The following is a 285,866-nucleotide window of genomic DNA, read 5'->3' on the forward strand; positions in this document are numbered from 1 at the left end:
GTGAGGAAAGTTCTGACTGTGCGTTGTGTAAACCGTCTATTCTTCCTCTTCCCCTACAAAGCCAACAGACTGTAGACGCACTCAGGCTGATTTCTCCCTCTATAGAGCTCACTTGAGTGTGGGTGAGAGGTTAATGGGGTCTACATCTGTCCAAGGTTCACTAACATGCAGTTTGTGTTCCGGCGGATTTAGCTTGCACTTTGGTATTTCAGAAGATTTGTGTTACTTTTACTTTGCTACTTACGCTGTGACTGAAGGCATCTGTCTCGGAGTGTAAGTCCAATTTACCCAAATTCTTCTCTGCATCAATGAATTAGATAATGGAGCAAAGTTAACATATTTCACCACTTAAATTGAAAAGCTGAATCTGTTTGCTACTGTCAAAATGCCTTGAAAAACCTTTACAGCCAATGATCAAGACTGTCTTGATCAGTATCAGTTATATATATAGGTCATTTTCTGTTGTTATTTGGAGTGCATTCATTTCTGTTATTCAACTTAAACTGTGAAACTAATATATGATAGACTCATTACATGCAAAGTGAGATATGTATCCTTTGTTTGTTAGAATTTTGATTGTTAGGGCTCAGCTTGTAAAAACTCCCAATTAAAAATCTCATAAAATTACAATACTGTGAAAATGGACTGTAAGCCATTATAAAAATTATAACAAACAAAGGCTTGACCTGTCACTTTGCATGTTGTTGTCACATTAGTTTCACATTTTAAGTTGAATTACAGAAATAACCTTTGAACAAGATATTCAAATTTTCCAAGTTTCACCTGTAAAAGTGACGATTTACCAGTATTTAACATTTATCCGTTCTAGGTACAGCTTGATTTGTACCCCCACAAAAATCTTTTCGAATCGATTCACAATTCGATTCCCCCACCTTTGTAGAGACCACTGTGAGCGAAAATCAAGGTGCCATGCTGACCACTCATACAGCCGCTGGGCCACTACAAAATCAAATAGGCACAGATAAACCTTTTTTTTCCCGCACCAAAAGTTGCATAATGCACCTTTAAAGTGCATTAACAAACCCAAAAAAAGCAATCGCTGTGAAAAAAAAAAAAGTCAGTGTTCAGTTTGTAACGAAGATTTTTAAACATCCAAAACTATAAATAGTAAAAAATAAAAAATAAAATAAAAAGGAAAATATGCTTTGAATTCAAATCAATTTTTTTGCCCAGCCCTAGTTCCAGCTCGTCTCCAGGAGAAGTTACTGCTCTGCTTTTTACTGCAGGAAGCCAAATATGAGATTTAAATACAGTACACTAGGTCCACTTAAAAATGCTTTATTTTTGATAATTCATTGCAAAAATAGTACTGTGCGTGTCTAGCCGAGTATTACGAGACCTTTTTAAACACAAAAAGTGAAAGTTTCTCGTGAGACGTAGCAACAGATATCCAAGAATGTGCCACTAATTGACTTTTGATAGGGGGAGGTGGGTAGAGCAGCCTATCTTTTTGCAATTTATAGAGGGAAAGAAACAAGATAAAGAGATATAATCAAAATTTACTAAGAGCATTAAAGAATGTTGGGTACATTCTCCCAGAAGCATGTTGCAAACCCTGACACAAAACATGACTACATTTATGTGGCTGTGTCGAGTTTGAGAGTGGACATCGCTTCAGTCGCCGTTTCCTCTTCCTCCTCTTCGTCATCCTCCTCATCCTCGTCGTCCTCGTAATCTTCATCATCATCCTCCTCCTCGTCGTCTTCGGCGTATTCGTAGCCCTGCCCTCCGCCTCCGGACGCCAGGTTCTTCCAGTACGCGTCGTAACCGGACGCTCCGCCGTCATAGTAACCGTCGTCGTCCTCATCGGCACAGCTCTGCCGGCCAAACTTCAGGGAGCGCGCTGGAAAAACAAGTTCAAATCGCTTTTCAGTCAACAGAAAGTAATGCTAATCTTCCTTATGTGTATGTTTTGGTTGTAAGACTGAAATGACAAGATAGAAAAAATTGTAATATTTTTGGCCCGAATTCTGTTCATGCTCTTGATAAGGAAGTGCCAAACAAACACACAGCACTGATTAGCCGTCCTTGGAACTTGTTCTTCTCTGTAGGACCTGACTCGGATGGTGAGAGGCTTTCATGTGTTGGGAGTTTGACGTCCAATCCTAGAAATAAGCTCCAATACATCTATCTATTCTACACTGACTTCACATAAAACACCATGGAAGCCTTGCATGTTGAGGCCACAATACCCTGGCACTCCCTCCACATATTCAAAATGCTCAGTCTACTGGAAAATGTGCATCTCTTTTCAAAGGGTTTGTGTTAAATCTAGCGTGTGATTCCCATTCAGTGACTTTAGTCAGTTTGTTATACTGTGTGTGCTGTTATGAAACAAGTGTCTTGAGAGTACTATAGGTGGAGGAAAAAGTATGTGAACCCTTTGGAATTTCTCACAATTCTGCCTAAATTGGTCATAAAATGTGAGTAAACAGTGTCCCTTAAACTAATACCACCCAGACAAGTAGCATATTTGGTATCACTTTATTTTACACTACCTTGATACATTGTACCTAGCAATTTAGTACAATGTAATCTGCTTTGTAACGATCTGTAATAACTTGTATCTCTGTAGTACATACACAATGGAATAATGTGTATTAGTACTTTGCAGGTACATAATGTAATATGACATATGACCTTTAGGGTTAGGGCTTAAGGTTAGAGTTTGGGTCTTATGTCTTATTTCATTATGTACATGCAAAGTACTAATATACATTATTCAATTATGTATCTAACCCTTTGGTGCAAGTTATTACATATTGTTACAAAGCCCATTACATTGTACTAAATTTGGCAAATACAATGTATCAAAGTTAGTGTAAAATAAAGTGATACCTCATATTTTTATTGGGTATAACATGTAAACATTCACAGGACAGCGTGGAATAAGTGAGTACACCCCCGGCTAAGGATTCTTCAACCTGTGAGCCAACCTTAAAGGAATAGGCCACCGTTTTTACATACTGAGATATGTTCTTACCTTAGCTTTGAGGAGTTCTTTAGGACCTGTCTGGTCTTCACCCGTGCCTTTTATCACATAAACACAGCGCAGACAGCGTTAGCATTTAGCCTCTCCCTCTCTCCACTATAGCTCCAAAACAGGTCAAGATAGAAGCTACCAAGCTCTTCCACGTTTTCCCTATTTAAATATGGTTACGTGAAGGATTACACTACAAAGTATAGTTACACAAAATTAAATAATGTGGATTTTCTAAGCGGATAAAAGGGGGAACTATATTGTAAGGCGTAATAATACCAGGAGTAGTTCGAAATCCGCGCAGTAATCTTCACTTTACTGCGCAGTAATCTTCACTTTACTGGCAGTAATCTTCACTTTACTGTGCGGATGCCAAATTACTCCTGGTATTATTACGCCTTACAATATAGTTCCCCCTTTTATCCGCTTAGAAAATCCACATTGTTTAATTTTGTGTAATTATACTTTGTAGTGTAACACTTCACGTAACCATATTTAAATAGGGAAAACGTGGAAGAGCTTGGTAGCTTCTATCTTGACCTGTTTTGGAGCTATAGTGGAGAGGGGGAGAGGCTAAATGCTAACGCCGTCTGCGCTGTTTACGTGACTGAAGGCACGGGGGAAGACCAGACAGGTCCTAAAGAACTCGTCAAAGCTAAGGTAAGAACATATCTCAGTATGTAAAAACGGTGGCCTATTCCTTTAAGTCCAATCACTGAGGTGTGGCTTAAAGCTGCCTTTGCCACTGAAACACACATGAAGAATTGTCTCTTGTTAAGAAGCATCGTCTGATGTGCACCATGCTCAAAAGAGCTCTCTGATCAAGAATTGTTGATTGTATAAAGCTTGAAAAGGTTACAGAACTATCTCTAAAAGTCTTGATGTTCATTAATTGATGGTTAGAAAAATGTCTACAAATGGAGACAGTTTGGCACTGTTGCTTCATTTGCGAGGAGTGGCCGTCCTGTAAAGATGACTCCAAGGGCACAGCACAGAAGACTCAGTGTCAGCTAAAGACTTCAGAAATCACTGGCATATTGAGATGCTGTGGCATGACCTCAAAGCCATTCACACCACCAGACATCCCAGGAATCTCACTGAACTGCAACAGCTTTGTAAAGAGAAATGGTCCAAGATTCATCATGATCGTTGAGCACGTCGAATCTCAAACTGCAGGAAATGTCTGGTTGAAGCTATTGCTGCCAAAGGAGGGTCAACCAGCTATTAAATCAAATGTTATGGCCAATAAAAATATGATTTTCACACACATCCACAGTTCCTTAGTCAGTGTGCTGGATCAAAAAATGAGAGAGAAAAAGATGAAAAATCCGCACAACTGTGAGCTCACCAGCTTTTTTTTATTTGTTAGCTCACCACATGTGACGTTTCGGGCGTGTCTGAAGAAAGGCTACACGCCCCGAAACGTGAGGTGTAGTGAGCTAACAAATAAAAAAGGTGAGCTTACAGTTGTGCGGATTTTTCATCTTTCTTCTCAATAAAAATTGGAAATGAGAACTTTGCGTGTGTTGGCATGGTGCAATCATTCTTTATAAGAGAAGAAACTACCTGCAGGTGAAACTCTGATAATTAGAATATTGTTAAAAAGTGCATTGGTTTCTGTAGTTCGGTTTGAACTGTGAAACTGCTATATGATAGACTTAATACATGCAAAGTGAGATATGTGTGGCCTCTTTGATTATTATGGCTCACAGCTTGTAAAAAACCCAAATGTGTAACATACTGTATATTGGTTTCACATTTTGAGTGGAATTACAGAAATAAAAGCACTTTTGAACGATAATCTAATTTTCCTAGTTTCACCTGTAGATGTCAACTTTCCTCACTTGACCAATAGACTTACTGGACATGCTCAAATCTTTGGTCTCTTGCGTCTCGTGGCCACACTTAGGGCAGGGCGGTGCTTTGCCCTTCTCCTGTTTGAACACTTTGCTCTTTGCGTGGTCATCACAGTAGCAGGCCTGAAAAGGAGGTCAAAGTGTCATTTAAAGGTAATGTAGAGTAATGCAGAGTGCCCTCTTAAAAGGCCCTACAACTGCAGCGGAACTTGTGTTGCCTTAAGCTAAACTAAAAAAAGAAAATATTTAGTGTATTTGCATTTGACACAATTTTGCTAAACAATTCACCCAGTTTTCATTAGTTTGACATTTTTTGTGACGTTTATTATTTCATTTTCATATTGGACATTGACAGGAAGTGACATAGAGGAAACCATTTTAAACCGTCCAACCATGTTATATGAGCGATTAGTGAATCCGAATTCTCTGGAACTCTTCACTGGCTGTGTCATTAACTTAATAATTTAAATGAAAATGACTTTTCCTCTCAACTTTTCCTCATTAACTCGACTTACTTCCAACAGATGTTATCCATCCAAGTCATAATTCCAAAAACATTAAATCCCGTCATATGCACTTTAAGTTCATAGAATGTTTTTCCGTTTTCAAGTACATCTTTTTCCTCCCATTTTTCACTCACCTTACAGCGAAGACACGAGTGCTGGCCCAGTCTGTTACAAGAAACACCTTAACAAAAGAAAAGTAAAAAATATGATCAATTGTGGAAGTAGTTCTGCGTCTGTTCCGATGAGGTGTGCAATATTGAGTCACTCACATTTAAATGTTTCTGCCTGAAGGACCTGGCAACTGGCCTGGTGCTCAAACTGATCATCCTCACACAAGAAGTTTTGGCAGAAGGAGCAACGGAAGATCCTCCCTCCTGAATGGAAAATCAAGGTGAGTCAACATAATGTTATTTCAACCTCTTAACCCCAACCTTAACCGAACACATTTTCTCCTGTTTTACCCAAATCTAAAAGCTTCCTTGGAAAAAGAAAAAAAAAAAAGGTCCGAGGCACAACCGACATACAAATAAAATTCCTTTATGATCGAGTTTTGACCGATTAGGTCTTCATCAGGGCAGACAGTGAAAGACTAATCATGCACAGGTGCTATTAATAATTTGACCATAGCAAAACGGCAAATATTGGAAATAAATTGACATCAAGCATTTTGTGGAATTTTTGGTTGTTTTGTGCGCATCAGAAGAAACATCATCACTTTGCAGCCTACAACCAGAGATCTCCAAGAACGTCAACATTGAAGGCCAAGTCAAATATTTAAGGTGATAGCGCTATTACCAAACAGAGCCTTGACATTGGGGGAGTTTCAAAGACTGCCAAGGATCTGTGACTCTACAAAGAGGGGCTACAAAGAAAAAATATTCAACAATGCCCTGTCAAAAGTAAAATCCATGGAAACACCCAACCTCTTTAAAAATAATTCGCACAACAAGATTAGCAACAAGGTAAACAACAAGGTTTTCTGCTCTGTTCAATAGAGCAATTTAACCTACAAAATCCCAAAAGTGATTAAACAAAATTGTGACATCTTGAGGAGCGATCCCTCCCTATCTGACATTTTCAGTGAACCGCCAAGTAGAGCAACTGCTTTTAAAGACGCATTGGGATAAAACACTTTTCAATGCAAGCACTTTGCTGACTGTAACACAACGCATGTAATATATCGTTTGGATTGTCGCTGTGGTTGCTTTTACATCGGACTCACAAAACGCAGATTACGTGACAGGTTTTCGGAACACAAATATGCAGTACGTACAAACAATCTCAATTATCAGATTGCGGTGCACATGAACATTTCCAGCGGCAATTACCTAAGAGTTATGGTACTGGAAGTCATCCCAAACATCAGAGAAGGAGACCTTATAAAAAAAACTGTCCCACAGAGAGACCTTTCGGATAAACATCTGGTTGTAGTCAGCTGTGTCTATGCAATGTAAACTACCATGTATTCATTAGGTGGTGTTTTCTCCGCATGATTAGTCTTTCACTGTCTGCCCTGATGAAGACCTAATCGGTCAAAACGCGTTGGTGTCCCTCGATAAAGGATTTTTACTTAAAAATCCTTTATCGTAAGTCGGTTGCGCCTCGGACCTCCTTTTATCTTTTTGAAATTAAGCTCTTTGCATACAGATCCTGGAAGAGCACCTGAATTGAAAATATACCTAATCCGCACCAGTGCTCACTCACCCTCTTACCTAAAAGCTTCTTGACTTGAGCGTACAGCCTATTGGCCAGGGTAATGCCTCATTCGAAAGCTAAGACCTACAAAAGTGAGAGTAACTTTTTGTCACGTTGTCACCGTGTTTTTGTCACATTTTCGTGGCTTTTTTCATTGCTTTGTCGTCGTGTTCTAGTCTCATTTTTGCCGTTTTTTGCCGGGTATTTTGTCATGTTTCTGTTGGTTTTTCATAGATTTTTTTCATTGCTTTGTTGTCCTGTTTTCATCACATTTTTGTCACTTTTTTGTTGTGTTTTCATCCTTGTTTTTGTCGCTTTGTTGATGCTTTTCTTTCAAGCCTTTAGATTTGGGTAAAGCTCGGTTAAGGCAGGGGGTAAGAGGTTAAGGAGAAAATTCAGAGGCCAGACTGGTGGCCCAAGAGCCGGTGATGGTCCTTCTGTGCTCTTCCAGAATGGACATATAGCCAGTCCACCCCTGGTCTCCAGCTCCAACACCTCCATGGAGGCGTTGACTAAAGTCAGCAGAATTTGAGATTTAAAGCAGAACAAAGTAACTCATTCCCCTAGAGGGAACAAAGTAACTCATGCCCCTAGAGGCCATAAGCGCCACTGCAGGTGTTGTAGCATGTTGCGGTTTTTTCCTCATTAATTGTCTGTGAGAGTAAACACTACACTGACAGAAAAGACAAAGGGAGAGGGGGATATTGTACATCCAATTACACAATGGAGATACATTTTTTTCACTCAAACTTGGCTGTAAATACTATTTAAGTGGCGCTAGCCCGCAGTTAGCTTTGCCCCTTAGCCTGTTAGCTTCTTCTTCGTGATTCCATTAGTGTGCATTGGAGCCTCCAACCCGGGGCAGAGAAAGCTGCAATTGTGGTTTTCTGGCCAGAGACACCATATTATTCCAGTCGCTTGTTGGCTTTGATGATGGCTTCCTAGCTCAAATCACTGTCATTCGGTTGTATAGTGTGACGTCACAGCTCTACTTCTAGGTCCGTACCAGTCGGCAAATATGCGAGAAAAAAACTCTTCAAAACCACAATAAATATTTCTGAAACTCAGCGGAGAGTTACTGAACCTTCTTATTTCTCAGACTCATTAGCCAAAAATGCTACACCTACTGCTACAAAAGTAATATTAAAGTCGCTACTTCCGGGGTTAGTGTAGCTGCTGCGCCACCTCGGACGTTAGCATTTTTCTGTGCTAAACCCGGATGTAGCGATCTCGGTAAATATTACTTTTATAGCAGTAGGTTCAGCATTTTTGGCTAATGGGCCTGATAAATAGGTCTGTTCAGTAACTCTCTGTTGAGTTTCAGAAATATTGATTGTGGTGTTGAAGTTTTTGTGTAGTTTCTCGCACATCTGCCGGTCTATGTGGATCCGGAAGTAGAGCTGTAACGTCACTCCGCTACATCATAACCATAGCAACGCATAACAGCTTAAGCAAAATAAGAAAGGCATAGCTTGTGAAGCCAGGTGAATGAGAGAAACGCAAGCTTCCTAGTATTCTTGGGATATACTTAGCATTTCACGATTTTATTTCACTACTGTATTATATTTTATTGTTGTTATTATTATTTTTGGTTAAGAAAAGGGCTTCATTGTTACCGAAGAAAATAGGAACTTTGCTGCTGCTTACATGTTCAAATGTGATTCTCAATAAATGTTCAACGTTGCAGAAAATGTTTTTGTTTTTGGTATTACATTTAAGTTATAGTTAATTAATGGTCAATGATATAAAATGAAGATGCATTAATCAATGCTTTGTGAGAGCCCAAAAATCTTCAGTAAATCATTCACGTCTAAGTTATAGTTTCGCTTTGTGAGAACACAAAAATATTCAGTAAATCATTCACGGCTAAGTTATAGTTTCGCTTTGTGAGAACACAAAAATATTCAGTAAATCATTCACGTCTAAGTTATAGTTTTGCTTTGTGAGAACACAAAAATATTCAGTAAATCATTCACGTCTAAGCTATAGTTTTGCTTTCTGTCAAACTCAATTTAATATTTTTTAATACTTAATAAAGAGCTGAAGTTGACAGTACACAAAATGTCCGATGGAACCGCTTACGGCATTTTTTTTTATTTCTCATAAAAGCAACACTTTTTACAGTGCAGGAGGAGATGAAAGACCCCCAATCATCCCATTAACACTTGTATTACCCCCAGAGGGACTACGGAAAGGATTTATTAAGGTAAACAAGTTACTTAGTTCTTCAAATAAGTTAGGTTCTCATTCAAATGCATTCTTTAATTACCCACTGCAGTAATGGGAAATTCTTTGTCGAGCTGGTTATTAGGAGCATGTTTTGTATTGATTGCAACAGTATAGTCCAAAATGTTACGCAGTGTGCCTTTAATCAAGCTTTTATTTTATGTCGCATATTCATTGCTTTTTAGCCCCTGTTTGGCCACGTTTTTGTCATATTTTTCAGTGTTTTTGGTAGCATTTTGGCTGTTTTTTGTGTGTATAATATAACAATATTATATATAATATAATATGAGCAAAACATTTCAATTAAGCAACAAAAACGTGAATCATAACAAGGAAGAAGCTTAGATCGGTTTTGTTGGTCTTACACTGGCCTTTAGTCCGTAAACTCCAATCAAGAAGCTTTTAGATTTGGGTGAAGCCGAACTGTAGGAAATGTATTCGTTTAAGGCGGCTATTAAAGAGATTTGACTAAAAGGCAGAAAACACGAACCATGATCCCAGACGCCCCGGTCACACTCAATACAGTCCGCATCAATGAGGGGACAAGCACATGCATGAGTGCTCAGACATTTTCGGCTGTGGCAGACCCAGGCTTCGCAGAAATCACACACCGCCCCCTGGTGGATGAAGAGACACAGAAACAGGTATAAATGTGGTGGATTTTATAGGGATTAAATGTACAATTTTGTGAAGTGCTGCTCTTTTACGTTACTCTAGTATAACCAAATAAATGTATGTACAAATAAATAAAGTTATAAGTGTCATAACATGTTGTCATTCTGTGTTGTATGTTGCACGAGTGTACCGAGAAAGATTCCTAGTTTGTGAACCTGTTCTCAAACAATGGCAATAAATACAATTCTGATTCTGATATGAATAACACATAAGAACAATCTGCACTGAAAATGTTTATCAATTTGTACATCTATTTCTGTATGGAAAATGAATTAATTAGAAACACCTTCCCACTGTTGTGCTCCATTATTGTCTGGCTATTTATTGAGTTAAATATTGCCCAGCACTAGGGCTAGATATCTCGATATCGATAGGATATGATATAATATGGGTTAGGTGAAAACTCACCTTGCTTTTTCGATTTTAATATTTTGTATGTTCATTTTTCTATATTATACGAAAACAATATATTTTTCTTTTGCGATATTGATATCTTGAATGTTCATATCTCAATATCGATACAATATCGATATATCTTTCAGCCCTACCCAGCCCACCATATGTTTATTAACGGTCAACCTACCACCATTGCCATTCCAGTGGTGTAGATGCCTGGATGTTTGATCACGCAGTCTGATGGCTTCATGCACTTCATTTTGCCTGACAGGACATGTATTCATAAAATGATATTAACTATTTTATAACATAAACTTATGTTGCAAATTATTACCGCATTTGAGGAGTTTTACTCACCACACTGTGCACACACTGGCAACTTCTGAACCGCATTGCAGAAATAGCAGAATGCCCTGTTCTTCTGTGTCCTACAAAGATAAAGATACCGTTAGTTGTTTTAAAAACAAGTACAAATGTCAACACTACACTAACCCACAGTGTTGGCTAATACTTACTTCTGACATTTGTCGCATTCCTACAAATGAGACAAAGCAAGCAAGTTCAGAAGAGGGGCACATAGTTTATGTACAAGGGTGGATTTCAGAGAACTTAATTCACTCACCATATTAATGTTACACGGATGTTTGGCCACATCGACATGTTTCTTGTTTGCTCGATTCTGCTTCTCCCTCTCTTTACGATTCTCAGCCTTTTTACGAGCACCGGTTTTCTTTTTAGGCATTTTCCAAAGCGATTTTCACGTGAAGTAGTCTGTGCAAATAGAAGAATCCTAAGATGTGAATAGCATTTCTGAAATGTATACACACCTTTTAAAAGCACACGAAGTTAAATTCTACTGATGCGCCATCTGATGTTTAATAGACTGGCTAGCTTATAAATGTCAAGTTGATTTGATTCTGCATCTGCGTGTTGGCTAGCAGATGCTGTCAAAATGTAATGAAATGTTACAATCGCGAGATCGAAAGCATTACGGCATTCCGTGTTTTTTACCATAACTTAGAAACGTGTTTGTTCATTTGATAATGACCATTTATGAAAGTAGTTTTACCTGAGTGCACTTTTCAGCTGCTGCTGATGCTGCTGCTGCTGGTCCGGTCCAAAATGTGCTCGGGTTGAAAACGTCAACTACAAACATGTAGTTCCGCTTCTACACCAAAGTCTCTGTTCTAAATTTCAGTCGTTAGTTGTTTTTTATTTATTATTTATTAACATTATCGTTATTATTATTATCGTTATTATTATTATCGTTATTATTATTATCGTTATTAACTTATTATTATTATTATTATTATTATTATTATTATTATTATTATTATTATTATTATTATTATTATCTGTAGTAATAATCGGTGGTGGTGGTGGTGGTGGTAGCAGTAGTAGTAGTAGTTGTAGTTGTAGTAGTAGTAGTAGTAGTAGTTTTAGGGGTCAATATATAGGCCTATTAAACAATAGTTATTTTGGTAGAATGTAGATAAGCTATGATTTATAGTCTACATGGTTTTTGAATGAGATTTACATAATTTAATTTCATGTGCAGTACACATGGGCAGGTCACATGTCACTGAGCAGCCAATGGCGGAGCAGGGATCAAACAGCTGACAGTGGACAACAACAGCTTGTGCTCTGTGCTGCAGGTGGTGGAGAGTCCAGACACCGCTGACGGGAGTCCGCAGGCGGACAGGGTCGCCCCTGTTCTGTCTACAATGCTCACTGTCCACTCTGTTGCATTACGCAGCGGGCTTACTTGGCTCTGAGCAGAGGAGCACAGACAGAAAGACCTGCAGCCATGGCTCCGTCTCTGATCCGAGCCTGCCGCAGTCTGGCTCTCTCGACGTGGCTGCTCTCGTTTTGTTTTGTCCACCTTCTGTGCTTGGACTTCACGGTAGCCGAGAAGGAGGAGTGGTACACTGCATTTGTTGAACTTACGTACATTGACCCAGCCTCTGCGGAGGTTAAGATCGACAAATCGGAGTGCGGTCGGTATGGGGAGCAATCTCCTAAGAAGGAGACCAGCGGAGTGGTACTGATGCCCAGCCTCCCGCAGGACAGGCAGGGCTGCGACCCCAACGCCAGGTTTCCACCCGTGGCTCCACGCAGCACCTGGGTAGCGCTCATCGCTTCGGGGAACTGTACTCACCAAGAGAAAATCCGAAATGCTGCGATTAACAATGCAACTGCGGTTATTGTGTACAGCGTGGGTTCAGGAAGCCCTAACGATACTATCACTATGTCCCACCCAGGTAAGCCCCGCACGTGTGCACACGAAAAGGTCAATTTGGATGGATACTTGGGTTTGGAGATCTTAGTGTCATTGCATTTAAACACAAGCCTATTGGTCATCCTCCTTACAGCTCCAGACAAAACATTGAATGAATAAGTTTTCTATTGAATAGGCCTAGCCAATGGATCGGAGGAGGCATAGGTCAATGAGCCATTTCATAGTTTATAACAGCTCCACAGAGTTTACTTGCCTGTGTAATTAATTCCTGTGATCATCCGCCTTGTCTTTCACCAGTGCCTATATAAAACTCTCAAAAGAAAACACAAATGTAACAAAATTTCTAGGCTTAGTCTTATTCTGAAATAGACACATGCCTGCTGTTCAGTTGTACTTCACTGGTCCCCGTAGGGAAATTCATCCTTTGCATTTTACTCATCCTTCAATGCCACTGGGGCAACCTGTAGGAGCAGTGTGCAGCAGCAGTAGGCAGGAGCCTGGGGACTCATCTCCAGGTTAGGCTGGAGGTGACAACAATAACAAGTCTCAGGCCAACCTCCTTTTACAAAAGGATCACTGTTTATACCAACAATTATCATCCTTATTGACATCATTATAATACTCTGATGAACGCAATTATTATTTTTTTGCCACCAGGCCTAATGGTGCAAATCCAATGTAAAATCTTTGAAATGATGTTGCACCTGAATTTTATTTTAGACCTCATTTGACTTTTTATTCACATTAGTGTATGAATGCACTTCGTGGGTTTACTTTTGTGTATCTAGTCTGTTCTTTTCTAGGTCTGTGGCAGTGCAGGCTACATTTGAAAGCTTGTGGTGAAGCATCCTTAATTGTTTCCTTCTCGTGACACCTTTATTTACTGCTGAACTGGCCAATGACATGTAGGCCACCCAAACTCAACCTGGCCACCCTGGCTCAACTTACTCATAATTGACTAAGACTAGAAAGCTCACAGATCCTATGTAGGTCAGTAGTGTCCCTGTCCTCCCCTTCATAACAGAGCATAGTTGTCATAAGCAACCTTTTCCACTTTAGCAGCATTCCCAATTTTCAGTCAACCACACACAGGAGACATGATGGTTCACCTCCTGCAATCCCAAACGTGATGCAATATGTCGATTGCAATATTTTCTTATCTCATTGGTTTCGTAAAAATGTACCTTGGAACACAAATCTTTGCCCTTACTAACACAAAGCCTACGTTACCGAAAATGTGTAAATCAAATTGAACATTTAAATAAGATGGTGAAATATTGTGGCCTCTTGTGATACGGAAAGTTACATGAGATATATTGTGCGGCTCAAAACGTACTAATATTCTTCCACCGCTGATGATTGGTTACATTTCCGACATTTCCGATATGCTGCATACTGTTACCACTTATATGTTTCTGGTATTCCAAACCATCAATGGCAGGAGAGGTCCCCCACATTGATTACACGAGATTACCGGGAGCAAAGTAGCAAAGTAAGAAAGACGCCAAGCTATTTTGAAGGCACCCCCTGCTTTGTGTCTTGTGGCCATGCCCAAAGTTAAGAATTAAGTACCTCCCGTTGAGAGTATAAAAGAACAGACGTAAACCTTCAGGCTGTGCAAAAAAATCAAGGCTAATAGCTTTCATTGTAACTTTGATAAAGCCCCAGAAACAACAGCACAACTATTATAGCTGCCGGCTGCCTTGTGATACAATGAAATTTAGCAGAAAGTACATAAACATGGCACGGTATATCCAAACATTTAGGCCAGTTTGAACGTTTTCTACCTCACACGATTTAGTGTACCTGACTCCTGAATCCAATTCGTGCAATGCTGGTGAGGTTAATTCACCACGTTTCCCCTGCCTACTGTGTGAGTAAATTGTTAAAGATGTAAATTACAATCACTATAACACTCCTTTCTGCTTGTGCCCTGAAAATGGATACTCCCTGCATAAGTTCAGCAGCATTTGTCTCTCTCCGACACACAGCTCCTATTTTAGCTGCAGCTATTTCGGTCGGCTGTGGCTGCGTCACCCAGAACAGTGGAACAGATAAGAATACCGGATTAGGGAAATCTTACATGCCTTACTGCCCCTTTTCCTCATTTCCTCAACTTTGTTTGCCATACAAGGATTATGGCCGTCATGCGAGTTATTCAGGGAGTTTGTAAGAATTACAACTCATAAAAGTATGATTTTTATTGTTATTTTTATTTATTGGTCTTTGGAATTCCATGTGTTTTTTGACGTTACTCCAAAAATGGAATACCCAAAATAATGAATGTTCCCTTTTACTTTAAAACCCAAAAGCTTTCCATTTTCATAGCAATCCTGCCAATGTTGCTCTATACAGATAGGGCCACTAACTTCAACCACAAAGCGTGGATATTCATATGGTTGGATGGTAATTGTATGTAAACAGTCACTTGTGAACTTGGCTGATTTACATTAACAGTGAATGCGGGTGAATAGACATCATTATGTGAACGACTTTTTTTCACATGTTAGCATGTTGGTATTGTCAGGAACAAAGCCTTGACATAATGAGCTCGGTGATAGCGTACCAATCTAAATACACATCAGTGAGCTTATTACCGTCTGTTTGCCGTCCAAACACAAGCTTCTGTTCGCCCTAACAGGCTTGTGTGAGTCCCTGTTTGCTTTATTTATGCGCACCATTTTGGGGCAGCCAACGCTAATGCAATGTAAACCTTGTGTGGTTCTTACCAAATGGAATGTTCTGCTGCTTTTGATTCAAGAGACACAAAAAAATTACCGGTAATGAAAGAACCATGCGGAAAATGCTTTAATGCTGTTTCAGATTAATCTCAAAGTGCACATTTTAAGCTTGAAATATGACCAGGTAAACCACCAGAATGTAATGCATTTCAGAACATGTTAGTTTTGTACATAGTAAGACCCTTATAGAGATCAGAAAGTTTTGTTCTTTCCAAAAGGAAAATCGACCCCGGTGGTAGTTGGGCTTCTTCATGTTGTCCTCCGGGTGATCTGCAATTTCAGACTGTATTCATTTTGATAAGAGATAACACCATTTGTGCTTCAGTAATGCATTTAAGTTGGCTGTTTTTCGGGTTTAGACATGGTTTACATCCAGTTTGATTGGGGTTAAGCTTGGGAGTACTTGTAAGGTCCATTATTTTATGAGACGTACTTAGTGTGAAAAGAAGAAGGAATCTAAATAATTGCAGCCTTTGTGATTTTGACCAGAACTACAATTCATCTTGAGGGCCTAGTGCACTCAGGATTATTGAAGTTTCCTTAAAGTGCCGTGATTACATAAGCAGACATAGAAGCACTGAGACAAAGCAGCTGTGCAGACTTTGCACCCTGGTTACATAAACGAATTACTGAGCATGGCAACATCAGGAGTGCATCCTGAAAGACGGTCGTGTGCCGGGAGCTGAGAGGGAAACGCTGAGGATCTTTGCGAGTGCAGCGATACCAAGTGATCTGTGACATGCAGCTATGCATCATGGGAAGGCTTTATGCATGTATGTAGTGAGAGCCATAAAGAGGCATCATATGGAGCATTTTGTCACTGTGTGCGGCCTGGATTCTGCCGTTTTCAAGAAAATATGAACAAGCTCCTTTAATAATTTACTGAAACTATTATAGTTTTTGGTTTGTCCAGGAACATAATATGGAAATGAAACTGCACAGTAAGCAGTTAACAACTGACACTTAATATCTTCTTCAGTGAAGATTTAAAATAATTTGCTACTGCTTTGCAAGACTTTTTTTTTAAGATTTACAAAAATAATTAACAAATTGTTTTGTTTTTTTCACTGTAGTATGAAAAGGTTTAGAGCAGAGGTGTCAAACTGTTTTCACCGAGGGCAGCATATTGAGATAAGAGAGGTTTAAACTATGCCCTACACCTTTATTTAGGCTTGGAACCATAATGCTAGCTCTGTCTCACAATGAATGTTACTTTTTGAGGTTTTAATTGTGTGGAACTGTTAAGATTGCAATAAAAAGTAATATCTCTGGTGATGTGTTAGCCTGGCTATCGCCAGATGTTATATTTAGTCTGGGAACCACCAGTTCACTTTCTCGTAGGAGAGGTGTGGTTTGCGATGGTTCATAGCGTTTATTGGGCTCTACGAATGTCTATCATATGCGTATGCAATGATATGCACATCATATCATCGTATCCAATGACGTACCAGCTGTAAACCTTCGAGCTAAACTATTTAACACAGTCTAAAGCTTGATCGAAAGATGCTGCTGTCATGCTGGTCCCCAAATCCATGCAAAGATTTCAGCCATGGTCCCCAGGCTGCAGTTCAAAATCATTGGAGCGCACACAGCAGCCTGGGTATTCCCAGGCTAGTGATGCGTGCCAAATAAACAATGTTAACGTTATTCCTTAAGTCTAATTATTTTCATTTGCCATTAGAAAAATAGACATTGAAATGCTGAAATTACCCTGAGTTGGGAAGAAGTTCACATTGTACTGTAAACCTCTGTACACAATGATCTTATGTTATGGTTTAAATGAGTGAGATGCGAGTGGCTTTGTTGTTGTGCCGGTCAGGTACAGCAGCAGATGGTTCCTGACTGGAAGCTCTGTCACACACACAGAGAGTAGCTTTAGCTCAGCCTAAGCCCCAGCCACATGCTCCTTTCAGGAGACGACTCAATCCTGATTTAAGTACCATGTGGAGTTCAATAAAGTGTTTTTGTTTATAATAAGCAAACAATGTGAAAGTGTCATTACAACCACCGGCAATTTGTACACGGCTAAAAGTGTCTTGCCCCTGTGCCTTAGGGACTGGTGACATGGTGGCCATCATGATCACGGAGCACAAAGGCCTGGAGCTGGTGTCTTTACTGGAGCGGAACGTGGCGGTGTCTGTGCACATCACCATAGGAACCCGCAACCTGCAGAAGTACGTGAGCAGGACGTCCGTGGTGTTTGTCTCCATCTCCTTCATCGTCCTCATGATCATCTCCCTGGCGTGGCTCGTCTTCTACTACATCCAGAGGTTTCGCTATGCCAACGCACGGGACCGCAACCAGGTACTCTTTGTTATGTTCAGTTGACGACCTCTTCTCTCCCACTCAACAGATCCTCTTTTAGGCTAGGCAAAAAGTCCAAAATGGTACCTTCATAAATGTACTAAATCAAACATGTGCTCATGGATACTTACAGTGGAGCTTCAGCCACAAATACAGCTCGTGGTTTATGACAAAACATTGTCTTTTTTGAGTAAACAAAGGCAGAGAACCATACTTGCTTAGAACTATCTTGTATATAATGTATCAATTTCATGAACTTGCAAGTTGGTTTTCTTGCATTTCTGTGAAAGTGACCCTGCAAGTCCTGAAACGTGCCTACAAACTCGTCCGTGTGAAGAATTAGGATGCTAAAAGTATGTTAGGAATGAGTTCGGACCACAACTGACACTTTGATTTAGTAGCTGCCTTTTTTGGTGTTTGGAAACCAAAAGAATCAGGTAGAAAGTCCGAACTGTTTGTTTTGCTGAAAGGAATAGTATATGAGCATTATTTTTAGTTATAGTTTACTAGATAATGATTAATTCCCTCAAAACAGCAGATATTGTTTCAAGTTCCATAAAAACTCAGCCATACAGTGATTAAACCAACGTGATGTGCTTTGGCTGCGAGCGCCGTCAGATTAAAAGATTTAACTTTCAGACCACCAAACAGTCCTGAAATGTATTATTTTTGGCCCATGATGATGTAATTCTCCTATAGCAGTGTGTTCCGCATTGAAACACTGTGTGGCGGCGCTCCTAGGAGTGCAGATTTAGGCTGACAGAGAACACAGAGCAGGCAGCGAACCATCACAAAGCCTGGCCCCTCTGCCACAGAGTAAATACTGACTTTAGCCTCTTTACTGCCAGCCCTCGCCTCTGACGTGACTCTGACGTCTGGGATGGCACACCTGGGATTAATGACAACCTCAGAAGTGTGCATTCTGACTTATCTGCAGCTTTTCTTTTGCTTTAAACTCCAGAACACTGAGATACTATCATAATGTAGTGTCAAAGTTGTTTATGTCCCATTCTCACAATAACCTCCCTCTCATGTTTGTCAAGTTACAACAGAATTCAAGTCAGTGCATACATAAATGTAAATGTCAACCAGGCTTACATTTATGCTCATAAAAGTCACGTAGCTGTTACTAATGTTTTCCTCATACACCTTCCAGCCGTGATAAAAGGCAGTGGAGCAAAAATGAAACGTTGATTAAATTGATGGAGATTTGCTTTGGGCAGTCCGTTGCTTCTTAATCGCAAATATAAGTTGACATTGTTGGACTTTTATGTTGTTAAATAGTTACGTTTCGTGCAGAAAAACAATGTATAACCATAATTATAAGAGTAACCAAACTAACCAGAACCCCCTTTCATGTTTCCAGAGACGCTTGGGTGACGCTGCCAAAAAAGCCATATGCAAGCTTCAAACACGCACCATAAGAAAAGGAGACAAGGTAATCGAGAGGAAGATAAAGCATTTACTCGCCTCACTTGCTTTAACCTTATGGTGTTTCCCCACCACCACCGTTTTAGGAGACGGAGTCAGATTTCGACAACTGTGCAGTTTGCATTGAGGGCTACAAGCCAAATGATGTGGTGCGGATATTACCTTGCAAGTAAGGCTCTGCAGACTCGTATTTGATTGATTCGCAATTGGTTGGACTTTCACAGAGGTCTTCTCTTTATTCCTGCTCTTTCAGACACGTTTTTCATAAGCACTGTGTGGACCCCTGGCTACAAGATCACCGAACATGTCCAATGTGCAAAATGAACATCCTCAAAGCTTTGGGGGTGAGTTCCGCCGTTTTTACTTGCAAATCGTGTGCTAAATCTTCAAACGTTTATGGGGCACTGAGGTTAAACTGTTGGAATTCAAATGAAGTTGTGGCAGGTTTTATTTTGTGCTGATAATTAATCTATGAGAATGACGAATAACACCACATTTGTATTATGCATTCTGGTTTGGATAATGGGGCATTTGTTTAAAAATGATTGGTTTAGCTGCAACAATAGCAGGCTGTGGTGAAATTAGGCTTTTACTTGCAACATCAAACTGCTCCCCGCCCCGTTCTTACGCTGTATGTTACATTTTTGTATCAGCTGAGCCCAGACTGCCCGGAAGACGCGCCTCCAGATTACGAAACATCGGTGGGTGGTGGTCCGACCAATGCCATCACCGGAGCCAGTGAGATCACGGTGAACGAGAGCTCCGTGGTCCTGGACGCTGACGGGAGAGGAGTGGCTCTGCAGCAGTTCCAGGCCGATGGAGGAACGGCGCCACAGCCTGAAGGGCACATTTTAGCCAGCAGTGAGTACAACACTTCAAATGCTAGGAAAAGGGTGTTGGAAAAAATGTGTACGACAACTTCAAAATTTGAAATGATTAACTACCAAAATAAGATGATGAAGTCATCTTTTACAAACATTCAGATGGATCCCAGGGTGCTCAAGCGTGGAGAGCTACTTATCTGTACACAGATTCTCCAACCATTTGACGTTGAACTAACTCAGAGGAGAGTTAAAGGGTGTTTAAGTGGAACACCCCTCCGCTTTAGTTCAAGTTGGTGCTGTTCAATCAAGCGGAGACAGAGAAGTGTCTGCGTGAGTAAAGAAGGGAACAGGAAAAAAGGGAGCTGAAAGGCATTCAGTGTAGAAAAAATTATATATTTTTTTATTGAACTTAGTGTCAGAGTTTGTGAAATATGGACGGAGAGGTTGGAGTGCAGGAAATGGAAAGAGTTCATGCATTTTAAGCCATTCAAACAATTTTACTAAACGAGCGTGAAGTAGCTTAAACGTGTTTTTGACCTTTTGCTCCCTCCCTCCCTGATGTAGTTGTGGAAAGAATGCCTGCCAGAATGCCTGCTAACCCGAGCTGTCCTGCGGCTCGTTTGAAAGTAATGAAAGTAAACCTGCATTTGCTGGTTTTACAGCCCATGTGATCAGGTCATGGCTCCAGCAAGCACTTTTTACTTTTTACTCACTTTTAACATTTTACTGAGTGCTGACTGACAGGTCTGCTAAACAGCTAGTATTAACCGCAGGACTGATTTAGGGCCTATTGAGGTATAAACCATGACCAATCCAGGTGTAAACTAGGTGTTAACCAGTAAAAGCCCACAGGAAGACTAAATAATAATGACTTGGACCAACACAAGAACCGCGCCATGGAAATGGCTGAGTTATATTGTGTTTGTTTGGCGTTTGGACCTTCCGATGCCCCAGTTGCTGTATTGTTGCTGTTCTAGTTCTGCGCCTCCTCAGGTCTGGTTACTGTCAGTTGGATACAGTAAGATGAGCTGCAAGGAAGGAAAACGTGAAAAAGGTTGTGCCAAAATCTTGAGTTTCAGCACGTCCGTTTGTAGCGCATAACCTGGGACTTACAGAAAGTCCAAATAGGTGTTGGTCTGGTCATTACAACTGGAAGGAGGTTTTATGGATATGGAAATTCTGATCTTGACCATTGAACCAAGTTAAACTGTATCTCCATTAATTAAATTGGTGCTAGAAGACTAATATGAAACAAAGAAACAGGAAGAGATTGTCCCAATGCCCAGGACTAATTTCAGCAAGTAATATATTTTGTTCTTACAAATAAAATATAGATCAATTGACAGATTAACTAGCTTGTCCCAATGCCATTTGTTAATTTAATCAAAAATGAATAAATAAAATAGAGTTGCCAGAGAGACATTACAACTATGAAAACTAGATTAGGAGCAAAACAAGGCCCGAGCTCCTGATGTAACACTCACAATCATTTCTTTCTTTTCAATTAAACTCGCCATCAAATCTAGTGGTTTGTACATTTCCTAAAAAGTCACTGAATCGTTACAAAAAGTATTTATTATATTGTAATATTTAAAAGAAAATCAATGCTGCTAATGTCCGTAATGTGTCAGTAACCATAGAAGCGTATTTAACTTTCCGCGTGTTTTGTCTATGGCCATCATTATTCCATACAAGTTTAGAAGTTCTCTCTATAAGTGCAACCTCTTCAACCCACGCCAGCGCCCATCACAAAGGCTCCCCTTTTTCCTGTGTGACTTTGAAACACTGTGTGTCCGCCACAACAAGCAGGTATTCTTCTAATTAAAATGTAAATCAGAGGTGATCCGTCGAACCCGGCACACTAATGAGCTGACAGAGACTTTGACAGACGTTTAGCATGAGCCATACTGAGCGGCCTCTCTCTCTGCCTCCCCACGCCGCTGTGATGGATGGCTAACGCGCTGTGTCTTTAGCCTGAGTAATGAGCGCCGCTGTGTGAACACTATTGGAGAACATTGTTCTTCCTGGCCACAGTCAGGCTTAAGGTTTTGTTTTTCCCCTTTCGGTTTGTGTGCGTGCTGGTAAACAAAACACTCACACCTTTGTAGTCGAGGTAATTGCTTCTACTTTCATACCTTTCTTTAAAGCCAAAAGTCTGGTGTGTAGAACGGCTCACAAACACAGCGTCGCGAGACAGCTATATCTCTAACTTTAGTGTTCTAGCGGCTGTTTATAGCTCTTTTCTCGTATGACAGACTTCATCCTAGTGGTGCAAAGGGTTCACAGGTTCAGACCTTCTCTAAGAATCTACTGTTGTTGTGTACCTTGGCAAGACACCTCCCCCAGTACATCAGTCACAGTCTACATGTGACTGATTGTAACAGTGGGAAATATTTATCTAGCTGTTGCTTTTCTGTGGCAATGCTTGACAATAATGGACGGTAAAAAAAACACTTAGACACATACTGTATAGCTTACACTTGTTTTGGCACCATATAACTCATGACATAATATTTACGTTCATTCACTCAATACAATACTGAATAAGTTGAAATGCCTTCAAAAGGTAACAGAAGTTGTTGACACAAAAATAAGCAAAATACACAAATTGCATATCGAAGGTCAATGTGACCTTAATTAGGTTAAGGGTTATTAAAAATCTCATTCCAAATTCATTTCTTTTACATATTTCCTAAAGTCTGTTACTTTACCAAACTGGAAATGTGGCGGGATTAAAGTAAACCTGTATTATGTTTGGTCTAGTCTTCCTGTTGCTAATAATAGCTGCCATTCATACATAGCTGTTTTGTTTGCTAGAAACTTAATTCTAAATGACAAAGGCCAGACTTCCCTTTGTAATAAAAAAGAAAATGACGTCAGCTGACTGGCCAACCAATTTGTTTACATTTACATAACATTTGTTGCTTGGTATTTGTTTGTTTTTTGTGCAACCATGAAACAAAGATTTCCATTTCACGTTTTTGCCGTGTGTTTAGATGGTTGCAGTGTTATCAGTTTGTCAGTCTTTCTATAGAGCTCTGGATTGTGTCATCAACAAACAAAAGCGCTAAGATTTCTGGGATTCTCTGTGTTTTCATAAACCTTATAAAAGCAGAAACTAGATTTTCCACAGTTCATTTCTATACTTTTTTAGTCTATAGAAAATGTCTGCTATAGTCTCACCCTTCATTTTAAACTCTACTGATGAAATAAATACCTTAAAAATGGAAGTTTAAAAGGTTTGGAAGGTTTGAATGAGAAAAACTAAATGTGATAATGCAGACCGATTCCATAGCTTTAATCATAGCTGTGCACATTTGTAAATGTTTTTAGTCTGTGGTAAATTCCATATTATAAAATATATCAACTATTTTATGTGGAGCTGAGCACATTTTCTCCAGTTTGGCTTTACTCAGGTCTAAAAGCTTGAAAAAAAGCATCAATATAGCGACAAAAACAAGGATGAATATGCAACAGAAAAGGGACAAAATGCAACAAAAGAGCGACCACAAATGTGCCGGAAAAGCAACAAAAATGCATTAAAAATGAAAAGACAAACATGACAAAAACGCTAAGAAAATTTGACAAAAATGTGGGAAATGCATGACATAAACACAATGAAAAAAGCAATGAAAAATCCACTAAAGGGACGCAAAAAAGCTTGCCAAAAAGCAACAAAAACACAACAAAAAGTGACAAAATTATGACAAAAACGCATATTTCACTGTTTTTGGAAAACATGAACAAAACAAAAAAACATTTTTTAGGAAACACACTGGTATTCTATTATTGCTATTGTAACAATACAAAATGACTTGGGCAACGATGCTATGAGGCTAACGTTTTGTAGTCTTGGCTTTCAAATGAGGCGTTACACTGTTGCTCTCCAGTTGAGAAGCTTTTAGATTTAGGTAAAGTCGAACTGGAGACTGGTCAGGCGGGTGGTAAGAGGTTAAAACGGTCATTGGGATCTCATTCTTGTGACTATCTTGGAGAGATCATCATCACTCAACACTTCTTTGTCTCAGAATGAGTGATTGACAAAGGGACTTACCCAATTACAGTGAAGTGTGGACGTTCAGAAAAAGCAGAAGGCTTTGGTTACCTCTGAAAATCAAAGTTGTCATCTGGAGCTCGAAGAAAATGAGGGAAAATTGAGCTAGTTTCTGTATCAGATGTCAACATAACAACACAAGAGAAAAGAGGGGTATGAATACTTCCTGAACCCACTGTGTTCCTCTCTCTCTCTCTCGCAGGTGAGCACCAGCCAGCTCTGAGCAGCGACTCGGACACCTCTCTCATGGTGGGGGTGGACATGTCTGACGTGGATTTTACAGAACAGGAGTGCGGCGGCGCCAAAACCTGATCCAGGCAAATGTGTCAATCCTCCCAAAGACTCCACAAAGGAAGGCCGCACTTTCAACTGATTGAAATCGGAGCAACAGCACAAGAATTTCCTGTTACTAATTCAAACCATGCCGGTCTGTGGCACATTGTGGACACTTCCTCTGCCTCTTGTCGCATCCTCTTTCATGCTAGCTTGAGTTTTTGGAGTCCATTTTTAGGCTCCTTTCTTTTACACCAGCTGCGACTTTAAAGGTTTGCGCGAATTTGAGGTCAGCCAATATTATCCGGAAGAAGAAATTAAAGAAACATTTTTATTTTTAATCCATCCAGCATGAAATGGACACGATGTTTTGGTGTAAACTGCCGCCAGCAATTTTCTTACATTTATTACAAAGCTAGAGGTATTTTAGTTGTAACATTTCACATCGTAACGTGACATTTTACGGTATTTTTCAAGTGAAGCTATTTTGTGAGCCCATTGTTGACAATCAGATTCCAAGTGATGTCGCCCACTGCCCTCTGAAGCTGCTCTTTCTTTTAGAAATCTCCAGTCCTGCCGGGGCGGTCCAGCTCGCACCAGTCGTGTGGACTCTGCTGCTAAAATCCAGTTTGTTTGTTCCAGTGAAGGGCACAGTTCTATAAAGGCCAGCCAGTATAAACATGAAGGAAGTGCGCAATAGGTTCTTCCCAGTGTGTTTGTGTAGTGTCTTTCCGTACACTTTGATAGCACAAAAGCTGCGTATCAGAATGACTGATGGATGCTTTAAGGGACTTCGAAAAGTGTATTTTTGTTCACATTTGAAAAGATGTTTACAATAGTCAAGCGGCTGGATCCAAGTTCAAGCACCATGGTAACTACCCTCTGATACATGTGTAATGATGTTCAGGTAACCTTCGGTAATGGCTCTGAAAATACTACAGTGCATCACTGCCACCTACTGCTCATAAGTGGATATTGTGGCTATTCGTCCTCGGTACAGCATGCAAAACACATTTATTCCTTCAATGTTGAAAATATTTTCAAAAGGGATACCAAGACTAGTGACAAATATTAACATGTTGCGAATATTTATCTTGTTATTGTCATCACGATTGAGCATGCTGTCTATACTATCAAAAGGTGATGAAAGAACTCTGTGTTTTCATTCGAAGATGGACTTAAATGAATCACCGACTTCTCCTGCCAGACCTATTCCTGAGATCATTTCTGAGAGTTTGTTTAACGCGCTCTTCATTTTGTTCAGACAGTGAATAGGGTCTGATTTGCCCACAACCAAACATCAAATGGTAACAAACTAAAGCTGGATGCTTTCCTTTACACGTACTGTTTTCTGCTCCTCTTATGTATCAGCCTCGTGTTCTTTGTGTGTGGTCAGCAGGATCTGGTCGGTCTCACGTTCCTACAGCGTTGCACTAAAGAGCAGAGGCACTGACCCCGTAATACAACAGACAGGTGCGATCTTATTCCTCCTCTTTTTCTCTGTAGGCCACAAAGGCACCTGCTCCTTTACTGAAACACCAAACAATATTCAGACAAGCACAGAAATTTAACAGCGCTTTCATTTTGGGAAGTACTTTCATTCAGTCTGTTGCATTTCTATGATTTCATGGCATCCTCAAAACAAACAAGTCAGTACATTTATATTTGTCACTCTCGCATCAGCAGTGGTTCCCTAACATGCTGTGGTTTTCGAACTTCTCACGCCGTCTCATAAGATATTTGACAGCTTCAACGGTTTTCTGTTTAATGCCTTTTTTCTCATTGACATCTAAAACAGGAATATTGCATTTGTGTCCGTTTTAATGCCAAATCCACACATTCTGTTATAAGAGATTTATACAAGTGACAGAAGTAGCACAAAACGATGCAGACACACACAAAGCTGCTCGCACCTTTTCCGAGTATCCGGTCCTTCTTTTCAAAGAGTAATAGTTTAGTAACAGGACTGCTCGACTGTTCCAGATAACTGTAGTGTAACCAGTTTGATGAATGTAGCCAACAGTTTTGCACAATATTGTAATTTTGCTGCAAATACCAAATTCTTATAGGAACATTCTTGCAGTGTTCGCACAATATCCCTGTGTATAACCCCCTTGTGTTACTGTCCAAGGATTTTCTAAAGGATAACCCGTTTCTTTGTGGTCGGTCTAAACCCTTGCCTTGCACTTTATCCCGTAGTGATGGGAGTGTCGGAGGGCTCTGGATTGCTCGTGGCATATGTCGTTTTGTAACCTATTGTAATGAATATCAATGTGCATAAATTGGATGCAGGTGATGTATTGTACTCTCTACCCAGAGGCAGTAACAGCTTTGCTATTTTGTATTGCATAAAGTGCATCAGCCCTGTCTGCACGTGTTTCTGATTGTTACTGATAAAACCTTTTTTTTTTTTTCAAATGTGATTCATGTGTTTTGATCATTTTTGCATTTTCACCAAACTTACTATGGTAATAATTCATTTAAACGATACAAATGCCTTTTTTTTTTTACATGATTGGTGAAATGTAGTGTGTGACAGTGTCCAGAAGAGGGCGTGATTGGCAGAAGAAATGCTATTGCTATTTCTCCTGTGATGATAGAAGCCTAGATCCAGAAAAGGTTTAAGGGGAGACACTGCAGGCGAAACTCAACATACTCTTAACACACAAACAAAATAACAAAAATAACCACCGGTTCTCCACCGGAAAAAGGTGCTTCCTCTCTTCAGGTCGGTGGGGAGTCCTTGCCTCAAGTGGAAGTGTTCAAGTATCTCGGGGTCTTGTTCACGAGTGAGGGACAGATGGAGCGTGAGATCGACAGACGGATCGGTGCGGCGTCAGCAGTGATGCGGTCGCTGTATCGGTCTGTCGTGGTGAAGAGGGAGCTGAGTCGGAGGGCAAAGCTCTCGATTTACCGATCGATCTACGTTCCCACCCTCACCTATGGTCATGAGATTTGGGTCATGACCGAAAGGACAAGATCGCGAATACAAGCGGCCGAAATGAGTTTCCTTCGCAGGGTGGCTGGGCGCACCCTTCGAGATCGGGTGAGGAGCTCAGTTACCTGGGAGGAGCTCGGAGTAGAGTCGCTGCTCCTTCGCGTCGAAAGGAGCCAGCTGAGGTGGCTCGGGCATCTGTTCCGGATGCCTCCTGGTCGCCTCCCACGGGAGGTGTTCCAGGCATGTCCTAGTGGGACAAGGCCTCGTGGAAGACCCAGGACACGGTGGTGGGACTATGTCTCCGAGCTGGCCTGGTGTCGCCTCGGGGTCCCCCCAGAACAGCTGGAGGAGGTGTGTGTGGATCGGGCAGTTTGGGCATCTCTGCTGAGACTGCTGCCCCCGCGACCCGGCCCCGGATAAAGCGGAAGAAAATGGATGGATGGATGGACAAAAATAACCCTTATCTTCACAATAACATATATACTTATTTCAGTGTTTCAAGCTCCTACAGCCTTTACACTTCCCAATCTTAGACTTTTAAAGGTTTTTTCAGAGGGATTTTTTAAATATCTAATTCCAAACCTGAATAACAAGATGCCCCAAATCCCCTCTGAAAAGGTATTTGTAGCTAATACGTCAACAAAATAAAACCATACATCTAAACCTGGCTCAATCCATCACTTTTAGGCATAAAACGCTTTAGTTTTACATGAAACATAAAATGACAAAATAATTGCAATACATTTTCTTTACATATTCATGCCAGTAAAAAGGCAGTTAAAATATGTTGATTCCATTTATAAACAATAGACTTGGATACAGACGTATACTGTTGTCTACATTTTGTGGTTTCCTGTACAAAGTGATTTGGCTATCTATTAACCAGTTAAAGGCACACTGCGTAACATTTTGGATTATACTGCCATCAGTACAAAACATGCTCCTAATGATCAGCTCGCCACAGGAAATGCTCTTACTGCAGTGGGTGATCAAAGAATGGATTTGGATGAGAACCTATGGATGGAGACGAGCTGGAGACGTACCAACTCCCGGTGAAGTTAGAGTCATGTCTTAGGAGAGGAGAGCCGCTCACAGCAAAAGCACATGTTTGTTTGTACATTTATGAGGTATTTTGCAATCATCACAATATCTAGATGCTTGTTTTTCAATTTTATATATGTGGTAAAATTCTATGTGGTGTGGCTTTAACTTCAAACTAGTTCACGAGGCATTAAAATAAGTCAACTCAGGGAATATGTCAATCTTTCCATTGTCCAAGCTTTTAACTATCCACTGTATATGATTTGTTACAAGGATCTTAAGTGTGATGAATGCCATTGCATTGGGAGTCCTCCGTCTCAGGCCCAAACCAGCTGGGATACACTCCAGTCTGACAGGTAAGGAATAACCAAAACAATAGGCCTATGTTAGTTCAGGCTTTCCTGAAATTATCCGTCGTAGTGCAGATTTTCAAACGCCGTCACCTGGACCGGGTTGGTTGAGCTGAGGGCATTTCGCTTCTATGTTCAGAACCTTCTCACTATTGTCAATGCATAAGACTGACTCAACACACAAACTACAGGTCTATTTAAACCACCACAATCCAGTCGACACTATTTGAAAATCTCTATAGCCAAAACAATTGTCATGTTGTACTTTAATACTAAACTAATTTCTCATACCACAAATCTTAAGAGGGGACATTCCCACTGAACTGTGAATCACTTATACTTTCACACTTGATGCCTAGGAAATCCAAACACGTCATCTGGTCTTTTGGGGATTTTTTTTATAATTTGGTAAAGCCACCAGTCAAAGCTGAGAGTATTGTACATAGGTCTCCGTGTGTGTATAGTAGGCCTTAATTCTGGCCATATACAGTAGTATGTTCTAACGGGCCAGCAGAACAGTCAAGTGGACCACAAGCATGTTTTTACATAACAAAGTACAAACTTACAACTACTTGTAAGAGTTTAATGTTTTGTTATACACATCAAACTATAGCCTATGTTAAAGGTTAGATAATACAATGTTTTTGTTATGGGAAGCAGGGCGGAAGAACCCAAGAAGGAACTGAAAACTGCATGTGAAATGGGGATGTGAGACAAGGAACAAAATACTGGAACAGGGTGTCTTTATTTCCCTGTTATAGCTCCACAAATGTACAACTTATATAACAGTAGACTTCATTGGAACATGTGAATACTAAGAAATGATTTTCCAGTTATAGGTGAAAACCAGAAATAGGTCAAACGTTATAGTTGCACCTACAGCTTTTTTTATGTTTGCGTAAATGCTAGATGTCACATGTAAAATAACCTAATAATAACCTAACGCCGTTCAAATGTTCAAAACCCAATAATGCAATGCTTTCGCTGTATTAAAATGCTATGGTAAGGTCAGAGTTTGCCCACTATAATGTCATTCCACCCCCCACCCACCAGCAGCAAGTTTGATTGTTTCCTAAACAAACAATCAAAACCCATGTGGTTTTTTTGTTCATGTTCCAAATGTAAATAGGCCAAATGTGGAGGTCTATTTGGTTTCGGTTAAATCTATGGTTTGAACCGAGGGGAAAGTCTGTAAACACTTGTGCCTGATCATCTTTATGTCACCTGAGTCATATCTGTGCACCAGCGGTCTCAACTCTTCCCACATCCTGTTTTGGAGCAGAAACAGAGCAGGAAACCAAGCTTTATATTGTTGTTTGGCCATGTTTACAAGTAATTTAGGGGGATTTTAACTGGTCCCCCTGTGTCCTGATGCACTTTCAGTTCATGACGTCTGTATATGGTTGTATGTGTCTCCATTTACTGTTTTTATGACCAGAGAGCAGTGAACAGAATTGCCCATTGGGATGAATAAAGTTGTTTTGATTTGATGTGATTTGATTTGAATTTAATCATGCCATGAAATGGAGCCGTGCAGAAAGTATTTACTAAAATAAAGTGGCTATATAAATAGGGAAAACTTGATAATTTGGGACATTTTTGTAATTGCCATTTGCGTATGCTGTCCCAAATTACCTGGTGTCCCAAAATGACCTGATATAGGCTGCAAAGAAACGAACCAAGGCTATAGAAATCTAGGAGTAAAACGCCTAAATAAATATCACCCGGTTGCTCAAGACCCTTTAGGACCTGCCCTTTTGGAACGCTGATAAGTGCTATTTGGAGAAAGTGTTTGCTGTTAGTTGTTTATTCAGGTAACTCAAGTCATTCATGTTTTCTTCCCCTGCCTCCACCTCTCCAAGTGACGTTACGCTGCGTGACGCGCTGCGCAGAGCGTGCGGCATTGACAGCGGAGGAGGAGAAGGAGGAGAGGAGAGCAGCAGCGTTTCTGTTTTACTGTAAAACTATCACCTTTTTGTTTTAAAGCACCGCGAGGCACCGCGATCAGCTGGACCCACAGCCTCCGCTGTTGCAGAATAGCGCCGTGTGCGTCGCAGAACGACGTCCCCCTCGTCTGGGAGCGACACCTGCCTCGGAGGCTTGGAGCAGGGAAAACAAAGACAGCTGTGGACGGGAGAACGCTCTCCGTAGATATTCGTGATTATTCAAAAACGGTGAAGAAGAAGATAAGTGTTCTCCTCTGCTCTCGTTCAGAGTGAGGTGTGGACTGCCACGGGCCTGCTGCCTCGGACGGACAGAGGGTTAATTATAGCAACTCTGCCTGTGCGTCTGGTTATCCAACCACATTCAGGTTGGAGCGAAGCAACGGGCCTCCATCAGCGTCCAACAATCACCGCTCTGTGTGTTCAATGACACCCTGAAAACAGCAGCACTATGTGGGTCAGTCCCGAAGACGTGTTACTGGCAGGCGCCTTGTGGGTCACCGAGCGAGCCAATCCGTATTTCATCCTCCAGAAGCGGAAGGGCCACGGAGATGGAGGCGGTGGACTTGCCGGTGAGTAGCACAAGCATATACAGACTTTTGGAAATCCACGTCCCACTGTAATAAACGTGTAATAAAGTCATGCATGGACAACCGTGTGATGTGTTCAGTCAGCCGTCGCAGGTGGCCTTTCCCCCGGATAGCCTACGTGAGAGTGTGATAGCCTGCTGAACAATTCATTAGGCTGTCTCTTTGAATTCAACCTGTGATTCATAGATGCAACATTGATTGTTAGTGTAGCCCTACCAGAGCGCATAATAAGTCTGTAATGAAAACTTTCATAAAACATTCATAATAAAGGGAAGTGAAGACTTGAGGATACAATACTGTGTGCCTCAGCAGGTTTATAAATCTAAAGTCTTTGCAGTCCTCACATTTTGCTTTTTGAAGCTGGTCAGGCTGACTTGACCAAGAATCTGCATAAAACTTTAAACTGAAGTGTCACAATAAAGCAGTCAAGTATTGCCCATGTTACTTGTTGATCGTTAACTGTTCTGAAAAGTTAATGTTTTCCCAAAGTGAAAAAAAAAAACGTATATTGTAAAAGTTTCCTATTCCAACTGTATTTATGTATCTGCTCCGGGACTGAGGGTGCAGGGAGGGAGAGCACACAGCCCTCTGGTGTTGCACTCAGTGGCTGAACAAGAGCGCTATTCTTTAACCACAGAGTCTGGAAAGGGGGTTTGTGGGGTCAAAGAAAAATATCGGCTATAACTAATTGCAATTTTATTCTACAAATTAATAATTCAGAGCAAGTCATATAGAGAATTGCAGCCTTTGCTATTTGCTAACTGCAACTATTAATGTTGCAAGTTGAATTTGCTTGTTCTTGCTTGCTATTACTATTTTTTGCAGTTATTTGGCCTGAATTGGAAAGGGAGAGGTTGGATAATCAATTGTAAAGTGCTGTATTTCATTACAATTTCGATACACATTGAGTATTCCAGACAATTAAATGCTGCTGTCGGGTCTACAGAGGACTGGAATCATTGTTAGTCAGCACAAAAATGTGTTCTCAGAAAGAGGTTGTATTACCCGGTTTTATTATTGAATCACTTTAAAGTAGATCGACAGTGTTGGGTAATTTTGCCTTTTATATTTAAAAACAAATGCAGATGTGGACCAGATAACTTGAGTGCTGATATCGGATTGCCTGTAAAGTAATCGGAACATAAACAGCTTCATGGCTAACGTCCAAGCCCTCCAGTGTTGTCTGCTGCATCCATTTTTGTCAAAAGTTGCAAATGCATTCTGCTCAAATGTACGGGCATGCTCAGGCTCCAAGCTGATACATGGGGATAATAGTTAATCAGAGCCAATCATACTGTGTGATGCAGTGCTGGGCGGTGATGTCATGTAGATCCGGGTCCTGCTGCTGAGTGGAAGAAGAGTGCCAGCTGGCTCTCAGCGCCTGCATTCGCTCTGGCATTGTGCACAGTAACAGCCTGATCTAAGGAAACTTGAAACTGTGGGAATCGGTGGACCCTCCAACATGGCTCCTTCTTTCTCGAAAGCAGTGTCCCACAGGGTTTTGTTATGCATCACTGGTGTCTTAACACAGATGGGGGGTAAAACCAGACTGACTGGTTTTCTATTGGCTTCTTGTCTTCAGGCCTAAGCCTCAACAGTTTTGAGGAGAAAGTTGCTGTTTAAACCATGTATGTGTTCATGCATTAAGTTGGCTTGTTGCCTTACAAGTGTATTGATAAGGGTCAGCCTTGTAGCTATTATTATAAAGACAGGCTCCCCTATTGCTTTTATTCTCTAGTTCAACATCTAACTGAAGAACTGTTCTACTATAGGCCACATGCATGCAGCTCTTATGTAACATATATATTCCACATCCATTTCTCATTGCCTTGATACATTGTACCTAACTAAATTAAGTACAATGTATTCTGCTTTGTAACAATCTGTAATAACTCACACTAATGTAGTAGCCTCATATGTTTATGTTTAGAAAAAGCCCCATTAGCCTCAGAAGGGCACTGCCTCAGCTACATATTGTGACAATGTGGTATAAGTGTCTTGCTCATGGACACAAAAAGCACCTACTTTCCAAATGTGAGGGGAAAACCTACCAAACTGCTGTCCCATTGTCTTACACTCAGGCTCACCGTGTTCATATGACCTTTGGTGTGTGGTATTCACCCACAATTAGCTGTTTAGGTCGAAAGGAAGTGAAAATAGATGTATTGTTTGCAAAAACAAGCCGTATACATTTGTTCCCAGCTTGTTTGTCCGTGCTTCTTGCACCCACACATCAGTGAAAGGAAACAGTAAACACAGAGGTGTGAACCTGGAGCGTGCTTTACCACAGAGCCGTTTGATGTGCTGTAAAAACACTGGTGCGTGCTGCCTGTGGTGATTTTACTGTTTGCAGTAAAAATGAGTCTTGTTGATTAATTTCCTTTGTGCATTTATTAGTAAGGAGTTCAAATTGGTTGAACCTGTTGTTTTCTTCATCTCATATTTAGATTCTGCAGTTCATTGCTGATCCGTCCAAAGACAACAGTAGACTTTTCTAGGCCTAATGATTATTTGCTTGAGAAAGTTTTAACATTCCTTCCTCTTTTTTCAGCTTTGGCTCGACTCTTTGGTCATAAATGTAAACAAATTGCTAGTAGTCAACTCTGCCGCTTTGCAAGACTATGTGTGCTTTATGCTAACCTCGGTCGTTTTTATAGCCTATGCAAGCCTTACAGAGTTTATGCCAGGGTGCTGTTAACCTACTTTATTTTATGCTAACTATTGTATTGTAGTTAAGACTGCCTGTCAATGTCCGCTGTAGTCTATGACGCCTACTTCACACTATGACGCCTACTTCACACCATTCAAACTACTGTGAATATATTTATAACCTACATAATCTATGCTTATAATAGTGTAATGTCTTTTGTATTCCTTCTGGCCCTGACGCTTTACTTTAGACAGGACAGCAGAGTGTGAAAAGGAGACAAGAAGAAGGCATCCAGTTTAAACTACCTCACTCTATGTAAAATATAAAATCTAGTCCCAAACCTTCAGTGGTCTTGTCTGCCAGTTCCAACCCATGCACTTCCTGTGTCAAACCTCACCTCACCCCAACATGAGAGTCATTTGAAAACCAGAGTAACAAAAGCTTTTCATGAATGTCCCACCCCACCATCCGTCTAGTCTTTTGGCAACGGAGAGTCGCATTCACTTCTTACATGTGGTCAGCCTGTGAACTACTGCCTGATAATTGGTCACAGCTGTTTAACTTTGTTTTTTCTATTGTTACGATGAAATTCACACTTGTCTCTTTGTTTCCTACACAGTGACTCCAAACAATGTCCCATTCTAATTGCCCAATTAGCCTCGGCTCCCTACACAGCCACCATGCATGAAGTCAATTTAGCATTATATTGCGACTTTAAAAGACCCAACAGTGGTCCTATCTGCTAGACACAGGGTCTCTCCTATGGTTGAATGAGCATGAAAATAAAGGATCACATGCTTAGCAGCTAGACTCTCACACTGTGCACATCTCAACTCAAAAGCAAAAACAGCACAGATTATATGAGAGTTGGTTTTCGTTTAGAAAGACTTCTCCGTTCGCCATACGTCCCCTCTGCTTATGACTCATTGTTTGGGATCTGTTGAGCTTCTTCCAGCCTAAAAATAGCTACAACTGCCGACAGTAAATGCAAGAGGGAACTTGGTGAAAATGCTTGTAACATACCTACTAACCCTGTTATTGTTAAACATACAGAAAGTCAAAATAAAATTAAAAATTCTGGGCTCAAAATAGGACAGTACTTATACCGAGAGAAATAAAAAATAGTGTGCGTGACAATTTGTTATTGTAGGGTTAGCTAGCGCTAGAACTTCAGGCAGTTGTTCCCATGAATGTTGATACATTGTTTTGATTGTCATCTGCTATTAGTGTCTTATCGTGTTATTGGATTTTCTGTAAACATCAACCTTCCAGGGGCTCTGCAGATGGAAATTAGCTCAATGTGTTTAAATGTTCATTAATATGCATTGTTCCCCATTTATTATAAAATAGATTATGTGCAATACACAATTCTGTGCAATACAATAAATTGATTTGTGGTGTCAAATTACATAGTGATTTAGTCAAAATGGTGTGGTCCAGTCCCTCCGAGAGAGACATTGAGAAACTGCTGTTAGTGCAAAATAAGGCGGGACGTCATGCACTGAAGTGCTCAAAATATACAAATATTCAAAGCATGCACCAAACTTTCGGCTGGACATTGATGAAGAATACACTACATTTTGCCCTTCTTTGCTTCTTTCTAAAGATTCTTGTGTTAAAACTCCCTAAGGTTTTGTATGATGTACTTGTATTCAGTTGTTGTAAGCTCAACACAAGACACGCAGTAAATGGTCATTTTACTCTTCCATCATGTAACACTCAGACTGGGCAGAAAGTTGCTCAGAGGAATGAAATCCTGGAACTCTGCCTAAAGACATTTCTAACATTGCAGACATACACATTTTTTAAAAGACTGTTGACCCACTGCAACAAATGAAATATGTTGTAATTGTGTATTTATGTTTTTATGTTGTTTTATAACAAGTGATCTGAGATCATTGTATGAAAATGTGATTTTATAATCTGGACCCCAGGAAGACTAGCCATTGTCAAGGCAATGGCTAATGGGGATCTTAATAAACAAAACCAAAACAAAACCAGACTAAATCGTGGTCAAAACAAGGCTAAAATAGAACCAAAAACAAAAATGATCCCTTTAATGTTATAATACATTTTTATTTGCGTCTGTATTTGTAAAAGAAATGTGGCCTTATAGTTTTTGGAACATATTACAGCTTCTTTAAGCAAAGTTAATATTGTGTCCCCTTATATTGGATCCCAATCATTTGGCTATGCATTGTACTGCCCTAGTTTAAATTCATATTTTACTCATGGGTGGTGAGGATCCCGAAGCAAAGGTATACTGTACCATACTTCATTTACAAATGTAAGTATTTATGCTGTTTATCCTGTTAAAGTAAGTGCAGCAACTGTATTGTTGCTTGTTTAACAGTCGTATGCAGAGTCGCATCTAGAGCAAATGGAAAAAAGCTGTGTCTAATGGATCTGTTCAAGTTTTTAAATGAACAAAGCAAACACTATACATCACAAGACTTTTATTACTAGCAGACCAACAGGCGATGCGACATTGGACCTATTAACTGAAGATGGATGGATGCTCTGAGATGAGCATTACATTAGAACATTTTATATAATCCATATCAGCAACATTTTCCTCAAAGACTTGGATGTTTTCGAGGAAAGACAATAAATCTACACGTAACACATTGGAATTATATGTGTGTTTCCTTTCACATGTGATGTTGTCGGGTCTAACTTGGGCTGCACAATTGTAGTGTTGCGATTGTACTTAGATGTATGTTTTGAACTCAAGATTCAGTTAATATTGCACATTTTCAAACATCGTCGACTGGACTTGGTTGATTGAGTTTAAGGGGGTTTCGGTTCGATCTCACTCTTGTGGTCAAATGTCAGGCTAAACACACAACACACTCCTGACTCCAAACAAATTCTTTCTCTTCTTTACTCCTCTCTCAATCCACCAGTCTGAACTTTAAAGTTGGGAGGGTTTATCCATTCAAAACCTCATATCGACAATATTTTTCCCTGCAGGCTTACTGGTTGGGACCCTGGATGTCGTGCTGGACTCGAGCGCCCGAATGGCCCCTTACCGAATCCTGTACCAGACTCCTGACTCTTTAGGCTACTGGATCATTGCCCATGGTATGTGACCTTTAACCTTGAACTGAAATTTTCCCCCAGTTCTTTCTTGAATTATATAACCTCGAGATGAAATAGTGTGCGATTAGGTCAGAGGATTTGGGTTACCCCTTCACATGGTCTAATATCCTGCCTTTGCACGTTAGCGACTAAATACTGAGCGTTACGTCACGCCTTAGTGGTTTTGAAGGGGAGTATTACTGAAAGGGGGGCGCAAAATCAATACTTCATTTTGACTGGATTGAACAGCCAGTTTTTACTGAGCTTTTGCTAATCTAACCAGACAACATTTACCACCAGCATGTATTAGAAAACATGGAGAGAGCGCAGTATGCAGTAGTTAGGACTACACAATGACTTCAACAAGCGCCAGACCCTTATTGATTCTTTCTTTCTTTTTCATTGTAGTGCATCTGGATACTAAAAAAAGATTTCTATCACAGTTATCAATTCTATCTGCTTGATTTATCCTTGTGTGACTTGCACTAACAAAAGCCAGACCCTACTAATTCCCCCAGTTGGACTCCCTCCAGAGAAGGGAGCCGTCTGCAACTGGAGATGCACAAGAAATGTCTAACAACACACTCATCTCACACTCAGTATAGGCCTGCCTGCTGCTCTGCGGAAGATAATGGTTCACTGTGAAAGCTATTATTGCAATCACTTTCTCCAGCGGCTGCAGGAATTGCCTTTTTGCTCGGTACTGCCTGATACCAGTAATGCTTTTACGAAATGGCCTTAGAAACGATGAATATAAACAATGAACAATCTATGGGCTGAACGTGTAAATATAACTTTTTTTGTTCTTGACACATCACACCCATATAGATATTTTGCAAATTTTGCAGGAACGTCCCGGAAGGAGATCACTGAGCACTGGGAGTGGCTGGAGCACAACCTGCTGCAGACTCTGTCCATCTTTGAGAACGAGAATGACATCACCACGTTTGTCAAGGGAAAGGTTCAGGTAAACACAGCTCAATTCCAGCCCTGGCGTGTGCATTCTATTGCTGTGTTCCTGGGCAGACATTCCACTCCAATGTTCACCTTTTTTTTTCCATTTCCAGGGCATCATAGCAGAGTACAACAAGAACCACGACGTCAAAGAAGATGACGACACCGATAAGTTCAAAGAGGCCAGTGCCAAGTTCCGTAAGCTGTTTGGGATGCCCGAGGAGGAGAAGCTGGTCAACTACTACTCCTGCAGCTTCTGGAAGGGCAAAGTGCCACGACAGGGCTGGCTCTACCTCAGCATCAACCACCTCTGCTTCTACTCCTACCTGCTCGGCAAAGAAGGTTCGTTTGGCTATCACACACTGGTTTGCATTGTGCATTAGTTTGGCTATCACAGGTATAAGCTTTCCGTAATCTTTTCAACTGAAAAAGTGGAACAAATATCAGTAGTACTCTTACCTCAAAATAGTACTGAAAATTATTTAGATTTCAATATTTAGAGTGACACTCACAGCCCACAGCAGCTTCAGGTACTTGGATTGCTTTTACTTTTGCTCCTCCGACCAAAGCCATTGCTATTACTCCAACGTAACACAAGACAGTGTGGAGTTCTTCTTCATGGAGTCTTTATTTAGACCTGTGACAAAATCCAAAACTGTCAAAATGATTTCTCATCTGTAGCAAGTATTGCTTCAAATAAAAAAACATGAAAAGTAGCCTATATTTTTTTCATTGCTAAAAATGGGCTGTTAAAGTTTCATTTCCTTGTACTGTGTATGTATCTTTTTAACTGTTTTATCTGCATATTTTACAAGCTGGTCAGTATGTTGCTGACCACCTCAGACTGATTTGACCTCTTATATTTTGTCCAGTTCGTATTGTACAAAACATGCTGATAGTTTTTGTTCTCTAAATCAGCCAAACTGGTGGTGCGTTGGGCGGACATCACCCAGCTGGAGAAAAGTGCCACCCTCCTTCTCCCCGACGTGATCAAAGTGAGCACCCGCTGCAGCGAGCACCTCTTCTCTGTTTTCCTCAACATCAATGAGACTTTCAAGCTCGCCGAGCAGCTGGCTAACATCGCCATGAGGCAACTCCTGGACAACAAAGGCTTCGAACAGGACCGCTCCCTGCCCAAACTCAAGAAGAAGTCTCCTAAGAAAGTCTCCGCGCTCAAGAGGTAGGAACAAACCTGCACTCACCATCTGACTGAGCAGAATTACACAGATGGTTCATGGTTCCTGTTAGAGGAAAGACTAAACAAACCATTAAGTTATTGTGACAGTAAAAGGCTTGAAATTAATATTTTGTTCATTTAGATTTAATCAGTAGGGATGTGTCTTGGCTGACTTGATGTTTTTGTTTTGTTTTGCAAAGCAAGAGTTATTTTGGTCTAAATGTGTTGATTATGCGCTTGATCTTTAGCAAAACCTCTCAAGGCGGTATAATCTCCACTCTTACATAACATGTTCACACACGCAGCTCTCTGTGTGCAAGTCAAGTCATAATTCCTATTTGTACTCTTGAACATAACAGAACTTGAGGATCACTATTGCATGTACCTGTCCATTTAAGAAAAGACTTTTATTGTCATTACATCCGCATGAAACATACAAAGAAATTTAAATAGTACTACCCTCAAGCCCTTGGTATAATATGTCAGCAGTATTTACAAGATATACGCAGTTCTGTGTCCTTGAATCACCCCTCATTCTGAAGGCTATGTGGGTGTGATGAGTGGAGTAAATGTTTTTATTGGAGGGGAGAGGGGCACTGATGATCTTCTCAGCTGCTCTCCCTCTGGAGGCTCCGATGGTCTGAAATGCATGTTACTAATGCATTGTAATGTTTTAGGGACCTGGATGCTAGAGCGAAGAGCGAGCGTTACCGGGCCCTGTTTCGTTTGCCTAAAGATGAGAAGTTGGATGGACACACAGATTGCACCCTGTGGACTCCATTTAACAAGATGCACATCCTGGGACAGATGTTTGTCTCCACTAACTACATCTGCTTCATGAGCAAAGAGGAGAGCCTGTGTAGCCTCATCATCCCACTCCGAGAGGTATCTTTTTTTGTGCCTTTTTTGGTAAAAAAAAAAAGTAAGATCAAGGTTGGGGTTTCTAGGATCTGCTGTCTTGTTCTTCTAACATATCTCCTGCTTAGGTCTGTTAAGGGTAGTTAGCAGTGGTGGAAAGTAACAAGTAAAAAGTACAATAACAGTACATAGTACACACATAAAAGTTCAAATTATAGGTACTTTTACTTTACTATGTACTTTTACTTCACTACATTTTAGATCCCGTATCTGTACTTACTCCACTACGTTTTTAAATGTATGTCATGTATGTATGTATTTTTAAATGTCACTTTTCAAAGTGACCTCTCTACGATGAACTGGTTTAGTCCCAGTTTAGACTTGGTTTAGTGGTTTACACATTTAGATTTGGTTTAGACCTGGTTTAGTTCCTGTTTTTGACTTGGTTTAGTTCCTGGTTTAGACCTGGTTTAGTTCCTGGTTTAGACCTGGTTTAGTTCCTGTTTTTGCCCTGGTTTAGTTCCTGTTTTTGACCTGGTTTAGTTCCTGTTTTTGACCTGGTTTAGTTCCTGGTTTTGACCTGGTTAAGTGGTTTACTTGTTTAGACCTGGTTTGATTCAAATTATAAAAAAAATCCTGCCCATTAAACTCTTAAATACTTTTACTTTTTACTTATAAAGTGCATTTCACAATGAATGCTTTTTTATCAGATACTTTTACTTGAGTACATTTTTGGTCCTGTATCTGCACTTTTACTGAAGTAAGAATATTGGGTACTTCTTCCACCACTGGTAGTTAGTCATTATACCTTTGGCGGGGCTTGCATAGGACAGAAAGCTCACAGCTGACAGATACAGCCGTTCACTGTCTAATGATTCATCCACTTGAGGCGATTTTTGAGTCAGCCTTTTCCGATAATACCGTGTGACTCACAGGTGACCATTGTGGAAAAAGCGGACAGCTCTAACGTACTGCCCAGCCCCTTGTCCATCAGCACCAAGAACCGCATGACGTTCCTGTTTGCCAACCTGAAAGACCGAGACTTCCTGGTTCAGCGGATCTCCGACTTCCTGCAGCAGACCACATCGAAGATCTACCTGGAGAAGGAGCTGACCAGCAGCCTCAACAGCTCAGACGACGAGGTATAGCTCAATCCAAATCGGCCGTTTTTGCATTATTTTTCCACATTCTCGTGGCTAAAATGCTGCACTTGTATGTCTGACCTAGGTTTACTCGCAACATGGCTCGCTCCCGTCCAGCAGTCCTCAGCCCAGTCTGGGTTCGGACAGCGAGAGGACGTTTAACCTGAATGACAGCAGCGTGCCCACAGCCACACAGGCGCTCATGACCATGTACCGCCGCCGTTCCCCCGAGGAGTTCAACCCAAAGCTAGTGAGTTAGATCTATATACTCTATTATAGTTTTTGCAAAGTAAGAAAGATATTAGAAATAAGGTATCAGCAGACATAACTGCAGATTCCTGAATACTGTCAAACCTGCAGCCTCCTCTTTCATTCCATTTTGGCTGTGCAGTCTTCAGACCATCATCTTCATATCAGCTCTTGTGGAAAGCATTATGTAAATTAGGCAATGCAGAAAAGTGTCTCAAGTAACAACACGCTCATATTACGTTGTTTATAATGCCATGGATGTTGTTGACCTCATTTAAACTGCGCTGTATCCCGGCCCGGCACTTTGAAACACACACTCATCATGAGTAATGAACGCACTAATGCATGAAATATTAAACACACTGTTTAGTTGTTTGGCGTTTATTAGAAATGGAAGATATGTATGGTATGTGGCAATGGTCACAACATTAGCAGTTCTAAAATAGGTTCATTTAGGAGCAACATTGGTCCCTATAACAAAATATTAACAAGACCATACATGCACACATATATAGTATTTTTTCACTCATTGGAAAAGTACATACTCAGTACATCTACAAGTTTACCGAATTAATGGTAGTAAGTTAAAGCTGTAGCATTAGCTTATTTCAGTTTACTACACATCATTAAGTTTTAAAAAGTGGTCATCTAGCCTTTTCACCTTTCATCCAAGAGGATTTCTGAAGTTCTGTCCAGTCTTTTGGATTTAGACGAGGTCCATTTTGGAGAGCTACAGACAGAGAGCGCTTCCAAGACCTGCTGTTTGTGCTTTTTGATGTTGATTTTTTTGACTTCTCCTAATCCAGGCAAAGGAATTTCTGAAGGAGCAGGCGTGGAAGAACCACTTCACAGAGTATGGCCAGGGAGTGTGCATGTACCGAACGGAGAAGACCAAAGAGCTGGTTCTCAAAGGCATCCCCGAGAACATGCGAGGAGAGCTGTGGCTGCTGTTCTCTGGTGAGAGCACCCTGTGGCCAAGTCTCCACATCAGCACTTTGTAAACACACGCACCAAGCACATGACACTCGATTCACAATAACAGGAACTACTGTCTCGCCATGGAAATCTACCAATAAGATCGGGGGAATATATAGAGCTTGAGGACATGCTAACAAAAACGACAAAGATAGGGTCAGCCAAACAAGATCAAAAATGATATGAGTGCTCAGTGGAGGTAGAAAAGCACTCGACGGTAAATTAATAAACTGTAAATGTGGCTATTCATTGGCTCTTGTTATTCAAAATGCTTACACCCCCTTTTTTCTAATCTAGTTTGCCAAAAGAGATTCCAGTTGTTCTTGTTTACAGCTCACACACTTCGTCACCTGCACCTGATCTGTCTTGGCCCCGCCCTCTCTCTCCACTGACACACTTTTCACTTTGTTGTGTCAGCTACACTCAGCTGCTCCGTCCTGTCCCTTCACCTCAGGGCACGGATGCATATTTTGTTTTCAGGTCATAAAGAGTTTTTTTTTTTGATAGTGCAATTGTATGTACCTGTTTGTTGGCTTTCTCACCTGGGATGGGCCCAGTAAATAGGTCAAAGGTACGTGACTAAGTGATTCACGTGAATTTGTTTTGAAGATGACTAAACAGGGTTAATAGATACAGACTTGGCGCCAACCTGAGTCTAGCGGGATTCCAGTCTTTGTCCAAGGGAGTGCATGCCGAAAGTAATTGGAAAAAGCCTCAAAATAGTGACAAATCGCAAAGAAAACAAGGATTAAAATGTAGCAAAACAAAAATGTGACAAAAAAGTGACTAAAATGTGACAAAAGAAGACAAAAAATTGACAAAAGAGACAAAAAAGTGATTAAAATGTGACAAAAAATAGACAAAAATGTGATGAAAAAGAGACAAAAATGCAGTTGATTTAACGGTTCCGTATTTGGACACATTAGCATTAGTATTTTGTGCTGTTTTATACACACAGAAACAAGCAAAACTCCATCAGCTCTAATTACTGTGAATACAATACCCCTGGACCAGCCCTCTGTTGACACTGAAGGGTGTGAAACTGTTTAAATATTGGCAAGATGTGGTTAAAAGCAGGGGGAAAACTCAAACACAGCCATTAATAATGACAAACTGCTTCATTATGTTTTAGGGGCAATCAACGAGATGGCCACTCACCCTGGGTACTATGAGGATCTTGTTGAAAAGTCTATGGGTAAATACAACCTGGCCACAGAGGAGATCGAGAGGGACCTACATCGCTCCCTGCCTGAGCACCCGGCCTTCCAAAACGAGATGGGCATCGCTGCTCTGCGCCGGGTTCTCACTGCGTACGCGTTCAGGAACCCCAACATCGGATACTGTCAGGTAAATATGCTTTTCATCGGATTACATGCAAATCAGCAAGTGCTTTACGTTTTCGTCGCTATTTTTGCGCTTTTTTGATTTGGACAACTGGCCAAATATGCTCGGTTCAGGTGGGGGGTTAAGAGGTTAAAACTATATTTCTTATTTCTCAAACAGGCGATGAACATTGTGACGTCCGTGTTGCTGTTGTACGCCAAAGAGGAGGAGGCCTTCTGGTTGCTGGTGGCGCTGTGTGAGAGGATGCTGCCCGACTATTACAACACCAGAGTCGTGGGTCAGTCTGAACGTGTACACTAGTGACCATTGACGACTATTGTGGAGAATGAGAGCTTGTCTAGCCAGTGCTTGTCCGTAAATGTCTTGTGACCCACGGTCCATTGTTCAGGCTGTATGCGCTACATACAACTAGAAATAAGAGTCAGGTTGAACAAAATGACTTGACTTCCTTTATCAGGGTTAAGGCGGGTTTTGAAAAAGAAGAAAAAGTAATGTATTGTGGAATAATTAGGCCTACATTTGCACATGAAAATAAATACCTACATGTATGTTTTAGGCTCAGATGCTTAGTTAATATGTGTTTCAATGTTCAAAGCGCTCTAAAATATATTAATTACCAATAGTTTTATTGTCAAGTTGCCTGTTGTTTTCATTTCTCAACTACTAGGCGGTTAGAAATCTTCATTGTGTCCTGGTAAACTGACTATTTTACCGTTTCTCTTCTCCCAGGAGCACTAGTGGACCAGGGAGTCTTCGAGGAGCTAGCCCGGGAGCACGTGCCCCAGCTGTATGACTGTATGCAGGACCTGGGGGTCATCTCCACCATCTCCCTGTCCTGGTTCCTCACCCTCTTCCTGTCCGTCATGCCTTTCGAGAGCGCCGTGGTGGTGGTGGACTGTTTCTTCTACGACGGCATTAAGGTCATCTTTCAGCTGGCCCTCTCTGTGCTCCACGCAAACATCGACCAGCTGCTGGACTGCAAGGACGACGGGGAGGCTATGACAGTGCTGGGCAGGTAAGAAAGCAGGGAGCTGGAGTTCATCCTACCTGCAGCTGCTCATCATCTACCTGCACATGTAGCATTTAGGGATGGGACAATAAACAATAATATCTTTAATCGCGATAAAAAAAATCTGGCAATTAATCGGCAAATTTGTTAATAATCGTCATTATCGTGCTAGAAAATAATCGTTAAATTCATCATGTAGTGCAATGATTTACAACCAGCAACAATGACTTTCTATCGATTATGACCATGATATTATTATATGTTTATAATTTACTGCAATTGTTGTCAAAAGTTGAATTTGTTTAAATGTACTTTATTAGGTCTCACACAATACAACTTTTATAGGAGACAAATGAAGAGGAATATTTCGTTACCCAATTCTCAACATTGCTGTAAAATCTGGAGCTTCAGTGAATTTTTTTAAACCTTAGGCAAATCGTGACTCTAGATTTCATCATCATCCCTAGTAGCATTATTTATAGAAAGGGATGTAACATTGTTGTGAATAAAGTATTAAGAATGATAGCAAATGGGACTGTAGTTATTTATAGGGGGAGAGTCTTTGGCTTTTTAGACAGGACAGCATCGGGTGGGTGAAGAGAGGAGAGTGGCTCAGTGGTTAGAACTCTTGCTTAAGGTCCAGGGTCAAACTCTTGGGCCAGTGAGTAGTTTGTGTGTTCTCCCCGTGTCTAGATGCATTTTCTTTGGCTGTGCTGGTTTCCCCACCAACCCGTAGCGTCCATAAATAATAGGCTAAGTGTAAAGCTGAGTAATCCTGATCAAAACCTTCCAGAGGACCAATAAAAACAAACAAACAAACAGACAATCAGCCAATTCCCTAGAATCAGCTTCACACCACTGTGGACGGAGTATGTGCATCTGACAGTCAAAATTATTGACACCATAAACAGACATGACATCTACAATTAATATTCATTCAACCTGGAAGCTTTATTGTTTGATCACTGGTGGTGGTAGAGGATGAAGTGGGTGATGGCAGGGTGGTGACCGGTCGTGTGGTGGTTGTGGCTGGTCCTGGGTGTGGTGGGGGGTGGCGTGGCGGCAGGCCGGTGACGTAGTGAGGTTGTTGTGCAGGGGGCGCTGTGTCTTTCTTCCACTATATTGATATGTTGCCACATGACGGAAAACAGAGGGAAAATTGAAGTGATTGGCACATTTGGTTGGAGAGCGCAAGTTCAAGTATCGTACCTTTGGATGGTTGAAAACTACAAGTCAATGTGCATTACTGGAATAATGTTATAAAGAAAGAAGGAAAAAACAATAACAGAAGAAAAAAAAGTAAAACTAAACTATAAACAAATCGAACTTCTCAGATTGGTCACACTGACTGAAAGTGGCGTCCTGTCTCTTGTTGGAGGGAGATTTCTGTTTCACTGGCTCGGCGGCTTTGGTGCGTCGCTGGTGTGTGGTTGCGTTGTCGTCCTGCTGCAGCTGGGATTGGCTGGGATCATTGTGCTGACTGTTGCCATCAGGTTGTTGTGCATTGCCCTGCCACCGGCTCCATCAACATTAATGTAAAAATGATATTAACAGGGGTGGGGATTTATAAGTTATACTTCCTCCCACTCCTTTTCGAGTTTATGTACAGCATTATGTATATATGCAACTATATATGTCATGAATGCATGTTAAAATGTCGCAAAAGCTGCACATGTTAATGTAAAAAATGGTGTAAAAAAAAGTATATATATTGTACATTGAACTCGGAATAAACAATCAATCACAAGTCAGAGGTGAACAGGGAATGCGAAGAGAAGGGGCTTAAATGTAGGATCCTAGACAATGACAATGGCTTCTGTGATGGAGGGAGAGCTGGAGATGAGGTGATGATTGGATGATGATGGATGGTAGGTAACGCTGCTAAAAGGTCTTCCAGGTTGAATTTATGTTGAAGCTTAATTTGTAAAATCCATGATTCTTTTTTTTGGTAGGTATTTGGACAGCGTGACCAACAAGGACAGCACTCTCCCTCCCATCCCTCACTTACACTCCTTATTGACGGACAATGGAGAGCCACATCCAGAGGTGGACATCTTCAAACTCGTCCGCAACTCCTATGAGGTACTTTAGCTGACCATGGACAAAGTTTTGTAGGTGTTTGAAATTAGTCTGTAACATAAATGATGTATTTTGACAGAAATTTGGCTTGATCCGCGCTGACGTGATAGAGCAGATGCGTTTCAAACAGAGGCTGAGGGTTATCCAGACCATTGAGGACACAACTAAACGCAACGTGGTAAGAAACGTGCCCTTCATATTTGAGATTACAGTGTTTTATCTGTTACTGGTTTTGTGTTTACCTCTAATTCTCTCCTGTTTCAGGTTCGAACTATTGTTACTGAGACTGCCTTCAGCATCGATGAACTGGAAGAGCTTTACGTACTTTTCAAGGTAATTTCACCTGAATCATGCATCCACAGAGAGCCATTGGTTAGCAAGGGACACCGTTTTCAGGGGAACAGCCATCTGATTTTCATCATCTCTGTTTAATTTGCAACCTCATGCATACTGTATGAGAGTCCCGCTAATGAGTCGAATCATTCTTCAATGCAAAATGCCTTACAGTCGTTAGCCATACTGCTTTGTCATCGAAAACCTAACAAATTCTTAATTGCTTTTTTAGAGAGTTTCTACTTTGATTTATAATCCCTATTTACATGAAAAACACACCAAAAAAAGAATATACTTTTGAATGCAAGTGAATACGCAGAAAAGAAAACTTGTGGCTCAGTTGTCACCTACAGAAAAAAATCCAGGGCCACTCGTCCTGCCTTGACTCTTGACCCTTGATAGTTTGCCAAATATCTCTTCCTTTTTTTCTGTGGTGCTGCCTAATCAAATAGTTTGAAAGAATGCATGAGGAAGCCAGATTTCCTAATAGGCATATAGGTCTTTTTTTTTTTTTCATGTCTTCCAGGCGGAGCACCTGACCAGCTGTTACTGGGGCGGCAGCAGTAACCCCACCGAGCGGCACGACCCCAGCCTGCCCTACCTGGAGCAGTACCGCATCGACATGGAGCAGTTCAAGGGCCTCTTCACGCTGCTCTTCGCCTGGGCCAACGGGGCGCACTCCGACCCCCTGGCCGTGCGCTTCTTTCGCCTGCTGGATCACAACGGAGACGGTCTCATCAACTTCAGGGAGTTCATCACTGGCCTTGGTGAATAATCTTACATAAAAGAAGTCATCACGTGTGTTGATTTGAAATGATCTAAAATGGATGTTGGTGTTTCACAAGGTGTGCTGTGCCATGGGGACCTCACCGAGAAGCTGAAACTGCTCTACAAGTTGCATGTGCTGCCAGGTGGATATTATATTTAGAATGATTGAAACAGTCAGAGGGCAGCACTCGATTTGCTGCAGCGCTGATGAGCCGTTAGCAGACATTTTCAAATATTGATTTACATACAGTTTATAAATAGCCACTATTTTCTTTGTACAGAAATACCTAATGAACAGGATGAACCGGACTCTGCCTTTGAAGCCACACAGTACTTTTTTGAAGACATGACTCCAGAAACATCCATGAGTATGTTTTAACTATCTCGTCTTTTTTGTTCCTGTGTGTGGTGTTCTTGCAGTAGAACACTTTTCTATTTCAATCAATCAATAATTTAACACACTCATAATAACATCACTCACACCCAGTCATTTTGCAGTAAGAGGGATTTCATTGTTGTCAAAAGTCACGTTTGGCAGCAGGAAACCCAGCCTTATCAGCAGGCAGCCACAAAACCACAATAACAATGTAGTGTGAAAGTCTATTGCATCTGGTTATTTTCACTCTGATAAAATAGGGAATGTACACATACATTAGTTACCATTTACTGCTCAAGTCAATATTCTTGATATGGCACACATCCATGCCAATTAGTGATTCTATTCTGGGTTATTCTATTCATGCACTAGTTATAGAAAAGTGGAGCAGAAAATTAAGCATTGACAATGATACAGATCAAATGTAGCATGTAAATAATTATAGCCGTTTTTATTTTGTGAATTCAGGTCATGACTCCAGATGCAGGAGCGAGAAGGACGATGGCTTTGTCAGAGTCACTTTCAACAATGAGAAAGGTAAATGTATTTGTTTTTATTGTTGCACTCAAAGAGATTTTTTACTTTCCAGGGGTGGAAACAAACTGTATTATTTACAATACTTATTTTAATGCAGTACATTATTTAAATCAGCATTATGTGGTTATACTTGTGTGCACATACTATTGAAGTCAAAAAGTTTTTAAAGAAAAAGGGTTCCTGTTGTTTTCATTATACAGTGAAAAAACTGAACCCTCCTGACTACCGCCACTACCTGAAACTATGGAACCAGGAGTCTCGGTCCAAACTGGAAAACCCCAAAGACCTGCCCAAACTCAATCAGGTACAACTTCACTTTTTTTTTTCTCAATCCAAAAATGCGTTCAGAACAGTCATATATATTATGTTGTTCCTTCCAGAGCCAGTTCATCGAGCTTTGTAAAACACTGTACAGCATGTTCAGTGAGGATCTGGCAGAACAAGAGCTTTACCACGCCACGGCGACGGTCACCAGTCTGTTGTTGGAAATGGGCGAAGTGGGCAAACTCTTCTCCTCCGCTATAAGAATGGACCCAAGCACCCCAGGGAGCAAACTAGACCCCAGTGCCATGCAGGAGTCTGTCATAGGGGGTGCTGTTCTCATCCCATCCAACCTGGAGAACAAGATGCGTAATAATGAGGAGAAAGCAGAGGAGGGGGGGGAGACGCCGCCGATGCAAGACATCAAACTTGAAGACTCTTCCCCGAAAGACAACGGGACGTCCTCTGCCATGCTAATATCCGACGACGAGACCAAAGATGACACGTCCATGTCCTCCTACTCTGTCCTCAGCGCCGGGTCGCACGAAATGGACGACAAGCTGCAGTGTGAGGACATAGCGGACGACACAGTTCTGGTGAGGAGCGACAGCGGTTCCCACGGCAACAGGAGTCACATGGGGTCGCACCAGAGCGGATTACCGCACAGCACAAGCATCGACAAGGACTGGGCCATCACATTCGAGCAGTTCCTAGCGTCGGTACTGACCGAGCAGGCGCTAGTGCAATACTTTGAGAAGCCAGTGGAGGTGGCGGCGCGCATCATCAATGCCAAGAATGTGCAGAAAGTCGGCCGGGCGAATTCGCTATCCACAAGTGACTATGAGATCTCGCTTTCGGGGTGAAAAGACAGAGGCTTAACGCAAAGACTGCTGTATAAAGGGAAGAGGTGAAGACGGACTATACAAGGTGTACGATAGTTGGATTATAGTGACCAAAATGTTGATGGATATGTATTTTATCAGATGTGAAAGACTTTTATTCTGAGGCTCTTCAAGAGACGCCAAACTGAGAAGGAACAAACATACAACCCCAGAGTGTAAGCGTGTCGAAACGTCATGTAAACTATAACACTGTCACGCATAAGATTTGCAAATGTCCCAACCTATTTTTTTTTAACACTAGAGCATAACTCTTGGATCAGTTGATGAAGATGATCGACCAAGAAAAACATGATGATGGTAGCAACATTTTGCCAAAACGTAAAAAAAATTTGGTCTGGGTTCCATAAGCAGATATTTGCCCCATATTGACATGATTTAGATGTGTTGCTACTGCCAAGGAATTTGAAATGTATATTTTTCATTCACCACGTACTGTCCTTAAGAACATATGGTCATAGGAGATTTGCAAACGGCTGCCTTTTAAATTCAGCGGTGTTTTAACTTCTAATGGGTTTGTATATCATTTGCTCCAATGATCAGTGCCCACAGAAAGTAGCTGTACTTGATTTTACATTATGCATAGATGTTTAAAATTGTATCTTCTAGATCTCTAGGCTATGTATATGTAAATGTCCACGACAAAGGTATCACACCCAAATAGTAATATAATACTCACTGTACCTGTCTTAAAGCGTACATACAGTAAAATATTTGCATCGTCACGTTACGACTTGCTGCTATTTTTTAAACATCGTTCATTATTCGGTTGTCAGCTTGAAACAATGCTGTGATATCCTGGGTTCACTTCTGCATATTTCATTTGTTTACGCTAATCACACATTTTCAACACTGTTTTTTTTTTTTACTGTTTTCGTGGAAAAATATGTGAACTTTGCCCAATGACAAATACATTTCTTGAATTATAAGATATAGATTCTGCACTTTATGTTTACACTGTGACGCTATCCATTTTTTTTTAAAGGCTTTGTACGTCATTATACTATGTTGCTTATGTAAAGAATTTTTACATGTCCGTGTCATACCTGTACACCCAAATAAATTAAAAATGATTGTAAACTCACTACAGAACTTGAAAAGGCCTCAAGAGTTTCATTTACTCTCAGACTCTGCATTAAAATAGATATCAGTTAAAGTATGTCATATTGGAAGTCTAATACAATGTATACGGTACCACAGAATAAACTCTAGATGGATAAGAGAATTTGTTGCTGTAGCAAATGTGGCAACCTGATAAGCCAAATTGTAATTGAAAGTTAAAAAACAAAAAAGGACCAAACATTTCATGAAATAAAAGTAAAAAAAAAAAAAAAGCCACTCATCTGGTATACTAGACAAAACTACTCTGCTCAATGATATACTTAAAATGGCACAATCAAATCATTCAGTCTCCAAGTACTACTACAAAATTATTCAACAAAATTTTACTCTCCCATTCATCTTAAAGAGTATTTGGGAGAAGGACCTAAAGATTACATTCTCAGAGTTGAACTGGAAAAAAATCTGTCAAAATTAAAAAAAAAAAAACTGTCTAGAGACATGAGGGTTAGGTTGATACGATTTAAAATTATGAATCGATATTACTGGACACCAATGCGGTTGCATAAGCTTGGCCTTAAAAATACTCCAAACTGTTGGAAATGCCAAAGCTTAGATGGCACACTGCTCCATGCATTGTGGCAATGCTCCAAAATTCAGGATTATTGGAATAAAATTCACGGTTGTATTGAGGAAATTACAGGAGATATCTTTGAGTTTTCTCCTAGGCTCTACGTGCTTGGAGATCCGGCCGTTGTACAGTCCTGCCAAAACGCACAATTCATCCAGACGGCATTAATGATAGGTAGACAGGTTTTGTTAAGGGATTGGAAAAATCCAAGAAATGTTCCCTTTAAAGATTGGTTTTGCGAATTAGGACGTGTGGCTACATATGAACAACTTTTCTACAGGATAAATGATAAATGGAATGAATATGAGGACAAATGGAGAAAATATTATATGTACATTGGACATCAGCAGTAACGGAGTGCTGTTTAATATCCGAATGTGGCACTTGACTAGGGCTAGTCAGATATTCGATGCTGGCAGTAGACTTAGTGATACTACTGAACCATGACAGATAAATAAATGAAAAGAACTGATAGATAAATACTAGATTACGGCTGCACTCTACGTTCAGTAATGAACTAAACTACTACAGGAAGTAACAGTTTGTCTCTTGAATAAACTATTTTGGCATCCTCTCCGGTCCAGCTTTGCCCAGGTCTGGAAGCTTCTCCAGCCAGGCCAGTGTAAGATCTCGTTTAAAGCTGCAAAATTGATCTTAATCTAACATATTTAATTTTTTTCTTTTTTAATTTTTTTTTAATTTTCTTAATCCCCTTGCGTTCTGATCACTCTTTTTTGTAGCATCTTTTGCCCTATTTTTTTGCACTGTGCCTGTTCCGAATTTATTTTATTTTTTTCTTAGTATTTGTTTATTTTTTCATTTTTAGTCCCTTTTTGCCGATTTCGTCGCTGTTTTTCAAAATTCAATTACATGTGTATATGTTTATACACACATATATATATATATATATATATATATATATATATATATATGCCACATACTTGGATCATTGAATGCCTGGAGCTATACAACATCAACAGGACTCTAAGAGCCTTCATTGCAAACTCAATGAGGTTGTGGAAAACCACCCTTGAAGCCAATGGCAAGCCACTTGCACAAGTCTCCATCAAATGTGGCATATTCCAAGGAGACGCCCTGTCCCCACTGCTGTTCTGCATAGGTCTGAACCCCCTCAGCCAAATAATCAACAAGACTGGCTATGGATACCGACTCAGGAACGGGGCCACCATCAGTCACCTCCTCTACATGGATGACATCAAGCTGTACGCTAAGAATGAGCGAGACATCGACTCACTGATCCATACCACCCGGATATACAGTGTAGACTTTGGGATGTCATTCGGACTAGAGAAGTGTGGTCGGATGGTGACTAAGAGAGGGAAGGTAGTCCACACAGAAGGGGTCTCACTCCCAGACGGAACAATAGCAGACATTGAGGACAGTTACAAGTACCTCGGAATCCCACAAGCAAATGGCAACCTCGAAGAGGTGACAAGGAAAGCGGCTACGGCCAAGTACCTCCAACGAGTAAGGCAGGTCCTAAGAAGCCAGCTCAATGGCAAGAACAAGTCCCGGGCAATAAACAGCTACGCCCTACCAGTAATCAGATACCCTGCAGGAATAATAAGCTGGCCAAAGGATGAGATACAGACCACAGATGTTAAGACGCGAAAGCTCCTAACCATGCACGGAGGGTTCCACCCCAAATCCAGCACCCTGAGACTGTACGCTAGCCGTAAGGAAGGAGGCCGAGGACTAGTGAGTGTGAGAGCCACTATCCAGGATGAAACATCCAAGATCCATAAGTACATCAAGGACAAGGCTCCGACAGATGACGTGCTCAGTGAATGTCTCAGACAATGGGGAACAGAAGATGAGGTGCTGGAGGTCCCGTCATGGGAGGACAAGCCCCTACACGGCATGTACCACCGAAACATAACTGAAGTGGCGGATATACAGAAATCCTACCAATGGCTAGACAGAGCCGGACTAAAGGACAGCACAGAGGCACTCATCATGGCTGCACAGGAGCAGGCCTTGAGCACCAGAGCAATAGAGGCCCAGATCTACCACACCAGACAAGACCCCAGGTGTAGACTGTGCAAAGAGGCCAATGAGACAATCCAGCACATAACTGCAGGGTGTAAGATGCTGCTGGGAAAGCTTACATGGAGCGCCATAACCAAGTGGCTGGTATAGTGTACAGGAACATCTGTGCAGAATATGGGCTGGAAACCCCAAGGTCAAAGTGGGAAACACCTCCAAAGGTGGTAGAGAATGACCGAGCCAAGATCCTGTGGGACTTCCAGATACAGACGGACATAATGGTAATGGCGAACCAACCGGACATTGTGGTGGTGGACAAAGAGCAGAGGAAAGCCATTGTGGTCGACATAGCAATACCAAGCGACTTCAACATCAGGAAAAAGGAACACGAGAAACTAGAGAAATACCAGGGGCTCAGAGAAGAGCTGGAGAAAACCTGGAGGGTGAAGGCATCAGTGGTGCCCGTGGTCGTTGGGGCACTCGGGGCAGTGACCCCCAAACTGGAGGAGTGGCTCCAGCAGATCCCAGGAAATACATCAGACATCTCGGTCCAGAAAAGTGCAGTTCTAGGAACAGCAAAGATACTGCGCAGAACCCTCAAGCTCCCAGGCCTCTGGTAGAGGACCCGAGCAGGAGGAAAAAGAGACCGCCCGCGGAGGGTGAGGAAGAGTTTTTTTTTTTTTTATATATATATATATATATATATATATATATATATATGTGTGTATATGTAAGAACACCACTCCGCTGCGCGTCGTGGTGTTCTTGACTCCGCGCCGTGCATTATAACCGTCTAATGCACGGCTCCTCGTTGTTTAATCCTTACATAACCATCTTTTCTTTCTTTTCTTTTTTTTTTTTTACAAATATTTGTAATTGTTATATTGTTTTTTGTTTGTTTTTTTAATTCTTTTTTGGTTATTATTACTTTATTTATTTATATGATCTTTTTTTTTTTTTTCAACCTTTATCTATATTATCTATTATGTATATTAATGGATTTATTCCTTGACTACTTTTTTTTGTCTTGATGGATTTATTATTATTATTATTTGTATTTTTTATTTTTTCTGTCATTGTTAGTTCTGATTGTTTACTACTTTTGGAATTATTTTATGTTGGTATGGCTATGGATGTGCGCCTGTGAATGTGTGTGGGTGTGTGTGTGTATGTGTGTGTGTGGATGTGCATGGTATTTGTGTTACTCTTTCCCCCCCCCCCCCCTCCTTTTGTTTTTTGGAAACCCATTCTGAAAAGAAAAATAATGTAAGAAGAAAAGTTAAATCAAATTTAAGTCGCAAAAAAAAATAAAAAAAAAAAAAATACAATGGTAATTTTGGAGTCTAGTAACACAGGGAAGGCCATCTATCTTTGTCAGATACATTGCAGGTACAAAACAGAACATTTACTGAAGTACGAACCGCTCAGCACAGCATTGGTCTCAAATTCCTGGTATCTTTGGATAAGAACACTGTATGTATTGTACATCCATCATTAGTTACTACATTTGTTTTACACCAGTTAGCAAAAAAAAAAAAAAAAAAATCAAATTAGTATGGTCGAGCATGGAGACAATGCATCACTATATATAAACATTCCAATGAACAAAGTAAAAGAGTATCAAAGAGAATCACAAAAATAAGTCAGTTGTTCTGCCACTTATCCACTTAATAAAACATTTGACCTTCCAGGTACCACGAAGCCTAGATCAAGATCAAATCAAGAATAAACCGGATTGTAAATTAGACATTCTTTGGACTTAATTAAGTCTAAACTGGGTATAAATATGTATAAATAAGCAGAAAAACACCAATCCTAAATGCATTACAGTTACATACAGTTGTCGTATAATGACAAATAAAGCACATTATCTTTATCCTTACTACAATAAACTTATCATACAATAAAGAAACTGTGTATTGTCGTGTAATAAAATGGGGGAATAGTGTCTGAATCTAACACATTTACCTTAGTTCAGACACAGGTATGTATAAAGTTGGAGATAGAAATGACTTACTAGTCATATTGACATGCTTCATAATTATTTGGTGTTCCTTGATATGTAGTGCAGAGTAGCAGGGTTACAAGCCCTAACTGTATATTACTAGGCAGAGCCTGAGAGGTAAGGAGCAAAAAGCAGCTGAGGTCAAACATGGTGTGATCTTATCTGCCACAGTGAACTCCGGACAGTGCCTGACGTCACAGCGGCTGCTTTTGTAATTTTCCCTGACCAAATGAACATAATGTGATCCTGCTTCAAAAACTTTGTCTGCAAATGTCCTGTCTAATGGACATACAGGGAAGAACACCAGTGTTCGATAATCAGAAAAAGAATGTGGAAAGATGAGCAGACAGAAAACTGCTTACTCTGCTCTGTTTGAAGCAGCTTTGTGATTGGCTGAGAGGCCAAGCCTCCATGAACTGTATGAATGATAATGCTTTATTATGGCTGTTGTTCGATGAAGACCTTTAGATTGGAGTACTGCAGCATCCACAGAGCAATGGTGCCACAAATCAGCACACACTTTACATCTACCCAATATACTGTATGCAGTGGTATATAGCAGGTACTAGCTCGTATCAGAAGGTTCATACTAGTATCAATAATGGTAGTTTAAATATCATTGTCAATGATTATTTGTTGTTGTGTCCTTCACTTCCCCATATTGCCTGTATGAATTTGCAGTATTAGATTGAGTCAGTGTAATTTCTATTAGAGTTACCCAGAATAGTGTACGCACTGTTTTTTTGTGTTTATTAAAGTTTGTTGAGTAGTTGTGTTTTACTGGAAAATGTTATTCTAAAATAATAGTACTTTTTCCCCACTTATTTCAAGAAATGCCTGAAATAAATATTGAAAACAAAATTGTAAAAATGTCCAACTATGAAGAGAAAATGTTATTTTAAATGCATTAAATGTGAAAGCAGTTGTTTTCTCAGTAGTGTGTGCTCTGTGAAGCAAATTGAACATTGACTTTCTGACAGTGAGTGGACTTTGCTTTGGCCCCGAGTACCGGAGTACACAGTAACGCCTCTTGGTACATGTCATAAAGAAGACAGCCTGTAAATATATAAATACAGAATTGAACACCCATCGCTTCCTCTTGGCACTGGATTATGATCTGGACCAATAAACAGAATCCTAAGTAACTAACAAAGTAAGTGCAATATCTTGTTTACTTTCATTGACTCATAAATGTCTGGTATATACTATATATTGCATCATTCAATTTACATTGTGGAGGAGTAAAGTTACTTTATACAGTATTACTTTGGCCTAGCGGGTAAATGTGTGACTCAAAAGACTTTTTCCATGAAAGACTTCTTTTGACATAAAACAGAATGGGGATTGGGAAATGAGTGGAGAGATTCTGTAAACTGCCAGAGCGGGGAGTCAAACTCATGAGGCTGAGGTTGGCAAAGTGCCCATGATGTGTGTTGCAGGCGGCACCCTTAACAAAGTTATATTGCAGCAAGGTTCAAAACAAGTAATAATGGCAGTAGAAGATATGACAATATATTATAATAGCTGGAATTATATAATACTTGTTCACTGCTTGCCTTTCAACCACTGCACCTCTGTAAACACATACATATGTTTACCTTCAGCTCCAGGAGACATGGTTGGGCTCAAGCCTTCAGACGTCCCTCCTCCTCTGGGGGTGAAGATGGCTAGTGCTGGGGCAGCTGCCTGTATTGCTGATATTATCACTTTTCCCCTGGACACAGCCAAAGTCCGACTACAGGTGCCACACAAACAAACAAACAAACAAACAAACACACACACACATGAGCACACATTGTATTGTTGTGCTCTGCCACAGCTCACAAAAGCGTGTCCACAAGCCAAAGAAAAATGCAGTGTTCTTTCCCCATCAGATCCAGGGAGAGAAGACCTCAGTGCAGAACATCAGGTACAGAGGGGTGTTTGGGACCATCGCCACCATGGTGCGGACAGAGGGGCCGCGCTCGCTCTACAACGGACTGGTGGCAGGACTACAGAGGCAGCTGTGCTTTGCCTCTGTCAGGATAGGCCTCTACGACAACGTCAGGGATTTCTACACAGGGGGGAAAGAAAGTAAGTGTTGCTAACTTACATATTTCCCTTTTTCCCTTTATTAAAGAGCCTGAATTCTATTATGAAAAGCATAGTTGTGTTTTTGTGTCATTTATATTTGCATAGTCAGCTCCTTACTTTCTCAAGAATTCAAAATGCTTGCTCCAACCTCAACGGCTGATGTCATGTTTTTCCAGATAGCTGCACTAAACTTGCAAGAATTGTTTCAACCCTCAAATTGTCTCTACTGAAAACGGAGAACTTGAGACTTTAAGAATTAAGCTTAAAAATGGTTTCAAGTTCAAAGGCAGCTAAATGCTCTGGATAGTGCCAACCTGCGCAATCAGAACTTGTCACTTGAACTTGCAAATCAACGACTCAAACTTGGACTTGAGGGTGACCCGACGAGCTTAAAATTCCATCTCCTATGTTCAGATCCAGGGGTTTTGGTGCGGATCTTGGCAGGCTGCACTACAGGAGCCATGGCGGTTTCCTTTGCTCAGCCGACAGACGTGGTGAAGGTGCGCTTCCAGGCCCAGATGAATTTGGACGGAGTGGCTCGGCGCTACAGTGGCACCATGCAGGCTTACAGGCACATCTTCCAGAACGAGGGCCTCAAAGGACTCTGGAAAGGTGCTGCCGGGGGAAATAGATTGCATTCTGGAAGGATGAGTTTTGTAATAATTGAGAATGTTCATTTTAGGTACGCTTCCAAACATCACTAGGAATGCTCTGGTTAACTGCACAGAGCTGGTGACCTATGACCTGATCAAAGAAGCAATCCTCAGACACAAGCTCATGTCAGGTGGGTTTGCACATGCCTTTGCACCTCTTCCAGCTGATACCACCAAACATGGCCAAAAACAATGTTAACACAACTTCTATCTCTTCATTTTATATTGCCGTATTACACAACATGCTGACAAAGGACATTGCTCATTTCTTTCTTCTTCCACTATGCTTTTCCAGATAATCTGCCATGCCATTTCGTCTCAGCATTTGGAGCTGGTTTTGTTACCACAGTTATCGCTTCCCCTGTGGATGTTGTCAAAACCAGATACATGAACTCTCCACCTGGACAGTATAAAAGCGCCATTAACTGTTCCTGGGTTATGATGACCAAAGAGGGGCCCTCAGCTTTCTACAAAGGGTAAACAGAGGTCACACCGTTTTACTGTGTTGTCTTACTCACTAAAATCTCCCGATATTTTTGTTTACAGGTTTGTTCCTTCGTTTCTGAGGCTGGGCTCGTGGAACGTTGTTATGTTTGTGTCATTTGAACAAATCAAGCGGCTCATGATGGTCACCAAGAAAAGGATGGAGACCCCTAGTTAGAGTCAGTTTTATAGTGACTGAAACACCTCTGAAGTTAAGAAACCTCAATCTTAACACCTTGTATGAGCAGTATTCATGTCCTGTGGCAGCACAAGTCCTTTGTTTGAAAAAGGAATTTATGATTTATTACTTAGAGACTAAAAACTAACAGAGTATTTATGACTATACATGAGAACAATATAGACATCAGGGCAGCAGGTTTAAGGCAGCCCAAGACAGCGCACCTAAAGCACTAAATAGCGTCTGTATTAGACCCATTAAATGCCTTGTTTTATAACCTTTGCTGTCTGAATGGATCTGCTGTTATGCAATCACATCCACACTATTGAACACGCCATAAAACTGTGGGTTTATTGCCTTTGATGTGTTACTCATTACAGAGGTATTCTGTAAAATACAGGAAATACAAAGGGCATAATATTATATTTCTAACTAATACAGTATATTACAAGTCCAAATGTGAGTATTTCATTACAGAACCAAAATGTCAGAATATTTGATTACATGTGATGTTAATGGTTTCCTCAATTTTGCCAATAGCAAAATCATGCAACACTTTCTGTCCAATTATATTCTTTAGTTGACACGCACACAAAATAAATAAAGTGTTTTCAACTTATCAGCTGTTCACTCACAAAATGATGCAAACAACAAACTTCCCTTCAGTCGTCTTCAATGAGCATGTCTGTCCCAGGACATTTTGGAATAGTCAACTTGTAAAACTTGTGATTCATCACAACACACAATGAGAGTGACAATTACACTAGTTTATATATACTAGTATGTGGCAGCATCAGTCTCTCTCCATTGTTCTGGGTCAAAGGCAGGATAGGCTAATTTTCCACTCTTAATGTTAGGCACACAGTGGGATCTTTCAAATGGAGTTGGACTCTGGTGTGAAATTTTTCTCTGTATTCATTGAACAACATGATGCTTTCTGGTTTCTCTGCAAGCCAGAATTTATCAAATTCATACGCCAAGTAACCTAGAGGACAGATAAAGACAGATTAATGATTTGCTTTAAAAAAGAAAAAAAAAAAAAAAGTGCAGATGATACAGTACTTACAATAGAGCTGATGGAAATGCTGCACTTCAGGTGAGCCCACGACAGTGTTGTAAAAATGAGGCTTCAAAGCGCCACTCTTCAGAAGGCTATAGGCCATCTCTGTCAGGTTAATTCCCACAATGGCATAGGAGTATCTAATGTACAGATAAACATAGGAGTCATGGCTTAGTTTTCACATCAACTGTAGCAGTACTGCATGTCATACCCAAGTTTAGGATGGTTTGCATGTGATAACACCTGGCGAGCTTCCTCAGTGTAGTTTTCACTAAAAAAGCTGTCAAGAGGAGAGCCAGAATTAACCACATGTTAGAAGGTAAGGTACAATTCGGGCCTAGAAGAAGAAGTTCACAATGTTTCACCCATCCTTTTATTCCTTCTTAAACAACAATTCTGGTCAAAAGTAGAGCATGATAATCTTACTATGTGAGAAATATGAATCTGTGTATCTCGTTTTACTTTTGAGGAAAAGTGTTGTATTCAAAGTTCAAACGGTAAATATCAGTACCACTCACACAAGGTTGATAAGTCCGAGTAAACCCATTCCTCTGAAGTCAGTCTTGGGGTCATCTCCCTGGAAACCGATGTCTCCCCACTGCTTGGTTACCCTAGAATCCAGTTTGACTGTCGGCATGAGCATGTCCCATAGCTGAAAGCACAGTAGTAATTGAAAAGCACTCTAAAAATGCACCATATAAAATGTTCCAAATGCCATTACCTTAAGCAGCATGGCCTCATGTTCTGGGTTATCGGAGCTGAAAACCTCTTTTCTCAAATCCTCCACAGCTATATAAAGTTGGTTGTATCCAGTTATTTGCAACAAGCATGTGTACAGGCTGTCTTTGAACCTGGAAAAAAAAAACACAGTATTTTGGTAAATAGGCAAAACCCTTATTTTGGATTCAGGTAGAAACAAAACTTACAAGGGATCTTTCTGGGACACAATGTTCTTCTCCTGCATTATGTGATCCACACATTGTGGTAAACTCTCTCTGTTGGCGGTCAAAGCATTTCTCACGACCTATAAAACAAATTCTTAATGTATTGTAAATAAGAAAGAAGAATGATTCACTACAAACAGCAATTTTACTGTGTATTCTGTCATTACATATAATCCATCATACCTTGTTCTTTGAGGACTGTAGGGAATACTCTGCAATATATAACAATACATTTTTTAATGTTGGTTGAAAAATCATACCATAGGGAACTGGTTATGACACACACCGGCTTTTGATGTTCTTGTGGCTCCAGGTTTGTGTCCGGAGCATATTCTCTGGAGTTCACATTTTCCAGTAGCCTGTCTGAGGAGCCACTTCAGCCAGTATCTCAAAAAGGACGTGTAGACATACTGCAGGATGCAAGTCAGCATTTTCTACCACAGGAAACATACATGACGTGTATTAAAAAATGCTTGGATATTGCATTTCCACGTTGTTTTGGAGAACACTACTCTAATATAATCCTGACAATGAATGAATGGTTGTCTCTGCGTGTCATTTGGGCAGATCATGTGCCGCGCTGGCCATTGTTACAAATAGGTAACGATATTCTCAGCACCCTTCTACTGTAATTACAATAATTTAGTTTTGTCTACAACTACAAATATGTTAATATTTAACTCTCAAAAAGGCTTGGATAAACGTGACATTTGACATGTAATAAACACATCGGCTGACTTAAAACAGACACACACATAATAATAGATTCGGATAATCTACTTCATTTGATAGATTTAACATACCGAAAAAAGCAATTTGGTGAATGCTATGAGTTGCTGACTTCCTACTTTATAACAATATCAAGTCACAGTAAAACTCGAAACAAAAGAGACAACAGGTTGCCTTTGTATCCCTTTAGCTAACAGTTAACGTTAACTAGCAGCTCATTTGGGGGACACTGTGAAACATTGCGTGACACAAAAACATTGCGTGTCAAAGGATGTAATGAATATTTGTTTTTTCTTATCCTTTGGCCTAAAAGATGCAAATAATAATGCTGAGTTGTGCTTACTCGATGTAGCTCGTATGTTAGCCGCTTCCGTCCCCACCAGCTGGTAGCAACGTTTTCACTTGACAACAGTGCGAGTGCTGCGTTTAGATGCGAGCAGAAACAGCAAACACTGCAAACTGAGAAATATTCAAAACACACACAAATTGCCGGATTTGGTATCTGTATTTATATATATTTGCGAACAAACCACTCACAATTAGGAAGCGTTTCAATTTATGATTGGAAAAGCTTTTTTGTTTTGGGTTACGCACAATGACGGAAAACCGTGAACGTTTCCCAAAACTAGAGCGCCATCCTCAGGCCTGTAGCCGAAGATTTCAGAGTTAACCGCAAGATGGCGTCAAAATCTACAAAATCTAAATAGTGTATATTTTTTATATATTTTCTCTACATTGAGAGGAAATATTACGGTAGTTTTCACAGCATATTTTCATGGGGCTACATTCAAATTTGTTGTTACTGGATTGCTTTTCAGTGGGGCCGCTGTCTGCAGTAATTTACTCCGGGTCTACTAGACCTCCTCTCTAATCAGTCCCCCAGGGTTGTTAGACAGAGGTCGATCATGTGTAATTAGAGTGGTTTTAGAGGGACTCTAGTCCCGATTCAGTCTATAAGCTATTTGATGATGATGATGATGCATTGGTTTAATATAATGCTTTTTTGGACACTCAAATACATTACATTACCTTATTCATTCACTCCATAGTTGGTGGTAAGCTACTATTGTAACCACAGCTGCCCTGGGGTAGACTGACGGAAGCAATCGAGGCAACCAGTCTGCGCCATCGGCCCCTCCACCCATCCATCCAACTCCACTCAGTTAAAAAGATGATACCTAGTCCATGGGTCATAGCAATTTTAAGAAGAAAAAAAAAAGAAAGAAACTAATTGAGAGCCAGGATTTTAAACAGTGCAAGGGAGGTCCTAGGCTACATAGGAATGCTGTTTACCAAGTGTCTTTTGGAGTCGTCCCTGGTATTACAACAATGTCAGCTTCCCGTCATGAGGACCTAAGAGAAGCTCTTTCTTTCCTCGACCATTGATTACAACCCAATCTCACAACTCAGTAGCTCAAAAGTGCACATTGGTAATGAGGCTCAAAATCTGTGCATATAGCGCACACCACAGCAAAACACTGATCAAACTACGCGTTTTCACTTGAAGCAGCAATTGTTTACGTTTGGTGCAGTGCTGTGAAGTGTGAATGGCAAACATGTCAAAAAGACTGAAAAGTGTTCTGAAACAGAGAGAATAGCATGGCTTTCACTGTGTCCAAACAATAAACTGTGTTCAATCTTTTGATAAAAGAGGGATGTTATTGAGAAAAATGTTCAGTCAGTTGATGGCCTGGTGAAAGGAATGTAATGGAATGCTTTGATTGACAGTTATGGTGTAACCTTCATCTTTCATGCAACAGGAACTTTTGGTTTTAGAAGAGATATTACACATGCATGTCTTTGGATGGAGGAAGAGGGTAAAGTAATTCAGAAAAACTGTCATTGCGGATCAAGAATTGAACCTACAACCTTTTCCTGAGAGGCACGAGCATTTACAAATTAAAAGCTCCAAAAATGTACATAGCAAAATGCACATGTAATTCCTATCTAGGGCAAAATTGATTAATCCTTGTCCCATTACTGAACTTTCCAGCGAGCCACCTAAATCCGGGATTACTGTTTAGAGTTAGTATTTTTGCTTCGCAGACTTAGTGACAAACCCTTGCACATCACTGAGTGCAACATGTAATGTGGAATGAAAAAAGCTTGAATATAAGACACATCATGAGCTATTGAAGAATCCATTCTATAATATGGTCAGAATCACCTGGCCGGAAAATTCACCTATTGTACATGTTTTCAGTCTCTTTTTGGCATGGCCACCTTTACGTTATGACTTGCCCTGAACTGACGTACATATACTGTACCATTGTTGCAGTCCACCACTTCATAGCACTGTGCTTTGTTGGGGCCCATTTGAGTTAGTAAAATCGAGAAGGAGAAATCAAGAAGAAAATATAATTTCTTCTTTCCAAAGATGCAATGAAGTGAATCAAGATTGTCTTTAACTGTATTTGTTGATAGTTGTTTCGTGAAGTCAACAACTGGACGTTGTAGTTGTTTCTGAATTTGGTCATTATGAAAGAATATTTAGTTTGACCATGATCTGGTCCTGCAGGGGACCACAGCAACATAATGTAAGCACTGGGATTTCACGCACTGCTCAACCACACACACAGATTTTCAAAATAATGCTTTGTTTTAAATTTAAATGTGATCACACATTTGTTAAAAAAAAAATAAAAAAAATGAGATGATATATATATATATATATATATATATATAGTGTTGGAGGTAACGTATAACAAGAGTAACGAGTTACAAAAATATACTCTTTTTTTTTTCAGTAACTAAGGAACCTGACATATTACTTGAACAAAATATGGTAATATATTAGTCATTACAATTTAAGTAACTCAAGTTACAAGTGCATTTGAATGGTTTGTATTGAGGTACGAACAAAAGATACCAAACTCCTCCCAAATAAATGCAGCACCAACATTAGTGTATTAGATCTGCGGTTGGGTTGTGTGTGAACGTTGTTAAAACAAAACACGAGAGAATGGGGAATGCGAAGGAAAAGGAAATCTTTGACTGCACTTTTGCTCTGTGGCATTAGTACCATTTTCAGTTTATGTTTTGCCAAAAGTAACTCAAAAGTAACTCAAAGTAGTGTAACTACACTAAATCTTTCAAACAGTAATATGTAGTGAAAAAATTGTGAATTTTCAAAGCTGTAACTATTAATATAGAATTGAATTGCAATTTTAAAGTAAGGGTACACTATTGCAGTTTCCTATAATGACAAATTATAAAACTTTGTGCATAATATAGTAGTCGAGCCCTCTGTATTGTGATGCACACTCAACAAAAGCATATTGTCGCTCTGTATCTCAGATTGGTAATCAGAACATTGATATGTAATCATCCATTTATATAAGCTTTAAGATATAAAGTGAGATATACATTTAATAATGGAGGGTTATGAGTATAGTATGCATGCATATAAACAGCTGTTTAAATGTTCATACATGTAAACAAAATTAGAACAAAAAATAAAGAAAATATATTAAACATGCAATAGGTTAATTAGCCAGTAATACGTTTTAGAAGCTTTGCATTAGTTACATGCACCATACCTTTTTCTCACTTAGGAAAATTGTCACCTATACCTTTGATCGATGAAATAAATAACATAGGTTACATTGAAAGAATAGAAAGATGAGCCAATAACAATATCTGTGTTGTGGCTTTCATCATACATCCCACAAAAAGTCAACCCATCCCAAAGAGTACACTCCTCATCTTCCCTTAAGTCGTATCCTGATGACACAAACGAAGGTGCAGTCCGAAACAAATGATGTCGCCTCTTGACCGCCACAGGAAACAATCCTAAAGGCTGCCTGGATTTACAAGTAATCAATGAGATGCACCATTGGTGACCCTCGTGTGGCTTTTCCTCTGCATATCCGTTCAGCACTACACACTAGATAAAACCTCTTCTTTTCCCCTGTCTCAATGCACCCATGACCAACATTCTTCAATTAATTTATCTGCGCTCTTCACCGTGCGTAAAAAGGACACGTTCGGGGCAGTGGTGACTCATAGCGCGCCGTGGTCACTCTCCGTCTCCACCTCTCTCCGTGTTTCTTTCACACATTCTCATTCAAACGAGCTTGGGATGTGGAAATGAGGAATCGATACGACCACGGACCCATATTGCGATAGAAGGCGTGGTTTGCTGTCAGCAGCACGGGGGCTTCGTCCCCCCCTCCCCCGTTTTTGTAGCCTCGTTTTTTACAGACACAGACAGGAGTGGAGGCGCCTCTCGGATCCCCGTTCAAAGGTAATTCTCCTTTGCCTTTCACCTTGTTTCATGCTCGCTTCACCTGCGTAAATCGCCTGCAAGGTCATCAAACCTCCCATAGAAGTGTACTGTACATGTCATAGATTTGGAGCGATTCTGCAGACACAGTGTCATTAGCTTAGTTCGCTGCAGGATGAGTGAGGAGAACGCATGCGATGGGGAATAAGGCAGGATAAGGCAGAGTCTCATCACGGGTTGGAAAGGTTTCCCACTCCCTCCATCTATGTTTGCACTTTGACAACAGACGGCGGCGTGAATAGAAGTGGGATGGGATGGCACACAGAACGCGGTACATCTGTCTATGACCCAGAAGGCTTTTGCGTTCATTCAATGCTGCAATAGTGAATTTGAACAATTCCAACCATTGTGGATAGTTTCTTTTTTCTTTTCTTTTTTTTTTGTAATGCTCAAGAGACAATTGGATTATGATAGGGTGCTCTAGCTGCTCGGGAGAAGGGAGACCAACAATGCAAATCATGTTGAGTAAAATAGCTCATCAATAATTTTCCCATGCGCTGCTGCCACTCTTTCTCTCTTCCACTCTGTTTCTCTCTCTGCTTTCCTCCTTGTGTGTGTAGTAAGCCACATAAATGATTGAGTCCTCGGATCACTGCAATTCATTTTTTTTAAAGTTATATTTTGGATGTGCGCTGTCATTTTGCTCGCAGAGCTGACCTAGATGCTGATGCAGAGACAAGCATTGAATTTAAACAAATAGCAAGACAAATGGGCAGATGTGAGGATATGACACAATTGGCCAGGTGTAGGCAACGTCTGGTCCGGGGGCCAAATTCAGCCCTCCAGCAAAGAACCTCTGGCCCTAAAGATGATTTTGAAACATATTACTCTAAAAATCACAGATTAAATACTTGTTAAAATATTCTAAAAATGTCAGAAATAGCATCAGTTCTGGCAACATTTACAACACTGGCATTTGTGGAAAGTGGTGCTTTTCTTTGCTTTTTTCTTTCCACAATGGGGCGGTTTGGCCCCTGGTGCTTTGGCAATGGAAACTTGGTGATACCTCTGCAATAAGCTATAGTCTGCTGTTGGGCTGAGTCTATTTTGCTTGGCCCATACTATACTTTGTACATTATGATGTGTGGTTTCACAGTCAGTCTGAGATATGATTGATTGATTTAACATAAAAGTTATGGGGGGGGGGGGGGGGGGGGGGGTCACTACAAGATAAAATATATACAAATATCCCCCCAAAAAATGTATAAAAAGTTGCATGCACCTTTGAATTACCAGGAGTGTGAGAAAGAAATGATATAAGAGAAGCTATTACGGATTCCATACATGCATAAATTCTAATGATTTATTTAATATTTAATATTTCTTCCACTATGTAACTATGTCTGTTTTCTTCCATTAGGAGACGGATCAGCATCTGAGGTATCAGCGTTCATTTGTTTTCATTTCTGGATTATAATAAACTTTTCTAAAAGACTGAATCCAACATGGGAACCAATCCAAAACGGACAGTGACAGTGCAGATGGTTCCTCAGCTGGCTGCAGTCGACACACTGGGCAATAAGGAATCCAACGCCAACTGGGCAAAAGAAGCCAACATCATACCCCACTGTCCCGAGCCTATCCTGTCCTCCAAGGACCACAAGCCGGATACACCGTCTATGGATACTGCTAATACCCCAAAGTCAGATGGAACGGTTAGCACCGTTGTATCTGACAAACCAGCAATCGGGAGCCAGGGAGAGGCTGTAGAGAGGGAAAAACAACACCTGCCGGACCTGTCATGTGATGGAAAGGATGCTAACGCTAACATGGCTGAGTTGTCAAGGGTGGACAAGCAAAACAATGACTGTACAGCAAAAGCTGCAGATGAAGTTCAAACTCAAAATAGCTTGGGAAAAAACATATCCAGTAATAATGGTAACACAGTTATACGTAGCACAGATCTGGCACAACATGACGACACAGGATCCATTTCACCTCCGCCCAAGCAAAATCTGGAAATGCCACACCAAGCAATGAGCGAAACCACAGCTAAAACTTCCTCCCAAGAACCCACTACAGCCTCACAAGTCACCTCCTCTGTGTTTAGCGTCACCACACAGAACAAGCTGGCCGATGAGCCGAGCCACCGAACAGCTGCGACGGAGGGACCCACACCAGGGCCTGACTGCAAGCGCTACACTGAAGCTTCCACTATGACCTCAGAAACTCCACCCGCTCCTGCCAAACAGCGCCACGACATAGAGGTGCAAGCTGTGGCCCACACATGCACTAGAGGCGTATGTACGAGCCCCAGCCTGCTTCCTTTCGCACAGAGGCCCAGTGTTGACGCGGGGGTGGGCACAGGACATGATGATTTGGACATGCAAGTGGTTGAAGCAGAGGTGTGCCCCAAGGAAAACGGCAACCTCGGAGCCAAGCCCAAAGACGGATCGGTGAATCTCTGCAACACACAGCCGGTCTATCAAATAAACATTGAGCACAGCAAACACAAAGTAGCAGAACCGCAAGCGGGCAATCAAAAAGAGCCAACTGCTGAAGTGCCCATTTCTAAATCGGAGACGTCCCAAGAGAGTGCAAAGGTCAATGCTCCGTCCGCATCTGCTGATCCAAGAAAGTCTGAAGCATCAACAAGCAAAGAGGCGAGCGAGGAGGAGAGCAGTGACAAAAATGATGAGGATGACAACCAAACAGACAAAGGCGTCCAGGATGTGGTTTGGGACGAACAGGGCATGACATGGGAGGTGTACGGTGCATCCGTGGACCTCGAATCGCTCGGTTTTGCCATCCAGAGCCACCTACAGTGCAAAATCAAAGAGCAGGAGAGGAAACTTATCGCACAGGCATCTATAAGGAAGTCTATCTCGGACTCGCCGCAACGCAGGAAGAAGAAGCGGAGGCAGGGCAATTTTTTCAGGTCAATGCTACAAAATGTCAGGCGGCCCAACTGCTGCTCCCGAACCACCCCCTCCTCCGTCCTGGACTAGCACCCCAAGGTGGTCTTCGGGGCAAAGCAGAGGTTAAAACTTGCCCTCCTCTTGTGTGATGAGTCAAAAATGCCAAGTGAAAAACATTAACGGGACAAAAATGGCCCCTGTAAAGTAAGTATTTACTGGAATGTTGTAGCATAAAAAGAGTACTACTATTTGTGATGTTTCTGAGCAAGGACGACAAAAAAGGTAGGATATAGAGAACAAATCAAGGCATATTTTAAAGATACATAGTCTATTATGAAAAGAACATTTTGAATAACAAAAGGCAATAATAGTGAAACGCATGTATGTTAGAAACAAAGGCAGAGCTAAAGCAGATAATGGGGTAGATTTATTATTGTGCAACCGCTATGTTCAGCATCTCCATTCCATTCAGTGCAATGGTTACATGTTGTCAAAGTGTCTCTGGGCTCTATATTTATATAATGGCTGTATTGTTTTTTTGCACACTTCTTCGAAGTCAGTGATAACATTGTGCAGAAAGGGATTGTATATGTACATGCACTGTTTAACCTGGTCTCCTGTGGGTTTCTATTAAAATGACAAAGAGACACATATTACTGTGTGGTTAATTGACACCATTTATACCATTATACATTAGAAATACATTAAAACTCTACTGGGCCCTTGTAATTACAATAACTTCAGAAGTGGATGGATTAAATGCTGATCCCAGGATTTGGTAACTTGCAGATGTTGCTTCAATGAAATTAACTTCTGATAAGAAAACATTTAGTATTATAGTATGGTGCTGGAATCTAGCCCAAAGTATTTCAGTGTGAGAAAAAGCTTTGCCTCACGGTTGGCTGTGGCAGGATGTCGTTTTATCCAGAGAATCCCGTCTCTCTTACCTGTCTTAGATGGTGGACAAACAGGCATGAGATCTCGGCATGTAGTAGCCCAGGAGGGGACTGACCCGACTTGTCCTGAAGATCTTAAAGTGCTCTATAGATGGGAATAGGAAAGGGGTAATTAGCCCCAGGGCAGGTTACAATGGTTATTTTCAGGCTAGTTTACTCCAGAAAACGCCAGCTCTTACAGCCAGCCCATCCTTTTGTCACCATACATAAACGCATACAAAGAATGACTCTACCACGATTAACCAGGTTAATTACTCAAAATGTGCACTATATGAAGGACAATTATGCAAAATGCAGCGGTGGAAAAACGGACTTCCTCCTGATTACTTAAATCCATGCATGATTTAAGAGCTCTCAAGTGTGCACAATTTACTGGTCTTTTTAATTGACACGGATCATGGTGATAAATGAGAAATGACAATCTGATAATCAAGCGGGACATTTGGATTTTTTTTGTTCAGTTTGAAACAATGTAGAATCTCCCTAAAACAAACTGCAACATTTAAGCCTATTTATAAATGCTGGCTTGACTAACCATCAAAACGTCTTTGATTTATTTTAATTAGAATATACCATTTCGGGGCCTAGTTTATGAGGAGTAATTCTGCACTATTATATTTACTAGTTACGTAAATAGCAGTTTCTGAACTTTTGAAAATGGTAGGTCACTCTATACTGCATTATTCAACACGAGCTCAGCAATGCCCACGCAACAGTGGTCACAAAAATGCATTTACATTGTTGTGATTAAGTAAATAAAATCAGTGTTATAATCCTCCAGCACATCAGTCTACTGAATATTTTAGAATAAAACCTATTGCCCGGAGATAAATGATGTAATTCTGTGCAATGTAGCTTACAAGCTGGTGTATATGTTTTGTTTTAGTTTGTCTTTGATCAACATTAATTGGGTTGTCATCTCTGTATGGTGGATCATTTCTTTTTCAGTACAGATTTTTAGAATCCAGAGCAACTGATGCTTTTCAATGTTATGAGCCAATAATTCGATTCAAACAAATAAATAAGTCAAATTAAACCAAATTACTATAAAAAGACAAAACAGCGCACTGCTCGACACTTCCAGTGCAGTGTTCTCCTAGACTGATGCTAATGCTACAGACCTGCGCTGTTTAAACAGGTGGTTGGTCCAAACAAAAATATTGTCCGACCCAATAGCTGTGTATGGCTGATAGCTGAAATTCTGGAGAGCTCGATGTCAGCTTGGGGTTTATTACTCTTAATACGACAACTATTTAACCAGACCTTAATTAACATCTACCATAGTGGTGTGGATGCATTGCTCACATTGCATTGGGCCAGATTTATTCATTGTCCTTCGTTAAAACAAGATCCTTGATGGGTTTATCCAATGGCGTACTACTTTGCAGCATGTGATTTTCAGTGTAGCAAAATTGATATTCAAATAGCAGGGCAAGCTTAATTGATATAGCAAGTCATCTTGATGCAGAATTCTATCATCAAAGCCAATAGCTTCTCCTGAGTGGTTAGCTGTTGATCTTGGGAGACTGCAGCGATTGTCCTAAATAGCATGTCACTTCCTGTTAAGTCAGAGGTGCACAACGTCCTGCGTTGCCACAAATTGTCTTCCACTTCTAAACAAAGGTACCTTAAGGGCACAAATTTAAAGTTACTTTGTGCCCTTCGTGTCCATGGATTGGTGCGGTGGAAAGCGTGGCTATAGGCTCTTTCTCACTGTGGATGTTGCATAAGGGGATTTTTTTAAATCCCCAGCTGAAAGAAGGGTGTCAAAATGAAATGTCATGTTAATCTGTCAAGAATTCAATCAACACCTTAGGTAGATTAGCAAATTTCATCCACTGTGTTTCTGGTAGTGTTTGCACAATGCCTGTATCTAATTAAGATTTTTTTCTCAGTGGTTAAGTGTGATTGTGGCTAGATTTGCATTTCTTATTTCGAAGAAATAAACCGTAATAGTGAAACATGTACTAAATCATTTCGCAGGACAAAATATTACTTTGATATAGATATCAAGGATGCAACGATTCACCTTACTCATGATTTGATGGGATTGATTTATCATATATATATACATACATAGCTTTAAGCAAAAAATAAAAAAAATAACTATCTGCTATATGTGAATACATTATTGTGCAAAATATTCAAGTGCTTAGCTCTTACAGTCCTCTGAAATGGGACACTTGAGAATACTATTAGCGACACATCCACAATCTTTCATTGATTCTTATTGAACATATTATTGAATTGACGAGAGCTTATTGGAAGATTTAATATAATACTGAGAATTGTTGCATCACCTAATATTGCAATAAATTGTGAAGCAAAATTTGAAGACACATTTTCTACTCAATGGAGACAAATTTTGCAGCCCTACTATACGCCAGAACAAAATGAACATTCTTAATAATCTTCCAACCTACTTTTAATTAACTACATTTCAATTTTTAATAAGCCCATATGATCCATTTGGAAAAGCTTCGGATAGGGCCACAGGCGGTGTGAGAACTCTTCCAAAATGAGCCATGGTGGAGATGAAATTTTCAAAGCGCCATTCACCTAGCACTAGTACATCATTCATCCTTTTTGTCAGAGTTGGTTCACAGAGCTGTCCTGAATCACTGCGGAGAGGAGCGGAGAGGGGCACACTTATGAGACATGTGTCACAAAGATATCAGGCTTGGAGCAGACCCGCTGTGTGCCAGTCCAGGCTTTTAAGTCCAGACACACAGGCTTCAGTTGTCTCTGGAGCAGTGCTGAAATGATATGCTGCTGGCTTTGACTTACTGAAAAAGTATCCGTATCAAGCTTAATAGGCTATAAGTTACTTTAGGACAGTGGTTTTCAACTGGTGGGTTGGGACCTAAAAGCGGGCTGTTAAAATGACTTGGTGACGTGGCTCATTAAATGCTTAAATCCACTAAAACACAGTATTTTCTATGGCCGATTCAACACTTATTTGGTGACTTACAAAAATGTATTACTTTAACAATGTACCAGGTTATTTTGATGTGCAGACGTCAGTGTCAGAATTACCATTAAAGATGTGGTAAACCTTGTATAGCAGTTAGGCAGAATTACCCAGCTTGACGGCACAGTAATGATTTCCCAGTGTTAGTACTTAACAAGGAAACTCCCAGGCAGTGTGACAAGGTAGAATCACAGACTGATAGTCCATGGAAGGAAGCTGAGCCCTCGAGGCGGGTGTCCCCAGACTCATGCTGAGACGAGACTCAAGCTGTGTAGTGCGTGCGTAGGAGGGGAAACGTTGGGAGATGCTTTGTTGTTGTAGTTGAGAGGAGAGAAGAATTTTTGCTCCTCTCCGCTAATCCCTACACCACAAAAAACTGAGAACTCTACGCCCCTGAATAAATAATACAACTGTTAACTTATTCTTAACTTCCCTAACACATTTTCAAGCACATTTTACCTCTTTCATGGAGCATTACTGTCATAATAATGCTAACAACAAATGGCCAGCCAGGAGCAATAAAAATGCTTTAGCCTATATCTAGATGCATGGCACACAAAGATCTTTTCCGCCCCATAAATGTCTGCTTTACAAGATAGGTAAAAAAACAAAAACAAAAAACAAGTCAGGCACATTTAAGTAGGACACAACTTGTGTATTTTAGAAAATTGCACTATTTGGGGTTTCATAATTCCACTCCTTGGAGGCAATTGGAAACAAGATGAGAGTGAAAGATTAGACGCTGTGTGCGCCTGGTGTTTTGAAGTGTGTGCGGGACATTTCAGAGTGTAAACAGCCGGCATGTGCAAGTCGCAAATAGCATCCAGAGTTTCAGCGGGGGAATTCGGGCAGGGCTTCATTTTTCTCCACTATAATTGAAAGAGCTCGACATAGGCGTTGCTGTCCTTGTACATGCGTTTCGGAGTGACCCAGTTGTAAACTTCACAAACACGGTCGCTCCTATAGAAAGGTGCACACATGGCGTCTTCGGCGTTTGCGTGTGTGTGTGTCACCTGTTATCTACAGAAAGCGAAAAGACGTGCTTATGATAAATACAATTAGATGTCAAAAGCCCAGCTCGTTGCCATGGCGACTGCATTGAGGCCAGTCTCAGGGTTTGTTGGTTTTTCTGCAACTCCTCGATTACGCTGCCTGCATGGTGATTTATGGGGATTCCCAAGCTCTGAATAAGATAGAGTCAGATCTAAAAAAAAAAAACAGTGCTAGGCCTGAACCTTTGCCATTACAATCTCCCAGAGCATCAGCCGAATAAAGCATGTTTTCCTCACACATCATTTGCGGCCTATTAGTTCCACTCCTACCATGGGGACGAGTGTTAATTACTATTTACAGATCGCAAGTTTAGATGGGTGAATAATTAGGACTGCCCCACTCAGCCAAAGCAACCATATTCTGCTCGATTTTCTCCACAATCCATCCTTTCCCATGTTCTGCACCTCCCTCTTCACGCTCCCCATTCTGTCCTCATTCCCCCCCTTTTGATTTTCCATGCAGATGACGGGCTCTATTCTGCGTTGTACAATGATATCATAATGAAGCGCTAAGCCGGTAACAGAGAGGTGATTAAAGCTAGGGCTGGCTTCTCCTCTGCGCAGCCTTTCCCATCACACGGTCTGGAGCGGCTGGTGGCTTATTTATCCTCCCATTGTATTTGCCCGGTAGCTGCAAGTGGGGCTCGTCCTCCTGATGGCCGCTGCAGTCCCAGTGGAATATGTGGCCTACATTTGTTTGTAGTGCAGTGCAAGACTCCAGTGTTTGCAGCTGGAACATGTAGGGGTTTGCAATATTTCCTTCTTTTACAATTGTTAAATGCCCTACCTTGTGTATTGGTTTTGCAGACATATATTGCACATAATTATGAAGTACTTTTATCGATTGTGAACTAGCAACTAGTTCAGTATTGCTCCAAGAAAGTAGTGGAATGTGCATAAAAAAAAAATCATGCCTGTAAGATTAGAGCACAATCTAAATGCATTCCGTCTTTCATTGTCTGTTCATAATTTGCAGTTATAATGTCTCATCTACAGTTCTGTAATACTAGATCTACACCGCCTGACCGATAAATTGCACAAAAAGGTCACATGCTCTAATATTTTGTTGGGCCACCTTTGTCTTTGATAGCGGAATGCATTCCTTAAAGAATTGTTTCGATAAGCTTCTTCAATGTCAAAAGAGCCAGTGTTACATTCATTTTTCTCCAAGATCTTGTTCTGATGATGGGAGAGTGTGACCACTGAGCAAAGCCTTCTCCAGCACATCCTGACGATTCTCAATGGGTTAAGGTCTGGGCTCTGTTGTGGCCGATCCATGAGTGAAAATTATGTCTCATGCGCCCTCAACCACTGTTTCACAATGTGAGCCAGATGGATCCTATCATCTTGAAATATGTCGGCGTTACCAGGTTTGATGGAATAACTTGGTCTTTCAGGATGATCATGTAGTCAGCTGATCTCAATCTTATATCTGATATCCAGGTGGAGGCTTTCTTTCTGGTCAGGCAGTGTAGTTTAGCTTGAACTGAATCTGACATATCAAGTTTAGATATAAGCCAGGTATTAGCTGAACACTGTCAGAGAATTTACATGAAATCAAAATTACTGGTTGAATGGCTTACATTTCCATTCGACACATATCATTCAGAAGTGTAATTTGCACCTACGGTACTCCAGCTAAAATGGATGACGGTCATTACTATGCCGCGCAAAGGCCCGCGGCTCTGCGACCTCTGAACACAGCAGTCATGCACGCCAAGATCCTATATAGACCCTCCCACAATAACGCCATACAGTGGGGTCACCTTCCTTGACTTAATTAGTTGCTGTTTTATTATGGCCGCTGACAGATGTGCCCATAAATCATTGGGTCCCCAGGGTTCAGCGAGAAGATAAACACCAGCTCAACATCCACGAAAGCAGAAGAGGAGCCAAGGAAGAACCAGGAAACAATCTGACGGCGATGGACACATGCTTATCGATACACACTGAATTAAGTCTAGGATACAATAGTTTTTAAATAGTTTTTATCTTTTTGTGAAGCACTTTGATCTTCCTGGTGTCCTTGTAAAGTGCTATACAAATAAACTTTGATTGATTGATGGACTTTAACAATGCCTGGGAGCATTGTTTTGTAAATAGGCAGTGATACAGGTTACAGCAAGTGTACAGCGGTATATGTTTTTCCTTTATATGTTTTATTTAATCAATGCTGCCGGATCAATTTACATTTTTTTTATCAGGAATATTTAAATCAATTCATTTGTGGTTTAAATTTTAAGACAATTAAGGTAATGTATACTTTATTGATCCCTGTAGGGAAATTCGGTCTCTGCATTTGGCCCATCTTAATCATGCCGCTAGATCAGACCTGGGCAAAGTACGGCCCGCGGGCCACATCCGGCCCGCGAGATGATTCAGTCCGGCCCATAACTTGTAGGGCATAAATTCATAAGCATGTCAAAAAAAAAAGTAAGTCTCTAGCTCATTCCTGTGCGGAGTTATGATTTTTTTTTTATTATTACCAGAATGCTCACTCCAGCCACTAGGGGGCAGATTAAATAAGAATAAAAGTAAAGAATTCCACAGGTGTCCAGCAAAGGGCACTGGCATAATAAGATATAAGGATATAAACAACACATTGTGTGACTTGCAAGTGGGATATGGACAGTCTGCCCCTGGGCAGCTGTGGCTACAATAGTAGCTTACTACCACGGAGTGCGGAGTGAATGAATATTGACTACAAAGTAGCAGAGACTTGTGACACAGGCTTGTAAAGTGTAAGCCGTTTTTATGAGGCTACAGTCCTGCCAGGCCCATCATTATAGATTTATTGAAAAAAAGTCCTCAATGTATTTTCCCAATCAAAACATTTTTTTTATTTTGGAGCTTTTGTTCATGGACCCCGGCGATACACTCCCGATATATTATACTTATATCCCGATATAAGTTTGTGTTATTGTTGGTGCGGCCCTCCAACTCAATTCAGGCTCCTCATGTGGCCCCTTATGAAAATGAACTGCCCACCCCTGCGCTAGATGATTAACCTATTGTACATGTTTTCCGTGGTCAGAGAAACCGGAGTGCCAGGAGGAAGCACGGGGAGAACACGTAAACTCCACACAAGAAGTACCCGCACTTGGTATTTGGTTAACTTAAGCGTTCAAAACCAAAGCAATAGGGTTGTATTCTGCGACTTGATGTAGTTTGTACACATATTGAAGTTTGTTCAATCTTCCAAAAGTGTACCATCAGCCAGGAAACCTTTTGAAAAGCAGAATATGATTAAATCTGAAAAACGAATAAAATATTTAAAAGGCCGTTCATTTGCTTTCTCCCTATAATGTAATAGGACTTGGTGACAGTTGTGGTGGATAGAAAAGTCAAAAACATGTAGCGTATATATCTGTAGGCAGGACATTATTATTACAACTGCAAGAAAAATGTGATCCCCATTAAATCCATACCGCCTTTGCTCTGCCTGATCCTGTCAGATCTCAGAAGCTATGCAGGGAAGGGCCTGGTTGGTACTTGGATGGGAGACCATTAGGGGACACCATTTTCAGATAAATCATATCTGAAAATATTTTTATTAACTTTTATCAAGTCTAGCTATATCATCTTTTCCATACTGGCCCCTAATTACTACATTATCTGAACACAGCAGCACTTTATAGCTCATTGCACCACAGGTAATTCAAAGGTGAGGGCAAAGTCCAGAGGAACATGGCGTTGGTAATAAGATGGTGTGTGGATGTCAGGGCAGCAGTAGTGCAGACATGGGTAAGGGTACCACTACGCTGGAGAAATGTCTCATCTTCCTCTTTGTGGGGATGACCTGTGCCTGCATTGGCCTGGTGGTGGTCTACTTCACTGATAAGCCTGAGCCCACCTCTGGAGAACGTAAGTGCTTTTTAATATATATTTTTTTTAAATCTAGCAATGAAGAAAATTGTATCTGCTTTGGCAAAGTTCATGTGCAATCGGTGGCTCTCTGGAGGGTCAGGACTCAAAAGTGGGTCACAGACTGACACCTTTTCCAAAAATGGCTGCTAATAAATTGTTGTGATAGTTTTTTAAATCTACTGGTTTTATTAGTTGGAATGTTTTTATTTGGGTTGCAGCTTGTCATGGCATAAATTGAGGATGAGCTACACTAGAGAACACTTGGGCACTGTCATATAAGAATATTGTTTTTATACATATATTTTATATATATATATATATATATATATATAAAATATATAATTTATAGGAGCAGAGGTTGATAAATTAGTGTCATTATTTGCATTTATTTTATACAGTTAGTTAATGTACTGTGTTAATTTCCGAAGTCTGTGTATTAGAAATACACTTTTGAAGACAAGTTTTGGAAGCCCACCACTCTGTGAACCACTGACCTGCAGTTCATATACTCTGGGGGTGGCAAATACAGTACAAAAACATATTATCATGATTAGCTAGTCTGATAAGATAAAAACTCTTCCGTCAGCAATACAACTATTAGTATAGAGCCATATCTGAACACATGAGCTCTTTACAGCAGCTATAATATAGCTCATTGCATCACATGTCAGTAATTGAAAGGTCAGGTCAAAATCCAGAGGGACCATGGCATTGGTAATAAGATGTGTGTGAATGGGAGGGCAGCAGTACCTTGGTGGAAAAAAAAAACAACTAAATATATTTAATTTCTATATATTTCTATATTTGAATATATATTCTGATCAAGTAAATTTCAAGTGTGCTATTTTGGAACAACTTTTTTTAATGAAATATATTTATTTATTTGAATTGCTATTGATTCATTTTATGATCTATTATCATTACTATTATAACGTATGTTGATATATTATTATTCATTGTGTAACACTTCTGTAAAAGTAGTGATTCCTTTCCATATTGGCTACTTCTTTCCACAAATTTGAATGCAAAGGAAAAATTGTAGGATGCCAGAACCTATATATAGTTCTAGGGTGAACTTACAAAGTAAACACTAATTATGAGAAAATATAGTAAATCATCTTTTATGACATTGTAACAGGTACTTTCGCCTGCAACATTTTCCAAAACACCTTTTACTCTTTCCTCTGAGTCTTGAGGGCAATTTCACATTTCATTAGGAAAGCCTATTTGTTCTATGGAAGCAGGAGTGAGAATGCATGGTGTGAAATGGAACTGACTGCTTGTTACTGCCTCCTTGTTCCCTCTGCCTTGTTTTGTCTCGCCTAATTGAAGACAGGGAATTGTTTATTTTCTCAACATGGGAGTATTGTCATTGTGTGAATATCGGCTAAACCAATTTGCTTAGAGCGTTAGAATTTATTGTTCAATAAATATGAATAAAAGTGCGTGTGACTAATGTGTTTACATCAGGGGTATTGAATTGAATGCTGGGATACAGTTGTCATCTAAAGCTGTAGATCTTCCTTTTGTGCCATTTCATATTGTTATCTAGAAGGACTGTACAATTTAAAGAAATATGTTGACTTGTAATATTTCTGACAAGCCATTTATGTTTTAGAAGCAATATTTAGTTTACAGTGCACACTATGAATACATCAAACATTCTGAATCTCTTTAAAAACCTGCTGGCTATCTTGTTTGCAGAAAATACTATATGACCTAAATGATTGCCATTTGCTTATTGCCAACATTAAAATTGCAATTAATTGTGCTGCTATCCTAACCTGGCTAACGCCATGCTGCTGTGTGCGCTCGAATTATTTCGAACTGCACAACAGCCTGGGGACCATGGCCAAATCTCCGGTGGATTTGGGAACCAATCACAGAGCGAGGAGGGACGGCAAGACGATGACGCGCTATTCGATATATGGAAGCTTGTAGTTTATTTACGGATAATTTAAAAAAAAGTTTATTTACGGATCCAACATGACAGCAGCAGACACGATGGTATTTTTTGATCAAGCTTTAGACCTTGTTCTAAATAATTTAGCTCAAAAGTTTACAGCGGGTACGTCATACGTCATCTCATACGATGATACGATTGGCCATGGCTACGTGCAGACGCATGAGACGTTTTTTTTTTTTTTTTCGTATCGCCCAATAAACGACTATGGACGCTCGTAAACCACACCTCTCCTACGAGAAAATGAATTGGTGGTCCCCAGACTAAATATCACTTGTGATTTTAGTCTGGTGTTAGCCAGGCTACTGCTATCCAACTACTATCTAGGAATACATTTTTGAAGGACGCGCATCACTGTCATAACAGATACATAAAAAAAAGCTTGGTGTTGTGAGTTGAAGCGCCACTCCTGTATTCACGTCATGTACAAATCAAAAATAACTAGCCTTGTCCGTGTCTAGTCCTGCCGTCGGGCTGCGGTGGCCCCCAAGAGCTGTCGACAGAGTCTGGCACCTTCACCAGCTGGAACTACCCCAACAGCTACGATAATGGCAAGAGCTGCTCCTGGCACATCACGGTGGAGCCTAACAAGGTGACAAATGCACACACGCCAGTCTATGGTTTCAGAAACTGGCAGCATTGTGGCGAACTGGTTAGAACTTGGACTTAACATCAAGAGGACCCTATATTCAATTTCTATACAGACTCTCTGTGTGGAGTCTGCATGTTTCCTTGTCAAAACGTGCACAGTATTACTACTAACGGCATTAACGACTACTGATTTTATTGGCTTATTTGTCAAAATAGTCGCATTTGAGTCGACTAGTTGTCTGATGACATCATCATATTGACAGCGGAGGAATAACGCCTCATTTACATTGAGCACATTAAGTCCACATCCAAATCGTTATGTAATAATGTAGACTCACAACATGTAAGCAAGCCTCCAGAAACATTGTGTAGATCCGCGTGCTCTCCCCAACAAAATAACTAGCCGCTAGTCGGTAACTTGGTCTAACACTGTTTGTTGTCCCACCGAAACACAGTAAAGGGGTCCCACCTTGACATTAATGTTAAAATTAGGCAAACAGAGAGAGAGGGAGGGAGAGATTAACACACGACTAGTCGACTCATCTAAAATGATGTCCACTAGTGCCGTAGCAGTTGACTAGTCTGTTAATGCCCTAATTACTACAGTACATCATCCTGACAGGCATGATTCTTCCTCACTGGGGTAAAACAAGTAAGCCGTAATGCTCAAGTGTAAAAGAAGAATCACATCGAAAGATCTTTGACTGACTTCAACTTAGATTTAGCCTATTAGACTTGTAATTTAAGATTTAATTGTCAATTCATATGACTCAAAATTTTTGTTTCTCTTAAGTCCCTGGTGTGAGGCGAGGGCAGGGAAAGGAGGGAGTTCAGCTTCCTTATAGCCTGGTGAATAAAACTGTTAGTGGGTGCATAGAGCCATTGGTGATTCTGAAGGCTTTGCGGGTGAGACATGTCCTTAATGGAGGGGAGAGGGGCTCCGCAGATCTTCTCCGCTGCTCTCACTATGTGCTGGAGCTTTCGAAATCAAGGCAGTACATTGAAGAGACTGTATGATGGACACTTGGGATCCCCCTGCAATTTTAAAGACTTTGCGGGTGAGATGGGTGGAGGAAATGTCCTGAAGGGGGGGTAAAAAAAAAAAAAAGATCTTCTCCTCTGCTCTCATTATGCGCTGGAGGCTCCTCTGGCACAATGCAGTTGTTCATGCAGCTGATCAGGAAACTCTCTATTGTCCCACAGTAAAAAACAATAGCAGCACTGTCTATTCAATGGTCAACAGTGGAGTTATCATCTGATTGTCGGGTGAAACGTCTTATGTGAAGCCAAGCAGCGTTGGACAGCTGGGACGAGCGCAGCATGTTTTGGACAGATGGCTGCCTTGTCTCTTTCATTCTTCTCCGCTCAGCTCTCATCACAGCCCCCAAAAGAAACCCAGACCTTTATTCTGCTAGCGCTATGGCTGTTACGTTGCTGCCTGTGTTCCTCTGATAAACAGGGCTTACTCACTATGAATGTGTTTACAGGTGATCCATCTGTGGTTTGAGGAGTTTGCACTGGAAGACACGCAGCTCTGTACTGGAGACTTTGTCACTCTGCGAGATTCACTGGGAATCATTGGTAAGACCTGCACTCTGGTCATCGCCGGAATGATTGTCTATCTAGAAAAAGTGACTAATGACCAATGCAAGCGTACACTGTGACATATGGGGTGCAGTGTAAAGGGGAAAAGTAGTAAAGGTGTATTTTACCACTACATTAATAAGGCTATTGTCATTGCAACATGTCCCTACCTCGCATCAAGTGGGATTGTACTTGTTATTGCAGAAAGTAAGCCTGAATGTATGTTTTGTAGGTAAATACTGTGGCTACTCCAAACCAAGGCCAATAGTGTCTGTGACAAATCGCCTGACGGTCTTCTTCGACTCAAATGAAAGGAAGACTGACCAAGGATTCAAGGCTCATTACAAGGCTGTGGCCCCCGGATTGGCGCCAGGTAAACGGAAAATCCAATCAAAGTGATATTGAGAAAATCACAAAGATTTTAGCATAAAGGATTACTCTGCAGTGTGGCCTAGATTGTGAAATGATATTAGGGCCTATGTGTCGTACAAATGGAGGTGGCGAAGGGGCTTATAGGGGGCATATTGGTCGGTGTATCCTTGATATGCACTGTAATGCTGAAGTGCCCTCCATCTCTGTGCCAGAAATAGCCGGAGCCGGTGGTTTTCTCCAAGGTGACCAGGGGAATCTGCAGACCCCTGGCTCTCCCGGGCAGAACTACCCACATGATGCTCTCTATCAGGTACTGTGCTGCACTCATGCTCACATGAACACAGCCGCATGATCTGAGGCCTGATGACCACATGCTATTAACCTATACAATGACAACAGAATGCTTGAAATAGCCAACACAAGGGCACAGTGATGTGTTGTATAGAGAAGATAAAAATGTTGTATGAATGTATATTTTGTTTGGCTCTTCAAAACAAATTTCTCACTTGCTAAACACATTTCCAACAATCTCCACAGGGGTGAGTTTAAGATAAGATAAGATAAGATAAGAAGTTTCACAACTTTCAGGGAGCAAGGTGACTCAGTAATGTTTACTAGGGCTGGGACAAAATATCGGATCGGACTTGGATCGCAACACTTGTGCTGCAATACCAAGTATCAATACTTAATCAAGTATGGCAATACTTTCAATACCTGTGTTTAGAGGCATTTTATTCCAGTTACAGCACTATATTACATTTAGCGTTAATGCACTTTTCAATCTTAACACTTCAATAAATGTCAAAGGGCGTTTGGTTTATAAACTTTGGACACATGACTTTTTTACCCATTTTAAGGTAAACATCTAACCTATCATAATTACTTACTGCATCATGATACGTATAGGATTGTGACAAAAGGGGATCGCCCCAACCCTAATATTTACAATATTAGCATGAGTAATATCACTCATGGGCACTGCAGTGTTCTTGTTTTTGTCCCAAAATATATTGCAAAATGGATTTCATTCTACTACGAGCGTGAAAAATAGGTAGCCTACTACAGCCATTTTAACCTTGTAGAGCTGGACTAACCCTAATCCTTTTGTCATTCTTGTAATTGATCTATAGTAGCTAGAAAAAACGGTAAGCCTATGTAATGCATTGAATTAAATAAAGCTGAGCCAATGTCAGGCTAGGATATGGCTGCTTGTTTTGGATATGGAGTCATATGGTGTTATTTGGCTGTCATCATGATCTCATCTCGCTGCACTCAGCTCGACAGCTCACCGTCTGTCCAAACAAAACACAGTCGGCGAGACAATTATTTATGAATTAGGCCGAAGCAGAGTGCATCGCTTGTTTTGAGAGTAGATATCCAGAGAAGCCCCAGATAGACGGATACACAAGGGCAGCTTTTTGTTTTGATGAAAAATTAATTTTCATGACTAATACTATACTTTTTGCAATTGTTTTGGGATCCAACATCCCAGCAATAAGCCTGGTCTCTTATACATTTGCAAGGAAAGGTTTCTCAGAAGCCATGCAATATGAATAATACTATTTTTAAGACTCATTTGTTTGACTCACTAAATGTAGTAGAAAGAAAATGTCTAAATCTTGACTAAAAGTATTCCTCAGACAGTGCGTAAAACGAAATAAAAAATGTGAGAATCAACACAGAAATCAACGCCTTTAATGAGGTAGTGCTAATGAGGCTTTTGCTGTTTGCCAGTGGAAAATGACAGTGCCTGAGGGTGAAGGAGTACGGCTGACATTCACCGCTTTTGACCTGGTCCCTGAGGTCTGTGGAGACTTTGTTCAGGTGTATGATGGAGACGGCACCAGCTCCTCATTACTGGGTTTGTTGATTGCATTTTCTTTTTTTTATTAAAACTGTGGTAGCTCTTCAGGCAGGTTGTCCCATCCTGTTGCTGTGTAATCACTTTGCTTTTGCTTCAAAGGTAAATTCTGTGGAGGCGCCATGCCCAAACCAGTGGAGTCCGTGGGTAACACAATGGTGGTCCGCTTCAAATCCGACAGCACACTGAGCTCCAAAGGATTTACTGCAACTTTCACCAAGTCCAGCCTTCCACCGGTCGTCGTTCCTACTACGACAACCAAACCGAGCACTACGACTCGCCCTGCTACTACACAGCCTCCTACACCCTCTGGTGAGTATATCATCTAGCTATTCGGGTTGATACTATACCACCCACTCTTCCTATTCTTTACTATTATTATGTTGTATTAAGTCTAGCAATAAAAGTATTCAAATGATTAGTTTTTGTATTATTCCATCCATCCATCTTCTTACTTGTCCATTTCCGGGTCGTGGGAGCAGCTGTTGGAGCCGCCCAAATCACATTGCACCAGCCCTTTATGGCTCTTCCTGTAGGTGGTGGGTTCACAGAAAGAGGGCCTCATGGTTCTGACCGGGCCTATTGGCGGCATGGTGGCGCAGCGGTTAGCGCTCACGCCTCACAGCTAGAAGGTCCCGGGTTTGATTCCCACCTGAACGGGGCCTTTCTGTGTGGAGTTAGCATGTTCTCCCTGTGTCTGCGTAGGTTTCCTCCGGGTACTCCGGTTTCCCCTACCACTAAAAACATGTACAATAGATTCCCCTCTGGGGCCAGGACTCCCCTGAAAAGAGATTCTTAATCTCTTTTTATTTAACCTTTATTCTGGTTAAATAAAGGTCAATAAAATAAAATAAATAAATGGTCTCTCATAAGAGGCTTCTGAACCCCTCTTTGTCTGACCCGTCACCTAGGACCGGTTTGCCCAGGGAGACCCTACCAGGGGCACGAAGCCCTCGACAACAGAGCTCCCAGGATCATTTGGGTGCTCAAACCCCTCCACCACGCTAAGGTGGCAGTTCCAGGAGAGGAGTTTTTGTATTATTGAAAAACAAAACTACACTTGGGCATCTTCTATGAAAGCCTTTTTTTATGGAAGACATTTACATTTACCACTGCAAATCAGCAATTCTTCATCAGCTACAATCAACGTCGGATAGATACCAGCACTCTCCCTCAACTCAGTGTTTGCACCAGTGAAGCTGATCCATTCAGGTTGTATGGGGTGACGACTGTATCGATGTTGAGGTTTCAAAACATTTAACAACCTAAATATCTAGTGACACCTACCTCCGTGTTTACAACATGTTTACAACCATTTCTTACAGCTCATGCATTCCGCTTCAGTTTACTCTGCTATGCTATGTCGGAGCTCCTACTAACTTAGCTATGCTAACTCATGTTATCTCAGCTATGTTAACTCGGGTTATCTCAGCTAGCTCCTGCTAACTCTGCTATGCTAACTCATGCTAACTCAGCTCCTGCTAGCTCATGTTTTCCGCTCCTGTTAACTTGGTCGTTCTTGCTATCTCAGCTTTTCTAGTCTGTTGACAGGAGCTACCAGCAGAACAAGTTCTTCTATAAACCAGCCAGATTTCGAGCGGACGTGTTCAGAGATTACGGCTCTGATATTCCCCAGCACATTGATGAATCACAATGTTCAGCGCTCAGGAGTTGTCGCACCACCAAAGCACCCCTTCACCACCCCCCTTGCCGCCACAGCACACCCAGGAGTCGCCACCAGCGGGACCTGACACCATGGACCAAACAGCTGCGGCGCTGCTTTCAAAGGCATTAGATCTTCGGCACCTTGTTGACTTCGGTCAAGTGGAGCACCCCCCACAAAGACCTCAGCTGTGTGTGTCCTGACCAGGGATGAGCACAGATAGAGCCCAGGTGGTGCTAAAGCACCTGCCCCTTTGCCCTATGCCCTTTAAGTGCCCTTCTCATACCAGTTTCGTTTTCTCCCAAAAAAATAACTATTCTTTCTTTAATTGTTCATAGACATTTGCCCTACTAAGCCAACATGTGCTGAAAATACAGTGTTAATACTCAACAACTTCAAATCGCGCTGCATTCCTCCTCTGCTCGAGCCGCGGCGCGCTGACGTGCTCCTGATCAAAGAAGGTGTCATGAAGGTGTCAAGCTGTGCGGTACAGCCCATGAGTAAATGTGTTAACTTTATGAATGACTGGATTTTTAAGGGGCATGGAAACGAAAGGGCCGACAGGGCGAGGATGTAGCGCTGCGTGTAGTAGAGACCATCCGGATAAGAGGTAAGAAGTCGATTCTTTTTGTCGCGCTATAAAATGGTCTTATGAGCTCTAATACTCAGACTAAGTCATGGTTGGGCATAGACCAGGGCTATTACAGTGTGAGCTGAGCTAAGGAGAAACAAGGGTGACCAGGAAAGGTGCTCTGGACATTGTGACTCTGTGGGAGGAGCACAGGAACATGAGCAGCCAAGTGGATTATTGTTATTTAAGACATTATTGACATGGACAAACCATATTCTTTTAAGTGTAGACTATAGTACCTTTGCATTGTTTATTTGTACTTCTGCTACTTATAAGTGTGGAGCCTTGTGATAGTCCTACATTGTCGCGTCGACCACACGCGTCAGGACATCCTGGTCTCCCTCTTCTCTCCCACTCACTAGATCAGTGTCCTAGGGTCCTGGCGCATCCTTGCTTCCCTCTTCCCCCTCAACCACACGATTGGCGTGCCTGGGATTCGTCACGCTGTGCGTTTCTTTCCTAGCCTTCTCACTCACAAAATCAGCCGGCGTCCACCCGGATTTTCAGAGGTTAATGTTTAGAACTGTGTTATCTCCCCACGGCCTCTCTTCATCACGCCGGAGCAGTAGCGTGCTCAGGAGCGTGTCCCTCCTTGTGTTGCCCCGCCTCCTTCTTCCTAACCCTTGCCTGCGGACCACCGATCTGGAACCAGCGCCCGCTGACCACCGGGCTGGCTCCGCCAAGCCAGGCTCACCCTCGTCTCCATGATTAATCCATTCACCTTACGCCGGTTCCTCCATTTTCAGCCATAGTTTACCCTGAGATCCATCCCTCTCTCATCTTAGCCTGGCATCCAGACTAATCTCCGATGTTTATTAATTAATAAACAGGAGACTAGTCTGGCAACCCTGTCGTAAAAAAGCTACTGCTTGAGGCGGGACTAATGTGGGACAACCGAAGCGCATAGCAGCCAATGAGAACATAGCGGATGTGACGACAGAAACAGCCACAAGAAAGTTGTAGTCATTCGGACATTAACAATGGCGCTCCTGCCACACGGAATTCAGTAAATGACTTCTGTCGTTTATGTCAGAAAAACGTAAGAATACAAGCATACCGGAGCATTACGTGAAGTGGTTGCTTGTGTTGAAAAACTACAAAACAAAGGCGCAACAACGTGACGCCCGTTCAGGGAGCTGCTCTAATTGGTCGGTAGGCTCCATATCGCTGCGTCACTTCCTTTGAAAGCGCGCAATGGAGTGTTGCCAGACCCTCTTCTGTAAAGAAGCGGAGTCTGGTTGACGAGACTATTCTCATCTGACTGGTGTCTCCCAAGGGCCATTCCCTAGCTCTAGCTCCAGGCTCGCTGTCTCCGTACCTCAATGGATGGAAAAGCTTCGAGTCATTTCTTCACTTTCATTGCATTCCTCCCGGTGCTGATTGCCCTGCACTGTCTCACTCTCAAAACTCTTTGCTCCTCAAGGATGACAAAGACTGAGCCTTGCACTCTACCAAAGTGATCTCCACTTGTCTTCTTGTCTGCTGCATAAGCACTCTATGCTCCAGTTACTTCACTCCCTCAGTCTACCTTTCTTCGGTGCGCATGTTCTTTTGGGCTTTTCGGGTTCCCCAATGTTCCGGATATGTATTTCAGACTGGTCCATTCATCCGAGGTTATCAGACCATTCACACTTCCGACTCGCTAATTCCACTCAAGAGGAATGCAGGAGGGGGGTTAAGTCAGACCTGTTCCCGGTGCGTGTTGGTCTCCGCCAGGGCTGCCCTTTGTCACCGGTTCTGTTCATTACTTTTATGGACAGAATTTCTAGGCGCAGCCAGGGGCCGGAGGGTGTCCGGTTTGGGAGCCTCAGGATCTCATCTCTGCTGTTTGCGGATGATGTTGTTCTGATGGCTTCAACAAACCAGGACCTTCAGCACGCTCTGGGGCGGTTTGCAGCCGAGTGTGTAGCGGCCGGGATGGGAATCAGCACCTCCAAATCTGAGGCCATGGTTCTCCACCGGAAAAAGGTGGCTTCCCCTCTACAGGTTGGTGGGGAGTCCTTACCTCAAGTGGAGGAGTTCAAGTATCTCGGGGACTTGTTCATGAGTGAGGGACGGATGGAGCGTGAGATTGACAGACGGATCGGTGCGGCGTCAGCAGTGATGCGGTCGCTGTATCGGTCTGTCATGGTGAAGAGGGAGCTGAGTCGGGGGGCAAAGCTCTCGATTTACCGATCGATCTACGTTCCCACCCTCACCTATGGTCATGAGATTTGGGTAATGACCGAAAGGACAAGATCGCGAATACAGGCGGCCGGAATGAGTTTCCTTCGCAGGGTGGCTGGGAGATCGGGTGAGGAGCTCAGTTACCCGGGAGGAGCTCGGAGTAGAGTCTGAGCTGAGGTGGCTCGGGCATCTGTTCCGGATGCCTCCTGGTCCCCTCCCGCGGGAGGTGTTCCAGGCATGTCCTAGTGGGACAAGGCCTCGTGGAAGACCCAGGACACGGTGGTGGGACTATGTCTCCAAGCTGGCCTGGTGTCGCCTCGGGGTCCCCCCAGAACAGCTGGAGGAGGTGTGTGTCGATCGGGAAGTTTGGGCATCTCTGCTGAGACTGCTGCCCCCGCGACCCGGCCCCGGATTAACCGGAAGAAAATGGATGGATGGAGAAATGCAGGAGCGCAAGAGTTAAACAGATCGGCCTGGGCTTTCTCTATCTATCCATTCCATGCCTTGATTCTTCTATCAGCCTTACAAGCCTCCGCTTAGGTGCATTTCGCTACTTCCGCATCTATCTCATCTTTGCACGACCCTCCGTCCCTTACCAAAGCTGGGAAGATGGCATCAAGACACTGGTTCAGTAAGCATTTCCTCAAGATTCTACGCCCGTCTGGTATAACCTCTAAGCACTGATCCTGAATCTCATACTATGAGATTAAAACCCGAAATTACATGCTTTTAATGCTGATCCTGCCGGTCCAGATTATTTTGCCCATTTTTTTTCGGTAGGTGGCAGCACGACATATTCCAATTTGCGGAAATTTACAAGAAGAAGGTCGACATCCTGTTTCTTTCAATAACTGCACGCACGAGTTTGCAGAAGGCTTTTACAACTAACGAAATACTGTTTTTACTTGAACATTCACATGGAATCGACTTAAGAAAATGCACTTGCGAGCGGATTTTAAGCAAAAATGGCCTGTGGAGACGTCAAAATAAAACAGATGTGGCTGAGGTGGCCGCTTTCATTGAGCCACAGCTGGAGACATCTGGACAATATCACGACTATCGATGGATGCACCAGAAATGCTGTGTAAACAATATTGTGATCGAGAGGGAGACAGTTTGTATTTTAATGCAGTTATTTGACAGTGAGGGTGTTGAAACAGGCTACGAAAGAGACTATACCACAGTAGGGGGCCAAATTATGTCTGGCACATAGATGGCTGTGACAAGATCAAGCCTTTTGGAATAGCAATCAGCGGTTTCGGGAAACCAACGCATTGAATGATGGTGGCTCACCATGTGAATGTGTTCAATATTGGATTGACCTTATTGACAAACTTGTTCATATACCTTTTAGTCAAAGTAATTGATCCAATTCTGTTTTATGGAATGAATACTGGTAGGCATATTTTTTGGTCATCATGAATTGTGTTTTTACATTATACATTGTATTATCATTTTTTTGTCATATTAGATGTTATTTTCACCCTATAACAGTTGTGTTCCATCTGTTCACATGTAGAAATGCATTCTCATAGAGTTTTATCTGTCATAGGACGAACTTAATGAGGTTACACTGACTTGGAATAACCACCGTGTCCGTCAAGACAACAATTGAAGATCATCCCATGGACGTCCTTACATTTTGTATGCCGTTCCACACCTGTATGGGGGTAGAGATTATTTGCACCCTGTACCATTGAGAAAGTCTCGCTTGAAGAATGTTCCTTCAAAAATGTTCCATGTGATCAAGATGTCTTCAAAATCTGTGTAGACCTGCTGCTGTCTGAGCATGATTTATCTATTTCAAATGATGTGTACAAAACTATCGACGCTTATCAATAAGGAATTACAGCAGTGAATTACATTTTATAAGACTGTATACTACACTAAGACCAACATTTATGCTCAAAACTGTCAATGTTTATGCTTTGCACAAGATACAAGGTGGGTACATGTTGTGAGAGGAAAATTAGCTCATCAATAAATACAAAATGTTTTTGGTTTTCCAAGTATGATGTATGATGAGGGTGCTGTGATTAAAACCTAAGATCTCAAGATACAGAAAATGTATACACTTCTGATCAGAATGAACACACCAAATAGAAGTAGTGTACTTTTCAGACTTTTTTAGACTTCCTGCAAATTTAATTTTAAAATGCATAAACATTGTCTAACAAAAGATTTTGGTGCCAGAACAATATGTTTTCAAATATAGGAAAAATTGAAATGAAAAGAACAAATATTAAAGAAAAATAGACCAGCAAATGAACAGTGCAACTTAATGAAAGTAATGACACTTTGTAGGTCTGTGATTCTCAAACAGGAAATTTGGCTTACTCAAGTACCAATTTTTGGGATCATCTGAGAATTAGGCTATTTTAATTGGAGAAAATTATTTTATGCTTTAAACACGCATTGAAGTTTACAAATTAGTCATATTTTGGTCTATTTTAGACCCAGTGTTGTCCTAATTGGATCTTGGCCTAGGCCTGTCAGCGCTTGGCTGGTCAAGTATTTTACGAGATGGCACGTGACAAGTTTGAGAACCACAGTTTTAGGTAAACTAAAACAGTGTTTATTAATGCAAAAAGGGTCATTTTATGTACATGGGAAAAACTAGTGCAAGAATGCTGCTAAACGCTTAACATTAAAACCTCTTAACAGTAAGTTTGAACCAGTCACATACACAATGTACTGGTTTTGTTTTTGGCTCAAGTTATGCAATATCCATAATCTAGATGCTGCTCTCCAACACACTGTTCATTTCATGGCGAAAATCAGGGTAACTGTCATAAGTGACAGGCAGCTCTAAAACACAACCAAAAGGGTGAGCAACAGGTCTCCTCTGAAAGCCCTCAATTTCTGTGAATGACATGATAATGGCCTTTCCTGTGAACACATCTGACCCTGTACAAAACCTGAGAAAACTGGACAGGTGCACCGGATCACACTCTCGAAGATATGTACTGACAATTTGTTTTAAGTAAGTTCATGTTAATGAACTCGTAATTTTTCTTGATGTTGGCTGTAGGGCATCATAGGCGCCTGCAATTCCTTTCAACTCGGACTTCACACCCTCAAGCACAGTACTCCACTGCTCAATCATAAAATCAGGCTCCTGAATAAGTTTCTGATGAGCAAGCTCCTGTAATATTTGCTGTATGTTGCCTTCTGTTGGTTGCTTGCGACAGTTATCCATGTCAAGAACTTCAACTAACTCCTCCATGTCAGCATATCCAAAATCTGAACAGCATGACTGAAACATCACTCCCTCTGACTGTGGCACATACTTCAGAAAGGTATTCAATAGGTTGCTCTCAACAACACCAAGGATGGCTTGCTCAAGAATAACAGGAGCAAGTCGGAAGGAAGGTACTTTACTTTTTTCCAACCAAAAGCAATGATACGACCAACACTTTCCCATTCCTTTTTACCAAAGTCATGTCATATGATTGGCACTTTGAAGTCCGTCCCCATGGTGCACTGCTTATAGAAGTCATTCCAAAACTTTGACAGCACATCCCTTAAAACACCGTCATTATCCAGAGGTTTTTCTAGTTTTCCATCAGAAAGAAATACTTTAAAGCCAATGTTTTTAACCATAAAACCGCCATCAGAAAACACTTGGATTAGCTCTTTAAGGATCTGTCCTCAACGAACAGCAACAATAGTTTTAGGTACTTCAGGCATGTCTAAAACAGAGGGCAATGATTCATCATCAGTAAGAGGCAAAGTATCTTCAAGATCAGATATGGATTCTGTTTCCAAAAGACCCTCAGTGCGGGCAGTAACAATCCCATTGTCCTCCAAGTCATTCACGTTAAGGGTTATTTCTGGTTCTTGCAAAGTTTCACCATCATTATGACTAGGCTCAGTGGTAGCAACATAAATCAAATGTATTGACCTCCAAAACAACAGTATTGGCAGTGTCTGAGGAGTGTGGTTGCACCTCAGCATGAATAATTGAATCAAAATCTGTGCTGTGGTCCTCCTCAGGAAGCATGTCTGTGTCGATCTGCCTCTTTTTGGTTTTCAACTAAAACCGTAAACAGTTTGGTTCTTTCATACAAATCCTCAACACAGTAACATCATCAGGCAAAGGATGTTCCTGGAAGTCAGTTAAATCTATTACAAAATCTGAACTATTGCCTTCTGCATTTACTCCACCGGGAAAAAACAGCTGTAGTGCTCTTTCTATATGGTCTTTCTTTGTGCTTTCCTTGGCACCACTCTCCTTTCGGGTACCATGTCTTGTTCCATTCGCTGGATTGTTTCCTCAGTCACATGCCTTGACCTGAAATAATCAGAGAGCTCTTCCATCTTCTGGCCTGTGTTCTGCTGTGACAAATGGGTGAAATGTGAGCACTTTCACTGTAGCAAATAATGTAGAACCTTTGATACTTTAACTGATTCAAAATTAGTAACTTACAATTAGAAACGGGTGATGAATTAGTGTAGTTTATTACCCACTTAGAACTTTTGAAAACATCCCTAATGATAATCTAGTATGTAGTGTACATAAACTGGGCTTCCTCCATTGACGGGTTCCCGCCCCATGCGTTATGTTTCCACCTTCCAATAAATTCTTATAAAAGAGGACGAAGTATAGTACAATTACCGGTAAACAGCTCACGGACCACATCTTTAATATTACTGTGCATACCAAATACGTTTGCTTGTTATTGTATTGTTTATTGTAGAATGTATACTGTAGGTATAATCTCTGAAAGTGTGTGCAGCACATGTTGTCAGTAAAGTGAAGCCTTTGTAGTATGAATGTTACATGCTATGCTAGCTCACTGTTCTGCATTATGTTTGATACATGTGGCGATCTTTGGGTTACTAAATACAATCACAGAATTTAACACATGAAATAAAGCAATTTGCAAATGTACTTACCTTTAAGAAGCAATATGTTCAACATAACATTTAGGTAATTCAGGTCAGGTCCGTCAGCATCGTTGAGGCGGCAGTATTTGCGCATGCGCGGTTTCAGTATAAAATTATGGTTTAAAGACGAAATAACAACTCTTTACAACTTGTGATTACAAGTTTTAAACTCATAGTATCATAGTATGAGATTTAAACACACAATTTAGAGTTTTAAAAGTTGTCATTTTGAAATTTAAACTCGAAATTTGGTGTTTTAAACAAAGAATTCTGACTTTAATTTTGACTTCCTGTTTGGCTTTTCAGGAAACCTTCTTCGTGTCCACTTGACATTATCCTGAGTCACTTATTTAAAGAATGTCTTGATGGTATTGGTCCCTGTATTATGCAAATATCGTGAGGACTAGTCCGGCTGTTTTCCTAGTGCTTCGAAACATTGTTGTTGTTGTTCAGCCACTCATTAAAAAGAGCAACCTCGATCCTAATGTGCTGTCGAACTATAGACCTAGATCTAAGCTGCCTTTTGTGTCTAAAGTCTTAGAGAAAGTTGCCTACGAGCAACTGTAGACTTACCTTGACCTACATGAAATTGGTGAAAAGCTCCAATCTGGTTTTAAATCATGGTACAGGACAGAAACTGCCCTTTTAAATGTTTTTAATTACCTACTTTTATCTGGACGCTGGAAAATCTGCTGTCCTTCTACTGTCCTCCTACTATTAGACCTGTCTTCCGCAGCCTTCGACACTGGATCACAGTATCCTTCTAACAACACTCTGTAAACAGTATTCTTCTGCTGTGTCTACTTTAATTTATGGTGTGCCCCAGGGGTCAATACTTGCGCCAAACCTCTTTGCCTTGTATTGCTGGGTTGCAGGTGACATCACAGCATTCCAAAGGCCTATACTATTATATGGAGGAAAAATTATTTTGTTTTTGAGGACATTTTCGGTCTTGTACAGAGAGATCATGGACCCAGTGACTGATATTAATGATCATTATTTAAATTCATATATTTTCTTTTTAACTACGACTTGTGAAAGTGTAATGCTGCTAATAGGAAAAACTGGCTCCTGCCCCCCCCGTTGGGTCCGATGACATCATCATATTCTAGAACCTGCAATATATGCTCCCCCTCGGCTCTATTTTAAAAAAGTACAAAATTTGCTTTCATTGCTTTGCAGACGACATTCAGATTTATCTGCCTGTAACAGCCACTCAGTCTGCTGTTAAAACACTACAGGACTGTCTTGGATGGATGGGTGCAAACTTTCTGAACTTTGATTTTGTGTGGACAAAGCAACCCCTTTTGTGGACATGACAGTGTGATCGGTCCGCTGTCCTACTGCTGTCCTTATGTGAGGAACCTTGATATGATGGTCGACCCTTTGTTTAAATTCAACAAAGATGTAAACTCTGTCATCAAGTCCAGCTTCTTTCAGCTGGCCAGGACTCTGGCCAAAATTAAGTCCTAGCTTCCTCAACATGATTTTGAAAAAGCTATCCAAGTATTTTCAATGAAGGTATTCAAATCGTCTTCTGTACTGGTGGTTGAAGTCTCGAACGAACCACCAGTACAGAAGACGATTTGAATACCTTCATTGAAGATGGACAACTCCTGTACGACTGAGAGCTTACACAGACTTATCCAGGCATTTGTAACGTTGGATTATTGTAATGCCTTGTATATTGGACTGGACCAACTCTGCAGCACCTGCAGAGTGTACGAAATGATGCTGCCCGCCTCCTGACTATTACAAAAAGGTATGAGCACATAACTCTTGTTTTGTGCACCTTACGCTGGCTCCCTGTCAGCCTTCGTGTGCAATTCAAGGTTTTGTTGATTGTTTTTAAATGTCTCCACTCCTTGGAGCCACTGTATTTGAGTTATCTGTTGCGACTTTATTCCCAGTCAAGAGCCTTGAGGTCAGCTGACCAGCTCCTGTTGGAGGTTCCAAAAAGTAGGCTAAAAATGAGAGGCCTTCTCTGTGGCAGCGCCTCGACTATGGAACAGTCTTCCTTTGTCAGGTCCTCTCAATCCAGACTGAAAACAAGTCCAGACTGAAAACACACTTGTTCTCCCTGGCCTTCAATATGAGCTAGCTGAGTGTTTCTTGGCATGTTATTGTTTACTAGTATTTTATTTCTATGCAACATGTTGTTACTGTGAAGCACTTTGGTCAACTGCAGTTGTTTTAAATCCAGCCACTGGAATACATTTTCTTGTTGCCGCCTTTAATCCTGGGTGTTTAGGTAAAAGAAACACGAATTTGTGTCTTTGTAAAATCCCAAAGCTGCTGTAGCCGATTCAAAACATGACTAAGCTAATCCTCCATGACTCTGACTGTTCACATCTTGCCTGGCCTGCCAGACACTCCTCCTTTCTGTTCCAAAGAAGAACCGTCTGGACAGCTCCTCGCAGCCTATCATTTCACGATTTTACCCACATCGGTCCAGTCACGCTCCGAGAGGCGGGACTTCATTCCCCCCGTCTGCCGTCACCACACTCTACCAAAACAATAGAGATGCCGTGCGTGGCGAGTGATGCGATGTTTTCTTCTGCTCTTTCGTCTGTTTTAAATCATTTAAAAAAAAATGTAATCCCTAAAACCGGAGCAAGAAACAGCGTTCGAAGCGTTCCTCGTAAATAAGGACGTTTTTGGAAAGGCTTCCTGCCGCTTGCTGCTGCGACGTATCTAGCGTTGCTCTGATTGGTTGATGCCGTCTGTCAATCACGCCCACCGGGAAATCATTGAGATCATGCTTGCTCCCAGTGTCTTTGAAATATCTATGAAAAAGCATGTAGTTTGGCAGGCCAGGCAAGTTTACATCTGCACCGGTGGTTCCGCTTCCCCCATCCCTGTTCCGACGTCATCATGGATTTTAAAGGAATAGGCCACCGTTTTTACATACTGAGATATGTTCTTACCTTAGCTTTGACGAGTTTTTTAGTCCTAATTTTAAGATTTTAAGTCATAATTTTGAAATTTCAACTCACAATTTTGAGATTTCCACTCGGAATTTAGAGATTTAAACTCTTAGTAAAAGTTTTAAAGTCATAATTTCATGTTTTAAACAAACAATTTTGCCTTTAAATCTCGTAATTTAGACTTCGTGTTGGGCTTTTATTTTTTAAACATGGCGGAAACGAGCTTCCATACCATTTATTGCAGACCTAAACTTTTATGTTACAGTACACACAAAAAAAGCACAGATTGAGAGCAACAGAATGGAACTGCAGTTGTTGTGGACGTCATTTTGAGGACTTTTCCTAATTGCTATGGTAACCTCCCTCATATATCATCAATCTATATGGGGCAGTCACACCTTGACGATCTAGCCAGCGCACGCAGACGTATGATAAATTTGACCATACGCTGGCGTACGTCGTATACGTTATGGGTACGTTTTGTGTAAGTTATGAGCACGCTGACATAATATGGCAATTATGCTGGCATACGTATGCCAGCGTATGCTCATACGTCCGACATACGTGGGCCATAAGTTACAGGTAAGTTATGTGATCGTTGACACACGTTAATGGTAAGTTACTCATAAGTTGTGGTCTAATAGTGCTGCACGGATCTTTTTTTTTTTTTTCAGCCTGGAGCAGGTTCTGCCTGCCCCGCACGTTGCCCCGCTCCCGCAAACATTAAAAATTACGCGAGACAAATATGATCCGTCTGATTTGACCATGGCTTTCATTCCGTCCAAAAATGTGCCTGAAATGAAGAGGAGAGGCAGGCAGCAGAGATAACGCGAAGACACTCACAGATGCACAGAGGGTGGAAAAAGGGAGACATCGAGCTCCATAAACGCGTTCTCTGGATCACGAGCTGCAAAGCGCTGCTTGTTTTATTAAAATGCAATGCATATTTACGTCAACAACCTACTCTAAAGATGACTGAATAAGTTGTGGCTGAATTCAATGAATGCAAGTACGGTGGCAAAGTGTGGCAGCGACCGGCTCCGCGATCCAATGAGAAGAATCATGACCCTTACCACGGGCAACCCGCGGGGACCGCGGTGGAACCCCCAACCTGTGCATCACGTCTACCTTCCCATGGCCTTAGCTTGATCCTCGCTTGCTGCCCCACTCAGGACACTGGCTTGTCGCATTATGCTGCTGTTGCTGGGCATAAATTGTGGACTTGTTATATATACTCTATGTATACGCCCAAAACTGAAAAAATACATAGAAAGTTCAGCATATGCGAGCGTTTGGCAAACACTGGCTAGATCGTCAAGGTGTGACAGCCCCAATAACCATCTGTTTTGTATATTTATATTGTCTTTTTTGTACGCCACTTTGGTCAACTTTCTTGTTTTTAATAGTGTGTTATAAATACAGTGGATTGGATCTGTCAGGTCAGAACATTTACACCATATGTCTTTAAATTTGTAACCTTTCAAAGATATATTTTATGTAGCCTATTGTTGAATGATCAATGTGGTATTTTATACAAGAGAAAATGTATGACTTTAGTATCAGGGTACTGAAGTACTACGGAAAGTATTTGTCAAATCAAATCCAATTGTTTTTGTATGGCACCAAAATCTGTTATTTGCTATTTTATGAGATAATAGCTTAATATAATAATGCTGGGCCTAAATCCTTATTTTTCAATTGTATAAAAGAAAAGACTTAACCTCTTAACCCCTGCCATTTTCTCCAGTTCAGCTTCACCAAATCTAAAAGGTCAGTATAGGCCAATGTAGCGGCTCATTTGAAAGCGGTTTTGTTTGGCGTTTTTCTTGCATTTTGGTTCAGGTGGGGATTAAGAGTTTAATTAATCTCACAATGGAGATATTCACCTGTGTGTAGACAATTCAAAAAATGTGCAATCAAAAGTAAAAGAATTAAATTATCTTATGTACAATGAATAAGAACTGTGATGTCACATAACTTTAAAAGGACAAAACAATCATATTTATTATTATGTCAAATGTATAGTTATAGAAGATTAATTGAAATAGGTAAGACCATGATGATAAATGTGTTGAAATATTGGTATTGAGACATGCTTTCAGGATGCTTAGGGGGGCTTTAAAGCGATTTGCCAAAATTTAGTCCTGGTGCACCGATACGACCAACCTGCAGCCCATGAGATACACATGTCAATACAATCTACAGAGGTAAAAGGGGACGTGAAGTACCTGCTGGAAACAGAGTGCATTACTCAAGAAGAACAAATTGATGTAAACATATTTCTGTGCTCCCACCTGAGACACCTCTGCTCTGCACAGCGTTAGATTAAACATATTGGCAGGCACAACAGTCGTCTCTAGTGACCAATTAAAAAGCTACATAATGAACCTGATCATAGAGCAGTTGTGCAAATATCACTGTTGCCTCTATCCATTAGCACGTTACATGAGAACTCAAGTGAAGCAATCTCTGGGGATTTGGAGAAAAAGAAAAAAAAACACAAGATAAGGAGAGATTATGGTATGACTAATGAGTTTTTCTCTTTGATTTATTGTTTTACAGGTTGTGGTGGTCCTGCAGTGATCAACGGAAGGAAAGGAGTCATACATTCCTTGGGGTATCCAAATGCCTATCCCGCTCATCTGAAGTGTCAGTGGACCATCACTGTGCCCAGAGGTTTCCTGGTCAAACTGAAGATCACAGATTTGGCCATCACAGGAGAGACTGGCCAGTGCAAGGAAGACGCACTAGTCATCTCGGACAAATTCAACACGCTAGGTAGTACATGTTTGTTGTGTATATTGCATGCCAGTAAGATATTAAGGTGCATATGCCAGTTTTGATATTTTTCTAATTAGTATTCACTCAGTTTTGATGGACTAAAGCCGGTAAGTGTTTAACATCAATTTAACATCAATGAAGTGTTAAAGGGGGGGTATTATGCAAAATCAACTTTTTCAAGCTTTACATCATGTTATTATGTCACTCCCTCATTAAAACCATGCCTGAAGTGTTGCCTTGGCACATTCACGTATTTTTGAGTAATCTGTAAAAACTCTGATGGCAGCCATTTTAGGGATAGGTTTCCCTGAGTCCTCCTAGGAACGCCCCCACCTCCTGGAGACGCCTCCGAGCTTTCGTCACCAGCCGAGTAACCAACCACTGCTCCCCAGCAGAACCCCCTCCCCACTGATGCCACAGCCAGCGTGTGGAGGGGGCGTGTCGGAAAGGGTCAGAGGTTCTTAAAGAGACAGAGGCCTATTTCAAGACATTCACTACAGCCATTTTGAGAGAGCTATTTTATACAAGGCAGTTATTCTAATTTACTGCATTTACAGACCAACAGAAGGTTTCATCATCTTTGTAGTGTGCTATAGACTGGTCATATGTGATTGAATATGAATTGAGCATAATACCCCCTCTTTCATTTAAAGGGACTATAAGGAGTTTAAAAATGTTAAAATTAAGTATTTTCCTCCCCCTACATGTTCCAGCCATGTCCTAATGTGTAGAATGAGCTCAGACCTGTTCACCACAACTGCCTCTAAAATCCTGTGCGGTCACTCAAAAATGTGTCACTTCGGCCCGAATAGCCGTCATGCACGAGCTTAATATAGAAGGTGCAGTTACACATGTGGCCTGAGGTGGCAGTAGTGAGTATAAAATGGCGAACTTGCTTCCAGCCCCTTTAAGAAGAGAATTTAATAATTCAAGAAATTGGTTCTCATGCTTCTTATTTACAGTTCTGCAGCATCAGTAAGAAACAAAATGTATAATTTATTTACTTATTTATTTATCAAAAACTCTGCAGTTCACCCTGAAAGGTTTCACACTCCTGTACACCTTAATCTCTGTCTCCTGCCATAAAACTGTTGATAAGGATTTTCTTAGCACAGAAAGCTATAACTTACATCTCCTTGTTATTCACTTGAGTGGCTGCAGTGAAGCTGATACAGCTTTCCCTAATGCTGAGTAAAGGACTAAAGTGCTGGGGTGCAAGCGTACATGTTGTATTTGTACAGGGATGTGATGATGAGAGTGTAGTTTAATGAACCACGCTCTGAAGAAAGGGCTCTGGGTGTGAACATTTATCTGTATTGTATAGCTTCTCAATCAAAGTTGTAATCAAGTACTTTCTTGTAGTAGAGTAAATTTCTTTAGGCACCATAGAACTACATTGTGGAAAGAAGAAGAAGAAAAAAATGCTTGTGCGGTTGTCTGTGTTTCTGTTGCTGGTCTGCAAAGTTCAGTCCTCAATATTGTCACAGTCTGAGCACCAACTGAAACATGCATCGAATTAAATCACGTGACATGTCTGTGAAATTTAGAAACACAGCAGCTCAGAGATTCCTGTTTTGAAAATGGGATTCAGATAGTGCACCTAGCAGTACAAAGTAACTTGTTTACCTTAATAAATTCATTTCGTAGTCCCTCTGGAGGTAATACAGCTTTCCCTGCACCGGGTCGGAGGCCCAATACACAATAATGGAATCACGAAGAAACTAACAGGCTAACGGGCAAAGCTAACTGCGGGCTAGTGCCAATTAAACAGTATTTACAGTCAAGTTTGAGTGCAAAAAATGATCTCCATTGTGTCATTGGATGTACAATATCCTTCTCTCCGTTTGTCTTTGCTATCAGGGTAGTATTTACTCTCACGCACAATTAATGAGTAAAAAAACACAACATGCTATGACACCTGCAGTGGCGCTTATGGCCTCTAGGGGCATGAGTTACTTAGTACTGCTTTAACTGTCAGTGAGAAAGGCCGTTGTTATTATTATGAATGACTTAACAGTGCTGCCTGACCACTTTGAGACAGAAAGTCATTGTAAATGAATGCCCATCCATCAGTCACTATTATTATTACATTATGCACCATTTCTCTAACCCTTTGTGTCTGTTTTTAGGGACTCATTGTGGATACTTCCTCCCCCCTGTGCTGGTCAGTGCCAGTGACACAATCTCTGTCACCTTCCAGTCTGACAGCCGCCTCACAGACCGTGGCTTCTCTGCCCAGTGGGAGGCAGTGTACCCCGAGGACATCACAGGTACAGGCCCCACACAAACAGCGCGCATAAACAGCTCACACTGAAATAGCAGTGCACAGAGAGGCGGCTCACACCTGAGGCGCTGCTGCTCTAACAGTTCAGCACCTCATTGAGAAACACCATCCCTCTCCACTGTCGCACATTTAGAAAGCAGCAAAGTTACAGCATAAGTAACACTAAACACTATCAAAGGTCTGCAGGCAGTAGACAGAGAAAAACATCAGATAAAAGTCTTATCTTCAGTGTGGTTTCCAAGAAAGAAAAGATCTAAATGCCCCGTACACAACATGTGTATTGAAAACAACGCAGTATCACATATCTCAGAATTTTCACGTTGTGCATTTGGAAAGTTTTGAGGTGGACTTTTAATGTTCACAAGCTTAGAATTTAAAAAAAAAAAAGCTGTGAATAATAATACCTCTTTTTGTGTTTCAGAGGTCCAGGGCTGTGGCTTTTCCTCTAAGGAAGAATCTGGAGTAATAAAATCCACCAACTGGCCCATGAACTACAAAGCCAATTCTGAGTGCATGTGGAACATTGCGCTTCCTTTGGGGAAAAAGATCTTTTTGAACTTCACCCACTTTGACCTCGAGCCAAAGGACTTTTTAACATCGCGGTGCTTCGACAACGTAATGCTGTACGACGTGAACACACTCACCAACGTCATTCACAAGCATGGTAGGTTTGGTCTAGCTTTGTTAGTATATAAACTCAACTTAGTCATACTTTCTAAATATAAATGCTTGTTTGATGTTTAGGTCCATTCTGCGGGACTACGATGCCAGGGTCTATAAACACCAAAGGCAACAGACTGGTCATTCGTCTCCATACCGACTTGTTCACTGAGGCCAAAGGCTTCAGGGCTTACTGGACTACAAATCCCAGCATGCCTCCTCCCACCGAACCACCCACTCCGCCAAACCCCTGGGATGACATCCCTTTAGGTAGAGTTTATGTTTGTGCCTAATATTATTTACAACTGGTCGACATAGATACGCAAATAGAACGGATGGTCCCGTTGGTTTACGCAGCAAAGTTGTTTATCTACTTGAAGCAAAAAAAAATGCATTTCAGCTCATCTTTGAAAATTTGTTCTACCGTTTTACTAATTAAAATTAAGTGGTATGTTTTGATAATCTGGAGCATGGAGCCGGCAAGATAAACAGAATTTGCAATTGCTGCCACAGCGTTATAACAAACTCCACTACTGGGTTTTTTGTTGTTATTCTTTTTGCAGTCTCTAGCTGACGTATTTTAGGCTCAGGACAATGGTATAGACATTAATAGGGCAAATAATGACCACAGCTAAGGACATCTAGTGTGATTGTGTAGGTGATCTGCAAATGTTTGCAGAAATAGTAGATGCTGAAAAATGCCCTGTGGCTGTTAATGTAAAACGTTCTTTCCCCCTAAACATCAAAGTGATATACAAACATAAAAGTGTGACAGCTGCTTTCAAAAAAAAAAATGTCCAGGCCCTTGTCTATAATATAATCACTGGAAAGTTAATTTGAAAAACATATATTTAACACTATTTCTGGCTGCACAATTAATAATGATGAAATAAAAAGTTGTTGTATAAATTGCAATTAGCAAATCTCAAAGACGGAAATGATATAGGTGATACAAAATTGTCACCTAGGAATCATACTGTGTATAAAACCTACACCTCAGCAAATATGTTTATTATTATATAATTATACAGACTTGTGAATTACTTTATCAGTTGAGATTTCATTCTTCCCTCAAATATAACTGCAATTGCAATACTTAAAGGGGGGGTATTATGCTAAATCGACTTTTTCAAGCTTTACATCAGGTTATTATGTCATTCCCTCATTAAAAACATGCCAAGTGTTGCCTTGGCACATTCACGTATTTTTGAGTAATCTGTAAAAACTCTGATGGCAGCCATTTTAGGGATAGGTTTGCCTGAGTCCTCCTAGGAACGCCCCCACCTCCTGGAGACGCCTCCGAGCTTTCGTCACCAGCCGAGTGACCAACCACTGCTCCTCAGCAGAACCCCCTCCCCACTGATGCCACAGACAGCGTGTGGAGGGGGTGTGTCGGAAAGGGTCAGAGGTTCTTAAAGAGACAGAGGCCTATTTCAAGACATTCGCTACAGCCATTTTGCGAGAGCAATTTTATACAAGGCAGTTATTCTAATTTACTGCATTTACAGACCAACAGAAGGCTTCGTCATCATTGTAGTGTGCTATAGGCTGGTGGTATGTGATTGAAAAAAGCATAATACCCCCTCTTTAACAGAAAGGCCGCACTCTGATTCACTCAAAGACCATGCAGCTCTGAAGAGACATCACATAGACCTACAGTCTTCTATCTTGGTCCTTGTTCACACCTCTTACACAGCTCCCCCTGCACCCGCATGTCCTGTAGAACAAGGCTGATGTGCAGTGGAGATAACGTGAAGTGGCATAGTGCCTCTCTTTCCCCCCCCTTCCTCGCTGCCTGTCACACAGTTTGATTCCTCACTCAGAGATGAGCCTCAGGTGGCATGGGCCAGAGCCAAGACAATCGCTGAGATGCACTTTTATAGATGGACTGCTGCATGGGCGGATTAATTTTACTCACGCAGGCCTGTTCAAGCTGGCTTTTCCTTACATTTCTTTAGTTGTCTTTAGTTATTTCAATGTTAAGCGTCTTTAAGTGTCCAAACAGAGCTATACAAGTTTGATGTACTATTGTTTTATACCTGACTGAGCATTACTTTGTGCAAGGTCTCCAAATAGAAGATCATAGCGTTAATTCTGTTTTCTCAGACTGGCCCACATGTGGAATACCAGCTCACCCCCCTTCCATTACGACACGTATTGTGAACGGAGAACCAGCCAAGCCAAACTCCTGGCCCTGGCAAGTCTCCATGCAGGTGAGACTCAGAGCAAATTTGCGCACATTTTCATGGCATTACATCAGACTAACAAAACGAAACGCGGCTTGCTTGTTAACCTTTTCCTTTTCTCGCCTTTTCCGTCTCAGGTTTGGCCAGATTCTCGACCCACATACGCGCACATCTGCGGCGGCACACTTATTCATAAAAACTGGGTGCTTACGGCGGCCCACTGCTTTATAAAGTGAGTACGGTAGTTGCATAGGATTCAGTGAAGGCGAGGCAGCTCTCTTCTTGAATAATAAAAAAAGTCCCATAGGCCTTTTAGTTCAGGCTTATTGTATTATCTCAGCTTGTTAGAGATGCCTTAATGCCTTACCGAAAAATCTAACAGAGCCCTTAAATAGACATAAAATTCAACAGCTATATAGTGTTGGGCGATCTGCCAAAAATTCAAATGATGAGTTTCTTAGAGCCTAGATCACTATTCACTTTTTTATAAGAGAAAACCGTACAATGTGGCTCTACACAGGCCACTGTACGTTGGTTGACACTTCACTAAGATTGGTTAAATCCACCTGTTGCACCCTCAACTCATGATTGAGGCTGAATCAAACAAGTGGGTGAGGATGGCAAATGTCTGTATTGAACATTGGGCTGCATGTGAATCATATAAAGATTTCTCTGAGATGGGAGATCGTCATAGGGTCACTACAAGTCGATTTTATATCATCATTTTGCCCATCTCTACAGTAATTAATTGTAATATGAACATTTTTCTGCACTATATCATGCAATGCTGCTAAAATGTTCACTTAAAGGGATATTTCAGGATTTTTAACATCATTTATATATTTTTTTATGTCATGCAGTCCTTTACTTGAAGAGTTTAGTGGTGCTAGGCTAGTGCATGTTATTCAACCAATACAGACATTTATATCGGTAGTCTGGTGTTAAAAGTGATTTGCCTCTGGTGCACTGTGCTTGGGTCAGACTGTTATTAATGCAGGCTACTAGTTACCATAGACATATGCTAGCCTAGGACTAGCCTAGCACCATTAAACTATTCCAATATAAGGACTGCATGAATTAAAATATATATTTATATCTCCAGAAATCAACAACACTCTGGAAAACTAGGAAATGAGGCCCTCATCAAATCCTGAAATATCCCTTTAACCCTCTAATTTATTAGTGCACCTTTCCCTGTTCTGTCACAGTTATGCTGACGAGCTGCATCGCTGGCGCATGTGTCTGGGCAAACATAACCTGACCTTCACCGAAATCACAGAGAATTGCCTCGATGTGACCGGCATCTACCGCCACGAAGGCTTCAAGTACCCCACAGTGCCCACGGTGGAGTTTGACATTGCCCTAGTCAGACTGGACGGAGATGTGACACCAACAAGCGAAATATCCTACGCCTGTTTGCCTTCAGAAGAGGAGGTCCTGCCCGGAGGAAAAAAGTGCTATGCCACCGGTTGGGGCGACGAAACAGGTGCCTTATGTTCCTTTCCCTGACACCTGCAGTGACTTGTGACAGGGATATTTACAGTGAATTTACCAAGCAGTGTGCCCCCTGGTGGACAATGAAACAAGTACAAACTGATGCTGTTTTATAGGTGACTCGCTGAATGCTAAACCGTCTGAGACACTAAATCAGGTCGCCCTGCCTGTGGTCCCATACGACACGTGTAAAAGGATGGACTACTGGTGGTTTCAAGTCAAGACCTCGATGATATGCTGCGGTTATACCCTCCCTGATGAGCTGCAGTCTGTTTGTCAGGTACAAGAAATTTAATTAACTCTTGATGAGATTAGTTCAGGGGTAAATGCTTTGTCAAAACCATTATAGCCCACAATATAAAAAGAAGCTTATTTAGTGATTTTTTAAAACCTTTTTTTTTTTTACAGGGAGATTCGGGGGGCCCTCTTGTGTGCAAAGACACTCCAGAAAGTGCCTGGGAAGTTCACGGCATCACAAGCTTTGGTCCCATCGGATGCATCATGGACAAGAAGCCCTCTGTGTTCACACGCACCTCCGCTTACCTTCCCTGGATCGAGAACGTCATGCGCCGCGATATCTACATTGAGCAAAGTAGACAGTGGAAGATCCTTACAGCGTAATTAGCCTCAACCTGAATATAGAGCATCTTTTCACCCTGTGTCCTCTCTGCAGCATCTGGCTGTGGCGGGCCGAAGGACTTGAACGGCACAGGAGGCACACTGTCCTCTATGGGATTCCCTGGCAGCTACAGCAACAAAGCCAGCTGCCAGTGGAACATTCGGGTGCCCGATGGCAAACTGGTCCACCTTCACTTCAGCAACTTCTCCCTCGAGGAGACCGACGGGTGCATGGCCGACAAAATCAGCATCACAGACCAGCTGGGGAATCTAGGTAAACTTGTCCTCATAGTGCTCAACTCAGTGTGAACTTAAGAGGAAATATACTGGCTCATGATCTTTTGTGAATGAAGTCAGACAACCAGACCTGAACCTGGAATAGATTATTACAAAATCAGGTTCAAATCAAGAGAATATTAAACCTGAATGTCTTACAAATTAGAGCCACTGTTAGATAAACAACAGTTGGAAGCACAGTGAACAGTAAATATCAAGTCAAGGCCAGTCGTATAGTTCTTTATATCTATTTGACCATTATTTATTCATAAAAGTCCCACTGAGAACTCAGAATCTCTTTTTCAGTCTATGTCTAGTAGATAATAACATTTGCATTCTTTTGTATTTCTCAAATCATAATGTGCAGCCCTAGATTACTATACACTTGATGGAGGGCAGGGATATGAACCAAATTAATATTAGTGTATAAGCAGCAAGTGTTGACATTATTGGTCTTAATGCCTATTGTTTATGTTTTCCTCAGGCACACACTGCAACCATGTCGCCCCTAAAGACCTAGTGAGCGCTGGTAACACACTACACCTTAGCTTCTCCTCCAATGACAAAGTGGTGGACACAGGCTTTCATGCCACCTGGAAAGCTGTAGACCCTTCACAAGGTACAGCTGAAATGTACATTTGGTATTGCCATCATCAATTTGTGTAGGCCCATAGGCTCCGCAGAGGGCTTTACAAGACATAGAGTAAATACTGGAGTAACTCCCCCCCACTTTTTATAGCACCATGTGGAGGAAGCTTCAGCACCGAGCAGGGAGAAATCACATCTCCGAATTGGCCCAGTGACTATGCAGGCCAGTCTGTTTGCACATGGAATGTCAAAATCCCCACAGCATCAAGTATCCATGTGGCGTTCACCCACTTTGAGTTGCAAGCTGTGAATATGTTAGGCAAGTGTGTGGACTATGTGGAGATCTTCTCTGGAGCAACAATGTCATCACTAGGTGAGTTTTGTTACTGCAGCTGAATACAGTGGGTTCAGTAAGCACTGTATTCATACCCCTCTATCTCTTCCTGTTATTATGCTTAAGAAATCAGGAAATCACAAATAAATGTATATAATTTCAGTACCTGAAATGCTAAATAATAATATAGGCAGTCTAAAAACATCCTAATTCCTCATGCAAGACTTATACAGGCCAGTGCAGTTGCGGTGCTGTTAAATATAAAGTCTGGTTGTCATTATCCAGGTCGATACTGTGGATTTGCCCCTCCAAAAGCTATTACGGTTCCTGCTAACAGCCTGTACATTCGCTTCGTCAGTAATGGAGCCAATCAGCAGAGTGGTTTCCGTGGATACTGGACCACCAATCCTGCCATTATCCCGACAATACCTCCTTCACCTTCTAACCCCTGGGACAACATCAATATCAGTGTGTATTTTATTTTTCATTTTGACTTACGGTGCTTGAAATTAGGACAGAATGATGATGGAACAATATCTAGATGTAATTTTTCAGACAGGTACAACAATGGTAATTTGATTTATGGTTAGATTTGCAATTAATTGATAAAAATCCAATCCACATGTAAAGCGTCTTTGAGTGTCCAAAAAAGCTCTATAGAAGTCTGATGTATTATTATTATTATTATTATTATTATTATTATTATTATTATTATTATTATTATTGTTATTGTTATTGTTATTGTTATTGTTATTGTTATTGTTATTATTATTTATACCAAACTCATGCAGAATTAGCACACTGTAATAATTTTTCACCTTCTAGCCTGGCCTGAAAATTGTGGACGTCCTGCAATTGAACCAAGCAATGCCACTCTGAGGGTGGTCAATGGAGTGGAGGCAGTGCCCCATTCTTGGCCCTGGCAAGTGTCTATGCAGGTTAGTCTTGACAATTATAGTTTAACTAAACAACGTTTGTATCATTACTAAGTCATTTCATATTTCAGGCTACGCCTATGCTGCCCATCCCGTACATGCACGGCTGTGGAGGATCTCTAATTCACGAAGAATGGATTCTCACAGCTGCACATTGTTTCATGTTGTAAGTTGCAACTTGTTTCCCTTCATCTTGGCCAGGACACTCTTGAAAAAGAGATTTTTAATCTCAATGAGTTTTATCCTGGATAAATAAAGAACAAATAAATACACAAGTTTTAACCACATGTGAGAAATAAATATAATGGTTTTACAATATCTTAATCAGTTGTAGCTGTAGACAAGAAAATAATATGAATGTTGCACTTTTATTAAATGTAAATGTATTCATTCATCTGGGAAAATTAACTTGAAACAACTTAGGAGCACTGATTTCTGACAAGGCTCTGCTCCCATCATGCAATGGCAAAAATATGGTTCTTCTTTTAGTTGAGGGATAAATGTGAAATGAGCAAAAAACTTTTCCATTTGACTGCAAATCTACTCTACTAAATACTTGTTTTTCCTTTGCATGTGTAGTATTTTCAGTCAAAAATCAGTTTTTGTACTCACCTTTCTCCACTGCAGCCCTCTGAATAAGCCTTCATATTGGCGCATGTGTCTGGGGAAGCACCACATGAACTCCTCGATGGACGTCCCGTCAGCCGAGGCCTGCTACAAGGTTGACGGCATCATTCGCCACGAGGGCTTTGTGTACGAGCAGGACAAGGAGGACATCACCAACGACATCGCCCTGGTGCATCTGTCTGAACGGGTCAACATGAGCAGCGAGATCAGCCCCATCTGCCTGCCCAAACCTGGAGCTGTGATGCCTGCCGGGACGCCCTGCTTCGTCACGGGCTGGGGAGATGAAAAAGGTACATTTAAAACAATGCATTGAGGAGAAAAGAGAGAGCAGAAGTCCTCAAAATATGCACTGACAGTAGAGTGCTTTATTTCACACATGGTTATCCTGCATATTCATTCTAATTCTTAATCAAGATCTATTATTCTTGCTTCTTTCATATGACCCGTTATGATCATTTCAGTGCTCAAATTGTAACCACTAAAGTCATTTACTGCTGAGAGAAGGCTGTCTTACATACATATCCACTACTACTGTATAAAACATAAAATTCCAATGCTAAGGTTCAGGGTCAATCCATTGTTGAACCTTCTACAACTGCGACTGCTTTATTTGGACTATTGTCCAGCAGTACGATCAAATGCGGTCAAAAAATAAAGTGTTAAAGTGGCTACAGATCCTACTGAATAGCACAGCCCGAATGGTCGAAGGTTGTAGGTAAACATGGTTTATGATTGTAATGGATTGGAAACTACAGTGAACTGTACAAACAGTAAATGCACAAATTAGACAAAAATGTTCAGTGAGTATATGGGTCAAACTGCATAGAGAGCATATAAATTGGACATGGACATTTTCAACCGTGCTATGGAAAACTTGAGCATGGAAATGTAACCTGCATTACATATACTTGATAGAAAAGTGTAACTTAGATGATGTACAAAAAATGGTTTGAAAAACTGTATATAGAAATGAACCACAGAGGGGGATATGTAAATGGTAAATGATATGTAAACCCATACAATGTCTTTTTTTTTTTTGGACTGTGTGCTTTAAGGCAACCTCTTCCCCAAAGTAGCTGATCAGCTAAACCAGGCAGCTCTACCCATTGTTGACTTTGCAACCTGCAGTAAACCAGCGTACTGGTGGGACACGCTGCGGCCCTCCATGATCTGCGCAGGATATGAATCTCCTGATGAGCTCAAGTCGGCCTGCCAGGTAACGCAAAGCTCTCTGCACAACAACATTCGTTAGATGAACCGCGTTGGAAGAGCTCCGGGTGATGTTATGTGCGGCGTCTTAATGACGGGACACGATGTGGAGTTGTTTTTTGTTTGTGATCAGTCAGCCTTGATAGCACGTTGCAGCCCTGCTTGCTGTAATAATGGGAGGAAAATTCCCAAAGGATAATAATGCACACAGCATCTTTCAGTGAAATTAAGCCAAATATCAAAACACAGTATCGAAACTAACAACATTAAACCAGATTTTAAATGTTTTGCACCTTGTTGGTTGAGTGCTTTAGGAAGTCGTGGCCTGAAGAGTTTGGGAACCCCTGATCTAAACAATACCTGCTTCCTTAGGGGGACTCCGGTGGTCCGTTTGCCTGTGAATCCGCGAGCTCTTCCTGGGAGGTCCATGGCATCGTCAGCTTTGGGCCTCAAGGCTGCATCAAGGACAAGAAGCCTTCAGTCTTCACCCGCACGTCAGCGTTTAGTGACTGGGTTGAGCACAACATCAAGAAATTTTTGTATGAGAGAAGTCTAAGGTTTGACTAGCTTACCTGTCATTAACAAGGAACAGACATGAACAAGAGTTGTTAGGAATGAAGTTAAGTTAGCGTCTAAATAAGATCCAGGAATATACTGTATCTGTACTTGTATCAATAATCCAAAAAGAAGATTATATTATATGTATATGTATTCTTTATGTATAATACTCTTTACTCCTTACTACCATACTGTGAACAAGGATAAGTGATCTGCCTCCTTATAAAATAAATGTTTTTGAATAAAATGAATTTGTGAACGTCACTGTGACTACTGTAATTCAACACTGCTTGATGTGCTACTTTACATCTCTCCCTTTCCTTAGTCCCTGAACCTTCCCTATTTCCTCTCTGCCACACACAGACAAATCCTGCAGGCACACATTTTAAAGTTTAGGGCCTGAACCCTCTGATCACATGACCTACGCCTTGACCAATCAGAGAGCCTGGCTCAGATTTCAGCCCAGGAGAAGAGTGAGGGGGGGAAACGGAGGGAGGGAAAGAAAGAGAGACATGCTCTAAATCCCTTTGCTCATGGGCAGCATCGGTTCACCGGGGAACACTGAAGACCACTGACAACACCGCTTCATTCTCCGGCACTGTCATGGATTATGGATGGAGCTTTTTACAGGGATTTCCCACTCGAGGGGATATCTAGTGAGAAGGAGAGGAGGAGGAGGACAGCAGCAGCGGCACTTTAACAACATCTCTTCTTTTCTTCACTGAAAGAATGGGGGCAGGAGCACTGACCATCTGTGTGAGTAGAGGCTCTTTAGGTTCATGCGAAAGAATTCCCATTGAAAGAGTGAATCAGCGCCAGGGAATGCATAACGGGACGCGCTCCTTTGGGATGGTCTGGGCTAAAAGTTTTCAGGAGGCACAAAGAGTTAAAGGTGACGTCTCCAGAAGTTTTAGTAACTTTGGCCACGTAACTTCCGGTGCTTTTGTGAAGTCTTTTACACAGTACAATGTGAACATTAACTTCTTCAGACTTTCAACACATGCACTAATACAACAACAACAACATTTTTTACTGTCCTACTGCAAATATAATGTATAATTTTCCACCCTTGCCAGTTTTTCCTTTAAGTGACTCACTGCTTATATGAGATCACCATCAGCTGAACAAGTACATCATTATACTGTACTTATCCAAAGTTTGTATTTAAGCTAGAAGTAACCATTTCCCTTGTTGTTTGTTTTCAAAGCCCCATTTATGGGAACTAGCTGCAGCTGTTGGGAATATTTGCTGCAGCCACTTGTTGCACTGGGCATGTGGGGAGAGAGAGACAGGGGTAAGGGTAAGAGCGATAGGTGGGAAGACCATCGGGTGCATGTTGGGGCTTGCAGTTCCTTCCAACAAGCATGCTAAAATGGTCTAGACTAAACGGTGCTACTGTCCTCACGAAACCTTAAAAACTTTTACACACTTCCGATTCTTGGCAGAAAGTAGGGCACACTCTTGTGTTGAGAAGTCATTATCTCGGAGAGGCAGGCATAGGGTTTTTGCTGTCAGGGGATGTGATGGGAAGATGTTAGAAGAATGGGGGAGGGAGGAGGTGGAGGGGAGAAGGGAAAGATGATTGGGCTAATCACAGTGCTCTGTCTCAGCAAACAATAGAGCCTCTAACAGCGTGGTGTTTCCTCCTTTTCAATGCGGCTCTAACTCCAAGTCAAATGCAAATCACGCTTTTGACTCTTATGTCATGGACTAATTATGCAATGTATAAAAGTCTGAAAGTATAAATACAGTGAATTAGTGAGAACTACATGCATCAAAAAATGCTAATTACAATTGATAGGTAAGAATGAACAACAAAGACCACATTTGGAAAATAAAAAATAAAAACAGAAATAAGCCAAAGATTAAATAGTCAGTTTTGGGTATGGATTGGGGAAAGGAGGGACATTACAAAAGTCATGTTTTGTAACGAATATGCAGCTATCTGCCACATGAAATATTATGGATTGTAATGTCATTATACGTGCGAGTTTATCATTATTGTTATACACACAAAGCTATATCTCTAGTTTATGATTTGTCTGTCTGTCTATGTATTTACTTTATTTTACTATGTGGTTTGTGTACAAGCTGCATCAGATCTCACCGACATCTGCTCAAAAGGCTATCAGACCGAGCTCAGACTGGCTTAAGTCCTGAGTCTGCATTAAACTGTTTAGTGCTAATAGAACTGATCAAATTGTGTTTTGAAATGATCATGATTTAATTATACATCTCAAGACTTTATTGGCTTTATTGGAGAGCAGTTATCAACAGCATAAATGGCGGTGAAGAAAGGTGACAGCAATACAATAAATTGGTCAGAGCCCGGAATCGTTCTTATGACGCTGAAGCCAGCACAATGTCTATCATAAATGCAGCTACATTGTGCTGCCCAATAACCTCTATGCCATTAAACAGTCGAGCCTGTAAGAGTTTTACCAGGCAGGCTGTAGCTCATTTGATTGGAGTGCAGATGCATGGTGAATTAACATGACCAAGGCATCTGGTGTAGTCAGATCTAGGCTCCTTAACCATCTAAGTACCATCTGTAAAGAGCGTTTAACCAGCTGACTACACTCATACTTATACTCATTATATTACCTCATTAGCCCACTGTTCTTGTCAAGCCCCCGTTTCAGTCGGGCCTTTTGTGGCTTAATCATTCAGGCCCCTCATTCAAAGCATGGGTCAATTCCCTTGTTTGAAGTAGTGCACATTAGACTGTCACATGGTGTTGCTGTTACCATGGTTACAAGGGGCAAACTTTACCCAAAGCTTGTCAATAGCCCCAGTCCAGAAAACATTTTGATGAGTATGATGAGTTTTAATAGTCACTGCCGCACCATTAGTTCTTTGTTATCTGAATCAAAGCTAAAGTTGCTCAACATTCATTATGTTTTACTTCTAGCTCACAGAAGAATGGCTACAATTTTGAGTGCAAGTGTTTGCTTACAGGAAAGATGATAACAAAGCCCCGTAGTAAATGTGCTGGGTATTGCAATATAAAGAGGAGATGACATGTGGCACTGTTTGCTCAGAAAATATAGAGTAGAGTAGGCCTACAGGCAGTCAATTACACTGGGTCTGTGTGCTAGCTTTGTGTGCTAGTGTGCTAAGTGCACTTTTGCTTTATGTTCCAATATGGAGAGTAAGACGTATTAGGCTGAACATGGATAAAGTTTCTGTTCAGCAGCAACAATGCATTTTCTAATGATATTATTCTATAAAAATGATGTGCAGAGATACTTACTGATGATTACTGACAAAATTCTAGTTCAGTAAAAGAACTTCATCATTACTACAGAAGTAGTAGAAAAGTGTTAATAAAACGACTGCCCAAAAATTGGCTGCAAAATGTTTACAGATTATTAATTGTATCTATAGAAATTAGCCCAAAAGACCATGCCTATAAACATGTTGTAGGCAACTTCTTCGTGACAGTGTTTACTTTGGTGATTTGTAAATAACAGTGCATTTTCCATCAGAAACAGTCATGTATATTTATAATTTAGCAAATGTAACCAGCTATACGTGTCTCTTTGCACAGGTAGATAGTATAATGTATTTCCTGCCATGCCTTTACCCACAGGTGTTGCATGGTAACCTGATATTTGTCGTAGCAACAAGTGCACAGTCATCCCTCCAGTTTCGCAGCCTTTTTGCTCTTATTACACGCTGTTCTCCCCGTGTACATGCATGCAACGGCAGGGGGTGATAATTATGGACTCCTATGAGACATCACACACTCTGCACTCAACTTTTAGCTCTTCAGTGGAACATGTCTGGGACATCAGCTTATACCAACTTCATGGACATAGAAGTTGATCAGTTTGCTCTTTTTTTCTGCAGCACAACAAGGCAGCGGTGAAGGTGAGGGAAGACATGCTGAAGATGGTTCACATCCCCGTCCTAAAACCAAGGGGTACAGTAAACAATCAGGCCAGAGTGTTCGGAAAGTGTCTGAGAGACCTGCAAGAGCAAGGCCTGCTGAAGGATGGGGTGCCTCTGGTAGTGAGGAAAATGGTGGAACATATTCACAGTCATGGTAAGGAAAGGAAAACCACATGAATATAACTATATATATGACTATAATTTGTCATTTTGAACATCATGTTTAAATTTAACCTGTTTTTTATATTCTTTACAAAAGGTTCTTTTGGTTTGAGTCAGTCGGTTCTGCTGTTATGCTAATGTCTGATGAAGGGTTGAATATGTGTAAAGCAGTAATTCAGTGGGTTGCATTACCATTTTCACAGTCAAATTACAAAAGTTTCGATTTTCTTTTTCTATTTCTAATCAGTCACCCTGTTCATCAATGGATTAATTGTAAAGACATGGGCTACCTCTGGATATTATAACAGGGTCAAGCTACAAAATGCTATATTATACAGTATTATATAATGCAAATAATCGAGTTTAGCCATATTTTACATAAAGTAGCATCATAATAAAAATATGCTTCATAATATGATCACATTCTGTATTTATAAAACAGATTCAAACTAAAACTAAAATATGTGTAAATCTGGATTAAATTAGATAGACAGAAAACTTTCATTTTGCATGGTATTTTCAACAAATGCACAAGCTTAAATACAAGCTATTTCTCACCAGCAGGACAAGTGCAAACAGTAACATTTCACAAATACTAAGTAAAAGGCTGATCTAAAATGATTTTTCAGAAACACAAACACTCCTTGCCATGTTTAATAATCTAAAATCAAGTCCAAAAGTAACGCCATACAATAAATAAATAAAACACCAAAGATCTGCCAGCGTTTAGTTCCCAAGCCGCCACTAGATGTCAGTATTGCACTTGCTGACTTCTCTTTCGATATTGCACTTTCAGTGCCACGGTGCCATGTGGTCGTGGGAAGATGTTTTGCAAGATATTTCTTTTTTATTATTTATTCCATATGATTGATAATAACATTGGCTTCCCTCGATACAGTCAAGAAAAGAAAATAGTCTAAATGTACAAGACAAAGGTGTGCACTTGGCCTGGTGTTCAATTAGGCTAATTAAGAAACTAGCAACAAACTGCGTATTAGCCTATAATCCAAATTTGTCAATAGGAGAACACGTAGACCTGTTTGTGTAATATAAAGTAAACACCACGTAAATGTAGGTAGATGTTTGTGTATTAGCTCAGCTGAATCAAGATGAAATGTTGGGTTCATGACCAGATCACCTGCATTTACCAACCTGTGGCACGTGCTACACACATGGCTGCACACTGTCCTCTGTTCTGCAGCAAAAAAACCCTCCACAGACAGGTTATTAGAGACTTTATGTTCTTATCTCATGTTGGCGATGTTAGGATGTACTTGAGTAAACGTTTTCTCTGTCCGGCAGGCCTGGATCAGGAGGGTTTGTTCCGGGTGAACGGTAATGTCCGAGCGGTGGACAGCCTGAAGCAGCGGCTGGAGAGCGGGGAAGATGTGGACTTTGTTTCGGAGTGTGATGTTTCTACAGTGGCCAGTCTGCTCAAGCTGTACCTCAGGGAACTGCCACAGGCGCTCATAGGCTCCACTGTGCAGAAGGCGCTAATACAACACTACCAGGGTAAGAACTTATTTGGAGGGAGGGGCCAGACGTCTGTACAAATAATAATAATAATAATAATAATAATAATAATAATAATAATAATAATAATAATAATAATAATAATAATAATAATTATTATTATTATTATTATTATTATTATTATTATTATTATTATTATTATTATTATTATATGTCAGTCAGTCAGCTTTAGAATAAGTTGTCCACATAAAAAAAAAAGACAGAATGCCCATTGCCCACAGTTTAAAAGAAGATAAGCAGGTGCTTCATCCGTTCTTTTTCTATTGTTCCACGTGGCCAGGTAGGTACAGGGGCTCTCGGCCATCGGGACATGTCAAACTCACACTAACTGTCCAGCAACAACAAAATAAATGGTTGAGTGAGGGGAAACATTGCCAAAAAAACCTAATCTCAGTCTTACCTAAGCAAACATCACTGTGGTTATTTTTTTTTTCTAAGTACATAACTGAATTGTTAGCATTTTAAAACACAGCCAAAATCTCAGCTCTATCTAGCTTTTTATAAGAACTGACTATAGAGACATAGGGCATACATGTTAAACAGTTTGTTTTGCAGGTGAGGCATGAGCCTTGATGTTTTCTTTCCTTCTTTGGCCTAAGCTCCTGAATGGGGGAACATTGCACGTATGCCCTGACCGAGCATGTGCTTGCATTGGGTCCTATAGGTGCCATAAATGTCTTTCAAGCTTTCAAGGCCTCTATATGAATGCTATGTAAAACAAAAATCCAATATAACTCACAATGGATATTAATTAAAACAAAAAAATCAGCTTCCAGTCGTCAACTAGCCAATCACATATTTGCGTCACAGAGTCGTTCAGGATTCAATCGGATCAAACTTTGACCCAATTATGTGTCACGAGTAATAGCATCAACATATTTTGTAAGCTCTTTGCTCTAATGCTTGGCATTATAAGTGGATATAATCAAGATTAGATATTACGTTGATAAATGAACAAAAGTCGGTTGTGTCATTTGTCACACAACATTCCAAGCTGGATCCATGTTTGACTGCAGGTGTTGATAAAAAGTTCAGGACATCTATTATTTTTAATTTTATTTATTTTTATTATCTTATATTTAAAGTTAAGATGCAGTTCTTTGCACATTTGCTCTGCTAAACAAATACAAGAATCACATGCATCTCAGAACATATCGTATTTGTACATGACTAGACTACAGGGGATTTTGTTGAACATGTCTGACCTCATTGATTTCTGCTGTGATTTACTAATTGACACCATTAAAATAATGAATTTGATTGTTTTTGATTACTGAGCAGCCCATCTGATGTGCTTTTCTTATATTTATGTCTTTTATTTAATTTGTGTCCACAGATTGTGGAGACAGTGGCTCTTGTTCAGACATTAGTGACCTGCTCCAGCTGCTTCCAGATGTTCACCTCAGCCTCCTACGATACCTCTGTCAGTTCCTCACTCAAGTGGAGCACAACCATAAAGAAAACCGCATGACCGCTCACAATCTGGCCACTGTGTTTGGACCAAGTATTTTCCAGTGAGTTTAAAAGAAGCCATTCTTTATTTCGGCATGTGTTATTTTTGATTGTTGTTGTTATTATTATTATTGTATTATAGAGTTATTTAAAGGGAAACTGGATAACAAGGGAGGCAAGGGGAGATTATTTGCATTGCACTTTCACATAACACTCGCAACCCAAAGGGACAATTTTTTTCATTCACACCATACTCTAGGGTCGTTAAAGAATATGTAGCTACAGCTACCTTTGGGATAGACTGACAACCTGCATAAATTGTCACAGATTGTCATACTACAGTGTGTGATTGTAGCAGATCTGCGGCAATTGTCATCCTATGGCGTAGATCATCATTTGATTGGACATTACAATGTTTTTTTGTACACGCACACGCACACACACACACACACACACACACACACACACACACACACACACACACACACACACACACACACACACACACACACACACACACACACACACACACACACACACCATTCAACCGTCCTTCCTGGCACTAACCAGCCCTAACTGCATAGTTTCTGAGATCTGATGAGGCCGGGGTATGAAATGTGACCATGTCATGTCTAGTCTTGAATGTAAATTATGTTTCTTGGCGTTCAGCTCATTAGTATCAACTTCATAGCACTACCGGGACAGACTAATAATTGGCTGCCCAATAAGTAACAACAAACCCTTCATGTGAAAATGCTTGTTCCCTTTAATCGGCGTCAACTGAAATTATGGACTCACACAATTGTACTGAATTCTTCTCAATGCTCCTACAGTTTACAACTGGCTCCATCTGGTTGTAACAGCCACTCGAAATTTTATATCACTGATGTGTCAGTCCCTATTTCTGTCCATTGAATTTGATATTAAACTATGGCGTCCCGTCAAGGCACCAGATTGCGTGAATTGATATCATTACTGAAACAAGCTGTACACTATGTGCCAAAGACCATGTGATACTGGTTGAACCCAATGAACCTCCTGGTTCTGTTACAGAATGTCATGTAATTCAACGAAAGAGTGAAGAATAAATTATGGAATTTCAAGATTAAACCAGCAGGGGGTGCTTTAGTTTATAAAATAGAAAAATGTAGAAAGTTTACAGCCAAAATCACAGAACATGTTCTTCAAATGATAAACTCAATGCTTTAATATATTGTTATCAATTTTAAATCACATAAATATGTATCATGTGAATTATGCAGTAATGCCTTTGGCAGGTGTTGAAATAAGGATACCTCATCTCTGAGCTTTTTCACTGATTTCATCAACACCTCTCCCTGAAACCTCTCTCCCCTCACGTATGCTCTGTTTGCATGCTGAGTATTGACCAGACAGCCTGTGGGTGGGCATCTTCATAACACACCAGAGGACTATGGAGATCCTTTATGGAAAACATATCAAGCTTTTCTTGTCAATAAGAAGTTCTAGTCCATCTTGTGTGTTATTGTGTTCATGTGGTGAAGTTCACAACATATTGACGCTATATTTGTTTTGTCCTAATTGATTTTACTTGGTTTCCTCTCTTTTAGTGTTGCTGCTGGTTTTGAGGCGATGAAAGAACAGACAATATGTAACAAAATCATGGTCAAACTCATCCAGAACTACAACAATATCTTTGAAGTTGTAAAGGACCGGGAAAACTGCATGGAAGACTATCCAACCCTCATGGTTGTTAAGGTGCTGTGTCTACTTCTGAAACACTAGATGGTATTGTTTTTATGAATAGTCCTGTACATCGTAGCACAGCTGGTAACACATCTGTCACATGTTGTGTCCATACACAGTAAGCTGTGGTAGCTCCTGCCCATCAGCTCGGACATGTTAAAATGTAATGTAGTAATAATTATTGATTTTTATTACAACACCCTCCCACAGGTGTGCATTCAGGCTTCGATGGTCCATTCTTGCTGCTTCAGCGGTTGTGACCTGACAAACAGTTATTCAAATACTGGTCATTGTGTTCAGATACTTTAGGTGGAGATGCTGGGTCCTTCAATATCAGTGCGCCTTTTATAGGTGTTTGAGAGCAAGGCCAGACAGCCAGTCCTGCTTTTTGTTTCTGTTCTAAAGCAGGATGTCTTTGTCCAGAATAGGAAAAGAGAGTAGACTGGCTAGCCAGGCAAGGTGTGATGTACGTATATATTTTGAGGGTCAGTAATATATTTTGTGTGGCAAATACAGTAATTGATGTCCTGTCACTGTTGATGTCAGCAGTAAAAGCAGTTCATGTTGTATATCCTTCTGACTATTAATTGTATTAGTTAGAGAGCAACTGAAAGCAAACCTAAGTACTTCAATAATCTAAAATGCTACTTAAACATTGATTGACCAAATAGGCAAGCATTAACATGTGCTGCTGCTGCAGTTGCTGCATCATCACTGACCTTTATCTTTTCACATGACTGGGGAGACTGAAAAATTCAGCAAGAATTCCACTTTCGGAAAGATATCCTTTGCCCCCACTCTGTGACCATGCCATACTGGTTGATTGATGGTTGTGTTATTGACGTGAAACGTGACGGGCTCCACTTGATGCCATGAAAGGGTGACGCTGCGCTGGACTATCTGACCTCAGACCATTTTAGCAAATGTCTGAGATAGTTTTTGCTTCTTCTCACGTGGCTCTCGAGCCAAACAGGAATACACAATTGTTATGCTCTGCTAGGTTTCTTAACTTTCATAAGTTGTAGTAATGCCCCAAAAAGTGTTTAATTGTCTTGATCAAAGTAATTGATTTTACATATGGGTAGTACCTTCCCCTCCTAGAACCGCCACCTTAACGTGGTGGAGGGGTTTGAGCACCCGAATGATCCTGGGAGCGCTGTTGTCGGGGGCTTCGTGCCCCTGGTAGGATCTCCCATGGCAAACAGGTCCAGAGAGACCAACAGGCCCGGTTAATCGTGAGGCCGTCCTTCTGTGGACCCACCACCTGCAAGAGGAGCCATAAGGGGCTGGTGCATTGTGATTTGGGCAGCTCCAGCAGCTGCCCCCACGACCCATAAACGGACAAGTGGAAGAAGATGGATGGATGGATGGTAGTACCTTTAGTGTAAATAACTCAGCCACCTGAGCGCATTGCGAGCATTTGGTATATGTATGACAGGACCAGATCAGTTCGTGCATAAAGACATGCAAGATATGTTATATATAATAATAATAATAATAATAAATTTTATTTATATTGCACTTTACATTTCAGCGAAACCTCAAAGTGCTACAACATATATACATCTGAGGAGGCCCCACTCTCCTTATGCTAATATTACAGGAGGCCTTTGAATGCTCCATAAGCACCTGTGCCCCTCACTTGAACCATTCTCTTTCTGGTAGTTAACATAGTTAATAGTTAATGTCAACAACTTCTGAGATGAAGTTTTCCGGTCAGGCTGATAAAGTGTATTGTACAACATTGATAAAGAAAGACTAATTTCATTTTAGCTTTTGTTGTATTTTTAGGAGGCTCACTCTATAGACATGGACACAAAGCTGTTTAGTAGTTCTCCTCTTCTAAAAACACCACGGCCAGCCCCCAGAATCAAGGTAAGGGTTTTCAAGTGTTTGATGGGGATCATGTAAGCTCCACCCCCTCACCCTCCACCCGTGTGTATTGTTGTTTCCTACTGGTACTTTCAAATTCCCGTCCACAGCCTTGGTAACACCTACCATGTGACAGCGTGTGACGTGACTTAACACAGCATTGCCATGTTTTGGAGAAAGTTGTTTTCTAACCTCCTGCTTTGTGTCTGTGTGACCGAGTGGGATTCTGTGGGCTCAGGCGATCTTATCACTGTCAGCTGACTGTAGAGACTGGCCAGAGCTGTGTTTCAGGTTACTTGGTGTAAAAGATCATGACCTTTGAGATACTACACAAGTCACAAAGCAAAAGATAACATGTTTTAGAGTCAGTAGAAAATACAATACATACAGTTTTCTATTGAAATGAATGTACTTCTTTTCCATAGAAGTGCAGTATGTTTAATGGCCTTTAAGTACTTTCTAATTAAAGCAGTTCTAAGTAACTTGTTTACCTTAATAAATCCTTTCCGTAGTCCCTCTGGGGGCAATACAAGTGTTAATGTTGCGATTGGGGGGTCTTTCATCTCCCCCTGGTGCCTCTGGCCAGAAAACCACTATTGCAACTTTGCTGCCTACAGGTAGGAGCCACCAATACACACTAATGGAATCACAAAGAAAAGCTTACAGGCTAACGAGCAAAGTAACTGTGGGCTAGAGCCACTTAAACAGTATTCATGGCCAAGTTTGAGTGAAAAAATGATCTCCATTGTGTAATTGGATGTACAATATCCCTCTCTCCCTTTGTCTTTTCTGCCAGTATAGTGTTTACTCTCACAGATAATTAATGAGTAAAAAAACTTAACATGCTACGACACCTGCAGTGGCGCTTTTGGCCTCTAGGGGCATGGGTTACTTAGTACTGCTTTAATTCAACACTAGCCAATTCCTTTCATTTTCATACTGGGAAAGTTAAAGGCACAGTAGCTCAGAAGAAGCTGTTAGTTGCTGCCCTGAATGTTTCCAACTCAAAATACGCTCACTTGATTGTTCACTTGAATTACTTACGTGCATGTTTTGTTCATATGTACAGTGTTGTCAAGCAGCGAAGTGAATCTGGGTGTACCGCCTTAGCCTTCAGCTACATTTTAAAAATACTGACACACTTTGATAATTGCCCAAGAGGAGAAAATCATCTCCATTGTGAGCCACCTTGTTTCAGTGGGGCATCAGAAATCTTGATGTTTGGTTCGACCTGTCACTGTCTCTTGACAGCCATTCTGGACTTTTGGTCAAAAACTGTTTTTATTTTGCTGAATTTAGGCCAATTCTCTCCAACTCTGATCTTGAAATTGTGATTCATATTTTTATTTCTTCTCGTTTAGATCATTGCAACTCCCTTTGTAATCTGCTCTTAAAATGACTCAAAATGCTGCAGCAGGGCTTTTAAAAGGCTCCTGCCGACGGACACACACAGCACTGGCTCCCCTAAACTCGAAATCCTAAACTCCCCTAAATTTCGAATAGACTTTAAAATTGACTAGACTCCAAGAAAATTAATCAGTAACCCTAGTTTGATATCATTCATTGATTTCTACACACATCTTCTGTAATATTTTGCACTTGCAGGAGTTTTTTCTTGGGGACAGATAATAATAATAATAAGGTGTATATAATTACAGGCTGCACCACGAACCCCATCGACTAATGTAGAATCCTGGGACATGCCCAACTCTGAAGCTCCAAAGCCAAGGCCAAGAAAACTCAAGGTACAGTTCTGCACCTACACTGTGATTTGTTGCACGGGCTTGGCCTAGTTGTCCACAACAGATTCTCACCATCACTAATAAATAAACCCCTGCATTCACCGCCTTATCTGCTGGATTGCCTTGGTACTGATTAGCAGTAGGTTATTTGTGAGGCAGCCTGGATGCCTGTGGCCTCGCTGCTCGGTCACATGATTTAATGTCATAAAGGCCGACTGCAGTAGCAAAGAATAACAGGCACATGCAAGAGAGACAAAGAGCTTTGGTGTTTTATGTCAACCTCATAATAAGATATCATTGGAGACTTACAGTGAGCTGGGGAGAATTCATTTTACGAGTAATACTTTACAATTCACTAGCATACAATTTTGAAAATACTCAAAACATATGATGGAGTATGTAAAAGTCGGTGGATTCTGGAGACGCCAAATCCATCTTATCAAAATCGCAATTGCAATGGTAGCATGGTGGCTGTGTAGAATTCCTATTATTACAGTCTAAACAAGTATATTTTATTCCTGGGTGCTGCAGTTACTGGGGTTGTAAACAGAAAGTGACATCACTGCTGGAGTTTGTCAGTGCAGATAATAGGAATTGCTGATTCACAACAACGTTAGCGTTCAAAGCTGACCACATTTTTACAAGCCTGACCTCTAACTTGAAAGCAACAATCATTCATTCTGGACACAGCATGCAATATTTTGTGATAATAGATGCAAAACAAATGAACATATTAGTCATAACTACAACAGTGACCTTTAATTGCTCCTTGTAAATGTTTGCTGCTCAAGGACAATGTTGTTGAATTTGGCACAAACAGAAGACCGCACTAACAAAGGGTTTGGAAGAGAAATCGAGATTGTGCGGAGTGAATTAATAATTGACCTTTTTATAATGCTTGTATCTGCTGAGTGTTATAATTATTTTACAGGAATTTTTATTTCCTCTTTTAATGACATTGTGATTGGGCTTGGTTGTGGGTTGACAGTGGATGTCAGTAGAGATAATGTTTTATGTTATTAATCATCACATGGTGTAAAACCAATAAACAGGCACCTGGGATTGGGTTGACAGTGGATGTCAGTAGAGATAATGTTTTATGTTATTAATCATCACATGGTGTAAAACCAATAAACAGGCACCTGGGATTCATTATTTATTTAGTACTTTTTAGTGACATTTGGAGGAGTAAAGGCCCCATGCATGATTATTATGTCTGCAAACAATAACAGATGGACAACGTAAGTTTTGAATTGTTAACTTTTATTTCCAAACACATTTCTAACATCCCTATTCTTATGGAATAGCTAAATATGCTAAAAACAAGTGGTCGTCTTGTTCATGACTGATGAAAGGCGTCATAGTAAGGTGGTACTTTGAGCAGTTTTAAAAGATTTCATACATATACTGTAAAACTAGACTATTAAAGCAGTACTAAGTAACTTGTTTACCTTAATAAATCCTTTCCGTAGTCCCTCTGGGGGTATTACAAGTGTTGATAGGATGCGTTACACACTAATAGATTCATGAAGAAGAAGCTAACAGGCTAAGGGGCAAAGCTAACTGCAGGCTAGCTCTACTTAAACAGCATTTACAGCCAAGTTTGAGGTAGATCCTTCTCTCCCTTTGTCTTTTCTGTCAGCGTAGTATTTACTCTCACAGACAATTAATGAGTAAAAAACGCAACTTGCTACGACATCTGCAGTGGCGCTTATGGCCTCTAGGGGCATGAGTTACTTAGTACTGCTTTAAAAACATTTTCCATGACTTCATCACTCACTCTCATGAACTTTCCCTTTCATGTTGTTTTACCAGAATTGAACCAGTTAAATCAGATAAGCCCGAAGGCACTGCCAGGATCTGCGAAAAAGCTAATTACATTCATTCACTAAACACACTAATGGCCTTAAATGGAGTTTGGATCCATACATGTTAAAGCCATTAAATGTTCCACTGCAGTTGACCATCTCACTCTAATGAATCTCTTTGCAGACTTAGCCACAGTAGACCATTATTACCAATTGTTACACGACACGACAGACAGACCCCTTTTCATCCTGGTAATCGGCTGTATGGCTTCAGTGTATGGTCGTTGTTTGGCTGCATATTGATATATTCTTCATGAGAAAAGAACTGGGAAAATTCTTGCGCTGTTGCTCAGACAGCCATGGCTAAAATGCAGAAGGGGACTTTTCACAACGTCGCCGTTATTCGGTTAAGGTTCTACACCTACTCAACAGTTAACGGGGCAGACAGCCTCCACCCGGTCAGAGTCAGAGCGGTAAGACACTTCAGTCTAACCTTACACGTTTACAAGCTCACTCTTTGTGTCTGCTTTATTACTTTCCTGCGTCAGCCAGAGACAGAGCCTCGAATGCACTTTTTAATCGTAACCCGACAGCTCGCGGTGAAGTGTGCTCCTGAATGAGTTGAATTGTGCTCAAATGTTAGCCTTCTGTCTCGTATTTCCGGTCACGAGACTCACCTGTTGCTTTCTCCGTTAAACAGGTGATGAAAGGTTCGAGGGGTGACACCGCAGCAGCTCATGTTTTGCCGAAGCATGGCCAGTCCGCCAGAGTGGCCAATGCGAGGCCCCTGCCGGTCCCGCCTGTCAACAGGAGTCCAGAAACATCAGAGGCAGAGCGATGCCCACAAAGCAATGTCCCAAACCCCTTCAGCCTGGACACCAGCTCATCTAACAGTATGGGCAGTGTAAGCAGGTTAGTCTGCCTATCTATCTAACCCAAAGAATTTATTATAATTGCATGACTTTTTTAGTTTACTTGCCATTGTTAAACATAATGAAGGCATTGACGCTGATCATTTATACACTACATATAAAGGGTCCATGAGGCTTTACTTCTCCAGTTAGACCATCAGAGGGCCATGCAGTAAATGAGTTATGCTTACTGTTTGCATAGGGTAAGCACTTTGAGCACAAGGTGAAGTGGAGACTGACACTAATCAAGGATCTAAGACTGGGACCCTCGGGGCAGCCTGCCTGCAGCATGCAAAGAAGCCTATTCTAAGTGGCTGAAACCAGAAGCTGCAGGTGTCATATGTCCTCAGTCCTGGAATAGCAGGCCCACAGCTGTGCCTGTTGTTGGGGTTCGAAAGCAGTGTTACCCTGGGAATTAAGTTTTTCAATCCACTCAATCTACTGATTCAAGTAAGAGTAGTTAGAGTAAACATCTTTTGCCGCCATAGATCTGTATTGTAAAAGAAAAAAAGACGCCGTGCACCTTTGTGTGTCTGAATATAGCACTTTTTTACCGATTGCAAATGCGTTAGAAAGAGTCTGAGCGCCGACTGAAACATGCATCATCACGGGAACAATCGGGATGTGCTTTCACCATTTGAATCTGGGATAATTCAGGTAATGCACATTTAAAATGCAGCTACAGTGTCTGTTATTATCTGTACCATGTGGCCATTTATATTTATTTATGTATTTATATATATATCCAAGTAGCAACCTGCTGCTACAATATATGAAAACAAAATAGTAACTGTTTTCCCCTGTGTGATATGCTTAAACAAAATAAAACGATGGCTGATGCAATGACCCACTGAGCGCACTAGTAGCCTTTAAGTACAACATAAATCACGGCGTTCGAAGGCGTGTCAGCACCAGATATATTAACACATTACATAAACGTTTAGTGTGACACTAGTGTCGTGACTCTCAGGGGATCACCGTACCCTGCCTTCCCATGAACCCTATACATTGCACATTCTGATTTTATTCATTATGTTATATGAACTATATTACATGCAAATTGTGCATAGTTTGCAGCCATTTATTTATATATTTATTTATTTAACATAGCATGTTTCTACCTGTCTCAGAAATCAAAATGATTTACATCAAAGACATTCTCACACAGTCACACAGCAGTGTAGGGCAAATATCACCATTTATTCTTATATTAAGATCGACTCTACTATATAACAAACTCTCCTTTGTACTGAAAATCTTTTTATAATCCCAACTCTGGTATACAAAGCCAGTGTACACAGTTTGCACTGGCCTCACATCAAAGGCCAAACGTAATGTGATAAAGGTGGCAGTAGCTCCTCGCCCCCCATGCCCGGGTTTCAGTAAATCTTGCGATGCATTTCCAACACAGACACTTCTCCTTGTCAGCGCATATTGGATGACTGGCGTTGAGGCAGCATGACGGGAGTACCCCGCCGAAGTGCGTCAGCAAGTGTGCGCTGGTATTTACAAATAGACACATTACACAGGGCAAAAAAACACTGAGCTTAACCTACTATTTTCTGATTAGAGCCAGGTACGATTCCTGTATTACAAAAATAAATTGCGTACTACTGGTTTTGGTACAAATTTTGAAAATGGAAAACTGGTACCAAACAAAACCATTTTCTTAAGCTACCAAGTTCTGATGCCCAATGAGCCCTGAGACAGCTCTTCAAAGTATTGTTCACAGTTCAGAGTATCATAAACTAAGTACCATTAAAGTAGTATAGAAAGAAACCTATTTTTTTTTTTAAAGCTATCCAGCCCATGTCCTGATATTACCAGTATTGATTTTATGAGCCTAATGTTGGAAATATACATCATTAGGTAAAAGAAACAATATTTAACAACAACAGACAGTAAGGTAAATGGATTTATCAAGAACAAGATTACAAGATTTTTTATTTATTTTATTTTTATTGAAATATTATCACCCATAAGAAGATTATATCTAAACAAAACGCAAATAATGTGATATTTTTCTCATAATCAAACTGAAATCTGTACATAAATGTATCTAAAAATGGTATAAACTCCACTTTTATTTGAGCTGCAGCTGTCATTATTTGTTACAGACTTAAAGTGATGATCCAAGCGGGGAAGTTGTCAGCTTGCAATCACTTTCCGTAGCTATCTGTTGACCAGCACATGCAGCAGCAGAACTCGCCAAGAGGGCTCAAACTCCGAGTTGTAGTATGACAGGAAACTTGATAATTACATGAGTAATCTCAGCCCTGCTGTCGACACTTGGTTGATTAATTCTAGTAATTAAACCCGTTAAAACCTGAGCCATTTTATGTTCACTAGAAATTAATATTACAACCATAACATAAAGTCAAGTACTAACAATGCCTGGGCCCTGTGTAAAATTAAAACACACATACACTGCGTTCCAAATTATTATGCAAATTGGATTTTTGTGTCAAAAAGGTAAAAAAAATAATAATAATAATGAAACTCATGGATGGTATCGTGTCTCGGGGCTCTATGAATCACTGACATTAATCTCAGAGACCTGGGATGAGTAGTTTTCAGGTTAAGCCCAGTTAAGGGAAAAACTACTGAAAAAGGGTGTTCCACTTTATTATGCAGATCATCATTTTCAAGCAATATGGTAAAGAAAAAGGGTCTCTCTGCTGATGAAAAGCGTGAAATAGTTGAATGCCTTGGTCTAGGTATGAAAACCTTTGATATTTCATGAAAGATTAAGCATAATCATCGTACTGATAAGAGATTTGTGGATGATTCAGAGCACACTCGTGTTTGTGCAGATAAAGGCACAATATGGACGGTTTCTGTCAGACAAACACATCAGATTAAGAGAACAGATGCTACAAAGCAGCAGACAGGTGTTTGAAGCTGCTGGTGCCTCTGGAGTCTCCCGAACATCAAGGTGTAGGACCCTCCAGAGGCTGCAGCTGTGCATAAACCTTCTATCCGGGCCTCCCCTAAACTGTTCATTGAAGCTGATGAACAGAAACGGCTGCAGTGGCTCAGAAATACATGAGGACTCATTTTCAAACAGTCTTGTTCACTGATGAGGCCGTGTAGCCCTGGATGGTCAGATGGATGGAGTAGTGGATAGTTGGTGAATGGCCACAATGTCCCAACAAGGCTGTGACGTCAGTAAGGAGGTGGCGGAGTCATGTTTTGGGCCAGAGTCATGGGGAGAGAGCTGGTCGGCCCCTTTAGGCCCTTTTAGGCTCCCTGAAGGTGTGAAAATTACCTTTGAGTTGGAGTTTCTGACTGACCACTGTCTTCTATGCCACAAAAAGAAGAGCCGTGTTTTCCCTTATAAGATCCTCTTCATGCATGACAACGCACCATGTCCTGCTGTAAAGAATACCTCTGCATCACTGGCTGCTATGGGCATAAAAGTAGAGAAACTCATGATGTGGACCCCCTCCTCCCCTGACCTCAACCCTATTGAGAACCTTTGGAGCCTCAACAAAAAAAACGTCTATGAGGGTGGGAGGCAGTTTTCATCCAAACAGCAGCTCTGGGAGGCTATTCTGACATCCTGCAAAGAAATCCAAGCAGAAATTCTACAAAAACTCACAAGTTTAATGGATTTAAGAATTTTGAAGCTGCTATCACACAAGGGCTTCTTTGGTAAAATATAACTCGACCTGTTAATATTTTTTTGATTGAAATAGCTTTTGATTTCAGTAAATATGACCTCCTAATGCTACAAATTCAACAAATGACCATTTTCAGTTAAATACAAGCTTTAAAATGTATTGAAACAAGGAGTTGCATAATAATTTGGAACAGTGGATTTTGAGGTTTTTACCATATTTATTTTAGAAAAAAATACTGTTATCACTAGGAAATTTTTTCCACCACATTTAAATGATCCTCTACCAGTTAAAGACTTGAAAATTATGCTGACTCTCGTTTGAGTTGACAATTTAGAAAATCTTAGAAAAATGTCATTTGCATAATAATTTGGAACGCAGTGTATACCAGGTGGAATTATATGGCAACAAGTCAAAGGGTTGGGCCCGGACAGGCCCGTAGCCCATCCTAGCATTTCTGAACATGTTTACAAAGCAAAAATACTTATTATATTACATACAATCATAGCAATAAGCACACAGTCTATGACACATCTCACTTAACCAGAATTTTGAGAGCCGTGTCAAGCCGCATAGCCTAATATAGCAATGTCATGTAAAGTTATTACTCCGCAAACATGGCATAGCTGCTCTCCGGGGGATGCATACAGGCGTCTGTGTATGGCTGCCATGGTTCAGTGAATGGTGTGATGTAAGCGCTGTGTTTCTAAGAAGCCCGGTGGAGACAGGTAGAGTGAGAAACGTAGCAGTGTGGTGCGAGCACCATGACCACGGCTCCATGGCTCCATGACCACACCTGAGTGTTCTGACAGCCTTTCAGCAGATGTCTCAGTGTTCAGATATTACTGCAATAGTAAGAGCACAAGTTGCTTTCAGAGCACAGTCTTTCACAAAGAAAAGATGGCCTCTACAAAGTAGATCTAGATATGCTGCTGCATGTAGTGTCAAAGCATTCTCAATAATACCTACTGTATGTGTTAATTAGAATGTTTGCTTGTGTGTTGAGTCGACCCCAGGGGCGGCTGTGGTAGTAGTAGTAATAGTAGCTTACTTCCACCAAGTGTGCCATGAATGGATAATGACAACAGCGTAACGCTTCAAGGAACTTGGTAGCACAGGCGTGTAAACCGCAATACAAGTGTAAGCCATTCTTATTATTATTATGAAGGTATTTGGTGTCATTTACTCAACCTTGATCTAAAAAAACATGTTGTCCTAATTTACGTGGTCAATATGTGTAAGTACCCAGGTAAAAAAACAGCTTAGTTCAGCTTAGCCAACAAATACTTACGATGTGACCACCACAATTTGTTGACTAAAGTAAGTATTTCAAGAATGCCCATAACATGTTGTGGGTAAAGAGGTGGTTTTATATTTGACTTAACTTTAGTTAGTTTAGACTTGGTTTAATGAAATATTGTCTAGAAATATTTGGAAATGCAGTGTGTTTCGGAAGTGGCTTTTTAAAATGACCAAGCAGCGATCTAAAGTTATGAAATTATTACGTTTCAATTGAAAGAATTCTACTCTGGTGACTGTTTTAAATGCAGTCATACCCTATACACCTTTTTTTCTTTTCTTTTTTACCATTTCTCTCAATGATTCATTCAGAATGGTTGATTTCATTGCTCGTGATACAAAGAAGAATAAAAAACAAAATTATTGGAACTTTTTCCAGTAACGTACTTTAGTATAGTAAATAGAGGGGTCCGAACACTCTCTGACCCCAGTGTACTTCATAATAAGCTTGTAGTTTTCCATTCATGGTGCAGGGCTCGAGCTGGTTCCACGTAACCCCACAAATCCCCTCAGTAAGGTAGTGGGTAAGACGGATTTCCGCTTTCACAACTTCAGTGGCAGTGACGGCACACACAATATTATAAGACTATTGCCAGACTGTGTAATAGCATGTGTTTGGGTGTGGGGCGGGACGGGGCCGTGAAGAACTTTGTAGAATTTTGTAATTTTAGGGAACAATGGTGGGTCAATGCACTTTGGCCTGTTTTGATTCTGGTTTATGGTGGAACACAAATCCTTTGCTGTAGATTTTGTTGTTTATATACAGCATGCTTCTTATTATAAGCCACGTAAGAACAGAATGTTGAACACCTACTGGACGTTTACCCAACAAGCCTTGTATTTACTGTACTGAAGTGTACTGTAAATTGTGCAGCATTTAAAGAATATTTTTTACAAGGTGAACTGCTTACCTTCACATGGTTTTCTCATTGCATTCCTTTGTTTTTCCTGCCTTAGTGTCAACTGACCAACTTTACTAATTTCAGCATCTAGTATGATTTGTTTATTGTTTTTGTCAAAGTCATACCAACACAGCCTTGCACATTGTCTTTAAAGGGTATTTGACCATGTTACAATGTTGTTCTCTCATCAAAAAACATTCCTGGAACGGTTAAGGACCACTCGCGCAGCTTTGAGTGATCTTTTAATCTCCAGTGGCTACTTTCAGCAGCGCGTCAATCAGAGCATTGGATGTCAAGTCCCCCTTTAATTGTTGCATAATTTGGTCACCTCCAACGGCAGCCCTTCAGCGCGCTAGCCATTTCTCTTGTCACTTCATAATTATTACCCGAGACAAGTTTCACAAAGGCACTGATGTGTGGAACTGAATGCCTATTCTTCTGCAGACAAAAGCCAGCCTTATGTCCCTGTTCCCGCTCCCCAATAACATGTAGCGGTGGGGGTGACTTGTTTTTGAACATGAAACATCCACCACTTACCAGACTGTTTAGACTTGTATTTTTGATTTCAGTTTTCAAGATGATGAAGATGAAGACGGCAACCACAAAAGACCAATATCACCGTTCTACAAAAGGTAATTTATTGTTATAAGACTGTCTTTCCTTGATGGAGGGTTACTATGTACAAAACATGCTCACACTATAGTTTAAACCTGATCTGAAAGTGATTCTTATTAGTTTAGTAGTTAAGATTTCTTCCCTCAAATGTTTAAATGTGCACCTCTCTTGATTTTTAAAACAAATTCAAGAAAAACCTCAATTAGATATTTTTCTAAAATTGTGCCGTCCTGGAGGAGAGTGTGTTGTTGTTGAATGTATGGGAGGTGGGTGCTGGGTGGGTTGCTCTATTATCATGAATAACAATAGAGGCACCAGAGAGCAGCACACTGCACAGCACACGCAACACTTTGCACACTGTTGTGAAGCCCGTTGAGTCACTGGAATGTTTGCACTCACACGGATATAATCAAGCAAACATGTGGCACATATTTGTAATTTTTCCTTCAACAGTCAATTTCACCAAACAAAGCAGAAGGCTGTTGGAGTGAACTTGGTCGTTTGAACATGCTGAAATCAGTCGCTGCAGTTGCATGAGTGGGTTTTGCCCCATGCGCTGTTCCTGAGCCCAAAGTTGGGAATGAAAATTTACTCCCTTCCTCTGACCTCACTATTAAACTGCAGTAGAGTGAAATCTCTTTTGCTTCCTTGCAGTGTGGAAGTGGAACAGATGCTAAAAACAATTAGCTTGGTTGATGCTAATATTGTAAACATTGCCCCTCCCTCTACTCCCTAAAAGCTGTGAGAAATGTGTTTATAAACTCAATCCTGCAAATAATTGTGATGTTAGGAATAAATATTTTTTAACTCCATTATTAAGATTTAACAGCATGTTATTAAGGACAAAAACTGGGTCTTCTCCACAGTCCTCTGTTTGTCTCCCCTCTGTTATTGGGGCTTTCTGCTCACGTTCATCAATGACTCCATGGCCTACTTGCTTATTGAGCCCCCCCCCCCCGGTGACCTGTGTCTGGGGGAATCGTCCCACATTCTTTCACATTATGTGCCAAACAGTTTGCTTTGCCAAACTGAATCGAGCAGTGTGGGCACCAATCAAGCTTCATGTTTGACTGTATTGAATAGGTTTCCCGTGCCAGGCTTCGACTTGTGTGAGCTTCCATAGAGAGATTTGGATTTGTTGTTTAGTGTGTTTTCATTCTTCAGCTTTAACCCAGGTCGTGCTGACCTGCACTCGTATGCACATAACTTTTTGCACATTTTTTAGTACAGACAAACAGAAAGTTGGCTCTGTGAGCACACTCAGCAGTTTTTGTATATTGCCGTATTGTGCAATTAAACTGTCAGAGCAATTGCAACATTACATGAATGGGTACTTATCTTTGGTAAATATGACTTTCAAAGCAGCACAACCCAAACCAAGGGCTCTTTTCACTCAGAAACGTTGTTTTTAAGTTAGTCAAAGAGAAATCCCTCCGGCCTACATATTGATATATTACAGGTGCCATAGCCAGAAGGCTGTGGGTTAAATTTCAGAGCTAAATGACGTATGCAGGTCAATTGATTGTCTAAACTGGGGTTGCCCTGAATTGGGCCTGATGGATGAATAAACGTCAGAGTGGCTGTCTCTCTGCTTGTTGACCTTGTGATGCACCACTTTTTGTGTGTATTGGCAGTATAGGCATGACAATACAGTATTATATATTTTAAGAAATATATTTGAGAAGGTTTTTTTTTATTTGGGAAGATTTATTTTTGGCCCTCTTCAAAATTAGATTATTATGCAAGGGATAATGTATAGAACGCTCGTCATTATCAGGAAAGTAAGTACATTATCCCTCTTCTTATACGGCCATTTGCCAACTGAACACACACAACATAAACTTCACACTCTTTTATGAAGGCTGTTTGCACATTGCTTGGCAACATTTGTTATGATTCCTGGCAGTGTGGCTAGGCTAGTAGCAGCAAGGCTATATAGCTACTTATTACTAGCCTAGCTACTCAGTTGAAGGTGCCGTTGGAAGGGACGAATGGTGGTGAATATCTGGGTAAGTTGAAAGTCAGATTCCCGTTAACTTCACGAGCGATTCCCCCAACTTCTCTCGCGAGGACAGAGGACGAGGACAGAGACAGTGTCCTCTACTACTACTTGCGGAGTGATATGAAAGACCTGTATATGTTTGTTGTGATGTCACGACTTCTGCTTCCTGGTCCTAGCAGACCGAGCCTGGCTATCGCCAGACAAGTTATATTTATTCTGGGACTATCAATTAATTTTCTCGTAGGAGAGGTGTGGTTTACGGGGCGCTACGAATGTCTATTATATGCGTCTGCACGTAGCCATAACCAATCGTATCATCGTATCCGATGACATACGTCGTACCCGTTGTAAATTTTCGAGCTAAGCTATTTAGAACACGGTCTAAAGCTTGATCAAAAGATGGAGTCACGTCATTTATTTTTTTATCCGTAAACAAACTACAAGCTTCCGTATATCGAATAGTGCGTCATCGTCCCTCCTCATTCTGTGATTGGTTCCCAAATCAATGCGAATATTTCGGCCATGGTCCCCAGGCTGTTGTGCAGTTCGAAATGATCTGAGTGCACACAGCAGCATGGGTATTCCCAGGCTATAGTAGACCGGCAAATATGCGAGAAAAAGACATAAAAAACTCTTAAAAACAACAATCAGTATTCAGCGGAGAGTTACTGAACCTACTTATTTCTCATACTCTTTAGCCAAAAATTCCACACCTACTGCTTAAACAGTAAAATTAACTAAAGTCGGTACTTCCGGGGGTTAGCGTAGCTGCTGCGCCAACTCGGACATTAGCATTTCTCTCTGCTAACCCGGATGTAGCGATTTTGGTAAATATTACTTTTATAGCAGTAGTTACAACATTTGCCGTTTGTCCGTTCTATGCGGACCCGGAGGTAGAGCTGTGACATCACCACTTAAAAATAACGTATTACAAGCACGAAGTCCGTTGCCATTTTTTCAGAGGTCCTCTATCAGAAAACAATGATCTGTAGAACATCCCATTCAAGGCAATGGAGCATTCTACTTAACCTTATAATAATTAATATTATTGTCTATGTGGTAGCAGCAAACTTATCTTGGCAGTAGCTTCACATTTCACTTTCAATGTAGATCAGAGCACTGTCAAGTCATATTATTAGATTATGACTTGAAACCATGAACGATATCAGCTTCTGTTTTAGAGAGTTGGTGTCTGCTGCATTGTCCCAAATAAGTCATTTGGTCAGCCAGGTATTTGGAATGGGTTTATGGTGGGATTTGATGTAATGGTCGTGCTATGTCACTCTGTATTTGGATACTGATTCATCCTACGTACAGTGGCTCATGACTCAGACAATGATCAACAACCTTCCATAACATTTACTCCAAGCTAGTTCATTGTAATATATTCAGCTGGTGACATCATGGTGCACATCTCTGTTGTGTGGCAGAACACTGGCCATTTGGGAGGATTTTAACAGCTTTTTTTGTTTGAGGGGTTTTGGTTTTGCATGTGTAATACAGCACTGTTTATTTCATTAGTTGTCAATCATCATTAGTTGTCAATCAACAAGCTTATCAAGCTTGTAATTACTGGCAAGAAGGAATAAAAACATTGCATTCAATACTTTATTATTTACTGAAATAATACTTCTTCTAATTCACAAAGATTTCAAGTTTTTTATTAACCTCCACAGCAATAAATTTCGATGCAGGTGGGCTTTATTTAAAAATCAAACACATCCATAGAGATTTAGCCATAATGACCAGTTTGTGCTTTAATGTGAAGAGTGAACTTGATTTATTGGACTTATGAGTCATACCTTTAGGCTCTGTGCTCAGTTATATGACGCTATTAAATTATATTTTCTCAAACTCCTTGTGTTCTATGGCTTGGTGTCGATTAGGGTAATAGTTTTTAAGTGTGCCTGGGGGCAACATTTAAGTGCTGTGATCTTTGGTCCATAGCTCATTATGGACCAATGAGCTCATTATGGACCAATGAGTCTGTTGAATAATATTTTACTGAATATCTATCCCTCTGCTTTCATGAACTCTAACACGGCATAATGTTCATTCAAAAGTTTGCCCCATGATGTATTACCTCCAGCACTGTTATGTTATAAAAGCCCATGCAGGATCACTGCAGTCACCTTCACAGAGCAACACCAATCCATATCTGTCCCATTATCAGACCAGCACACACAACCTCTACAGGGCACTGCTTTCACTGTCAACATTTCTCTATGGCTGAGTTCCTACGCGTCATTCATACTGTGAGCTTGTTGTTGTATTTATTTTGCATACATAGTAGTAGCAGCATTCCAGGGAACCTGTTGGTGCATAAATGAGTGACCCTAAAGCAGCAAAGTCATACGTTTTTGCAGCCCATTGTTTACATTTCCATAATGGCAGGGTATCGTCTAGAAGAATAGATTGGCAGAAATACTAATATCTTAAATAATGCCTTTTCATTTTTCTACTTCTGGAATTCCTCGATCTTTTGTGCCCTGTCCCCACTTTAAAGATGCATTGCTTCCATCAAATAGATTGTTGTAAATACTGATATTTGTTGCTCTCTTCTCTCTTAAAGCCTTATGTAATGCTTCTCATAACCCTTTGTGAATGTGCTTTACCATTATTTGCACATTTGTCGTCATAGAAGCCAGAGTCAGACTCCCGTAGGACTTAGACATGCTATAAACGCAACGTTAACACACGTTCATACAACACACAAGATGCCTCGATCTCCCAGGGCAAGAAACATGGTCCAGGGGAGTTAAGTGTTGCTCAGTGACCTGTTGCGACCACCTGTTTCTGCAGTATATTAACTCACCTGCCTCACTTTTCTTTCTCTTCAGTAATCTCCTCTCGCCTCGTCTGCGTTCACCACAGGTGGTAAAGTGAGTACATTTTGTACTTTGTTTTTAATATATAATTACAGCAGGATTACTTTTTAAAGTGATAGTAGTAATTGACTTCAGTTAATGATCTTGTTGCAGTTATTTGGAAGGAACAGTTCGTTCTACTGTGGAGCAACACCTCTTTGGTATTAACTCCTGGAGGGATCAAAGGTCAGGGGACTGTGACTTGAATCCGTGTCCCAGGAGCCTGATTGGAACTGCAACGGCCCGAGAGAGACGGCGAAACCAGAGGCAGCAGGACACACAGAGTCCTAGGCCCCGAGACAGGAGCAGGTATTGTGCATTCCACAGGTAGTTTCTGGTAGTGGAAGAAGTTGTCAGACTGACAACCAAACAGCAAGCTTGCACAAAACCATTTCATATTTTTTAGTTTTTTTCTTAAGTTATATTTTTGGGTAATTGATATTTAGCCCTGACTGGTTTGTTTACGCTATTGTGCCTTAACTTGCCCCGAATTCATCAGTTCATATCATGTGATTACACCTTGCCTATTTTGACATGGCTAGTGCTAAATAGTCTGCTCAGGAGGGACAGTCTGCTGTGATTTGAAGTCACAAATTAGGGTTAGGAACAGGAATATGGTTAACCTTTGGGTTAGGATTATTTATTTAGATTATTCATATTTTCAGACAAACTGACTGGCACTAACCATATATGAGCTGCACAGTGGCGAAGCAGCGCTTGTGCTTCCTGGGTTCGATCCCCGGCCGGAGGGGGCCTTTCTGTGTGTAGGTTTCCTTTGGGTACTCCGGTTTCACCTACCACTAAAAAGAATGAATGAGAATGTGTGAGTGGTGGTGGCAGCCTCACTTCTGTCAGTCTGCTGTGGGCGGGGTGGCTCTGGCTACAATAGTAGCTTACCAACACAGAGAATGGTGTGAATGAATAATGACGACAGTGTGGCGCTTTGACAAACCTGGCAACACAGGCTTGTAAAGTGCAATACAAGTGTTAGCCATTATTATTAATATATCCTTATAATAAAAAACACATGCAGGGCAATAATGTGAACGTTCCCACGTGATAGAAATTGACGAATTAGAAGCACGTTACGGCACTATAGCAAGTCCCAGTTAAGTATCCATGGCCGGTAACACTTTATTTTACACTACCCTTGATACATTGTACCTTTCTAAATTTAGCAGTTTAGTTTAGTTTAGTTTATTTATTTGACAGGGACATGTACAGGAGCATTAATCAGCATATGAATAGATGCTTTGTACCAGACTTTAGCTCTTGGAGCTAATTTCCATCTGCAGTCCCCGAGACAGACAACTACAAAACACTACTAACTACTAACTGTAATAAGACCTGACCTTAAGCCCTAGCCCTAAGGGTCTCGTGTTCTATTACATTATGTACCCACAAAGTACTAATACATATTATTCCATTGTGTATCTAACCCATAGTTACACGTTATTACAGATTGTTACAGAACACATTACATTGTACTAAATTTAGAAAGGTGTATATCAAGGTATGTATCAAGGTAGTGTAAAATAAAGTGATGCAACACATAATTTGAGTAAATGAAGATGTCAAAACATTTTTATCGTCTGTTTTTCAATTTTAGTCGGAAAAACATCTGGAGTTATCCATAAATAGGTGCCGCACTAACATTTTGAGTTTGTTGCACCGGTGCACCTTAATTTTTTATTTGGATGAACCAGGGCCTAATTTAGGTGCACCAAGTGCCCCCAAAGCATCCTAAAAACAGGGTTCAATGCTAATTCACCATCTATGACATTTGACGTTTCATTGTGTCTTCCATAACCTGACATTAACCCCTTACCTCCCACCTGAACCAAGCACATTTTCTCCAGTTTGGCTTTACCCCAGTCCAAAAGCTTCTGAAAAAAAGCTGTGAAAATAACATAATAAAATAACAAAACTTAGATGAAAACAATGATGGAAATGTGACAAAAAAGTGACGAAAAATTGATGAAAAAGTGGCAAAAATGTCACAAGAAATTGACAAAAAATGGACGAACAAATGACAAAAATGTGACAAAAATGTGACAAAAATGTGACAAAATATGACAAAAAATGTGACAAAAAAAGACAAAAATTTGATTAAAAAATTGATGAAAAAATGACAAAAATGTGATAAAAAATTGACCAAAAAAATAAAAAAAAGTGACGAAAAAATGACAAAAATGTGACAAAAATGAGTTGAATACCCAACAAAAAAATTATGGAAAAAAAATGTGATGACGTTAGAAAAAAGATCCTCTCGGTTCAGGCGGGAGTTAAGAGGTTAACCTGACATAATGATGTCATGTCATTTGCTCTATATTACTTATATAAAAAAGATCCCACTGGTCGCACTGGTGCAACAGAGGAAAATATATCAGTCACAAGCAATAATTTTTTTGCATGCATGCACCCATATTAGTCCAATCTGAAGTAGACTAATCCTTGATGTAGACCTGTTGTAGTATCTCATCCGATGTACATTCATCCATCAATCCATCCATTTTCTTCAGCCTTATCTGGGGCTGGGCTGCGGCGGCAGCAGTCTGAGCAGAGATGCCCAGACTGTATCCAAGCACACCTAATCCAACTGTTCCGGGGGATCCCAATCCCAGGCCAGCTCAGAGACACCTTTGTCTCCTAGGTCTTCCTGGGGGCCTCCACCGAATAGGACATGCCCGGAACACCTCACAAGGGAGGCGACCAGGAGGCATCCAAAACAGATGCCCAAGCCACCTTAACAGGCTCTCGATGTGAAGGAGGAGTGGCTCTACTCCGAGCTCCTCCCGAGTAACTGAGCTCTTCACCCTGTCTTTAAGGGTGCACCCAGCCACCCTGCCAAAGAAAACTCATTTCGGCCGCATGTATCTGCGATCTTGTCCTTTCATCCGAGGCCCATGGATTAAAGCAGTGCATTACAGCCCGGCTCATGTCAGTGTACACAGTAAACAGTGGAAAAACAGAATTAGCTTCAAACCTAAACACTCTTGAAAAGTATAAGGCATGTGACCCAAAGTGACTGCAAAGCATCAAAACATAAGGAAAGCGAGGTTGAGAGAGCTGACTCAATTTCCTCACCATTTCCTTTATGTGGCTGTCTACAGAGCTGCGTCCGTCAGGATAGACACCAATAAAGAGAACGTCTTATCGTGCGGGAGCAACAGTCTTGGCAACGAGATCTCTGGCCAGAGGAGCCTCGCGGAGCGGACATCCAGGGCTACAAAGTCGAGACACAGCCCCACGCTTGTGCCACTAAGTGACAACCAGGACGCCCACGCGGTGAGTCATCCATCTCAGCGACAGTCTTTGTGGTGTGGGTCTCTTGTTTTGCTCCTCGATGTTGTAATCAATGATGTTACACAGATCGATACAACTCAATATGAGACATGCACTCCCTTTTGATTTCAGAGGCCCAAAGTACAGAAATGCTTGTTATTACGCACAACAGTAAATGGATGCCAGTTAAGGTTGATAGGAAATAGTGCAGGAGCCTAATAGTCAACCTCCTGCCTGTCTCATAATAATGTATCTTGTATCCACAGAAAGCTAAGCTAATTATTAACCACTTTTGCAGAAGTACATCAAATGTAAGAGCCCTAGACATATTGGCAATTAGTAAAGGCTTTTATCTACAAAGCAGCATGTTCCTTTTGCTGTTTTCACATGTCTCACATTGTAGCGCAGAGTTAAAAATCATAGTTCTTAAAGGATATACTATGAGTCTTTTACTATAAGTGACAGAAACTTATTCAAGCAATTGTTGGCTTTGGGAAATATACACAATTCAAAACTAGTTTCAAGGCTGACACTTAAAACATTGACATAGTTTGGTACTACTTCCTACATTTAGCAGTCAATTTATAACATGCATGTCTTTAGAGTAGGATTGAAAATAATTGTTTGCACTGTGCTTTTGGACGATCGTGACTATGAAGTTTTTTGCTTTAGTATTAAAGAAGAGTTCGAATTTTTAATACCATGACAACACTACTACTATAAATGTAATGTTAAATTTGTTCTTATGCTTGTTCAAAGATCTATTTTACACAGCTTGTGTGTATTTTCATTGACAAACAAATGTACCAATAACAGCTAAATGCACAGAGACGGCTATCTACTTCTTTTGTGCTTGGCAAGAATGAGAAAATGTCTTGTGAGGGCCCTCCCGTCGGGATATCATTAGTCCATGGCTACTTAAAGCGTCACAGAACAGCGAGAGGTCTCTGTTGCAAATTGTGCTAAGGATTTAATTAAGGTTGTGGCTTGGACACACTGTGAAGAATGCTGTAACTCAATTCATTTTTGTGACTCATCTTTCGGGACAGCTGTGCCAAAGCACCTCAGTGATCTTTGCAAATGTGTAGTTTAGATGTATGGTATGCCACAGCTCCTAAACCTATGGAAATAGATTTGTCAAGTGCCACGGTATCACCTCAGGTTGACCATTTCTGCGGGCTGCTTATGCAATGTCCAGATGACACAGTATGCTTTGACATACATATGGTTTGTGTGCAATGTTGGGCGCTTGACAAGATCATCACGGCTGTGACTGGAAATAGGAGCAAGTGCATCAAGGTCGAGCTTCCCAAAGTGAGCTTCAGGACTTCCCAGAGATTTACTAATTGTTTATGATAGCCAAATAGAAAATGTAGCCAGATATAAAACTTAGCAACCAAATGCTGACATAATACTTTAATGTATAGTGGTCTGAAATACTGTGGCAGAGAGGTTAGCCCACCCCACAGTGAGGTAATCCTTTTCCACACATGAATATGTCATTTAGTTTGTGAATTTGTCCTCAATCTTATAATATTAATGATTAGTATGTTAATCTTTATCAGCAAACATTTTGAGAAAACGTCTTGGATGAGAGTGGAAAAATTTGTAAAAATATCCATGACTTAGTTTTGAAAACTTGCTCGCCAACATGCCTGGATGACAGATACCGGAAAGATATTTAAGGCTATGCCATCTATGAAGAGACTCATTTGGCTGATGCCAATCCACTGTTTTCATTGCTTAAATCATGTTATCTTCTTTTTATCAGATTTTTATGAGTCTTTGGTTTAACTTTCTATTTATTGTCTATTTATGTTTTTATAGCCTTGCTTCTCGATGATAGCAGGCTTCATGTTATTGCTTAGTCCTATCAGTGCAATAATAGCATGGTTTATCTTTCTTTTTAAGGAGCCCTATGAGAAATATCCAGCAAAATACATGGAGGCATTCAGATACAGGTAATTGTAATAACTTCTATTTTGGCAAATTGACATAGTAAATAATCAGTATTTTAAAAGATCCTCATGTAGTTTTTGAATTACCATCAATGGTACAATTTCACACTTTCCTTGTAATTGAAGGTCAGGTTTGTGTTTGCTTAAGGTTGCTGATAAGTAACTTGATAATAAGTATACTTTTGTTTCTATTTTCAGGAATGACACTTCACTAGACAACACTCCTTCCCCTGCAGCAGTAAGTACAGCACTGTGCTCTCATACCCATGCACCAGTTATACATCACCGCCGCGTTTGACTAACTTTCAAAACCAGACGCTTTCATCTTCAATCGAACCGTCTCGAGGGCGGCGCTGTCGTGTAAAAGCTAATCCGTTAAAAACTATGAGGCTAAAATGTCACTGTTAACAAAAGTGCTTTTAAACAGAGGGGACATGTATCATCTAGGACAGTGTTTCTCAAGCTGTGGTATGCGGCAGGACAGGACATTATTTTGTGGTAATAACCGGGGATGGGCTTTTTGCGAACAGTCAGAGCTGGGAGTCATATCACAAACAAATAGCAGTCGAAATACTTTCAGAAAGATAGCAACTCGAAATGGGTTCCAACATTGGCAAACATAATCTGTAAATTGGCAACTGAGGTCAAAATCAATGCGCATATGTTTTTTTTATTATATCTGTGTTCTGATGCGTCCAGATGGCACTTGTCACAGCTCAGGTTGTAGCTCTTCCACGAGCGCCACACTGAGCCACTGAGCTGCCATCTGGGCCCGGCATGGAGCCACTCTTCAATATCCTGGTCATCAATGCCTGTGCTAGTTTATTGTTTGTCCTCTTAATAAAAGTCCAATTGGCCTATATAAAAAGAGTAAAACGATATATACAAAAAAATATATATACAAGGTCAAAGTGGGATACAACAAAATAAATAAAAACATACAATATAGTTATTAAGATAAAATCCATGAAAGACACAGAGGACCTCTCATCATTATAGAAATGCTGTGTTTATGCAGGGCACATGATGTTTTATTGGTTTGAAGATAAATAAATCAATAAATGCCCCAAATTACATCAAGGACATAAAGCATAGCTACATATTACTGCAAGAATCAAGTATATGACTCAAACATTGGTATTTTTATTATAAGGCTTACATAGTATTTAATATTTGTTACATATAACCGGATAGATGATTATGACGAACTTTGTATTTTTGAAAAAATAGAAGCAACGCACAACAGAAGTACTCTCAGAGGTGCAGATGTTGAGGAAAATCTTCATAAAAAACACAGCACACTCAAGTAGCCGATGTCCAATTTTTAATCAAGATGATGATTGTGGTTCTAAGATGAACCACAGTTCATCTTAGAACCACTGTTGTTCGAAGATGAGAAAAGAATTGATCTGATGAAGGCTCATGCCGAAACGTTATCATCATCCTGATTAAAAATTGGACATCGCCTACTTGAGTATGCGATGCTGTTTTTTTGATTTATGTACTTTGTATTTTTAAAATCTTACCAAACTTTGTTACCTTTTCTAGGTTTATGCACAATGTAGACAATATTTTGCAAATGTATCTGAAGAGTATATTTTGTTTTTCAGTCAGAAATTAAAGTTATGTATATAATATCTTATAGTCCAGGTATGTGGCAAACCTTTTGATGCAAGGGTCACATTTGGGTTTTACACTTCCCACGAGGGTCGGACCGGTTGCGAATTGGGTTCTTTTTAAAGGAACAGGCCACTGTTTTTCCATACTAAGATATGTTCTTACCTGAGCGTAGACGAGTTGATATGTACCTGTCTGGTCTTTGCGCGTGCGCTCAATCACACAAAACGACCAAAGATGTTGTTAGCATTTGGCCTCTCCCAATGTATTCCTATGGAACCAAACGGGGTGAAGTTAGAAGCGACCAAGCTCTTCCACGGGCACCCACAAAGACCAGACGGGTATGTCTCAACTCGTCTACGCTCGGGATAATAAAATATCACAGTATGGAAAAACGGTGGCCTGTTCCTTTAACAATTACAATATTCATACAGTCTCGAAGTGCTCAGCGGGCCGTATTTGGCCCCCAGGCCTTAGTTACCTCTGTTCTAGGCCGCCTGTGAGGTCATTCTGACCAACAATACCAGGACAGTCTCAAGTAACAAAGAAGCTGTTAGCTACTCCCCACTTCCTGTTTTGACAGCCATGACCCTCCAGCAGGCCTTCTAGTATCATTTGCTGTGTGTGCAAAATAGCTACCATGTTTGTGTTTTGGAAAGAAAAAAATGAGGCCATGGATTTTCTTGAAAGCTCAATCAGAGGTCATGGATTTGTTAATGCAATTTTAACAGTAACCTGTCCATTTGAATATCTTTAATTTGCCCTTAAGTCTTGTTTGCACACTCAGCACAAGCTGCCCCAAATAGAGCATTAAGCATTGTCTCATGTGCTTTCATCCCCGCCACCACCCCACACACTCGCAGACAGTCCCCTGCTGCACCAGCTGCCCCTGGGACGGTGATGTAATCGTCAACACAGATCCCGAACGTCCAGTGTTTTGAACTGAACATCTGTGCTCCTGCTAATCCGCGCCAATGCTCCTCACTGTGTCTTGAGCTGCTGCCCACTACCACACCTCCCTCAGTAGCTGCTTTCAAGCTATATCGTAGAGAGATCTTTATTGATTTTGAGGCTTATCCAGAAGGCTTTGACCCAAGCGGCGTCTCCTGCTGAGTGAACTTTTGGGGGCACCCGAGGATTACGTAAGGTACCGACACCTTGCGCGGGTTTTTCACCTCAGGGAAGAATGGTCTTATGTAACTGCCCCATTTAAGCCAACTCTTGTGCGAGTCATCCAGCGCACGCTCATTGACTTGATTGCCCTCAGCTGCTGTCGGTAGCTGCCCATTAATGGCCGACCCCTGAGCCTGCATCAAAGACTACCCAGGAAGGCTGCTTATTATGTTAAATCGACTGGTATCGGAACTGATAGACTTTCATGCCACAAGTCAGTATTGATCACATGGGAGACAGCAAAGGGCAGACTGAAGCAGATTGGCATTCAGCTGGCGTAAATTCTCTTTGAATTTTTCCCTTCTGAGGTCGGTAAAACGTCCTAGTAGTGTGCGCATACGTTTTCCATCAATGCTTTGAATGACATGATATTATAGCACATTTTCTCCCCTTTTGTATAAAGCACAAAAAAAGAAAATAATAATAAAATCAAGTTAAGATATGATGAAATAACCATGATTCAAAACACTGTACATTTAATTTAATATATTACAAAAGATGTACAAAAAAAAACATGACAAAAAGTGATGAAACAGTGACAAAAATGTAAATTAAACAAAAATGTGACCAAAAAAAAGCGATGACGTGACAAAAATGTGTGACGAAAGCACAACAAAAAAGCAATCTAAAAATTGTCAAAAAGTGACAACAATGCGGGGGAAAAGATCCGTGTGAATGAGTTTTGCAGGTCTTAGCTTTCAAATCGCATTGAGTTGCCTTGTGTACGAAATGCGCGGAATAAATAAAGTTGCCTTGCCTTGCCAAATGAGGCGTTACACCGGCCTATAGGATTTAAGCTTTTAGATTTTTAAGAGGTTAGCCAATGCTTTATGAGTGAAGGAAATTGTGGACAAAATGCAATAATATAATAGTCTTGTGTTGGATAAACATAGTACACTACAGACAATCCCATCAATCGCTATGATATATTAAGAGCAAACATATGCTTCTGCTTTCCACTTACTTACCAGACCCAATAAATACAATCTAATGAGGCTCATCCTGTACCTGCCTATTACTTATTACATATTACTCAACACATTTGTTGTTTATCTAATCGCTATAATCCTTGTGACATGTCATTCCTATGTCACATCATTCCTAAAGTTGGGATATAAACAGATTTCAATCAGGTCAGTGCAGCGTGTTCTTTGTTGTGGAGGGGGCTTTGTGTTGCCCGTCATACTTCAGAATGGTGTCGGTAACAGCTCCACTGGGGAAATTCCCCCCCCATCTCAGCCGCCAACAAGCAGCATGTTCCCAGGCTTAGTACCACTTAGTATCCAATGCAATCCACTTGACTTCGAACCAGTGAACAAATAAGCCCTGATTGGCCTTTCGCTTCAACACAACTACTCACGTTCATTTTATATAGCTCAGGATAGCATATTTGAATTGAATGTTACAAGGGGGGGAGCTGTTAGTGAAAGACAACAATGTCCATTACATGACCCAAAACAACACTAAAAGAGCAAGCAAAACTGCCAGGTCACTGCTGGTAAATACATTACACTAATTGAGAAAAAGTACACCTTGCTTTATTGTTGACACACCGTGCACTTCATATCCGAAAAACAACAACTTACAATGGAAAATCACCACAATGCTTCTTAGTCACAGGTTGCCCCTCTATATCCCGGAATATGCACCCCCAGCATTTATCAGGTGTGCTTGAAGAAGTGCGTTTCTTCTTAATTTAGCTCGGTCGCACGCCCAGACCGAAGAAACGGGACCCCCTTTGAACCCAACCATGTGCACCCTCTAAACGAATGACCAGCTGAGAATGTTCTTCCCTTGAATCATTTATCACACTGAAATTGGACTGCGCACAGTTTAGACATCATGTAGACATGGCAGTAAAAATGTGAAGTACATGTACAGTAGTGGTTGTAGTGGTGGTAGAACTGTAGTAGTAAAAAGCGGTTTGGTTACACTTTACACAGTGTAATCTGCTTTGTAACAGTCTGTAATAACTAGTACCTCCAGACTACAAATACATATTATTCCACTGTGTATGTAGCCCAGAGGTACTACACATTGTTACATAGCACATTATTGTACTAAATCTGGCAGGTACAGTTTAAGGGTAAAATAAAGTGTCACCACTGGTTTAACTGTTTGACTGTTTTCTATGCAAAGACAGATTGGGAATAGAGAAAGAAAAAAAAACAGAAACACTCCGTCAGCCTACGTGTGCTGGCTCACAATCTGTCTGCACTCCCCTCCCTCCCCACTGTGCTCATGCTGCACAAACAACAAGTACAAGGCAGCTTCTGGGTGGGGAGAGAGCGCAGCAAGAACACAAGCAGGAAGAACGGGGGGAGGCGGGTGAGGAATTCTACCAAAACGAAGAGAGAGAGAAAAAAAAAAAAAAAGTAGGCAGGTCAAGTTTACCCACTCCTCCTCTGCAACACACACGCAGTCTGAAGGAAAATGGGCGTATGTTTTGGCCCAAAGCCACCAACCAATAGGAAAGGAGGACCTGCCCATCCTGCGAGGGCAGGGCTTGCAGGGTGGGGAGGGAGGGGCGGGAGCATGTGTGCCCAACTTAAAGAGTGTGTCTTTCCCCAGGCGGTGGACATTGTGGTCATCAAGCTTTTGCTGCAAATACCACGTCTTGTTTTCTATACTGTACTCTCATGGTTGTGCAGACGCTAAGAATGAAGATCCAGGAGTCTCCCGTCGCCTGTGACACGGGGAGGACCGGTGTCGGAGGAGGGGGTTCTGACCCGGATTGCGAGAAGTCGGGCTGCGAGGACGTGCCTCGATTGGACCTGACAGCGCTCACCGAGGACAGCAACTGGGGAGGTGAGGGTCCAAGGCTAACACATGCCGTTTTGCTTCTCCTTTTAAAGCATGCATTACTCCTTTCTGGAATTATTTTGAATGTTTACTATCTGTACTGTTCCACGTTGAAAAAAACTTGGACGTGGTTCTCCACAGCTGCCTCGCTTTCCTCTTCCTGGTGTGTCCCACAGGATTTCATTTCAAAAGAGATCCTCTTAAGTTCTCCAGACGCTTTAATGTGGATGCGCGCTCGTGTGTACTGTGTGGCCAATTTGAAACAGTTACTTCTCAAGCTTGTTGTGTTGCTTCTGTTAAGTGAAGCCACATGGGACCTCCTTGTTTGTTTTCGGCACTGCCCTGAGAAGCAACAGTGCTCGAGTTGTTATCCCAAAATGTTTCACCTCTTTGGCTTGACCTACAATTCCAAGCGCTTGCTTTACTTATTGATGTTTTTGTTCTAAACCTGTTCAGATAAAATGGGTCGTTTCATTTATTCATGCGGGCCTTTTGAATGCCATTACCAATGCACAATGCAGATAGCAGTGCAGAAGCCCCATGCGCCTGCTTATCTGTCTGCATGGAGCTCAGTAGCAGCGTTTGTTTATGTAAAGGAAGTCGTGCACAATCCACTGCGATTGTTAGGGCATTGCGACACATGCTAGTTTGAGCGAGGAGGATATTGCTGTAACACTTTATAAGCCACACCAAACAGCACGCAGGAATGACAACAAACAGGTTTCTGCAGTTAAATGATTAAAAGGCTTTTCGAAGTCGGTGTCTAGAAAGAGGCATGCTTGTGTTTGCGCAAGCAGCAGTCAGGTTTAGATTTCTCGTATTGCACTAGAAATATTCCTGCGCAGCAAAAGTTCACAGCTACATGCTCTGTCGGGGCTGTGAAGGAATGATTTATAGAGCGCTCTAGTGGCCGCATGTGAATACATGAAAATGGAGAGCCTGGGAAGGGCTGGCTTTACTGTACAAGATGCTTAGTACTTGTGCTAGCTTCAGGTTGTGATCTAAATATGGCAAACTTTGGATGTTTATCTATATGTAATATCCTTGGCGGTGGATTCAGTGTATTGTTTGTTTACATATATAGCATTTACTTATAAGCAACAAACAGTAGTGAGGATGCTGTAGTTCTAATCACTTAACTGGATGCTGAAATCATGATGAATCGGCCAAAACAGCAATTATTTAAGTCATGCTGAGTCACAATTATACAATCCTGTAGCTCTTACAAAAAGGTCCTCAGACATAAACAATAGACGCATTTAGAAGCCATTACGCAAAGGGGTGGACATGTAAAAACGTGCGCGAAAAGTGTGTATGTGACATTGATAAGTAGTATCCAAACTATATGGTCTGAGTTTAGCGCAGAACATTGTGTTGTTGTGTGGGCTCCCGCAGGCTGCTCTGAAGAATGAAGGTTACTGTTATAGTTTCTTTTCCTCTGGTGGTTTTCCTCTACTCGTCTCTAACCCCCTTCCTGCTGTACACCATGTCCTCTGCGCGGATGACCTCATAGCAGGACCACAGCGGAGAATCGGCTATGACAGGCCGCTCACCCGTACAGTAGAGCGGCTTTGGCATCACACAACAAAAGTCTAAATGAATTGGGAGTTTGTTTGTCGATGGCTGGCACTGGCACTGGCACTGGCACTGGCACGCCTGTTTTTGGCCAACAAAGGGGGGGGTCAAAACATTAAGCGATTCATAAAGCATTACATTATGCAACAGTTCAGTATATTTAGAGATGGATGCGGGGAAGATGTTACTGACCTTTGTCCTAGTACACTTAGTGCCAACACTTTGGTGGGTGACCTGATATTCTCCGCGCCTCTGTCCGGCTGCCAGCAGAGATATACTAGAACAGACGTTTGGAAAAGCAGCCAGGCGATTGCATGCCCTGTCTACTAATCACACACTTCTATTAATTCATTCTATCCCCATGCTCTCTCTTTTCTCCCTTCTCCTTAGATTCGACATTCAAAAACCCAGCTTTTCTTGATTTCAAAAGCATATTCTATTCGTGTTGCGATGGTAAGTTAGTGTGAATGCTGACTTGCATCTTTCATGCTGTGGACTTCCCTGCTGTTTCTTCCTGCATGGCAACACTTCTTGTCTGGAACTCTGGCTGCAAACGGCAACCTTTAGCGAAATGGCAAAGTGGCATGTGTTGTTTTATTAGTCTGATCCTGAAGCCCATCAGCGAGCACTTGATTTAGGGGATTAATTCCCAAATGCCAGGGAGACTTAGCGAGTAGCATTAGCAGCAGCCTGCCACGTCATGAACCTTTAGAGGACAGCTGTGTGTGTGACTGCACGGCGGCACAGTGAGAAGCTGCACGTAGCTAACGGTGCAAGGGGAACCCTCGGGACTGACCTGAGGTGGAATTTGAGCTAAGTCGCTTCCCGTATAAACCACTCACCCCACTGCTAAGACAAATATCCACAGGGCACCATTTTGACTGGTTGCATACTTTTTCACAACACCTGGACTGTTTACTCAGAATATCTCCTTCTGAGTTTGTTTTGCGTTCGGGTTGTAACATCTCCCAGTGTGAAGTTACCACTCCTAATTTTCCATGACACCAACCAGATGGCTCACACCCAGCTTCATAGTGTGGTGTTTCTAGAAGGTTCTTTTCCCCGTCTCTTGTAAACCCTGATCCTTTCTCTTGTCTGGCTTCTCCAGTCTGTATCCTTGAACAGCGTTATCTTGGTAAAGGAGTCAAAACTACAGCACAGAGCCATCACTGTAGCATTTTTTTTACCGGGGTCGGGCCCTGACATTATCCCACTGAGAGGCAGAAGTGTATTAATAGCTGGGTATTGTCAAGGGTATATGCAAAGCTATTTTAACCAAACATAATTATTGCCAGACTTCACAGAGAGTGAGAGCCAGAGAGAGGCACTTTGGGAACAAAATGTGCAAGTGCCAAAGCCCCAAAGGAAGTCCCTCTTCACCCTTTGCTGCGCTGACTTTCACAGAGCTTATTTAGTTTTTAACCACAGTTTCCTGGAACTTTTCCTGATGTAATACGGATTATGAGATCTTTGGAAAATCAGCGTACTTTAAAATGCTGTTGATAAACATAGAGACAAATAACAAGTTCTAGGAGCAACACAAAGATTCATTTATAAATCAGAAAGAAAAAAATAAACGTAACGATTCAGCCTTTAATTCCTTCACTTTTAGCTTCAGGTGTCGTAGCATGTTGCATTTTTTTACTCCTTAATTGTCTGTGAGAGTAAATACTACGCTGACAGAAAAGACAAATGGAGAGAGGGACATTGTACATCCAATTTCACAATGGAGATATTTTTTTTCACTCAAACTGGCTGTAAATACTGTTTAAGTGGCGCTACCCTACCGTTAGCTTTGCCCGTTAGCCTGTTAGCCTGGATTTATTAAGGTAAAGTTACTTAGTACTGCTTTAAATTTCCTATGACAGTGTAGTCAGTGTCGAATTTAAGGAATAAGTGAACTTAAAGGCGCTATACTTAATATTTAACCTTTTTAGTCAATATGTGACAAAATAGGTCAACCATATTGACTCTATGCGGCCGTACACAACATCAACAAATCATAATACAATGCAAAGTTCATTGTATCAAACGTACATATGTGGCAAAAAGAATGTTTCCCTACAACAAGAAAAAATGTCAGGTACTACACCATAATAAAAAGTTGAGGGGGGGGTTCTGAAAACTTCCCGAACCCACTGTATAACCCACTCATAACGTTTTAAAATCCAATGTGAAGGCAAGTGCACGACGCCAGGTCCCAAACTCTGAAACATGCTGAGGCATAATATCTAGACCTAATGAATATGCAATTTATTACTGTATCCAAGAAAGAATAGTCTATGCAGTGGTGACCTCATGATTGAAATGACCGAAAACAAACCGCTTTTGCTACTTGGCAAAGCTCTCATACTGCACTCGTTTGCAGTGTGCATAATTGCTATGGAGTATATTTCCCAGCATGTCCGCATGACTCTGCCTCGGTGAATGAAACAGAATCTTGTTTGTATAATGTAATTCTGTATTTTCCAGAGCCAGTCCCGGCCTACCCACTGTTGCAGCGGGAAAGCATGGACAGAGAAGAGGCCAGGCTTTCCCCTCACGGCGGCGGGCGTCTCATCCGACAGCTGCTGGACGAGGACAGCGACCCCATGGTGTCTCCGCGGTTCTACGCCTACGGACACGGGCAGCAGTACTTAGACGATACAGAAGTGCCCCCGTCGCCGCCCAACGCGCACTCTTTCATCAGGTGAACACAGAAAAGATCCAAGAGGTCATTCTACATCACACCGAAACCGCTCTAACACGTCAAATGTGTCTGTGTTTTAGTCGCAGGAGAAGTTCGTCGCTCGGCTCCTGTGACGATGAGAAAGAGGAGCTCAGCTCTGTCCAGCTCACGAAACGGATCCACGTGCTGAAGAAAAAGATTCACAGATTCGAGGAGAGGTTCGAAGAGGACAGAAAATACAGGGTAGGTCAGGGGCCACCGGGATGATGCTATCTGAAATTACTTTCTGTGTCGCCACTTCGCCTGAAGGCCAAAAACAGTCAACAAGTAGCCCGACTAGACAGCTGAATGGATTGGTTGACTGTTCTATTTTAGGAAATTGTCGAGTCACCAGTTTTAAGGCACAGAAAGACACCGTTCTACAAGAAATGAAAAATAAAAAAAATACTCAAGATGTTATTTCAAAACACACCAGTCAGTATAATTATGATATTTATTTCTTTGTTTTGTTTCTTTCAGCCATCCCATAGTGACAAAGCAGCCAACCCAGAAGTCCTCAGATGGGTAACAGAACTGGCGAAACTCCGCAAAATGCTAAAAGGTTAAATAATAATGATAATCAATAATAATTGATATGGAAACTTCATATACACTTTTCTTTCCACCAATGGATCCAACTCACCTAAAGGCTTTATTTTTTTCAGAACACAGAATACTGAAGTCAGAAGAGGACCTGCCGCCCCTGACCCGCCAGCGCAGCAACACACTCCCCAAGAGCTTTGGTTCACAGCTGGAGAAGAAACCCCAGCAGGAGAAAGCACCCAAGCCCCCAGCGGACATCACGTTAGAGAGCATCCAGAAGAAACTGCAGGAGAAGAGGAGCGAGGTCAGCCGGCCCGAAGACATAAAGGTACAGTTAACCCCCCTTGCACGTGCTGGCTGCCTGGTGACTTTGAGCTTTGTGTTGGGGCGAACAAATCGCTGACTCGCTTCCTCCTTCTGGCAGGACATGACACGGGAGCAGATCGCAGCAGAGAAAGTGGCCCTGCAGAAAGCTCTCCTCTATTATGAGAGCATCCACGGCCGACCGGTGAGTAGCATAAAGCTTCAGTTGTTTCAAAAAATATGCTTGATGAATGACATGTTGGCCCACAAGAAAAAATGTTTTTTTACCACTCAAGCATGGCCTAGATTTCAAGTCAGGGGTGCGTAATGCCTCAAGAGTGGATGAGTGTTTGTGTACACTGAATAATATAAGAGACAAGAGAGTGCATTTCAAGTTTAGGATCTGGAATAGTTACAAAAGCCATGCCAAAATAAACTAAGCTCAGATAGAATACAAGCAGCACATTTTTGGAAAGGGCTGCGTGCAGTGACTTTCACGCTCTAAAAGGAAAGGCTGGCACTGGATTACTGCTGCAACTTTTCTGGGTTAGCTGCTACACTGAGGGATGCTTTAAACGTAATCAAAAATGAATGGGAAGCTAATGAGCCTCGACGTTTTCTTTTTTTAGGTAACCAAAAACGAGAGGCAGATGATGAAGCCTTTGTACGACCGGTACCGTCTGGTGAAGCAGATCCTGTGCCGAGCCTCCACCATCCCTGTCATTGTAAGTGGGCTATGTTTTCTTTGTTGTTTACTTATTTATTTTTTTACATAGATTGCATACACATACATTTTTTTATATACTGAACAATGCCACTATTTTGCTTCTCCATGACCTCATCTTATATTGTGTTGGTGGCATCAAGTTAATAGTGCAATTCCTTTACGAAACAGGACACCGGCACTTAATTTCATAGCAATATGGCAAATTAAAACCAGTTCCCTGTAATAGGAGTCTAAATGACCAGGAAAACACTGTTGCAATATTGATTCAGGACTACAGAATGTGTTGTCCCTCCTTGTCTGTAGTCACTGTTTTTATTTCATTCTATTTACATTTCAGTAGCGTTTAGTCGAATCTTCTCATTGGATTCAGATGTTTTGAAGTAAAAATAGAAACAGTAGCTCCTCACTTCCATTATAATCATTTGATAACCTTGTCATTATGCAAGAGCTGTATTAAGGATTGACAGTGTATAGATTATATAATGCGCTGGCACCGATCTCCCGTCATGAAAGTGCTGATGTGTCACTTTGCACATGTTGAGTTACTCAGCGTAGCGGACAGAAGCCAGTCATTTTTCAAAATATCCCAGCCAAATATATTCACGAATCTTCGACTTGAGCGATGATCTTTTGCATGTCTCATTGTAGTTGAATGAAACGCAATGACACGGCAAGAACACAGGCCTACATTATCATTTAGCGAGCAGCAGTGTTTTCAGCCTGTAAACGTGTGTCTTCCTTTTGAACGGTCACAACAGGGCTCCCCCTCCAGCAAGCGCAGAGGGCCGCTGCTACAGCCCATAATAGAGGGCGAAACCGCACTCTTCTTCGATGACATCAAGGTGACGAGCTGCTGCTGCTGCTCCTGCTCCTGCTTTAGTGAATCAGAGACTCACCTAATCTCATTTTTAGTCCAAAGCCCCCCCCCCCGGTTGAACCTGATTGCAGCTTTTATTGATTGATTGATTGATTGACTGGGAAACAGCCTTGTTTTTCCCCTTCAGTAGACAAAAGTATTGAATCTGTAGATGCCTGGTGTCCCATGTGTGGTGTGATTTGTGCAGAACGTGCTGAACGACTTGTATGAGCTTGTAGTGTGTGGGTGATTGTAACTTCTTTAGCCTGGCCAGAACTCTATTCTCTTCCAAGCAAAGGATTGAAACAGCATAAATGGATTTAGACTTTTTACTGGGAAGATAAGCCGAACTCAACGAGCTCAACGGTCACCTCAAAAACCCACTCCTACTCCATAAGCAAAATTCCCATTGATTTTTCCCATAGTCTTTTTGAATTATTTATTATGTATATTACTTTGGGTGGGTTTGGAATCCATCCATGTATGATTTAAATGGAAAAAAAAAAGACTGAAGAAAACTCTCCATCAAAATATTATGACAGGTCTGACTGGCCAGGCTAAGTAAATGTGTGTTTTTATGAAATATTTGGACTGTGAATCAGCTAACATACTTGTATATTAAATCCCCAGAGCTCGACGACTCGAATCAATTGTATTTTTGTGAAAGTGATTCGTAACCACGGACTAACCTCGCATGTTTGAATCTGGAGACCGACTCTATGCCCGACGTTCACGTGGATTGACTCGTTTTTTGTTGTTGTTATTTTCCCAGGAGGAGGAGGATGGTTCGGAAGACGACGCGGACACAAAGACGCAGTTCACGGTGACGGTGAAGCCCGATCTGAACGTGCTCAGTTTCGTAGACCACATAGACGAGGACGTGGATGGATTCATTTCTCCTGTGGACGAGCTGTCGCCGTCAAAGAACACCGCAGATATGGGGCTGTCCAACCTGCACTCCGCGACCATGTAAGTGCACAGAATGCTTTCACACCAAGTTGCATGTCGGGCGCATCTTTCCAAGTATTCCAGCAAAGCAAAATAATGAAATCTCCCCGTCTTTCACAGTCAGGAACTGGTGGAGCAGCTCCAGGAGACCCGTGAGGAGAAGAAACGAATCCGCAAAAACCTGAAAGAATTCGAGGACCAGTTTTTCAGGGAAAATGGAAGGTAGGACAAAGTTCCCCATTCACTTTTCACACCAGTCCACATCATGTTTTTTTTTTTTTTTTCCGCAACCGACTTATGTCATTTCCTTCGTCTTGCAGGAATGTTCAGAAGGAGGACCGCTCCCCTCTGGCAGTGGAGTACGGCGAATACAAACACGTCAAGGCCAAGCTGCGGCTGCTGGAAGTGCTCATCAGCAAAAGAGACTCCACCAAGTTCAAATAGAGAAAATAAAACAGACTCTCAGATGAAAAAAAAAAAAAAAAAGACTGTTACATTTCATCACTCATGGGGGCGCGGCAGGAGAACGAATCAAAATTGGCTCCCGGATAGGTTGCGTTCACTACATTCAGGAACTTGGTGCGGCTAAAGAAAGGAGGGAAGAGGCCTCTCGATGGACAACTCACTGCTTTTGAACTGAAATGATCCCAATTTTATTTCACTGACAGAGAAGACATTGAACTTTGGGACAGTTTTTGTTTCTCGTGGATAGATCCAGTAATTATAGATATTAACTATAAACTCAATTCAGCCCTTCCCTCCATTTCAGTGTTAAGCTATAGTCTCTTAAGAATTGTTGTGATTTCAGGTGAACGCAACTTATATATATATATATAAACTGTACTACTTTACTGCCACTTCAAGCTCATTTCACATAAAGCAAGACACGCACAAAGGAATCACACTTCTACTGCTAATTTATTTCTTTCAATTTCTGTTTTTTTAGTAGAACAAATGTTATGCCAATGTGATGTTTAAGTTTTAGTCTTAAAGCGAGAAAGGTTGTTTTCAAATGAGATTATGAATGGACTCTGTGTAAGGGAGAAGTTACTCTTTGTATGAATCGCTTTCTTTATTACAATACTTTTACACTGTTTTCTAATCACACTGTTGCAACCCAAAGACACACAACCAAAATAATGTGGTACTCTGTAGTTGATTGTGCATTTGTTGCGCTCGCTCTCTCTCCACTTTGAATAAGCTAAAGCCTTTTGGAATCACTGGAGTTATGGGTAGTGACCAGATGGAGGATGTTTTTGTTGGACGAGGCTGCTTCCCCTCTCGACCTCCACTTCTGTTTTATGTAAATACAGATCGCTGTGTTTGTTATTTTATTTTCTCCAAAATGGATGATTTATCAGTGTGAGTTTCTCAATGTTAACACTGGCAGACTTAATTCATTTGAGTGTGTACATTTTAGTACATAAATTGTATAAATTGTATTTTGTATATAACAAAAATGAAATCATATTTTTACTGACATGACGCTTTGTGGTCTGTGTCCTTTTGTGGAAAAATAGATTAGGAACTTTTATCTACTGCTAGATCATAGTTGGCCATTGATAATCCACACAAAACTAGTGAGGTTGACGTTGCTCAAGTGACAATGAATTCAGTCACTATAAAAAATATTTAGATTTTTTTATGCTCTGACACATGAAGAATGTGTCTATTCTACTGATGAAACATTTGAGCAACTTTTCATACGAACTTTTAAAGGCACACTGTGTTTATTATTTGGGACCATATGGTTTCCAGCAACACTAAACATATTCCTAATGACCACTTGGACACAGAAAAAGCTTTCTATGTAGTGGGTAATGATAGAATGGATTTGTATGAGGACCTGACCTATTTAAAGCTCATATCTGTTTGCTTTAAGATGAGCTGAAGCAAACAAATCCATTTAAAAGCAATTTTTCAATGGAAAATATGTGTACTAAAGTAAATGTTCTGTTCTATTTGTCTGAAATGCTCCTTATAAATCTAGGGAAACAAGGGATTGAAACTATAGCTATAACTATATTTTTCCAAAATTCAACTTCTAAATGCATGTGTAAATTGTTAATTGATCTTGGCTTTACGTTTGCAGTCCATTTCCCTTAAAACCACGGTGAAACAACTCACAGATAAAGACCTCCTGATCCGAGCTTGCGCACTCATTTTATTGGAAAGTGGGCTGAACAGAGAACCTTATAGATCCAGTAGATATGCAAAAATGCAAAACACATTTCTGTAACATAATAAAAGGTGCAAAAGAAGGTTTTATGGACCATTGCATAGGACTAAACTGCAGAAGAAACCGTTATGAGGAATGAAGAGAGGACATGCACTAATGTAACGTCATCATGTTTACAAACTTGCCCAAGATCAGCCCGGTCTGACTTCACAATCGCTGAGCTGTTTCATATTGCTGTAGAAGTTCGTCGTCACTTGTATGTATTGTATATGTTGTAGAAAAATAGATCAAGTTTATATTCAAGAGCTTTTCATACAGATCAACACATTTCACATCAACGTACGTCACTTTGAATTCAGCATCTTGGAGTAAATACAGATTGGCTTCATACATACAACCATGTCTTTGTTCGTAAATAAGCACTTCCTAGTTTGCAAAGGTACGCTAGTCACAATTATTGTTTCTAGGATTTACTATGGTTATCATTTGCTTGCACACATGCACACAGACTATATCCACGTTGAGTGTCCGTGTAATAAGAAGGCAACACTTTTGAAGTCTGAGTCGGCTGAGGCTGTCCATTCTCCTGCAGCGAATGAAGTCTTTTTTCCCAAAGTCAGGCAGAGAGGACATGCTGGTTTACAGGATCCATACAATGCGCCCGCAACTCAAAGTCCAAGAATTAAAACTAAGGAACAAGTCTAAACACAAACGGATAAAACGGTGTCAAAAATAATCCCTTCTGTAACTTGAATAAAATGTTGTAAAGTGACAAAAGCCCATGACAATAAATCAAGATAAAATTTCTTACGACAAAAAATACATTTAAGATTAAGTAGAAAAGATTTTGCTATGATATTTAATGTCTAAAGTTCACCCAAACACGGTTTCCTCAACTAAGATTTAAGGATCCAAGCATAATCCCATGCAGAGCTCACTGACAGCATCTCTGATTATTCTCATTAAAACATCTTCCAAAACACCATTCACCTTTGGCCTGGAAATACCCTGGTTCTGGCCTACACGAAGAAACTGTTCTGCGCGCAGTAGAACACTTGCAACGACATTTTAAAGAGTCGTCGTCCTGTCTCTCCCTCGACACAAACATCGGGCTGTTCAGTGAAAAGTGCGTTGAAGCAGTGCAGCGGGACCCTGGCGCGTTCAGACCAGACTGAAGCCCTCGTACTGCTCCACGGCCTGCGTGAGGCGCTGTTTCAGGATGTCTTTGGTCTGGTAGCGGGGCATGTCCAGCAGGTTGTAGCAGGTGTGAGCCACGGGCAGATAGTGCTCCTCCGCCGTGGTGGACTGAATGACTATCTTTAAGCTTTCCATTCCATGGATGGGGATGCGGTCACTGCCAGTGAGGAACACTGCGAGAAAAGCACATTCACTTAAGTCGCATGACAGAAAGCAGTGAGGTGGCTTTTATATTGGCCCCTTTTCAATAATATGAGGAAATAAATAATCATAGTATCTGTGAATAGTATCAAAATATCACCAAATGATTGCTATTGCAACATTTAGTGATGAAGCCACAACACTGTATATTGCAAAATCAATGAGGTCTTCAATCTTGTTTGATTGTTTGTTTGTCTGTCTGTATACTTTATTAATAATAATAATAATAATAAATTTTATATATTATTGTCCCCATAGGGAAATTTGTCCTCTGCATTTAACCCATCCTTTGATGCCGCTGGGGCAACCCCGGGAACGGCAGTGCCGCGCCTGGGGACCCATCTCCATGATGTGGAGCCAGGCTGGTGGTCAGAATCACCTGGCTGGAGGACTCACCTATAGCACATGTTTTTAGTGGTAGGGGAAACCGGAGTACCCGGAGGAAACCTACCCAGACACGGGGAGAACATGCAAACTCCACACAGAAAGGCCCCATCCTGGTGGGAATCGAACCCGGGACCTTCTAGCTGTGAAGCGGAGGCGCTAACCGCTATGCTAACGTGCCGCCGGACCTGACTGAGATTTACACTTTTGTTGCCAACACAGACAGAAACAAAGGTTTTAGACACAACTCCCCAATGTAGTTCCATTAAAGCTTTGTTTTTGTTATGATTGAGTGCTTTTTAAGTGTTTTTCAATATTTCTTTTAGTTCACGTTGAGGTCACTCACACACTTTGAAGCCCACATCATTTTTCAAAACAAGTAAACATGACAAGTTATACAAAGAAAGTTAAGTTGACAAAGAACAAACATAGCATTTGTCAAGACTAAATAAACAGGTTTGCCTATTTGCATCACGTTCCTCTGTGCTATAAACCTAAGGTCATACGGCTTAATAATGCTGTTTCTGCTAGAGTGGCTTTAATACCATCTATGGTGCCAGATACAAATGTAAGCACGTATGTATGTTAGCTCCACTGCTGTGTGGATGCTACCAAGATGTTGCTATGGGAACTATTGCCATCACGACTGCTATCCTCACTTGCCCGTCACAGTCATTAAACTGAGAAATGCTGATCAGATCTGATTAACCTTTTCATTTACATGAAGTCATGGTAAAAGAATGCTCTGCATAGAAAATCTTATGGTAAACAAAATATCCAACGCAAATGACCTTTATAAAATACTATCATTACATTCTGCTGTGCTGGTATACAACGCACACATTACACATTCTTACACATTTCATCTCTATTTTCTATTGTTCCCGTCATTAATTACATAGTCTGAACCTGCTTATTACGGCGCATATAACTCACTGGAGGACGGACAGCATGAGAAGTAAATTGGAGGCTGTGGCGGTGCTTACATAAGAACTGCTTCTTTTTCTCCAGAGGAAACTCATGGAAGACTTCCCAGAACAGCCTCACAGTTGGATGTGTGGCTGAATACTCCCCTTTGTAGACCGCATTCTGAAACATAACAACAGCCATTAGTCATGTGCATTTTGTTTAGTTCTATGCCTTATTTTCTGTGTTGGGGATTATTCTGAAACCTTTGTTTCAGTGCCATTGAGGAGGGGAAAAAAAGGTTTTAATCAACTATCTCAATCAACCATTTTAATGAAGGGCTGGACAATTCAATAAAAAATGCAATTTTATTAGTTGCAATTAGCAAACTGCAAAGATTTTTATTATTTAGGTAATACATCCTCTGGAGATAAACAAAAAACAAAAGTCTGTTTCCATTAAGACTTAAAGAGACTAGATGCAAGATGGTCATTTTATGCCCACTACTGCCGCGCAGTTGTGGTGAACAGGTCTGGACTCATTCCACACACTAGGACATGGCTGGAACATGTAGGGGGCTGAAAATACTTAGTTTTAACATTTTTAAACTCCGTATAGTCCCTTTACGTTACCATGTATAAAACTTTAAACCTTCTTGTGCCAGTTTAGTAGTTCGTTTCAAGGTAAATGCTTCAGGGTAAAATGGGTTAAATGTGCGTTGTGAACTAAAATTGATTACCGGTACTACCGTCAAACTTGGCCTTTTTTTTCTTTTTACAAATTGGTGCAGATCAATTTCAATATACTTTCCTCTTATATAATACAAAATAAGTAAAAAATGTATTACTGGTATTCTTTTTATGCAATAACTCACTCAAATTATTTCCCTTTGATAAACTGTTGTAATGATCAAAATCAACCAAACGTTGACAGTTCCTCCTCTGGTTTAACTTTGGTATTTTGTGCATTATAGCTAACTTATTGACTTTAATGTAATCCGTGTAGTGTCCTGTAGTTAAAAATAGCATGCTAACTGGTTATGCATTACATCCGCTCCAGTGTAAAGCTAGTGAGTAAGAAGTAACCTATTTCTGTCCTGTGAGCACAGCCTGGAGCTTCTATTTAAGTGCAAGTGAATGACACAGCATGCGGCCGCGCACCTTCTCCATCTCGTCCCAGTTGTAGTTGTTGTTGCCCACCACCATGGCCATGAGCTCAGAGGGCTGGAACAGCCACAGGATCTCTCCTCCGCACACTTTGAGGAAACCGCCGGAGAAGGCATCGTACTGCTCGCTCACTGAATCACTGAACACGTAGCGCAAGTACGCGTCCACAAACTCCTTCCTGAAACACAACCACGCACAGTCATTTGTTTCGTCTTAAAACAAACAAAGGAGGAAATAATTGTAGGACACAGACCGGGCCTAACATTTTAGGTGTTTTATAAACCCTTTAAAATACCGTCTATTGTCACACAAGCTCATCCTTTTGCGAACTTGTGCAGAGACACAGGTTTCATTGTAATATTAGAATTGTAATAGTAGCTGTACTGCACGTGCTCTAGTGTCACGTTGTTTATCTGATGTACCCACTGTTGTCAATGTCATTAAAATCCCCTCTCAGTTCTGTGCCGGCCAGGAAACCCAGGTAGGTGTGTGTTGTTTACATTACAAAGTTGCTAAGAGGGGATTAAATAGATAAGCGCTTCAGGACACTACATACTCATAGGGCACCTGATGTCAACAAATGGTTAAGATATGGGACACCCAGTTCTTACGTAAACGCTGTGGTGTTATGAACAAACAGCAGAGAAACTCAAGATTTTATTTTACAAAGAGACAGTCAAGTCTAACATAAACTTGGCAGACGTGATGAAACCTTAAGTGAAATTTGCATGATCGATGACATAGCTTCGAATATAGCATGGTGTCGATGATTTTCTTATGGAATATTAAAAATATAACATAAATCATTCAGAAAAAGGGTCTCAGCCAACAGTAAAATAAAAATAAAGATAAGAAGACTTTCAAATAATTGTTTTTCTTGAGCCAGATTTTGCGTAATGTAACTTATTGCAGCACCTTTTCATGGTTAGACTTACATACTCCAGTTGGAAAGCTTGGCATATTCGAAACTAAACTAAACACGAGAAACATATGTGCAACAAAACTTCTGGCAGAACAAGTAACTACATAAGTAGGGAAAATCTCTAACAGATCACACCCAGTCACTAAAGAAACCTAGGAATATTTAATCTGCCGAACAGCAGCCTCGCCCCAAGTGATTACTTCACGTCTGCCCGCTTCATCCTGCCGTTTTTGGGACACATATTCCTGCCCATTGCCGGGATATTAATGCCGCAGCAGCTTGGGCCATCTGTTTCACAAAGCAGGCAACTCTCAGTAGACTACGCACAGAACACAATGTCATCTATGTCAAATATTTTCCTCCAAATGGGGTCGGGCCGTAAACAGTGAACTGGGGACGGATAACTCGGCATAAATGTCACCTGTTGTGTTTGTCCACGCTGATGTTTTCACCTCCTGGGACCAGCTCCTTTACCTCGGTCATGCCGTAGTTTTCCCTGGTGATCTGACGGAGAAACAAAAACATGCATTGTATTTAAACTGCTGAAATATGGCATCAAAGCTGTCATGGAGAACACTCTTTGCAGTGTAGGCAGAGTAATGCTTATGAAAGTTTGTATATTGTATATTTGTGTAAGGGTAAGTTAAGACTGTAGGATAGCGGTGGGACGACATCTCTTCAGAGCCAGATGTAATGAAAGCATGCGTGTAGTAATAATTAGCAGCTTTGTTGACAGTTGCTGTTGCCTCATAGCGCCATTAGCTGTCACGGTTTTTGCACAAAGATGCTGTTGGCACTGACGCTGTCGTTTTGCTCTGTGCATCTGCTCATTTACTTTCCAATTAATGTAAATCAAATGACGTGATGTTATCGTTACAACTCACAGCAAAGTTGAGTAAAAATGTCTCCTCTACATCATTGCCATCGTAGTCCAAGAGCTGCTGAAGACTCCTGGAAAAGAATGTGGCAGCAAGACGCATGAACAATGTCAGAATGTTATGAAATATGAGTTCAAAAAGACGTGATTGTGTGGTGCATTTATGTATACATAAACTACACAGAAGCACACGAAGAGTACAGCAAGTCCACCTTCACAATAAGCAACAAACCATTAGAATGAACAAACAACACCTGTCTGTGACAGAATAAACAATGTCATTAATTATGAACTATTCTTGACAATGACACTTCTTGGAAATGATCTATTCCAGGTACAAGGAATGCCTCTGAGAAAAAAACATTTGAGCTGTCGGACAATGAAAAACCGCACCTTTAAAGTGAAAGTAGGGCCAATACCTCTTCGTATAATATTCCATGAATGTGCACATCCTCTGTGAGCAGCACCATGCTGAGATAATTGCTCTAAATGAGGCTGGTGATTGCACAGTGTGACTAATCAGTGGACACGAGTATGTTACGCTAAACATAATCATCAGTCTCAGAATTCTTCCAATCGAACCTTTCTTCTTTATCATTTCTCTCTCAGGGGTAAATGAAGGCCTCCTCTCGATGTAATTGCCGCTCTGCCGTTGTGCATGCAGAACAGGCATGTCTAAGCGATCCTTGGCCCCACTTGACATTGCCTGGCCTACAAGTGACAACTGCATGCACACACGACACGGACAAACGACTGAGCGGATAATATACATTGATTGCATGTTACGTAACAGACAAGCAGACACTAAAGACCATCACACTGACGGGTTTAGAAGTCAGAGATGACGGGGGAGGATTTGGACGGGGGTTTTCGCAGTTATTGAGGGTCGTGTTACCTGGCCTCAGTGGGGGACAGCTCTTTGAAATCCTCCAGCGTCGGTGAGACTTTGAGCAGCTTTTTGTACAGCGCTAGGGGAAAGTGCAGGTCTACCACAGTGGAGTTGTAGATGGCCAGGCCACAGAGGATACCGATCAGGTGGAACCAGTTTGACTCTACAAAACACTGACAAGAACGTGACTGTGTTAACAGCTTTGTCAGCTAAGTGGAAAGTAATCGAGCACTTTGATTTATTACAAGGCATGGCTTTACACTGTTTGAAAAGAACACATGTGCTGTAGATGAATTAATGGAAAATCACTAAATGCATGCAGTAAATAAATAATTTTAGCACATAAAGTCTCATCGTTATTACTGGCTCATACTGTCATTAGTAACGTGGAGATGTCTTCGGTTTGGCTTTGAGAAATGCACTATAAATGAATTGCTGTGATTGGTGGTTGCAAAGATCGTGAGGAGGGCCCCAGACATTCCTGCTATTTAATAGAAAGTTGCTGGCTCGCAGGGCAAGGAGATGGGCGTTTGCCTTTAGAGTATTACTGTACTATAATCAAGGTGCTGTTCCTTATAAAAGAATCTTTTAGGTCAAAGAGAATAATGGTACCTGCAGCATCCGCTAAGCCAGAGGAAGCTTTAGTGCTTAAAAGCAAAAAAAAGCTTTGGCACAGTTTGACATTATTGTGACTATGACCTTTAGTTTCAAACTCAAACCTGACAGATGGTTAATCCTTTTTCTGCAAGAGCATTTAGCAACTCAAGTCCAATGTCATCACAACTGAGACATGATGTTTTTGTTCGATATTTCTAATATGAAATGATTTATAGGAATGTTTCAGACTAAAAAAAAAAGAAATAGTAAACAGTAGGGTTGAGACAAAATATCGGATTGGATTTGGATCGCAATACTCAAATATATCAATATATCAAAACTTTTTCAAGTATGGCAATACTTTCAATACTTGTGTTTAGAGGCATTTTTATCCTGCACACCTTTGTTTTCCAGTAACAGCACTTTGTTACACTTTATGTTAATGCTCTTTTCGATCTTAACACTTCAGTACATGTCAAATGGCATTGGGTTTATAAACTTTAGACACATGGCTGTTTTCTTTTTACAAATGTTAAGGTAAACATAGTACAAATCATAATTGTATCGCAATACGTGTATCAGATTGTGACAAAAGTGGGTCGTCTCAGCCCTAATGACCAGGCAGTTACAATCTAACAACATGTTCTAAATGTGAGGACAGGGTTCAATCAGCATTTTGGAACTTGATCACCTGCGATGCCATTCAGTAAACATATTATGCAGCTCCGTAATATGTTACTGAATGGCATTGCATTCAGTAAACATATTATGGATGTAAAAGATAGCTGTTTTACATAATGCATTGTAAAACAACTTACTTTGTCTGAGAACCAGAGCAGGTTGGAGTCTTTGTAATGGGTGAACATGCCATAAACTGGATCCATCAGCTCCTTCAACAGCAGCAGGAAGAACTCCTTCGTCACTCCTCCTGCATCTACTGCCTCTTCTCCATCAAAGATCACCTAAAGTAAAAAGAATAAAATAGAAGTAAGCTTTTGTATTTAAAAGTAAAAGTACTTCCCCCACTTTGCCTCCAGTGTCTGTGTACATTGGTGTATGAATGAGAGAGTGAATGAATGAGGGTTTCCTTGATGCAAAGTGCTTTGGGTAAAAGCGCTATACTGTAAGTTGAGACCATTATAATTTGAAAATGTGTGATCATTTACTGTATTTAATTCTCTTACCTTGAGGGGTTTCTTGAGGTCCACATCAGAGTACATGGTGAGTTCACGAAGTGTGTCACTCACTAAGTGGTCCCTGCGCACGTGCAGCACCAGGTACGGGTTCCTTGCCAACTGTGGTTCCAATGTGAGCAGCATAAATACATTGTGTAGGTTTGCACCACTGACAGCCATCTTGAACAAACACAAACAGGCATTGCAGTGAGTACAGTAGCACTTGAACACACATTTAAGAAATAGACACAAAAATTAACATTTTTAGGGACAAAGATTTAAGCCATACTTGCAAAAAGTCATTATTACGCTGCAAATACAAATCAAACACTCATAGTGCATCGCAGTACCTGCATTTGCAGCTCTGCATCCGTCTGCAGCATGGTTGTCTTGGCTCGAGCATTCAGTATAAATGGGTAGGCACATAGGTTCACTGAGGGAAACTCATTCTGCAAGATGGGGCCATATTAAAAAATGTTGTTAGGGTTTGCAAATAGTAACTTAATTACTCAGATGAAGTTACAATCTGAAGCAGAAATTTACAAAAAAGTTAAATGTAGTTTTACCTTAGATGGAGATGATGTAGTTTTCTAAAGAAAAAAAAAAAATCAAATATTTTTTTTAATAAATAAAGGAAAGCTACATCGTTGAAAGCAGACAGTACAGATAAGCCTTTTCGGGCGTCCAGTCTTGCGCCGGGCGTACCAACAGCGTTGCTCAACAAGAAGTTGGTATTTTTTGCGTGACTGAGCACACATGTAAAGACCAGATAGGTACGCATCAACTTGTCTAAGCTCAGGTAACATCTCAGTAAGGAAAACCGGTGGCCTCCTTTAAAGCAGTACTAAGTAACTCTTCCCCCTAGAGGCCATAAGCGCAACTGCAGGTGTCGCAGCAAGTTACGATTTTTTAACTTATTAATTGTCTTGGAGAGTAAACACTACGCTGACAGGAAAGGCGAAGGGAGATAGGGTTACTGTGCATTCAATTATACAATGGAAATCTTTTTTTTCACTCAAACTTGGCTGTAAATACTGTTTAAAGTGATGTTAGCCCGCAGTTAGCTTTGCCCGTTAGCATGTTAGCTTCTTCTTCATGATTCCGTTAGTGTGTATTGCTTTCTCCGGACCGGTGGCAGTCAAGTTGCAAACATGGTTTTCTGTCCAGAGACACCAGGGGGGGATGAAAGACCCTCCAATCATCCCATAAACACATGTATTACCCCCACAGGGGCTACGGAGAGGATTTATTAAGGTAAACACGTTACTTAGTACTGCTTTAAGGCTTTCATTGTGGCACAATTAATTGAATGACCTTTAATGCTTTTTAATGCCCCACGGAAACCCTGTCTACAGTCTGTGTTTAGACATGTGAGATCAGGTCCTAAATGTTTGAACGCGATATATAGAAGGTTCTAAGCCCGGACCTTGGTTCGGACTTCCAGCTATGAAAACGCCCTTAGTGAGTCAAAGCCAGAATTAGCATTTTGCTTATAATAAATATTTTAATACAACTGAACAATAATGAACTTTCACTACTCACAATGTCGGCTCGGCTTAAAAACCACTTGAGGTAGTCTTCCTGGATGTCCACCAGGTTGGTAATGTCAGGGATATAAAAACTGTTGTAGTCTACATGCTTGGCCTTTAAGTTTACCTGGCAACAAACGAAAGCCATACTTCACTTAACAGTCCCAGGGCCCACCACAACACAAAAGAGCTTTGACAAGAAACACAATGCATTTCCACTTATTGTGCAACAGGACAAAACTGAATGAGGAGACTGGTTACCTTGTGAAGTTTTTCCAGCAGTCTTAGCGTAGCAAGAAAATAGTTTTCATAGAAAGCAGGCACGAGCACAGTCTTTCCAAGCGTTAACATGAAGACTACAATACGTTTGTACATGTCCACCATTCTTCTGAACACACTGCCCTCTACAAAACACCACCAGTTATCTAGAAGGGCAAAGAGTGCATAAATAAGTCAAAAATGTGACAGCACTGGTTTCTATTAAGAAAAACAACAACCTGCCAATACCATGGCAATTATAACGGTCGTTAAAACCCACCCCAATATGTCATGTAAATATATCACCAAATACTAGTGCCTCCAACTTGTATTCCCCCATGAGTTAGTTTTACAAAATAAAAACAGCACACAGCAAGGTCACTATGGGACAAGTGCCTAAATGTTTACAGACTGTGTTCAATGTGGGAAAATTTATAAGGCTTTATATAGAAACGTACGAGCTACTCGGGTGGAGATCTAAGAGGGCACTTGACTGTGTATCCAAGCAAATTAAATACCTAATACTTTGCTGGGGTTGGGGTCAAGCCGCAGTATTGCCATTGCAAAAGGAATGGTAAGGCGAATGAAGTTCTTCGAGTCGTGCATTAACGGACACTCTGACAAAATGAGGTAGATCCTCATGGCTTCGACGTCAGGCGGGGACTTGGGCAGCTGGGGGATCAACAAGCTCTCGAAGCTCTTGAGGGCCTATCCCAAATGGAAGACAGAAAACAGATCAACACGAGGAAGCCAGTCCATATGAAAACACATTGTGAAATACATCACGGTCTAAAAGATGGGAGAGGCTTTTTGTGGGCAAAAGGGAAACCACATACACTTAAAAGACCACATTGGTTTGGCCTGTATGTGTATGAATCTCAAACCTAACATTACCGGCTAATGCTAGCAGTTATGACTCATTTTATGCCACACATTTGCAGCAGAACATATTGTACCATCAAAACAAACTTATTATTTCCCTTTTAGTCAGAGTTGCTTGAGGTAAGCCCTATGTATGAGTTACAGGGAGTCATGTTTGCAGTTTGCATTCTACAAATAAGAAAAAAGCAGCAAAAATGCAATTACAAAAAGATATACCTGCTCCAGAAGTCCAGAGAACGGTGGCTGGCAGATCGCCTCAAACAGGACCCTTACAGAGTTGATATCGATACCTGGGATCTTTGGATTGGTTTTGAAATGGGCATCTTCACTGCGAAAACAAACCAATAAGGAAGTGTGAGGAGGCATTTAGGTTATTACTACTAACATTGAAATGGGTCAGTAAATAGATAGAAAGGTTTGTGGATAAACCCTGATAATAACAGGGATGCCTGGGATTAGCATGACTTTTTTCACTAAAGACTCTGCACAGACATACACAACATATGAATAGTGGCTGATATGTGGACTGTACACAGCCTATAGGTACGTATTTAAGTCTATCCTTAGTATGTGTCTTACAGTGCCTGAGAACAAGGGAGAGGATGTACCAAATGTTATCAGAAAAGCCAAGAAAACCCTCAGTGGCCAAATCACACAATAACACTGGAGAGTTACACTTATAGTCTATGCTGTAAACATATTATACAGATTGATACATACTGTAGTGTATACCAGGGGAAACATCACAAACATGCATTATTACTTCTGAAATCTTGGGACATGTTTACAGCCTGAGATTCAGAAGAACAAAGGCTTCCCAGCCTTTATGCCACTACTTGCAGAAAGTGAAAGTCTGCTGATGGAAAACTTTGGGGTCAAACACTTGACAAAGCCTTTTGTAGCCCTCATGTTCACCATGTTTTGCACTAAACAAAGACATGATATGAAGAGGTCAGGTACAACACTTAGAACAATGATTATTTGACAACTTCCCATACAATCTATTGAGGGGGAATTGAAATATGAATGTCAGATTAAAAGCAAAAAAAGACTTGACTTTAAGAGGAAGTGCTACAAACCTTACAAACATATGAACAGCACTCAACTAACAAACAGCGCGTTAAGGTCTGTATCCAAGGGTGACTGCAATGTTCCTGAAAGAAAGTCTGCCTTCTCTCAATCAGCCTTTTGCTATAAAGCAATCAAAGAATAGAATGGGCTCCCAGACAATCTAAAGAACAATGCAGATTTTCATAGCTTCTCACAGGCAGTCAATGACTGGCTTCTAGATCACCAGTCCTGCTCACACTAACAGTACCAGACGGATATTTGGCCATCAGATGATACCCTCACAGGTACCATCTGATGGCTGTAACACTGTATTGAGTTTTATGCGTTTTATGGACCTTGAAAACTGTCTTTTTGTTATGTAATTTTAAATTTGTTATGTAATTTTAATTGTGTACTACAGATGTACATTAGCATAGTGCCAAATCTGGTGCAGCCGCCTTTTTAATGCAACGTCACATTGTCCTTATATAAATAAACTAAGCTAAACTACAGGGTACTCAAGAGTGATATTTGATATGCACAGCATCTGTGCTTCTTCCCATTCTTCACCTGCTTACACTGAGCATTAAGCTTCACAAGCTCCACTATCATATTTTAATAGGATAATCTATACAGCTCAAAATCTCCCATCTACATCAGGGTTTATAAGGACACAAGTAGATTCCCAGAGAGTAGACACTGCTGTAAATGCTTAGCTGTATACCTTTGGTCCAAGAAGCTGCCATTCCAACAAGCCGTAGATGAAAGCTGAATGATGATGTCACTGAAGAAGAAAACATCTTTACATATAGTATGAACAGCAAGCAGACAAATGATACTGCATTTAAAACCTGTCATTGACTTACTTCGTGACACTGGATTCTGTGCTGTACATGAGCTTCAACCTCCATGAATTAAACCGTTCATAGTTGAATGGAGAGAGACTTTTACTGATAGTATTCAGTCTGAAATCTTCTGGTATGACTGAAGTCTGTGGAGCGTGATAAGCCGTTATGCGTAGCAGTGTTTATTTCAGCGTGTTGGACTTGTGGGTGATTTGACTGTGACTTATGACAAAACATGAAGGAAATTTACCTATTCACATATTTCGGAATAAAGATAGTATTTTGATTTTTGCTGCACTTTACACCTGTTCCAGCAATCTCCAATCAATTGCTTCAGGGTATGTCTAATATATAGCAAAACTGCCATCAAGTGGTAACAAGCAAATACTGCAAGGAGACTTTAAAAACTAAACACGATTCATTTACATTGGTCTTTTTGAGGGTCTTTCTAAATAATAAAAGCAATGTCAATTTTCATCTGATTAATAAGCGATTAACAAACAAATAATTCAGTACCAGTCCTGTCCTGTAAAGGTTCAGTTATTTGAAATGTTGGTCCAAAGTGACAGAGGAGGATTACTACGTACCTGGTCATACGAGTAAAGTAAAAAACTATGGTCCCCTCCACAGATAATGTTTGTTATTGTGCACTGCTTTGATTCTGAAAAAGGAAAACATAAAATATATTAGTAGGGGAGATACAGCTCAAGTTACACACAGTAAAGTGGGATAACATATCGTTTGTTCTCACCTTTTTGAAAACATCCAATGAAAGGAACCCTGACCGGACATGGGCTTTTAGAATCCCCCCACATCCCTGTACCGAGCTGACCAAAGTTGTTACACCCAAACGCATACACCAGACCAGAGGAAGGCACAAACGCCAAAGTGTGGTGTCTGAAAGGGATTAAGATTGATTGATGCTTAGTCTAAAAAAACACACATCTTTAGATAGATATTTAATATAACATTTAGAGTTGTAGACACTTTACCTGCCACAGGCGATTTGGGACACCTCTGTGCCCATGAGCTCCAGCACTCGTCTGGGAAGCAGCTCATTATTGCTTGACCCATGCCCCAACTGACCCCAAGACCCCTCCCCAAAGGTAAACAGGCCACCATCCTGGAGAGTAATACAGTACATCATAAAAGTTAGAAAAACAACACAAAAAAAACGTTAAACACTCCAACCATGACATTTATTTTTAACCAAGCACCAAGTGTGAAGAAACAAAAGAGGCAGAGATTATAAGACTTGATCTTCTCTGCTCCGTTTCATTCGTACTGTATTGGCTTGGCGTTATTGTTGTGATTGTAAGATGTCACTTTTGAATTAAATAAATAAGTAAATAAAATGAAATGAAGACATTTATCCCTAAATGTGCAACTGCATTCTATTCTTCCAGCATTGGCCAAATACTTTTACCAATGTATTCGTTATTACACAAGTGTCTCTCTTTCTAACTTAATCAACAAAACGATACTTTGCATTCATTCACTCACCTTTGTCAGAGCAGCAGTGTGTTCTTCTCCACAGCTGATGTAAACCACTTTCTGAGAGCGCAAGAACTTGATGTGACAAGGGACTGCACGATCTGAGTATGAGAGAATAAGGTTATAGCCAAAGACATTACAATCTTCTTGAATGTTCATGAATGTTCACATATTCCTCAGTTTGTGTGTTTGGTTTATCTTTTAAATTAACACTACACAAATATTTTCAACATTCCTTTTTAATGACATTTGCCTCTGAGATAATGACACTGATTATGGTGGTGAAGAATATGTATCAATCCAGGCACAATTACCTTGTTTGTCGTTTAACCCCAGCTGTCCAGCCCTGTTCTTGCCCCAGCCAAACACGGCTCCAGACAGGGAAAGTGCAAAGCTATGGTCGCCACCAGCTGTTATTTGTGCCAGAGGAATTCCTGCCAAAGACTTTAATGGCTGAGGGAACAGCTTGCTGGGCTCTCCTTTTCCCAAACCAAGTTGACCACTTGTGTTCTGACCCCACGTGAAGAGCTGACCATCTGAATAGAAAGAAATATTAATCCATGAAAAACAAATGAGGGCAAGTGCATCAATGGTCTGGGGAAATCATAAACGGTGACTGGTGCTTTTCAAGGACAGGGTTGAATATACAAGAAAACCAACCAGCTGGTCCATGTTTAAAGAAATTACTTTTATTTTTTTATAGACTCGAGTGCCTCGGACATTTTTTGCCTTTTGAGCAAGTCTTAGCTTATATTAAAGTAAGACTTATATTAGAACGACTAAATATTAGTTGGGTATTTCACACCAACAGTAATGTTGGAAACAATGCTTGTTATTAAATATTCTACAGAAAGAAGAGAGGACTGTTTCCAACCTCTGGAAAGTGCAATGCAGTGCTGGTTTCCACACATAACTTGAGAGATACGATGATCACAGAGCCGCTTCACCAGTCTTAAGATAACAGAAACATCGAAAATGTGAATAACTTACAACATGCATCCAAGTAACTTTTTCTAGACACTCATTACTATATCTAATAGTGATTGCTATTACTAGTAAGTATTGTAATGTGGTTTACTTACTAGTTGTAACTGGTGACTAGTTGTTATCATGCTACCAGTTTAATGGCTAAAAGAAACTAAAGCAACTAATTCTGTGTCCTATTCCTAATGTAGAATGCAATTGCATTATTTGCTCACCTGGGTATTCGCACAGTTGTTTCTATAGATCCCAGACCGAGTTGGCCACCTTCTCCAGCCCCCCACGCAAACACCTGACCCTGCTCACTGACCGCCAGAGAGTGGGCTTGGCCACAGGATATCCTTGATATTTTCTGTGTATCCAAAGCCCCTACTAGTTCTGCAGACATAAAAATGCACAAGGCACAAAAAATCATGAGGAGATTGTGTAACCACTTTATTGATATTAAAATAACCATAAAGTTATCAATCTAAATATTTAAACTTTTAACAAAATGTCATAATAAAGGCCATAAGCCTTGGCTTAGGAAATAAAAAGAGATATGTGTGTTGCTTCTGTTTGTGCATTAAACAGTATTTACTGGACATTACAGATAAACAACAAAACATAAAATTTTGTTTAACTTTTAAACAACACAAACTATTAGGCTTACCTGGAGAAGTCCCTGGTTTGTCGTGCCCAAGCTGCCCACAGCTGTTGGAGCCACATGTGTATACACTGCCATCTTGAAGCAGAAACACAGTGTGCTCTCCTGCACAAGTGATCTCCTTCAACCCCCTTCCAAAGAATACCTGACAGACCTTTGGCTCATACACTGGATTTTTCTCCACACCCAAGCCCAACTGTCCATCTCTTGCATTGCCCCAACACAGCATAATGCCGCAGGTGACAGGATTAGTTGCACTTTACAAGTTGGGTAGAGTGCCTTACAGATAGAAGATGACAAAAATGTCTAAGCTTGATCACAGCTCCGCTTCTTTCTTTTTATGTAAACTAAAAACCTGAAAGAAAGACGATTGGTAATTTAGAATGCAATATAAATGTACTTCCATCTAAATAATACACAGAAGTATTTAGGCTACCAAAAGATTTAGACAATGTTTATTATTTTAACATCATACACAATGATACCAGCACAAGCCAAAGAAAGAGACAGTCCCAAGAAAACCTGCTACTGTAATCCCTGCTTAAGCAGCTCCAGGTTCTTATTGTCGATGCACAGTTAACATGCATGTGAGAGACTGACGTCAGTTTCGAGATATTTAGATGAAAAACAGTGATGTGATCAGTGATCACTGGCTTCAATATTTAATATACTGTACCAATTATCAACTGAAAATCGCATGCACTGTTCAGAAATACAACTGTGTGCCTTTATCAAAAACATAAAAGTAGGCACAATGCAACACAACGAGAAATAGAAACCACACAACTTTAAAAGACAGAATCGAGCACTGCGTATGTTACAGTGCGACGCGCAGTTTGGAATAATAACCTGCTCATTAAAATGACCAAGCAACATTTTCAATGGCTAAATATTCAAGCGTAACATTTCTGGACACATTTGTAACTCTTTATGCGCTTAAAACCCAATGGCTTTGCTCTTCAGTAGCATTGTTGGAGAAAACATGTAAACACAACATGTAATAAAGATAATACTCAGCTAGCTTAGGTACCATTTTAGCAAGCAACATAGCGTTGACTTAAATCCACACAAACAAGTACAAATCAGTAAGTACCATCGTGTAGGTGAAATAAAGGACGATTAAGCATTTACCACGCCATATATGAAAGCGAGTGCCATTTACCTGGACAAATTCATGCTGTATTTTGGGCGTTTGGTTTCGGTTCACTCAATCAGGAAACAAACGAGGAAGTGCCACTAACGGCTACGTCACTGAAGCAGTGCTGTGATTGGCTGACATTAACAGCAGATTGTGGTACCGTAGACGCATGGGGGAGACGGCGTTTTTCCCCCCCTTTTTTAGGACCTCCATCCTTGACTACTGACTACACCCTGACTAGACCCAGCAACACTGGCCAGGGACAAATCATTTTAATGAATGTGGCATGGTGAAGTAAAATTAAAAAGATGAAGGCGCTACGTCTCAAAATACAATTTTAACTTTTCAAGACATACATTGTGTTTTTGAGCTTCTTTTGACACCTAAGTGAAGCGTAGAATCGTTTACATGAACAGCTTAATCATGCATGGGTGTTCTATAATTTGTATTACATTTAATTGGATGTCTTAGGATTTCACTGAAGTCACATTAGTCAATTCATTCATCATCAAAAATTCACGTGTTCCGTTTGGTTCGTTTTTTGCTGATCAATAATTGGTCTATCCAGCTGTCACTCATGTGGCATTGTCCAGTCAAGCACAAGCCTTTAATGGGCGTGAAAGAGGCGTCTTTGTTTACGGTGCTCTGATTGGTGCGTAGTCACATCACAGGTCGTGTTTGATAACACCATGGGTAACACACACACTCTCGCTGCTGCTGCTGCTGCTGCTGTTGTACCGCAGAGACGAGAGCGCGGTGTTTTCATTTAGTGTCATCACGCACATCTCATAGGCACTTCCAGATAATCAACGGAGAACATATACGGAAGGGTAAAGTATATCATTTATTACACGAAATTTCAATTTCAAGGGTGTGCGAACGTTGGTGGAGTAAACGTTGAAATTGAGCTAAGGCTAACCACACAGTGCTAGCTAAGCTAGCATAACACGTACACAGCGAGCTAATAAAAGCGTATAATGTTCAAACTGAAGATATAACACTTCTTAACATGTTGTACTTACATAGAACCTGGTTTCCACGAGTTTTCAGTCACTAAATGCAGATAATCTTATCTCGTTGGTCACGCCTATTCCTGTTTCATTGTTCATTTTACAAATTCCTAACTTGTCAGTTTATGTCTCATTTATGGATACGGGAAGATGTGGTAGACTTAAATACAATATGGTGCTTTTTTGGATACACCGCACACAGGCCTATATGTTCTCATACGGAATGTTTACAAAGTCAACACACTCAAGCTAAATACACGTTGCGCTGATCGGCTTCTGCAACAAGCTGAACCTACTATATGTTAATTTGCATTGTTTTGAGATGCATAATTTGGGGTTTATAGCTATTATACAGTATTGGTTGCTCTACAATTTGGCAGGAGATGTAACAGATTAACACAAAAACGATACAATGTGACTCATTATATTGTAAACGTTACCTCTAAATGTGTGTAATGATTACTAGTTCACTGCAGCGTTTAACCAAGCCAAAACATTTGTGTGCTAGGGTGTAAAGGTCAAGTAATGACAAGAATGTGTGTCTCTGTGTGTGAACAGAAAACCCTGCTCTCTTCACTGTTTGCATCAACAAGGTGATGTCAAGAGTCTGTCTTGCCCGACTGGCCATGTGTACCAGGCCTCATGGCCGCAACCCCATTTTTCAGATGGCATTGATCCCGCTTCAACAAAATCGTCAGAGTCAGACAAGGAGACAACTTCACAGCCCTTCAGAGAGGCGCCAAAGCAACACACGCTTTGACCCAGACAGCAGTGGCCAACCCACTACCTGGGACTCTTTTGGCATTTGGGACAATCGTATTGATGAACCAATTCTGCTGCCCTCAAGCATCCGCTATGGCAAGCCCATTCCCAAAGTGAGTTTGTCCAAAGTTGGCTGTGCCTCACTTATTGGTCAACGCAAGGAGAATGAAGATCGCTTCCAGGTCTCCCAAATGACTGACCGCATTATGTACTTTGCTGTGTTTGATGGCCATGGAGGGCCTGAAGCAGCAGACTTCTGTGAGAAACACATGGAGACCTTTATTAAGTAAGAAATGCAATTATCACATCCATATACAATTATGTAAGTGCTAGTTGAAGTGTGTGTGTTGATCAAACAAAAGTCATTTTGCCACAGCTGCCATTAAAATAATGACTTTTGTGATTGTTTCAGGGACCTTGTGTCAGAGGAGGAAAATCTGGCAACTGTTTTAACTAAAGCGTTTCTTGAAGTCGACAAAGCTTTTGCGAAGCATCTCCACTTCTTTCCAAATTGTAAGTTCTGTCATGTTGCACGTACATTTAATGTTTTTACATGCATGCTTTGAAGGCAAAGTTTGTCATGGTGTGCAAAACTAGGGGCAAGGTTGATTGATTCAATTATTCTTAAGTGAGATATGTTTTTTTTCTTTTTCTTTAGTCAAAGTATTGTATGCTATAAAAATATGAACGAATATTATAATATATATGTGTATGATCGACTCATTAGTGCACAGACTCTACACATAGATCATTAATGTATGAATGAACATTTGCACGTGTCGTTATATTCAACAGAATTGGGTTTATTGTAATGGCTGTTGTTTTGATTGTCTGTTTCACTGAAGAACAATATAATGTAATGGAACCCTCTAAATCAGGGGTAGGCAACGTCAGTCCCGGGGGCCAAAACCAGCCCTCCATCATAGAACAGCTGGCCCTCAAGATGATTTTGAGGAATATTATTACACAAATCAGAGATGTAGTTTACTCTAGAAACCCATTTAGGTCATATATATTGTACAACACTGACATTTGTCCGGGAGGGGTCCGGCCCTTGGTCTTTTGACAATTAATAAAATCAGCCCTCCACCAAGCAAACCTGCCTACCCCTGCCCTAAATACTCAAATATACTAATCTGCTGTAACATTGCTGTGAGCAGTTCTTTTCCTGTTCATTTTTTCCAATGATTCAGACAGAAATTGTTCTGAAAACAGTGACAGTAAAATTCTTTTTGTATTTTGATCAGTACTAAGTAGTAACCTATGAAAAAAGCCTGTGTAGAAGGTGAACAAACTGAATTGTTTAGAAATTATTTACTAAAAGAACTCTAGTTGTAATTTCTGTTTTGACAGCTAGTGAATTTATGTGGCCCTTCATAGGCCAGGCTGTATGAAATGTCCCAATATGCCTGTGTGTGTGCATGTTATCTATGGCAGTTGCTGAACCAGCTCAGAGCTGGAAGCCCTTGGCACCAGTGTGGATGACGAGAGGCTAGATTTTGAAGGAGAGTCCAGCGGGTCCTAAATCCTGGACTACTGGAAGGTTCCCTATCTTTCTCTCAGTTCTATCTATCTTCCTTTTTCTTTTCTTCTCTTTGCCAAGAGTATCTTGCATCTTCAGCATCTCCAGAATCAGTACATCTGTTTGATTATGTGTCATGTGTTAGCATCAGAGCCAGTCCATGTCCTGAACGGAGGTTTACCAAAAGTACTTTTCCACTTTTATGATCCAGTTAGAACCATAGCTTTAAAGCTGTTCATGTCTTTTGGTAACTGTTCGACTTATACAAGCATTTGTCTTCCTTCTTAAACTGCAACCATGTATTCCATTAATAGTACATGAAATAGTACTTTGATGGTAATTCTCACCGCTTCATCTTATCTTGCTTACTCCTATTTATCATATTTCTGAAATCTAGTAAACCTGTGTTCAGAGTCTAAATTGAATTTACTACTCTATCAATGCCACTGGTGTGTCAGCTGTGTAATGCATCTTACATAGTTTAAATATTGAACAGAAAATTGCATGTTTACCTGGCTATTGTTGGCTCTTGTGATCCCTCCCACCCATGTATTGTGTATATGAGAGTGAGAGACACCATGTGGTCCAAAACAGAACTGTTAAAATGCTTTGTGTTCTATTCTTTAATGTTTTTGAATGTTTGTGCAGCACCTGCCACAAATGCAGGCACCACAGCCACTGTGGCCCTGCTGAGGGATGGCATTCAGCTGGTGGTCGGCAGTGTGGGAGACAGTCGAGCCATGCTGTGCCGCAAGGGGAAAGTCCTAAGACTGACAGACGACCACACTCCCGAGAGAAGGGATGAGAAGATGAGGTACATAAGTCTGCTGCATTACTGCAGTGCTTTATGTTGTACTAACTACATATGTGTGTGTCTCTTATCATGTGTTTGCTGACAGAATAAAAAAGAGTGGCGGTTACATTACCTGGAACAGTCTGGGGCAGCCAAATGTCAATGGCAGGCTGGCAATGACCCGCAGTATTGGGGACTTTGACTTGAAGACAATGGGTGTGATTGCTGAGCCTGAAACCAAAGTGATCTCTGTGAGTTTACCAATTAATTTATTCATTCTCTGTAGTCATTTCACTTTGCAACTACAACAGCATGAAGATAATGTTGTTTTTGCTTAAAGGAACAGGCGACCGTTTTTCCATACTGAGATATGTTCTTACCTGAGCTTAGACGAGTTGATGTGTAACTGTCTGGTTTTTGTGCGTGCCCGTGGAATAGCGTGGTAGCTTCTACCTTCACCCTGTTTGGAGCTATAGGAATACATTGGGAGAGGCCAAATGCTGACAACATCTTTGGTCTTTTTGCGTGACTTGAGGGCACACAGTTCTTCCATACTGTGATATGTTCTTACCTGAGCTTAGACGAGTTGAGTTGTACCTGTCTGGTCTTTGTTCATGCCCATGGAAGAGCGTGGTAGCTTCCAACTTCACCCCCGTTTGGAGCTATGGGAATTTGCTGGGAGAGGCCAAATGTTAGCAACATCTTTGGTCGTTGTGCATGACTGAGCGCACGCACAAAGACTACCACAGGTATGCATCAACTCGTCTAAGCTCAGGTAAGAACATATCTCAGTATGTAAAAACAGTGGCCTGTTCCCTCTATATACGGCAATCCAAAAAAATATATATAATTATTTCAAAATATTACAAACAATGCTTATATTTATATGTAAATACTTCATCTTTAATATTAAGCAACAATGATTTTCATTCACTGTATATATTTCTTAGCTGCACCCTGTCCATGACTCCTTCTTGGCCCTGACGACAGATGGCGTCAACTTTATCATGAACAGCCAGGAAATATGCAATGTCATCAACCAGTGCAACGACCCTAAAGAAGCTGCTCAGAGGATCTCCGAGCAGGTCAGAGTCAATGCCACATACCCTTACAATGTGCATGCCAGTTATGGACCTGTAAAGCCAGCAGGTGGCAGTGGGGAATAGGCAAACTGGTCAGACAACCTAAAGTGTATTCTTATGCCATTTCTTTCAGGCTTTGCAGTACGGCTCAGAAGACAACAGCACAATTATTGTGGTTCCCTTTGGCGCGTGGGGAAAGCACAAGAGCTCCGACCTAAGTTTTTCGTTCAGTCGGAGTTTTGTGTCCAGTGGTCGCTGGGCGTAATTATCAGTTGAACTTGAATGGTCCCTGGGCCCAACTAATGTGTGCAATACCGTCGAACTATGGTGCTCTTTGTGCGCTATTCTAAAAGCAATTTGCCCAAAAGATATGGAGGCTCACAGTGTTAAGACTAGAATGATATTTTTTAGTCTTTGTGTTGTGAGAGGCAGTGAGTTCATGATGTGCACTAAACAAAGCATTCGTACAAAGCTGTATTGACTTATAAGCCAATGACCTTATTTAAAGTTTCCTGATGGTAGTCAGGCATGTATATTTTAACACATACACTGTAGTCTGCGTTACTTAAACAAAAACAGTAACAAAAATAAGTACACCATTTAGGAAATGTTTAGTTTGATCTAATTTATAATTGTATTAAAGTTTGATACTTAAGTCAGTATGTCATTGTCTGAAACTGTTAAAATGTTACTGTTATTGCTGTGGCTTTTGTTTATTGGGGGAATTAATTACATTATTGACCATAACATGACTTGAAAATCACATCAGACTTCAAAAAAAATATTAAGGTCCCTCTAGACTGCAGCCCCCAAAAATGTTCACATCTGAGCGAGCGTTTAGTTGTTTGTTTGATTGAGGCAATTGTGGATAGTTGGACCAATGTAACTTTTCTTGATATACGTCATGCAATTAAAGCTGCTTTTAAGATTTTTCAGTGATCACCTTGAAATGCATAAAATAACAATTAAAATACATAACAGTTTGGGAGTTTGGGAATTTATGCCCACAAAATGTAATATTTATCAATTAAGATCACTTGAATATTACAAAAGTAATATTGGTTGCAGAATTCATTGTAATGATGTGTATAATGAGCAGTGTCTTGCACAGGCTCTCAGAAATGCCAGGGTACATCGATGTACATAAGAGGTTTTGTATATAATTTTATTTATGTACGTTGGAAAACTGTTGAGTCTGTTACATACTTGCACCAATAGAGACTTGTCTGTGTTTGTAATTGTTGCAGAAATGTGTATTTAGAAATGCAAAGCACACTTAATGTGGCACTGGAGATCTGTTTGTGAGCCATGTAAGACGTTGTGAATGTTTGCTGCCAGGGCTGTACAGGAGGATTCAAATCTATTGCCATGAAGGCTGGGCAGTTTCGATATTTCAAATTCTAATATAAATGCACTTCAAAAATGTCTGACAGTAAAACAATCTATTTGATTTATCTTACTTCAAATTGAGAGGTTTAATAATACTGACTTTAAATTCAAGTAAAGTACCGTTAAGTCCTGAAAATAATTAATGGCAACCACAAATGAGTTTGGCGAACTATTGTGCAGCCCTGTTTGCTTCAATACCCTCCAACCTTATACAATAGGCAATCATTAGTCTGTCAAGTTTCACATATCGACCAACATGCTCTAATCGTGGTGTTCCCCAAGTCTTCACACCAATGATTTTTGTTTTTTATATCTTTATGTTATGTAATGAGGATGTTCTTGTAGAGTCTTTTTGTGACTCTCTATTGGTATAATTATTTTTTGTTCAAATTATTCTCATAATAAACATCAAGATAAGATGAACTAAAGGTGTCTGAAAGTTTTTGAATGCGTGTAACTGCATTGACTCTGCAGACTTGAGTTGTTGCGGGTCAGTCCTGGCGACACAAGGGTTAAAGCAGCCTCTTGGTGCCGTCCAATGGAGTGTGAGTTGTCTGGTAAAGCACCTGTCCGCGCTGTCATGAGCTGATGTTGGTCATTCTGAGGAACCAGACCACAAGAGCACTCAGGACCGCGCTACCCTTTTCCATTCATGCCTCAAGTCTGGTAAGACACTTTTTTGACTGATGCCATACACTCTCATTGTGGACTTCATGTGAGCCTCATGTTCACTTATTAGGGCTGGCAAAAAAAAAACCAGACAATTTCAATAATTATTGTCATAATTATTCAATAATTATGACAAGCTACAATTTAAATGCAAGGACTCTAGTAAACCGGTCCTTTTGTGTTAATTTGACATTTGAGGCAAAACATCAAATTTTTGGGCAGTTTGCTCCCTCAATGTATAAACATTTGCATGGAAACAAATGATGCCTCATTTTCACATTTAGTTAGTTGTTGCATTGATCACTATTTTGCTAATTGCTATAGATTTACATTGGAAATTTTAACTTCAAGGCCCATTTTCAGGCCAATTATTTGTGAAGGAAAATGTGCAATATATGTTTCCCTCATTTATGTCCACAGCAGGAAAAGTTTTAAATTGATCTCTCTAAATTTCAATTTTTCCTGTATTCACGAGCAGTGACAGACCTTTTTAAAAATGCATGCAATTTCTGTTTTAATAACTAATTACATTGTCAATTTTGTGTCTTTAAGTGTTGTATAACACAACATTTGACCCATAATCACTTTTTGAAAAACTCTCCATAAATATATATTATATATATTCCATTTGCATTCAGCAAAACGGCGCTTATATCATTTCCTGTTTTCATATTGTTTTTTTTATATATTTATATACGTTTGTTCTTCACTCTTCAGAAAAAAAATGGAGCACCCCAATCATATCAACATTTCAATGATCGAAGACATAGGCCCTAACGGCACACACCGGAGGTCTGAGGTTCTGACAGGGCAGGACCAGACCCCCAGTGGCTCCACTGTGAGCTTCCACAACCTCCAGTACAAGGTGCAAGTGAAGAGCGGCACTGTGTGCAAGCGCAAAATTACCTGCCAAGAAATCCTGCACCAGCTCAAGTTAGTCTTCTGTATATACGCACCAACTACATATTTGAGTACAACTTTTTCAATGAATTTGCATAGTTATTATTTTTTTCAAGTCAATAAAATGCTACTAATGCAATACCCAACAACCTATTGATAAAAAGCTTTAAGTTATAACATACTTTTTCCTTTCTTGTTAACATAACTCACAATTTCATAATCATATGTTTTACAGTTTATATAGTTTATGGTTTGGATAAAAAATATTCAGGTTTTTGAAATAAATATTGTAAAGTTGCGATTAGTTGCACTTGTTGCAATGCAATGTTAGTAATGCGCAAATCAGAAGTTCAACGCATAAAACTGATCCACAAACAGAACAGTTTAAGCTGCATCAAACTGCATCGTTGTAATATTTTGACACTGTTTATTTAATGAAATCAGGCAAAGGCCTTTGTATAGAACCTCTGATGAACGTGAACATGAATTCAGTCTGCCAGGGGAGTAAATTAAACATTACTTTGTCTTTGAATTTACTTCTATGACACTGACACTTATTAATCTATTGTGGTTCTCCAACTTAAGGATTTACTGTTGTTTGGTTTTGTTGATTTATAATATATTTGAAAAATGTCACGAGTCTCTGAAGCCCTTGTATTTTTCTAGTTTTAAGCAATTATTCCATCTTAAAAGGAAAGGAATTATTTTGATGGGCTTGATATGTGGGAATCAATTGTTACAATTTGAACATTTATGTCATTGTTGTATTTGTTTGACAGTGGGGTAATGAAACCAGGTCTGAATGCCATCCTTGGTCCGACTGGAAGTGGAAAATCTTCGTGAGTAAACTGTGTTTCTCCTAAAATATTTTTTTCATGATATAAATAGAATACCTGGTGCAATTGCTGCTTGAACAAAATGTTTTTCGTTTCATAGTTTCTTAGACATTTTGGCGGCAAGGAAAGATCCCACTGGTCTCTCTGGAGAAGTCCTCATTGATGGAGCTCCTCAGCCTCCAAATTTCAAGTGTCTCTCAGGATATGTAGTGCAGGTACATCAACAATGACCAAGTACCAATGATCTTTCCTTCAAAAGTTAATATGATACTTTTTGTATATTTCACAGGAAGACGTAGTAATGGGCACCTTGACTGTGAAGGAGAATTTGCGCTTCTCTGCGGCCCTCCGACTGCCCACGGCTGTCCCACAAAGCGAGAAAGAGGCACGGGTCCGTCACCTCATTAAGGAATTAGGACTCACAAAAGTGGCAGATACTATGGTAAATCGCTGGTTTACATTGTGCCTATATTAAGTAATGCTAAAGAACATCAACTTTTATTTGTGCATTTGTGACATGGTAGGTGGGAAGTCCAATGACGAGGGGGATATCAGGAGGCGAGAGGAAGAGAACAAACATCGGGATGGAGCTGATCATTGACCCTTCTGTCCTTTTTCTGGATGAGCCAACCACTGGACTGGACGCCAGCACAGCCAACTCTGTTCTCCTGTTGCTCAAGAGGTACTGCTAAATGAATGAAGCACAATTATAATTCATACACAATCCTTTAAATGACCTCTTTGCAGAATGGCAGGTCATGGAAGAACCATCATCATGTCTATCCATCAGCCACGCTACTCCATCTACAAGCTGTTCGACACGCTCACGTTGCTGGTCAGCGGCAAAATGGTGTATCATGGGCCGGCCTCAAATGCTCTGGACTTCTTTGCCAACATTGGTTAATATATTGTAATGCATTGCTGTCCAGAATTGCTTTACGAAGATAATAACAGACTTTTCATGTAGGATATCCATGTGAGCCTCACAATAACCCAGCTGACTTCTTCCTGGATGTCATAAATGGAGACTTTACAGCGACAGCGATGATAAAACTGCAAGGCTCTGAAGGTAAAAAATCTATTCAAAGCGCTGAGTTTCCTCATTTAGTCATGAAAAAATGCAAAACTTTCCCATTTTGAATTTTGTCGTCTTTATTTAAGTTTTCTAATGTCTGCTCATCATGTGTGCGTGGTTAGACATGGACTTTGAAGAGCTGAGCGGTTCAAGGCAGAGCATTGAGGGGCGCTTAGTGGAGGAGTACAGGAACAGCTGCTACTTCAGAGACGCGCAGTGCGAACTTGAACACATCATCCAGGACAAACACTGCAGGTCACAGCCACTATCTCACAGAGTCACCTACAACAGCCCATTCTTGCACCAGCTGCAATGGGTGCTGAGTAGGACCTTCCAGAACCTCCTGTTGAACCCACAGACGTCTGTGGCGCAGGTAAAGTCATGTGTTGTCATTTGTTCATGTCCGTCTTGTTGAACTATGACTTTTTTAATGATTGTTTGACACTGTGTGTCAGATGAAGGAGTTCACAGCATGCACAGAATGATGGTATAGTTATGAACAGGATACGCAGACAGCAGATCAGGGGTCAACACTTAATGCCCTCCTTAGACTCCTCATGGCGTCAAAATGCAGAAGTATCCGCACTTTAAGAATTATTAACAGCTAATTGGCCCTAAATAAGTCACAATAATCCTTCAAAAGTGGCTCGGGACGGCATGGGCACCCTAATCGGCTTTGGTGACTGCTGTGACCCCACTATTGCCTCTCTGGGCGAGGAGCTGCACTGATATCATATCAGACCAAAGCCCCTTGGCCTCACTATAGATTCATCACATGATGGCGCCATGACCTATCAGTGCAGTGGCCTGCTTTCACATGAGAGACCAGGGGGAATGAGGTGAAAAAGGCTCACCCTTATCAGCTTATCCCCCTCACCCTGGGAACCGCTTTGCTCTGTCATAATCTGTCAATTGTTGGGATTAAAACTTGTGTTGCTTTTTGTTTTTCCCACTCTTTTACCTTATTGCCTCTCACCACGTGTTCATGTTGTTCTATCTGATAAGCGGCTTTGGACGTTAGGAATGATGTGCGGTTGAGAGCCCTCAAATGAACCTTTAATTTGAGAGGCGACCATAGGATGGTGGTTGCTTTAAGAAACTTTGCAATTACACCAGCAACATGCTTTTTATACATTATTGTAAATCAACAATTATTGAAAGTATGATGGCAGAGACTGGACTTTGCGTTGTTGAATGTTGTCAAATTTGCATCAACAGTTGTTTGAGTGTGTGTGCAATGTTTCAGTTAGTCCCCGTTTTGAGCCTCTGTGTATTTTTTCCTCAACAGCTGACTGTCCACATCTTTCTCGCTTTAATTGTGGGAGCCATTTTCTTCTCAGTCAAAGACAACCAGAGCGGGATCCAGAACAGGTAAAAAAGAAAATGTAGCCAAGCACTTTGCTTCACTGAAATATCAATAAAAGATCTGATTATTGTTTAAAAAGCCAGCACTGAACAAATCTAGCACAGTGGAAGCCCTTCTTAATCCCATGTGCACGCTTCAGTGAAATATAAGGCCTTAATGTCATTATAGTCAGAGCAAAGGCCGTATAGCTGACTCCAGTGTACGCAGCTCAAGTGTCGGCCACCTCCCTATAGAGTCACGGGCATGTATTTGACCATAGCACAATCGCCTTAGCCACAATAATCTTCTAGAGGTTCAAACAAACTGGAGTATTTAGATTTTTTGTACCTATTTTTGTCACTGGTGTTGTCATGAGTTACTTTTGATATGCTACATCTAATTGATTTGAGAAACTAAAAAAAAGTTGAACCACTGCTTATTACAATAAAACAAAACAACAATACATTTATTTGAACTGCTTGAGTGATTCTCAAAAAGCAAGTAACATCTGAAAATAAAATAAATGTTTCTGAACTAGTGTTACAATGTCACAAAAATAATGAACCCATGAGGAGAATATGTAACTAAAATCGTCTCAAAATTACACAAAGACTAGAATTCCAGAGGAGCGCAAATTCTACCAGCGGTACGTGAACTACAGTTACACCCTCTTCTCCTATTCAGGATGGGCGCACTCTTCTTCATCACCACCAACCAGTGTTTCAGCACTGTGTCTGCAGCAGAGCTCTTCATCACTGAGAGGAAATTATTTGTGTATGTAACTTATTTAATTCCTGCAGTAATGACCTGATTATGATATAGCATAGAATTGTGAAGAAATGCATATTATTTTTGGCTCACTCTTTTGACAGGCATGAGTACATCAGCGGATACTACAGAGTGTCCGTCTACTTCCTGTCTAAGATCTTCGCTGATATCATTATGCGCACCGTCACCTCTGTCATTTTCAGCTGCATTGTGTACTTCATGATAGGTGATGCTTTTAATATACTATATATAACAAAAAGTGACATAACATGTTTATGTTATAAAAAAGTGGTTTATTTTGTATTCCTAAAAAGTAAATAAATCTCTTTATAGAGGTTGTATAAGGGGCAATGAATGAAATTTACCAGAGATCTAAACTTTTATGACATTCAAATGCGGCCCAACTATGATTGCTTACTTACTCATTCACTCACTCCATATATTAACTTTTTAAACTTGTATTTTTATAAGAATATCAGACTGATACATAATAAAACAGAATTATCTTTACATGATGTCATTTGTCCTTGCAGGGCTCAAAGCCACGGTAGAGGCATTCCTCCTCTTCACTCTGACAGTCACACTTGTGGCCTACACCGCCACTGCAATGACCCTGGCCATCGCGGCGGACCAGAGTGTGGTGGCTCTCGCAAACATCCTCATGACCATCACCTTTGTCTTCATGATGGCAATATAGAGTTTTAATTTAATACAAACGCTTGTAACAAAATATACATACTGTATACATAATTCATAAGTGTGCTTTCCTATGCTTTAGATTTTCTCCGGACTCCTGGTGAACCTCCCGAGCATCATGGACTGGCTGTCTTGGCTCAAGTACTTCAGTATTCCTCGTTATGGTCTTGCAGTAAGTGCTGTTGTCTGTGTTAAATAAATTATTGTGCAATGTTGATAATAAAAAAAAACATTCTCGCTAAATTAAAGATAAAATATATAGAATCTTAGAGGTTAGACAAAAAAAAATTATAACTCAATTTTGGTTGCCTTAATCCATCTCAGTATGTGCCAAACCTCATATAAAGTGGATTACCTTTCGATTTCAATCACTACTTTTTAAAATTAAAATAGGCCTTATGAAGCTGCATTTTGTGATAACACATGTAATAACAGTTCAAAATGTAATTTTTATGTAATTTGTTTCACTTGGTTGTGTAGTGCAATCATTACGGCTCTCTAGGGACTCCTTCTGCTTCAGTTTGTTATGTAAAAAGCTATTTGTAATCATGAAGAATCCATAATATAATTGTTTTAAAATATCTGGTAATACCGATAAGCATGAACAGTTTTTTGAAAAATCCCTACATACACCCTTTTACATATTGTGTTGTATTATATATTATTCATTTAAATGGTATTTCTTATATTTTTAGGCCCTAAAAGTCAATGAGTTTGTTGGTTTGAAGTTTTGTGGAGATGACTTAATGAAACCCATGGAAAGCAACAGGATCAACTCCACCGTTGGCACGACCGGCCTGACGTGAGTGCTTTCTACCTCTTTCTTTATACTCAGATTAGGGAGGGCAACATGTAAAAAACATTTTAGGTGATTGGTAATATTCAGAAAACGTCAACAAAAACCCACACGTTATGATATCCTACAAGATGACAAAGAATTTAACTATTTAATGTTGTAGGTGCACCGGTGAGCAGTATCTGGATTACTTGGGCATAGAGTACAGTGCCTGGGGACTGTGGAAGAATCATGTGGCTCTGATTATTATGATGATCATGTTTCTTATTATTACATATCTAAAACTACGCTACATGAAAAAGTTGACTTAAAGTACTTTTTTTGTATCCATTTTTAGGTCTAGTGAATTGATATTTTTTACCTATTCATTTAAAAACTAACAAATCACTTTTTGTTTCATAAATGTAGTAACTGTCTGTGGCTGAATATTCATTTGATCATATCATTATGCATTTATTTTTATTGCTAATAACGCAGAGTTATGTTTAATATTTTCTTTCTTTGACTTCTATTAAAAGCATTGTTTATCACATGCAAATTTCACCAAATTTTATTCAATTACATGATATACAATGTTTACAAGCTTTTTGAAGTATTATTATATTGCCCTTTCTTCTAAAAATAAACATCTAATGTTTTGATTATTTCATTCTTTTGTTCTCATTAAAAACTCTATACGGTCTCATTACTTTATTGAAGATAAGAACAAAATTAAAATGCATTATAAAAAATAAGGCACAGTTGAAAAATAAATGCATGGGTTTCCCATGAACACTAAATGCACTCCAAATTGAAGTTTGTTTAAAGTTACAATATGTATCAAAAATAAGCTATAATCGAAGCTTTACTGGAGCACAGAAGGTGAGTAAATATGACAGAAAGTGCCACACTTGTACCTAATGTGGGTTAAAGATGAAGCGATGTGCTACATTAACATTCAAACAAATGGCTTTTTGGTATGTTGGTGGAATGCTTACAAGTAATATGTAAATAATACACTGAAAGCAGCCAAGCACACTTCTTATGTAGTTACATTTGCTATGTTAAATACTGCATAGTACCAACAATAGTGAGAGGAAGCATTCATCAAATCCTCCTTGATTTTGCTTTACTTCATCAACACTTCTGAAAGAATCCTACCAACACTTTCCATGGAAAACACAGTGTGAGGAGAAACAAGCCCTTTCTGGGAGAACACTGTGCAAAATGTGGTGTGTGTTTCCTTAATTACTTCTTATAGCTACAGGAAAATGTCCAACTCAGTCTTTCCATGGTGAAGAGTTCCTGCCAAGCCTTCACACATGGCCGCTGCTCAGGGTGATGCTGCTGTCTTGCCCATCAGTGGACAGGACGGAGGGGGGGCGAGGTCGTGGGCCCACAGGAGTGACTGGCTGGGCGTGGCTCACCTGTGAGGCCATGTCATCAGACTCCCATCGCTCCAGCTCGTCTCTCACAAGCCTCTCCATCTGTTCTCTGTGGCCTTCTGTATCCCGTCCCAGCCGCTCGTCCTGCCACAAACAAAATTATTATAACAAAAAGTATTATAGTATTTTACTTTGTTTGTACATAAGGGCAATGAGCAAGGCCTAGTTCTATCTTTGGAATATGTTATGTTTTAGCACACAAACATTTCCCACTTTTTTTCTTCAACTTTTCCATGACACTGGTGTAAAAATATGAAATACCTACCGTCAGCGTAAACATTACAACTTGTCATATGCACTAAGGCCATTGCTTGCAGCGGTACTCTCACCCTTGTTTGTAAGATCGGTACATTCTTACCTCCATGACTCCATCCAGCAGTCTGCCCAGCACATCCCTCCTTTTGAGCTTGGCCCTCTCCATGGTCTCCAACTTCACTATCACGGCATCTATCTTAGACACTATGCTGCCAATGGAGTGCTCCATCCTGTCCACACGTCTCACCAGGCTGAGGATTAGACACAATGACGCTACTGTTAAAGCACACGAAGCGACATCACATACTAGAGACTGATGACAAAGAAATCCTTACACTTGGAATTCCTCGTAAGACACGCCCCCCGAGCTGCTGCCGCGACGACGAGAGCTGTGGCCACTGTCCTCATCATCATCCTCCTCGGAATCGTCCTGTGTGCGAGGGAAGCTGCGCCCAGTGCTGGGTCTGCTCAGAGAATTACGCTCCAACTCCAAGTCCTCCTGACAGATGAGAACACACACACACACTGAACATGGCTAACCCATTACAGGCTAAGATTCTTCATTACCCCTATTCTCTCAAAGCGGACACGTATGACTTTGATGGACTCACTCTCTCTTTCTCCAGATCGTCCCTCATTTGTTGGTTTTCGTGCTCTGTCAGCTCTTGATCACCTTCTTGGTCATATTTGGCAAAGATGGCCAGAATTTCTGCCTCTGTATGCCCCTTTCTGAAGAAAAAAAAACACATTTTAGAATACAGAAAATGTTAACAATATAACAAATATTTTTTTTCCGACACAACAAAACCAACCCTTTTAGATCTCGGCGAAGTTCATCTAAGCTGAGCTTGCCTCCGGCTTGACGCAGGCCGTCAGAGATATCGTCCACTGTTGTCTTCTTCAGCCTCAGCTTCATCAGCGCTTTATTACAGCCCTGGAAAACAAGCTGAAGAGTTATCATCCACTGATCTTTTTTTAATGGTAAAACGTTTGAACAAAACAATCTACATCATTTAGGCATTTTTGAAAAAATAGATAAGTAATTCAAAAGGCATGAGATAGAAATGTATCTGTTCTGAACTCTGGTTTACTTTTTTGTTTACTACTACAGTGTTTTGGGTGGGATCGAGATCAGACAAAAGTCAAAAGTTTAGTAGTTGCAGTAGTGGTAGAAGTAGAAAATGTATTGTCCCCGGGAGGAAATTCATTTGCGGTGAGTAAAAAATACGCAAACACAACACTGACCCCAGCAAATAAATCCAAACATTGACAACATCTAAAGAACAGGCCTGAGCTCAGATCACGTCCCATCAACCTCAATGTTTAAATGATTTCCGTAATAGCCCGCTCTGACAGACCAGCTGTACAGAATCTAAAAAAATCTCAAGTGGCTACTAAAGAAACATCATTACATTACCTTCTTAATAAGATCTGTCATCTCCATTTCAGACCTCTGCTGGGACATATCTGCCTTCACCTCTGAGTAAGTGTCATTGATGATGGCGAGGAACATATTCTAAACAAACAAAATTTAGATTAAGTTGTGTGTGTGTGGACCAATTCCTAACACAAACAGAATTAGCACACCATATGCAAGCCTTACCAGGAGGATGAAGAAAATAAAGAAGACAAAGGTAGTAAAGTAGAGTGTCCCGAGCACTGGGTTTGCCTCCTTAATTTCTGAAAAGTCAAAGTCTCCCAGGATAATGCGGAACTGAGTGAATCTGAAGATAAAACAATATATATATATATTACAACTTAATGCCCTTATTATAAGACTGTATATCAGTGTTGTTGACCACTCTTACATGCTATCTTGGAACGTGCTGAAATCGTCCACTTGAGTTCCAAATACTAAGTAGGCCAACTGGGCGTAAGCCAGGAAGATGATGAAAAACATGATGGCGAACCCCACAAGGTCCTTGGCGCAGCGAGACATGGTGGTGGACAGCTGGCTCATTGTCTTATTGATGTTTATGAATTTGAAGAGCTGTGAAGATAGCGGATATTTTAGAACGCAGTTCAACCACAGCATTTAAAAATGAAGATCTAGAGGCACATACCTTGACCCATGAGAAGAACACAATGACCGCTGCCACATTGTTGTACTGAACCTGCAAATTAGCCAATGCCTCGAAACACGGGTGAGCTGTGTGGTTCTCCAAAAGGATTGTGAGTAGGTTTGCCCCCATAGCGGTTCTGGTGATGTTCATGATAATTGCAGCTGCGCTTAGCTGTGAAAGATAACAATTGTACTTAATTATCTAACAGCAAATAAGTTGTGTTGAAAATGGCATGTATACAAACCATGACAATGAGAACGTCAAGGCAGTTCCACAAACTCTTGAAGTAATGGAGCCTATGGATGCGGATTTCCAAGGCTTCTTCCACTACATAATATAGGATGAACAGGCAGAAAGCTACCTCACAGAAACCCACAAAATAATCCCAACTTGACACGTATCGGATCAGTCGAACTGTCTGAAACTGCCAGGATGTCACAACTCCGCCTGTAGCAGGAAACTCCACCAACAACCTGATGAAAAATTTAATTCATTGTTACATAGAGAAAGAATGCCAGTCGGCAAACTTTTGGACATGGGGAATTTTGAAGTTATTCTGACATGGCAACTATATTAGGATCATTCACAGATTTAAAATTTGATGTTGTGTTTACAGAAACATGGCTCAACAATCATGTTCTGGACAGCGCCAGTTCACCAAGCTTTTCTGCAGCAGAGTGGACAGGGTTGTCTCGGAGAAGATGCTTTTAAAGCAGTACTAAGTAACTCATGCCCCTAGAGGCTATACGCGCCACTGCAGGTGTCGTACCATGTTGCAGTTTTTTACTTATTAATTGTCCGTGAGAGTAAATACTACACTGACAGAAAAAACAAAGGGAGAGACGGATATTGTACATCCAGTTACACAATGATGATAATTTTTTTCACTCAAACCTGGCTGTAAATACTGTTTAAGTGGCGCTAGCCCGCAGTTAGCTTTGCCCGTTAGCCTGTTAGCTTCTTCGTCATGATTCTATTAGTGTGTACTGGTGCCTCCAACCGGTAGGCAGCCAACTTGCAATTGTGTTTTTTTAGCCAGAGACACCAGGGGGAGATGAAAGACCCCCCAATAATTCCATTAACACTTGTATTACTCCCAAAGGGACTGCGAAAAGGATTTATTAAGGTAAACAAGTTACTTAGTACTGCTTTAACCTGCCCTCAGTCATCACTCAGGCCGTTCAGCCCTGCCAGAGTCTCGAGCCAATCAGGTCCAACCAACTGTAGGAAGCTTCAACAAACAGGCTGTCAGAAAGTGGAACTCTCCTCTTCCCTCTTTCTGCTGCTACAAATTGAGTTTTTAATAATAGTTAACATTGTTTTTGCACACCAGGGGTTCGAGAGTAATGAAATATTTATTGTCTTTGCTTTATTTTAAGTTGAATTAAAATGAAAGATTTTGTTATATTAATCTGTTTAGCTTTGTTTGATAAGGAGAGACAACTCTAAGCGTTATGCATCAAACTGAATCGATTGTTTTGACAATTAAGGCCGTAATGTGCGCTAATGTAATTGTAAATACATGACACATCACATCACTGCCTGATTCTTACCGGATGATGCAGAAAAGGTTGATGTTGCCATTGTAGACAGAAAAGTCGAGAAACACTGCTCTGCTGCCTCTGTCTAACCATGAGTTTTGTTTCAAATATTGCAGCTGAAGTGACGATTCCCCTTTTGTACGGGACAGGTCTTGGTAATATCCTCCACCTCCATATTTTGACACCTGGCCCCAGTGACTGCTGCTATTCATGTCACTTGCCGTTGTATACACCCACCTGGGAAAGCACAAATGCAAAACTAATTGAAAACTAATTGAATTAAATATTCTACAAAAATGGGTAGAGTATTTTGATACGTACGCTGTTCCATTCTTGGGGCCAAATGAAGCAGTGTCCTCATTGCTTGGGGTGTACATATTGTAACAGTCCTGGACTATGTCTTGGAGGTCCTCGTGAACAAAGCAGGACTCATTGCGCACTTTAACCTGTCGCAGTCGGGGGACCCCAAGGAGGAGATTCTCGTAGTATATGAGGCTCTGATTTGTTGATAAGCTTTTGTTGTTGTACCATACATCCCAGTACATGCCATTCACAAAAGGTCCTTCTGTAAACTGTATTTGTGGAAAACATTAGTTGCAGATTCAGTAATTATTATTATGTAATAGATCAATTACTTAGTTGCTGTATTTTTTTTTTTTTTCAAATATACCTTCCAGAAATCTTCCATAGTGGCAAGGCTTCTAAATGTTGAAGGATCTCCAGGCGACAGTGGTGTGTCCAGGAAAAGTTGAGACATGACTTTGGTATAATAGTACATGTTGGCACTCACCATCCCATACGTCACTGCATAATGTAAAAAAAAAAAAAGGGAAAAAAACACACACGCACACACAAATGTAAAGAAGTGTTTTGACATTTTCAGCAAGATAAAGTAGTCAATAGTTTTCCCCTGCTTGGAAAAACATACTCCAGTTGAGTGGCCTATATCAGGAAACCATTTCCTGATCCACCCCTAACCACAGTTTGATTCTTTGTAGAAAATCTAAATTTTGGTCACCATTCAGAATTATTTTTGCCACATATTAAGAATTAAAAAACAAAACCCTGCTTTATTTCATTTACCCCGTTTTATTCCTATAGCTTCTTTTAACATGTGTTAATAACACAGTTTATATATTTATAAACATGTCATATGAGGTAAGTGCACAAAAATGCTGTTATGAAGTTGATAATATGATACAGAAATGTACTTACAGATACACAGAGTGACGAAGAATGCTGTATATGTAAGCATTTCCCTTAAGACGTTCCTCAGATACCTTTCCCTGCTGCTGTCACTGTCTTCCATCAGTTCTGTGCCCCACAAAACTGAAAATACAAAAAGCTGTGAAAATCCTAAAAGAAATACACTAGTAAATACTGTAACTTGCAGTGAAAGCCTTTACCTCTAATCTTGTGGAGAATGAGTTTCAGGCAGCTCGGGTGCTCGTGTCTGTCCTGCTGCTGGTTGTCCACTGTGGGAGAAGGGTAAAGAGCTCCGCGGGGCATGTGGCTGCTGCCCCCGCCAGTGAAGCTACCCAGGCCGCTGCTGCAGCTGCTGCTACATGCCGTGGAAGCAGACCTCCGGCCGGGACTCGCTGGAGGCCAGTCCGCTTTCATAATCTCATCCTCAGGCTCAAACCCTGGATTGTCCCGGCTCCACGCTTGCCTGGACGGTGGGGATGGGGTTCCAATTGCTCCCCCGAGCCCCAGATCCTGATGTTGGATGTTCTCCATCTCTATCCCTTCGTTAGAGTCTGATTTGTGTGGAGTCCTGGCCGCCTGACTTTGCGGTGGCTGTTGCGGTCTAATTCGGGATGAACTCATAGTCCAGGCGTTGAGTTTAAAATTACTTAGAGCTTCAAAATATTAGGCTACCATTTGCTTTTGTATTTTAGACTTCTGCGAAACTTTAAATTTAAACGCATAACGCTGGATAAGTAAAAGTACCTTCTATCAAGCAATGCGTTGATCCTAATATCCAGCAGCAGCAACCTCTGCCCTTACCGAACTGAAAAAAAGCATCCTATAGCGTCCAGACAACGTGGGTTTTGTCGCTTTCTAGAAATTGAAAACCAGCTAAAATGTCAACTCGTTTGTTTACATTTTCTACGTAGAACGTAACTCAGTTTCACTTGTCGTAGTCGAGGAGAAGAAGTTGTCTTCCAGCTGCAAGACAGCCATCTTGTTCTTGAGCTGTTCCCCCAAAAAAGATCTTCCAGACTCCGACTTTCATTTGAAGGGCTCAAGTTACATTAGAAGTCATGGCGTCGCGGTGAGATCATGATGAGACTGGAAAAGTTCTATGATGGCGCTAACTCTAACTAGCAACTCAGATGCTGAACTTGCAGGAATTTGGACGGGAAATAGTTTTCTTTTTTAAAAATATATATATGTAGACTATTCTTTGAGATATACAAGTTTTGCGTCCTTGCTAGGACACAGACAAAGTAGCCTGCTAAAAATAGGGGCTTTCGAGGTTTTAGCTTTAACATTACGTAAGTTAACCCATGTTTTGGTCAGTGGTTACTATGACAACGTATCTCATCATCAGAACAACAACTTAGCCTGCGGTCACTAAATAAAGTACGCTATACTCTGTACCAATGCCATTGAATAAAGCTAAGACTGAGTTCACCTGTGAAGTGCATAGTAGTGAGCTCATGGATACATTAAAACCTGCACGCTTGCTCGTCAATGATGGAAACTCAAATTCCTGTGGGAATGATTCTAGGTGCTCCGTTGTTTTCAACTGTAGAGCTGGCTGGTTCCGTGGTTGTTGTTTTTTACCACTGGGTGGTGCTCAAAGTCAAGAAATTGTTATAGCCTGTATCGGCTAAAAGTGTAAGTGTGCATAGATAATGGTTATTGATTTGATTATTACCTAGAAAGGGAGGACAAAAAATGGTATTTTCCTTCAGGCATACACGCCATATGCATACCTAATGCATCATTAATTCAGTATCTAAAACACTCAGCAATCAGGTTTCTGAATTCCATCCGTTTCTAATTTGTTCTATATATTTTAAAATCAAGCGGGTGCAGATATCCGGAAATATTTTCAGGAAATAGTTGCAGTCATACATTTGTTTATTTTTTTTTTAAATTGCAATGTTGCACATACGTTCTATAAAAAAACATGAGGTAATTTGTGTGTATATATATGTTCTATGATATGTTATCACAGTGGTAGGCGTGCTTTGTGTGACGCATTCATTTATGTGGCTCAGTGCAAGTCTCTGATTGGTGCTCTCGCCCTGATGGGGGTTCCCTGCCCAGGATAGCAGGGGTACAACAATAGTCGCAGCTCTCACTTTAAACCTTCAATCTCTGCTTTACAGAAGAGATCTCAAGTGTAGTGTGTGAAACATATCACTCTTGTTTCCTGGATTAGTTTAATCCAGGACATTTAACAACCCAATACTAGTTATTTATTCTAACCTATTCTGTCTGCATAGATAGGTCCTTCACAAGGTAAGTTAGCCTTCCGCTTTGCTGTAAATTGAAAACGCTGACAAGCTAACACTGCTAACCAGTAAGCTAATGTTAGCCGCATTGTCCTATAAAAAAAACTATTCAACAGCCCTGTGTCAATTATTAACCACTAGCGGTTATCGTTGTATGTGTTGCTGCTAAATCGACAGTTATTTTGACGTTACCGCGATGGTGTGTAAGGTTACTATTCTTTGTTTTGTGTGAAGAACACAAACCATGTCACTGATATCATTGACTGAATGAAAGGGTTGGGGTGAAATGAAGCCCCCAAATAAACTTGATTTTAGTTCACTCTTCCTGCTAAAAAACAAAAGAAACATCCTTAACAGTCGGCGCCAATGCCATTTTATTTGCAACGCAATTGGATCATTGGAATTATTTGCTTTAGCTATTTAATTCATGGTACCTTCATCTAAAGAGTAATTGAGGATAACGTTTCAATATGCTCGTTGTCTGATATAATTCGGAACATTATGCGTGTTGTTATAAAACAATTGGCTAAAATGGACAACCGGCATTATAAAAAACGACGACGCCACAAGTCAAGCTAACGCTAAGAGTAGCTCAGCAGCAGTGGTGAAAAATGGGCTGTTCTTTTCTTATGTGCTGAGGAAGGAGGCCACCGGCAAATAGGCTGTAATATGCACTGGCACCTTTTCTTTTGTTTACGATTTTGAGTTCTCGACTGACGCTTAAGATCACAGCGGTTGTGAAGCACTTGAGATATAAATAGGAATGTAATGTAATTTGTCTTGTGAATGAACTAATGTCTAATGAACACGCTGATGATGATGTCTAAATATTGTTAGCATGAGACGCAGGCCTCTTATATACAGTCGGCCTGGCAGTTCATATCTGTAAACATCCCCGCGCAATACATCACTGAGTGTGACATTAATCCTGTTGTGGTTTATTCGGTTTCTTGTCTCAAGTCACTGCCCCGTTTTTTTTTTACATTATTATTCTACCCGGTTTCTCTTTGTCCAGTTGGTTGGGTATTGTGGCGCAGTTGAATGATAGCCTGTGTTAGCTGCTACCAACATGGTTCTTGTCAGGACAAAAACAAAGTCTGCATCTGGCATGTCTATGGCTGCAAATACCAAACGATTTAAATTATGAATATTCAGTTCTAATATGACAATAGGATGGTAGATGTACAGCATCTGGTATAGTTTTATAAGTTAATCAATAGATTATATCGTTTGGTTCTTGTCTAAAGCGTTGTGTTTGATAGGAAGTGACAATTGTGCTCAAGCTCATCTGATGATATCATAACTTAACTTAAACCATCTGCCTCAGAGCTTTGTTCATCTCCTTGGTTCATTGTATAAATGCAGTTTTTTTATCTATGTCATTTTTTTTTAGCACTTACTATTGTTTACCAAAGAAATGGTGATGGAGAAGCCAAGTCCCCTGCTTGTAGGGCGGGAGTTTGTGAGGCAGTATTACACACTGTTAAACAAGGCACCAGATTTTCTGCACAGGTACAATGCAAAACCCCAATTTGACATATTCCAAGCACCAACATGTCCCCACTAACCTCAATATTTTTGCATTCAGATTTTATGGAAGAAATTCTTCCTATGTTCATGGAGGACTTGACCCAAGTGGAAAGCTGGCTGAAGCAGTGTATGGACAAGCTGTAAGTTTCTTTACAGAGAGTTACAGAGTCACTCATTTGTATTTACGCAGTACGTGATAAATTAACAGCGACTGTAACCGACTTTTTTTTTTTTTACATGATAGGAAATCCACAAGAAAGTGATGTCCTTGCAGTTCAGTGAATGCCACACAAAGATCAGACATGTGGATGCTCATGCGACTTTGAGTGATGGGGTTGTGGTACAAGTCCTCGGGGAACTGTCCAACAATGGACAGCCCATGAGGAAGTTCATGCAAACGTTCGTCCTGGCTCCAGAAGTGAGTGTTGTCGCGCCATTAAACACTTAGTAACAAGACCAAGTCCAGTGTGCCAACAAAAGCAGGATGTGTAGCAAAAACGTGTTTTGGTTTGTTCTCAAACTATGTTTTTGTTTTAGACTAATGCTATAATATTTTTCCTTTAGGGTTCAGTGGCAAATAAGTTCTATGTTCACAATGACATATTCCGGTACGAGGATGAGGTTTTTGGAGACTCTGAGGCTGAGCTGGATGAAGGTGTGTATTGATGCTAATAATAATTAAAGAAAATGTATGTATCCAAGTGATTTTAGATTGTAGCTAGTAACTTGTAACTATTTTGCATTTATTGTTCAGAATCCGAGGAAGATGTTGAAGAGGAACCAGAGGAGAGGCAACCTTCTCCTGAGCCGCTTCAGGACAGCCCAAACAGCACCACCTATTATGAATCCCACCCTGTCAGGTAAGCACAAATTGAAATAACATTAACTTCAGCCGATGTTATGTTCATGGTTGTATTTTATTTAACACAAAACTTATTTGGTGTCTGCAGTAATGGTGTGGAGGAACCCATGGAAGAGCCAACAGCAGAAGCAGAGCCTGAGCCAGAGCCTGAGCCCAAAGCAGAGGAGACGAAAGCGGACGTTGATGAGAAGGTTCTGGATGAGATGGAGGAGAAAGCCCCTTCACCAGCCCCCGTAGAGTCTCCTCCAAACCCCCAGGAACCACCCAAAGTAAGTCCTCTTCATCATCACATTTTCCCTTTTTTGCACACAACATTAACTTCCAGAGTAAACCATGATTTATCCTACTTTATCGTTTACATTCGTTAAAGTCTAACCCTCTGTTGTTCTTTTTCAAGGCTTTCTCCTGGGCTTCAGTTACCAGTAAGAACCTGCCTCCTACTGGACCAGTTGTCACCTCTGGAATATCCCCTCATGTTGTCAAAGCTCCAAGCTCACAGGTGACCAGCCAGAACTTAAGAATGTTCACAAGATGCCCCCATTAATGGGTGTTACTTCATTTAAACAATATTACTACATATAATGCTACTTTGAGTACATGCAGCATCATTAAGCTTTCTATCCTGCACAGCCACGTGTGGAGGCCAAGCAAGAGAGCCAGTCTGCACCCCTTCGACCAAGAGACCAGCGCACACGTGACAGACCAACCTTCACTTCTCGTGGACCCAGGCCTGGTAATCCCACAATAACTTTTATATTGTCAGAAACAAGGCCTTAATATTTGCAAGATTTTAATTTTTTTTTAAATTTGCGGTTCAACTTTAGATGGTGTTGCATCATCAGACTCTCAATCAGGAAAACCACATTTGAGCTTTGTCAACAAAGGTTCAGGAATGCTCTTTTAAAGTATTTATTTTCTCATGTGACTGTTGCAGTATACATGTGTGTTCTGTTGTGCAGGTGGTCGAGGGGAAGACTCTGAAATGGACAGCAGACGAATTGTGCGTTACCCCGACAGCCACCAACTTTTTGTTGGTAATCTCCCACATGACATTGATGAAATTGAACTGAAGGAGTTCTTCATGAGTACGTTCTTTTATCAAGCTGTGTAATGTTCCGTTGGTAAAGCTTATTTGATTATTTGCTAATATATTCACATGTCTCCTGCAGCGTATGGAAATGTTGTGGAACTGCGAATCAACACCAAGGGCGTGGGTGGAAAGCTGCCCAATTTTGGCTTTGTGGTTTTTGATGACTCTGAACCTGTGCAAAGAATCCTGGGGGCCAAGGTAGAAGGGGCATGTATTGACATTTCATTATCCATTTCATTCATCTGGTGGAGGTTATCTTTTTTTTTTGTCTGTGAATTTATGCTTTTATTTATTTTTATTTTCATTTTTATTTACTCCATAGCCCAGCCTGTCCGACTTTCCATACAAAAGGACTGTTTCTTAGCTGTATTAACATGCCGTAATAAACCAATAAAATGGCTACTCCAAAATTTTAGTATAAACTAAATACTCCAAAATGTCTTCAAATGCAGAAGATGTTACACAAATATCCTTAAATAAGTCGTTCTAATTTATTTCACCTCCTATGAGTGGGACAGCCCAATCAAAAAAGAAAAATGACAATTGAAAGATGGCAAAAATGTATATTGTGCATGGTTGGATCCAAGTAGAACTTAAATATGCAACAAGAAGAAATGGGAGTGAGACAACAAAAAAAAGAATAAACCTTTTATTGAAATGAAATAAATAAATAAAAGAGCAAAGTCATGAGGGATGCTCTTTGCAACATTGGCACAATGTCCCATGTTTGGTGCTCTTTTTCAAAGTCCAAACAGGCAGTTCTGTGGCATTTAAGGGGACGAGGCCTTTGAAGGCGTTTTTTTTGTTTTGGAAGCCCTTCAGTCACAGATGCCTCTGATGGTTATTGGGATGAAGTGGGCTTCAGAAACGGCTTTATTTGGGTCGAGGATCGTCCAGTGTCTTGACAGTCAATCGGATCCTCCAGCTCAGTGCTGGTGACATTTTTTTGGGTATTCCACTTCAATTTTTTTTGTTCCATAACCCTCAGGATCTTTTAGGAAATTCAAAATGACTGTCTTACTGCGTTCCACCTCAGTAGCGATGGCGCGCTGCGAGAGGCTCCGCTTATGCAGTTCAACAGCCTGAGCACGTTCAAAGCGAGAGTTTTTTTTGCCTTTGTCATCAGGACGCTATGACAGTGTGAATACCTGACAGAAAATCATTTAACACAGATTTGGCCTTTTAAAGGCATCTACTCCGAAACGATCTATTTCATTTTAATTGTTTTCAATAAAATATTTACTTAAAAAACGTTTTTTGTCTCACTCCCAATTCTTCATGTTGCATATTTAGGATCTACTTGGAACCTTGTTAAGAATCCAACCATGCAAAATGTGAATTTCTGCCATCTTTGAACTGGTCTTAAACTTTTGTGTGCTTTTGCTGTGTCAATTTTCCTGTTTCTTAGTTTACTGTGTGATCTTGTGTGTCCTTTTTCTGACATTTCTGCATCATCCCAAGTCTCGTAAGCCGCCATGTGTGTTTTGACTCGAGAATTTAAAAACCTCATGAGTGCAAATTCCATTGGACCTTCCTAATCTTGCTATTCAGTGAAATAACTTGCTCTTGTTCCTGCAGCCCATCATGTTTCGGGGTGAGGTTCGCCTGAATGTTGAAGAGAAGAAGACGAGGGCAGTGCGGGAGAGGGAGACCCGAGGAGATGACCGCAGGGACATGAGGCGCAACGACCGCGGCCCTGGAGCGTCCCGGGGCGTTGCTGGCAGTGGGATGGTGCGAGAGCGTGACGGACGGGGACCTCCTGCTCGAGGAGGCATGGCCCCCAAACCAGGTCTGGGCAGAGGCTCCGGAGGCCAGAGCGATGGCCGCTTCACCACCCAGCGGCGTTAGAAGAGCACTATTTACAGTGCGGAAGTAGTACCGTGTTCATCCTCAATCGTTCTCAACGAAAAGAAATCTTCATGTACAAACGTATATATTTGTTTCTGTTTTTTTTTATTTTTTTTTACGTTTTTTGTTCCCTCCTTGCTTTGGAATGTGACACAGCCTGTCAACTATTGTTTGTGAAATAGACAAGACAAAACTAAATAAGCAAACAAATTTTTTGCTTTAGTTGTGAGCTGAGCATCCTTTTCAGGTATGTCAAGGATTCACAAACTTAATTTGTAAATTTGTGAAAGAGGCAAACCAACCAGGAGTAATCTGCCACATTAGACGGGACTGATAAAGCTTGTACCTCTGATAATTCAGCCCATCATTTGGATAAGAGATTATATGCCTACTCAACTGGGGCGCTGCTTCACAAGTCAAGTCTCACTATTGCACATTTTTAAATGGTAGTTTTCTGACTGTCTGTTAGAATAAGTGTGAGATGCAAAATTTGTGCAGATCCAGGGAAAGCGCTTGCCTTTTTACATTTTTTCTTATGAGAGAACACTGCTTGAAAATTGCATACGGCACTCATCAAAATGCACTAATGGGTACTTTTTGTCGTATTACATTGACCTCAGTGTTCGGGATGCAGCTGGAGAGACGCATTTGTCTCTAAATCAACACAACTTATTGGGGCAGGCCTCATTCACAGCCTGTCTGCTGTGACTAATGTACTTTTCACACTTTTGACCCAAAACTGCACTTCAGTTTCTGCTGGATGGACAAGATCACAAGCAAATTTACATGATATTTTTCCTCATTTATACCTGAATTAGAAAGCCCAGATTCTGGACTTTCACAAAGTTTGGGGAATGGACTGTGTATAAACAAAATTGAACCATTGCAAGTGGTGGTACGGATGGTGGCTTGCTTCTTTTTTTTTTTTTTTTTTTTCTTCACGTTTCTTGACCAGCTAAACAACAAAACGGATGGACGATCGCTCCCTCCCTCTCAATTCCTGCCTGGCTCTTCAGTGGAGAGAAGCAGAATAAATGTACAGTTGAAAAAAATCATAGTTTACTCTACGCTTTTGATTTCTTTGTAAATTTTTACATTTGTCAACTTGATAAAAGCATGATGGTGCCTTCTCTTTCACCCTTTTGAGTCTTACTACAGCTTTGCAGCTCCAGGCTCACTGCCTCCTAATATTGAGCTGCTCATTTTGAACTATTACTGGGAGCAGACGAAAAAATACTCAGTATTCAGATTGAAGTTTTTCTTTTCTGGTGCATATTTCATGTTTCATACTGTTTTACTACCTAAGATAATCTGCTGTGATTTTTGTACATTTATTTTGTATGTGTATCTGTTCTGGATTTTGTAGTGACAATAGGTGCCTCGCGTTCTGTTTTGTTAAATGGTTACGAGGGTTCAGAACTACTCACATAAGGTACATTAAAGATGGTGACATTAAAATGCTTGGTCCTTGGTTTGACATCGAGCAACACAACCATGCTACAGTTAATTTACAAAGACTCTACCGTGCAATGTTCTCGGCCTCAAGCGTGCTTTACTCATCTTACTGCAGCGCTTCAAATAATCCCAGGACGTTATATCCCCATTTTTGAGATGAGACAAATAACTGAAATTATCAAAAGGTGAATGGATTTGTTTTTTTTTGTTTTTTTTACACTTTTGATTGTGCTTTGCTTCTTTTTTTTGTCCCCATTATGGGCAAGCCTAATTTGATTGCCAAAGTACAAGTCCACTGACTTTTTACTACTAGGTAGGAAGGGAAGACCTCAGTCTCAGCTGGAAAGGAAAAAAAATCTTGTCTTGCACTGAAATGTGATGTGATGTAGCATTTTTTTCTGGACAATTACACTCATGAGGTCTTCCTTGTCTGGTGGTGTTGCACTATTAACATAATTTCTGGGACAATCTTGTCTGTTTTAGATACAAGTTTTTCCAAAAATTCTGAAGCGTTATAATTTGGTATTGGCATATAGCGTAATGGTCTGCTCTGTCCTGCAGTGTCCTTAGTTGTACGCCGCTCCTGTACTAAAGAAATGTATTTTTAGATGGGGAGTTTCCGTTGAAAATTTGCTACTCTATAGGACTGTTTCCTCAAATACTGAAAGCCTTTGCTCCTTGAATTTTGACAGGAAGCTCTTGTAGTTGCCCATTGCCCTATTTGTATTTTCAGTGGGTTCTTGCAGTCCTACTTTAAACAGTAATTACAAGTGAAAGTGTGGTGAAGAAGAGCCATCATGCTTTGACGCTACTCTGCTTTACATCGTACTGGTGGTTAAAAATATTTGAGCATTAAAGTTTTATTTTTTACATGATAAAAATAGTGAATCTCCATTTTCCAAAGGATCCTTTCAAAAAAATATTTTTTCATGTCTAAAATGCAGTAAATGGATCCTCGTAGTGAATCATTCCAGTCCTTTTAGAATAGAACAAAGTACGTTGGAAGCGGGTTCGTAAACAGTTGGCAGCCATGTTAATGAACTGTGTTTACCCTTTACTTGTTGCTCATGCAAGATTGTTGCAGATGGAGACTATTCTTTTTGTTGAGTTTTTTTTAATTTTCCTTTCCATTTTGAATGTGTTGGACTTGCATACAATAAACTACTGATATCATCACACTCATACCCCTCGTCATGTTTACAGGTGACTGAATGAATCATCTTGTCACTGGAAGCTATTTTTGATTTTCATCAATTGAAGCTGAACAGAAATGTAGAAGTAACATCCTTGTACAAATCAGCCCACAAACCCAAGGGCCCTTCATGTTGTGTAATGTGTGGGTATTTCTTGTTATTAATAGTTTATACAGTGATTTTAAAAAGTTTTGAGACCTCTATTTGCTTCTATTTTATCATGTTGCAGTCCTGTACTACAATCGTACAAATGTATTTGCTACTGGTACAAATTCTACACATTGCCCTACAAGTATACATACAATGTCTTCTTTTTATTAAGTATACATCCATATGTAACTAACATAATTATAAATACACTGGACATTTTGAATACACTGGACTTTCTGACCCATTGAGAGGATGGGGTGCTGTAATATGAAAATACTGTGTAGCATGTCCAAACCTTTTATTAAGAGGCACATCTTAATAAACACTTGCTCTCACACACACAGTTTATAGTTAACATTTAAAAAAATATACAGATTTTTTTTGTGGCATAAATTTTAAAGCTGTCGGCTAATTCAAGTTGTTTGGGGACAATTACCTGCAACAACAAAGAAAACTTTAACCCGACTCATTCCAAAGCTTTAAATCAAAATTGTGATGCTTTTGAATATTCATAAAAGTTAAGTCTTTGGTAGTAAATTTCTATTCATTGCCCATGGTACAGAAAAGTCCTGCCATTTTTTTTTTTTTTTAAAGTGGGTGGCATTGATATTTCCAGAACCCACTGAACATGTTTATACACATAATTGTCTAAAACAAATCATTGTTACTCAAGACAGACAGGTCAAACTTAACAATTGTGGACGTTGGGCATGCCTATGATAATATTTTCTTCAATCTTACAATCTTACAAGCACAGCGTAGAATAAAGGCAGATGACCGATCTGTTAGTCAGTATCTTCAGATGACATGGAACTTGACCCAGAAGAAGAGTGTTTTTGAGCTAAAGCAGGACGCTTTTGAAAAATCCTTCCATTAAGATGTTTGCCATAGCCTGCCACATTCGGAGGTTGCAGGAAAGAAGCAGCAGGTAGGTACAAGAAGATAGGTTTCTGCATGCCCTGCCCGTGGTCCACAGAAGGCTTTTGTCCTGGGAACTTGACAGGAGGTTTTGCTGTGATTGCAGTTGGATTCATCAAGTCATCCATGTCCTCTATGTGGCATGGGCTCTTTTCTTGAGGTATATTTGCAGATTTAACTTCCCTCTTGCTGAGTAGCAACACATCTGGAGGCAGAGCAAAAATTCCATTTGAAATTAATATTTGTGTTGCTTGGACAATTTTTATTTAGCTAATCAACTTTTATTACCTGTAAGAGCTTGAAAACTGGCAGTGTTCAAGCTGACAGGGAAAGAACCTGGAACGAAAAAAATACAAAGTTTCCAAAATGTTTAAATGGTTATTTACAATACATCTGGTAACATCTGGACAAAGTAATTATGCTGGTTTAATTCATTTTAATACAGAATCTAACTTACCTGCATTGGTGATGTGAAAATAAAGAAAAAGAAGAGCTGTTATAGCCATGTCTAATTCCAAACATCTATGAGCCGTTCCCCCCATCCCATCCTTTTAAAACAGTGGGCGCACTGGTGTGATGATGAATTTGTTTTGGTGACTCACGTGTTTATTGCTAAATTATAGGCAAGTAACTACAAATCCTTTTATTATAATTAGATCTAAAATAAACACTGACTACCTCACTAATGAGCAGGCCAACACATCATATTGAAATAAATACTGACTATGAATAGTGTAAGGATGTTGTATAATGTGGAAAATGTTTGCCCTTTCTTGTACAGCTGTGAAATATTGTGATAATAATATTCACTAAACCATTTTAACTCGGTATGATCCATTAAACACAAATTGTAAGTAACTAGTTTTCAGCAAATTGTGTTAAAAGAACACTTGAAAAAAAACTACATCAGGACCAAATCAAGACAAGTGAATACACATTACACATTAATGAATTCAATGCATTTTATGTTTTTGTCTAAGTATGCAAAAAAATGTGGCGTTCTCAGTCAGATGAAGACTTAAGTGATGTTGCGATTTATTATGACTTCTTGCGATACGGATATTGCATCACCTAATATCGTGATCCGATATTTTTTTGCATATATTTTGCAGCCCTACTTTCTAGTCATAACTATAAACTCACGTGGTCTAAACTTATCAAACGTCTACATTTCTGGGATGTTGTTACTCCAATGGTTCTCAAACATTCCATACCAAGTAGATTCAATAATCAATAATCAATAACACCTAGCCCTTTAAATAACCGGACCTCGATCAGCCACGTATCGCCACGTCTGAACGCATGCGCAGTTGCAAATCATTGACGAGTTTCCGGGGTTGCCCCGTCAGTGTACACAGTGTGAAAAACAGCAGTGTGTACCTGCTTTCTCAGTTTTTTATACATTCTTCTCAAAATTGACACCGCGAAGAACAAGTTTCTCAACAGGGGGACCGAGTCGTAGCTGTAAGGCACTTGTAGGACGCGTGGAAGGATGAATTTCTTCAGAGGAGTGATGGGTGGGCAGCCAGCGGGGCCGCAGCCGTCGGGAGCAGAGACGGTGAGGAGCCTGCTCAGCTAGCATGGGCTGACATCGGCTAGCTCTGTTTTTCACCAGTAAACTGGGCGACTGACACCACACACACGCCTCTGTGTACCTTGGGCATTATACAGTCCACATTTGATCATGAAGCTGCCATATGATAGAGTCAAGACTTCACGCCTCTGTTATTTAAGGGCATCTGTTAGCATTAGCTTGAGGGGACTAAACCAGCAATCTGTCAGTCTGAAGCCTGGCTGTCATTGTGAGCAGCATTGTGTAAGCGAAGCACATAGCACACATACTGTCTTTCTAAAATAACTCAATTAAAACGTCCAGGCATGCAATCTCTCCATTTCTGAAGTTCAACTGGATAAACGGCCATTCATTTATGTTAACAGTTCTCACTACACGGCCATTTAAAGCGCGTGCATGCGTTGCAAAGGACACGCGCAGCACCTTGTTTATTGAAAACCAAAAGAAAAAGAGAAGTAAATTACTAATAGTTCAATCCTTGTGTTCTAGATTCAGAAGCTGTGTGACCGGGTAGCCTCCTCCACACTGCTGGATGACCGCAGAGATGCTGTCAGAGCACTCAAGTCTCTCTCTAAGGTGGGTATTTCAATTCATCTAGAGGATGTTTGTACAGGATTTCAGTACAGATGCATTTAGTAGTTGATGTGGAGATTTCCTGCACAAACTTAGTTATCGTTACATTGCTAATTGTTTAATAATATCTTTATTATTTTCCTTAAAATAATAAATAATAGCAATTACCAGGTTGGTGAAAGATGTTTTGGGTCGGACGTGGAAATCTCAGTGACATGAGGTCGCTGCTGTGTTTACTGGTAGCAGAAACAAAAGACTGTAGCCATGAATTTGAAAATGTGCAACAGTTTGAACAACACTCATTTGTAGCTGACACCGTTGCAAGAACATTTGTGAGAGAAACGGTTAACGTTGTGTTTGTTTCTCCAGAAATACCGCATGGAAGTTGGCACGCAGGCAATGGACCACTTGATCAATATTCTACAGACCGACAGGTGTGTCTCTGCGACCACGATGGCCGTGGTTGACATTATCATAGTACATGCCCATTTTAGAAACTTAAAATTTGTATTGATCCAAACAGATCTGACTCTGAAATCGTTGGCTATGCCTTGGACACATTGTTCAACTTAATCTGCAACGACGAGGAGGAGGAGCAAGGTAAGAATTGTAGAAGAATTTATTTTTAAACCATCCTCCCCTCAGTTGTTCTGGCTGCGTGCAAATTCTTTTTTAATTTGAATATCCGCCACTTCACTTTCCATTTCTTAATCAAATGAACAGGAAGTGTTTTTGTAATTCAAAGATTCTCTCCTTGTCTTTCTTCTCTTCCATGGTTAACGCTACAGATGAATCAGAAGGTAATGATCTTTGACTATGCATGAGACTATTATCACTGGTTTCACTAAGGGTGTATCTGTGTTACAAGCCGCACAATAATTGCACCGTTGCACTGCCAATATAAAGCCTGTGCATTACTACGATCGTATAAAATGAATTCTGTTCAAATCTGCTTTGTGGTTTATACTGTAAACTTCTTCCCGTGCATTTGCAGACGCTGTAATCCCTAAGCATAAGCAAAAGACTGTACCCATGCCTGGTTAGTATGGGGTGTGGCGATCTGTGTGTCACTTTTAACACTGCTACATGGCTGACTATACTGATTTATGATTGGGATTTCTCACCTTTTGGGTCAAAGCCACAAAGGGTTTCTACTCACATTACACAACTTCATGAAGACCAAATTTACTGCAAGTTAAAATACAAGTAATATAGTCGTTTTAAAATGCTGGTGTGTTTGGTTTTGTCAGTAGAATTTAATATGTGTTGGCATTAGCAATTAACTCAATCATTATTATTTTAGAGTCCCCACCCAATAAAACCCTAGCTGTGTATAGTAAACATAGTGATGTTCATATAATCCACTAACATTATTGTGTGATGAAATTGTCTGATGAAAGCCAATGATTATAGTATCTTAAAGGCACACGGTGCTGCTGTAGGTGATGAATATAAACTGACCTTCTTGTTTCACTCTAATGTTCGTTACTGTACTATCACGTAACTATCAGTTTCTGATAGTTAAAAATTCTGATGTTGTCTTTTTCAGATGAGAATGTACAGAAACAGGCGGATGACCTTGGTGCGCAGTTCACTGAGAAGTTTATTGAGGATCCAGAGCATGTGACCCTGCTGCTCACTTTGTTAGAGGTGTGTGCCCCTATTGTTTGCCGGTTAAGGCACTGCTTTGGTAAATACATTTGAGGCTGTAAAATTAAATGCCATTGGATCAAAATTGCATTTAGTAAATCACAAGGTCTTCAGTTATTTAAGCAATAAATGAGCTTCAGCAAACCACAAAAGTTGAGGTCATAAAGTGTACTGTGAAACCTGCTAACCCTGAAATTTAGACCTCTATATGCTTTGAGAAGTATATTTGTGTTTTTGTATCTATTTAGCCAAGCCAAGCAGATGATATTCTGGTCTTTGGTCAAATGTTAATCCATGTTTAAAATGTCCAGTTTAAACTGAATCTTTATTTAAAAGCATGAATTGCAAATGGTATCATGTTTTTTTTTGCATTGCCCCCTCATATTTTTAAATTACATTTGTTTGTTTGGGTTTTAGGAGTTTGATTTCCACGTGCGTTGGCCTGGGGTCAAGCTGTTGACTGCTTTACTCAAGAACCAGGGTCCTCAGGTGCAGGGCGTCATTCTTGTTAGTCCCATGGGTGAGATATGCACTCTGTAGAGCACACAGTGATACTACTCTATATTACTCTGCTTAACATGAACTGTGTAATTCTGTACAGGTGTCTCTAGACTTATGGATCTCTTGGCTGACTCCCGGGAAGTCATTAGAAATGATGTAAGCTTTTAGTCTCCTTCCTTCTAAAGAGAAGTGCTATAAATAGTAGTATTATCAGTATTTAACATTATGTGTTCTGTGTATTTCCTACAGGGCCTGCTTCTTCTCCAACAGCTCACTAAGAGCAACGCTGCTATACAAAAAATTGTAGCCTTTGAAAATGCCTTCGAACGCCTTCTTGATATTATCACTGAAGAGGGCAGCAGTGATGGAGGTACTAACAATGTTTCTGTGATTCTTTAAGACTAACATACACCTGCTTATTTAAGTTGTTTATTGTGTTAAAAGGCATCGTGGTTGAGGACTGTCTTCTGCTTCTGCTGAACCTGCTCAAAAATAACAGCTCCAATCAGAATTTCTTTAAGGAGGGCTCATATATTCAGAGGATGAAGCCCTGGTTTGAGGTTGGCGATGATAATGCTGGTTGGTCTGCACAGAAAGTCACCAACCTACACCTTATGCTTCAGGTAATCCACATGTTCATTTTTGCCTAACATTGTGTTTGTCAGAAATGATCTAAAGTCATTTCCTCCACAGCTTGTGCGAGTTTTGGTGTCTCCGGTGAACTCTCCTGGAGCCACCGCCAGCTGCCAGAAGTCCATGTTTATGTGTGGCCTGCTGCAGCAGCTGTGCACCATCCTCATGGCCACGGGTGTCCCTGCTGACATCCTCACTGAGGTACAGGAGCTCATGCACTTAAGGTTAGACTTGAAATAGAAATGGCCTCTCATTTATTGTACTGTATTCTCTTTCAGACCATTAACACTGTGTCGGAAGTCATCAGAGGCTCTCAGGTCAACCAGGACTACTTCGCCTCAGTTAACGCTCCGTCAAACCCACCGAGGCATGTTTGATTGTTATGCACTTTATTTTTACAGGGACACGTTTCTAATCTTTTATTTATCAATCTCTCGTCCTACATGCTTGCAGACCAGCCATTGTTGTGTTACTCATGTCAATGGTCAATGAGCGACAACCATTTGTGCTTCGCTGTGCAGTCCTCTACTGCTTCCAGTGTTTCTTGTACAAAAACCAAAAAGGCCAGGGGGAGATTGTAGCAACACTCCTTCCTTCCACTATAGATGGTAAGCTACTGTGGGTGTTGTCCAATCCTTTGCTATGCCAAAACTTCCATCCCTTTTTTTGTTCAATTACAATAATGTTTTTGGATTAGGTTTTAACAGAATTCTTACAGCAGTTGTTCTTTTCTATTGTCAGCTAATTCCATCTCGGCCGGCCAGCTGCTTTGTGGAGGCCTGTTTTCAGCTGACTCTTTGTCCAACTGGTGCGCGGCTGTGGCCCTGGCTCATGCGCTGCAGGAGAACCTCACCCAGAAGGAGCAGCTGCTTAGGGTCCAACTAGCCACCAGTCTGGGCAAGCCCCCTGTGTCTCTGCTTCAACAGTGCACCAACATCCTGTCCCAGGTAAGCACCATGCGTGAAGCAGAGGCACACAGAGGACAGGGCTCCAGACTAACACTTCAGGTTGGTTGCATTAGGCGCTTTAGGTTCACTGACAAGTACTGAACAATACTTAATATCTTGCAATGCGCACATGAAATTCTTCCTAACCACACATTTTACAGAGAGTAATAATTATAAATATTATAGCAAAGTGACACTTTTGTTTTAACATTACACAGCTGAGGGCAGAGCTGCAGAATGTTAGTTTTAATTTAGTCACACCTGTGAATTTTCAGGGCGCAACCAAATTAGTGGCACTCTGGAGCCCTGAAGGGGCATCCATAAACATTTGTTCAACAGTGATTAGAGTCCTGCTACGTTATTGTGGTTTTGCAGGGTGATAAGATCACCAGACGGGTGAGTAATGTAATGTGTTTGTGTGTTTGGGTGGATACTCAAGCTTGGCATTAGTTGTGGTGTTCGTCTGACCCAGAAGGGGTTATCCTCATCCTTAAGCTCTTATTTGCCCTTAACCCCCCCCCCCACTCTCTCTGGGTCCTGGCTGGGGATAACTACAGATAAATGATGCTGCTGTTTTGGGGGCTCTTCTGCTGATAGTGTCCTAACATCTCCTCTTAGCTATGAGTGTTTGCTGTGGATTTCTGCCAACTCTGATAGATTGACTTATTCTCTTCTTTTCGTCATCAACAATGTATGTGGTCTGTGTCCATTGTTGCTCCTCTGTTTGACCTTCAAATTATAAAGGGGCAAAGCTATACAGGTAGTACCTAATTTCAGTTGTGTTTTAGTGTAATCCTGTGCGAGACTCTTATTCTGCCACAAGAAATGAAAAGTTACTAGTAATGCTTCAAGTAAAATATAAACTAGACTTAAACAAACACTATCTTGCAGCTCAACAGTGAAGAACTGGCAGTGCATTGTCTTGCTGTGCATTGTCAGGGTTATTTTTTTGTTCTTAACATTAACCTTTTTGAGAAAAAAAAAATGCTCCTAATAATAATGCCTTTTTTTGTTTTATCACATCTGTCTGCAATTCTAATTAAGCTGGACCTTTTCTGTCCAGCTTACCATACACTTGTTTCTTTGTTGTTCTTCCAACATGCCGATTTACTGATTTGACCTGGAAACATTGTCAACTTTCTAGCAAGTGTAAAATGTTTGCAAGAGCAGGCATAATGATTAGAAGAGTGTAAGAAAAATAAGTTAGACTCTAAAACAGTTGTAAATGTACTTCACAAAACTTGCTTTTCAGAAAATTAATCAAGATTTGTGTACATTTTAGAGGTAGTAGTCTAGTTTTGTGGTAAATGTGTCCCTCTTGTTTTTGTCACTGTTGCATTCTGTCACATTTGGAGACAAAGTCTCAAAAGGTGATTCTCAGAGTCTTTGTCATTGGAATGCAGCTTAAATTGGCCACAAAACTGGACCTTTATTTTACACACGTTCGCCACGTGGCTTTTTGCTAGTGCACTGAACGGATTGTAAAGAACAAGGAGCATGTTTTGCATTAAATTTGAATACACCTGCTTTGCTGCTTTTGACTATAGACCAGACACTGCTCTGTTAGCTTTCCAATAGCTTGCCTCCATGAAATATGAATGACTCATGATTAAAATTACTTGAGACCTTTGATTGTCATGGAGCTGTTTGAACCACAAATGGAAGAAAAGTTTTTGTTTACTCATTTTCATGGAATTGCATGTACTGATGTACATTAATTATTACAGAATTTATGCTTTGCATGTGCTGCTCTTTGCAAGTCAGGTTGATACAAATGAGTCAAGAATATTATTGAAGCATTTTCAGGTTTATTGCATGTTGTGCGTTAACAGCTGTCACCTTAATACCTGTGCGTTATTTTAGGAAAATGTTTTTCATTATATTCTAACACTCGTTATCACATTCAATGTATTTGCAAAGCTACATGTCCCAAGAGTAATACACACTAAAATTTATCTAATTCACTTTTGGCGATATGAAGTTATGTGGACATGTAGCCATCGTCATGTGTTTGTTTCTGACCCGGTAATTGTAGGAGGGTGTGATGTTGACTTTTCTGTTCCTCCTCAGGGCAGTAAAGTGCAGACCAGAGTGGGCCTTCTCATGCTGCTGTGCACGTGGATTAGCAACTGTCCTATTGCAGTTACGCACTTTCTACACAACCAGGAAAACGTCCCATTTGTATCCTTACAGACTTGGCATAGATACAACTCTAGATATTGTACTATATAAGATGGTATCAGACCAAAAACTCATTGATTACTATGGTCCTTTACTTGGGCGTCGCACAGCTGACAGCACAGATCTCTGAGAACCTGGGAGAGGATGAACGGCTTGTGCAGGGCTTGTGTGCTCTGCTTCTGGGGATCTGCATCTACTACAATGACAACTCCTTGGAAAACTACACAAAGTAAGTGTAAAGTTGGAAATGATCGAGAGGATTTGTTAGTTAAATAAAGACACGTGTGTTTTTGATTTGAGGTATTATTAGCAGATAAACCTACATCCAATGACCAATTATTCTCTGTGCTCTTTTTTTTTCCAGAGAGAAACTAAAGCAGCTGATTGAGAAGCGAATTGGAAAAGAGAACTTTGTTGAGAAACTGGGTTTTATCACAAAACATGAGTTGTACTCTCGTGCTGCGCAGAAACCTCAGCCAGTTTTCCCATCACCAGAGCAAATGCTGTTCGACCACGAGTTTACGAAGCTAGTCAAAGATCTGGAGGGTCAGTCAGATCTTTCTATTCTTTTATAATTTGTTAAATGTCTTGAATTAGATTATTTATACTAAATGTAACTTGTTTACACAGGCATGATAACAAAGGCAGTTCACAAATCCAGCGAAGAAGAGAAGAAGGAAGAGGAAGTTAAGAAAACATTAGAACAGCACGACAATATTGTAACTCAATACAAAGAGCTGATCAGAGAACAGGTAAACTTGCCGACAATAATAGAATATACTTGAGTTGAATGTTGATGTGTTTTATTATGATTTCAGGATGCTGAGATCCAGAAGCTGAAAGAACAAGTGTCCTCCATGTCGACTCAGAATGAACAACTGCAGACGACTACCACACTGCAGCTTTCCCAGATCCAACAGCATAAAGACCAGTACAACATCCTCAAGCTGAAACTAGGTTTGTCCTCCTCTTGGGCTCAAAATTGAAAGGAAGTTGTAGTTATTGTAGTTAATTTGTGGTCTCCATGCACATTATTAATACTTTGGCAATGTCTAATGTCAGGATTTTTTGTGTTATCTCAAACACTCAATGGTTGACTTTTGTGTTTGCAGGCAAGGACAATCAAAACCAGTCGAACAGCCAGGACATCTCGCAGGTGAACGGGGTGCAGACAGAAGAGTTGGTGCAGCTACGAGACGAGGTGGAGGAGCTTCGTAAACAGAACACACTCCTTCAGACACAACTTGGTGACAAGGATTCAGTCATCAACACTTTGGTTAGTAAAGTAAACACACAACTTTGAACATGTTTGCGCGGGAAACACCCTAATGGGGTTGTTTTGTTTATCTGTAACATGAGGAACTCCCTCTGAGTCTGGCCCAGTTATTATTATACAATCTCATCTCATGGTGACTAAATATAGAAAACCTTATGATTGCAACATGAGCAAGGTCTACATGGAAAAGATTCCTTACCATATAATGAAAATGTCACTTTGACTGTTTGTAACTATAGCAAATACTGACGGGCAATTTAATACACATCATTATTAATCATTGTTTTCTCTGTGTTGTCCATAGAGATCAGAAGCATCACAAACAGCAGAGGGAACGCCAGGAGCGTCAGACAACACAGAACTACTCAAGGTTTCAGTCGACAAACTTTCATTTTATTAACATTGTACTGATTGGTTTATGGACATGGTCTACCTCATTTGAAAGCTCAGAACCTCCATAATTCAGTCACTGAGCTTTAGCTAACGGAGGCCTGCCTGAGCATTAATTAGGTTTGAATGAAGGCCAGTGCAAGGATTTGGTAGTGAGCGAGTAGACCAGAGGCATTTTTTTTTTTTTTACACAACCCTAAGTGTGGGGAATTTTCCCATTTCTGATATGATAGCTGACTTAATAACCAAAGCAAAAATGTGTCATTATAAACAACTATTACATCTTTGAAGCACATAATGGTTTTGTAAGGGTGAATGCATCAACAAAGCATAATTGTTGCCAGGAAAATTCATTGGTTGATTTGAACACCTTTATCTCATATATAAAAATCTTACCTCATCTTTAACTTGTTATAGGAACTCGAGGCCTTGAGGAGTCAGGTTCAAGCCCAGTCTACAGAAATTAGCCAACTACAGACAGAGAGACAAGATCTGCAGAGACGAGCTGAAGCTTCTGCGGTAAACAACCACATGTTACATTAAAGGCAACATGTTCATTCTTAATAGAGTTAGAGAAAGATGAATCTCCGTTTTCTTTCAGGCATCAGACGCAGTTTCAAGCAGTGACGGTTCAGTAGACGATGCCAAAGTGACAGAGTTGGAGAACAGACTTGCAGCACAGACGTCAGAGACGGAAAGACTAAAGGTAAAATACATAAAATGTTGTGAAACAATGAGTACAAAATGGCGTTCTAAGGACTGATTTGTTCGGGCACAGGGGGAGCTCAAAGGCTTGTCAGAATGCCGGGCAGACTTCGAGCAGCAGTTAGCCTCTGCCACCAGCTCTGTGGCCATCCTGCAGACAGAAAAGTCTAAACTACAGACAGAGGTGCAGGAGTCAAAGAAAGAACAGGACGACCTGCTCATGCTACTGGCTGACCAGGACCAGAAGATCCACAACCTCAAACAGAGACTCAAGGGCCTAGGAGAGGCGGTAAGCTAGAATGTAGTTTTAAGGCATTTTTGATGTTTGGAACAAAAAGATGGGGTGTTCTGTACAGCTGATATAGGGCTGCAGTGACCCATCCTCAATGTCGCTGGGCGACCTGTAGGAGCAGTGAGCTGCTGGCGTTCGGGCACCCGTCTCCATGATGTGGAGCCAGGCTGGTGGTCAGAAACATCTGGCTGGAGGATTAACCTATTGCACATATTTTTACTACTAACCTATGTAGACACGGGGAGAACATGCAAACTCCACACAGAAAGGCCCCTTCCAGGTGGGAATCAAATCCGGGACGCCACTGTGCTGTTTTTGTCAGAGGCACTGTTCCCACTAAGCTGCACAGTAAGCAAATGCGCATGGTTCCCTTGTTGCACAGAAAATCTGTGCTGCGCACAAAATGAAATCCGACCTGAGAATAGTAATGGAAGAGTGGCGTAATGTCCCTGTCATGGACTCATCCCGTTTGTTCCCGGCCCTGAGAGTTCACGATGTCAGCCCTTCTTTGTGCAGTTCTCTCCCTCTTTGCTGCGGCCCATGCGAGCGGCTTTGGGCAAAGGCAGTGGCCGATGTGGGCTGGTAACATGTGCTGAAGTCCACAAGAAAGACTTAATAACCACGCTTCATAGCTTTCAGGGAGGAAAGGGAAGTTTAATTATCACTGTAACAATCAGCCTGCTAGTTCACAATCGATGAAAGAAATTTAAAAAAATGCACAAAGGTCTTCACAAATGTTTGTTTTTACAATACACTGAAGGTGAAATTTCATGTCTAGAAAATAAGTCAGATATAGGGATGTAAAGAAAAAGCAGTTCTTGGGGATGTATACGCAGTAAAGTACTTTGTTGTAAACACCTAAAAATTGATAGGCTGCTTTTCTTTGTGTCCTTAACATTGCATTTTGTCTATGTGGTTTACCGTAGTTAGACTGTGATGATGTGCTTACAGGTTGAAGATGAAGATGACTTGGATGCTCGGGACCAAACGGATGATGATGAGGAAGACTATGATGAAGACTAGTGGAGCACTGAAGAGAGGACACTACACAACATGTCCACAGTGACACAGAAGACGACACTCTATGAAAAGTCATTTGAAAAAACTGGAAAATGGGGCTTCTCTAGCCTCGTACAAATGTTCATCTTATCTGTTCTGGTTATGTTTTCCGCTGCTCTTTTACACATTAGATTGTTATACATTTTAGCAGTTCAGTGTTCATTGTCATCATTTAGTTCATTTACAGAAACGGTCATTAACGCCTAAAGATGTTTGGCATTCATTAGAGATATAAAAGAATTCTGAATTTAATTGAAATGTGGTTATGCCAGAAAACTCCCACATGGTTGATGCACTCAAGTTCTACTACTACTACAGTATGTACTTGTCCATTCACGTTCCCTTATTCTAAATTCTTTGCCTGCACACCTCAATCTCATTTTAATGTTCGCACATTATTTTTACTCCACTGCTCCATTTCTGAACGGCTCTAAAAATGCTGCATAGTCAAGAAGAGATGTAATATTTTTGCACCTTTTATCCAGTTCCCGCATCATGCTTCTGTATATTGTGTAACTTATCAACTTATGAGCCACTAGAAAATAAAATAAAAGGTTTATGAATCCGTATGTGTATGGAAATATAATTGTAGATAAATTAAATTTTACTAAATCTGTTTGTTGAGTTGCACTTTTCACTGTTTCCTGTGTTTATTTGCAGTTCTTTTGATGTCCTAAATATTATGTCAAATGTATTAGTAATGTCATGACATTGTTTATGCGGTGACAGGGGAGTAACGATAGGGGGCGACAAAGAGAACTTTCACCTTGCCCTTTTGACATACTGTTGCGTTCAATGAACAGTAAATACATTTGTAATTTGACCATAAGGCCCTGTAAAGCTGACTTTAATAATGGCAGCGCAGAGAGTGCTCACTTATGTTACTCTGTCTAGTATTTTAAGTAAACTATTTTTAATTATGTTTTTCACAAAGGTTCAATAAACATCACTACAGTAAAGTAGCCTATAGTATGGCTAAGTCTCCCGGCAAATCTATGCTATTTTGATTTAGATGGATCAGAAGGGTCTATATTTAGTCAACTTCGTATGCCGCTGGGATAAGCTGGGACATGTAGGACACAGGATGGCCCCGCCCTCGCCTCTTCGTCGTTGCATCCTGCTCGCATCTCTCCTCATCCTCCCGCCCTCCTCCTCCTCCTCCGGGTGCCCGCCTGGTGTTTTCCTCCCCGATCGCTCCCCCCCGCGCGGTACGGGCTCTCACTCAGACTGCCCCGAAGTCTGCTCATCCTCCCTTTAACTTCCTCTGAGTCCCAAGGTCACGCCTAGGCATCAGCATCGTTTTCCCGCAACATGCTTCTGCGGCGGATGTAAACTTCTCCGCTCCGGCCGAGACTCGACCCCCATCAACTCCACTCCACCCCGGTCAAACCGAAGCACCTGCCGCCGAGAAACACTCACCTCACATGACCGTCTCAAAGGTGAGTTCACCCACTTTCTGAGCTCAGCGTGTTTGTTTGCGGCAGTGCTGTTTGCCTATGCGCGTGTTAAACGGATGTAAGGGCTTTAGCTTCTGCAGGACGCTGTGGTTGTTGCGGCGCGTGGCTGGAACCATGCGGCCCGCCCGCCCTGCTGCTGCGCACGGTGACCGGGGAGGAGGGACGTGACGACACCGATGCTTCACCTTCACCGGTCGTGCCTTAAACTTTACTTTCAACCTCATCAGCTTTGCATTGTTGCAACAAGTCAGTTCACGGAGTAGCTTCATTGATCACTGACGCAGGTGTATCGCCCAAACTTAGACAGGGTAACATTCACTGCACATCGTCCTCAGCCTGTAATGTTTTATTTTTTTGGCTTTGTGTGTCTAGTTGGTGAATTTTTTTAATTCAAATTTTGGGGGAAGTTGTTACTCCCTGGAAAGCAGACAAAGTAGTCTAATGACTGCAATGCAAGTTTGGAAAAAATAAATGTTATCCGTGAACCCCTCTGTTATGATAATCTTCAGTGTCCTCTAGTGACATAAGCTAAAATGAGGTCAGTGCACCACCCCTTTCCCTTGGTGACCTACACAACATCAAAATAGTGATTCCTTTCTCCACTAGTTTATATTCATTTCTGGAAGTTTTAAGGATCATCTGCCAACCACACAGTGTTAATTTTGACAACATATTTTAATTTAGTTTTAGTCTTAGTCTTTTGACGAAAATGTAATTCGATTTTAGTCTAGTTTTAGTCAAAAAAATATCTTCAATTTTAGCCTAGTTTTAGTCGACTAAAATTGCATGTCAATATAGTCGACTAAATTTAAGACGAATTTAGTCGACTTTGCGTTGATGATATTCATTATAATCATATTTAATCTTGTTCCTCTGCTTCATGGAGCTGCTCCACATGAACAAAGCTCAGAGCTGATCCTTTGGCAGAGGATTTACATGATCTGAGGCTCTTTCAGACGGTCAATAGAAGTTTGGATGATTTTAGTCTCTCCCTTTCATTTTTATTTAGTCTTATTTTAGTCGACTAAAATATCTGGACATTTTAGTCATAGTTTTAGTCTCATGAAAAACTTTTGATTTAGTTTTAGTCCAATTTTAGTCGTCAAAAATATCACTTTGACTAAAATTAAGACTAAATATTTTAGTCGACGAAATCAACACTGCAACCACACATGTAGTGAAATGCATTTCCTCATTGAGGGTCTGCACTGGGCACACACACCCCGTGCACTATTGGCCACCAGCTCACCAGATGGTTTGCATCTATTGTCTGTCCCCTACTTTTGTTCGGACATAAACACACTTAGAACAATAGAAAAGCAGTTCAGGTTTAATGACCCGCGGCTAATGCTCGCCACATGTGAAGCAGTGGGAGAAAACAGAGAGAGTGTGCCGAATGCATTCATTTATTTGGTGAAGTATGGTGCCACCTCCACATACATGCACACTTCAAAATCTTTATTTTTTTCACTTTTCCAATCAAATGACAATTGTGACACAGTCCATTTAATTGGGCCTGTATCATACAAAATAATTTACACTTCATGACTAAAAATTTACTTTTTGAGTAGACTGCGCAATAACAATATGATAGTTGCATGTGGATAATGTGCTAGATGATTTTGCTACAGCAAGATTTGATTCCTATACTTGGAGTGAGCATATGTTAAACCTTACTGCATGTTATCTTTCTGTTTTCACATTATTTCACTTTCATTCAGTGGTTAAATGATGATGAACGTGTGTCATTTTCATAAAGCTAAGTATAAAGTGTAAAGGCTCAACACTACATTGACTTATTTCTGATTTATTCACAAAGTTGGGAACTCTGTGTGAGTTTATTCACTAAAGTGTGTGACAAGAGCCTTCACTGGATCCATAAGGAGCAGAGATGTCCTGCCAGGATTAGAACTAGACCCGACAGCTACCTGATGGCCAGCCCTTGCCAAAAGCAGCATTAGAGTAATGAGCGAGTTACACAAATTCACAAGCGGGAGAGAGAAAGTCCACTGCTGAAAATGAACTCAAACTTGAAGTTGCACAATAAAATGTTGAGCTGCCTAGCCTTTATGCATCAGTGCTAGAATTCTGCAATGATCATACTTGTTTAACTTTTGATATGTGGTTCCAGATTGTGGTTTCCTGGCAGATACAAACTGGCCCATGGTTGTTGAGATTGAATCGGTACACCGGTACTGTCGCTGCTGATTGAAATCCACTTCCATTGTGTAGCCAGTTTGTGAAAACTTTGATGAGATTAATCCAATATTGATTTCTTCAGGACGAATCGGACTTTGATTTAAAACTCACTCAATGCAAGTCAATGATGAAACAGTAACTTGTAGTTTCCACTTTGCTCACTGACTTGGTTCTCGGTGCTGAAGAAGCCGATGTATTGAGCTTCACACATGTCTGAGCCCCCAGAACAAAACCCTGGGGGACCGTTAATCCTGGTTCAGTGGCATCACCGTCTCCCCTGTGGTTCACTCTCAGCTAAACTTAACGAAGCCCTGCCTTATGCCCAGCAGGAGCACAGTAGTGTTCTTAATCACTTATTTTAAGTTAAGTAAGTATTAAGTGGACAGATTAAAATGTAAAAAGTACCACAGTGACATATAGGCCTGTCAGGATAATTGCTATTTCGACTTATCGTTCAATAAATATCAGATAAACGATACATTTTTGGGCTCGATATTTATCGTCTGTACATTTATTAGCACTTCCCCCCCTGTTTACAAAGGTTTACTGTCATTTTAATGCCTGAGAGTCGACAGTTTCTAGTATCGTTAAGAGTCAATAATATCGTTTATCGCGATACTTGCCTGCCTCAATATGTCGAACTTCAAGATACAAGCAGATAAGGAAAAGCTGTTTCAAGTTGTGAATGAAATCAGCTACAAAATAATGAGCAAAAACTCTTAAACTGCTAAACTTCATCCCTAAATAGTATTTTGTGTTCAGTGTACAATCAATATTTCTGGTGTACTTTAGTCATTTCTACCACTCCATATTGTACACACCTGTAAACAATTACCATTAGACATAGTAGGCATAAAAGTACATGCACTTTAACCTCTTAACCCCCGCCTTAACCAAGTCTAAAAGGTTGCAGCCTATGGGCCAGTGCAAAACCTCATTTGAAAGCTAAGCTCCACAAAACTGATGGATGTCTTGTGTTGTGGCCGTGTTGTCACTTTCTGAGTTTTTTTTATTGCTTTTTTGTTGCGTCTTTGTCACATTTTTGCCTCTTTTTCAGTGTTTTTTTTGTCACGCTTTTGTTGCTCTTTTGACTTTTTTTTAACGTTTTGTCCGATGCGTTTTTATCCTCGTTTTCGTCGGTCTTTCGATGCTTTTTTCAAGAAGCTTTTAGATTTGGGTAAAACCAAACTGGAGAAAATGTGCTCGGTTCAGGTTCAGGCCAGTTTTCTATTTCTCTCAACGTGCCCATCTCATCACACCAATGGTACTTCTTGTTCCTCCTCAAATGGGAGCCGTTCTAGAAAGTCGAAATAGCCGTACTAATCATTTGTATTTTAGTATTTGTTTTTCACCTTATCTTATAGTGCAAATTCTTATAATTTCCTTACATATTATTCTTAGATTGCAAGAAAATGTACCAATGCGTATAAAAAAAATCCCATGATTAGATTTCAAACAATTCCCTGTTGCAACTAAACTAAGCCATACATTCAAGACCATATTGTGGCTGTAAATGCTTAAAATAATTAATGACATGCTATTTTCTTTTTCAAAAATCCCCATGCATTTACCTCCTACAGCAAATATAGTAATCCACATCGAGAGACTTGACGAGACAAATCTGTTGGAGGATGTCACAGATTATCACTATACTTGCCCTGACAATAGAAATCCTAAATGCCCTTATGTAACCTGAGAGGCAGCATGTGACCGCATGAAGCTCTCCTATTGTCGAGCCTAAAGCGCGGGAGCATCAGCGCGTTGGCTCTTGTGGCCGTTTTCCCGCCACTTTTGGGATGGACCATTTGCACAGGTAAACACCTCTTCAGACCAGAATTAAACCTAGTATCTTGGGTTTACAGCTGCTCTGTTATGTCACTGTGAGTAGGTAGGACGGCCGGCACGTTTCTGAGATGACAGCTGCCCGACTGCGGATTATCTGGACTGCACCCACGTGGCACACGCCCAGAGGATTAACTAAAAAAAACAAACAAACAAACTGTCCATTCAGCATCCACATAGTTCTGCTGTTGAGCAAAATGAAGTTAAAGGAATGGGCACAGTGACTAAAAATTAGCAGCGTCCCACACAAAAAGTGATAGCTCAAGTTTTCGTAAAGGACAGCGAGTAAAAGTTAAAAATTAAAGCTATGTGCAGTGACTAGGGCTGCTCGATTATTGAAAAAATAATAATCACGATTATTTTTGTCATAATTGAAATGACGATTATTCAAACGATTATTTGTTGCCTCTAAAAAAAGTATCTTTATTTTATTTATTTATTAATCAAAACACTATGATGATATTTTATGTTTTCTGGACAGTCATAAAAGTACAAATGATTTCAAGTATGCCTTGATTAAAGAGGGGTCCCTGTTTCACACCTGCCCCCTGCTGGCCAGCCCTCACACCTGCGCAAGTAAACTGAGCAGCGCGGCTTGATGACATCATCACACAGCGCCGTTTGTTTTTATGTCAGACAAAAGCATGAGCCACGGCACGAGAAAAGCGAAGGGAAAATAATCCCAGCGGCCAGAAATAACGCAAGTCGGCTTTGCAAAAAAAAAAAAAAGTGAAAAAGAAAAATGAAAAAAAAATTAAAAAGTGGAAAAAAATAAAATTAGAATCGATTTTTTGCAATTATGCTAATTTTGTAACAGTTTACTGTTGTATTTATTTTTGTATATCTGTTGAATTTCGATTAATTGCACAGCCCTAGCAGTGACTTTAACTCCTTTTCTCAATCCTGAGCTCTCTCTTCATTTGTGTGGGACACTGCTAATTTTGAATGTAAAAGATACTGGACAGGAAGTACAGCACCGATCTTACTGTCCAGGAAGAGATCACGTGGGGACATCATACATATAGCCCATAACCTCAACCAGATTATGTTGTAATTTGGCATTTGATGATTTATCTAGTACACAATAAGCTGTAAGAACAACCCTCTCGTCGTCGTTTTCTAATAGAACTGATGTTTGCACTCTTTAAACAATATCGGTTATTGGTCTGAAATTTCCAGCATAAACTGGTATTTCCTTTAGACTGGCCACCTTTCTGAAGGTGGATGTATGAGGCCCTGTTTGAACACTTGGATTCATTTCAGCTCATGAGTAAATCTTTATAATACTGCTGAAATGCATAGCACAGATGCTGAGATGTCATATGACTTGAGTAAGAAGTATGTGCTTAAATATCTTCGCAAATATAAGTGGGGCATACTATTCTTCTGAGACACTTCCATCTTGAGGGGGATGGGGAAGCAGTTCATTTACTATGGATGAGAAAAATAAAGTAGTCTCTTTGAAGTGCCTCTGTGTTAATTATATCGATCCCAAACATTGGCTTCAATGTTCGGCCTAATTAAAAATCACTGCCGGAGCAAATGGCCTGATCACCCCAAGTACTCTGTGGCAAGCCAGGCTCATTGTTTTCTTTGAATGGCTGCCCAGCACAGATCTATTGGTTGGCACGGCACACTGTTGGTGAGGGATAAGTTAATTTGTACAGCATCGATACGTGGAAAACGTGGCTCTGCTAATTGTGGCTAATGTCATTTAGCTCGCCCATGGCCATTTTATTCAACAGATGTCAAAAGTTGGTGATTGCATCAACTCTTGGCTTATGTGCAATACAAGTCATTTGGTGGTATCACACTTGAAGCTGCCTAGTGGTGGAGCCCTTGATTTTGGGGTCCGCCACAACTTCTTTTGGGAAAAGTCAGTTAAAATACGGTGCTTTATTAAAGTCATCTGTTCAGAGAAGTCGACGTAGGCTCCTTCTGGTTGCTCTGGTTTCCCCAACCACCACGCTGTATCTGTAGCTGTGTGTATATTGTTTATGAAGTGTGGCCTATTTACAGAGTAGCTAATCCTCTTGAGGCTCTGAAAGTGAGACTCACCTTGACTACAGTTACTAGCGTTAATAAATGGATGGATGGGCCACTGACATTATTACTTTAGCCAATGTGACCATGTTGACTCACCTTCTCGAATCCTACATCAGCAACAACGTTTTCGTATTTGTCACATTTTGCAACCTCTTTTGTTAGTTTCTTGCTATTTTGTCCTTTTTTCCTCAGTTCATGATTATTTTTTTTTGACAGGGAATATATTTTGGTTTCTCTTTGAAGCTTGTGCTACATAGATGTCTTCTTTTATGTTGCTGTAATTAATAAAGACAGCCCTCTGGAGGCAGTAACCTGCCACAGAGCTGCAGCCCTGGCACAGTTACCCTATTTATAGCACACAGCAGGTCTGTAGTCATTGTAACTTGCCTTTTTGTTAATGCGCTCTGGATCATCATGCATATTGCGACTGCAGGCTTACAGTTTTTCAGCAACACTGCATTTTCTTTTTATGGAGGCTGCTTAAATTCGGTTTGTAGAAATATAGGCCAGCCCACGAGCCAAGGCTATGAAAAGAGAACATGTAAGGGTTGAAAAAGATGGAGCTTCAGATTTCGTTGCCTTACAATTAGAAATCTAATTGTAATACTCAGTGCTGTTCAGGAATAACTGAGTGGTTCAATATCAGCCATTTCCTGGTGCTATCAAGTGTCTGCCTATCATTTTATTATGTCAATTATATTATGAGGCTTTGCCTGTGTGAGAGAACGATAAATATCTTTGTGCTGCTGGAGTAGTATTCTTATTACTACGGTATTGGAAAGAAGCGGTTCAGTAAATAGTGATTTTGGTCCAATGCATTGTTTTCCCATGATGTATCAAAGCCATGTGTGCTCTTGTCCGGTATGAGCTGTACATAAAATTGCAATTTAATTAACACATTCTTCACAAGTATGTGTTTTTTTTTCCCTCGAGTTGTTTGAGGGGATTCCAGAGACTATTGGCTTCCCAGACCGGCTCTCATTGCCAAGCTTGATGTCAGCAGGTACGGTTATGATATCACTGAGAGGCAGTTGTTTCAAACAGATGTGTTAGCGCGGTACACAGAAGTGAATCACACACATGAGAACATGGGAAACAAAGACGGGCACGGCGCAGGTGAGAACAACATGTACTGTAAGCACAACATGTGACGTGTTGAAGATGAATCTGTGTAACTGAGATATTGATTGGTTACAATAAGAACTTATGTTTCCATGATCCATTGGAAATATTACTAATGGACTTGTGTGTGTGTATGCCACGTGTGAGAGAGAGAACTTTTGAAGATCCCATATTTACTCTTTACTCTTGGATTTTACTTGATTTTTAATGTATTTTATTTTATTATTTTACTTTACAAACTAACATGAAAGCATTTGACCTTACAGCAGCCCAGCTCGTGAGCAGTTTTTCTTTTTTTTTTTTTTTTGGTGATGTGCGATCCTCCCCAATAGCCTGTCATCACCTGTGACTTGACGGTGCATGCAGAGCCTTTGCTCCTGTTTCAGTCTGTGGCACATTCCTGTGTGTGAGTACAGCTCTCGTATGTTTAATAAGCAGATGTTTAGGCTGATAGTGTGAATGTGTGGCTCGGCTCCAGCATTACAACAGTGCAGCCGAAAAGACTGTCAGTGCACTTAGTCACCCCTCGACCTGTTGAGGCATCACTCTGACTTCACTTTGTGCGGCTTGTGATGTCCTGCTGACATTACAACATGTACTGTTACTGACTTATGTGCTTGTTTGATATTTTTACGTCTGTTTGCTGCTTTGATTGTGGCAAAGGCCGGCTTCTGTTTCTTGTTGGGTTTTTAATAATCTGTTTACAAGTTTTGTTTACAAAGTTTGACTTTCTATGTGTAAACTATTAGGGCTCACAAACACTCAGTAAACACAGACTGGTTCTCAACATTCATTTAACTTTTATGTGACCTCAAGTGAAGAGCTTCTTCAAAAGGCACACAGTGATGCACTTGGCACTAAAACAGGTGTTTTCTTCCATAAACACTTGCAGACGGCTAATAAATGGAGACGAGATGAGAAAAGGAGGCCAGTGTGACTAGAGTCAAAGGCTGTGGCCTATTTTCTTCTGTCAGTCATTGGTGTAACCATTGTGTGTGCGGTGATTACAGAGCTGCACCTTTGAACAGGCTCTTTGCTCCCAAGCCTTGTCCTTACTCTGATTACTACACAGGGCAGTGCAGCGAAGCATTGCTAAGTTTACATTCATTTTGAGTACTTTAAAGGGACTAGATGAAGTTTAAAAATGTAAAAATTCTGTATTTGTCTCCCCCTACATGCTCCAGCAGTGTACTAATGTGTAGAATGAGCCCAGACCTATTCAACACAACTGCCTCTAACATCCTGCACTGTCACTTAAGAAGTTGTTCATTCGGGTCCGAGTTGCAGTCATGCACGAGCTTAATATAGAAACTGCAGTTACGCACCAGACCTGAGGTGGCAGTAGCGAGTATAAAAATGTCAACTTCCATCTAGTCCCTTTTAACTGAACTCCTCTTTTTACATTAGAATGAATTTACTTTTCTGTACCTTTTTATCGAGCAGGGTGGGCCTGAATTGAGAGGGCCTCACCAAAGGTAACTTGAACTTAATTCTGCTCAACTTTGTCATATGGCCAAATATGTTAGATTATATCAGGAATTTACGTAATGCTAATTGTAAATATTGTGAAAAAGAAAAGTCAAAATAGCAGACTTTGTTACTGATTTAAGTTAACAAAGGGGGCAGGTGTGACACGACGCTCTTTTTCTCTACTCCTTTTCATTCAAACTGCATTGACTTAAAACATTTAAAATATAGAGCCATTTATATTTACCAGACACTGATTTACTACATTAATGCATTTTTGTGTGTGAGATCTTTGTTGACATGACAATGCTCATATGTGCTAGTACGGTTATGGCCCAATTGAGGCATAGCGAGATGCTGTGTGCAACTGTGCATTATTTACCCCATAACACACATCACTTCGACACCTGTGATGCAGTGTTTTTCAAGAAATGCCTTGTTAATATCCATTTACCCAAACACGGGGCTGGAATTTCTGACTGAATGCATGGCCCAGCTTAAGCCACTTGTAGCACTATTGATTTCATGAAGATTAAATTAATGAAATGTTGTTTATTTAAGGAGCGTAACCATAGAAATGGGACTTGGCTGAAGAGTGTTATCTCAGACCCTTGGACTGTGTGGTGGGGGACATGTGCGTCTTTATCAGTCACAGTGCAGTGGTGTGTCTCTCGAAATATCCCTGTACTTTACTTCTGTAGGCGGAATTACGCAAACACCAGGTGTAGAATGGTTCCTGCTTAACTTGCCTGCACTTGTGTATGTCGTAAGAAATGAATCTGAAATGTAAAGTTGAATATCTGAAATTCCAATGCATCTTAAGTTTGGCCACTTTAAATTAAAAGCAATACATCTTAAGTATTTTTATTGATTTATTGATATAAGTTATGAGTAGTAGTAAAACCTTTTGTGATAAGATTGATACAAGGATTATGAAGCTATTTATGGGACTTATATTTAACATAAATAAAACTACTTCACAGATTCTTTCAATACACATTTTGCTGTATTATGTACCAACAGTCTAGATATGCAAATATGTAATGATGTTTTTTTGTTTTTTTTACATCCATTTCTCTAATGCGTGCGTGAGAGAGCACATGTGTCCCATAGATCAATAGCACAGCCCTGTTTGTGAAGGCCAGCGTGTGGAGCCTGTCCTCACATCGACCTATCAGCCACTGCGTCCACTGGCCTCCAAATGGACATTACGTAATATTCTATTTACCGGGGCAAGTGTTTGAGTTGGATCTGAAAGAAAGTGTTTTAAGCCCAAACGTTTTTTTATATACCAATATAACAAGTCTCTGAATTAAATCATTTAACGAAGAAAGTGTTGAGGTTGAGTTTTATTGTGGGGAAAAAGCGAATGCATGGAAAAGCTGAGGAGATTTTTTTTTTTTTGGGGGGGAGGAAGTCACACCAAACCGTACACACTATAATTGCTGCAAGGTTTACGTTTCTCCTCATTGGTCGGTTGTTTTTGAGAACAGCCTAGATCCTCAAACCCTTGGTGCAGAAAGACTTAAGAGAAACAATATCAAATAAAGATGGAAGAAAGGGGAGAGTTCAGCTTCCTGGCAGCCTTGTGGTGGATGATTCTGTCCTTCTGTCAGCTGGACCTTTGACTTATAGGAATGATCATTTTGTAGATCAATACACAAAGGGTTTACTCCCGAACTTGACCCTCATTGAGAGTGTTCAGCATTTCTATGTTTGACCTCAGCGACACAGAAACGACTCCTATGGACTTGTCATGTCCAGCTGCCGTGCTACAAACTCGTCCGCGTTGAACAGAAGTGATAGTTGATATATGTAACGCGCTAATTGGCCTGTCTGAAATGATCCATCTGACTTCAGGCGGGAGTTGTGCAACGCGGGGGCTGAGCGGGCGCGCCCCGTCCCGTCTCCTCTCGTCAGAACAGAGGGAGAAGTCCTGATTGAGCAAGCAGAGCGGAGGAGTGGACGGCCGGAGTGTTCCCTACCTGCTTGTAGTCACTCCCTCTGAAGGGAGTGTACACTGCTCTCTCTCTCTCCCCCCCCCCTCCTCTGCCTGTTCACACACGCTCGCTCGCTCGCTCAGCCACACACTCTCCACAAGACTGCCTCAGGACTAGATCATTTGACTATTTGCTGATCTGCATATGTTTTGGAGCTCACGGGAGGAAGCTCAGAAGGATTAGGTGGCATCTTTAAGGAAGTTTTTCATTCACTTTTTCCCCATCTGCTTTGAGAACTTCTGTTTCTGTTTGAACCACCACCGACTCTCGCGGCAGGGTGAGTGCCTTTCAACTCTTCAACTTTTTGACGTTTACGCACTCATGAAATTGCTTTATTTTGTTATTTCACCCGGTCCTGCTTTACATGGCCTATGAATATAGCCAGAGCTGCCAGATTTCGGCTTAAAGAACAACTGATGAGGCTTAAGTTTTTCTTATGGCTCCTTAATGGTGATGCTGGACTGGTATGAATGTTGTTGACTATTAGTTTAAACACTGTATTCATTCTATGCAGCAAAAGGCAATATATGAGAGATACAGATTTGAACATTGTTAACTGCATTGATTTTACCTATACATGCAGTTTAGTGCATCTTTTTCAAATGGTGAGGCTCCTACACTTCTCTCCTGTTTATTTATTCTAAACAGATCAGAAAGGAATATGGTTGGCCCGGCTAGTGACAATCATCCAATGCAGCTCAACGGTAAAGTTATCCAAGTTATGCCATTTTAGCCACAATGTCATTCATTCAAGACCCTAAAACACAGGCTTGCAACCAGACCAAATGAATGTTCCAACCCGCTACTGTACAGTTTGTAGCTATATATATACACTGCTCTGTATTTCTTCACACTCAACTTACTTTTGTCAATTGCTCTCTGATCCCGGGAGCCGCTCATTTCTTGCCACGACCGTGAAAAGTATATTCTATTCTCGCTGACGGCCAAAATGTCGAAGTTCCACAACATTTACTTATGACATCATCCACGACCCGGTCAAGTCGTCCCCTCCGTCGCACTCATGGCTATTTACAACGGCACACGCCCCGCCCGAAAGACTACCGTGGACCTCTTGTGGTTAGAATCCCCAGTCTGGTTTATAGGTCTCCTCATCAAAGCTCGGACCTCTTGTTTGGCTTATGGATGTTTGAGGCTGCGTGCCAAAAACTCTGCACATGTCAGCCAGAGTTGAAATTTGGTAGTGACGAAGCGTGATTATGAGGGAAAAAAACAAAACGCCGTGGACATTTTGACATTTTGAAAAAGACAGCACTTGTTTCCCACAGATGTGTGCTGACAGTATGGCGGGTGGCACTGGTTTTTCCTTTTTTTTTTTGTATATATTTTTGGGAATAAACATGCCACTTATTGTCTCTATTTGATCCTTGAACAGTTTTCATCAGTGTAGCAAAGTTTGACTTCACAGATTTAAGAGGAGAAACTGTATCTTACCACAGTAATAATGGGAAACACTGATTGATGATAAAGAACAACTGCACCTTTGAACAATTTATTTGACATAACAGACAAATGGAAATGTTAAACAGAGACAAAATCATTGATGATATCACACACGGGCCACACAGGTTATTTTGACAACATTGCATCAAGCTCTTTTTTTGGTTTGGTAAACTATATTATTTCCTCACACAAGCAGATGATTCAGGCGGTCTTGTCAATACTGAATGTGCCTTTGTCTAGACCTGATGTAGTTGTTTGCATGTTTGCCTTAATGTGAGCGTCCAGTGTCAGCTTACAGCAAGGCCCTCCGCTCATCGCTGTCCATTTTATTTTGCCTTGTAAGATACATTGTCTTGTTGGGCTGCTGCTAATGGACGTGCTCTTTCAAATAGGGACTTAATGGACACATCCTTAGGCTAATGGCATACCTGCTCATAATGAACCTCTAAAATAAGCTGCCTATTAGTTTTGTGAAGAAGCAACTTTCTACCAGAATCACATGCATTTGATTGTATGTTTGTATAGCTCTGAAGTCTAGTGTTAGGCTTTATGCACAATAAAACCCAAACTTTTTTTTTTAATTTTTATAATGATTTGAACAAAGGAAAACTACCCAACATGGTTTTTACACAATCACATTGGACTGTATTGTATCTGGGTAACTTTTGGTTGTGTGAGGTTCTTATTATGTGTCATTGTGGTTGACGACTAAGCCTTAAAGTCACCAGATAAAGAGTTACCTTTCATTTCAGGCACTGGCTGTAACAATAGTCTTTTCACCTTCAGGCTTTTTCTTTTTTGATACAAACTGCAGCCCAATCTGTCTCCTTATTCATGACTCAATGAATCTATATTTTTCATAGACAGGAAGTAACATGTTATCTCTCCTGCACTGCAAGCGATTTATGACCATAATTGCCCAATGTGACACAGTGACCATTGTACAACAGCATATTTTATGAAATCTGAACCTAGCCCTCCAGTGCTGTTTGTTGAGTGTTTCTTTATGCCCCAACCCAATCTCATTTTGTCAGCGTCGTTGGTGGTTGATGCATTTTTTGATGTTTTCTGTGAGTGTCGATAGGATTCCTGTAGCTATATGTTAATGATTAATTCACTCTGTCCGGTTCTGAATTCAAAACAACTGTAAAACATACCTGTCGAATAAAGGGCTATTGTGAGTGGAGCTGAAATGCTGAACAGTTTTGGAACATAGAGTTATGACAATGTTTTAGGGTTACTGTATGTCAGACTCTATGGAAGTTTGTGCCTTTGTAATACAGCTGAGATCAACACATACATTTTCTGTCATTTTGAGTGACACCATTGATTGGCATGGCGGTAAAGCGAGTAGAAGGTCCCAGGTTTGATTCCCACCTGGACGGGGCCTTTCTTTGTGGAGTTTGCATGTCTTCGTAGGTTTCCTCTACCACTGAAAACGTGTACAATAGGCCAGGATGAATGTAGCGTGAGTGGTTGGTGGTGGTCGGAGAGGCCGATGGCACAGACCGGTAGACTCGGTTCCGTCAGTCTACCCCAGGACAGCTGTGGCTACAATAGTGAATGAATAATGACTACGGGTGGCGCTTTGAGAAGCACAGGCTGGTAAAGCGCAATACAAGTGTAAGCCATTATTATCATTATGCCTGAGGAGGGACTGTTTACATTTACCCGTATGACATTTAGTTCACAATAATATGGGTGTCATGCAACATTTTCATTCTAATCAGAAACCAAAGCAGTCGAGATAATTACAAATTTCATAACAATTTCATTTACCCAGATGGAAAAAGCCCACCAGCAAACTCCAAGGCAGGTAGCGTTTAAAAAGCCTTTATTTGTACAGTGGAATGCACCAATGCCTTTGTGCTCAGGTGAGGCTTCCTCAGGGTGCTTATCTGACTAATTTCATAACTCATAAGCTATGACACTAATTTGGCTTCTGTTGCCGAAAGTCACACAATCTGCGTCTGTGTTGTGTCTGCAGTCAATGGGAGCTTCAATTCTTACACACACCTTTGAAATTATGGTTGGTGCATCATTTTATTTTATTTTTTAAACTGGAAAGCATAGTTTGGTGCAACAGCTGTCGATATAAATATCGACATTGTCAACTTTGAAATGGTAAGTAATTGATGTCTGTTTTTGAAAAGACTTTTGCCAAGAGTGGAAATGTTAATTCCAAGACCAACCATTGAAATCACATAAAAATGGAAGAACACAGAGTCGGTGTGGGTCGCTTAGATTTCCACTGTGCCCTATAATGGCTCTATGTGTCTTTTAAGATTAGCTCCGGTTGTTAGTGCACCATTGTTCCTCTACAGACGGGGCAAAAGTCACTCAGACAATTGGAGGAGTGATCGGTGGGACTTGAGGATTAGCACCTTCTTTCGGACTAGCTTTTACTGCTTGTCGCTTTAGGCCCAAAGTAACCAATAACCTGCAGTAAGTTAACTTTGAACTCCCCCCTCCTCCAGCGCTGAAACTTGGCGAGGCGCAGTGAGGAGTGGCTGATCATGTATGTGTTTATGAGTTATGAGGAGCTCCCAGCACCAGCCTGTGAAGGTTAGCAGTAACTCTGTGGTCGGTTTCCAGTGATTGTCACAAATACCAATGCAAGAACTCAATGTACCTCGGCTCTAACCAATGCAGAAACAATTGTCAGACATAGCATTAAGGAAGTGGCTATTGTGACACAAATCTGATCTATTTAATGTATTTTTAGCTACAGTCCCACCAGTCAAAGAAATATCTCTTCTATTCTTGTTCTATTTCCAGTGCTTTTGAACTGTTTTTATACAATCGTGTCTGATCAAGGGACTGCTGTGTATAAATAGCCTGGTAATGTTCCCGTCACCAGTTCCCTGCGATGCCGGGAGACAGGCTGTCCATCACACTCTGCTGTTTGTGCCTACACCTGCTGCTGGCCTCATTACAACCTGCTTAGGAGGTGACAGCGTGTCTCTGCTTTCTGCCTTGGAAGCATCCCCCCCCCTCCCATACTTGTAAGCCTTAGCAAAACATGCACAATGATTACAAGCAACAAATCTGGCGGCTTGAGACATCGAGAAAGTCAGATCGAGTGGTACGAAAGCAATAACCAACCAATGTACTAAGATTTATGTATCAAGCTATGATGCAAATGTTGTCCTGGTTGTCCCATACATTCATTTGGAAACCCTTTTTGTATTTTCTATTTCACTTAGGGACGAAAAAAGTGTGATTATTGACCACTTTCACTGAAGTGTATTGGCATGGTAAAAAGGAAAGTGACGACTCGACTCAAGTCTAGAGAGAGCTCGTGAATAATTATTCTCTTTTGACACGGCTCATAATGATATAGCTCAGCCCTGATTCCTGACATACTTGTATGGGTGTCTCTCTGTTCCAGTGAGGAAGTGACAAACCCAACAGGGCTGACGACACACTAGAATCTCAGTGTGTGCAGTGTATTAACAGAATACAGCTTATGAATGTATCTGTTCTTCTTTGCATTCCATTAAGAGTTTTATTTCTGAAATTTTGAATTTGTGGATTCCTGTTCTGTTCTGGACTTGTGGTTATATATGCTCTCTATGCACTGAACCACAACACAAGTACATGCTAGACTTTCTGCTCTGGAATCGCCCTAAATTAATGATTTGAACTTGGTCTCAGAGGTCATTTGGCGTAGACTACTCTTGAAGACTGTGCTCGGGGTGAAGGTGAGTGTGAGTAATCATGTCCGGGAGCCAGTCGCTCTTAAACACCTGTGCAGGTAAGCGAAGCCCTGGTCAGGCTGAGAAACATTCCAGCCTGTCAGCGCTGAACTGCCTTTGACCTGAGGGGAGAAGACGAGACGCCGGAGAAAAGTCTGTCACAAGAGCCACCAGTTTTTTACTTTTAAGACCCCCATATCTCAATCAGAGAAACGAGAGCGATGTGAAATGTATTAAAATGCCATCCCATTATTATGTTGTTGCATTCTAGTTTAACTGTATTGAACTGTTTTACCGTATATGTTATAGGTTCCTGACCTCAGTATCAAATAAAATAAATTTCTGTGGCTAAATCATTTACAATATTGCAGTAATGTAATGGCATTTTTAGAGGGACAAAGATTAGGATACTGCAAAACAGTGTAATAAGCAGTTTATTAACACATCTCTAAGCATATTGTTACTGGCCTATTAACTTGGAACAATAGTTTAATAAGCAGCTTTTTCATCTTTAGATTCTTACTGTAATAAGTAGTTTGCTAATTACTTATTAAATGTTTAAAAACATATAACTAGAATACCATAATTTAGATAATAGTGGAATAAGCAGCTTTTTAATGTTTAGTGCATATATAAGTGCATATAAGCAAATCATAAGAATGTTTGCTAATACTTATTAATATCTTTCAAATACTTAACAAGCACACCTTAATTTGAAGCGTTAACAAAGAAACTTTAATATTGTTAACCAAGCTGGCACCAAATGCAGCATCAAACTGCAAACGTCATTCTCCATCTGGTCTCTATGATATAGAGACCATATATGTATATATATATATAATATATAGATATATTTCCCCCAGATGATTTCCATAAATATCATTGCACATAATGCTTGTAAAATTCTCTAAAAATACAGAAAATGTAGTCACTCAACCTCACCTGGGACTGCTTAGTTTTGTCTCTATACAATGAAGGCTCAACTGTTTTTCAAGCTTAGACTTCTCCACCCCTTAGTCTAACCTTGATCCTTCCACCATTGTAAATAAACAGAGGTCTGGCTGTGTTTGGCAAGTTCTTCTTGTCAGGAAATTGATGTGGTGCAATTCATAGATTAGCAAATCAATGCATCATTACAACTAGAATACTGTAGAGCCCAACTTATCCTGACGAGATACACCGAAGCAGAGAATAGGATCTGCAATATTTCATTACCTCTGCTCTAATTAATCTGGTTTCTCTGTGCTCTGTAAACCCTTTCAATCATTTACCAGTGCTTTACGAGGTGTGCCACACCCGTTTCTGCCTGCTGCCACTGTTTACACTGGCCTGTACGAGTTCACTGCGGCATGAATTGCCGGTTATCTAAATAAACACTGTGATCTCATTTTTTTTTAAAAACCCTGTATAAATGGTTTACGGCTATTTTTTGAGTTCCATTTGATTTCTAGAAAGCTGCTTGTGCCTCTTGTTTTGGTCTGTTGTATGTGCTGCACGTGTCCATTTGTCCATTAGTGTGTTGTACATGAGTGTCCTCCGCCCTTAATACATTAGTAATGAGCGTGCATCAGCAGACTGGGCCGAGTCCCAGTGGAGTGCAGATACTTAACTCTCACAATAACAACACGAGCATCGAACTACCGTGGGTATGACTTAAAACAAGTTGGGTAGCTGTGGTGTAATGTTTCATGCACATATTTACAAAACATAACGACTTTGATCTTGAAGTAAGAAAGTATTTCTTGCTAACAAAATGCTCCATTGGAAAAAAAAAACACATGACAAAGCATTTATTTTGTACAATATGATTTCACATCACTAGTGTCAACAATATGGTGTCATATGCGATTATGAATTAAATGCACTGTGTATATGACCAGAATATATAAGTATAACTTCCAGATGATGCCTTCTTGTTGGGACTTCGCATATCTATTATCGTTAACATTCTGCGTAAAGTTGTCCATTTGCAATGAACGGCATCTGTAAACTTTAAAAGGTTTCTCGGGCACTGCCTTCCTCTCCTGTTGTTCCACGGTGAGAGTGAATATGAAAAGCTGCCGTGATTGTGCCCCTGACTGACCTCTGTGTCTGTGTCTTTCCTCTCACTCTCAGATGACATGGCGTCCCCAGTACCGCAGCTCCAAGTTCCGTCACGTGTTTGGTAAACCAGCCGCGAAGGAGGGCTGCTTCGATGGCGTGCCCATCACCCGCAGCGTCCAGGACAACAGCTTCTGCGCAGCCAACCCGCGCTTCCTGGCCATCATCACGGAGTGTGCGGGGGGCGGCGCCTTCCTGGTCCTCTCCGTCCACCATGTGAGTGTCAATAATACTTAGACTTCAATCAATTTATATCAATGAATAAATAACAAAAACTAATCCAGTGGGTAAGGGCCAATTGAATTAGCCAATTGAAAATACTTTAAAAATGTCTCATGTACATCTAATCTAAACTTTTACATCCAATCTATGCTTTTATCTGATTGTGTTTCTACTCTAAAGATTTAACGCTGGCGTCTGTCAGGCATTACAACTACTTTCTTTGTGATGTAGTTTGAATTGTCTGCTGTCAGTGTTTTAGCTGCTTGGGTGTATTTAGTCCAATATGTTAAGCAAAATAAAAAATAAAATAGTAAACTTATTTCACCATAAGACATTATTAGATCTCACAGGGTTTCCGCGGGGCATTACAAAGCATTAGAAGTCATTATATACAATTAATTATTAAAAAGCATTACATTGGATTCAAACTGGGATTATTTCTAAATTTATCGGAAAATTATGACATTGTTCAACATTTTTTTTACTGTATAAGCTCATCAAAAATATCAGAAGGATCTAAAACATGTTCAGTTGCAGTTTTGGCTGAAATTGACCTCTATTTTTTGTTAAAAAGTTGGCCGTTTTGTCCAATTCTCTTTCCTCTGTTTGATGAAATGTTTGCAAATCTTAATAAATGAAATATGTCCTGATTTTTAACTGTTTGTGGCATTAAAAATGTAAAATATGGTATTTTGGCATTTGCATAAACCCTGTCATAATTTTGAGTCAAAATTTCAATTCTGTCCCAGCCTGAGATGGCCTCGACTTCACAGATGATTAGTATTAAAACACAAACTGAAATATCAAGACTTTTTAACCTTTTTAGGGCTTAAAAAAAAAAACCTTAAACATTTGTTGTGTTGTTTATTTTTACACTAAGGACAAATCATTTAAAGATACTGTATGTTGAGTTGACTCAGGCCTTTGCCTCCTCACTGCACACCTGGCAGTGACATCTATTACCTCTGCTGTATAAATAGCTGCGTAGCCTTGGAGCCAAAAGCCCTAATCCAGCAGAACCTAAACACTACATGTGGCATTTCCCCATCTCATTATTTTCTCTTATCTCCCCCACTAACCTCAGCTGCAACTTCATCCATCACTCCTCACTCCGTCATGTTTATACATACTGTCTGCTGCTTGTGTCTTCAATGGTAAAAGGGATTTTTTTTGTTAATTTTCAAAATGCCAGTAGATCTTTAAAGGTATTCAGCCAGGCGTTGCACATCCTTCACTGTCCGTCTGTCTTCTGCTTTTGTGTTGTCATAGTGAGTTACTGACCGGGTCTTGGCATGAGCAGGCATTACCTATGACTTCAGGAATGACATAACTAACTTTTTCCCTCCTTGGGTGAAATTCCTTTGTTCTGCTTTGCACACACATGATCTATAGATGGACTGGGGAAGCCATTAAAACACACATTTATCTTCTTTTTTTTTTTTTCAACTTTAAACAAATTTACATGACAGTTTTCTTCTGTGTATGCAGTTTAACCTCGCCCGCAGCCCTGTGCCTGAGCGCTCTGTTGGATGTGTATAATTAGGAGTCTTGTCGAGGCAGAAAATCTTTACTGACTTTTCCATTGTAACTACATGAAGGAATACCTGAGCGCGTGTCGCAAACTTCTGTGCAATTCCACCTTTTGTAAACCCAGAGATTTGTGAAAAAAGACCTTTGTGCAGTGTGTGTGTTGTAAATAACGACGACAACAGAGGTCAGGTATAGGCCCTTTCATTCCTGGACAGCCATTCTCTTTACATGTGGTTCTGGTTGATTATTTGCTGCTTTATGTAGCAGTGAAATGTTACTTCGCTGAATTCAGGGCAGGAGAAAGTTCTTCTGGTAAAATAAAATAAGAATACCTTTTTTTTATGGGACTGTATGAGTTTGCAGGTACAAGAGATTATGACCGAACTAGGGATTCAATACTGTGCCTTTTTTATTGAGTGTTGTGGATGAAACAATTACTCGGCAAAACTGTAAAATGCGTTGTTAATGTCAAAACAAAATGATGTGTGTGGTTTTTGCAGGAACATGTAAACATGTAGCGGGATTATTTTAATGGCTGGAATGTGGATTTGCCTCAAGTTAACACTACATTTTATTAGATGCAAAGAAGTTGGAAATATCTAGCTTTAACCATAAATACTGTAGACTTAATGTTATATGTAATACAGTCAAAAGGAATTGCATCTTTTAGTGTAGCAAATTGGCATTATCAATCTATCAATATGATCTTATTGATTATATTAATTCTGCTTTGCTTGTGTGAATGTGAGCAACAGACTGTTCAGGATAAATGAAGTATTTATCTATCATTACTCCAGTAGTCTTGAACTTCCTGTATGTGTTCGTGTTTCAGACGGGGAAGGTGGACCCTCACCAGCCGCGAGTGTCTGGCCACAAAGGAAATGTGTTGGACGTGAAGTGGAACCCCTTCAATGACTTCTGCATTGCCTCCTGTTCAGAGGACACCACGGTTAGTGCATCAAATCCCTACAAATACAGTGGGAGGGAAATATATGTGAACACTTTGGAATTTCTCACATTTCTGCCTGAATTGGTCATAAAATGTGGTCTGATCTTCGTCAAAATCATAAGAATGAGTAAACAGTGTCTGCTTGAACTGATGCCACCCAAGCAATTACATGTTATCATATTATTAATGGCCATAACATGTAAACATTCACAGGACAGGGAGGACAAAGTAAGTGAACCCAGGAATCTTGCTGAACTGCAACAGTTTTGTAAAGAGGAATGGTCCAAGATTCGTTGTGAGCGTATAATCTGCAACTACAGAAAGTTTTTGCTGCAAAAGAAGGGTCAGCCAACTATTTAATACAAGGGATTCCATGTTGTGAATGTCTCTGCAAAATAACTTGATAAACTTGTGAATTCAATTTTCCATTGATGATAGCACGTTGTCCAGCCTCACACCATGATTCTCCTGCACCATGCTTCAAAGTGGGGATAGGGTTTGGTGTTGGTGTTCGGTTCCATTTTTCCTCCACACCTGAAGTTGTGTGTTCCTCCCAAACAATTCAACTTTGGTTTGCGAAAGAGCTCTGGGATGCTCCACAGCACTACTGGCAAAATATACTGTGGACAGATTAACCCAAAGCTGAATAGTTTCCTCCCACTGTACATGTTATTGGTGTGATATTGTTTCTCTGGGTTATGGAGAAGTCACAGCAGATTTTATCACTGAGCACTTGTGGCTTCAAATCATGCAATTCCTTACGTTCCTTTGGTCCTGACCTGGGTTTTAGTCAGTCAAATGTTTACTCTGCACTGAGCCTAGTGTGTGCTCTGCTATCAAACCTCTTGGCCGAGATCTCGTGTGATCCTTATTCCAAACATGCTGTCTTCTCTTGGTTAATGTTTGATAAATCAAGCCTTTTTTCCTTGTTCTCTCCAGGTAAAAGTATGGGAAATCCCTCATCACGGGGTGTTAAGAACCATTACAACGCCATGGAAAGAGCTGCAGGGCCACAGTCGAAGAGTTGGCCTCATCGAGTGGCACCCCACGGCTAACAACATCCTTTTTAGTACAGCGTATGACTACCAAGTAATGCAAAACGCCATATTACACTGTCAGCTTTTATAGAATATTTTGTCAGAATGCATAGTGACTTGAATATCATCATAATTACCCTTATTGTGCCCATGTCTGTATCTAGATCATGATCTGGAACCTGAACTGTCCAGAGCAGGTGATTAAGAACCCAGTGCGGACCATCTCGCACCATCCGGACGTGGTTTTGTCCATGTCGTTCAACACAGACGGCACGCTCCTCGCTACGTCATGCAAGGACAGGAAGGTCAGGCTAATGGAGGCGCGCTCAGGGAGTCTTCTGCAGGTAAGCCCTAAAACTGAACCACTTTAAACACTGCAGTGACAACCTAGACTTGAGTAGCTATCCTCTCCTTCATGTTTAAGAGATCAGCTGATTTCATGTTCAAAGGTCATGCATTATTTTGGCTTTGAAATTTTTGTTTTGAGATACTTTTGAACACCTTTGCAGTGGTATTTTCCATTTCATAACTTAAAATAATATGATTGTGTGGATAACAGGCAAAGCTACTGAATAGTTTAGCAAGAAATTATTTTTAGAGAGGGCAGTTTTAAGCCCTTTTGTGCTGGAAGCTGGAGTTCCATTGGATGATGTTGAGTATGCTTTGAAAAAAAAAATGTATATATACAAATATTCCATGATTTACAGGTAATTACACATTGCAGTGCAAGGTTTAATAAAGGAGTACGATATATAACAACTGCACACAATGTGTAATAAAGGTGTACTAGATGTAACAAAGGTGTGCAAAGTGTAGTTGCAGGTGTTTGGCCGTCATACAGATGTGCCAGCCTTATATAGGGCATACTAGTTTCATAAACTGGGGAAAACGTGAAAACGAATGTGCAAATACACTGTACCTAATGTGTAACTACACGTGAGCTCAGGCTGAAATCTAAAACAGTGTTTCCCAACCAGGGGTAAGGAGACTCCTGAGGGTACTTGGAATTATATCAGATTAAAAAGAAAGTGAAATTGTGTAATATTTTGATTTCAAAGGAAAGTTAGTTTTAATGATGTTTTTCAGTCAAAGGTTTGATTTTAAGAGTAATTTAGTGAATAATCTCATTTTAGTTTAGTTAGATCCTCAAGGTAGGGGGTAACTGGAGTATAAATGAACGACTCAAGGGATACACGAGACAAAAACGGTTGGGAACCACTGATCTAAAGTGAGACACTATGTACACCTTTATTACACTCTGTACTCCTTTATTAGATCTTGCACTATAATATGTAATTACCGGTACTTACATGTTACAACTATCTTGTTACCTGTACTTACACATGGAACTTGCGGGCTGTAATCTAAAGTGTTACCCCTGATGGAAATGTAAAATCAATGTTCCTCTTTGTATCAGGTTTTGCTCGGCTGTGGTTCTAAATAGTTTGTCTAATCATCTCAAAGGGCAGAGCAAACGTTCTTTTTCTTACGTAAAAGCAGGACGTATTTATTAGAATTCTTGAGCATGTCGGCACATATCGTATAAGTGGGAGCTGCTGCTGCTGCTGTCTCGCTTCCAGGCCCAGGCAGTGATCCAGCACCACACAGCCAAAACTGACACCTCTGCTCCGTTTTGGCCTTACGCATAGCTCCTTAGACCTACGGGTCACCCCAACAGTGACTAACCTCTTTAAGCTTTTGACTGCTGCCAAACAAGCTGGAACTCAACCGCATTACGTAACAGGGCAGCCTTCAAAGTGAAATCAGCTTGCTATAATAAAAAAAAAAAATGTATATGGTGGTGTTGACGGGCAGGTTAGTAAAAAAGTATTTTAATAAAAATCCCACACATGATCGGAAAGGGGTTAAAGGAACGAAAAGAACTCCGAATGTCAGCTCATTTGGCTGAAATAAATGTTGGAATGCAGTCTAAGATAAAGGCAGGGGAGCTTCAAGGAAAACAGGTTGGGAATGAAATGATCTTGCTATGTTGTAGGAGGGATCCTGTAAAGTGCACAAAGCCAGCAAAGCCCTGATTTTGGGTAACACGAAGATGCTGGTAACATCAGGGACGTCGAGATGGAACGACCGGCAGATCGCACTGTGGGACCTGGTGAGACTCACTCATACACCAGCACGTGCACCAAATAAACCCAAGTTCATCAAAGAATTAGGCTGGGAGGAGTTATGCATGTAATCTCTGGAATACACAGTCTTGTGACTAAAACCCACTCATTGCACTTTTATGGTTAGAATACCATAAATGATCTGAGCACATTACTAGTAGCTGAAGATTGACCTGTGCAATAGTCGATGGACTATACTTTTCACCGACTGCATGAATTTTGCCAATACATGGAAAGTTAATCCTTTTGGTAACCCAAAACCATTGTCATACAGTCTTACTTTTTTACATAATGTTTCTATATGGAGAAGAATCCAAATTCATGTAAAATGTTAGGCATGAACTTGGTCTGCGATATTTACATTGCACCTGCCTGTTGTGAATGAAGCAGAACCACCATGTGCCTCTGAGGCTTGTGAAGATGTGTCCTTGACCTGTGATTGTGAGTTTGCATAAACAAATTGGCAACCAAATTAGTTTGGCCTTTGTTCAACAAAAGCGCACAATAATGCTCCTGCTCTTATGTGTCATCCACTCTAAATATTATCCTGTACATTATCCTGTAATGCACAATAAGGCATTGCATAGGTAGATCACGCATTATGGAACTTGCATTTTTCAGCTGTAATGATGGTCATAGTGAACTTAATAAGATAAAGATATAGATATGTAATAAGAGAGACCAATGCAAGCTGTATACGTTACTAGCACATATGCAGCTGCGCCATCTAGTGGACAAACGTCAGTACAACGTCACATTCCTCTTCCTTATTTCCCTTATGGAGCTTTTTCCAGCTTTAAGCTTGACCTTGCAGTGGTGCTGCTGCCTATAAATGGCAAAAGGTTTAGTTGCTATTGAAACCTTTATTTTTTTTTCTTTGTTAATTTACACATTTTGGGAATATGTGAGGTCTGCAGAGCGAATGTTTTGGTTTATAGAAGTGCAGATGGCCCTGGAGGCTGTGCTTGCTGTGCGCATCGTGAGTAGAGGATTAGGACGAGGCATTAGATCAAAGAGATTTATTTTTTTTATTTTTTATTTTTGCTTAGAGTTGCAGGAGCTGATGCTTGTCACTGAATATGTCTGTTTCAGGATGATCTGTCTGTGCCTTTACTACAAGAAAACCTGGACGGGTCATCGGGGGTCCTTTTTCCTTTTTATGATCCGGACACGCACATGCTTTACTTGGCTGGGAAGGTGGGACTAAAATCATGACATAGGAAAAACCTTTATGCTACATATCTCGTTATGTTTGATCAAATGTTTCCTTTCTCCCAGGGTGACGGCAATATTAGATACTATGAAATCAGCTCGGAAAAGCCATATCTTCATTACCTTACAGAGTATCGCTCTCCTCTGCCCCAGAAAGGGATGGGTAAGGCGCCATTCAGGGCACATTTTAATCTTAACAACCTTGCTACAGTCTGTCTTTTAGAGAACATTTTCATGAATGACTTATTTCTATTCTGACAATGGACCTGTTTGCAGAGGCTATGTCTGCAAATGGGCCTCAGGTATTTGAATAGCCAAATCAACACTTGTGAGTTATAGACTATGTAAAGTGGCATTGGCTCAAGAACCATACAATGAATGGATGATAAGTTTTGTTCACAGAGGCGGACAGATAAGCATTCAAAGTCTTCTCTGTCGACCCTCATTCAGTTCTGTGGTTTTGTGTGTTCAGGTGTGATGCCAAAGAGGGGTCTGGACGTGTGCTCCTGTGAGGTCTTCAGGTTCTACAGATTAGTGACAATCAAAAGCTTTATAGAGCCACTGTCTATGATTGTACCTCGGCGGGTAAGGACCAAAACCATTCACTGACATTATCTTTGGGAAATGTGCTGATCCTCACTGACTTTCTGTCTCATATGGGCCCAGTCTGAAAATTACCAAGAAGATATTTATCCAATGACTGCCAGCAACAGACCTGCACTCACAGCAGACGAGTGGCTCAGCGGAATAGATAAAGGTGAAATTTGATTTTAATTTCTGTTTGTGACCTAGGGTTTTAGTCAGCATCATATTAAGCCGATTATGAAGATCTGTAAATGAATACCAATGCTTTAATCTCTTAACTCCCCGCCTTAACCAAGTGCATTATCTACAGTTCAGCTTTACCCTAATCTAAAAGCTTCTGGACTTGAGCTTACAGCCTCATTTGAAAGCTAAGACCTACAAAACTGAAAGATTTTTCCTCACGTTGTCGCTGCATTTATGTCACTTTCTCGCATTTTTTAGTGCTATTTTGTAACTGTTTTTGTTGCCTTTTCATCACTTTTTGTCGCTTGTTTTTGTAGATTTTTTGTCGCCCTTTTTGACACTTTTTTCAAAAAGCTTTTAGATTTGGGTAAAGCCAGACTGGAGAAAATGTCCTTGGTTCCGGTGGGGGCTAAAAAGTTAAACCAGTGGTTTTGAAACATTTAACCCAAAGTACAACGGCATTAAATATTTAGTTTCCCAACAAGTTTGCGGCCGGCAATGAAAAAATCGAAGGGAAGACTTGTTTAGCTCAGTACGCCATAGTATTTCATTTTACTTGTATATCTGACATTTTACTAATAAGAACACCTACTATAGCTCACAGTGATACAGAAAACACACTTTAATTTCCTCAAGTGATAAGACACAGGTACATAATGAGCTGCTGCCTTCTCCTCTCCTAAAGACTTGTTCTATGTACATGAATAAAATATTGTGCTGAGAGTGGCGCTCATGTTTCCTATTGTCCTGTGACTGGCAGGCCCGGTGCTGATGTCACTGAAGCCTGGGAGTCGAGTGGAGGAGTCCTTCCCAGACCTGAGCAAGGATTTGGAAAACTCGCTGGATTCTCATCGAGCTCCGGGCCGGCCGGACATGTTGCAGCTCTCATATATTCAGGACCAGCTGGCCCCCAAAGAACACAATGAGGACAGCGCTTCATCGGAGAACAGCTCTCGGTTGCCACTTAGTAACGGGGAAGACCTGGCATTTTGCTCACCCCCAAAGACGGAGAATGAGGTAATTGGTGGCACAGATGTCATGATGTCTCATAAGTAAAGCATAGGAAATTGTTTGTTGCGATTTCATACTCACTGCAAAAGGTCTGAAAAGCTGAAACAAGACTTCTATCTGAACAAATTTATTTAGTCTGCTAGAATGAAGTGGTTTCATCCACCATTTCCGAGAAAGTGAGAGTTGACTGCCTGTGCCATATCCTGCTTTAAGTCCATAGTTGCTCAGATCTAGTCTCACACCCTCCAATGTGTGAAGAATTAACAACTTGGTGTGGCTTTTGCTCACAATGTTTGCATTGATGCAACATTAGGACCACTGTTACAAAAAAATAATGATTTATAACAAAATATTGCAGCTTTTTATTGATCAACAAATCCTCCACAAACTCCCCAAACAGGAGTCATGTGATCAGGGGAAATTGCCTTTATGTGATCATGTTTTCTGACAAACCTATTGTGTCGTCTGTCTGTAGTTGCGCGTGAAGTTCCACAAGCAGCAGGAGGAGATCCGTCGACTCCGGGAGCTTCTCAATCAGAGGGACGTGCGCATCAAGCAGCTCGAACTGGAAATCAAAAACACCAAAAACACACAGCCGCCCTGTTGACTTTACGACTGTTCTCCATCCTCACGAGACACTGGCATTACTGTACAAAGCTATATTAGTCTGTTTCCAAACACATTCCTCGTGCGCAGGGAGGGTTTCAAGCCAGTAGCAGCAGAAATGCGCACTTTTATCCCTCTGTGTCAAGATGCACATTCATGTTGTACATACACTTCAGTCTTATCCGTTCTGGTTGGAACTCTGCACCTCTCTTACTGTGTAATGCTTCACAGCTATGCAAGGTTATTTTTTTTTACTTTTTATGCTGAAAGATGGGTCAAAAAAAAAACAGACAATCCCATGTGAATGTAAAGCAATGCCGATATTTTTTAATATGGTTGATTTTTCTTTATTTAAACTACTGTTAATGGATTTGGCTGAGACGTGCAGGTTAAGAACATGTATATGTGTACTTGAGTGAGAGAGTTGGACATTAATGATGAGATCTTGTTCCACTGAGCAAATTTGAATGTGTGATTTTTAAATCCTTTTCTAGTACTGTGCACGCCTTGTTTATACTGATGCTAAGCAGCATTTATATCATTTCATTTTTGTCTTTTAATTCTTTAATTTATTTTTACAGATAGTACTAGTTATTTGAACTGAACAAAAGTACTTGAAATTTAAAGCGAGATTGTAAATGTGGTAAATGTGCAAATTACTTGTATAAGTCTTCACGCTTTTCCAATTGTATGAAGATTAAAGCCATTATTTAACAGGGATTGCATCTTTCATGACTAACACTACTTTTTTGTATAATAGTGACAACTCGGAAAGCAGAATTCCTGTTTAAAATGAACTAAAAACACTCTCTTGAATATATAGATGCAGCGCCGGCGCCAGAACCATCAGACTGAGGGTTTTAAAAAGGTGCAAATAGTTTCTAGTAATTAAAATACAGCGTAAGCAACTAAAACTAAAGGTGCAACATTTTAGAATAAGGTTAAATGCACCCTCTGCTTGTAACAAAACGCACGTTGTACATCTCTGCAAATTCACAAATGCAAGTTGTTGCGATTTTCAGCCTTACATCATCAGCAAGGTCAAATATTGTGATTTATAGGAGATTCCATATCAACTTAAAACGTCTAGTTTTGGATTTCTTCTAAATTGTAAAGTGTGGATCATATCACCAGAAAACCTTTAGCAAATGTTGTGACCTAATGGGTCCAAAAGTGCTGATTACAATCAACAATCCAATAGCCTAAATGTGGCACAACACATACTGATCCTCTGACCTCAGTTCTATAACCCTCGTGACATACGTATATTGAGACCATTCCAGCATAGAAAAATCCAGGAGTGACTTTTGTCCCTGTGCGGTGAGCACCATCTGCTGCAGTAATATACAATGCAGATAAGGAAAAGCATTATATACCTCATCATGCAGGTTTGAGCTCGGACCAACGGCTTGTGAGTTGGACTTGAGTGAAACGGGCTCAAACTTAAGTAGAGTTTTACTACTTTTTATAGGAAAAGCTTCATGGCTGCACTATTTAAAAATACAAAAATGCTATACCTTTATCGTTTCAATCAAGAATACACTGTTTTTCGTCATGATCATGATTTTGGCGGCACAGTGGCTGAGTTGCTATCGCTCTTGCCTCACAGCAAGGTCTGGAGTTCGATTCCCGGACCTTTCCTTGGAACTGGGTTTGACTTATGCATTTGCAAGCTTGACCACACTCTAATAACTAGTTGATATTGGCAAATGAGAAGTTTAACCTCTTAACCCTGCCTGAGCAGATTTTTTCCAGTTTAGCATTACCCAAATAAAAGCTTCATGAAAAAGAGTCAAAATAGCTTAAACGAGATGAAAAAACAACCAAAAATGCGATGAAAAGCGTCATAATCGCAAAAAAAACAAAAGATCTGTTTAGATCAGTCTTGCGGGTCTTAGATTTGGGTAAAGACAAACTACAGAAAATGTGTCCTCGGTTAAGGCGGGGGACAAGAGGTTACAAAAACTGGCAACAATGTGATTTTAAGTCACTCAGTCGTACACAAAGGTTTTTAAACTGTCAAGTGCTGCTGACGATGCTTCTTGGGGGAGATGTCTATAATTACGTTTATTCTATCTCCTGAACTTAACTTTTTGGATGACCTACAAGCACAAAAAAAATGTAGATCTCAATCTCCATGGGTCAAAACTTAACAGCAGGAAGAGGGGGAAAAAAGCACAAAATGTTAACATTTTATTTACAAAGTTTTTTGTCATACAGAAAGTAAAAATGTAGCTACAACGTTGATTTGTGCAACAGGTGGCCGCACTAAAAATGGTGGCTCACTGGTTGCACAGCTGCTATAGCAATAATTTTATTGTGGGGAGAGAAAAAAAAAAAAAACAAGGAACAGAAAAAGACAAAATGATAAACCCCCCCCCCAAAAAAAATTCGTCCAACATAATATTAAAAGCACAGACCCAAAACTAGATACCAGTCCCAAAGTCCTCACACGGGAGTACATAAAGAGGGTGGACAGGGAAACGTGGAATGCAGAGTGGTGGCTGCCTGAGTCAGGTGAAGCAGAGTCCGATTTGAGAAAGGGGGGCAGCTCCACTCGGCCCACCCGTCCAGTTACAGTCTTGCCCCAAGATGGAGCTCAGAGCTGGGGTACACGGGGTTAAATGTGGGTTACAAAGGTGGTGCGCGTTGTTGAAGGGGAGGGGGGGGGATCTGGGTATGTTTGGGATAGGAAAGGTAACTCGAGATGCTCATTTTTCAGTTTAGCTTTTAATCGTCGTCCTCATCGTCGTCGTCCTCATCTTCATCCTCTGGGTCTCGCTTCCTCTTCTCTCCTTTGCCAGATTCTGCATTTTGCCAGAGAAATGTATTAATTTACTTTCATCAACTCCAAAATGTTACGCATTTTTTAATGTAATGACACAATACAGAGTAAATTGCCAGATCACATCTTTATACAAAATCATAAAGGTCAAGGATTCACGATAACAAAAGGTACCGTGTCATTTTATTTGCAAGCATGTGGTCAATCTACAGCAAAACATTTATTATAATTTCATGAATCCGTTGTGATAAATGTCCATAATTTCAAAAGAACTGTTCCTAAATAAGGATGTAGCTCATGAACTTTAGTGACCACTGACATACTTGTATAAAGCATTATTCATTATTAAACTAAATATAGTATTACACACTTTCAATTGTCTAACCAGAAAAGAAAAAAGAAAACTATATAAGCACACACCATCCTCATCTTCGTCCTCATCTTCATCCTCATCTCCCTCACCATCTGCGCCAAAGTCTTCCTCCTAGGAACATGAATATGCTTTTAACACGAGTTCAGGGTAAACTGCTGAAATGTATGCCATGCAATTTGTACCTCATCCTCCCCGCTGACCTCATCGTCCTCTTCTCCTTCTACCTCCTCTTCGTCCTCCTCATCATCATCTTCCTCATCAAAATCCTCTCCATCTTCGTCCTCTTCCTCCTCTCCTTCTGCAAACAATTAAAACAATGAGCAATGTGAAGGTAAAACAATGGGAAATGCAGCAAATTGTCTTGACAAACGTGTACCTTCATCATCCTCATCATCGACACCATCTCCGTCTCCTTCGACCTCTCCATCTGAAGAAGCTTCCTGATCATCCTCATCAAAACCATCAAGGTAGGTGAGCTGGGTCAACTGCTTGAAGACACTTTCTTTGTAGTCATTCAGGTTTGTAACTTCACAATTAAAAAGGTCCAAACTTTTGAGGTTGCTCAATTTTTTCTGTGGAGTAGAAAAAGGAGGACATAAGAAAAGTGCAAGACCGTCGTCAAATATGAACGCAACACTGTTCCTACACATTCAGAGCCACATACCAATGGTTCCAACGTGCCGATGTCTTTCAATTTGTTGCCACTCAGGTTTAGATGTGTGAGGTTGGGAAGTTTCTCTGCTAAAACATCAAGGCCACCACTGATTCTGTTATCACTCAACTCCAGCTGAAAGAAGCATATCGTTAGTTAATTCTGACAGGATTCATTCATTGTAGAGCTAGGAGTAAGGAGCTTCTTACCTTTTTGAGTTTTGTTAACTTTGGTAGGTTGGCAATTGAAATTAGGCCAACATTTATCAAACTGAGGAATTCCAGGTTTACAAACTCAGATGTGAGGCCCTCGATTTTTCCATCTGGTGATCGGCAATTATCAAGTACAAGTTCTCTAACCTAAAAAAAATTAAAAAAAATAAAATAAAAATATTTATACACACAATCATATCCAAAATTACAAATCACACTACCCAATGTATGCACATCGTACACTCCTGAATATTAATTTCATTAATGCAAATATAATCAGATTACAATGTAATATGGTACAAATATGTCCGACTGAAATGTGTTAATTTTGTGTAAAATCGAGAGAAAACATATTGTACATAATGTAAAATGTGGGAAAACAACTTTGAAGGCGGAGTTACTTGGAGTCGGTTGTTTTCACTGGTTTCGCAATTCCGTGCGCACAAAACAGCACAAAAAGTTGTTGTCAAACGTCTAAGATAATGATTTCTGAAGGATAAGACTAAAGGGATACAGTGTTCTCGTAAAATTCTTTGTACCAAGTGAAACTTCTCAGTACAACCAGTGATGAAGGCATTGATTAGTGTAAGCCCGGGCTTCTTCCCGTGGCTCATGCACTAATGACAAATGCAATGGTTTTGGGGCTAGCTCGCTTGCTAGCCATTGCCCTTTTATACGGCGCTGTGCAGCAGAGCTGCAGCTCCGTCTGTCCGCCATTAGCGAGCCAACGGCAGCGGAAAGGACTGCGAATACACCCCAGTACAGATGCCTTTTTTCCTCTAAAATCCGATTTCATTTGGGAAATGGAATATATGTGGTCGCCGAGCGAAGCTGCCGGTTTGGTACAGAGCACCAGATCGTTTTTGAGGTCGAAGTGGCGAAGAAAGCACATGAGAACGGAAATTTAGTAAAAACAAAGATGGAGACAGTTCCTTTCTCCAGAGCTTCAAAGACGACAGAGTGACAACATGGCGATTCCTCAGACACAGTATGCAGCTCTCTGAACACTTCGTTAGCCAATTTATTGTTAACTAAGCGAAACTGAGTATATGTTCATATTATTAACATATTTCTATAAGCTGTGTTTTGTTTCAGTCCATGCATGAGTCGATGAGAAACACCGAGCGTCGAGTTTTTGCTGCCCACGCAGTAAGCGCGATGCTCGGCTCACTGTCATTCACGCAGGCTGCTCCGGTGCTGAGCCACTGAACCCGTCATTTGCCGGCAGATTTCAGTGTTTACATGTAGGATGCCTAATTATGATTAACATCCTTTATTCAATAGTTTCCCACTTCATTTGTATCTAATTTTACAAATTGAGGAGTGTGGCGAACGGGATAATATGGCGGGAACAAAATGCCAACTTAGGTGGCTTCTGTCTGAAAGTCTCCAACGAGCATTACTACATCAGACAATCATAGTTTACTGCAAGTATACTTAAAAGAACAATTCTACATGTTTTCACTCGAGATTAAATGGAGTAATCTCAATCCCTGCGAATGCAATTCTATCAAATTACATTATGTCTGAGAGTACCAAATAGATGTTTGATAAATCGACATGCGAGTATTATAAAGGTTTACGGCTAAGCGGGGATGACTCTCACATCAAGTGACTGTTTTTTGTTGTCACCGCTGATGTGGTGTGAATGTTACTGTTGCAATATTTGTCCAATTGTTGTGGACTGCGGACCGTTTTAAAAAGACATGTACGTTTGACGACGCCTGCGATTTAAGAAACGTGTGTGATTAAATAGCGCTTTACAGTAGTAAAGCACTGGTACTAGCAGCAAACATGGCTTCCAAGGTCTGTATTAAAATTACCACGACTGCCAAACGCCACTGTGGAAGCCAGTTTTCTCATATCTGCGTAAAACAAGTTTTCTGCTCGTGCCATAGCGTTTAGGGGTAACATAGCCGTGTGTAGAATGTGTAAGGCTCTGAAATGGTTAAAGCCAAGCAATAATGCAAGCAAGCCGCTTCAAAGTAACCATTCAATATAGCTTTACTCGCCTCCGATGGTCATATACGCCCATTGCTGAGGAGTATAAAGCATTAACTTTGAGCGAGTGCTTACCGCCCGAATATAAAGACAAACACAACCTAAAGCCCATGTGGTCACCATTAGCCTCACAGGTCACTCGCAAGCAAAAAAGTAGCAAGCTAGCTAGCAAGGCTAGCCAGAAAACTAAGGCTTGATTTTAAAAAGCACGACTCACATCAGACGGCGACTTGTTTCTTAGCTCCAAGTGGATCCTCTTTTTCATGTCCATCTTGTCCCGTGAAAGTAGAACTTTTCTCTCCTGGGGTTGGTGGGATCTTCAGTCCAAAGGCAGAGATGCCCTAATGGAGGGAGAATATAGGACTGTATAATGAACTGAGCCAAACGCTAAGTTAGTCGGAGAGAGGAGAAACCATGGAGGGAAACGGGACTCAAACAAAATATATGCACAATAGCGCCATCTCCGGTCATCGACGCCCATCTCCTGTAAAAAGGCAATGCAGTCAGAACAGAACATGACGCTACCCGAAAGACGCCCCCTCCTGTAGTTTACTTATTTACGCGATGAAAATGTACTTTAAAGCTTTCCTTTAAAATCAAGTTATTTGTCAACACGTTTGGCACAATTTGATTGCTTTGTTGTAGGTGCTATTGGCCCAAACGAGACCGATTACCTACAAGAATACAGAGTCAACTTTGTTTATCTTCTCAACTTAGTTTCGTAAGTTTAAACATGGCTACGACCGAGAAATATGTTTATGCTCTCGAGCCTACAGTGGATCACTGGCTCCTTTCTTGAATGCACGCACGTGTCCACGTAGCCAGCATAGTGGCGCGAGGCCTATTCAAATGATCTGCTACCCTCAGAGCAAAACATCTATGTGTACGCTTTTACATGGGCCATTGTTTGTTGAACCTAATGTAAAATGTAATAAAGTATGTTTTTATATATATATTTGCGTTGTGTCTTTCTGTATTGTCTATTACCCCCCACGCACGCACACACCTCATACGTTTCCATAGCATAGAATAGTAACAATTATTTGATATAGTTTTTTAATCAAAGGGGTTATAAAGTTTTGTCTCAATGGCTTTTAGTCCAATTGAATTGTTTATTTTACAAATAATGTTATTTTAGAAGCAGCACTTGGTCTTTGCACCTTTAGCATTAGAGATGGGATGTGTTTAAATATTTGCACATAAAGACCATTAAACATAATGTGTAGTTTGGCATATAAGCCAAAGGGGGGCAGTGTCGCATACGTTCTACTTCGGCAGTGAGCGAGGCTTTGTGAGTGAAGGTATAAAGAGCGTGTCAATTTTCAAACTTTGACGTCTAAACTCACTCCTAACTTCACAAAAGCAGTTTTTTAACTTCACTATTCTTGACAGTGATGCTTTTAAGAATCACACAACTTTTAGGAAGCAAAACTCACAATAAACGAGGACAAAACCAATAAAGCCTTTACAATTAGATGCACAGCGCACAAGTGCCTGATTTTCCAATAGTGAAGGACATAACAGGTATTGGCCTTGCAAGGACGAGCCATCATCACTTACAAACTTGGGAGGGCATTTAACAGGATCGGTGCTAAAAAGCGAGGTCAACTAGGCAAACTGGGGACAGAGCTAATGTGGGCGAGTTGCTGCTAAATGACCGTTCGAATTTGCATGTATTATAGTAAAAGAGCTCCAGATACGATATATGCGACTGTAGTCTATAAATAAGATACAAATGCTGCGCGTGTAAAAAAAGAAAAAAAAAATGCACAAATGACTGCTCTGCACATGCAGGAGTTGCCCCGCATGGCCTCGCTGAACCTTAAAAAGACTAACCTTGCCAGTAAGCTGAATTCTGGCAGTATTTAAAGGAATAGGCCACCGTTTTTATATACTAAGATATGTTCTTACCTCACTTTAGTCGAGTTAATATATCCCCGTCTGGTCATTGTCCGCGCGCTCTGTCACGCAAACGGAGCACATACGCAGCCTCTCCCATATGTGACATAGCTCCGAAAAAGCTCACGATAGAAGCTACCAAGCTCTTCCACGTGTTCCCTATTTAAATAAAGTTACGTGAAGTGTTGTCATGCGAAGTATATTTACACAGAAATGTAACGTGTCGATTTTATAAGCAAATAAAAAGGGGGACTATATTGTGAGGCGTAATGATACGAGGAGCACAGCGTCCGCGTAGTAACTCCTAAAGACTTCCCCCGCTCACTTCCGTCAATAACCTTTAGGAGTTACTGCGCGGACGTTTTACTCCTCGTATCATTACGCCTCACAATATAGTCCCCCTTTTTATTTGCTTATAAAATCGACACGTTACATTTCTGTGTAAATATACTTCGCATGAAAACACTTCACGTAACTTTATTTAAATAGGGAACACGTGGAAGAGCTTGGTAGCTTCTATCGTGAGCTTTTTCGGAGCTATGTCACATATGGGAGAGGCTGCGTATGTGCTCCGTTTGCGTGACAGAGCGCGCGGACAATGACCAGACGGGGATATATTAACTCGACTAAAGTGAGGTAAGAACATATCTTAGTATATAAAAACGGTGGCCTATTCCTTTAAGACGAGAGTCCATCTTGAACCGCTCCCGCCTTCATCGTTCGGACTGAACCAAAATTGGTTTTGGCAAAAAATACAGTATTTAACAACGCGGCGATCACAAAAAACAGAAGGTGTTCTGAAACATATCACAAACACACATAACCTTTTTCAAAACTAAACATTGAGTGGATTTGCAGTGTTCTTGATCCAATCAGCAACAAATGCTGCTCGAAACGTCCTCTCCCGAACAATTCAAGAGGTCCCAGCTTGATGTTGGCACTGTAATCTCAATCTGGTTCTTGCCAGGTAATAAAAAGACATCTATTAGAACAAAGCTTGTATTTTTATATTAGAATATTTATAAAATGCCAAACAGTAGGCTATCTCTTTTACATAGGCCTACTCTTTTACATTAAGCAACATGTAGCAATGACTGGGGATTAAATACTGTTTTGAAGTCGTACAATGTAGCAAAGAAACAGGCATTTCCTTTAAAAAATACATTTTCTTTAAAAAATACATTTTTCAATGTACTTGTTTTGAAGACAAGCTTTGGGACCCCTCCTGCAGTGCCTCTAATCAAAGAGAAATGCAGTCCAATTAAATATTAGAGCGTATGAGCCTTTTTTGTGGCCATGCTTTTTTTTTGGGTCAGGCAGTGAATTAAATTCTCAGAATGAACTCAGTAAATAGTCCTTGCTCATGAATAGCTCGTTCTATTCAGCGCAGGGCTTATGAACTCATGCAGACACACCAGGACTCAATGTGGTGTGAGAAGATTGAGAAAGCAACACCCCAACTAAGCCACTGTCCGACTCTTGAGATAAGATGGGTATGCCCAAACTTGAACAAGACAGAATTATTTTGCTGCTTACTCTTTAGCACACAACATTTAAATACACATTGGGTAGACCTATTTTGAATGGTAAGAATAATCAGGATAGTTGGCAAAACATAAATTAGGCTTGTTCCTCTTCAAATTCCTACTTTTGTATTCACATGTTTTTAAACTATTCAAACGGTATAATTATACTCTTGAATTTAGCTTCCAGAAGAAAATATAACATGTATTGCACACACTTAATTTCTAAGCTGCAGTTTTCAAGTCTTGTGCCAACTCTGGCAGCTTAGCAAACATGATAAGAGGAAAAGCAGCAAGAACTCTCCCACCATCATGGTAATGGTTAACCAGATAATTCATTAAGGGGTGGGAACAGCAACAGAGTAACAGCAAGTTATTTTGACTCATTTTGATCTAGCCCGCCTTCAATGGTTTGAATTCAGTCATCGCGGGACTCAGGATGGAGGAGTCAGTGCAAGAAGAGCCCCAACAAGAATCATTACCAGAGCAACTTGAATTGGAATACAATATCCAAAATGAAGATGAAGGTAATTCTGCTTTAATTATGTCCGCATCATTTTAAATTAGAACAATATTAAGCTATTACTTATCCGTTGAGCTGCCAGTGAACAAACATAAGCATCTGATGTAAACTATAGATATTGTACAATACATATCTTATAATAATTCCAAACTATGTTCTGTAATTTTAAGGCAATATTCGGCGCAGGTTGCGAGACAGGGATCTTCTCAAGAAGAGGAAGGCTGAAGCAGAAGAAAAGGAGACAGACGAATGGGATTTTGGGTAAAATTGTGGACAGCTACATTTAATAACGATCAACACTCAAGAAAAAATTAAAAACATTAATGAAATTTGTAAATCCTCAAATATGATATGCAACGCAAAACTAGAGTCAATGCTATGTTCTATATCTCAACAACATGCATTGTTGTTGAGATATTAAATTGATGTTTGAACTATATTTTCAAACTTTCCAGTTCATTGGGCAAGTGTAATTCAAGTACTGCCATTTAAACAAGGTTTCCAGTGTATCTCTCAGTAAGCTGCGCGCACTCAGACATGTCACTGTTTTTGGCGCGTTTCATTGTGTGGTGAGTACATTATCTGCCCTCTATGCTTATCAACCACTGGTTTATATGGAACATGATGCAAGAGCAAACCAAAGGTCAGTGTGGTGTCTCTGTTGATGCCTCAGTACTAGGTCAAAGACTTTGCACTTTTGCCAAGCAAAAGACCAAAGCTAAATCAATGTAATGTTTTCTGCCATTGTGTAGGACTGAGAGTCCGAGGAAAAGAGGGAGAAGTGGGGCTAAAAGAGGCAGGAGAAGAGGGAGACCACGGAAAACAGAAACTACTGTGATCACACATTACCAGAATGAAACAGCTCTGGATCAGGATGCAACAGTAACAGTCACAGAGGCTATTCTGGATCAAACACCTAGCTCTCTGGAAGCACAACTAGTTTCGACTGCTCTGCCTCTGACTGTGTCTGTGTTTGAACAACTTAACCCTACATCACAAGCCCCTGTGCCAACCTCTGAACCTACGGTGAACGCATCTCCAGTCCCAGTCCTAGATGTGGCTCGAGGTCCAGAAGCTGTCCCTCTTCCTGTGCTCCCAGTCATCCAAGAACCTCTTCTGGTGCAACCAATGTTCACAGAGCCGCAGAATAAGCCAGCACTAAACCAGATCTTGATTGAAGACTTAGGTCCTGATGAGGAGGAGGATCTGGGTCCGCCTGAGGACAAACAAGTCGGCGAAGGTATGGGAGAAAATACCTGCACAAATGTGTTCCCTGCACATTTGTGCAGGGAACATGCACAAATGTACATGTTCCCTGCATCCAACTATAAATTATACTTTTTTATTATGTTTTTCAGACTTGAGTGGGAAACCAATAATCGCAGTGGAACCTACATTTCTCTCAAACCCCGCACTATCATCCCCACCTCCCCAGGAATATGTGCCCAGCAATTCATTCTAATTTTTGTCCTGAATGACAGATTAATATCCATGCCAATATCAACACCAGATTCATGATGCTGACAGCTGCTTTGCTTATTTAAATATTTGAATTCAATGCAAACCTCTTAGACTTATTTATTCTAGGTTTGTGCCTTATTATTTTATATATTTTTGCAAACATTATGCATGCTCTAAAAATGCTCTTATTGTTAAAAAAAAAAAAATGCCCATGATTGATAAATGATGTAAGCTAAATGTTTGTGGCAAAAGTTGTTGATGAAAATAATAAAATGTCAATGTGTTAATCTTTTCAACAAAAGACTCTTTTTGTAATTCATTACTATATTAATACAATGAATCATTTTAAGTATGGCAAAAAGCTAGCATTTAGCGCCCTCTGCTGAGGTCTGCCATGCTCAGAAATTAGTATTATGTTATTGTTATTATATTATGTCGTTATATACTTACCTTATAAGTTCTTATCATGAACTCACAAATCAATCCATGTGTCGAAGGCATAGATTTAATAAATAGGAGAAGCTTTTTTACTCTCATTATCAGTCACGTGGGCTGGTGTGGACATCTGATTGGCTATCCAAGTAACACGTATTTCCGCATTGACATTTTGGCATCGTGTTATTTGGACACGAGTTTTCTGTATTTTCTGGTAAATCATGAGTCCCCAGTGCAACACATGTGGGGAACAACTCCAAAAACTCAACCAGCAAGTTGCTGTAATGAGAAAAGAAATCAAGAACCTAAGGTATTGTTATAAATAGGCTGAGATGAAGTGAAGCTAGTTGTAGCCAGTGTCAAAGCTAGGGTACCTGACTTTTTGTTGTAGAGTAAATGTATTTTTGCCTTCACAGAGTATGTTGTAAACACTGAAAAGAAACGAGACCTTATTGCAAATATAGGAAGATAGCATTGTTTTTATGTGGATATGCAGGAGGGATTGTGAAAACTAGAAACGAGTTTGAACAGGAAAAATCAAGTACCCCAGCTTTAAGTCTACAATGATGTGTTAATCCAAATAATCTTAAATGCAGGACAGAGGTCAATGCAGGACAGAACAGTACTTCGTTAGAGGCAAGGTGGATTATCAGTGTGCTTTACATTGTGTATAAGACATTTTCATTGTATCTTATTACAATGACTTATCTCAATGTTCGTAATGGGTGTGTTTTTTATTCTCTAAAGGCAAATGTTGGACAGTGCAACAAGAGCCCACCGCAAACATATTTTATCTCTTCAGTCTGTGGTGTCAAAAATGGATCAGAAGGAGCCTTGTAAAGCCCAAGTTACAAAACTGTCAAACAACTCGGCATCCTCAGTGAGTGTGTTGGAACAAGGTAATCACAGAGAATAAAGTGTCTTTGGCACTTTTTATACGAGAGGTTCATGTTTTCCTTGTGACATTAAAGGTATTATCCAGACTGTTCCCATCGGTTATCTTAAATCCTGCTTCACTGCAAAGAATGGGACACCGAGACAGCCCACCATATGCGGTCCTTCCAGGGCTGAGCTGCAGATTCAGCAGAGTGTCTTCAACAACCCAGAACATGCCCTGGTGGGGCTAGAGCAATACTCTCATGTCTGGTATGTCTTCTACTTGAACAGATGTTTTCTTCTTCTCATTAATTGTTGTAATTTTAATTTATTTATGATATTGTATAAGATTCAGGTTAAGCTACTGTTGTAATCTTAATTATTTCAAGTTCACATTTAACAATGAGTGAAACCATCCTTATTTTCTCTCTCTAGGATAATATTTGTCTTTCACAAAAATGGGCACCTATCTGTTAAAGCCAAAGTAAAACCTCCAAGGCTCAATGGTCAAAAAGTTGGAGTGTACTCAACACGCAGTCCACATCGACCCAACGCCATTGGCTTGACTCTTGCTAAGCTGGATAATGTTGTTGGTCAGTGCTTATATCATTTTGATAACAGTGAACGGTAATCATTTACTTTACTTTGACTTTCTGTGTGTTGTGTTTCTGCAGGGGATACTATATACCTGTCTGACATTGACATGATTGATGGGACCCCAGTCCTGGACATAAAACCTTACATTCCAGACTATGATTCCATTCACTCTAGAGTCGATTCTGAAGCTCATGAAGCAAACACAAGCAAAAAGGAAATAAATAAGGAAGCGTATCAACATACAGGATTGGCAACTGAGAATTCTGAAAAGCCAGAAAATGAAGAAGAAATTGAGAAGACGGATACTAAACAACAAAAGTTAGAACAATATAATATAAAAGAAGGGGCATCAAGCATAGGTGATCAGTTATCTCATTTGCATAGTGCATTGGAAGAAGTTAAGGAATATGTGACCCAAAATGACTCAAGTTTAGAGACGAGAAACAAAGGTCCCATCTCTCCAAAAATAAATGCATCAGAGTCTTCATTTGACCAGCCCTGCTATGGAGAAGAAGCTTATAGCACCATAGCAAGCTGGATCAGGGAGCCTCCAGTTTCCAGTTTGGAGGTGCGCTTCACTGCTCATGCTGAAAAGGAGCTTGCCAAATTTCTTTCTGCAGGTAAGAAAAAGAAAAGAAATATTAACAACAATAATTTAAGTTCTTCAGTTGTGTTAGCTTGTCAAATTGAAAACTATTGTCTATTTCAACCCCAAATATATGATTTGTATACATACTACAAACAGAGACTGTTGTGCGCATCAGGCTATTTGTTGATGAATTAATTTTAATTTTTATCCAGGATGTAACAAAAGTGACGGGCCCAGATTCAAATTTCTGCGCAGCACAGAGGAAGCCATAGCTGCTATCAGAGGTGTGCTGTCGGCAGACCCACGCTCTGTGTACAGGAGAGCGCGTTGCACGGACAAACTCTTCTACTTCACATTGGACACGGCTGATGTCACGTGCTGGTTCGGACACGGCTTTGCTGAGGTTTTGCAAGTCCGGCCAATTCAGCAGTTGTAAAATGTAGTAAGATGCTTTGTAAAAAAAAACTGGAATTCAGGCTGCAAAAATGTCATTCATCATTATGTCAAAAAACAATGTTTATTCAACCAATAAGTTAAAAAGAAAATACCATAGCACAGAATTGTGTACTCTAAATTTTACATGCACAGTCAACTGAAGTTTTAGTTTTGGAAAGCGCTTGTTAAATAAATATATACTTTGTGGTATTCATACAGATTTTGTGTGTGTAGTTATTTTTACAGTGTTTGGTGGCAACCCTCTTTGCTTCGATTAAATAAGACATTTATTGAATAAAAATCGAAACTATCAACAAAATGAGACTTCTCTCAATCGATGGGGCGAACGCTGCAGCAGACTCAAAAGTCCAGAGGGGGGCAGTAATGAGCTGGCGGCCCTGAACACTGCGATGACGTGTGTCGAAGAAGACAGACGGACCAATGACAGCGCTGACATTTGTGTTTTGAATGGGACGAAAAGCGGCGAGCATTTCTTCTGCAAACAAACTGTTTTGTTTGTGCCATTGCTAAAGGCAGCTTACATGATTTGCCATATTCTTTTTCAGATTACAAAAAGGTAAACAAACCCCATGTCAATCTATTGCCGGAATGTATATGGATAAGAATCATATATGTGTCTAATTGTTCAACGATGTAATCAGAGTAGCTAGTTTTAGTAGCTAATACAAACAGTTGAATTATACGCTACTACTATTTTACACAACTGTTACATAGAGGAATAAGAATAACTGAATAACTGATGAGAAGGCGTGAATGATTGTTCAGTTTATCAGCAACAGTTACTGTTATTTGCTCGCTCACTCGCGTCGCGTCAATCTAAGCCAAATAAATCGCGTTGAAGTTCTTACTATTTAATTATTTGTTTGTTTTAGATTTGCTGAAATAAAAAAGCAGATACTATATTTTTCTTGAAGGCTGGTGAATAGAGCATAAGAATGTCACTCAGAAAGTCGACCTCTGGTGGAGATTACTTGGTAAGTACTAATAGCGTTACACTCATTTAAATTAGTAAGGAGAGAGCCTCATACGATGAAGATATCTTTCAAAGTGGATGACTAACGGTAGATTTTCATCACATTTTCTCACTGTGCGTTGTTATTTCAGTCTTTAGGCAAAAATGGAGAGAGAACACCCTTGAGAAGCCTGCACAATGAAAATCTTACAGATTCAACAGAGTCACTTCATGTCAAATCAAAATCACAGCCACTGAAACAAATAAAGGTGAGGTCATGTAGTTTTAAAGTTTAATTTAAAAACATATAACTATTAGTGTATTTATTGGTTGAATATTGTTTCTCACTAGGAAAACACCCTCATCCGCGCTCAGAAGAATGCCCTGACAAGGCCTAAACCTATTGAATATGACACTCCAGTACCTGATGGGACAGAGTCTCCTGGTTACATCCACAGCACCGCATCTTCGGAGCTGGACACTGCATATGCAACCAAATATTGTGCTGATTTAACTTTCAAATCCTTTCTCTGCGATGGTGGTGAAGTGGAAATTTCAGATGAGACAGTTGGAAAAGCAGATGATACAATTCCCTTGCTTCAACCAGGGATTGGTGGATACCCACAACACGTGTCCACTCTTGATTCAAGTAATGTCTCAGATTGCACTGGTTACTGTAACACGGAAGAGGAAAAAACGGACCACGTTTACTGCAGAAGAGAAAGTGATATGGCTTCCAACACCAGCATCACTGAAGTTCTACACGACGAACCATGTGATGCACTTGGTGATATAACTTTGAAAGTTTTGAACTGTACAGGAGGAGAGATAGAAATTACAGATTTAATCCCCTCAGTTGACAGGACCATTCCTTTACCAACTGACCAGAGTGGGAATCCAGCTGAATCTTACATTGATTCAAGCTTTTTTACTGAGGACTGTGATGTTGATCATCTGGACCACCCCTACTGTAATACTGCGACAGTGGACAGTGCTCATGTCACAAATCAACCAAGCATTCATGAAGTTTTGAATGAGAAAGATCAGTCCACCTCTAAATTTGAATACAAAGAAGCTGCTTCACTGCTCACCCGTGACCGGGACACCGAATGTTCAAATGGAAACATCAAGGCAGATCACACTTCTTTTATGTGTGAGGACCAATATTCTCCAAAACCACTGTTTACCAACATTATCATAAAACCGATAAATGACCACAATGGAGAGGACACATCAACAAAACGCACAGGCAAATCTGAAAATTGTCAAGAATATGGCACAAAAGAGAACTTGGACCATGATGTCAGTGCTTTAGCCTTACCACAACACTCTTCCAATGACAGCCACCACGAGACTGTATCGACTCTTCACACAGAGGTCAAAGAGAAGGATGACACCCTCAGTCAATCCCAAGTCCACTCCATTACCCAACTTCAACAGGACAGTGACACAGCCGACAGTGCCCTAGGCTTGTCTCCTAATGCCCCTGCATCTTCAGAACCACCTCAAGCAGAAACCCTTCCTGATGTTTTGAAGGCCCTCACAGAGTGCACCCCCCTGCATTTGAAGTTCCTCACCCCAATTGTCCGGAGAGCTTCTTTAGCTTGTATGCAGGCTCAAAGGGAACTGGTTGCTGATCTGTTTGCGGGTGATGATTGCGATCTAGCAGGAGCTAAATCTATCGTGGTACCCAATCTTGACCATGCTGAATCGTGGAGAGTGCCCCTTGACATTTCGATGTCTCGTCCTTTGTTTAATTCAACAGAGCTTGTTCACCGATCACAGCCTTGCACCGTCACAGAACCACCCAAAGATGTCACCCTTACCCAGCCTGAAGTGAATAATCTGCCAGTTATGGATATTCCCATGATCAGTGAAGGCCCACTGCAGCAGCAACTGAGACAAATGGCAGAGTTTCTCATGTTCGCTTCAGGAAAGATGGGTCCCTCTCCTGCTTCTGCACCCGCGGCCCCACCCACACAAGCAGAGCACCACAACGCCTGTGTGGGAACTAGTCCACTGAGACTGATCAACCACAGTGTCAACACATCCGGGCAGTTTGAAAGAAAGAGATGCTTCTCTGTGGAAGATCAATGTACTCTGACTGACCCGCTCGTCTGGAAGTGAGTGTTAAGACAAAATCAAAAGAGTATTGCAATATTTTCAGAAACTATGCAAACAAGGTCTTTAATTTGACCAATATGTAACGTAAAGTAATTTGGTTTTAGCAATGATCTTTGGAATTCAGCCTCATGTTGTCCAGCACCACTATGATAGAAATGGCCAGTATTAAATATGACAATAATGATAATGTTCAGGAATTCAACATAGTTATATATTTTGTAGCTCTAGTTCAGATCTCCGACTACCAATCAATCACTCACTCACTCACTACATTCACACAGTCATGGCAAAGAGGACACAGCATGATATTTTACATGGCTGTTCTTGTGCAGTGCACCTGTGGACAGTCTGGAGGGTGTTCCACGGCCAGAGCTGGAGCAGCGGGTGGTCTCCAGCATGATCATTGTGGAGGCTCTGGTACAGCAGTTGGCAGCGGCTCGGGCACATGCACTGCCCCCTGCTGGAGCTGCCCCATCAGAGCTCAGGGACAAGACTGTCCAGACTGAGCACACTGAACTGAGCCAGGTAATAAATGGACACCCTGCAAGGCAAGAGCGTTGCCATTTGTTTCACTGTCACAAGGATTCATTAAAATACATAATGCTTGTTTTTTTCTTTAGACTTCACTACATAGGGAACTTTATTTGGAGGCTCTAAATAGAATAGAAGAACTAGAAATGGATAATACATCACTTCAGAATCTTGCTCTGCTCATGCAGAATGTAAAAGTAACAATGGTAAGAAAAACAAAATGCAATATAAAAAAAAACAATGCACAATTCTGATTTATTTGCATGTATTTTCCACACAGGCTGCTGTGACCGCTGACACTGATGCAGCTCTCTGCCAGATGAAGAAAGTGGAGGAAGTTGTCAGAGAAGACCACAATAGTCTTGTTTCAAATGTATGCAGTTTATGCGAAAACACATACTCCTTCTCATTTGTAGCCATTTATTGTTATTTCCTTTGTGTACAGTATGGTCAGATGAGGTCATTGTTGGGAATGTCGAGGGAGTCACAAATGAGAATGATACAGAAAGTGAAAGATGTTCTCCAGCAGAAAGAGGTCATGCACAGCAAGATGGAGGAAGCGTGTTCGGCAAAGGAAGCTGTAAGTTACTCTCTTAGCTGCAAACATGACTATTTAAAGTAAAATAATACAACCACAGCTTACCTTTTTCTCTGAAGGCCTACAGTGTAATGGACCAGCTCAGAAAACACTGTTCAATGGAAATCTCTGAGCTGGAGAAGTGTGTGGGTTCACAGCAAGAACTATTGTCTGCCCTGAACAATGCAAACCCAGAACAGGTACCAACACTTTGCAACTGCCTCTCTTCTAAATGTTATCGTTCTCTTTCTCTTTATTCTATATTTTACTTGAAAGTCTGTATTTGGATTCGCAGGTTACACTGAATAAGGCCTACTCTGAAACGCTCAACTCTGCTTCAGAACTTCTATCTAAAACCACAGAGCAACAGTCCAGTTTGGCAAAGGAGGCAAGTCCCCCCCCCTTTTTTTTCCTTTCTTTTCTTTCATGTCATTTTTTTTAACACAACCAGATTTCTAAAAGCTCACGATGGTGCTTAAATCCTCTGGCAGCTCTGCTCAGTGAGAGGTCACCTACAGAAGTGTACCCCCATTCTTCTGAAGCTGAATGAGAAGGCGGACACTGCTTTGAGAGATCGGGACCAGCACATTGCCGAGAGAGACCAAGCCTTACAAGACAAGGAGCAGGTCAGAGAACAGACATTTTCCTTCCAGTCCGTTTAAATATCTTAAAATGCCTATGAAGGTTTTCTCTTTACCACAGAAGCTTTGACTGTGTTGAGTTAACTATTGAAATCCTCTTGGCACTTTAACAGAACTATCCTGAAAAGTTATTATTGAAGCCATGTTGGGTGAACCCCATTCAAGAGTTGATTTTTTTGCGGACTCGTCTTTATAATGTTTGATCTTCTCTCTCAGGCTGAAGAGGAGCTAAACCAGGCTCTCCAAAACCTCCACATTGCAAAGGGACAGATCAGTGATTTGAATCTACAACTGACTATTTTGACATCAGGTAAATTAGTAACTACTATCTCAAGTTTGTTTTTGTCCTGTTGAACCTGAATTCTATTTGTTATACATTTGTTTTTGTTTTAGAGATGGGAGTGTTGCGCCAAAAGCTGAGTGAGAACGATGATGAGCGTGCTCAGCTGGACAGGAAGGCCACAGAACTGTCTGCTACTCTGTCCTCCACTTTGGCGTCCTATGCTTTTCTGGAGCAGGCTCTTGCATCTGAAACGACGAAGTATGATTTCTATTTTCTATAAAGACACCTACTTTACGATGCTTTGCGGAGATGGATGTCTGTAATCCAAATGTCTTTTTAGGTTGCAGCAGTCTTGGACGGACATAAAGCAAGCTAAAGAAAGAGCACAAGAGTAAGAAGCTGTTGTTTTTGCTGAATTATCCAACTTGAGTCCCTTGAAAGTAACAAGAAAGTTAGCAACTTTGTTTTTAGTTTCATTTAAACTGCTGCCCTCCTTAGAGCTTACAGTATCTGTGTACCGCTTCATATGATCTATAGGTATTGCAGTAGTTTCTGTGTTTTCTTATCCCCCAGGCTGGAGTCGTCCCTGGGCCAGTCCGAGCAGCGTGAGGATGAGCTGAGCATGGCGCTGACCCGCAGTGAGGAGAAGGTTGCTCAACTGCAGTCTGTGTCTGAGACCCAGGCTGTTCAACTGCAGCAACTCCAGGAGATGTGCTCCCAGCTCAGCGGAGTGCAGGATATGAACGAGGTGAGCACTTTTTATTAACTACATTCTAGGGCAAACCTGGCTGTGAATTGGTCATTATCAAAACTATGTATTCAATTAGATTTTTCCCCCACATTCATAAAAAATAATAATAAATATAGCTTGAGGCTTATGAACATGGACAAGATCTACCTTTTAAATAAACTAAACTGAACAAAATGAATGCTTTCCACTCCACTGCAGTTTTACACACATTACAAAAAAATCTATGATATTCGCTGGATGGGCTTAGGAGGAAAACCTATTCCTCATTATTCATGTGATGTTGAAGTCTAATAGTGAAAACCTTTTCTCCTATCTTAAAATATCTACACCTTGGTTTACCGGTATATGGCTTATATCGTGGCTGCTACAGTTAATCCTTTTGCCTTTTGGACTTGCATGAAAAACAGAGTTACAAACTGAGGTAAATGTACTGGTTCTGCAGTTGTTTAGGGTCTGAATTATATATATATATTTTTATTTTAATGTTTAACTTTTTTTCTTTTTAATGCAGTATTATCACAGGGTAATACACTATGCCTGCAAATGATTCATACAGTTTTTTTTATTAATCACACAGACACAAAGTTATTTATTGCTTTGTGAGTACATATGTATTTAGCCAGAGACTTGCACTATGGGGGTTATTTATCAAGACAGGTGCTAAATAGCGAGTGCAAACTGAAATATTAAATGTAACTGTTTGTGGCTATGCTGCACTAAATATACATGTGAATTTGCCTGAGTAAATGCCCATGAGCAAACGCCTGGTAAATTAGCCTTATGTTGCTTTTCAGTTCTTGCAGATGGAAAACGAGCTGACCAGGGAGCAGATTGCTGAAAGCGAGCGTATGCTGAGGGAAAACCTCCAGAGCCTGAGGGAGAGGAACATCCAGTGTGAAGACCTCAACGGAGAACTTCGTCAGCTTCAGTAAGTCCAGTCACATGTGTTAAGATGTGACCGTAGGGTATTTGGCACAGGACTTATAATTAAATATAATTATAGTATTTTAATGTCAGACTGCTCTATATTAAAATGGAAGGGTTGGTCAGATATTTTTCTTTACAAATGTGTGTTTTAGACATGAGAACACGGATCTGAAGGAAGAGCTGGATTGTATAAGAAGCCAATTTACTGCCAGTCAAATGGAGCACAAAGAGAAACTCGAGCAGATCGTCACTGAAATAGCCATTCTGCACCACACTGTGAGAAGTGTAACCAATGAGCTGCACACATCTCTAAAGGACGAGGTAAATAATTCACAGAAAACAAAAACATAAATACTTGGATTTCACACACTTCATTTTTGTTTTTTAATCATTATTTTCAGAACCCTGATCAGTCGGCCCAAAATAACTGCAGCTCTTTAGTGGACAGTGTCACGGCAGCACCAACGACTGAGAAGGAGCAGAGCCCCAAAACAGGTTGGTCATTCAGTGCAAAGGTGAATTGTGTGAATTCTTGATCAAGGTTTGGCTCATTATTGTTACTGAATTAGTAGAATTGATGGGCAGTGCTAGGCCTTAGGAGTCTAGTATAACCTGTTTACTTTGAATGTGTTACAACTGCCTTTGTGATCGTGACTAATGTAATTTCAGTGCTGTGTATTTTTAGGTTGGGATATTCCTGCGTGCAATATATCATTAATCCGTTGAATAGTGTAGTATATTGCCTCATTTCCCTCAGTCGTCACAATAATGTATTGTGCCGTAAAGGGGAAAAGCTGAATTAGAAAAATTACAAAAATCACATTTAGTTTTCTGGGCTTACATGTTCAACTTGTAAACTTGTAGAAAGTGGATCCTTAAAATGTTTTTATAGATTTAAAAGCTGCTAACTGGCTTGACTTTTACCAGAGACGGATCATTAAATAAAATACTGTACCTTGTAAGGATAAGCTTCGATAAACACTGTCCATCTTCAGATGATGACACAGCTTGTGCATCATCTCTACAGGGAAAGTTTACATTCTTATTTTCTTTCAGAAAACACATCATTACACCGTAATGGAGGCTCAAAATGAGCAGGCTGAAGCAAGGAAGCTTATGTGCCAGGGTTTCCGTGGGGCATTAAAAGTCATTACATGAACTGTGCCAAAATGAAGGCTTTAAATGTTTATTAAAAAGCAAAACTGCCATTAAATCTAAATTTATTGGGAAAATTATGACTTTGCTCAACAAGTTTTACTGTGTAGGTTCATCAAAAATAAGTATATCTTATATGCAATTCCTGAGTTTACCAAATCCTACTCGAGTAGAAATTTATGCTATTTGCAAAGGTATCAATATTTCTTTTTTCTAAAATAGATCATGGTTTTGTTTAATCAAGAGTATTGTAACAAAACGTTAAAATAATATTTAGCTTAATAAAATATATCTGTTTATGGAGCTGGAGAATGAGATGGGTTTTATTGTATAGAACAATTACTGTTGGCAAAGTGGAATCAAAAATGATAAAGGGCAGTGGTTCTCAAACTGTGGTACATTTACCATTGGTGCTACATGGGTCTGACTATTTAATTTATGCTTTAGTGCTGCAATTGGGTTAGACTTTCTGGTTGAGACATGGTTTACAGTGATTTAGTCCAGTTTTGACTATGATCTAGACCTGGTGGTGTTGGTCAAATATTATATTTCGGAGTGGATACTTGGTGTGGAAAAACATTTCTATGGAATAAGATTGAGTTTGATTTTTTTTTTGTATAAGTTAAAATACTAAAATCCTTGTCCTTGTTTTCGAGTAGTGTTCACCCTTGTTTTCTGACCCCTCAGATGCCGTGGTCCAGTCTGAGCTGGTTTTCAGTAAGTCCAGTGCCTTCACGCGGATCACTGCTGTTACTCCTAAGAAGAGTTTGTCCACAGAGCGCGAGGCCGAGGAACAGCAGAGTAGTGTGTCTGAGCTGCTGGTCGGGCTGGACAGCACAGTCTCTGAGCTCAGGAACACTCTGGCCTCAGTGCAGCAACAGAAGGACGCCCTACTCAAGGACAGGCACCACACCATGTGAGCGTGAATAACCGTCTATACTGAATACTGTGCAGCGCGCAGACCAATTACCAGTCAATCTTTTATTTCCATGAAATAATGTAGTGAGTCAGTTAAAGAATTCCACACCGGTAATAATCAAAGGGTTACATTAAAGATAGTAAAAAAAAAAGTATGTTTTTCAGAGATCAATTAATTTTCTGAAGTACTATTGCATCACGATGTACTACAGTTTTATGCATGAGAAAGCAATTTTATGGAATAAAAACAACTGTTTAGTTACATGTAGCAGTTAGTTCTTGTTACTGTATGGCATCTGTTCAAATGACTCTGAAATGTGTGTTCCAGATGTGGCCTGCAGAGGGAGCTGGAGGCCGCACACAGCGCTCACCACACTGAAGTGTCAGAGCTGCAGTATCAGTGTAGTCGGCTGAACGCCCGGATGGAAAAGATTAATGCAGCTCTTCAACAGAAGATTCAGGTTATTGAATTTATGAAATATATGCAACAAATAATTAATAAATAATCATATTGAAAATAGACGTTTTAACCACTTTTTGTCCTTTATAGGATGAAAAAACAGTTTCAAAGTTGGTGTCAGAGATCAGTGAGATTCAAGAGATGCTAAACAAACACAAGGCTGATAATAATGTAAGTTCCACAATTAAAATGACCATCAACACTATAGGATTGATCAGTTTGTGGCCTTCATTAAAGTCCTACAAATGTTATGGCATAGTATTCTTTTTTTTCACAAATAAAGGAACATCTTTTGCTTTGTAGGAATTACGCAAAGAGGTGGTGGAGCTGCGTCGTTCTCTACAGCAGTCCAAGTCCGAGGCTCACTTTCTGCGCGATGAGCTGAGGAAAAATGGCGCTCACTCGGCCCCAGCTAGCTTCATGGAAGAGAAGATTGCCTTATTGAAAGAGGTGTGATTACAACACACTTTTATACTGCATATATGAGAAAACCTATAAACTAAATAATTAATTTCACCAACATTACAGATGGAGAGACTAAAAATGAGTCTTCAGGGTGAAGAGCAGGCTCGGAAGAAACTTTTGGACCGAGCAAAAAGACATGTAAGTTTTTCTCTAGCCTCGATTCAAGTGTCTGTATTAAGCAGAATAAAGGAGAAAACTTGTGTTGTCTTTCTGCAGCAAGCCATCTACGAGACTAACCAGCAGAAGAGCGAGAAGGAGCTCCAAATGTTAAACAACATGCTCAACAAAGTCAGAGAGGTGAGCCCGGATTGATTTTTACAGGGCGCATAACATTAGCGCTCCACTCTCGTGTGTTTGGGAACTCGCAAATTCAGCTTGCAAAAAAAGTGTATATTTCACAAGTTTTTAATACGTTGATACGTTGTTGTTGTTTTTTACAGACTCTGCTGTCGTTGCCTGGGGCTGTAAAAAATTGCGAACAACTGCAACAGCTCATGGAATATGTCGGCTAATTTTCAATGTTGTATTTATGTATTTTCTATTTTGACTTTGAAATACAGTTTTAATGTGTATGGGATTATTAAAGTCATTAAAATATATTAGATTTGGTTCAAAACAAGCAGCACATTTATTTTGAATTTTCTTGCCATGTCAATAACTGTAGGCAATACTTAAAAATAACCAAAAATGAGTTAACCTTTTAAATGTTGTCCTTGCAAAGATGAAATAAATCCCTTCCCACTTCTCATGCACTGACATATACCATGACAACGTGGATTATGTGAGAGTGGCTGGAGTTTCAAAATCCGTGGCACTCAACACAAATTAGCTGCTATTCAAGTATAATTTGCACAAGTCATATCTGTCAACAATGTCTTTTTTTTCCTCCCTACTGATCGCAAAATCAAGTGTCTTCTCTGTAATGAGGCATTTTTCTTCCAGTCTCGTCTTGCCTGTGCAAACATGCCAGAGCCGTGGTCCTTTTGTCCAAATGAAGCACTCGTCACCTACGCCAAAATATCATGTTACAAGTGAATTTGTGTCCATGATTAGTGGATGTACACGGTAGATTAAGCGTGCGCCTAAGTGCGCTGCTGATGTCTGGACATGATAACGGCGGTTGTTCTTCTAATACCACGGCTCCAGACGGCACTTCAAACCTGCCGAGCTGAAACCAACATTTATAAAACACTGTCAAAGTCTGGGCTTATTTGATCCTGTGCTAGATTTAATATATGATCTTTAACACAATGATAAGCTTGAATAATTTATTTTTTATTTGGGGGAAAAAAATAAGTGCTACATCGTTCAACTTATAACCTAAAGGCATCCTAACAGGCTGTTTCAATTGGCCACAAAATACATGCAAATGAGCAAATGAACATGTAACACACAATTAAGCCTATGACTGCCAAGCACAATAATTTAGAAACGACATTTAAAAGCTAACCATAATCTCAATAACATCAACACACTCATTTGAATTAAAAACAAAAAAACTTTCACACAAGAGACTATGGCACATAGTCTACAAACCCTGATATAAAGTAAAGGACCATCATCAGATGGCTGGTAAAGATCTTGGCATATCACAGTTGAGTCAATTCACACAGAGCGAAGGAATGAAAATGATGTTTGTGCATGAGTCTCTGTTTATGCTGTCTTTATTGGAGCAGCAGTGCGTCCAGTTGAAGAGTTAGGTGCTATATCGCAGGCACAAACCTGTCCATGTTTCCTGTGTATGAGGGATGTCGGAGATAGCCGCTGGCGTTGGTGATTGGAGCAGAGCCGTTGTACTGGGAGAATGAGCCCAGCTGCACTGGGGAGATCCTGCCGTAGTGCTCCATGCTGTCAGTGGAGTGGAGGCGTCCCGCTCCAGGATAGCCCTGTCCGGGGTGGCTCTGTGCATAGGAGCTCTGGGGTACGTGGTGTGTGGTTTGGCTGGAGTAGAAGCCTGGATGAGAGGAGGCTCGGCTGGATACTGTCCCAACACATGACTGACTTTGAAAGGCTGCTGCTCCCAGGCTGCAGGGGCTGGGGCCGTTTGGCACTCCCTCAGGACTGAAGCTGCGGCCGGTCTGCTGCATGACCTCTGTCCCCTGTCCCGGCAGCATACTGGCTGGGCCTGGGTGTCCTATGAGGTTATTGATGCTGAACATGCGGCTCTGAGCAGCCCCAAAGCCTGGAGGTGATGTGGAGGGGTAGTATGCAGATGGCAGCTGCTGGCTGTAGGACGGACTGACCGTCATATTGGGGTAGATGGAGTTGGTATAGGCTGCTGATCGAGCCACATGAACTGGAGAGAAGACCGCACTCTCATGCACAAATGAGTTATATGTGCTCATATCACAGCGTTTAAACCTCTTCCTTCGCCTGAGGAAGCTGCCACTCTCAAACATGTCCTCGGCATTGGGGTCCAGGGCCCAGTAGTTGCCTTTACCCGGCCGCCCGGGCTCTCGCGGGATCTTCACAAAGCAGTCATTCAGGGTCAAGTTGTGGCGAATAGAGTTCTGCCATTTCTTTGAATTGTCTCTGTAGAAAGGAAAGCGCTCTGTGATGAACTTGTAGATGCCTCCCAGAGTGAGCTTACGGTCTGGCGAGTTGGCGATGGCCATGGAGATGAGAGCGATGTAGCTGTAGGGGGGCTTCCCTCTCTGCAGGGGCCTCTTCCTCCGGCGTCCTCTGGGCTGCTCCTCAGTCTGTGCAGGAGAGTTAGATGCTGCCAAACTGCTGTCTGCTGGAGAGCCTTTCTCCACTTTCACCACTGGCATTGTCATTTCTGTCGCAAAATATTTCAAACAAAACAAACAAAAGTGCTCTTACTGAGAAGTCTGCTTGAGAAGTCCAACAGTTTAATTTCAGAGAAATATTGTTGAGAATCAAGAGCCAAAGCAAAAATGTCTTCCAGTTGAGGTTAAGTCCAGCCGCAGTAGTATTCAGATGTGAGTGCAGTCTGCAGTGTGTCAGCTCTTAGTAAGGTATGTGAGAGAATGAGTCACTCGGGCTTAACCCAAGTGTAATACCTGCAGACACCTGAGGGCCACACCCCCTCCAGCATCACATGCTGTTAACATACCTCATCTTCATGATGGCCCATTGCCAGCACCTCTGTACGCACTAATGTACTGTATTTATCACGTAAAACTATTCATTATATATATATATATAATTATGAAGCGTGCTTGAATACATGAACATGCTCTGTTGTAAAGGAATCAAGAATCATCTAGTTCTAGAGTAAATACATAAAGAAGGAAATTAAAACAAAAGTAAATAGTATGAACTATCAAGCATTAGCATGGACTAAAAGGTATATTGGATTGACACAGGGAATACTTAAAAATGCAATAATAAAAAGCATCTAATTATATATTATTTATATACATTAAACTCTAATAGTTACAGTTTCAAACTTTGATGTAATGTGTAACATTTTGATTTTACTATTTGGCTTATGTCTTGCTAGAATTCAGCCAACATATTAAAAAAAAGAAGAAAAAAAATGCATGCATTTTGTTTTTAAAGTAATTAATGTAATAAATGAATGTAGTACATGTCAGTACTTAAAAGGATGAAACTGTCCACCATCATTACCTCTCCATATTCAAATCCACTCCTAAAGTCGACCTCAGTTTATTTAAAAAAATCGAAAATGGACCATGCTGTTTTGACGTTGGGCACTAAAAGCCCTCTTTAGTGGTAACTTAACCTGGGAGTTGTTTTTCTACCCTGCTTCCTTGTTTGTTTTGTGCCAGTGGTTGGCCAGGCCAGCTGTGTTAAGAGATGTAAATGTTTTCTAGACAAAGGCTGCCCTGTGATTTCAGCATGCAAACTACAGGCCATCATCATGATCCTCAAACGCAACCCGAGAGACAGGAATAACCAATAACCAGCAGGGCAATGGAGCTTTGTTTATGGTTGATTTGAAGGGTAAGTCCTGCTGGATGTCCTAGTGGCATAAATGAAACTCATGTGATTTATTCTGATTTGAATTGTGACTCATGCCATGTTCTTATTCTGGATGCTACAGTCGGCTGTTGAGTGAACAAGGATTTTTCTTTTTCAACCCATATTAAAGCTTGTTTATGTTTCATGTTTATTTGTTTATTTGAGCAGTTAACACTTTACTCAAAAGGAGTGGGCCGAAGAAAGAGCTTTTAAGCGCCCACCCCCAAAATCCATATAATAAAATAAAACAAAGGAGCATAGTGCAAAAGGATCAAAACAAAGGAAACAACAGCAAAAAATAGATTATACATACTCATGGTAGAAAAGACCTATATATTAAAGCTTTAACCCTTTGATAATAAATATGTAGTCTGGTCTCATGAGACAACACACATCCAGTTCTAGCACTATTCAGGTGACCAAAGTCCTGTACACCAAAGACGAAAAATAAGTTATTTGTAAAGCTGCAACTTATAAACTATTTAACTAAATCGGTTTTGATTGTGTACATCACCCTCTCGCCTCAGAAGAAGGTCCCAGATTTGGTTCCTGGATCGGACCAAGCCTTTCCGTGTGGAATTTGCATGTTCTCCAATGTCTGCGTCACACAACTGCTCAATCTGGCCACAAATCAGGCCCATTTCAATGTAAACCCTGTGTGTCAAACGATACATAATGCACTTTTCTGTCGTGCATTCAACACTCTATGTCAAGACCTTTCCTGGACCGCAGTGTTGTAAAGGACTTCAAAATGGGGACGCCGCATTTCTGCAAGACGTTGCATGAGTTGGACTGAGTACCGGGGATTTGGGGTTCAGCTTTAATCTGTAAAACAAACAGACACTGCTCACTCCCAGAGCTCGTCACTAACGGCTTGTGACAGAGCCGAGTGTGTTGAGAGCGCTCACAACGGCCCGATGAAAGCTTGACCGGAGCGGAGGGCCGCGCCACCCTGGGCTACAATCTCCATTCCAAACTCTGTTCAAAGTCACGATGCTAAAATATGAAAATATGACAGCTAATCCAACCGCCAATCACACCTACAGCCCAGACTATGTCAATGTATTGAACAGACAAAGCGTGTAGTTTTACTTGCCAGGGTAATGTTCAGGCAAACAGCCTCTTGTATTGGTTCAGAGTGTTTGGTCCTTGCCTGGATGAGGTTAGATCAGGATATATGAGAATGTGTGTATTTAAGACATGCAAAACCACTACACATGTGATAAGATACTCAAAAGAGGCAAACGTACCGACACTTCCTCCTTGCTCCACATCTTGATCATTGGAACTATTCTAGCAGCAAAAAAAAAAAAAAAAACAGAAATCCGTTCTTGTTCAAAAATGGAAAGAGGCTCTGTTAGATACTAGATGTACAGGAGAGATAACAGAGTGGATTATTTTCTATATTATTTTCTATATTTCTATATTAGTTTGCAGTTTCTATATATTTGAATAAGCAAAATAAAGCAAATTACCTGCACGCTTTACATTACGCCCGAGGACGTTGAACAGCAATGCAAGGTTTTGGAAACATCTAGACCTCAATACGGGCCTTAAGGCTCTGAGAGTGGACACAAATCTAACTTTGTCTAACTTGCATTAAAAAAAAAAAAATTCACATTGAAGCAAATACAGCACAGTCACGTTATTGTGTATGAATATTTCTCAGAGTAAGGTGTCAAACACAGATTATATTTACATTATTGTTCTAATTATTATATGTCTTTATTTATTCACTGTTTATTCACTGAGTATTGTTGTCATTATTATTATTATTGGATTTTAATTGTTGATATTATTTTCTTCTACACACCGTGCATGTCCATTACTCAGTGTTTTTAAAATTAAAATAAAAACACATGTAATCACACGCTCTGGAGCGCAGGTCTAGTTTGGCTGGATGTTCTGTCAGATGTGATGGACATTTGCCCCATAGACCTCTCCCTCATATAAGACTCATCTCATGCTACGTGGCTCTGAACAATCAGGGCTGAGTCATTCGTCCACGGCCTGTTGTTACTGGAGCTCAGCTTCATAGCTGCCATACTTTGGACATGTATCACCATCTGGCATAGCACAGCACTTTTTGCTCATATTTGCTAATGAACCGCTTAGCTTTGCATTTGTCCAGGTGACACTGACATGTATCTGGCATGAAGCAGTAGAGCCAAGAGCACATGTAAAAAGTGACTACATTTGAGTCCAAAATGCTGCTGCACGCGTGAGCACATAACGCCTGTTTTAAAGTCCTTACATTGGCTCCCTGTCCGTTGCCGGATTGACTTTAAAATTCTGTCATTTGTTTTTAAAATGTACCTTCATATCTGTCCAACCTTCTTCAGCCTTATACTCCTGCTCGCAGCCCCAGGTCGGGTCGTCCCAAAGACTCAAAGGAAACTGAGAGGCGATTTTCAGTTGCAGGCCCAACATTGTGGAATGCACTGCCCTTGAACCTTAGACAGGCTGAGTCACTTTCTGTTCGGCTCTTAAAAATATCTGTTTACTGTGGCTTTTAACTGAGTTAAGAATCTTTTGTGGTTTTATCTCATTTGCCTGTTTGTATTCCTTGTATCCTTCCTTTACCTGTGTGCTCCTATTTTTTACTGTGACTTTTAACTGTTGTGTTCTGCACTTTGGTCAGTTCTGTTGTTTTTAAAGTGCATTATAAATAAAGCTGAACTGGAGTTGGCACAATTCATCACAGTCACAAAACACTGCATGAAAGCTAGAAATGTACGGAGACAAATTAACCAAGCAACTGAGCAAACACTGTTAGTTTTAACTACAATTTAATCTGCTGTTTTTAATCTGCACTTTTACATGAGTGCTACAATTAATTAATAAAAAAAGAATATATTTTCAGGGTATACAGGTGCACCTCAATTAACCCACTTCAAACTAAATGTTTATGATGAATAGAGTAAAGTTAAAGTAAAAAAAAAAAAAGTTAAAATCTTGCATATATTTAACAGCTTTGTTATATATTTATATTTATCGGGACAGAATTTTTCTACCAATTAAGAACACATCTCGGCATAAGTTCTAAGGTATTTTGGTAACTTCTCATTTATAAAATATCAGTGGAGTCTGATGGAGCCTCAGCAGCAGCACATCTCACAGTGAGAGCTCTTCAGCCTGAAGTGTCCCGCCTGTGGAGGGCCCCCTGGGCCACACATGGGTGGCTCTGAGAGGGCCCACCTGCCCGTCTCCGTGGAAACACATATAGAGAGCTGGGCAGAGCTGCAGCGCGAGGCAAATGAAGAGCTCTTCAGTCATGTCACACATGGGCCCGTGTCACAGGCATGAGAAACGGCTCTGTCCAAACAAAGACAAACAAATAAGATATTTGAATTCGAACACTTGACTTCACTTATGTGACGACTGGTGCAGCGCTGGTGACAAATCTCACAGCAAACTGACACTGCGGATACAGGGGCTATGATTTGTATAGGCCTATGTCAGATTTATAGGACTTATGCTTTGTTGGGTGGGAAATGCCCGTGTAAGTGTATGCAAATCTTTTACGTCAAATAAAACTATGCTCTTTCTGCAACTGCTAAAAGGAGTGTGAATTATGGCCTACAAATAAACCTTGCCAAACGTGTCTTTAAATAAGTTTTATTCAATTATTCTGAATTTAGCACCGTATAAACCACTTTGATATTTATTTAACTGGTTTATTTGATCAAACCTTCAAAACACCTCAACTCAAAGTGCAGCCTACTATTACTATATACATTCCCAATACATTTGCCAGAGATCTTGGGAGTCTCTTTCCAATAACAACATGTTTTGGTGAATTCACCCGTCCCTGTCCGCATGCGTGTGCTCTGCAGTTGTTACCTGCTGTTCATATGTGTGTGTGTGTGTGTGTGTTCACTGCACCTACAGCAGCCAGCGCAGCCTCTTTGCATCAGCAGCTGCAGGGGCTTGGCGACCATGCAAAATCCTGACGGTTGACTTGTTCCAAACCCGGGCCAGTTTACATAACTGAAGCGCTGCACTGCCCAGGAGGCTGCCGTTAAATCAGTGCCTGTGGACACGGGGAACCCCACACAGATTAGCATGAGGACCTGTAAACATTTCAGGTCTTTAATTTCGTGGTTGTGTCTAAAATCGCAGCTGGCTGAGTGAATGGTCAAGGAGGACAAGAGTGAGATGAACTATGTGCTCATGTATACTTTTTAAGAAAACATAACCACCACAAAAAGCACAACGTGAAATAACAGAGGGCCGAGTGGTGTTGGTCTGTTTGTGGCTGTAGTAAACACAACACACACACTTCTACTGTAAACTGAAGACAATGGAAAAGTATACAACAGCTTCTGTTTTGTTTAAGGAACAAAAACAGGAACAAAGAGTTGTTTCAATTAGTCACGAAAGCAATGTGTAAAAAAATGTTAGAAGTGAACAAAGATAAGTGAAGGTAATTGTCAATGGGAGTGCAAATTAAACATTAGTCTACCTGAAGCCACACACATTTCCAAAAATAACGTTTAATTAATGGCTAAAACTAATTACAATAAAATCTAAAAATGGCAACGTCTTTGAGGCTCATGTCGCTGTCATTGGGAGAACTTAGTGACTCATAATAAATACTGTAGTTGCTCCCGAGCACTGGTTAGTAACAACCTGCTTAGTAAACAAACCTCATATGAACTGGCATGAACTGAATCCAGAACGAGAGCATTCTATAAAGTCTTGGTCCTGACTGATAAGGTACCGACCAGTCAAAGGAAACGCTTTTTTTTATGTGTTAGTTTTGTCTTTTATTTCCATTTCCATTGTAGATTTTCACTGAAGGCACCTCAGGAAGCTCATTGAGAAAACGCCAAGAATAAAAGGTGGCGATTTTACTTCAACTTAAACTACATACATGATCCCACGTGTTCATTCTTAGTTCAATGTCTTCAATGAGAATTACATCATGTAAAAAGTGTTAAAAAAAAATAAAGAAAAGGCGATATGTTAAAAGAGTTTCCAAACTTTTGAAAGGCACTGTATAACCTGGACATGTAGTACCCCATTTGAAAGCTTAAATTCCTTATCAAAAACTTTTTTCCTCCCCCCAGGCATGTTTGAGCAATACTGCTTTTGAATCTGAGTGAAGCACACAAGAAGAGATAATCGATCTTGTTGTATTTTGTTTTTCACCACTAGTTATTTTTGGAAGTGTGTGTGGCTTCAGGTAGGCCAATGTTTGCTTTGTACTCCTTTTGACTATTAACTCCACTTATCTATGCTCACTTCAAAAGCTATAAAATAAAAACTACATTTGAATGAGTGTGTGAATGAGAATGAGTGAATGGCCTGACCCCCCCTACCCCTAGCATATCCCATCTCCACCGCCCTTTATCATTATTAATTTTATTTTTATTTACTTTTAATCATATGTTGTAAAAAGCTCAAACACTTCACATAAAAATAATAATACTAATAATAATAATAAAAAAGAAGTTCAAAAGCTTACATTTTCTTAAACTTAAAGGGATTAGATGCAAGTTGGTCATTTTATGCTCACTACTGCCACCTCAGGTCTTACGCGTAACAGCAGCTTCTATGTTAAGCTCGTTCGGACCCGAATTAACACCTTTTTGAGTGACAGTGCAGGATTTTAGAGGCAGTTGTGGTGAAACTTAAGAAGCCAAAATGCTATAATGCAATAATTTGAACTTGGTATTACTTAGTGTAGCCTCTGTGTGCTTTAAAACTCTTATAATATTGCCAAATATGAATGAGAATCAGCCCATACATTTGTTATTTGTTTTTTGTTGGGCCGAAATAAGAGCAACATTCCCACAAACCCTATGTTTACAATATCCATCTTAGTTATAGTGGTTGGTGGAGGGGGTGATGGCAAATCAAATAACAAATAATCATTATGACAGGAACAAGTGAAGTAGTTTCCGGGGCGCTCTGAGGAAATGCAACCGCAACAGTTTAAATGTAATTAAACGTTGTGGTGGACGTTGCAGCGGGAGTACAGCGAGGTCAGGTGCTGTTTGTTGTCAGTTGTGGATCAGGATCTTTGTGTGACTCACTCGTCATGTGACTCACCCTCTGTCTGATAGACACACTATCTTTCTCTTCCACTGTAACTGAGCACACAATTATAGTCATGCGTGGCTGCAAATGTCAGAGCATCCATGTCAGTTAGTTATCCATGTGTCAACACCTCCTCGCTGTCCCGGCCTGCCACAGCCGGGCCAGCCACACAGGAGCGTCTCTACCCCTGCCTGCACCTGAATGGAACTCCCAGTTGCACAATAGCGCTGCACGATAGCCCGGTGCACCACTTAAACGCTACCCCTCGTATTTTGTTCTCCCTCATTTCACATTCAGTGTGTCTATAACTGTATCTGCAGAGGCACAAGGAGAGTGCGTGAGCAGCTACGGCAACGCTGTGTGACTTTTTAGCACTGATGCAACCAAAGAAGTGAAGCCCATCCCAATACAACTTATTCAGAAGTCTCTAATATGATGATAACAACCTGGAACTGTTCAGAGAAAAGTTCCAGACACAATCATTTTATATTTGCCTTTCACTTTATTAATCTCAAGGGACATCCCGATTAAATAGAATCATAAATAATCTTAAACTGTTTGCGGTTTTGGTTCGCTCACCAGTCACACCCGAAACAGGTTTTTCAATGAGGAAGTCAATTATTGCGCTCGCAAAGATAAAAATAAAAAAAAACACAACATAAAATAAATAAATAAATAAATAATTGCCTTTCTCTGCTCTCGAGTAAAAACAAGATAACAGACAACAGGATCATATCTGGGATCACATGTAAAAAAAAAAAAAGAAAAAAAGAAAAAAAAAGACCACAAACTGCCTGCTTTCAGGACGTGGGTCACCAGTTTTACCATCAGAGACATGTGGAGCATCATGACTGTGTGAGGAAAAGTGAGTGAAAAAGGTTTTATTGTGTGCAATAGTGAATGATTTGTAAGTGTATCATCAATTTTGCTTAGGTGGCAGTTTTTTTTAGAAGTAAACAAAGTGGGCTTTGGAGAGTGATTCAGGATGGGCTTTCAGCGCTCGCGGACACTAATCCTGTGATTCCTCAGCAGATACAGGTATTCAGTGAGATCCTGGAGATGCGGCTTCTGTTGTCTCAGCTGACACATCCTGACATCCCTCTTTGAGCCGGCTCCATAAAGCACTTGTGGAAAGGACTTTGGCTTTGCTCAAGAAAGTTTGTCCATACACGATGGAAAACCTCTCATTTACAGTGCAGGAGCTGATTGATTCTCTGGTAAATATATCGCAAACAATTAAGTCATTAGTATTAGTATTACACTGATGAGGAACGCTATTGTTACTGTATGTTTACTTACTATTATGAGGTTTTTATTTACATAAGTTATTTCATTATATTTATATTATTAATAATAACAACAACACAGAAAAACTTTGCATCTTATTTCATTATACAATGGAAAGATTTGTGCAGGCTCTGTTATCCACAGTAACCATCTAACAAACATTGCCTTGGTTTGTGAACAGGTGAAATAGGCCACAGTACAGTCTTCTCTGCTCTGATTACATTGAATACTGCAGAAGGACTAACGTTTTAGTCAGTAAAAGTTATTGTGACACTTACAGAAACTTTAGCATTTTTATTGATCGGTTTTAAAGCAGATGTGCTGCCGAATGCCTGATCGATCGTGTGACTGGTGGAGCCAATGTGGATTATATTTCTATCTCACAAATACAGCAATGCAATAGGTTGAGTTTACAACTCATTTAACGTCCGGTGCCAATAAGACGCTATGTCGCTGGTTCTGACACAAACCTATGCTGTACAGCTTTTAAACAAGATCATCATTTCTATTACACATTTTGAAGTGTTGATGGGAATCAGGGCATTCAAATCCCACAAACGTTTATGCATTTCAGATCAGCCTAAAGTATTGTTAAATTTGTTTTTTGATTTCCAACTGTAACTGACAGTGTTGGGCAAGTTACTCTAAAATTGAAATATATTCTATATTTGTAGTTACAGCTTTAAAAATGTCATATGTTTGTATTACACATTACTGTTTCATAAATGTAGCATAGAGTTACACTACTTTGAGTTACTTTTGGCAAAAGATAAACTAAAAATTGTAATAATGCCACTGTTTTAATTTCCTTTTCTTTCTCTATCCCCATTCCCTTGTGTTTTGTTTTGGCGACATTTATACCCAACTGCAGATCTTCTATACCAGTGTCCAACCTGATTTGGTGCTGGATTCTGTTTGGGGGCATTTTTTTGTTCACACATTTAAGTGCACATGTAACTTGAGTTAATTGAATTGTAATGACTAATATATTCCCATATTTTGTACCAGTAATATGCTATGTTCCTTAGTTACTGAAAAAAGTAATAAAGTATTTTAATAACTCATTATCTTTGTATATGTTACCCCCCAACACTCGTTAGTGAAGATATATCATTTCATGTCAACATTTCCTAATTATTTTGAACAACCTGTTTGAAATAAATGATGGATTGATTTGTGGTTATTCCGAATGCCTGTTTGTCACAATGAGGTGACACAAGCTGCAATCAAAACAAAACACGAGGGTATTGACAAAGCCCTATTAGTACAGTTGTTTTGTTACCTCAGCGCGTGGCCGTGCGTTCGGACCGTGATGGCTTTGAGCCATGCCACACAAACAGGATGTGGTGGCCGCAGCGAGATAGCCGTGCTGGGAGTCTCTCAGAGGGAGGTTTCCCTTCTGAGTCAGCCTGGCTTTGCAAAAGGCCAAAGAAACGCAGAGCCAGTATCAGGCTCGGAATGCCGCCTCTTTGCAGTGCCACCTGTGTGTCTGTTACTGTGGGATTTGTAACTCCTCAATCACTGACACATGTGGATTATGTGTACTTAAGGCAAAAGCCGGTGCAAGCAACAACTTGCATGAGAGCTATAAGGCACTCGAACGCAACATATCTCTCCCATTGTGGGCAGGATTTTTCAAAGAAGTGCTACTGGTCTAATTGCAGTTATTACTCACAACTCGCAATTACTAGGAAGTTTGTTTTTTCTGTGCGGGCCTCTTGTAATTGCCGATTTATTACATTTCAAAACAAGCAAAACACTTAAAACACACATACATAAAGAGGAAGAAAAAAAAAACAACTGCTGGTGATTCTTGGCAGCACTTTAAGGGTGCTGTATTTGGGTTTGTGCCCGGTAAAGAGCGCTAAAACTCAGGTTCAAGAGTTGGCCGAAGGTGTGTCAACATTGCAAACAAGTGAGATGGTAAGTGGGAAATGTTACTGTACAATACATCTAATCTCCGCTCAGAAAAAGCTGACATGTCGATTTGTCCTTTTGTCTTACGCGCAGGTGCACGAGAACAAGCCAAAGACCTGTGGGTGTAGTCACTTTTTTTTTAAAACTTGATGCTATCTCTACAACTCTTACGTTGTCTGCAGAGTGTTCATCGCCTTCCATTGAACACGGGTAAAGATTTAATGACTGATCCCACAATCAACAATCTACTTATTGAAAGCTCTGTTTAAACACCGTGTATTAAGAGCCTAGGAAATGTGGGAAAATCTTTGCACGGTCCCTAGTGCTGATTTCTAACAATGGCATTTGGTAGGACGCTCAAAGAGGTTTGAATGAGAAGTGTCGGAGTTGAAAGGATTTTTCCGGTGGTTATCACTGTGTGTTTGCCCGGGGGCCTTTGTCACATGCCATGCCCTATATGTGCCTGCATTGTGTGCTGTCATGCTTCAACTTTCACCTGTCTCAAAAAGAGAAAGTCGTTAGATCCCAGAACGACTTCCAGGTTTCGGCGGAAATCTTGTCAGAGTTTATTGAATCGAGAGTGACTCACGTGCTGCGAAAAGCTACTGATCTTATTATTTCTAAATTTGATCATTTCATCCAGCAAAAAAATATTCAATCAACTGAAACTAAGTCATTACTAAGTCATTACTAACTCATTACTATCACTAACTCATTTAATTCATGAATTGATTAAGTTGATCAAATTATAATTGATGGGCTGATATTATTTATCTTTATGTATATACAGTATGTATTTAACCTCTTACGCCCGCCTTAACCGACGCATATTCTCCAGTTCGGCTTTACCCAAATCTAAAAGCGTCTTGACTTCTTCAGTGCAACGCCTCATTTGAAAGCTAAGGCCCACAAAATTGATCGTAACTTCTTTGTCGCGTTGTCACCGCGGTTTTGTCACATTTTTAAAGCGTTTTCCCGTCGTTTTTCTCGTCATTTTTTTCTCGCTCTTTAGTCACTTTTTATTGCATTATAGTTACTTTTCTGTCATGTTTTAGTAGCTCTTTTGTTGCGTCTTTGTCACTTTTTTTTGTCACTTTTTTGTTTTTGCGTTTCTAGGGGGTGGCCTGATTTCTGCTGGGCCACCCCAGGTGCCACCCCACTCAGGGAGGCAGAGAAAGCATGAGGAAGAATATTTGTAGCAGTGTTTCCTCACTAGCACACCCCTCCTCCACCTGCACAATCATCAGAAGAAACCTTTTGTTATGCAGTGCTATTCACTACTATAGCTTCCATATAGAATACAAAATAAAATGAATATTAATGCTATAATGTACATTACCATTACTGAGCAAAAAATAATGCTGACTGGCATTTTGTAGGTAGCAAAATCAAACCCATTTTATTGTGGCGGTAGCAGTAGTTAGTGGTGACAC

General features: G+C 40.6%; 19 protein-coding genes and 1 long non-coding RNA gene across 27 annotated transcripts; 14 read left to right on the forward strand and 6 right to left on the reverse strand.

The window, feature by feature from the left end:
* Positions 1–1,246: 1,246 nt before the first annotated feature.
* znf330 (zinc finger protein 330) lies at positions 1,247–11,521 on the reverse strand. Its single transcript, XM_079553869.1, has 10 exons — positions 11,425–11,521; positions 10,978–11,126; positions 10,871–10,890; positions 10,713–10,783; positions 10,543–10,619; positions 9,775–9,901; positions 5,633–5,737; positions 5,498–5,544; positions 4,863–4,980; positions 1,247–1,864 (listed from the first exon to the last, which is right to left on the reverse strand). Exons 2-10 carry the CDS (start codon positions 11,095–11,097, stop codon positions 1,599–1,601), a joined length of 951 nt encoding a protein of 316 aa, XP_079409995.1. The 5' UTR covers positions 11,098–11,126; positions 11,425–11,521; the 3' UTR covers positions 1,247–1,598.
* A 435-nt stretch (positions 11,522–11,956) lies between these two features.
* Positions 11,957–24,529, forward strand: rnf150a (ring finger protein 150a). Its single transcript, XM_079553850.1, has 7 exons — positions 11,957–12,616; positions 17,389–17,639; positions 19,006–19,077; positions 19,157–19,239; positions 19,324–19,414; positions 19,724–19,931; positions 24,151–24,529. The coding sequence occupies exons 1-7, from the start codon at positions 12,163–12,165 to the stop codon at positions 24,258–24,260; spliced, it is 1,269 nt and encodes a 422-aa protein (XP_079409976.1). The 5' UTR covers positions 11,957–12,162; the 3' UTR covers positions 24,261–24,529.
* A 5,899-nt stretch (positions 24,530–30,428) lies between these two features.
* tbc1d9 (TBC1 domain family, member 9 (with GRAM domain)) lies at positions 30,429–50,796 on the forward strand. The gene is made up of 21 exons (XM_079553879.1): positions 30,429–31,065; positions 36,707–36,817; positions 37,663–37,781; positions 37,882–38,110; positions 38,687–38,948; positions 39,623–39,830; positions 40,739–40,945; positions 41,031–41,195; positions 42,001–42,151; positions 43,302–43,516; positions 43,673–43,790; positions 44,243–44,528; positions 46,475–46,604; positions 46,681–46,779; positions 46,866–46,934; positions 47,461–47,701; positions 47,780–47,845; positions 47,984–48,070; positions 48,547–48,615; positions 48,816–48,919; positions 48,996–50,796. The coding sequence occupies exons 1-21, from the start codon at positions 30,945–30,947 to the stop codon at positions 49,737–49,739; spliced, it is 3,801 nt and encodes a 1,266-aa protein (XP_079410005.1). The 5' UTR covers positions 30,429–30,944; the 3' UTR covers positions 49,740–50,796.
* A 5,785-nt stretch (positions 50,797–56,581) lies between these two features.
* ucp1 (uncoupling protein 1) lies at positions 56,582–59,205 on the forward strand. The gene is made up of 7 exons (XM_079553871.1): positions 56,582–56,630; positions 57,082–57,218; positions 57,352–57,550; positions 57,965–58,162; positions 58,233–58,334; positions 58,499–58,679; positions 58,750–59,205. Exons 2-7 carry the CDS (start codon positions 57,093–57,095, stop codon positions 58,862–58,864), a joined length of 921 nt encoding a protein of 306 aa, XP_079409997.1. The 5' UTR covers positions 56,582–56,630; positions 57,082–57,092; the 3' UTR covers positions 58,865–59,205.
* A 212-nt stretch (positions 59,206–59,417) lies between these two features.
* elmod2 (ELMO/CED-12 domain containing 2) lies at positions 59,418–62,056 on the reverse strand. Its single transcript, XM_079553872.1, has 9 exons — positions 61,941–62,056; positions 61,155–61,302; positions 61,052–61,080; positions 60,851–60,948; positions 60,646–60,775; positions 60,443–60,576; positions 60,136–60,204; positions 59,931–60,064; positions 59,418–59,849 (listed from the first exon to the last, which is right to left on the reverse strand). The coding sequence occupies exons 2-9, from the start codon at positions 61,297–61,299 to the stop codon at positions 59,698–59,700; spliced, it is 891 nt and encodes a 296-aa protein (XP_079409998.1). The 5' UTR covers positions 61,300–61,302; positions 61,941–62,056; the 3' UTR covers positions 59,418–59,697.
* A 3,522-nt stretch (positions 62,057–65,578) lies between these two features.
* Positions 65,579–70,129, forward strand: gprin3b (GPRIN family member 3b). Its single transcript, XM_079553848.1, has 2 exons — positions 65,579–65,843; positions 67,243–70,129. Exon 2 carries the CDS (start codon positions 67,328–67,330, stop codon positions 68,828–68,830), a length of 1,503 nt encoding a protein of 500 aa, XP_079409974.1. The 5' UTR covers positions 65,579–65,843; positions 67,243–67,327; the 3' UTR covers positions 68,831–70,129.
* Positions 70,130–77,459: 7,330 nt separating this feature from the next.
* Positions 77,460–110,868, forward strand: LOC306961036 (ovochymase-2; the record flags this gene model as incomplete). Its single annotated transcript, XM_079553644.1, has 25 exons — positions 77,460–77,583; positions 80,011–80,141; positions 81,628–81,721; positions 81,957–82,097; positions 82,309–82,406; positions 83,831–83,957; positions 84,060–84,269; positions 98,797–99,012; positions 101,145–101,285; positions 101,721–101,963; positions 102,044–102,229; positions 104,066–104,172; positions 104,283–104,377; positions 105,354–105,631; positions 105,756–105,919; positions 106,048–106,231; positions 106,313–106,531; positions 107,018–107,152; positions 107,273–107,494; positions 107,741–107,923; positions 108,281–108,393; positions 108,462–108,556; positions 109,018–109,307; positions 110,073–110,233; positions 110,599–110,868. The coding sequence occupies 25 exons, from the start codon at positions 77,460–77,462 to the stop codon at positions 110,791–110,793; spliced, it is 4,152 nt and encodes a 1,383-aa protein (XP_079409770.1). The 3' UTR covers positions 110,794–110,868.
* Positions 110,869–111,309: 441 nt separating this feature from the next.
* Positions 111,310–156,587, forward strand: fam13a (family with sequence similarity 13 member A). 4 transcript variants are annotated; one of them, XM_079553831.1, is made up of 25 exons: positions 111,321–111,540; positions 114,637–114,832; positions 116,143–116,352; positions 117,710–117,887; positions 119,415–119,562; positions 121,342–121,425; positions 123,081–123,167; positions 125,673–125,884; positions 132,274–132,336; positions 137,162–137,203; positions 137,303–137,497; positions 140,302–140,476; positions 142,385–142,434; positions 142,630–142,669; positions 147,873–148,029; positions 149,989–150,051; positions 152,071–152,287; positions 152,368–152,509; positions 152,786–152,867; positions 152,971–153,176; positions 153,273–153,356; positions 153,781–153,876; positions 155,507–155,703; positions 155,803–155,904; positions 156,003–156,587. In XM_079553831.1, the coding sequence occupies exons 1-25, from the start codon at positions 111,514–111,516 to the stop codon at positions 156,124–156,126; spliced, it is 3,177 nt and encodes a 1,058-aa protein (XP_079409957.1). In that variant the 5' UTR covers positions 111,321–111,513; the 3' UTR covers positions 156,127–156,587. The 4 variants fall into 4 exon arrangements, with proteins under 4 accessions (XP_079409959.1, XP_079409960.1, XP_079409957.1 ...); XM_079553832.1 differs by lacking the exon at positions 149,989–150,051 and having other exon boundaries at positions 111,324–111,540; XM_079553833.1 differs by lacking the exons at positions 155,507–155,703; positions 155,803–155,904; positions 156,003–156,587 and adding an exon at positions 154,637–155,072 and having other exon boundaries at positions 111,310–111,540.
* Positions 156,588–157,831: 1,244 nt separating this feature from the next.
* Positions 157,832–174,212, reverse strand: herc3 (HECT and RLD domain containing E3 ubiquitin protein ligase 3). Its single transcript, XM_079553880.1, has 24 exons — positions 173,867–174,212; positions 173,433–173,592; positions 173,108–173,184; positions 172,548–172,769; positions 172,243–172,334; positions 171,732–171,862; positions 171,490–171,636; positions 171,327–171,402; positions 170,761–170,885; positions 170,619–170,678; positions 169,061–169,172; positions 168,481–168,670; positions 167,966–168,129; positions 167,718–167,831; positions 166,742–166,765; positions 166,526–166,624; positions 166,185–166,355; positions 165,819–165,962; positions 164,410–164,576; positions 163,522–163,588; positions 163,059–163,141; positions 161,710–161,893; positions 160,630–160,732; positions 157,832–159,231 (listed from the first exon to the last, which is right to left on the reverse strand). Exons 1-24 carry the CDS (start codon positions 174,087–174,089, stop codon positions 159,023–159,025), a joined length of 3,144 nt encoding a protein of 1,047 aa, XP_079410006.1. The 5' UTR covers positions 174,090–174,212; the 3' UTR covers positions 157,832–159,022.
* A 2,334-nt stretch (positions 174,213–176,546) lies between these two features.
* ppm1kb (protein phosphatase, Mg2+/Mn2+ dependent 1Kb) lies at positions 176,547–180,702 on the forward strand. The gene is made up of 6 exons (XM_079553862.1): positions 176,547–177,056; positions 177,183–177,283; positions 178,941–179,106; positions 179,192–179,336; positions 180,036–180,170; positions 180,301–180,702. Exons 1-6 carry the CDS (start codon positions 176,605–176,607, stop codon positions 180,430–180,432), a joined length of 1,131 nt encoding a protein of 376 aa, XP_079409988.1. The 5' UTR covers positions 176,547–176,604; the 3' UTR covers positions 180,433–180,702.
* A 2,247-nt stretch (positions 180,703–182,949) lies between these two features.
* abcg2d (ATP binding cassette subfamily G member 2 (JR blood group)) lies at positions 182,950–188,952 on the forward strand (the record flags this gene model as incomplete). Its single annotated transcript, XM_079553645.1, has 15 exons — positions 182,950–183,158; positions 183,905–183,964; positions 184,062–184,176; positions 184,251–184,403; positions 184,486–184,643; positions 184,709–184,860; positions 184,929–185,030; positions 185,159–185,409; positions 186,325–186,407; positions 187,066–187,155; positions 187,254–187,375; positions 187,683–187,837; positions 187,928–188,017; positions 188,541–188,647; positions 188,805–188,952. 15 exons carry the CDS (start codon positions 182,950–182,952, stop codon positions 188,950–188,952), a joined length of 1,995 nt encoding a protein of 664 aa, XP_079409771.1.
* Positions 188,953–189,310: 358 nt separating this feature from the next.
* pkd2 (polycystic kidney disease 2) lies at positions 189,311–196,300 on the reverse strand. Its single transcript, XM_079553838.1, has 15 exons — positions 195,331–196,300; positions 195,140–195,253; positions 194,595–194,728; positions 194,246–194,496; positions 193,937–194,161; positions 192,628–192,856; positions 192,384–192,554; positions 192,129–192,310; positions 191,924–192,044; positions 191,738–191,836; positions 191,133–191,254; positions 190,932–191,049; positions 190,656–190,819; positions 190,424–190,571; positions 189,311–190,149 (listed from the first exon to the last, which is right to left on the reverse strand). Exons 1-15 carry the CDS (start codon positions 195,749–195,751, stop codon positions 189,937–189,939), a joined length of 2,712 nt encoding a protein of 903 aa, XP_079409964.1. The 5' UTR covers positions 195,752–196,300; the 3' UTR covers positions 189,311–189,936.
* Positions 196,301–197,230: 930 nt separating this feature from the next.
* Positions 197,231–203,587, forward strand: g3bp2a (G3BP stress granule assembly factor 2a). Of its 2 annotated transcripts, none has more exons than XM_079553846.1 (13): positions 197,231–197,398; positions 198,785–198,903; positions 198,980–199,061; positions 199,166–199,339; positions 199,486–199,576; positions 199,676–199,781; positions 199,872–200,052; positions 200,181–200,282; positions 200,414–200,516; positions 200,608–200,667; positions 200,743–200,868; positions 200,953–201,080; positions 202,452–203,587. In XM_079553846.1, exons 2-13 carry the CDS (start codon positions 198,809–198,811, stop codon positions 202,719–202,721), a joined length of 1,518 nt encoding a protein of 505 aa, XP_079409972.1. In that variant the 5' UTR covers positions 197,231–197,398; positions 198,785–198,808; the 3' UTR covers positions 202,722–203,587. The 2 variants fall into 2 exon arrangements, with proteins under 2 accessions (XP_079409972.1, XP_079409973.1); XM_079553847.1 differs by having other exon boundaries at positions 197,234–197,398; positions 200,953–201,071.
* Positions 203,588–207,763: 4,176 nt separating this feature from the next.
* Positions 207,764–218,786, forward strand: uso1 (USO1 vesicle transport factor). Its single transcript, XM_079553881.1, has 25 exons — positions 207,764–207,995; positions 208,500–208,586; positions 208,953–209,017; positions 209,107–209,192; positions 209,578–209,622; positions 210,133–210,233; positions 210,651–210,753; positions 210,835–210,890; positions 210,984–211,104; positions 211,179–211,357; positions 211,428–211,568; positions 211,646–211,734; positions 211,821–211,975; positions 212,109–212,314; positions 214,385–214,495; positions 214,606–214,724; positions 214,860–215,041; positions 215,126–215,247; positions 215,314–215,452; positions 215,608–215,771; positions 216,076–216,141; positions 216,579–216,680; positions 216,763–216,867; positions 216,940–217,155; positions 218,110–218,786. Exons 1-25 carry the CDS (start codon positions 207,930–207,932, stop codon positions 218,179–218,181), a joined length of 2,898 nt encoding a protein of 965 aa, XP_079410007.1. The 5' UTR covers positions 207,764–207,929; the 3' UTR covers positions 218,182–218,786.
* Positions 218,787–219,359: 573 nt separating this feature from the next.
* On the forward strand, positions 219,360–247,678 carry coro2aa (coronin 2Aa). 2 transcript variants are annotated; one of them, XM_079553844.1, is made up of 12 exons: positions 219,360–219,656; positions 237,625–237,825; positions 240,194–240,310; positions 241,250–241,399; positions 241,512–241,691; positions 243,344–243,460; positions 244,566–244,670; positions 244,752–244,848; positions 245,158–245,270; positions 245,352–245,442; positions 246,214–246,470; positions 246,940–247,677. In XM_079553844.1, the coding sequence occupies exons 1-12, from the start codon at positions 219,642–219,644 to the stop codon at positions 247,069–247,071; spliced, it is 1,575 nt and encodes a 524-aa protein (XP_079409970.1). In that variant the 5' UTR covers positions 219,360–219,641; the 3' UTR covers positions 247,072–247,677. The 2 variants fall into 2 exon arrangements, with proteins under 2 accessions (XP_079409970.1, XP_079409971.1); XM_079553845.1 differs by lacking the exon at positions 219,360–219,656 and adding an exon at positions 230,467–230,627 and having other exon boundaries at positions 246,940–247,678.
* A 2,049-nt stretch (positions 247,679–249,727) lies between these two features.
* On the reverse strand, positions 249,728–253,996 carry anp32b (acidic (leucine-rich) nuclear phosphoprotein 32 family, member B). 2 transcript variants are annotated; one of them, XM_079553868.1, is made up of 7 exons: positions 253,311–253,996; positions 251,090–251,239; positions 250,893–251,015; positions 250,605–250,800; positions 250,411–250,526; positions 250,276–250,339; positions 249,728–249,877 (listed from the first exon to the last, which is right to left on the reverse strand). In XM_079553868.1, the coding sequence occupies exons 1-7, from the start codon at positions 253,362–253,364 to the stop codon at positions 249,801–249,803; spliced, it is 780 nt and encodes a 259-aa protein (XP_079409994.1). In that variant the 5' UTR covers positions 253,365–253,996; the 3' UTR covers positions 249,728–249,800. The 2 variants fall into 2 exon arrangements, with proteins under 2 accessions (XP_079409994.1, XP_079409993.1); XM_079553867.1 differs by lacking the exon at positions 253,311–253,996 and adding an exon at positions 251,452–253,304.
* Positions 253,997–256,711: 2,715 nt separating this feature from the next.
* Positions 256,712–257,930, forward strand: LOC306961226. Of its 2 annotated transcripts, XR_013792742.1 has the most exons (4): positions 256,733–256,830; positions 256,913–257,042; positions 257,209–257,299; positions 257,791–257,930. It is a non-coding gene; the product is annotated as an uncharacterized lncRNA (long non-coding RNA). The 2 variants fall into 2 exon arrangements; XR_013792741.1 differs by having other exon boundaries at positions 256,712–257,042.
* A 1,153-nt stretch (positions 257,931–259,083) lies between these two features.
* trmo (tRNA methyltransferase O) lies at positions 259,084–261,515 on the forward strand. The gene is made up of 6 exons (XM_079553849.1): positions 259,084–259,244; positions 259,682–259,833; positions 259,906–260,080; positions 260,246–260,403; positions 260,485–261,027; positions 261,209–261,515. Exons 1-6 carry the CDS (start codon positions 259,156–259,158, stop codon positions 261,430–261,432), a joined length of 1,341 nt encoding a protein of 446 aa, XP_079409975.1. The 5' UTR covers positions 259,084–259,155; the 3' UTR covers positions 261,433–261,515.
* Positions 261,516–261,956: 441 nt separating this feature from the next.
* On the forward strand, positions 261,957–271,811 carry spag5 (sperm associated antigen 5). The gene is made up of 25 exons (XM_079552913.1): positions 261,957–262,008; positions 262,325–262,426; positions 262,557–262,673; positions 262,756–264,527; positions 264,861–265,053; positions 265,149–265,265; positions 265,340–265,432; positions 265,505–265,639; positions 265,717–265,836; positions 265,932–266,024; positions 266,128–266,262; positions 266,494–266,587; positions 266,671–266,818; positions 266,901–266,951; positions 267,134–267,308; positions 268,106–268,239; positions 268,391–268,559; positions 268,640–268,733; positions 270,081–270,309; positions 270,640–270,772; positions 270,862–270,942; positions 271,075–271,221; positions 271,300–271,374; positions 271,453–271,533; positions 271,677–271,811. The coding sequence occupies exons 2-25, from the start codon at positions 262,388–262,390 to the stop codon at positions 271,746–271,748; spliced, it is 4,497 nt and encodes a 1,498-aa protein (XP_079409039.1). The 5' UTR covers positions 261,957–262,008; positions 262,325–262,387; the 3' UTR covers positions 271,749–271,811.
* Positions 271,812–272,939: 1,128 nt separating this feature from the next.
* Positions 272,940–274,013, reverse strand: foxe1 (forkhead box E1; the record flags this gene model as incomplete). The annotated part of the gene is made up of 1 exon (XM_079554248.1): positions 272,940–274,013. One exon carries the CDS (start codon positions 274,011–274,013, stop codon positions 272,940–272,942), a length of 1,074 nt encoding a protein of 357 aa, XP_079410374.1.
* Positions 274,014–285,866: the final 11,853 nt, after the last annotated feature.

Source organism: Gobius niger, assembly GCF_951799975.1.
Source record: "Gobius niger genome assembly, chromosome: 3".
Classification (NCBI taxonomy): Eukaryota; Metazoa; Chordata; class Actinopteri; order Gobiiformes; family Gobiidae; genus Gobius; species Gobius niger.

Excerpts from the sequence above, each read along its gene's own strand:
- znf330 (XM_079553869.1), bottom strand. The coding sequence starts at position 11,097 with ATGCCTAAAAAGAAAACCGGTGCTCGTAAAAAGGCTGAGAATCGTAAA. Across the intron at positions 9,902-10,542 it reads CCACTGGAATGGCAATGGTG|GGGGCGGTGTGTGATTTCTG; the intron begins GTAGGTTGACCG and ends TTCATCCACCAG. Across the intron at positions 4,981-5,497 it reads ACTCGTGTCTTCGCTGTAAG|GCCTGCTACTGTGATGACCA; the intron begins GTGAGTGAAAAA and ends CCTCCTTTTCAG.
- rnf150a (XM_079553850.1), top strand. The coding sequence starts at position 12,163 with ATGGCTCCGTCTCTGATCCGAGCCTGCCGCAGTCTGGCTCTCTCGACG. Across the intron at positions 17,640-19,005 it reads ACGCACGGGACCGCAACCAG|AGACGCTTGGGTGACGCTGC; the intron begins GTACTCTTTGTT and ends TCATGTTTCCAG. Across the intron at positions 19,078-19,156 it reads CCATAAGAAAAGGAGACAAG|GAGACGGAGTCAGATTTCGA; the intron begins GTAATCGAGAGG and ends CCACCGTTTTAG.
- tbc1d9 (XM_079553879.1), top strand. The coding sequence starts at position 30,945 with ATGTGGGTCAGTCCCGAAGACGTGTTACTGGCAGGCGCCTTGTGGGTC. Across the intron at positions 41,196-42,000 it reads AGGAGTTCAACCCAAAGCTA|GCAAAGGAATTTCTGAAGGA; the intron begins GTGAGTTAGATC and ends CTCCTAATCCAG. Across the intron at positions 46,780-46,865 it reads ACACAACTAAACGCAACGTG|GTTCGAACTATTGTTACTGA; the intron begins GTAAGAAACGTG and ends CTCCTGTTTCAG.
- ucp1 (XM_079553871.1), top strand. The coding sequence starts at position 57,093 with ATGGTTGGGCTCAAGCCTTCAGACGTCCCTCCTCCTCTGGGGGTGAAG. Across the intron at positions 58,163-58,232 it reads CCTCAAAGGACTCTGGAAAG|GTACGCTTCCAAACATCACT; the intron begins GTGCTGCCGGGG and ends TGTTCATTTTAG. Across the intron at positions 58,335-58,498 it reads CAGACACAAGCTCATGTCAG|ATAATCTGCCATGCCATTTC; the intron begins GTGGGTTTGCAC and ends ATGCTTTTCCAG.
- elmod2 (XM_079553872.1), bottom strand. The coding sequence starts at position 61,299 with ATGCTGACTTGCATCCTGCAGTATGTCTACACGTCCTTTTTGAGATAC. Across the intron at positions 60,205-60,442 it reads CTCGGACTTATCAACCTTGT|CTTTTTTAGTGAAAACTACA; the intron begins GTGAGTGGTACT and ends TCCTCTTGACAG. Across the intron at positions 60,065-60,135 it reads GCAAACCATCCTAAACTTGG|ATACTCCTATGCCATTGTGG; the intron begins GTATGACATGCA and ends TCTGTACATTAG.
- gprin3b (XM_079553848.1), top strand. The coding sequence starts at position 67,328 with ATGGGAACCAATCCAAAACGGACAGTGACAGTGCAGATGGTTCCTCAG.
- fam13a (XM_079553831.1), top strand. The coding sequence starts at position 111,514 with ATGGGGGCAGGAGCACTGACCATCTGT. Across the intron at positions 117,888-119,414 it reads TTTGGACCAAGTATTTTCCA|TGTTGCTGCTGGTTTTGAGG; the intron begins GTGAGTTTAAAA and ends CCTCTCTTTTAG. Across the intron at positions 153,877-155,506 it reads CCTCCACCATCCCTGTCATT|GAGGAGGAGGATGGTTCGGA; the intron begins GTAAGTGGGCTA and ends TTATTTTCCCAG.
- herc3 (XM_079553880.1), bottom strand. The coding sequence starts at position 174,089 with ATGCTGTGTTGGGGCAATGCAAGAGATGGACAGTTGGGCTTGGGTGTG. Across the intron at positions 168,671-169,060 it reads TCTCTGGACTTCTGGAGCAG|GCCCTCAAGAGCTTCGAGAG; the intron begins GTATATCTTTTT and ends CATTTGGGATAG. Across the intron at positions 166,356-166,525 it reads ATGCAGAGCTGCAAATGCAG|ATGGCTGTCAGTGGTGCAAA; the intron begins GTACTGCGATGC and ends TGTTTGTTCAAG.
- ppm1kb (XM_079553862.1), top strand. The coding sequence starts at position 176,605 with ATGTCAAGAGTCTGTCTTGCCCGACTGGCCATGTGTACCAGGCCTCAT. Across the intron at positions 179,107-179,191 it reads AGAAGGGATGAGAAGATGAG|AATAAAAAAGAGTGGCGGTT; the intron begins GTACATAAGTCT and ends GTTTGCTGACAG. Across the intron at positions 180,171-180,300 it reads CTCAGAGGATCTCCGAGCAG|GCTTTGCAGTACGGCTCAGA; the intron begins GTCAGAGTCAAT and ends CATTTCTTTCAG.
- pkd2 (XM_079553838.1), bottom strand. The coding sequence starts at position 195,751 with ATGAGTTCATCCCGAATTAGACCGCAACAGCCACCGCAAAGTCAGGCG. Across the intron at positions 191,050-191,132 it reads CTTCGCCGAGATCTAAAAGG|AAAGGGGCATACAGAGGCAG; the intron begins GTTGGTTTTGTT and ends TTTTTTCTTCAG. Across the intron at positions 190,572-190,655 it reads TCTTACGAGGAATTCCAAGT|CCTGGTGAGACGTGTGGACA; the intron begins GTAAGGATTTCT and ends TCTAATCCTCAG.
- g3bp2a (XM_079553846.1), top strand. The coding sequence starts at position 198,809 with ATGGTGATGGAGAAGCCAAGTCCCCTGCTTGTAGGGCGGGAGTTTGTG. Across the intron at positions 200,053-200,180 it reads ACCCCCAGGAACCACCCAAA|GCTTTCTCCTGGGCTTCAGT; the intron begins GTAAGTCCTCTT and ends TTCTTTTTCAAG. Across the intron at positions 200,517-200,607 it reads TTCTCGTGGACCCAGGCCTG|ATGGTGTTGCATCATCAGAC; the intron begins GTAATCCCACAA and ends GTTCAACTTTAG.
- uso1 (XM_079553881.1), top strand. The coding sequence starts at position 207,930 with ATGAATTTCTTCAGAGGAGTGATGGGTGGGCAGCCAGCGGGGCCGCAG. Across the intron at positions 210,234-210,650 it reads TGCTGCTCACTTTGTTAGAG|GAGTTTGATTTCCACGTGCG; the intron begins GTGTGTGCCCCT and ends TTTGGGTTTTAG. Across the intron at positions 217,156-218,109 it reads TCAAGGGCCTAGGAGAGGCG|GTTGAAGATGAAGATGACTT; the intron begins GTAAGCTAGAAT and ends ATGTGCTTACAG.
- coro2aa (XM_079553844.1), top strand. Across the intron at positions 237,826-240,193 it reads TGGTCCTCTCCGTCCACCAT|ACGGGGAAGGTGGACCCTCA; the intron begins GTGAGTGTCAAT and ends TTCGTGTTTCAG. Across the intron at positions 244,671-244,751 it reads TGCTTTACTTGGCTGGGAAG|GGTGACGGCAATATTAGATA; the intron begins GTGGGACTAAAA and ends CCTTTCTCCCAG.
- anp32b (XM_079553867.1), bottom strand. The coding sequence starts at position 251,706 with ATGAGCCACGGGAAGAAGCCCGGGCTTACACTAATCAATGCCTTCATC. Across the intron at positions 251,016-251,089 it reads AGTTAACAAAACTCAAAAAG|CTGGAGTTGAGTGATAACAG; the intron begins GTAAGAAGCTCC and ends TGCTTCTTTCAG. Across the intron at positions 250,801-250,892 it reads TCGGCACGTTGGAACCATTG|AAAAAATTGAGCAACCTCAA; the intron begins GTATGTGGCTCT and ends TCTACTCCACAG.
- trmo (XM_079553849.1), top strand. The coding sequence starts at position 259,156 with ATGAGTCCCCAGTGCAACACATGTGGGGAACAACTCCAAAAACTCAAC. Across the intron at positions 259,245-259,681 it reads AAAGAAATCAAGAACCTAAG|GCAAATGTTGGACAGTGCAA; the intron begins GTATTGTTATAA and ends TATTCTCTAAAG. Across the intron at positions 259,834-259,905 it reads AGTGAGTGTGTTGGAACAAG|GTATTATCCAGACTGTTCCC; the intron begins GTAATCACAGAG and ends GTGACATTAAAG.
- spag5 (XM_079552913.1), top strand. The coding sequence starts at position 262,388 with ATGTCACTCAGAAAGTCGACCTCTGGTGGAGATTACTTG. Across the intron at positions 262,427-262,556 it reads CCTCTGGTGGAGATTACTTG|TCTTTAGGCAAAAATGGAGA; the intron begins GTAAGTACTAAT and ends TTGTTATTTCAG. Across the intron at positions 267,309-268,105 it reads GAGTGCAGGATATGAACGAG|TTCTTGCAGATGGAAAACGA; the intron begins GTGAGCACTTTT and ends GTTGCTTTTCAG.